Source organism: Scyliorhinus torazame, chromosome 14, assembly GCF_047496885.1.
Source record: "Scyliorhinus torazame isolate Kashiwa2021f chromosome 14, sScyTor2.1, whole genome shotgun sequence".
NCBI lineage: Eukaryota > Metazoa > Chordata > Chondrichthyes > Carcharhiniformes > Scyliorhinidae > Scyliorhinus > Scyliorhinus torazame.
Window position 1 is genome coordinate 96,257,384 of NC_092720.1, and position 263,044 is coordinate 96,520,427.

Below are 263,044 nucleotides of genomic sequence, written 5' to 3' on the forward strand. Positions count from 1 at the left end.
AGCACATTTCAGAGAGGGGAGTGGGTCTGTACAGCAGATGTCAGAGAGGAGAGCGGGTCTGTGTAGCAGATGTCAGAGAGGAGAGAGGGTCTGTGTAGCAGATGTCAGAGAGGAGAGAGGGTCTGTACAGCAGATTTCAGAGAGGAGAGAGGGTCTGTACAGCAGATTTCAGAGAGGAGAGAGGGTCTGTGTAGCAGATTTCAGAGAGGAGAGCGGGTCTGTACAGCTGATTTCAGAGAGGAGAGCGGGTCTGTGTAGCACATTTCAGAGAGGAGAGCGGGTCTGTACAGCAGATTTCAGAGAGGAGAGAGGGTCTGTGTAGCAGATTTCAGAGAGGAGAGTGGGTCTGTGTAGCACATTTCAGAGAGGGGAGTGGGTCTGTACAGCAGATGTCAGAGAGGAGAGCGGGTCTGTGTAGCAGATGTCAGAGAGGAGAGAGGGCCTGTGTAGCAGATGTCAGAGAGGAGAGAGGGTCTGTGTAGCAGATTTCAGAGAGGAGAGAGGGTCTGTACAGCAGATTTCAGAGAGGAGAGAGGGTCTGTGTAGCAGATTTCAGAGAGGAGAGCGGGTCTGTACAGCAGATTTCAGAGAGGAGGGAGGGTCTGTGTAGCAGATTTCAGAGAGGAGAGCGGGTCTGTGTAGCAGATTTTAGAGAGGAGAGCGGGTCTGTGTAGCACATTTCAGAGAGGAGAGTGCGTCTGTACAGCAGATGTCAGAGAGGAGAGCGGGTCTGTGTAGCAGATGTCAGAGAGGAGGTAGGGCCTGTGTAGCAGATGTCAGAGAGGAGAGCGGGTCTGTGTAGCAGATTTCAGAGTGGAGAGCGGGTCTGCACAGCAGATTTCAGAGAGGAGAGCGGGTCTGTGTAGCACATTTCAGAGAGGAGAGCGGGCCTGTGTAGCAGATTTCAGAGAGGAGAGCGGGTCTGTGTAGCAGATTTTAGAGAGGAGAGCGGGTCTGTACAGCAGATTTCAGAGAGGAGAGCGGGTCTGTGTAGCATATTTCAGAGAGGAGAGCGGGTCTGTGTAACAGATTTTAGAGAGGAGAGCGGGTCTGTACAGCAGATTTCAGAGAGGAGAGCGGGTCTGTGTAGCACATTTCAGAGAGGAGAGTGGGTCTGTACAGCAGATGTCAGAGAGGAGAGAGGGTCGGTCTGTGCAGCAGATTTCAGAGAGGAGAGAGGGTCTGTACAGATTTCAGAGAGGAGAGTGGGTCTGTACAGCAGATTTCAGAGCCGAGAGCGGGTCTCTGTAGCAGATTTCAGAGAGGAAAGCGGGTCTGTACAGCAGATTTCAAAGAGGAGAGCGGGTCTGTACAGCAGATTTCAGAGAGTAGAGAGGGTCTGTGTAGCAGATTTCAGAGAGGAGAGCGGGTCTGTACAGCAGATTTAAGAGAGGGGAGAGGGTCTGTGTAGCAGATTTCAGAGAGGAGAGTGGGTCTGTACAGCAGATTTCAGAGAGGAGAGCGGGTCTGTGTAGCAGATTTCAGAGAGGGTCTGTGTAGCAGATTTCACAGAGGAGAGTGGGTCTGTACAGCAGATTTCAGAGAGGAGAGCAGGTCTGTGTAGTAGATTTGAGAGGGGAGAGTGGGTCTGTGTAGCAGATTTCAGAGAGAAGAGCGTGTCTTTATAGCAGATTTCAGACAGGAAAATGGGTCTGTACAGATTTCAGAGAGGAGAGCGGGTCTGTGTAGTAGATTTGAGAGGGGAGAGCAGGTCTGTGTAGCAGATTTCCTAGAGGAGAATAACCTCAGCAGATACGGGAATTGAACCCACGTCATCAGCCTTGCTATCCATCACAAACCAGGTGTCCAGCCAACTGAGCTGAAACACTGCATTAACTATCAATGTAGCAATTTCAGAAACACAATTGCTGAGAATTTATTGTTTAAAATTTTTTTTTGTTTTTTGTTATTCATCAAGGTGTACTGATTCGAAGAGCTTTCACAGCCTCCAAGTGAGATAACTTTCATGCTATTTTACTTTTCTTTTTCTTTAATTTTTAAGATATGGGGGGAGAAATTGGTTCTCGTCATGCCTGTTTTGCACCTGAAAAACACAGGCAACGTGAACCAATTTAGGATTTGAAATCCCACGCCAAATCTGCAACTTTGCAAGCACATCTGGAGGCTGCCAAAAATCTTTGGTGGGCCCCTTGCATATGGTATTGAAGAAAGATTTGCATTTATGTAGCACCTCTCACAACCCCGGGGCTATCCCAAAACACTTTCTCAGCCAATGTTACACTTTTTGAAGTATAATAATGCAGGAAATGTGGCAGCCAATCTTTGCCTTTTTAAAAAATGCATTAATGGGATGTGGGAGTTGTTAGCTGGACCAGCATTTATTACCCTTCCCTATTTGCCCCTTAAGTGAGTGGCTTGCTAGGCCATTTCAGAGGATGTTTAAGAGTCAACCACATTGCTGTGGATCTGGACCATTTAAGGATGGCAGATTTCCCTCCATAAAGGACATTAGTAAACCAGATGGTTTTTATAACTATCGACAATGGTCCCATAGTCATCATTAACTTTTAATTCTGGATTTTCTTTATTGAATTCAAATTTCACCATTGAACCTTGGTGTCCAGAGCAATACCCTGGGTCTTTGGATTACTAGTCTAGCGGCAATACCACTACATTACTGAGGAATTGGACAAACGAATGTGATATAAAATAGTTCAAATATTAGTTACGGTAATGTAGATAGTAATGAGTTCACAAAGGACAAAGGAATTCAGAAAGCATAGCAAGGAGGATGGGGAAAAGGAGGATGGGTAACAAGAGGCCCAGGGTTAAGGAATGTAAAGTGAGCCAATCAGGATATATGGCCAGGTCAGGAGGTGTATAGGATGACCTATAGGAATCTTGTATGTGAAACTTGATGCCATTTGAATGTATTTGCAGAGATTTCTTTGTCTCCGACCTCACTCGGTTCTAGGGTTCCAGGAGACAGCTTCTGTGTTCTGAATGTCTGTGGAGTGAGTCAGCCTTGCAAGTTGGTTAAAATAAATAATACTATACCTACAAATCCACCTCGAGTTTTATTGAGGCCAGACTGACGGGTAAAGAATTCAATATTGTCACTACCAGCCACTCTTCAAAGGCCCCGCAAACAGCAATAGGGTAATGATGAGAAATGTTGTTTTAGTTGAAGGATAAATGTTGGCCAGGATACCTGGGACTAATTCCTAGCCAGGTTCCAGGAGACAGCTTCTGTGTTCTGAATGTCTGTGGAGTGAGTCAGCCTTGCAAGTTGGTTAAAATAAATAATACTATACCTACAAATCCATCTCGAGTTTTATTGAGGCCAGACTGACGGGTAAAGAATTCAATATTGTCACTACCAGCCACTCTTCAAAGGCCCCGCAAACAGCAATAGGGTAATGATGAGAAATTTTGTTTTAGTTGAAGGATAAATGTTGGCCAGGATACCTGGGACTAATTCCTAGCCACATGAGGTGTTCACAGGATCTCTTACACTACTCCAAGGGGGTAAATGGGGTCTTGGTTAATATGTCATCCAAAAGATGGCACCTTTGACACTGCTGAACTGCTTCAGTAGTATACTGAAATATCAACTCGGGTCTTGTGCTCAAGGTAATAAGAGGCTTAACACCTATTTAAAGATCCCTCTGGGAAACTGTGTAGCACTGAGCAGAGGAGATGTTGAGGCCATTTTACTCCGATGTCCAAATGTAAATGCAGCCTAACCAATGATCAGCTGGAGGTTGCTAAAAAAAGAATTGAGTCTTCTTTTTTTCAAACTTACTTCAATGTAGAAACCAGGCTTCATATGCTGGTCCATTCCCTGTCCCCATAACCCAGAGGATTGCCTACCCTAAAATCTTGAAAAGCCGGTATAAAAGGAATCATTTCCCAATTATGAGATTGTGGACATTCCTTCCATTGTTGTAAAATATGATATCTTGCATCTTGCTCACACTTGCAGGATTTTTGGTTGTTTAAGATGTATGGAAGAAGTTTTGGAATGTATTCTTTGTGTATGTAACTATGGGCTGATAAATTATTTCTCCCACATAAAATGAATGAGCAACACAAAAGTCCCTTCGCCATAAAATCTTTTTCTTGATTTTAATAAATGCCTAATCTTAATTTTATTTCCATCATTCTTGACAAAATCGTCAACACTTGTCTTTTTTTCTTTTTATTTGGTTATCATAAGTATTAGAACTAAACACAGAAGCTTTATTGTATTAACTGTGCTGCCTTTCCAGTCTGCTGACGAGTTTTTTTAAAGGTTACTGATCACAAGATTGATTTCAATAAAGAAGACTCCACAGTTGAGAATGCCACCACCCAATATAGTGTTTGGCTGTTTATTAAATGAGTCTATTATCATAGTATGAGCTCCCTTCATGACAACCTTCTCATGAAATAATGACTTCCTTGTTTCATTTCTTAATCTGCCCTTTTTTTAATAAATATATTTTATTAAAGTTTTTCGATCAAACAAAAATTTCCCATTTTACAACTTTGTAATAATATATACATTGATCGTTTTTTAAAATAAATAATATGCTAACTAACGGCAACTGCCAACAACGAAATAAGAAACAACAGAAATAGTAACTAAAATAGTAACTTTGTAACATCTAATATAAATAACTAATATATAAACACACACATAAAACCCCTGAGGACCCAAATGAGCCCTCCCCCACCCTGGGTTGCTGCTGCTACCTTTCCTATTTTCCCTTATCGCCTTGCGAGATAGTCGAGGAACGGTTGCCACCGCCTGGTGAACCCTTGAGCCGAACCTCTTAGTGCGTACTTTATCCGCTCCAATTTTATGAACCCTGCCATGTCATTGATCCAGGCCTCCACACCCGGGGGCTTAGCTTCTTTCCACATAAGTAGAATCCTTCGCCGGGCTACTAGGAATGCAAAGGCCAAAACATCGGCCTCTCTCGCCTCCTGCACTCCTGGCTCATCTGCAACCCCAAATATAGCCAACCCCCAGCCTGGTTCGACCCGGACCCCCACCACCTTTGAAATCACTTTTGCCACACCCACCCAGAACCCATGCAATACCGGACAGGACCAAAACATGTGGGTGTGGTTCGCCGAGCTTCCCGCGCATCTCCCGCACTTATCCTCCATTCCAAAAAATCTACTCAGCCTTGCTCCAGTCATATGCGCCCTGTGTAGAACCTTGAATTGTATCAGGCTGAGCCTGGCACACGAGGACGAAGAGTTTACCCTACTTAGGGCATCTGCCCACAGCCCCTCCTCAATCTCTTCCCCCAGCTCCTCCTTCCATTTTCCCTTCAGCTCCTCTACCATCGTCTCCCCCTCGTCTCTCATTTCCCTATATATATCTGACACCCTACCATCACCCGCCCATGCCCCCGAAATCACTCTGCCCTGGATCTCTTGCGCCGGGAGCTGCAGAAATTCCCTCACCTGTTGCCTCACAAATGCCCTCACTTGCATATAGCGAAATGCATTCCCAGGTGGCAACCCATATTTTTCTGTTAGTGCTCCCAGACTCGCGAACGTCCCGTCTAAGAACAAGTCCTTCAATTTCGCAATTCCTGCTCGCTGCCAAGATTTAAATCCCCCATCTATCCTTCCTGGGATGAACCTATGGTTGTTCCTTATCGGGGACCACACTGAGGCACCCGTCACTCCCTTATGTCGTCTCCACTGCCCCCAAATTTTCAGAGTTGCCACCACCACTGGGTTTGTGGTGTATTTTTTCGGGGAGAACGGTAACGGCGCCGTCGCCAGTGCTTTTAGACTAGTTCCCCTACAGGACGCCATCTCCAGTCTTTTCCACGCCGCTCCTTCCCCTTCCCTCATCCACTTACATATCATTGACACGTTGGCGGCCCAATAATAATCACTTAGACTCGGCAGTGCCAGTCCCCCTCTGTCCCTATTGTGCTGCAGGAACCCCCTCTTTACTCTTGGGGTCTTTCCAGCCCACACAAAGCTCATTATACTCTTGTCCACCTTCTTAAAAAAGGCCTTTGTAATCAGTACAGGGAGGCACTGGAACACAAAAAGAAACCTCGGAAGGACCACCACTTTAACCGCCTGCACCCTGCCCGCCAATGACAGGGGCGCCATGTCCCACCTCCTAAAGTCCTCTTCCATCTGCTCTACCAGTCATGCCAAGTTAAGCTTATGCAAGGTTCCCCAGTTCCTGGCCACCTGGATCCCTAAATACCGGAACTCCCTTGTTACCCTCCTCAACGGTAAATCGTCTATTCCCCTGCCCTGTTCCCCGGGGTGCATCACAAACAGTTCACCCTTCCCCATATTCAATTTATATCCTGAAAATTCTCCAAACTCCCTGAGTGTCTGCATTATCTCAGGCATCCCCTCCACTGGGTCCGTGACATACAACAACAAATCATCCACGTATAATGACACCCGATGCTCTTCTCCTCCTCTAAGTACCCCCCTCCACTTCCTAGAGCCCCTCAGCGCTATGGCCAGTGGCTCAATTGCCAACGCAAACAGTAACGGGGACATCCCTGTCTTGTACCCCTATATAGTCGGAAGTGGTCAGATCGTTGCCTATTTGTAATCACACTTGCCACCGGGGCCCTGTACAGGAGCTGAACCATCTAATGAACCCCTCTCCAAATCCAAATCTCCTCAGTACTTCCCACAGGTAGTCCCACTCCACTCTATCAAATGCTTTCTCTGCATCCATTGCGGCGTGGAAGAGACTGGAAATGGCGTCCTGTAAAGGAACCAGCCTACAAGCATTGGCGACGGCGCCGTTGCCGTTCTCCCCGAAGAAATACACCACAAGTCCAGTGGTGGTGGCAACGCTGAAAATTTGGCGGCAGTGGAGACGGCATAAGGGAATGACGGGTGCCTCGGTGCGGTCCCCGATAAGGAATAATCATAGGTTTGTCCCGGGGAGAATAGATGGGGGATTTAGAACATGGCATGGAGCAGGGATTGTGCAACTGAGGGATCTGTTCCTAGACGGGACGTTTGCGAGTCTGGGAGCGCTGACGGAAAAATATGCGTTGCCCCAGGGGAATGCATTTCGGTATATGTAATTGAGAGCTTTTGTGAGGCAACAGGTGAGGGAATTTCCGCAGCTCCCGACGCAGGAGATTCAGGATAGAGTGATTTCGGGGACATGGGTGGGGGAAGGTAGGGTGTCAGATATATACAGGGAAATGAGAGACGAGGGGGAGATCATGGTGGATGAGCTGAAGGGAAAATGGGAAGAAGAGCTGGGGGAAGAGATCGAAGAGGGGCTGTGGGCAGATGCCCTACGCAGGGTAAACTCTTCATCCTCGTGTGCCAGACTTAGCCTGATACAATTCAAGGTCTTGCACAGGGCGCACATGACCGGAGCAAGGCTCAGTAAATCTTTCGGGGGAGATGCGCGAGAAGCCCAGCGAACCACACCCACATGTTTTGGTCATGCTCGGCACTGCATGGTTTCTGGGTGGGGGTGGCAAATGTGCTTTTGAAGGTGGTGGGGGTCCGGGTCGAGCCAAGCTGGGGGTTGGCTATATTCGGGGTTGCCGAAGAGCCGGGAGTGCAGGAGGCGAGAGAGGCTGATGTTTTGGCCTTTGCGTCCCTAGTAGCCCGGCGAAGGATATTGTTAATGTGGAAGGAAGCTAAACCCCCGGGCGTGGAAGCCTGGATAAACGACATGGCAGGGTTTATAAAACTGGAACGGATAAAGTTCGCACTAAGAGGTTCGGCTTAAGGGTTCACCAGACGGTGGCAAACGTTCATTTACTATCTCGCAGAACGATAAAGGAACTGGGAAAGTAGCAGCAGCAACCCGGGGGGGGGGGGGGGAGGGGGGGGGGGGGGCTCGGGTGGGTCCTCAGGGGTGTTTTTGTATGGATATTTTTACTTGGACATGTATATTGGCTTGTTTGACTTTATTATTTGGGAGAGTTAATATTTTGTTATGGCAGTTGCCATTTATATTATATAATATATATTATTTATTTATTTGTTAAAAACGGTCACTATTATTTATATTGTTTTATTGTTGTAAAAGGGAAAAAAATTTGTACTGTTTTGTTTGGCCGAAAAAAAATTTGAATAAAATATATATTTTTTAAAAACAAGTCAAAGTCCGTGTGCAATCTCCGTCTTTCCCTGTATAGCCCTTCATCTGGAGCCTCCGCATATTGCCTATCCACCCTCAAAATCTCCCTCAACAATCTCTCCCTTTCTTTACCCTCTTGTTTCCCCTTATGGGCCCTTATGGAGATCAGCTCCCCTCTAACCACCGCCTTCAGCGCCTCCCAGACCACTCCCACCTGGACCTCTCCATCATCATTAATCTCTAGGTACATTTCAATACATCCCCTCACCCTTACACATACCCCCTCGTCCGCCAACAGTCCCATATCTAATCTCCAGAGTGGGCGCTGTTCCTTTTCCTCTCCTACTTCCAGATCTACCCAATGTGGGGCATGATCTGAGATGGCTATAGCCGAATACTCCGTTCCTGCCACCTTCGGGATCAGCGCCCTTCCCAGGACAAAGACGTTTATCCGAGAGTACACTTTGTGGACATGGGAGAAGAAGGAAAACTCTTTACTCCTTGGCCTAGTAAATCGCCAGGGATCCACTCCTCCCATCTGCTCCATAAAGCCCTTAAGCACCTTGGCCACTGCCGACCTCCTCCCGGTCCTAGATCTGGACCGGTCCAGCCCTAGGTCCAGCACCGTGTTGAAGTCCCCCCCCATTACCAACTTTCCCATCTCCAGGTCCGGGATGCGCCCCAACATACGCTTCATAAAGTTCACGTCATCCCAGTTCGGGGCATATACATTCACCAGCACCACCGCCTCACCTTGCAATCTGCCACTCACCATCACGTATCTACCCCCACTGTCCGCCACTATGGTCCTCACCTCAAACAATACCCGTTTCCCCACCAGTATTGCCACCCCTCTATTTTTCGCATCCAAGCCCGAGTGGAATACCTGTCCCACCCATCCTTTTCTTAATCTGACCTGATCCGCCAGTTTCAGGTGCGTCTCCTGAAGCATGACCACGTCTGCCTTTAGCTTCTTTAGGTGCGCAAGTACCCTTGCCCTCTTAATCGGCCCATTCAACCCTCTCACGTTCCACGTGATCAACCGGGTTGGGGGGCTCTTTACCCACCCCCCCTCGTCGACTAGCCATCCCCTTTTTTAGACCAGCTCCTCACCCGGTTCCCACGCACCCGCTTATCCCCCCGACGGCGCCCGACCATCCCGACCATCCCATCCCGTAACAGCTCCCCCTTCCCCTTAGCAGCAGCCACCCAGTTAACCCCCCACCCCCGCCCCCCCCTCCCCCCGGCTAGATCCCTCTCTAGCTTAGTTACTCCCCCATATTGCTTCCGGAAGTCAGCAAACTCTGGCTGACCTCGGCTTCCCCCATTTATCCTTAGCCTCCCATTATGTGAGGCCCCCTCCTTCCTGCGCCCCCTTTTCCCGCCACAATTTCCATAGCGCGGGAACAAAGCCCGTGCTTCCCTTTCGGCCCCGCCCCTGATGGCGCAGCTCCCTCTCCCCTTGCCCCTCCCCTTCCCCACTGGCGCCCACATTTCTTCGTGTGTGTCCCCTTCGAGGGGAAAGAAAATTTTCCCCCATCTGATTCACAGTCCCTTACCACCACCTCACTACTTCATTTCAAACACTCTTTCTCCAATCTAGTCCAACTTCTCCTCTTCAATAAATGTCCACGCCTCTTCTGCCGTCTCAAAGTAGTGGTGTTTACCCTGGTATGTAACCCACAGTCTTGCCGGCTGCAACAGTCCGAGCTTCACTTTCCTCTTGTGGAGCACCGCCTTGGCCCGATTGAAACTTGCCCTCCTTCTCACCACCTTCGCACTCCACTGGAACGAAGGAGGTTGAGGGGCGACCTGATAGAGGTATACAAAATTATGAGGGGTATAGACAGAGTGGATAGTCAGAGGCTTTTCCCCAGGGTAGAGGGGTCAATTACGAGGGGGCATAGGTTTAAGGTGAGAGGGGCAAAGTTTAGAGTAGGTGTACGAGGCAAGTTTTTTACGCAGAGGGTAGTGGGTGCCTGGAACTCACTACCGGAGGAGGTAGTGGAAGCAGGGACGATAGGGACATTTAAGGGGCATCTTGACAAATATATGAATAGGATGGGAATAGAAGGATACGGACCCAGGAAGTGTAGAAGATTGTAGTTTACTCGGGCAGTATGGTCGGCACGGGCTTGGAGGGCCGAAGGGCCTGTTCCTGTGCTGTACATTTCTTTGTTCTTTGTTTTTGTTTGTTCCAATCCTGATACACGCGGATCACCGCGTTCTCCCACCTGCTGCTCCGTGTCTTTTTCGCCCATCTCAGGACCATCTCCCTGTCCTTGTAGCGGTGGAACCTCACCACTATTGCTCGAGGTATTTCTCCTGCCTTTGGTCTTCTCACGAGGACTCGATACGCTCCCTCCACTTCCAGGGGGCCCGTCGGGGGCTCAGCTCCCATTAAGGTATGAAGCATCGTGCTCACATACGCCCCAACGTCGGCTCCCTCTGCCCCTTCGGGAAGACCCAAGATTCTTAAGTTCCTCCTCGAGCTATTTTCCAGGGCTTCCAGTCTCTCCATACACCTCTTATGCAGTGCCTCGTGCGTCTCCATCTTCACCACCAAGCCCTGTATCTCGTCCTCATTTTCGGCAGCTTTTGCCTTCACTCCAAGGAGCTCCATCTCTTGGGTCTTCTGCGCCTCCTTTAACCCCTCAATCGCCTGCAGCATCGGCACCAGGACCTCCTTTCTGAGCTCCTCCACACATCGCCGGAGGAACTCCTGCTGTTCCAGGCCCCATACCAACTGACCTCCCTCCACCGCCATCTTGCTTCTCATTTCCCTTCTTTGCCGCTGCTCCAGAGGATCCTCCGCAATCTGGCCACTATTATCTCTTCTGTCCATTCACATCCGGGGGGACTCCCTTCTATGTCGCCTCACAGTGGGTTTAGCCTTCGAAAATTGCCATTGGGGCTCCCGATAATAGCCCAAAAGTCCGTTAAAACGGGAGATGCCGAAACGTGCGACTTAGCTGGTCATCGCCGCACACGGAAGTCTTAATCTGCCCTTTATAACTTTAAACGTATTTTCTATTGGCCTATCACTTTAGCATACCTGAAAGTACTATTCTGGGTTTGCTTTAATATACTATAGGTTTTCCTCTAATATATGTTTTTTGAAAAACTGAACATCATTGCTTCAAAGGCAAAATCCATTTAATTCAAAAGATTAAATATTACTGATGCTGGGAATCTGGCAGCTAGAGAGCAGTTCAGACTGAGGCAGTGAAAACAATCACTGCTTTTATACATACCTAAGCAATATACCTGCTGGCTCAGACACTGAAAGCAGCACCTGTCAATTCCTAGAAAGAGAAAACCAGTCAGCTGAGTTTACGCCTCCCTCAGATCTTTGATCTGAAAGCCATTTATTCATTTCTCTTTGATATTAATTTTACTAGGCTGTGATTGACAGCTGCCCCAAATGTTAGCACTGTTCCATTCATCTCTCTTCATGGATGAGTAGCTTTGAAGTGCTTTAACCGCAATGTTTATAAACACCAAGCTTTGATTGACAGCTCCTGGACCACTTCAAACAAAATCACCTCAGTTGAGTGACTTTGAAGTGGTCATCTAGAAACTGACATCACTTAACTCTGTTTGAAGTGATCCAGGAGCTGTCAATTGACATTTTCTGTGTATAAACATTGCCTAGAACACTCCAAAGTTACTCATCTGTGAGGGAAGGTCAATGGAACAATGCTGACAGCTGGTTGTGTCTGGAAACTGTCAATCACACCCTAGTAAAATCAATATTAGAGAGAAGTGAATGAATAGCTTGCAGATCAAAGATCTGAGGGAGTTTAAATTCAGCTGACTGTTTTTCTCTTTCCAGGAATTGACAGGTGGTGCTTTCTGCATTTGAGCAAGCAGGTGTCTTGCCCAGGTGAGTGTTAAAGCAGTGATTTTTTTTCACTGCCTCTGACTTTGGGCAGCATGGTAGCACAAGTGGATAGCACTGTGGCTTCACAGCGCCAGGGACCCAGGTTCGATACCCCGCTGGGTCACTGTCTGTGCGGAGTCTGCACGTTTTCCCCGTGTCTGCCTGGGTTTCTTCCGGGTGCTCCGGTTTCCTCCCACAGTCCAAAGACATGCAGGTTAGGTGGATTGGCCTGATAAATTGCCCTTAGTGACCAAAAAGGTTAGGAGAGATTATTGGGTTACGGGGATAGGGTGGAAGTGAGGGCTTAAGTGGGTCTGTGCAGACTCGATGGGCCAAATGGCCTCCTCCTGCACTGTATGTTCTATGTATTGTCTGCTCGCTAGCTTCCAGACATAGGCCTCTCTTATGCGGGCGGGAGGGAGGGGGGGGGGTTGGTTGGGGGTGGAGGTGTGGCTTCCTGACAGGAGTTTCTCTTCTGGGAGGTTTGTGGGGGGATCTCCTTATTTAGGACATCACTGTGGACGTCTATTTATTTAGGGGGACTCGGGGGTTTCTCTTTTTTAGGGGGCTTCTATTGGGGGGGGGGGAGTCAGATCACTCCTATACTGTGGGAAAGAGGGGACCCAGAAAAGATTTGACTCTGGAACCTTGTTGCTGTTTATGGTTTGGTTCCAAGCTGACAACATTCCTACAAGCTTCAGCCTGTCACCTGACTATTGCATTCTGACATCACAAAAGTCATCAATCCACCAAATGCAATCTGTTATTAAACAATCCTTTGTGGACTCAAATTTTTCTTGAAGCTTTTAAAACATGCAAGCCCTTCCAACAATCTCTCAATAGCTACTAATGTGCTTCTGTTGATTATTTATGGATAAATAGTACATTAAAATTAGATTCACAATCCGTTTAATTTTTTTAATTGACTAATTGCAATCTCTTATGTCAGCACAGAAGGCCTCCAATAATTAATACCTCTTTGTGTATACTGACCATCTCAAGCTTGACATGAGAAAGCAGTCACTCAGTTTTTGTACGTAGTGTTCATGTTTCTCAAAGGAGGCTCTTCAGTGATTGTAAATTGATCAATAAACAGTAGGAATTCAATAAAATATCTGCAAAGTTTGTTTCTTCAATTGAGAAGAATTTCTACTTTTCATGGTAATTTTACGAGCCATGAAAATTGTAGCTATTTAGAATTTTTCATCACTCATTTCACCCCTCCTGGTTACTGAGTGTAATATCCCTTTTACATTATGATGACATAATAGTACATGGCCAGTGATGCCTTGGATATAAATTGAAGAGAGTTGAGTGAAAGGCGACTGTGAAATTGGTAATATTTAAAATATTTTCACCCGAAGAGAGTGTGGAAAATAACTTCGGAAGAACAGCTCAAATGAAAATGGTTGTAGAACAGCAAAGGACGTTATGAAGTTAAAGCAAATTTAATAGGAGGAAAGTTAACAGCAAAAGATGAACCCTTGAGTGGTGTGCTATTGTTTTCAATGCTACTGTGTTCAGTCAGAAAAGGAGTAAAGTGAATTCGTAACTTCAGGAGACATGGTATTGCATAATTCAGAATCTAATTCTCACTGTAAAAACTGATTTTCTTTTACAACCAAATATTTTACAGTTTTCTATAACATGCTCTAATCCTTCCTTACTTGTGAAATATAAACTAATTCAGAAATACTGCATGGCTAAATATTTTTAAGCCAGTAAGTTTTTCTTTGTGTACCAGTGTAATGTTTTCTTTCCATTTTGCAACTTTAATGTCATATTTGACACTGTAACTGCTCCATCGCCAACACTGCCTATTTCCACCTCCAACATCGCCCAACTCTGTTGCTGAAACCTTCATCGTTTCTTTTATTACCTTGTGATTTGACTATTCCAGTGCTGTCTTTGGTCTTCTGCCACTCTGCATAAACTGGAGCTCATCCACAACCCTGCTGCCCGTAACTAGTTCTGTGAGAGATGGAGCCTGTATAAGTCGGGTAGGTTACATTTGGACATGACAGGGTCCACTGTCATGTCAGGAAGTTTTTTAAAAAAATAGGGAATGCTGGAAATACTCAGCAAGCCAGACAGCATCTGTGGACAAAAACAGTGCTACCATTTCAGGTACAATGATTTCCAGCATCTGCAGTATTTGTAAAATGTCAGGTATGTTTGCTTGTGCTGTTGGGGAGGTTTTAAACTAGCATGGCAGAGAGATGGGAACCTGAGTGTAGATTGAGAAGGGAGACAAAGCTGGAATCGAAAGAAAGGAATCGGTAAGTTGTATAGAGGGTAGAGGAAACCAAGGCTGGAAAATTGGCAGCAAAGGAATTGCCCAGTGATAATACAGGAATACCTCATTGCATGGAGTCTAGTGAATATTTAGAAGCATGATATCATAGCCATCACTGAAACATAGCTTAAAGAAGAGCAAGAACTTCAGTTCAGCATTTCTGATTTCTGATTGCATGATTTTCAGAAGAGACAGAGAGGAGGATGAAAAAGAAGTAAAGTTCACAGTATTGGGCAAAGAAATATGTGAAGGAGGGATGATAAGCTTGAAGGAGCATTGAATGAGGCTCTATGGAATGAACATATATAGCTTCAGGAGAAGGTCGGCTGTCCCCAGAAGTTCATCAAGATGATTCAATAGTCCCCTAACAGCATGCTTGTGCGCTTCCTCGATGATGGTGAGTCTCCTGACTCATTCCCAGTCACGAATGGAGTTAAACAGGCCTGCATGCTGGCACCAACTCTCTTCAATATATTTTTCTCCATCAAGCTCACTGAAGACTTCCATGTTGATCCTGGCAGTAAAATCAAATATCACATGGAAGAGAAGCTGCTCAATCTGTGACGAGTCTAGGCAAAGATTAAGGTCTCCAAGGACATTCTTTGTGGTTTTCCTGCTGCCTATTCAGAGCTTGTCATGCAATATATCAAGGTCTTCTTCGCCAATGCATGCAAAAACTTCTGCCTTCAAAATCAGCATGAAGAAAACTGAAGTAATGCATCAGTCAGCTCCAGGAAAATCCTATCTCGAGTCCAGGATTTCAGTCCATGACTAGAACCTGTCAACAGTGAATAAGTTCAATTAGCTCAGCAGTACACTCTATATTGATAACAGGAGACAAGCAAGAATTATTATATTTTTTTTACTTTGCCTAGCCTGACCCCCGACCCCCCCGGGTCATGCCTACTCCCGATCCCACCCCCGGGTCGTGCCTACACCCGACCCCCCCCCCCCCCGGGTCATGCCTACCCCCCCCCCCAGAGGTCATGCCTACCCCCAACCTCCCCCCCGGGTCATGCCCCCCCGACCCCCCCCCGGGTCATGCCTACCCCCGCGCCCCCCCTCCCCATGGGTCATGCCTACCCCCGACCCCCCCCCCACCCCTGGGTCATGCCTACCCCGACCCCCCCCCCCCCGGGTCACGCCTACCCCTGACAAGCAAGAATTGACAAAGCAAATGGCAGACTTTGAACATCAGTCTTAGAATCAAGAGGAGTAAGTCTGCCTCCCAAATTGAAAATCTAGAGAGCAATAGTCTTGCCCCATCTACTGTATGAATGTGCGACATGGACTGTGTACCAGAGCCATGCAAAGAAACAATCATTTTCTCTAAGCTTCATTCATAAGCTTCTGAAGATCAGATCGCAGGACACAAATACCAAACACAGGTGCTCATCTGAGCTGACAGACAAGTACCCAAACCATATTGAGACAGTCACAACTGAGTTGGTCTGGTCATGTAACCAGCTTGCCAAAGTGAATCCTCTATGATGTTTGATTTTGGGGTGCATCTCATAGCAGTCAACGAGAGTTTTAAAAGGACACTCTGAAGACTTCACTTAGGAGTTTTGGTATTAACTTTTGAGTCCTGGGAGAAACTCACCCAAGATTACTGCACCTGGCACAACCAAATAAAAAGTAGTGTGACCCCCTTCAAAAGCAAGTGCTTATCAGAAGCAGGGAGAAAACACAAGCAGAGGAAATTCTGAGCCAGGAATTCATTCAAAACTCAGTCACCTGTGGTATTTTGTCCTATCCGCAGTAGAACCTTCCCGACGCATGTTGACCTAAGCAGGAACCTACGTACCCATTGGAACCCTACAAAACACCCCAGATGATAAACATGCTTATCTACGCCTCATACAATGATCAAGAAAAGAAACATGGTAGACTGGTCAGAAACAAGCCCATGGGATCCAAGGTCAGGTGGCAAGTCGAATTTAAAATTGTCTTAGTGAAAGGAAGTAAGGCATAATGGATGATGGGTATTTTTGTGACTGGAAGGTTGGGTGGGATTTTCCATATCCACATGATGTGTTTTGCAGTGGCGAGGTGGCTCCCCATGACCAGTGGCAGGATCTTCCAGTCTAGCCACTGTGAATGGAGCTTCCATTTGTTTGCACCCTCCACAGCCGAAGGTCACCGTAGGCAGGACCAGATGATCCCATTGGTTGAAATGACTGGAAAATCCTGCCTGGTCTTTCTAGTGGGGCTCAACAGGGATCAGTGCCATGTCCCTAGCTTTTCAAGGTACATATCAATGATGGAAACTTAAATTTAGGGGATATGATTAAGAAGTTTGCAAAAGGCGCAAGAACTATTCACATGGTTAATAATGAGAAAGCAAGTTGTAGACGCCTGGAAATATCAGTCAGTGGGTTATTCAGGTGAACAGAAATGTGACAAATGGAATTCAAACTGGAAAAGTGTGAGGTAATGCATTTTGAGAGGATGAACGAGGCAAGAAAATACAGAATAATGGTAGGACACTGAGAAATGTTGAGGAATAATGGGACCCTGGAATGCATGACCACAGATCCCTGAAGATAGCAGGTCAGGTGGATAAAGTGGTTAAGAAGGCATATGGAATACCTTTCTTTACTGGTTCTGGCATAGAATATAAGAGCAGGGATGCTATAAACCTGTCCAAAACACTTGTTAGGTCACAGCTGAAATACTGCGGCCAGGATTTGATGGCCCATCCGCCCGGTGGGATAGTAGGTTCCCGCTGAATTTAGCAGCAATTAAAATCCACTGCATCCACCAGGAGGAGACGAGCCATGGCAGGGTCATCAAATCCTGGCCTGTGTACAATTCTCATCACTGCATTACAGGAGCAATTTGACATTAGAGGAGTAATCGATGAGTACGTTTCCAAGAAAGGGGAATTTTAGCTTTGAGGGAAGTTGGATAGGCTTGTTTCCTTTAGGACATCAGAGGCTGAGGAGAAATTGAATTGAGGGATATAAAATCACGAGGAGCCCGAAGTGGAGAGGGAGAACCTATTAGGCAGACGTATTTGAGGGAGGTTGAGAACTCTTGCACCTAGAGGATTTTCATAGAATAGAAGTTACAGTGCAGAAGGAGGCCATTCGGCCCATAGAGTCTGCACCGGCTCTTGGAAAGAGCACCCTACCCAAGGTCCACACCTCCACCCTATCCCCACAACCCAGTAACCCCACCCAACACTAAGGGAAATTTTGGACACTAAGGGCAATTTAGCATGGCCAATCCACCTAACCTGCACATCTTTGGACTGTGGGAGGAAACCGGAGCACCCGGAGGAAACCCACGCACAGACGAGGAGAATGTGCAGACTCCGCACAGACAGTGACTCAAGCCGGGAATCGAACCTGGGACCCTGGAACTGTGAAGCAATTGTGCTAACCACAATGCTACCGTGCTGTGCTGTGCTGTAGGATGGTGGAAGTATGAATCTCACTGCCTGAAAGAACAGTAAAAATCCTTCATTGTATTTTAAAATAACAGGATGTGCACTTGAAGTGCCTTAAGCTACAGCTAGAACCAGAAAGTGGGATTAGGCTGGACCACTCCTTCCAATTGGCACAATTATAATGAGCAATGGTCTCCTCTGTGCCATACATTTAGCTTGTTTCTTTAACTTAATTTCATAATGTTCTGTTCACCCATCACCGTTATGTTTGTTGGCCTAGATGGAGGCAATGACTCCATTTTAAAATTCACAACCTTATTTTCAATTTCCTCCATGGCCTTGCCCCTCACTATCTTTGTAACCTCCTATAGTCCTCCGATATTCAAGATCCCCAATTTCAATTGCTCTCCCAATGATGGCTGTGCCCTAAGCTGCCTGGAGATCCCCTGGAATCCTTCCCTAAACCTCCTGTCTCTCCATCTCTCTTTTTAAAGATGTTCCTTAAAACCTACCTCTGTGAAGTATTATGTGAGATGATGTCAAATTTTGTTTGATAAACACCATAGAATACTTTACTGTGTAAAAGGTGCTTTATAAATGTACGTTCTTGTTATGTAAATTAATGCTGCTCACTTCAGTTTTTTCCACAGTGACTTCATAAGGATGATTTGTTTTATCACCTTGCAGTTTATTTATTGGGTAAAATGGGAAGAATTTTAACCCTAAAAACTGGGTTGGTTTGGGTGGGTCCAGGGCTTAAGTCTTCAGATCAGATTTCCAGTACAAATTCACCTGCACCTACCATTTCCCACTTCACTGAGGTCAGAGATGGGTGTAAAGCCAACCCATTCACCGTAAACTAAGGGACGGGTGTAAAGCCAACCCATTCACCATAACCTGACTCCTCCATAATACTGCTGAAGCAGGAACACATTGTGGGCCAACCTAATGGGATTTTCTTCCCATTTTCGGACACATCTGCTGCCTCCAAACCCACCACCACAGCCTACTGAAAATTCAGCCTGTGGTTTTGAAATTGGTCCTTAAGATTTTACAGATTACAGCAGCACGGGAAGGTATTATTCAGCACATGCAGACTCAGAATGTAATTTTAGTTATCATAGAATACTGGCTATACCGGCTTTGTTAATCAACATAATTTGTATTTGGCAGCAAGAACATTTGTTGATGTCATGAAGGCCTTATAGCTGAAGTTTTGAGGTGTGTTCCTGTCCAATTTGGGAAGTTAATGCGTTCTCACCTCGCCCACTGAAACTCATAAGGCAAACCCATAGTCCAAATAACAAAATCTACAGATCATCAGACACAGCCAGAACATAATCAGAGGGAATCATAGGATTGATGAGCAGAGACTATTGTGGCAATAATACACTCAGACACATTGGAGAAAAAGTGTAGATTGTAGAAAATACATTATTTGTAAACATCTATATGACAAGGGTGGATGTTTATAATGAAGGAATACTTTTGGCAATTTTGTAAGTAGCTTAAAATGTTTGATGAATGGAAGAGGCTGTAAATGAAGGAAGAAAATGTTTGTACCTGCTGCTTTCTCTATTGTTGGTTAAGTGGTTCAATTGCTCGATAAAGTCTCCATTGTAATTTACTTTTCATATACTTTTTTGGAAGTCGATGATCCTGTACATTTGATGGGTTGTTTACTGCAGGTTGATGTCTGAAAGCTCTGTATTGAAGCTAATGATCAAGATGGTTCTGTTTGTTGTGTAGTTTTATATTGTGTGGTAATCTCTGACAGGATTTGGGAATTTTATTTCTAGTATCTGTGGTAATTCTTAATATGAAAAGCCATTGACTCAACAGAAGAAGTTTGTAAAATTTGTCATTTTCTGTCAAACCTATTTTATTCAGAGTTTCTTTGATGCATCAAGCAGTTTTATTCTTTGTCTTGTTCTGCACGGTATTTCCATACTTTGCTTTTTTGTATGGTTGATATGGTAACAAAGGTCTGAAGTAATCAACTGTTTTATGCTCATTTGTAAAATGATCTTAATTGAATGTGGCTGATGAATGCGACTTTTTGATTTATTTTCATTATTTGAGATGTTTTTGTAAACATTTTCATGTACTTAACTTCATTCATTATTTTGGAAGGAATGCTAGTTTTCTCGTTTTTAAATCTGTTTTGAATGTAAAAGGATGGCATCCAAAGTGAGAACGTTAGTTACATGATCACATCACAAAAGTTAGTCCCATACAAAGTGTTTACAAATGCTGAGAGATATAAATGGCCGAGATGCCATGACCAGAAATGAGGTAACAATGCATATCTATAGATGAGGATCAGAAATGAAAAACATCATGAGTATTATTGTCAACATTATAAATGGAGATATTCACATCTCATTGTTGATTATGACAGCAGTTATGATTTCAGTCATATGTTTCCAATATAGTATATTTGTTTCCTCAAGTTACTCTCATTCCAAACAGTGCAAACTATGCAGGAGGTTTTGAACACATCAGTGGGAATTTTGACATATTTTGATGGCAACTGTTTTTGAAATCTGGATTGTATACTTCAATTCTTAACTATCCCTCAGTATCAGTGCACCTCTTTCACTTTCATCCTAAGGCCTAAATCTTCAAGCCTCTCAATCTTCAGAGGATGGACATACGAGTGAAGATGCACGTCAGGACCCTCTGGAAATCCTGACTTGCAGACCTCTGTGGGGATTATCTGGGAAGTTTCAATCCCCTTCTCCCCAGGAACTCCCGGAATGTTTTTGACTCTGAGGAAGTTCTGCGGTATTTACTTGAACAGTTATCCTGGAAATGTTGGACAGGTTAAAATCTAGCCAAACACCTGGGTGACTTCACAACTGACCCTCTCCAATCACACCTTTGACCACGCACCACCTCTCCTGACCATCCAACCACACACCTATCGGCTGATCCAACTACTCTTCCAGAAATGACCGCCCACTTACTCACCCTACCCACCTCACCCACTTACCACCTCACTCACTTATCTCCCTAGCCACTTATCTACCTCATCCACCTACCCATTCACTCATTCACCCAGCCATTGACATTAATTCACTAACATTCAAACTGGGTATTTAAACTTGCCAGGCCGCAACTCGTGCCTTAAAATGGTATATCTCCTGTCTTCTCCTGATTCTATTCTGCTTCAATGGAGTTCTATGATGGACACCATGCGACACATTTCAGTAGAAATGCGTGGCAGCATCAAGTCGGGGAAATTTTTGATCATAGTGGTCGATCAGCATCGCTGCTCAAAATCCAGGTCTCTTTCTCAAACACATCACACCTGAAAATTAACTTCATGAATTCTTGTTGATGTCATGGTCATCTTCAACTTTCAACGGCGAACAACATAATCACAAAAATCTTTGCAGTAAGTTGCTGACTTTTAATTTCCCATCTTCCAATACATGCTTTAAGGATTGTATTATTAAACTGTATGTTTACATTTCTAGGTTGGCAATTTATTTAAACTTGCTAAGTGCTTTATGATGTAATGAAATCCGAAAAATGAACTGAAAATCTAAAATAAATCGAGTGTGAATGAAGCATTGTTTCATATGATGATAATTTCAAATAAACTCTTGGAGTTAGAATAGACCGGTGTTTGATGGCCGGTGCAGACATGATGGGCTGAAGGGCCTCTTTCTGTGCTGTAAAACTCTATGACTATGACTTTAATTATTTCTTGCAGACCCATTCCGATAAATACCATGCATGAAAGTAAGGACTGATTAAAATGAAAAAAAAGAAAGAAGTTACTGGTACAATATGTCAAGAGCTTACTTGCCCAGCCTGTGGAAAGCTTTACAACAACCCATATCTGTTGCCTTGTGATCACAGTTTATGTGACACCTGTCTCAGCAAAGAAATAAAGCACGAGAAGAGGGGTCAAATAAGTGTTAAGTGCCCTCTGTGCAAGGAAAACTTCTGTTTCAGCCAAGAAGATGAAGTTAAGTTCCCAGAGAACTATTTGCTAAACAGTACTGTGACAAGATACAGACAGGAAGGATTTAATGCTGAAAAAGTCAAGAAGAAAAAGCGAAAAGTAAAAGGAAGAATAAGTCCCCAGCAAATGCAGATCCTCTGTCAACTCTGTGATGAAAAAGACAATCATATTGCTATGAAGAAGTGTGTCAACTGCAATCTGAACTTCTGTGAAAAATGTCTTCGCAAAATCCACAATAATAAAGCATTTCTATCTCACGTTTTGATAGATCCTTCATCATACGTTGGCAGTCAGATTAAATGTTTCTACCATCCTTTTACAAACCTGAAACATTACTGTGTACAAGATAAATTGCCAATCTGTGATGAATGCAAATTGAGCACCCACAGGAATCATCGTTTATATTCACTTGACCTCGCATTTCAATGTGAAGTAGCAGAAATGCAGAAGCATGTCTCCCAATTCACTGAAGGTACATGTTCTGCAAACAGACCATTTGACACCTGGTTGGATTTATCAGTAATACTTGTTAAATTATTTAAGGGCTATAGAGGAAGTTACATTTGAAAAGCAATTGCAATGTATGTAATTGGGGGTAAAATTAGGCTCAGCAAAACTTAATTGAAACACTATTAAAAAATTAGGCTACATATAAATCAAACTGTAAACTCACCATTGCCTGTTTTGAATATTGTCTAAGATCAATTTCACCTCCGTTCAGTTAATTGATTTGACAAATGTAACTTTCAATTATGGTAGAGTATTATTGCTTTACTTGGAGCAATAATTATGAACTGAAAGTCAATTTTTAGACAATGTATTTTTGTAATATAAGATTGGTATATTTTGAATTCTACTGTCAACTATAACTTTAGTTTTCTGTAATTGCACATTGCTTATAACAAACAGGTTCTGAAAATGCTAAATATTGTGGTTTGGAAAGTGCTTTTTAAAAAATATTCTGATATAGTTGCTCTTTTGTTTTAGTCAAAGCAAATTATGAAAAATGTATTCAGCAGCTGAAGTTAATGAAAACTAATATTGAGATAAATGAGATGCAACAAAATGCAAAACTGACCAAAGAGTTCAATTCAATACAAGAAGATCTTAAACTGCAAGAACAAACAATTAAAGAGAAAATGAAAATTGAGAATACAAAGAAACAAAATGAAGTTGACAATTTCATTGAATCAGCATCAAAGTTAATGCTAAAGCTAGAAGGATTGATACTATACACAATAGAAGCTTTCAAAGAAACTAGTCCAGTTATATTCCTTCAAACATCTGCACAGATAAACAAACGGCTGACTGAAAGTATGCTTTGTGTGACTCCTAGTAAGTCATTAGCTGTAATTCCTTTTGCGGATTTTGAATTAAATGTAGATCACTTAAGAGATGAAATTAATGCCCTTCCCTTGCAAATGTGTGACAGTGACTCAGAATATTTGTGCAGTGGAGATTTCGAAAATATTCAAGTAGTGAATGCTCCAAACAAAATGAAAAAGATGAGTGCTACTTGCAATGTACAAGAGATTTTGCCTAACCTACATTGTCCATCATTCACTTCCAAAATTCATGCCACCTTAAGTGCTCCTAACTTGGACCTTTGTTCATATATTTCACGTTCTTGTGCAGCTATTTTCAACTCTGATGAACCCAATGCAGATTCTCATGCAAATAAAAAACTTTTTCTCCTGTGTAGACCAAAATGTGCATCCGAGAATAATGTTACCCTAAGTTCAACCAACTTGTGCAGTCAAGTGGCATATTCTAGCCTATGCAGCCCTCAATGTACATCTCAGATGGATGCCATTTCAAATGAAACCGATGTGGATTCATCTATTTGCGATCCAAGTTCCAGCAACTATAGCAAGCCATGTACACCTACGATAGATGTGACTTCAAATGCACCCAGTATAATCTGTTGTCAATCTCTGTCAAATTCTGGTGATCATGCTCAACAATATGGCAGTGAGGTTCAAGCTGATACAAATCATAGTCTGCCTCCTTCGTGCTGTTCTAAATCTGATGGAAGTATTCCTTCAGGTGGTGTTTATTGTATCTGCATCAAAAAGCATGAATTCATGGATATAAGCAACACCTGTTGCGATACAAATGGAATTGACCTTTGCAATAAAGCTTCCAATATGCCAACAAAGATGGAATGTAACGACAGACATCAAGAATCAGGTGAATGCCAAAGTCCACTTGAAATAACAAAGTTCACATGCATTTTAGAAAATAAACAGGCTATATCTACTTGGCAGTATCCGCACCAGTGTAGCTCTGAGAGAGTTATCAGTGGAGATGTATTCACTGTAAATTTAAGTCCGAAAGAAGCTCATTTTTTGAATGCAATATCCTCTTCTAAAACAACAAAAAGCAAACATCCAAATGATCATGAAAATGTAGACTTGTTGAAGAATCATCATACTTTCAGCACTCCTTCTGAAATTATGTTAGACAGTGACACTGGAATTAGCTATCACTGCAACAGTTCTTGTTGGTCATTGGAAAGAGGGAATGGTGAAAACATTGAACCACTTTATCAGTTGAATGGACCTTGTTTCTTTACCAATGGAGAACCATCTCAGACAGATTCTACGGAGAATAGATTGGAACACTTAGGCAAGTGTACTTGTTCAAAAAGTGAGAAAAACCTTTCTTCAAACTGTCATGTCAGTGATGGTTCATCCAAGAGTCAAGTATCCATCAATGCATGCAACACCTTTTCGAGTATAAGGTCACATGGCGACATTGGAAATAACCTTTGCTGCAAACGCTTCAATTCTTCAACCGAAAGAGAATGTTCTGAAAAAAACACCCATAGTTTCCAACATCAACAACATTGCAGTTCAGATGGATACAAAATGGACTGCTGTAGACAAGAAATGCATTGCTTGCTTGGGACTACTACATACAGTACAAAAAGTGCTTCCTTTGACAATGCTGATATTTCCAAACCCTTGCGATTCTGGAATACAAGTAATGCCCTTCACAATACAAGGTCAAGGCATAATTTTGGCGGTAGACCTTACTGCCGAAATCCAAAGTTGCTATCCAAAAGCAAAAGTTTCATAAGAAGTAACCAGAGAGTTCAAACTGGATACAGTATTATATCTTCCCAGCCTGCTCGATGTCTGTCACAGTCTGCAACTAATTTTGAGGTCAATGCAAATGCACCCATCAAGGATCCCGTAAAGTATCATTCATCAAATCATTTGTACAGAATTGGTTTTCCAAAGACCCGAAATTTAAGAAATGGCCAACGAACCTGTTCTAAATTGAGACCACAAAATGGCAGCCACATTAGCACTGGTCATAAGAATAAGCAACATGTACACACACCAAAAAAGAACATTACTCTAAACCAAGGTACAAAAAACGTTTCATTACTCTCTCAGATGCATGATGTTACACTAACATGCAATGGTGGGAAACTTCAATTGTTTGATAATAGTGTACAATTTGATACAGAAAATAATGATTTGACACAAATATCAGCACAAAGATTTCTGAATGAACCTGTGGATACCTTGAGGCGTGAACTATCAGAAGCTCCTACAATATACAAGCACACTGTGGATGGAACCTCTGCTAAGGTAACATTTGACTTGTACATAAGTGAAGTTATATTATATATAATGAAACTTTAATATTTAGAGCAACATCATTTAAATTCATTTATCATGGCATTTCATTTAAAATAAATCAGATTGAGCCAAGTGATTTTATTAAAATACAGTTTCATTGGTACAAATATTATTACTTACAAATTCTCAGTTTTTCTTCTCTTTTAAACCTGACATGTCTCCTGTTCTATATTTGTTTATCCATTTTCTAATCAGAGAACATTGCAAATTTTATGGGGATGAACTTGGATAAGACCTGAAAACAATTACAGAAATCATAGTGCATGATTACCAGTGCCCATTCATATGTTGCAGGCAGCGCGATAATTCATGCTGCCTGTTTTTTTCAATAATTTCTGCAGACACCCGATGGTCCTCACACTGGCTATTGGCCGTATAGGTATCAGCAAGGTGTCTGCTGCCATGAGTATCTGGTGCCACTTAAAGGAAAGGTCCAGTGCGACTTCTACAAGTGGTGTTTGAACAATGGCTAAACATGCATGAGAGTGAGCATCAAGGTTTTTAGACAGTGGACTGGAGGCTTTGGTGGAATGGTGCAAGAGATATCTTGTATCCGTAAGGGGAGGGGGGAAGACATGCTCAGAAGGCAGTCAGGAATAAATAGCTAGAGATTAAATAGGCCATCCGGGAATATTGCTCATTGAGCATAGATGCAACAAAGACAGAATTTTACTTACCTGATGTGAGTTGTCCAGATGAGTGGGTCCATATTCAAATGGAGTACCCTCCCAGCTTCACCAATGCCTTCATCTGCTGCTCATTTCACTAAAACCACGCTCCCAACTCCAGTCCACCAACAAATTTCCAGCACTCAACCCGAACATTCATACAATTCATGTGCTTTAACTTGCAATTGATAATGTTGCAAGTCTCAACTACACTGGCAGTTATTCAACAACGACTGCCCCATCACCCAAACAGATGGCACAACACAGTGACACACTTCCCTTTTTCTTGCAGAAGAAGGTGGCACATACCAGAAGGAGGCAGCAAATAACTGGAAGAGGACAAGTGAGTCTCCATGTGTTAATCCCATAGAGGAGATAATGCTTGTCATCTTGGAAAGAGACTCATTGAGTCTGTGGCCGCTAATAGCACCAAATTGATTGACACTGAGGTTATCTGCATACCAAATCCTCAATCTTTCATCCCACTAGTCCCTCATCTTGAAGTCTTCTGACTGCATGGTGCTCAGGGTTTCAGTGTACACTTCTTAATTTTTCTTCTCCCCCCCCAAGATAACCCAACACTGGCCCCTTTTCATTTAAATGCTCAAGAACTGGAAGTGCCTTCCAAGTTGGCGGAGATAGAGGAAGAAGACATGAAGATGAAGAGACACCATCACTCAGTCTTACACTCAGATGCCATCAGCTTAGAGACTGACTGTGTATTTTTGAGGCTGGGAAAGAGGGGAGATCTGCAGGTGGTGAAGCAGGAGCTAGTGCAGGAGCTAATGCGGTGGTAAAGGATGACATAGATGGGAGCTTACAAAGAGTGATGTTGTACACTATTTCTGCTAAAAAGGACAGAGATCATGCCTTGTTGGACATAGCTGTAGTGGAAAGCTGATGTGTGTACATAACCAAATGCTTGGTGCATTGAAATGACCACCAGAAAGCCTGCGCTCAATGTCAGTTATTATAGAGGAATCCAGGACCAACTTGGTAAAGTGCTGTGCACTGAGCTTTGAGCAGATCTTTTTCAGTATGAATTGGGGGGTCACCTCCACCAGCACACCCATGGAACTCAGCATGAAGCAACATCTTGATGGCTGATATCACAACTCTTATCTCAGCATGCGGAGCTCCCCCAAAGGTGTAATGGAAGCACCGGCTGCCAGCATTCTAATTCTGAATGTCAGTGTCCGAAGGGGATTTTCGGGCATCGCAACGGTCCGTCAAACTGTTCTCCGACAGATTTCTGGGATTTTTGAGGTGCTGCCCTGGGAGACTGGATGTGGCTCCATGGAGTTGATTCTTATTGAGGCTAATTATTCATTTATTATTTGATCGTGTACAGATTAGGCAGAAAAAGGCTGCCAAAACTGTCTCCTCCCTTTTTCTGTGGCCCTAGTTCCTGTTACACAAGATCCCTTTACTGCCTCCTGCTCCTCCTTTTATTCTTCACGCCCCTGTTCCTCCTTCTATTATTGCTCATGCTCATGCTGGTGACAAGGGCTGTTCCCTCATAATGTCCATGCCGCATTGCACAATTCATGATGCCCACTCAACTGGGTACTGCAGGGCTCCTCCAGAGTAGTGCCAGGGAGCAGAAGCATTGTTTAAGAATACCAATGGTCTGCCCTATGATGTTCCTTCTGATGGCATGGCCCTCATTGTATGCCTACTGTACATTTGTGCTTGAATTCTGCACAAGGGTTATGAACAATGTCATGAGCGGACACCCATTGTCACCCAGTAATAACCCTTTGATTTGTGGTGGGTCAAATGCAGCTGTCTCAGAAGATTGCTGCAGAATAAAGGAATTGTAACTCCTGCCAGGATTGTGGGCATTCAACCTTATGATGCACAGCCTGTGACCTTGCACATTGAAGGACTGGAAGTGCTTTCAGTTCAGAAAAATGGAAGCGTTCACATGGGCACATACTGAGCAATATGCATGGTGCCAATAGAACCCTGCACCAGAGAGAAACCTGCAAGCTAAGAAAACCTTTAGGCTCATTCTACGTGCTTGTCTCTGACAAGAGGGAGTGGGATGAAGTTGTTTCCAGATAGAGGGTCTCTGAGAACTTGTTGTACAGCATAGTAATGCAAATTCCATGATTCTGTTCCTATCTGCAACAGCTGTCTGGAGGGAGTTAGACCCATAAGAATTTAGAGCCATGGCACTACTCAGTTTTGATGACACAGTTGCAGCAGCAGTTGCCACGTTTCAGTCACAATCTCTTCAGTGAAACAAAGTCACCTCATGCACTGTTCTCACTGAAGTTCAATTAAGAGAATTGTCCCCTGAAGAGCTTGCACTGATATGGCCGCTCGTGATCCCTTCCTCCCTATTCCTCCCACATCTTGTCCTGATCTGTGTGACCTCTATTCATTCTGCCAGTCATGTTAAATTGCAAGAGAAAGTTCTATCAGGCCACCCTTGTCTGGAAGCAACATATTTCAGCACAGGCCTTTCAACTATCTGCAAGCACTTCAGCATTTGCCAAAGCACAACCTTTTGCTTATCAGAGAATTTGCCAAAGGACACCCTTTTGACTATCAGAGAATTTTAACAAGTATACAAAAACATAGCAATGCAATGCACAGCACCAGGAATCAGAAGAAATCATCAAAAAACTAGATTAAGTAGACTATGATCCCTTTAAGTGGTGCTGGGGGTGAGGGGTTGGAGGTGGGGGGGGGGGGGGGGGGGGGTCCCTTTGCTATTGAATGCTTATTCAGCATTACACACTCATTGACATCTGCTTTACAAGATGCCAGTTTGGGGAGTGTCAGGTATTTAGGTGGTTTTCCAGCAAGGACTAATTTTGTTTTCAATTTTTCCATTTGGATATCTTCGCTTTGAAAGCTAAGTGTCAATGCAGCTCAGAAAAATACAATTTGAGGGTGTCTGAGAGTAAGTACCCTGGGGATGAGTCTCCCCATAGGTTTTCTCCTCCACTTGGTGCTCCTCCAGAACAAAGCAGTTAAATTCATTCACTAAATGGTACTTGTGGATTCAAACCCGTGAACCACCTCAGATAGGCCACACAGTGGTGCTGTAGTGAACTATGTCTTAATTACCTTGTTTCAATGTTCATTTGTAGCTTTGTGAGTGGTTCTGTTTTGACTCAGTTGAAGAAGCTTTAGATTCATCGACATAAATCACCAGGTTGCAGTTTTATATTTGTTGCTGATGTACAGTTGCAACCTTGCAATGTGCTACGGCATTTATTCTGCACCTGAGTATCGACAGTGAATGCTGATAAACGATACCATTCTGCGTCAATAAAATGACCGCAGGGTCACACTAGTTGTCAAGTTTCTTCATCTTCCACAACTGAATATCACCAACTGCATTTCACTTCCATTTGGCAGCCATGCCAAGAAAATACATTCCAGTCAGTCATAGATGGGCAAAAAACAGCAGTTATTATTAATACTCCAATGTATGATTTTTAAAAAATATATATTTATTGAACTTTTAACATTTTATTTCAGAAATCTACAAAACAAAATAACACCAACACATGGATCAAAAATTACAAACAACAACAGTAACTGTAACCCCAGCAACAGAAATACAACCCATAAAAACCCACCCCCACTGACCGTACCCCCCTCCACTAACAGCTAATAGTGACCAACCAGTTCCTTAAAGTGCAATATAAACGGCTGCCCGCCATCTATGGTAGATGGTCCTGCTTTCTTCTCCAACTCCTCCAGGCTGGCAACCGTCCCTCCAAGACAAATCCCTCACCCTCTCCAGCAGCCCCCCACCCCCCTTCCCCACCTTTCCACCCCCAAATCTGGCATCCAGTTTCATCGGCTCAAACAAATGATTCCTACAGATAGGAGCCCATGCTGACACTTCCCTCAGCTTAAAATTCTAACTGAGTTGCCGCCATATTTTCAAAGTGGAGAAAACCACCAGGTTCGAAGAATATGTTGCCGGAGCAAATGGCAGAGACGCTGTCACCAGCTTAGATCCTTTGCACGACCCCGACTTCATCCTCACCCAGGTCTCGACATCACCCCAACACCTTCTCCACATTGGCTGCTCAGTAATAAACATCAGATTTGGCAGCGCCAGCATGCGCCCACCACCCCACTTACCTATCTCTTTGTAGGACCCCCTTCTGAATCTGAGGCCTTCCTGCCCATACAAAACCTGCCATGAGCCGTTCAATCCCTCAGATGAACAACTTTGGCAGAAAAACTGGGAGGCATTGAAATAAAAACCAGAATCGCAGAAAGTAAAGGTAGCACGGTGGCGCCGCAGTCCCAGGATCGATCCCGGCTCTGGGTCACTGTCTGTGTGGCGTTTGCACATTCTCCCCATGTTCGCGTGGGTTTCGCCCCCACAACCCAAAGATGTGCCGGCTAGGTGGATTGGCCACGCTAAATTGCCCCTGAATTGGAAAAAATGAATTGGGTACTCTAAATTTATCCAAAAAAAAGAATCGCAGCAAGTTGTTCATCTTAATGGATTGAACCCGGCCTGCCAGCGACAATGGAAGGCTGTCCCAACTCTGTAGATCCGCCCTGATTCTGCTCGCCTGGTTGTTGCAATTCAATTTGCGAAGTCACATGCAATCCTGCACCACCTGAACCCCCAGATACCGGAAACTAGTCCGAGCTAGATCCATCTAGTTTGGACTAGTTTCCGGTATCTGGGGGTTCAGGTGGTGCAGGATTGCATGTGACTTCGCAAATTGAATGCTCCCCCCTCCCCACCCCACACACACAAAACACTTGCTCTTACCAGAATTTAACTTATACCCTGATAATGAGACAAATCCCTTCAATATACCCATCCTGTTCCCCCATAACTGGTCCCAGATCCCTTACAGAGACGCCCTGTGTTCTACCCCATACCTGACAAATCCTCTCCATTTATCCCAGGCCCTCAGCAATAATCAATGACTCAATTGCCAATGCAAACAGGGGAGGAGAAGTAGGACACCATTGCCTCATCTACCCCGCCCCCCCCCCCCCCCGTTGCAGCTGTACGACCCTGAACCCATGGGGCGGGATTCTGCGAGGTTCACGACGGCGCAGAACTGCCCCGGTCCCGACCGATTCAGGCCCTGACAATGGGCCAGTATCAGGGCTGCGTCATCTACCCGCGCCAGGCCTTGTTGCCCGCGTAAAAGCGGCGCCGCATAGATGACGCGGCCAGCGCCGCATAACTGACGTCATCCGCGCATGCGTGGTTGCCATCCTCTCTAAGTCCGCCCCGCAAGAAGATGGCGGACGGATCTTGCGGGGCCGCGGAAGGAAGGAGGTCCTCCTTCAGAGAGGACGGCCCGACGATCGGTGGGCACCGATCGCGGGCCATCCCACATTTGAGGTACCCCCCGGTGCAGGATCCCCCCTCGCCCCCCCACAGGCCGCTCCCCCAGCGTTCACGCACCGCCCACGACTGCAGCGACCAGGTATGGACGGCGCCGGGGGGAACCCGCCGTTTTGGCCTGGCCGCTCGGCCCATCCGGGCCTCAGAATCGCGTGGGTGCCGGAGAATCGCCATTTTCGGTGTCTCCGGCGATTCTCCGGCCTGCGGCCCGCGAAACTCGACCGGGCCATTCCCGCGGCTTGGGAGAATCGCGGGAGGGCGTCGGACCGGCGTCCCCGGAAATTTTGGCGGCCCAGGCGATTCTCCCAACCGGCGTGGGAGTGGAGAATCGTGCCCATGGTATTAGTACGCACGCTGGAAGATGGAGCTATGTACAACTCTCGAACCTATGACACAAACCCTGGATGTAGCCCAAACTTCTCCAGATCAGCGAAAATATATTTCCACTCAACTCAAATCCATGATTATGTACTTCTAGATAGCACGGTGGCACAGTGGTTAGCATGCTGCCTCACAGCGCCATGGACCCGGCTGCGATTCTGACGTCAGGTGATTGTGTGGGTTTCCTCCCACAGTCCAAAGATGTGCAGATTAGGTGGATTGGTCATGCTAAATTGCCCCTTCGAGTGGAGTTACAGGAAAAGGACGGGATTGGGCCAAGGTAGGGTGGTCTTTCAAAGGGTTGATGCAGACAGGCGGAATGGCCTCCTTCTGCACTTTAGGGATTCTATGATCCTGTGACAATCTCAGCAGGTCTAACTGCATCTGTGGAAAGAGAAGGGAGCTCCCTTCTCTCTTCACAGATGCTGTCAGACCTGCTGAGATTGCCCATTGTTTTCTGTTTATGTTTCAGATTCCAGTATCCGCAGTAATTTGCGTTTATCTATTATGTACTTCTGTGTTATTTGATACATCGGGGCAAGTCAACCATTAATATTTCTTTTCAGTTTACCATCTTTTTCACTTTTGTTTTACATAGGTGAAATGGCTGTTTCCAGTAGAAGAACACACTGTATTTTTTTTTGAACTGCAGTTCCAAGAGATCATTTCTGTTGATAAGGAGATGGCTATACCTCAGTTTCAAGCTGGAGTCTTCTCTGGAATCAGACGCACAAACTTTATTGCTACTAACCTGAACACCAACTCTGAGTACTTGTTCCGGGTCCGCGCAGTGAATGTGACTGGAAAAGGGCCATGGAGCCAGCCTTATAAGGTGCATGCGTTTATATGGTTAGGCATTGGAAATGTAAAAAAACTTTTGTGTATGCTTAATTGCTGGTGTTAAAAACAAAACAATAATTTATATATCTTCACCATTGGCTTCAGAAGCATTACCACTTTGTGTCAGTGCAAAATGTTTTGGGTAGACAACAGGGCAAATATAGCATTATGAGTCAGGTGCCCCAGATGCTGATGTGGTTTCCATATGCATTAAAGCTGAATGGTGGCAGGCCCTATCTAAGAGATCAACTGATGCCAAATGAGTTCACATTGACAGCCAAATTTATGTGACACTGTGGAAGTGACATTTAAACAAAAAAACTCAAATGTTCCATTTAATATTTAGAATTGGCCACAAGAAGTGGACCTCAACACATGTACCCGAGCTTTTTTACAGGGTAGACACAGTATATCGGTGGCCCCATACATTAAGTTTTTGTGAGCTGAATTGAATTCATGTTAGGACAGATGTATTTTGAAACTGGCATTATTGATGGCTTTCTTTTTGGATATGTTTTCAGATCCTAACTGTACGTGGCACAATGCACCCTTTTACGGACACCAAGGAGGAATCTGTTTCAATAAAAGGAGTTAAAGTTACCATTCGCAGAAGCAGCTAAACCTTTATAAAGGTGTAATAAAGCTAAGCCAATTCTTTCCAAGTTTGCCTTAAGGTTTTAAAAATCCAGTTGGAATTCTTACTGACTCAAACTATGTATATCTAGGTGATTGGAAGAATTAATCTTTCTGAAGCTTTCGTTAAAATTTCTTCTCCACATGCCATACCTAAAGGCTTATACTCTCAAGTGACTTATTTTATATTTGGTGACAGCAGTGACTTTGTATCTAGTCAGAGTAGGCTTGTTTTAAGATCACATACAGTGCACCTGTGGCAGTGTTAAGATGGAATTTCCACATTTATTCCTCTATAATGAAATGATTTAAGGCTGTTAGAGACCTTGCAATGAATGGTAAGTGATAGCAGATAAATTTGGGTGAAATCACTCTGCTTGCAAATCTGAGTTGATATCTTTTGGATTGCTTGCCCCAGAATTTATTGCTGCTTCCCAAATCACAGAGAGCTATATTTTTTGATATTTTCTCCTGACGGTGAGCAGTTCTTGCCACTCCAATTGTAAATGTTCTTGAAAATCTTTTCAGCTTCTGTCTCTGTTTCAACTGCTTCCATTTCAATGCGTTGATGCAATTTTCTGCCGTTGATAATTTCTCCAGCAATGCTTAAAAAAAGTTAACTCACTTGGGACCAATCAGTTGCAAAGCATAAGGCACAAGGAAATGAGTCTTACGGAAGACTGTGCAAATAATGTTGTGTTGCATCACCAAATATTACCAAGTTCAACCTGCAGTCTTATTGGTGTCATTAGTATAATGTACTCATGTCTGAGATTATGTGTTCTTTACAAAATGAAAATAGCGTAGAAGGAATAACATGATAACCATAAAGAAAAGAATGCATATGCATAGTACTCAAACAGTTCTAATTCAGATTGCCCTAAAACCACTTTGGGATTGGAGGGGGCACTAATAAATTGAAGCCACAACTTTCTTGACACGTCACAGGAACATTATAAAACAAAATATGATACTGAGCTACTTAAGGAGATTAAAAAGCTTGGTGTTTTAAGGAGAGTCTTAAAGGAGGAAAGGAGGAAAGCAATGAGAAGTGTAAGGTGGGTATTCTACAACTTGGCGCATAGACAACTGAATGCACGGTCACCAATGGTGGAATAATTATAAGTGGGAAAGCACAAGAGGTCAGAATTAGAGCAGTGCTGGTATCTTGGCTGATTGTTGGTGGAGGTTGGAGGAGATTCACAGATTGGGAGGGACAGTACCATGGAGGGATTTGAAAACAAGAGCAAAAATTTTTAAATCAAGATTTGGTAAAACTGGAAGCCAAGATAGATCAAGAAGCACAGTGGGAGGCAGGCTGATGGGGAAAGGGACTTGCTATGATTTAAGACATGTAGAACAGAATTTTGGATGACCTAAATGTTATAGATGGTAGAATGTGGGAGATCAACCAGGAATGCATTAGAATAGTTGAGTCAACAGGTAATGAAAGCACGGATGAGGCTTCAGCAGCGAATGAGCTGAGATGGGTAAAGTCACAGTGATACAGCAATGGAAATGTTCAATCTTAGTGATAGCACAAGTATGAGGTTGGAAGCTCAGATTGGGATCAAATGTGACACCAAAGTTGTGAAATAGACAGACTTACTGTCAGACTGTAGCAAGGGAGATGCACTGGTTACGGAATGGAGTTAGAAGCGAGGACCAAAAACAATGGCTTTAGTCTTCCCAATATATTTGGAGGAAATTTTGGCTCATCCAGCACAGGATGTCAATCAGCAGCTGTGTGATCATTTAGCAACAGTGGAGGAATTGAACAAGGTAGAACTGGCTGTCACCAGCGTATATAGATCATAGAATTTACAGTGCAGAAGGAGGCCATTTGGCCCATCGAGTCATCTGAAAGCAACGCTGTGCCTTTGGATTATAGAACATACAGTGCAGAAGGAGGTCATTCGGGCCATTGAGTCTGAACCTACCCACTTAAGCCCTCACTTCCACCCTATCCCCATAACCCAATAACCCCTCCTAAACATTTTGGTCACTAAGGGCAATTTATCATGGCCAATCCACCTAACCTGCACGTCTTTGGACTGTGGGAGGAAACCGGAGCACCCGGAGGAAACCCAAGCAGACCCAGGGTGAACGTGCAGACTCCGCACAGACAGTGACCCAGTGGGGAATCGAACCTGGGACCCAGGCGCTGTGAAGTCACAGTGCTATCCACTTGTGCTACCGTGCTGCCCGATTAGATTATGTCACCAACAGACAACATGTAGATGAATAATAGGAGGGGGTCTTGGATAAATTCTTAGGAGACATTCTTAGGTGATTCTCTAGCTACGATGAGATAGATTAAAAAATGGAACCACATGAGAACTCAACTTCATGACTGTGGAAAGGTGGTGGAGGAGGATGGTGTGGTCAACCATGTCAAAGACTGCAGACAGCTCGAGAAGGATAAAAGGAGTAGGTGTACCTTGTCACAGTCGTATTGGAGGTCATTTGTGACGTTGGTAAGAGTTGTTTCAATACTGTTGCGGGTGAAACCTGATCGGAGATATTTAAACAAGGGGTTCTTGGCAAGATGGGAATGGGCCTGGGAGCTGACAACACATTAATGGACTTTGGCGAGGAAAGGGAGGTTGGAAGTGGGATGATAGTTTGTAAAGACAGGTCAAAGGTTTTTTCTTGAGGAGAGGTGTGATGATGGTAGATTCAAAGGGGAGAAGGGCCGACACCTGAAGAGGGACTTTCAAAAATGCATGTCACAGCGTCCAGAGTGGCTGTTTAATACCATGGTCTGGCCGGTTGGCTCGACTCCAGAGGATACATAGCACCCCATGTTAGAATCATAGAATGATAGAAATTACAGTGCAGAAGGAGGTCATTCGGCCCATTGAGTCTGCACTGGCCCTTGGAAAAAGCACCCCACTTAAGCCCACACCTCCACTCCATCCCTATGGGAGGGAACTGGAGCACCCGGAGGAAACCCATGCAGACACGGGGAGATCGTGCAGGCTCTGCACAGACAGTGACCCAAGCGTGAATCAAACCCGGGACCCTGGAGCTGTGAAGCAACAGTACTAACCACTATGCTACTGTGCCCTAGTGCCCTTCACAGCATGCTGCATCTAATTTGTAATCCGTGAAATTTATCTAATCAGCACAATTGAACACACATTTTGTTTCCTGACTGTCCCTAAAATAGAAATGTTATCCTCATGTAATTTTCTTCTCATCCTTTGCTTTTAATAGTCAACAAACTCTCAGTGCAAATTTAGAATAAATCATATTTTTATTCATTCAAAGTTATCACTAGAAATATACACCAAACATATTAACTGTTCATTCATCTTATTAAACTGCTTGTGGGACATTATAGCAAACACATTGGTGCCCTAATTCCTTTCTAATTCTAACACAATAGGTTGAAAAGCAGAGAAATTATATTAAAGCTGTTTTGAACTTTGGCTAGATCAGACTTATACTGCTGTATATTATTCTGATCGTCACATTATTAAAAGGATAACGAGTCACTGAAGATGCAAAATTAAAAAATACAAACAAATATAACAGAACTGAGAGATTATACCTATCAGGAAAATTTGAACAGGATACAGTTGCTTTTTTTCCAAAGTAGAGAATGTTGAGGGGTGACCAGATTGAGGTTTTGAAGGGTTTAACAGGGTAGATGAGCAGAAGATGTTTCCACTTGTGGGGAATCTAAAACTGTGTGGGTTTTGCAACATAATCAGTCTGATGTCACCTCTGGTTTTCCATAGTCATGTGGCTATGTTTTGAGGCTGTCTGTCTGGAGGCAGGCAGCTAAAGGCAGTTCAATAAAGATTCCTACCAAGACAGACACAGATGAAGTACAGCTGTCCTTAAACTTAAAGCACAATGTTAGAAGTGGAGTTAAAATTGAAATTTAAAATCCTGCACATGCTGCAGAGAACACACTAAGAATCCAGGCATACACACAGGTTAAAATCTGCAAAATAAGCTGCTGAAAAAGGACAAAGGAAAAGTAAACAAAGGCTGCAAAGTAAATTATTGACTGAGTAAAATGGCTGCAGTAAACTTTCCAAACCCATCTTCAATAAAATTGAAAGTGATATGAAGCAGAATTGGCAGTTTGGTTTTGCACTTACAATGGCAAAACTATGAGATGGCATAGACTTAATTCGCAAGCCTAAACTGATTAGCGTAGCCACACTCTTAAGACACCAGGGAGGGACCACTACAAAATCTATACCATTCTAAATCTAAGCAATGAATAAAGGAAAAAAGCAATAGAAATTTTGAAAGCTTTGAATGAAAACTTTGAACCCTGAGTGAATGTTCAGTATGAACGCTATGTATTCAACACAAGTTACACAAGAAATCATTGAATAGTATGTGACTGCAGTAACACAGTTTCCAGAAGCATGTGAATTTGGACAACTAAAAGATGATCTGATTAATGATAGATTTCTCTTCAGCGTGCGAGACTCCTCAGTGAAAGTAAGCCTAAAGAAAGTTGAGAAACTGATGCTAAAGAAAGCAATAGACGTGTATTGAAATGCAGAAGTTGTGAAATGTCAGCTAGAGCATGTACATGGCAGAGCAAACCAGGATCAACATTATGCTGAGGGAGATTCCAGGCCAAAAAAGCAGAGCCACTGCAGACAAAGGGCAGGATACAAATATTGCAGAGGACAGCATACAAAGGAAAAGAAAAATTGCATGGGGAAAGCAGTGTTTTAACTACATGAAGCAGAATCATTTCACACAACTGTTTGGTTAGTGTCATGAACCATGCTGTTGGTATCTGCGAGGGTATCCCAACTTGGAACCCTGGTTCATGGACCTCTTTAGATCTTTTTGAAATGGTGTGAGGAGTCAAGTGAAGCCCCCAATGAGAATAACCAGTCCAGTTATCATGTGACAATGATTAAAGAAAAGACAAATAAATATACCCTTGTTCCAAACTATCTCTATGATCCCTGAACTCCTTAAGAATTCCCTTTCCCTAAGCAACATCCAAAATTAAATAAATCTATAAGCCAAATTTATTTTTGTTCATGGGATGTGGGTGTCGCAGGCTGGGCCAGCATTTATTGCCCATCCCTAATTGCCTTTGAGGGGACAGTTAAAAGTCAATCACATTGCTGTGGGTCTGGAGTCACATGTAGGCCAGACCAGGTAAGGACAGTAAATTTCCTTCCCTAAAGGACATTAGTGACCCAGATAGGTTTTTATGACAACCAATGGTCATTATTAGACTTTTACTTCCAGATTTTTATTGAATTCAGATTTCACCATCTGCAGTGGCAGGATTTGAATCTGGGTCCCCAGAGCAATACTCTGAGTCTCTGGTTTACTAGTCCAGTGACAATACCACAATGCCACCAGCTCCCCTGTTAGCCAAATCCAACTTATAGTTACCAAACAATACAGGGCTGATAATCAAGTCTGGGAAATGTCTTTCCGTGGTCCAATAAAGATACGTAAATTGCCTTTATAAGCATTCTGCTTGACCTTGGCTCTAAGACTTGGATGCTAGCATAGGCTCCTGGCTGTTAGATTGGGGACTGACCTCACACACTGTTAGATATAAAACTGGCCTGCCTGGTTGTTAGCTGTGTAGCGCACAAAGACTCCGTGAGACGAATAGAGTGAAGTCGATGAGGCTTTATTAAGCGTGTCTGTTCCCCCGCAGCTCGATAGTAGAATGGCCTGCGGGGGAGGACTCCGGCTTCTTATACGCCGCCTTCAGGGCGGAGCTAGAGGTCAACGGCCAACCAGGACCCGGGATCTGTCAGCCAATGACATTAGGGCTTCCAGTCCCACATGACCCCTAATACATACTACCACGTTCACCCCTTGTCAAAAATGAACCCGGCTGGGTGATGCTTCGTATGGTGGTAAGGGTTTACAGGGCTGGTCCTGGGAGGAAAACATTCACATGGCAATACAGTATTGTACAATTTTGTCCTGTTTCAACTATTTACAGAAGGTATCGGGAGAAAAGCAAAATGTTCTTGTGAAAAGTCCATATATTGATTTAGATCGACGCCACGAGTCGGTCGGGCGGTCTGGTCGTCCGTGTCGATCGCCTCGGCCCCGGTGGTGGTGGTGGTGCTTGTACCGGTGTTGTCGTCTCCGGAAGCCTTATGGTTTCAGCTTGGGCTTTATTCTTGGTCGGGCCTGAGGGGAGGGGAACCGATCCTCCTGGGAAGGGGGCGGTCGCGGGGTGCGGCGGTGGCAGGAAGGGGGGGGTTGGGTGAATGGTGTCGGGGGGGGGTGTGTGTTGCCGGCGGGCGCCAGATCCCGCAGGGAGACCGTGTCCTGTCGGCCGTCGGGGTACTCCACGTAAGCGTACTGCGGGTTCGCGTGGAGGAGGTGAACCCTTTCGACCAACGGGTCCGCCTTGTGTGCCCGCACATGCTTTCGGAGCAAGATGGGTCCTGGGGCCGCCAGCCAGGTCGGCAGCAACGTTCCAGAGGAGGACCTCCTAGGGAAGACAAGGAGACGCTCATGAGGCGTTTGATTAGTGCTCGTACATAATAGCGACCGGATGGAGTGGAGAGCGTCCGGGAGGACCTCCTGCCACCGTGAAACTGGGAGGTCCCTGGACCGTAAGGCCAGTAGGACGGTCTTCCAGACCGTGCCGTTCTCCCTCTCTACTTGCCCGTTCCCCCGGGGGTTGTAGCTGGTCGTCCTGCTTGAGGCTATGCCCTTGCTGAGCAGGAACTGGCGCAGCTCATCACTCATGAAAGAGGACCCCCTGTCGCTGTGGACGTATGCGGGGCAACCGAACAGTGTGACGATGGTGTTCAGGGCTTTAATGACTGTGGCCGCGGTCATGTCAGAGCAGGGAATGGCGAATGGGAAGCGGGAGTATTCGTCCACCACATTAAGAAAGTATGTGTTGCGGTCGGTGGAGGGGAGGGGCCCTTTGAAATCGAGACTAAGGCGTTCAAAGGGGCGGGAAGCCTTAATCAGGTGCGCACCAACCGGCCTGAAAAAATGCGGTTTGCATTCCGCGCAGATGTGGCAGTCCCTTGTGACTGTACGGACCTCCTCTAAAGAGTATGGGAGATTGCGGGACTTGATAAAGTGGAAAAACCGAGTGACCCCCGGGTGGCAGAGGTCCTCGTGGAGGGTTTGGAGGCGGTTAATTTGTGCGTTGGCACATGTGCCGCGGGATAGGGCATTGGACGGCTCGTTCAGCTTTCCGGGACGATACAAAATCTCGTAGTTGAAGGTGGAGAGCTCGATCCTCCACCTTAAGATCTTGTCGTTTTTGATTTTGCCCCGCAGTGCATTATCGAACATGAAGGCTACCAACCGTTGGTCGGTGAGGAGAGTGAATCTCCTGCCGGCCAGGTAATGCCTCCAATGTCGCACAGCTTCCACTATGGCTTGGGCTTCCTTTTCCACTGAGGAGTGGCGGATTTCTGAGGCGTGGAGGGTCCGGGAGAAAAAGGCCACGGGTCTGCCCGCTTGGTTAAGGGTGGCCGCTAGAGCTACGTCGGAGGCGTCGCTCTCGACCTGGAAGGGGAGGGACTCGTCGATGGCGCGCATCGTGGCCTTTGCGATATCCGCTTTGATGCGGCTGAAGGCCTGGCAAGCCTCTGTCGACAGAGGGAAGGCTGTGGTCTGTATTGGGGGCGGGCCTTGTCTGCGTACTGGGCGTAGTATGAAAAAAACCCCAGGCAGCGTTTCAGGGCTTTTGGGCAGTGCGGGAGGGGAAATTCCATGAGGGTGTGCATACGTTCGGGGTCGGGCCCTATTATCCCATTGCGCATTACGTAGCCCAGAATGGCTAGCCGGTTGGTGCTAAAAACGCACTTGTCCTCGTTGTACGTGAGGTTCAAGGCTTTGGCGGTCTGGAGGAATTTTTGGAGGTTGGCGTCGTGGTCCTGCTGGTCGTGGCCGCAGATGGTTACATTGTCGAGATACGGGAACGTGGCCCGCAACCCATGTTGATCAACCATTCGGTCCATCTCCCGTTGGAAGACCGAGACCCCGTTTGTGACACCAAATGAGGCCCTTAGGAAATGGTATAATCGCCCGTCTGCCTCGAAGGCTGTGTACTTGCGGTCACTTGGGCGGATGGGGAGCTGATGGTAGGCGGACTTGAGGTCCACGGTGGAGAAGACTTTATATTGGGCAATCCGATTGACCATGTCGGATATGCGGGGGAGAGGGTATGCGTCTAGTTGTGTGTACCTGTTGATGGTCTGGCTATAGTCTATGACCATCCTTTGTTTCTCCCCTGTCTTCACTACTACCACCTGTGCTCTCCAGGGACTATTGCTGGCCTGGATTATGCCTTCCTTTAGCAGCCGCTGGACTTCGGACCGAATGAAGGTCCGGTCCTGGGCGCTGTAACGTCTGCTCCTAGTGGCGACGGGTTTGCAATCCGGGGTGAGGTTCGCAAACAAGGACGGGGGTTGCACCTTGAGGGTTGCGAGGCCGCAGATAGTGAGTGGGGGTATTGGGCCGCCGAATTTGAACGTAAGGCTCTGTAGATTGCACTGGAAATCTAATCCCAGTAAAGTGGGGGCGCAGAGTTGGGGAAGGACGTTTAGTTTGTAGTTTTTGAACTCCCTCCCCTGCACCGTTAGGGTAACTATGCAGAAACCTTGGATCTGTACGGAGTGGGATCCTGCAGCTAGGGAAATCTTTTGTGCGCTGGGATAGATGGTCAAGGAACAGCGTCTTACCGTGTCGGGATGGATAAAGCTCTCCGTGCTCCCGGAGTCGACTAGGCATGGTGTCTCGTGGCCGTTTATTAGCACCGTTGTCGTCGTCGTCTGGAGTGTCCGGGGCCGAGCTTGATCGAGCGTAATTGAAGCGAGACGTGGTTGTAGTAGTGGAGTGGGGTCCGTTGTTGCCGTCCAAGATGGCGTCGGGGATGAACAAACTGGCTGCCCCCATACATCGCACATGGCTGGGGGGTCACAAGATGGCGGTGGGGGTGGACAAAATGGCCGCCCCCACGCGTCGTACAGGTCTGGGGTGGTCCAAGATGGCGGCGCCCTTCCTCCCCTCGTGGTGGCCGGGACCCAAAATGGCGCCGCCTGCGGGTCGCACATGGGGCGCTGGGGGGGTTGGGGTGCGTTAGGACCGCGCGGGGCTCCCGCATCTCTGGGGACAGCGGTGGTCGGGACCCAAGTTGGTAGCGCCAGCGGGTCAGACGTGGGGCGCGGGGGGGGTTTGAGGGCGTTAGAGACGCGCAGAACTCCCTCTTCTCCGGGGAGAGCGGTGGTCGGGACCCAAAGTTTGAAGCGCCGGCGGGTCATACGTGGGGGGGGGGGGGGGTTGGGGTTGGGGAGCGTAAGCGGCGTGCAGGGCTCCCTGTTCTCCCGGGACTGCAGTGGTCGGGACCCAGAGCGGCTGCGCCTGCGGGTCGTACATGGGGCGCTGGGGGGGTTGGGGAGCGTAAACGGCTTGCAGGGCTCCCTGTTCTCCCGGGACAGCGGCGATCTCGCGGGACCGGCACACAACCGCGAAATGGCCCTTTTTTCCGCAGCTCTTGCAGATTGCTGCGCGGGCCGGGCAGCGCTGCCGGGGGTGTTTCGTCTGGCCGCAGAAATAGCAGCGGGCGCCCCCGGTGCGACTTGGCGTTTGGACCGCGCAAGCCTGTGGGGTGTCCGGGGGGGGGGGGTTTGTCGCGACGGGTACGTACGGGGCCCAATGGGCTGCCGCGCGGTCGGGGCCGTAGGCGCGGGTATTACGCGCGGCCACGTCTAGGGAGGCTGATAGGGCCCGGGCCTCTGAGAGTCCTAGCGACTCTCTTTCTAGAAGTCTTTGGCGGATTTGGGAGGAATTCATACCTGCCACAAAAGCATCGCGCATTAACATGTCCGTGTGTTCATTTGCGTTCACCGAAGGGCAGCTGCTGGCTCATCCCAAAATCAGCAGCGCGGCGTAGAATTCGTCCATCGATTCTCCGGGACCTTGCCGTCTCGTCGCGAGCTGGTAGCGAGCGTAGATTTGGTTAACTGGGCGGACATAGAGACTTTTCAGTGCTGCGAACGCCGTCTGGAAATCCTCCGCGTCTTCGATGAGGGAGAAAATCTCCGTGCTCACCCTCGAGTGCAGGACCTGTAGTTTTTGGTCTTCTGTGACCCGGCCGGTGGCCGTTCTGAGGTAGGCCTCGAAACAAGTCTGCCAGTGCTTGAAGGCTGCTGCCGCGTTCACTGCGTGGGGGCTGATCCTCAGGCATTCCGGGATGATCCTGAGCTCCATAGTCCATTTTAGGCACGCTTAATAAATTGTGGCGCACAAAGACTCCGTGAGACGAATAGAGTGAAGTCGATGAGGCTTTATTAAGCGTGTCTGTTCCCCCGCAGCTCGATAGTAGAATGGCCTGCGGGGGAGGACTCCGGCTTCTTATACTCCGCCATCAGGGCGGAGCTAGAGGTCAACGGCCAACCAGGACCCGGGATCTGTCAGCCAATGACATTAGGGCTTCCAGTCCCACATGACCCCTAATACATACTACCACAAGCTGTAAACTGCCTCTCTGCTTCTGAGGGTGCTGGTAACTATATATCGCTTGACATGAGACCTGCATTTTATTACTGCTAAAATCGTATCTCATTACACCTTTGCTGGCTACTGCTGTCACGAGAAACATATTTTTTTTTTAAAGTATATTTATTAAAGTTTTTTAACACAATTTTTCTCCCTTACAAACAATAACCCCCCTCCCCGTAACAAAAAAAACGAGAAATCTCGCAGAGCAAGGTATATACATGGCAAAATGATATATTTACACAGCTTTGTACACTGGCCCTCACCCGTACGTGCCAGTTTCCTCAACCCTTCATGTTATCTCTTGCTCATCCACCCTCCCAGGCAGTCACCCCTTTCCCCGCTTCCCCCCCCCCCTCCCAGGACGTCCCCTCCACCCCCCCCCCCCCCCCCCCCGCAAGGTTGCTACTGCTGCTGACCGACCTTCCTCTAACGCTCCGCGAGATAGTCTAGGAACGGTTGCCACCACCTGTAGAGCCCCTGCACAGACCCTCTCAAGGCGAACTTAATCCTCTCCAACTTTATGAACCCAGCCATATCATTTATCCAGGCCTCCAGGCTGGGGGGCTTCGCCTCCTTCCACATTAGCAAGATCCTTCGCCGGGCTACTAGGGACGCAAAGGCCAGAATTCCGGCCTCTTTCGCCTCCTTCGGCTCGTCCACTACTCCAAATGTTGCTAGCCCCCAGCTTGGCTTGACCCGGACTTTCACCACCTGAGATATTGCTCCCGCCACTCCTCACCAGAACCCCTCCAGTGCCGGGCAGTCGATTTCGGCGTGAGAACAGCTGGTGAGCCAGTTTCAGCGGGAGCATTGCGGAAGTGGCTGCTGGGAGGTAAGTCTGTCCTTTAAAAGCACTTGTCTTTGCAGGGGCAGGCCAGTCGATTTCGGCGTGAGAACAGCTGGTGAGTCAGTTTCAGCGGGAGCATTGCGGAAGTGGTTGCTGGGAGGTAAGTCTGACCTTTAAAAGCACTTGTCTTTGCAGGGGCAGGCCAGTCGATTTTGGCGGGAGTGGAGCTGGCTGGTTAGTCAATTTCAGTAGGAGCTGAGAATTTTTCTTTTTTTTTAAAATTAGTTTTTTTAGGCGGGAACAGGAAGTCGACCCGCGGACGTCTGGGAAGACCCTCACCAATAAATTCTGGTGGAGTGGAAGGGAAGGAGGGAGAGGAGCAGAGCATTAGTAATTGGGGACTCTATAGTCAGGGGCACAGATAGGAGATTTTGTGGGAGCGTGAGAGACTCACGTTTGGTATGTTGCCTCCCAGGTGCAAGGGTACGTGATGTCTCGGATCGTGTTTTCCGGGTCCTTAGGGAGGAGGGGGAGCAGCCCCAAGTCGTGGTCCACATTGGCACTAACGACATAGGTAGGAAAGGGGACAAGGATGTCAGGCAGGCTTTCAGGGAGCTAGGATGGAAGCTCATAACTAGAACAAACAGAGTTGTTATCTCTGGGTTGTTGCCCGTGCCACGTGATAGTGAGATGAGGAATAGGGAGAGAGAGCATTTAAACACGTGGCTACAGGGATGGTGCAGGCGGGAGGGATTCAGATTTCTGGTTAACTGGGGCTCTTTCTGGGGAAGGTGGGACCTCTACAGACAGGATGGTCTACATCTGAACCTGAGGGGCACAAATATCCTGGGGGGGAGATTTGTTAGTGCTCTTTGGGGGGGTTTAAACTAATGCAGCAGGGGCATGGGAACCTGGATTGTAGTTTTAGGGTAAGGGAGAATGAGAGTATAGAGGTCAGGAGCACAGATTTGACGTCGCAGGAGGGGGCCAGTGTTCAGGTAGGTGGTTTGAAGTGTGTCTACTTCAATGCCAGGAGTATACGAAACAAGGTAGGGGAACTGGCAGCATGGGTTGGTACCTGGGACTTCGATGTTGTGGCCATTTCGGAGACATGGATAGAGCAGGGACAGGAATGGATGTTGCAGGTTCCGGGGTTTAGGTGTTTTAGTAAGCTCAGAGAAGGAGGCAAAAGAGGGGGAGGTGTGGCGCTGCTAGTCAAGAGCAGTATTACGGTGGCGGAGAGGATGCTAGATGGGGACTCTTCTTCCGAGGTAGTATGGGCTGAAGTTAGAAACAGGAAAGGAGAGGTCACCCTGTTGGGAGTTTTTTATAGGCCTCCTAATAGTTCTAGGGATGTAGAGGAAAGGATGGCGAAGATGATTCTGGATATGAGTGAAAGTAACAGGGTAGTTATTATGGGAGACTTTAACTTTCCAAATATTGACTGGAAAAGATATAGTTCGAGTACAATAGATGGGTCGTTTTTTGTACAGTGTGTGCAGGAGGGTTTCCTGAAACAATATGTTGACAGGCCAACAAGAGGCGAGGCCACGTTGGATTTGGTTTTGGGTAATGAACCAGGCCAGATGTTGGATTTGGAGGTAGGAGAGCACTTTGGGGACAGTGACCACAATTCGGTGACGTTTACGTTAATGATGGAAAGGGATAAGTATACACCGCAGGGCAAGAGTTATAGCTGGGGGAAGGGCAATTATGATGCCATTAGACGTGACTTGGGGGGGATAAGGTGGAGAAGTAGGCTGCAAGTGTTGGGCACACTGGATAAGTGGGGCTTGTTCAAGGATTAGCTACTGCTGTGTTCTTGATAAGTATGTACCGGTCAGACAGGGAGGAAGGCGTCGAGCGAGGGAACCGTGGTTTACCAAGGAAGTGGAATCTCTTGTTAAGAGGAAGAAGGAGGCCTATGTGAAGATGAAGTGTGAAGTTTCGGTTGGGGCGATGGATAGTTACAAGGTAGCGAGGAAGGATCTAAAGAGAGAGCTAAGACGAGCAAGGAGGGGACATGAGAAGTATTTGGCAGGAAGGATCAAGGAAAACCCAAAAGCTTTCTATAGGTATGTCAGGAATAAGCGAATGACTAGGGAAAGAGTAGGACCAGTCAAGGACAGGGATGGGAAATTGTGTGTGGAGTCTGAAGAGATAGGCGAGATACTAAATGAATATTTTTCGTCAGTATTCACTCAGGAAAAAGATAATGTTGTGGAGGAGAATGCTGAGCCCCAGGCTAATAGAATAGATGGCATTGAGGTACGTAGGGAAGAGGTGTTGGCAATTCTGGACAGGCTGAAAATAGATAAGTCCCCGGGACCTGATGGGATTTATCCTAGGATTCTCTGGGAGGCCAGGGAAGAGATTGCTGGACCTTTGGCTTTGATTTTTATGTCACCATTGGCTACAGGAATAGTGCCAGAGGACTGGAGGACAGCAAATGTGGTCCCTTTGTTCAAAAAGGGGAGCAGAGACAACCCCGGCAACTATAGACCGGTGAGCCTCACGTCTGTAGTGGGTAAAGTCTTGGAGGGGATTATAAGAGACAAGATTTATAATCATCTAGATAGGAATAATATGATCAGGGATAGTCAGCATGGCTTTGTGAAGGGTAGGTCATGCCTCACAAACCTTATTGAGTTCTTTGAGAAGGTGACTGAACAGGTAGACGAGGGTAGAGCAGTTAATGTGGTGTATATGGATTTCAGCAAAGCGTTTGATAAGGTTCCCCACGGTAGGCTATTGCAAAAAATACGGAGGCTGGGGATTGAGGGTGATTTAGAGATGTGGATCAGAAATTGGCTAGCTGAAAGAAGACAGAGGGTGGTGGTTGATGGGAAATGTTCAGAATGGAGTACAGTTTCAAGTGGAGTACCACAAGGATCTGTTCTGGGGCCGTTGCTGTTTGTCATTTTTATCAATGACCTAGAGGAAGGCGCAGAAGGGTGGGTGAGTAAATTTGCAGACGATACTAAAGTCGGTGGTGTTGTCGATAGTGTGGAAGGATGTAGCAGGTTACAGAGGGATATAGATAAGCTGCAGAGCTGGGCTGAGAGGTGGCAAATGGAGTTTAATGTAGAGAAGTGTGAGGTGATTCACTTTGGAAGGAATAACAGGAATGCGGAATATTTGGCTGATGGCAAAGTTCTTGAAAGTGTGGATGAGCAGAGGGATCTAGGTGTCCATGTACATAGATCCCTGAAAGTTGCCACCCAGGTTGATAGGGTTGTGAAGAAGGCCTATGGAGTGTTGGCCTTTATTGGTAGAGGGATTGAGTTCCGGAGTCGGGAGGTCATGTTGCAGCTGTACAGAACTCTGGTACGGCCGCATTTGGAGTATTGCGTACAGTTCTGGTCACCGCATTATAGGAAGGACGTGGAGGCTTTGGAGCGGGTGCAGAGGAGATTTACCAGGATGTTGCCTGGTATGGAGGGAAAATCTTATGAGGAAAGGCTGATGGACTTGAGGTTGTTTTCGTTGGAGAGAAGAAGGTTAAGAGGAGACTTAATAGAGGCATACAAAATGATCAGGGGGTTGGATAGGGTGGACAGTGAGAGCCTTCTCCCGCGGATGGATATGGCTGGCACGAGGGGACATAACTTTAAACTGAGGGGTAATAGATATAGGACAGAGGTCAGAGGTAGGTTCTTTACGCAAAGGGTAGTGAGGCCGTGGAATGCCCTACCTGCTACAGTAGTGAACTCGCCAACATTGAGGGCATTTAAAAGTTTATTGGATAAACATATGGATGGTAATGGCATAGTGTAGGTTAGATGGCTTTTGTTTCGGTGCAACATCGTGGGCCGAAGGGCCTGTACTGCGCTGTATTGTTCTATGTTCTATGTTCTATGTTCTAAAACATATGGACATGGTTCGCCGGGCTCCCTGAGCACCTTCCACATCTGCCCTCTACCCCAAAGAACCTACTCAACCTCGCCCCCGTCAAGTGCGCTCTGTGGACCACCTTAAATTGTATCATGCTGAGCCTGGCACACGAGGAGGGGGAATTAACCCTACCTAGGGCATCAGCCCACAGACCTTCCTCGATCTCCTCGCCCAGCTCCTCCTCCCATTTACCCTTCAACTCTTCTACCAGCGCTTCCCCCTCTTCTTTCAACTCCTGGTGTATTTCCGACACCTTGCCCTCCCCGACCCATACACCCGAGATCACCCTGTCTTGAACTTCTTGTGCCGGGAGCAATGGGAATTCCCTCACCTGTCGCCTCACAAAAGCCCTCACCTGCATCTATCTAAAGGCATTTCCCGGGGGTAACTTGAACTTCTCCTCCAGTGCCCCTAGGCTCGCAAACGTCCCGTCGATGAACAGGTCCCCCATTCTTCCAATCCCCGCCCAATGCCAGCTCTGGAACCCCCCGTCCATCTTCCACGGGACAAACCGGTGGTTACCCCTGATCGGGGACCACACCGATGCTCCCATTGCACCCCGGTGCCGTCTCCACTGGCCCCAGATCCTTAGCATTGCGGCCACCACCGGGCTCGTGGTATACTTTGTCGGCGAGAGCGGCAGCGGTGCCATCACCAACGCCCCCAGGCACGTTCCTTTACAGGACGCCATCTCCATCCTCTTCCATGCCGCCCCCTCTCCCTCCATAACCCACTTGCGGATCATCACCACATTTGCTGCCCAGTAGTAGCTCCCCAGGTTTGGCAGCGTCAACCCTCCTCGGTCCCTACTGCGTTCCAGGAACCTTCTCCTTACTCTCGGGGTCTTATTCGCCCACACAAACCCCATAATACTCCTGCCTACTCTCTTAAAAAAGGCCTTAGTGATCACGATGGGAAGGCACTGAAACACAAACAGAAACCTCGGAAGGACCACCATTTTGACCGACTGCACTCTACCCGCCAGCGAGAGCGGTAACATGTCCCATCTTTTGAAATCCTCCTCCATTTACTCCACCAACCTCGTCAGATTCAGTTTATGTAGGGTGCCCCAACTCCTGGCTATCTGGATCCCCAGATACCGAAAGCTCCCCTCCGCCCTCCTCAACGGTAGGTCCCCTATCCCTCTTTCTTGGTCCCCCGCCTGTAATACAAAGAGCTCACTCTTCCCTACATTGAGCTTATAGCCCGAAAACTCCCCAAACTCCCTTAGAGTCTGCATGACCTCCACCATCCCCTCCATTGGATCCGCAACAGCAACAGGTCATCCGCATATAGCGACACCCGATGCTCTTCTCCCCCTCGGACCACCCCCTTCCATTTATTAGACTCCCTCAATGACATGGCCAATGGTGCGATCGCCAATGCGAACAACTGGGGGGACAGGGGGCACCCCTGCCTCGTCCCTCGGTACAGTCGAAAGTACTCCGACCTCCGCCGGTTCATCACTACACTCGCCATCGGGGCTCTGTAAAGGAGCTTAACCCAATTGATAAACTCTACCCCGAACCCAAACCTACGCAGCACCTCCCAGAGGTACTCCCACTCTACTCGGTCAAAGGCCTTCTCCGTGTCCATAGCTGCCACTATCTCTGCCTCTCCCTCCTCCGATGGCATCATTATCACGTTTAAGAGCCGCCGCACATTGGTGTTTAGTTGCGTGCCCTTTACAAATCCCGTTTGGTCCTCGTGGATTACCCCCGGGACACAGTCCTCGATCCTCGTGGCCAGCACTTTTGCCAGCAACTTTGCATCCACATTGTGGAGCGAGATCGGCCTGTACGATTCACATTGCAGTGGGTCCTTGACCCGCTTTAGGACAAAGAAATTGTCGCTTCCGACATTGTCGGGGCCAGGGTCCCCTCCTCTCTTGCCTCATTAAAGGTCCTCACCAGTAGCGGGGCCAACAGGTCTGCGTACTTCCTGTAGAACTCCACCGGGAATCCGTCCGGTCCCGGGGCCTTCCCCACCTGCATGCTCCCCAAACCCTTGCTCAGCTCCTCCAACCCAATTGGTGCGCCCAAACCAGCCACCTTTTGCTCCTCCACCCTTGGGAATCTCAGCTGATCTAGGAATCGTCTCATCCCCTCTTCCCCCGCTGGGGGCTGGGATCTGTACAGCTCTTCACAAAAGGCCTTGAATACCTCGTTTATTTTCGTCGCACTCCGAACCGTGGCTCCCCTTCCATCTTTGACTCCCCCTATTTCCCTCGCTGCCATCCTCTTACAGAGCTGGTGTGCCAGCATCCGACTAGCCTTTTCCCCATACTCGTAGGTCGCCCCCTGCGCTTTCCTCCACTGTGCCTCCGCCTTCCCTGTGGTCAACAGGTCAAACTCCATCTGGAGCCGTCTTTCTCCAAGTAATCTTTCCTCCGGGGCCTCTGCGTATCTCCTGTCCACTCTCAAAATCTCCCCCACTAACCTCTCCCTTTCCATACCCTCTGTCTTCTCCCTGTGAGCCCTAATGGAAATGAGCTCTCCCCTGATCACCGCCTTCAACGCCTCCCATACCACCCCCACCCGCACCTCCCCGTTGTCGTTGGCCTCCAAGTACCTTTCGATACACCCCCTCACCTTCCCACACACCACCTCGTCCGCCAGCCGTCCCACATCCAGCCGCCACAACGGGCGTTGGTCCCTCTCCTCTCCCAGCTCCAGTTCCACCCAGTGCGGGGCATGGTCCGAAACGGCTATAGCCGAATACTCCGTCCCCTCCACCCTCGGGATGAGCGCCCTACCCAGAACAAAGAAATCTATCCGGGAGTAGGCTTTGTGTACATGGGAGAAGAAAGAAAATTCCCTGGCCTGCGGCCTTGCAAATCGCCATGGGTTCACTCCCCCATCTGATCCATAAACCCCCTAAGTACCTTGGCCGCCGCCGGCCTCTTTCCAGTCCTTGATTTGGAGTGGTCCAACACTGTATTGAAGTCCCCTCCCATTATCAGGCCTCCTATCTCCAGGTCCGGAATGCGCCCCAACATGCGCTTCATGAATCCTGCATCATCCCAGTTCGGGGCGTATACATTACCAACACCACCCACGTCCCTTGCAGCCTACCGCTCACCATTACATATCGCCCTCCATTGTCCGCTACAATAGTCTTGGCCTCAAATGACACCCGCTTTCCCACCAATATTGCCACCCCTCTATTCTTCGCGTCCAGTCCCGAGTGGAATACCTGTCCTACCCATCCCTTTCTTAACCTGACCTGGTCCGCCACCTTCAGATGTGTCTCTTGGAGCATGGCCACGTCCGCCTTCAGTCCCTTTAAATGCGCGAACACTCGAGCCCTCTTCACCGGCCCATTCAGGCCCCTCACATTCCACGTTATCAGCCGGATTGGAGGGGCTCTCACCCCCCCCCCTCCCCCCCCCCCGACGCCCCGCCGACTAGCCATCTCCTTTTCTGGGCCAGTCCCGTGTCCACGCCTCCCTCACCCTCCAGTCCCCCAGAGGGGGGACCCCCGTCCCGACCACCTCTTCTGTGTCCCATTCCCTTTCGGCCAGTGCAGCACCAACCCTTCCCCCCCCTCCCCCCCCTCTCCCCCCCCCCCCTCTCCCCCCCCCCCCCCCCCGCTAGACCCCTGTCTAGCTTTTTTGCTCCCCCCATGTCACTCCCATAAGTCAGCTGACGCCTGCTGACTCCGGCTTCCCCCGCCGTCCCATTGACCTCCCCGCGTGGGAGTCTCCCAATCCATATGCATTCCTTCGTTCCCCTTCCCGCCTTTCTTCCCGCGTGCGGGAAAAACCCCGCGCTTTCCAAAGCCCGCTCCGCCGCCTCTGGCGCAGCTCCTGTCGCGGCCTTGTCTCTCTCCCCCAGCCCATGTAACATTTCCTGCGCGGGATTGACCCCCTATATACAACAACCATCACACATCAAACCCCAAAACATCCCCCCCACCCTCACAAACCCTCAGTTAGAGTCCAACTTTTCGGCTTGTACAAAGGTCCATGCCTCCTCAGGCGTTTCAAAGTAATAGTGTTGGCCCTTGTATGTGACCCACAGTCGCGCTGGCTGCAGCGTTCCGAATTTCACTTCTTTCCGGTACAACGCCGCTTTGGCCCGGTTGAAACCCGCTCTCCGCTTTGCAACCTCCGTGCTCCAGTCCGGGTATATTCGGATCTCTGCATTGTCCCACTTACTGCTCCGCTCCTTGGCCTATCTCAGGACCCACTCTCTGTCCGTGAACCGGTGGAACCTCACCACCATCGCCCTTGGCGGCTCATTTGCCTGGGGCTCATTCGCCAGCACCCGATGTGCCCCGTCCAACTCCAGTGGCCTCGAAGGGGCCTTCGTGCCCATCATCGCCTCGAGCATCGTGCTCGCGTATGCCCCGGCATCAGCCCCCTCCACTCCCTCAGGGAGACCCAGGATTCGCAGATTCTTTCTCCTCGACCTGTTCTCCAGGTCCTCGAGTCTTCCCGCCCACCTCTTGTGTAGCGCCCCGTTCTGCTCCACTCTCACCGCCAGGCCCACGAGCTCGTCCTCGTTCTGACTGACTCTTTTCTGTACCTCCTGGATCTTAGCTTCATGGGCCTTCTGCGTGATCCCGAGTCCTTCAATTGCCGAAAGCATAGGCGCCAACATCTCTTTGCGCATCTCCTCGCGCTGCTCCTCGAAGCAGCGCTTGATGAACTCCTGCAGCTCCCCTTTGTCCCTAGCCGCCGACATTTTGTTTTCTTTCCCTCGCTTCTCCCTGTTGCTCCAGTGCCGCTCCTTTGGCCGTTACACTTCTGGTCCGTTTCATAGAAGTTGGCAGTGTTTGCTTCACCAGTCTGCCCCAAAAAGTCTATGGAAACCCCTGAAAAAGGTCTGAGAGTCGGTTCCAGACGGGAGCTGCCGAATGCGCGACCTACTCCTCCATGGCCGCCACCAGAAGCCTCGTCCCCGCCTCTTCAATGGCCTTGGTTGATCCTTTCACAGTTGTTCCCTCTGCTGCTAGAATTCACCTTTGATAGAGTCAAGTCAGATTGCAGCTTTAAGCTTGCCCTTCCCCCGCCTGCATGCTGGAAGGGGCCTCTGTCTATTGCTGCAGCTCAAGCCAAATCCTTCACTGTTTCTGCCGGGTCTGGCAGCCAAAAGACACAACATTCCTGGGGGACACCGTCAGGGGAATGCTGCAGTCTTCTTGCCACACCGGGAAATGTCAAACAAATGCTGTGGGGGCCCTGTAAAAGAGCCCAAAAGTCCGTTCCAAGCGGGAGCTGCCGAATATGCGCCCTAGCTCTGCATAGCCGCACCCGGAAGTCCCCACGAGAAACATTTCTACCTGTTGCTGGACAGACCCATAATATCGGCTGCTGGGCTGATCCCATTCCATTATGACATGTTACGTTCATGTTACTGCTGTTATTAGGCAGATCTCTACTTGTTGCTGGGCAGATCCGTGGCACATGAAATAAGCAAAACAAGCCTATGCAGATGGCCGGTGGAGAGATCAGCAGAAGGTTCTGATGAAAAAATATACACGATAGAGCAGCTTTGTTCCATCAAGTTTATAGGCGACGAATGGTTTGTCATTACAGCTATACTTTAACTTGAAACAAAAACCAAGGCCCATCTATATAACTAATTAATCCATTAAATAATTCAGGGGAAACATCTTTACACAATTGTGATTAGAATGTGTATTTGCTATTATTTAGGAGAGCTGAAGAAAATAAAGTAGATGACCTTAAAGCAAATTTAGATAAGTAGATGAGAGTGAAAGGATCAGAAGGATGTGCAGATTGAGTTAGATGAAATATACAACAACATTAATTGCATTTCTAAATGAATTTCCAGGGGTTAGGGTTAGGGTTATCTAGCAAAAATACTAGATAACTCCAAGTGATTTCAGAATGACCTTTTACAGCAGTCTCTTAATTGAGATCCCAGGAGACTGGCATCGACTGGCCAGCTCAAAGCATTTATGATAAACCTGTTTTAATAGGCTGGTGGCAAGACTGATAAACTCTGGGGTCTGCAGGTGCGACTCGAATTCAAAATAGGACTGTGACCATGAACAGAATACATCACGGTAAACTGGAGAATATGTTGTTTTTTTAAATCCACTTGATTTCCTGTACGATAGGTACTAAAGTAGTGACATCAGCAATAACTAGACCACGGCTGCGAATTTAGGAGATGTGGAGATGCCAGCGTTGGACTAGGGTGGGCACAGTAAGAAGTAATTCTTACCGTGGAAGGAACTGCGCTCCGAAAGCTAGTGATTGGAAAGAAACTGGTGACTTTAACCTGGTGTTGTAAGACTTCTTACTGAGAAGTAAGGAGTCAAAGGAATAGCTGGGGAGTGATCTTAAGATGTGCTCCGTTAGAATCCATGGATTCAGTCACTTTCACCGTTGCAACACATGGGAGGAGGGTCAGGTTCCAAATTTGAAATTTGGCAGGAGTAGCGGAGAAAGGAAGGGATGTATTTAATGTGCCAGGGTTTAACACACACATCCCTTATTCTTCTAACTTAATTCCGACCGCTTTGTGATGTCACCCAGTCTGTTGTGATGCCGAAGCAGTACAATTGTGATTGTTACTTTGACCGCCAATTCCGCTCGGAGTGTTACATTATTAACCACAAGCGTAAGTTGAAATGAATGCACACGATGCGCCTGCCAGATGCCACTGTTCTGGCGACCTGTTTATCAGCTGATCCAGGCAGTTTTTTTGCTTTTCATCAGGTTTCATCACAATGGTAAAGGTCTTCGTATAATGATCATGAGCCGGAGTTTGTAATTCGGCTGCAGCGGCGATGAGGATGGCTCGCCTTGTGCTGTCAGTTGTTCTTTTGGTTTCGTGTGAATGGTGTGCTTTGGGTTTTCATAATTCGAGGTACCTCAGAATTATACGGCACAAACCGCACTTTAGAGGGTCAGAGCAATGGTTCGTCCAGAGACTGGATCATTTCAACGTCGCTGATGGGAGGGTGTGGAAACAGGTAACCTTTAATAATGCATGGTTGAGATTTTGCTCATTCCAGAATTCAGAGGGTCTGAGCCAATAATAAACTGTCCATTGGTTGTTCCCTATTAAACAAAAGATTTACAAATATGTACAGCGGATAAGCCAGCGGATATGGGATTTTCAGCATTATATTTTCAAAATATATCGCTGATTTTGAACAAGACGCCTGTAGCAAGTCCTTGTGATCCCAAATGAATTCTCCTCTGGCAAGTTCATGTAAGATATTTTTATGAAATTGAATAAGCATATATTTAATTGCGTGGCACAATCATTGATAAACCGACTTTAATGCAGCATTATTGAAATGGTAATGAAAATATACAAACGTTTCCATTACAGAGCCAGTTCCAACTGAGATTTGTTTTTATAATTCTCACTGTGAGATATGTGAAGTAATACAGGAATAAGTTACTCAGCATGGGGTAACGTTGCCTGTTTCCCGTCCAATATCTGGATCGAGTAGCGGGAAGCTCAGGCCGAATAAATGCTGTAGAGACCATGTGTCTATTGCCTTTGTGAATCCCGAAATGCACGTGCACAAGTTTCCCTCTGGGATTTAAAAGGATAGAAAACAGCCACAATTTGCAGTTACAGTAAAATGTAACTGAGTCAAATTCCACATTCTTGTTCCACGATCTCCGGTGACCTTATGTCACATTGTTTTATACAGGAATACCCCATTTGAAGTAATTGATGTGATGCTGGAAACCATGACTTAAATTTATACTACTTAGAACGAAACACGTTTCCCCGTTTAAATATATATAAAATCGATGCATGTCTAACCTAAGATTTTCGTCTCCAAAGTGTCTTATAAAAATGAAATACACACTAGTTCTAATGCAAACAAAACACAATGCACAAAAATAGTTGGCACTCATCATCAATGAGTTTGGAATATTATTGAACTGTCGGTAAAGAATGTTCAAATGGACTGGTGCACCTTGTACTCCCTGTAGCAAGTCCTGACTCTTCTAATCTCTCTGCTGGCCTTTAAACTTCTTTCCAAAGAAGGCGTTTTATCTTCCAAACATTTCAGTGCTCAATCGATGAGCTTGCAAGCCTCTAACTTGCATTTGCCATGTTATTTGCTTGCTTTGCTCTGCTCCCTCCGCCTCTACTTCCCCTGATAGAGCTGACCCCTGCTCAGGCTGTATCAGCTGCTTATTGGTTGGTGCCTCACTGCGGGACTCCAGCACCGTCCACTTCAGAAAATCCTATATTCTTGACAATAGCCCCTATGGCTTGGCAATTTGATTCATCGAAGCCGCAAACGTCTTGAATATCTTCAGAGAAGATCTTTTGCCATACACCGCTCATGGGTGACTATATTACCTTCTGCCAAGTATTTGCAATGCTGTTAATTTCCTGAAGAATGTTGTAGGCGCGCTAGAACCTGGGTGTATGGTCAGCTTTCTTTTCGCTGTCGGTCTCCACAATGAGGTGTGCGGAGTCCCACATGGATATGAACATGGCAATATCCATGGGTTGGATCAAGGATGCGTTGCTTTTAGGAGGATGTCTACATGCACTTATTTAGAAGAGTTCATTCAGATTTGAACAACGCCCAGACAAATCTTCATAGTGCTTAGAGGATTAGCACTTTGGCCGTTAGCTCATATCTATTTTATCCTTGTTCTCTTGATGGTGCACAGTTATCAATGGAAGGCCGAGTGAACTTGCGAGAGTTATGACCTCACCAGCACATCCATGTTCTCCCACTTTGAATTACTCTTTCAAAATAATGGTTTGCCTCTTCCTTTTGGATGCTAGCCATCTTGCAGACTTTTCTCACGTATTACAGGATAAAATAATGCTGCACCATAAAGTAACACCAGGTAACGAAGCAGCTAACCCACCTTGGACAGTTTTCACATATGCGGAATCCTGTGAGTTACACACCTTCTCGTGCACTCCGTGGACATGTGCAGAATGTTGCTGGTATTCAGCAGTGGATCAAAGGCCAACTCAAGCACTTTGTGCCATATCCAAGATCCTGCTTAATTCCGTCCCTGTAAGAATTAGGTATCGATAACTTTCGCCAACTATTTTATAATGGGATAAGTGAGACACACAACAAATAAATCGGTGCTAATTAGTTCACTATTTAATAACGAAATTATGCTATTCCAGACATCTGAAAATGGGTGTTTGGTGTACCATCATCCAAAAAACCCATGATGGTAGTACAGTTAGTCAACAGTGTTGTCCATCTGTAAGACATGTTTTCATAGGACACAGGAGCACCTTTCAAACCATCCTGACAGAGGTATCAGGTAATCGATCGCCTGTAAGTAATGACATGAACATTTGTATGACTAATGTACCTAATATCCTTGAGAGTGTCGTCTCTTGGTCAAACCATTTCGGTTATGACCGTGGTCTTTTTTGTTAGAGTAATTCCACATAAAATAAGGGAAGGCTGGCTGTCATAATTATTCATTCTTGCTATTATTGGTGACGATGTAAAATGTTGGTCTCTTTCCTTGGTCTTTCATTCAGGAATACATTTTTGAATTTAATATTTTTGAAGTAATGATGAGTGCTGTGTACAATTAGAGTTAAATTCAAATACATTTTGCAAACCATCTTTACCTTTACTTTTCCAGAGATTTTATATCAACGATACATTTTTCCAGACTGGGGGTCCTGTCTTTCTGATGATTGGTGGAGAGGGAACAGCAAACCCTGCATGGATGGACTATGGCACCTGGTTAACATTTGCAGAAAAGTTGGGTGCCCTCTGTATACTTATAGAACATCGATTTTATGGAAAAAGTCAGCCAACAATGTAGGTTACAAAATTGTGCTTGTTTTATTGTTAACTTTTTTTTGCATGACGTTAGAGAAAGATTCCCCTTTTACCTTGCATTTTTTATCTTTTCCATTTGCCTGGTCTGATATCTGAAGCTGAGTTGATGGGGGGGGGGGGGGGGGGGGGGGGGGGGGGGGGGGGGGGGGGGGGGGGGGGGAGGGGACGCTGTGCAGCCTGTGTCCACATGATCACAAGTATCCATGGAAGTTATCACATTCCTGGTGGCCATCAGACATCACGTGGTCATGTTTATCTCTTCTCACATTCACTCCCTCCATTTTTCTTCAGCAGTTGAATGCCACGGTTCCTGCCCTGCACCTGCCCGCGTAATGTAGCTGAGGAAAATAATTAGGTAGAAAATCAAATATAATTAATTTTCATTCTGTATTACTACCCAACACAACTACACTGCCATCTTATATATTTTTCACCTGGTAGTTTCATATTTTACTTTTAAAATGCTAATACTTTCTCTGCCCCTTTGTTAATCATGTATGCGCTTCTCCTGAGTTACTCAAGATCGGCAATTATTTCACTTTTCCATTAGATTGTGTAGAGAAACCTGACAGAATGCAAATAACACAGTAATTGTTACATGAGCGACTTACATATCGGAACTTCGCACAACATCGTAGTTCACTTGAATACATACCTTTCCCAACATGTATTCTCAGTCTTACAACTGCTGTTATATTTGAAAGGCAATAATTTCAGTTTGGATTATTTTAATTGGATGACAAAATCCCAGAGGATGACAAAAATCCAGAGGCCCAACCCTCCCCCTGACCCAATCCAGCAGCCCCCTCCCCCCCCAATCTCACCCGACCTCCAATTCCTCCCAAATGCCATCCACCAATTCCCTCCCCATCACAAATCCTATCCATTTACCTTAGACACTGACCTTCTCCCTGACATGTTAATTTCAATGGGACCTTTAAACATGCCTGGTTCAGAGCAGCTAGTGCCATAGAAAGGGGGCATGTCCTCCTTTATTCTCACTCTCCTAGACTTTGACACTGGGATTTGCAGACTCTTGCATTGCCTGGATATTTTGCAAGGGACATCAAAATCAATAAAAATAAATTTTATAGTCCTATGAAGGGAAAGCAGGTGGTGAAGAGCAATGTTAGCCCACTAAAAGCTGAAAATGAAGATATGGCAGACATCTTGAACAATTATTTTGCCTCAGTATTTACAGTTGAAAAGGTGGATAACTTGCTGGAAGTCCCGATAAAATGAATAGCTGATAGAGGACAGGGACTTAATACAATTAACATAAGTACAGCATCTGCAACTAGGAAATGAATGGAACTAAAGAGTGACAAATCCCCAGGACCTGACAGTTTCCATTTGAGGGTGTTAAAGGAAGTTGGGGAGTACATTGTGGCAGATAGAATTAAATGTAAGCAAGTGTGAGGTTATCTATTTTGGATAAAGAAAGGATGAAGCAGAATACTTTCTAAATGGAAAGAGGTTAGGTACAGTGGATGTCCAAAGAGACTTGGGGGTTCAGGTGCATAGGTCCTTAAAATGCCAGGGACAAGTGCAGAAAATAATCAAAAAGGCTAATGGAATGCTAGCATTTATATCTAGAGGATTGGAGTATAAAGACACAGACGTTTTGCTGCAGCTACACAAAACCCTGGTTAGACCCTACTTTGAGTACTGTGAGCAATTCTGGGCACCACACCTTAGGAAGGTTCTTTTGGCCTTGGAGGGAGTGCAACACAGGTTTACAAACATGATACCTGGACTTAAGTTACGAGGAGAGATTACACAAATTAGGTCTGTTTTCCTAGAATTTAGATGGTTAAGGGGTGATCTGATTGACGTATTCAAGATACTGACAGGGAAAGACATGATAGATAAAGATAAAGAATTTCCACTGGTTGGAGTTTCTAAAACTAGGGAGCATAGTCTAAAAATTAGGACTAGACCATTTAGGTGAGATGTTAGGAAGCATTTCTGCTCTCAAAGGGTGGTAGAGGTTTGGAAATCTCTCCCACAAACAGCAGCTGAGGCTAGAACAGTTGTTAATTTTAAATCTGAGAAAGGTAGATTTTTGTTAAACAAAGATAGTAAGGGATATGGGCCCAAGGCAAGTGTATGGTGTTAGGCCACAGATCAGCCATGATCTCATTAAATGTCGAGAGAGGCTCAAGGGGCTGAATGGCCTACTCCTGTTCCTATGTTCCTGTCGCCCAGCTTGCATCGGAAGGATGGGCGAGATTGGCATAGATGATATTTTGCAGAAGTAATTGGGCACAAAGTGGCAATCTGACACTGATTGCAACTCTGAGGAAGTTACAGCCCATTATTTTAATGTTTAAATTTAATCTCCACTTATTTTCTTCTGAGAGAGAGGGACGCCACAATTTTTCTGGGTCAGAGAGGATGTTCAACTCTTAACATCTGGTTAAAAACTCACTCCTGATTGCACCAACCCTCACGTTTTCAGCTATATTTAGTACGGGACTGGTCAGCAAATACAGCAAGTGCATGCCATTGCAATGATTTCAATGTCACACCTGTCAGCAAGTCAATCAGCACCTTCTGAAGGAGCAGGGCATTTTTGATAGCATGCTGTGGATTTCCATGTTTAACTGCATGCGGGTACTCCCAATATTGCTGCCAGATATCCCCAATTATAACAGTGACCGTTGATAGCCTCCATGTTACTCTCAGTTCAAATTTCAGGCCATCGTTCCTTAAATATTTCTTACATTTTTACCTCCATTACTGTTTAACCTAGAAGTCCATTTCCAAGATTGGCCACTCTTTGAAGTATAATTGCCAGATACCATTTCTAAGTTGGCCATCTGCTAGTATGAAATGGTGTTTTCCTGATCCTATTCATGTCATTAAGTTTAAAATGGTCATTTTGATTCAAGGCAAGAACTATTTAGATTTTTGTCATGATAGTGGTATTCATATGAGACAGGATATATGGGGCTAGATTCTCCGCCCCGCCATGCGACATTTCTGTTTCACCCAGCTGGCGGGTTGCTCCGTTATGCCAGCTGGTCAATGAGGTTTCCTATTGTGGGGCAGCCACATGCCATCGGGAACACCCCCCCCCCCCCCCCCCCCCCCCCCCCCCCGGGGCTGCCGGAAAAAAGGTGCATCCCGCTGGTGGAGAATCCAGCCCATGGAACTGTGGTAACATGGGGAAAAATCCTTTTCACAGAGCAAGCGATTCGGATCTCAAATGTGCTGCCTGAGAGTGTGTTGGAGGCAAGGTGAACAGGTTTTAAAAGGAAATTGGATCTTCATTTGAAAAGGAAAAATGCGCAGGGCTACAGAGAAAAGGCAATTATTCCTTCAAAGGGGCAGTACAGAAGTGACAGGCAAAAAGCCCTCTTTTTGTGCTGTAACCATTCCACTGTATGTTTCTATGCAAGAGACTATGTGAGTTGCACATGTCTTATACAACTTGGATATTTCTGTTCTCTCTGTGTTTTCTGCAGTCCTAGGGGTGACAATGTTTTCCTGGCACAATGCTACCACAATAATAAGGTTAGGATCAAACTGTAGTGTGATACCTTCAGAGGCAAATCATTGTATATCAGAAACTAATTAATATTTAAAAAAATAAGCCATTCATTCTTCAAATATTGACAAGTTTGCCAACTGGATGTCTCAGTGAGATGGGAAGGTATTTTGAATAGCTAGGGTTAAAATATTAATTAAAATTATTCCTGTTCCTTTATTATATTTTTTGGAATGTGGGTATTGGTGTCATAGCCAGTATTTAGTGTTCATTCCAAATTGCCCTTGTGAAAACACTCTGTTGCTATCTTTTATGGCTATAAATATGGCGATTAATAAGGTCGCCTTTCTTAATCTTAATTATGAATATGCTTTCAGAGTCGCCAGGTATCTCTTGATACCGCCACAAGGGTCAATCAAATACCGATCAAAGAGCCAATACACCAGTTAGTTAGTTCAAAGTCAATGGTACTTTATTTACACAGTATGATTTACGCATGCACAATAACACTACAGGCTAAACTATGTCTCTCACTACCACCTATACTTAACTTCGGATGCCCACTTAGGTCAGAGGAATAGTGGAATAGGATCTGAGGTTGTTGGATTCGAAGAAGTAGCAGGAGTATAGCTATGGTCGTCCGTCTGGTAGCGAGCGTTGAACTTGAACTTACTTTCTTCTGGTGGTGCAGGTGGAGGGGTCTCTCCAGTTGAGAGCCGATTCCAAGAGAGCGAACACATGGCCAGGGTTCCTTCTTATACTCGGGGGGGCTTCGCGCACTTTTAGGTGGGCCTTAAACTTGGTCCCAATCAATTGGGCAGCTTCTCGATCACCACCATCGATCTGAGTCAATAAAGGGGCGGGTGCCTTGATGGCTGGGCATGTCCTAAGTAGCCATTGGCCTTGCTTTGTTTGTGTCTTCTTGCTGGGGTAGTGATGCCGGAATGTCTGGTACAGTATCGGCTACCTGAGCACTCGTCTTTTGTTTATCGGAGATGGGCCATCAATGTGTAAATCGGCGAGAGTTTCGGTTCTGTCTGCAGTCTGTCTTCTAAATACACATTCAGGCTCTGTGCCTGCTTGTTTCTTTGCATTGTCCATTTTTCCCTGTATGCTCTGCGAGTGTCCATTTTATATGCTGACAGTGGCCATCCCAGATGGCTACACTCCCTCCTTATGATCCTCAACGTGAAGCGTGAAGGATCTCATTACTGAATCGTCTTTGTTCTCTGCCTAAGTCGAGCACCCGCAATCAAGGGCAGGTTCTATCCTACTCTGTCCTATGGATTCGAACCTTTACCTAAATTGCTTTTATTTACATCATATCATTGGAAAATCCTAAGGGGCATTATAACATTCAAGCATGCATTACATTTCTTTTTAAACACGAGAATCTCTAACTATCTTCCTCTAAACTACGTTCAGACTGTTTAGCTAATAAAAGGAATTTACAAACAGTATAAAACTATACAGTAGCAGCGTTACATTTCTCTGTATCTTCGCGGTCAAGTACAGAAAATTCAATCCCTTTCTTTTAATAGAACAGATCAAAAAAATATAATTGATGCACTTCATTTATATAGAGAGAGTGGGGTGTCTGCTGGAGTCCGAAAATAGGGGGTCTAAGTGTGTATACCGGAGTGCGGGAGGCTTTCCTTCGCCATTTTCGAAGTCTCAGTGTCTGGATGACATTGCAGAGTATTGCTATCACCAATAGGCCTTCCACGATGTATGAAAGGGAATACCATTTTATGAGGTTGTCGCACCAGGTTGGTGTGTCAGTGGCTGTTTCTGCGTGTGGTGTTTGGCAGTGATGGGATACATTCACGGCCTGTGTGTTGGGGGTCAGGGGGGTCGCTTCCGCGCGCAACTGTAGTGATCCCACGATGATCCAAATGTAGGTCATTATGTCCGTCTTGGTCTTCCTCTGTCTTCTGGTGTTTTGGATTTCCTGTAGGCACAAGCATTATATCTGTTATTACCTTGTTTAATATCTTGTATGTCTGTCTGTCTGTCCTTTTATCATCAATTGCCCATTAGAATTGTCACCATATGAGACTCCCTCAATTTTTTTTTAAACCAAATATTTTTGGGGACAAGACATCCGATAAAGAAAATACTGTCACAGTGCGAGCAGTCTCGCAGCCTGTGTGGTCGATGCGTTGAGTGGGTGGACAATTTCTCCGTCCAGCAGCAAATCGTTTCACCCAAGTGTTTGAGGATGTAAATAGCATGTGGGGTAGCGACCTCAGGGTCGCTGAAAAGCAAACAAAACATGTGGCAAAGAGCATTCTTTAAACCAGATCCTAAGAAACAGTAAAAGAGTTTCAAAATAAAAGCGTTGAATGGGGTGCGTGTGGGCCGCGGCGGGGCAAGAATGGGTGGAATCCCTGGGTAGGGCGGTGACCAGTGCCGTAGGTGCACTACCCGAGCTTAGCTGACTAGATGGGGGTACTCAGGCAGGGCGGGGACCAGTGACGTTACTCCACTGCCTGGGTGACCGAAGAAGAACGGAAAGAATTTGTGTTCACCGTGGATAAACTGTCTCTTATGATTGCCATCGAATCAGAAGAATACTTATGACTGTATCAATTGGTGTCTGCCGACAAACTAGTTCCTTTAACTGTCATGTGGCATCAAAAGAGTAGTTGGGACTGCATCAGATTTTGGCGTGGGGCCATGAATAAACTGTTGCAAAGGGTCGTACACAATACAAACATTCAACATGTAACATATCAAACTAAAATAACAAAACGGGCAGGCTCCATCAGAAAGAAGGACACCGTAAATCTCAGTCGGTTCCTTTTTACCATAATCTGGACACCTCATTGTTCTACTGCAAAAAGAGTCGCAAAGGGACTCTCCTGGTGGGAGTCAGATTCGGAGTCATCACTTTCTCCCGGTTGCCAAACTCATAACTGGAGTAGGCGTGTCAAGGTGGCCTGGGCCGACGTGGGGTCCATCTCATCGTTACGGATGAGTTTGTAGGAATTGTCTCGGTCAATGCTTGGTGTTTAGGGTGGAGGCGGTAGGGGGAAATCCATCGTCATCGGGCGGTGGGTCCGGTTCAGGGGCTTTTAAGTAAGTGGTCTCATAGGGGTCAAACATATCCTATTCGGAGTTGCTGGGAGTGGGGCCTGGTGCAGAATTTAAATCGTGTGGCGGTTCCATGAGGTCTAACGTATCAGTGCTGTAGCTATCGCTGTCGGTGCTGGTCGAATGAAGGGAGGGGTGGAGTCGTGTGTTTGGGGGTGGAGTCGAAGTGGTGTCCGTGGACGGGCTGGACTAGTTGGGGGAGGGTAGGAATAGATCATCCATGGGCGGGGCGTGTTCGGCTGCTGCTGCGAGTGAGATGTGGTGGGAGTGGTTGCTCTGTGTGCCATAAGCCTTAAGCTGGTTTATGTGAAACCATCCTGACTTGCCATTAGGATAAGTGATCTTATAAACGGAGGGGCTGGCTTTGTCTGAAATTGAGTACGGTCCTGCGAATTTGGGGGAAAGAAATGAACTGGGGTTGTACAGGGAGAGCATGACTTGATGTCCTACTGAAAATTCCGTTGGGTGTACCGTTTTGTCAAAACATGCTTTACTCTGTTTTTCCCGTGTGCCAAGCCTAACAGCTGCTGCGAGCTGGGCTGCTTTAATGTTTTCCAGGATTTGTTGTACTGCTTTCTCATGGGTGAGGGCGGTGACTGTGGGGCTGGCCAAATCAAGCCCTAATAAGTATTCTGTTCCCTTCTTGGGTCGTCCGGTCATGAGGGTGTGGGGGGTGTATCCTGTCAAAGTCGATACCGTGTTCCTAATGAACATGGGCGAAAATGGGAGAACTGTGTCCCATGTTGTACTGTGCTGCTGCACCATTTTCCTAAGGGTTGCTTTGAGGGCTCGATTCATGCGTTCTACGATTCTGCTTGATTGGGGGTGATAGGATATATTAAATTTTTGTTGTATGCCGAAAATTGTGAGGACATTTTTCATGATGCGTCCTATGAAGTGTGAGCCTTGGTCTGGCTCGATACTACGGGGAAGGCCCCATCTTGTGAAGATGTGCTGCGTTAGAATCTTGGCTGTCGTTTTAGCTGTGTTAGTCCTAGATGGAAAAGCTTCCACCCATTTCGTGAAGGTGTCGATCACTACCAACACATATTTAAAACCATTTTTGCAGGGGGTAGGGGACCTATATAATCTATCTGTAAATTAGTCCAGGGGCCATTAACAGGGCGGGTGTGACTGAGTTGACCTTTCATCGCATACCTGTCTGGATTGTTCTGGGTGCAAATCAAACAATTCTCAATGTAATGAGTCACATTGGATTTTAAATTGGACCACCAGCAGAGAGGTCTGAGGTGGGCAAGGGTTGAATTGATCCCTTGGTGTCCATGGTTGTCATGGAATTGGCAGATAATCTGGTTTCTATCTTGGGTGGGGACCACATAAATATCGTCTTAAAATTATGCCATCGTGTGCTGTTAAAGCGTTTCTGTACTTATCATAGGGGGCTGGGAAGTTACCTTTTAAAACTTCACTGAGCTTTTTGTCTCCCTTCTGTGCCTGAGCTAAATCTTGAATATTGGTCTGTGAGACCTGGACCGCGTGTACTGGGGCACTCTCGGGGGGATTCCAAAAGTGACCATGTCTGGAACCTGCTTTTGCTAGGGCATCTGCCTTAACGTTACCAGGGGGGGGGGGAAGAACGATGGTGGCTGCGAACCTTAATGATATCATATTTACGGCCTTAAGCTGCTTTGAGGATATGCTGGAGTAATGGGGCTGAGGGTAGGGGTTTTCCATCTGCGGAAACAAAACCTCTATATTCCCACAGGGGTAAGAACTCAGTTAAGTTATTGCAGACATATAGGCTGTCGGAATATATGTCGGCTGGGGTCGGGAATGAGTCGGGGTGCTGTACAATGTAGGCTATGGCTGCTAATTTGGCTGCCTGCGAACCTAGATGTCCAGGCAATTTCAGTGAAATTTCTTGTAACGCACGTCCCTGCGCGTCCTCTACATAAATGCCACAACCAGTGAATCTTTTACCATTTAAAACTGTGGAGGAGCCATCCCCATGAATCCTAAGAGCGGCGTCTGTGTCTGTGAGCTGGGGTCTCTGGGGTGAAGTATCTGGTTTCGGGGGAGCTGATTTGGGTACAAAGGGTCCTGTATTGTGCTTGGTGGTAATGATCTCACACTCATGTAGGTTGCCTGCATACTGTAAATCATCTGCTAGAAACGTGTGTGTCTTAGTCCTTTTAACCGTAATGTCCCGTCCTTGTAGGAGTAGGGTCCATCGTGTTGTGTGAATTTGGCTGACTGTGCCGTCCTTTAGTCTACCGTCTAGTAGAAGTTGGGTTGGGGTGTGCTCTGTCAAAGTGGTTACGGGGTTGAGTCCTGTTATGTACGCAAAGTACTGAACAGCCCAAAAAACTGCGAGCAAGTGCCTTTCACAGGCAGAAGATCCTTGCTCTACTGGATCGAGAACTCGTGAGGCATAGGCTACGGGGCCTAAACGATCGTGTCTTTCCTGAAGGAGCACGGCCAAAAGGGTTCGGTCGGTGATTGCTACCTCTATTGCGTATGGGGCGAGTGCGTCTGGTACCTGTAAAGCGAGAGCTGTGCTCAGGGCATCCACGGCATCCGTGTGCTGTGGAAGCCATTTCCATGGGACTTGCTTTTTTAGGAGCTCGGAAAGAGGGGCTGCCTTTGTGGCAAAACCATCTGTGTGGATCCTGCAGTAGCCAACCAGTCCTAGAAATGACCGTAGGGCTGTAACATTATGGGGCAAGGGTAATTTAACAATGGAGTCAATGCGTTTCTGCTCGATCTCGCGTTTGCCATGGGTGGTCACTGTGCCTAAATAAATGACCTTTTCCTGGAGAATCTGTGCCTTTTTGGAGTTAACTTTACATCCGATTTCGTGAAGGAGTCCTAATAATTCGGTGAGAAGTGAAATGTGCTCTCCCTTAGTGTCCATCTGTAGAAGTAAGTCGTCTACATACTGAACAAGGCATTCGAGTCGGGAAAATTTAGCTAATCCATTTGCCAATTGTCTGTGGAACACGGAGGGGGAGTTGTGGAAGCCTTGTGGTAGGCACATCCACGTGTATTGCTGTCCCTGGAAGGTGAAAGCAAATTTGTATTGGCACGCTTTATCCAATGGAATGGACCTAAAGCCGTTGCTGATGTCCCAAACTGTTAAATACTTTGACTGGGGTCCCTGTTTTAACATTGCCTCGGGACTTGTGGCTACGGTGGGGGCTGCTACTTTGTTTAGATCCCTATAATCGATGGTCAGTCGCCATGAGCCATCGGGTTTCCTGACGGGCCAGATTGGGGCACTGTTAATTGAGGCTACTGAACAAAGTACGCCTTGGTCAAGTAAACTTTGGCTGACTTTTGCAATTTCTCCCTCTGCTTGTTGGGCAAAACCGTACTGTTTTGGGGGTTTAGGATCGGGTCCTGTGATGTTAACTACACCTGCGATCCTGCCACAGTCATGCTTGTGCTGGGAAAAAGATGCTTTGTGTTTCTGTAAAACGTCTCTAACTTCTTTGTCTTGACTAATGGTTCGTGGATCAAACCAGAAGTCTCCTACTGCGCTAATCCTGTGTGCGTAGTCTCCAACTGTGAGCGTGGCAGGGGATCGTGCTGCTTTTGCCATTCTCCACACACATCTATTGACGGGGACGAATGAAAGATTGTGGGAGCTCATGAAATCTATCCCCCAAATGTGTTTGGCTGCCTGGGGTAGATCTATTAGAACGGGGTGTTTTGTCTTAATGTTGCCTATCTGAATAGCCACAGGGGCCGTAATGTGTCCCTGCTGTAAGTGTCCTGTGAAGCCGCTAAGGGTAATGGTGTCTGTGGTGGGCCATGTATCCCATTGGAACATTGTGGAGGAATTTAACGTGGTACGGGACCCTCCTGTGTTCCAAAGAAATTCTACGGGGTATCCCCGGACTGTGCCTGCTACTACCGGTCTTCCGGACTTGTCCCATAGGGTGTTGCAGACCCAAGTTGGGGAGTCCGAACACCGTCAATCGGTGCCGTTCATGTCTGCGTTCTCAGAATGGGCGCTAACACTGTGAATGGGCTTATCTCTGTTCTTATTTAGGGCATTTGCCTGCTGGTTTCGCTGCTGTTTCTGGGGGGCATTGCACTCTCGGGCGTAATGTCCTAACTGTCCACAATTATAGCATTCTTGTGATTTAGGCTGCTGTGGGCTGTTTCTTCCCTCGTTTACCCATGCGGGGTTTTGATGTGTCCTGACTGGATGCATGTTAGCATCTGCCTGCTCTTCCTCTGCTTTTCCTTGTTCTGACCTTCCCTGAAGGGACTGTTCCTAAGCTCGGGATAATCTCTTTAATACCCATTTCTCATTATGTGTGTCGTCTGAGGGGTCATAATTGGCGCAAGCTCTCTGTCCTGCTTCGGTTGCGTGGGAGACTAGGATACGAGTCCATTTGGCCATATTTTCTGGTATCAAATGGGCGCGGACTAACTCTCCAAATACTGCTGTAAAGTGGGTCCAAAGGCATCTAGCAAACGCTGTTGGGCGCTCGGTCTTTTTCTATCTGCATTTATTGAGTCCTTCTACGGGATCTCCATTATTGTAGCTGATCGCATCTAGGATCGCTGCATGCATTTCTTGGAGGGTGCCTCCTCCTACATTTTGTGGGCCGGGAAGGGCTGCCACGACTGAGGGGTCGAGGCTCAAAACTGTAAGCTTAACTTGCTCTTTTTCGTCCAGGCCGTACATGGTCACCTGGTGCTTAACTTTCGCAAAGTAATGGTGTGAGTCCGATGGGGGTTGGAAGGGTTTGATTTTGTCACACGCGTCCCTTAATTGGGTGATGGTTAATGGGGTGGTGTACAGAAAATCGGGGTCTCCATTTGTTGTGGCCCTGCGCTGTGTGGTGACAGGGTTCATGGGGTTGTGCACTACCTGTGCAACCGGGGATGGGGGTGCTTTCCTTTTCTGGGTTTTATTTGGAGTACAGGTTCCATGTACATAGCGATGGGCAGTTTCATTTAACTCCTGCCATTCGGGGCCATTTTCCTGACCTAGCTGGGGTCCGAATGTATCTTGGAAACCATTTTGTACTGAGAGCAGGGATTGCAGGTCTGCAATTTGCTTTTGGCATTTGGCGTGGTCCACCAAACTCTGCCTTTGTTCCGTGGTGGAACTGTGGAGTGCTCGTAGGGCTGCCTTTAAATCCTGACATTGCCTCTTTAATTGTTCGACTTGGAGTTCTGCCTCTTCTCTTACCAACATCGCGCATTGCGTGTCTTGGGAGGCCTTATCGTACTGGGACTGAAAGCTGCTTAGGTGAGCGAGACAAGATTGGTGTGCCCGTTTGACATCAGCCATCTCCTTGTCCTTCGCTGCTAACTGCTCTCTGAGTTGCTTATTAACTTTCTCGCACTCGCTAACGTCTCCCTCACTATTCTTCTCTCTGTCTCGAATCTCTCTGCGGAGCGTCTTCACGACCTCCTCTGTGCCTCGCAATTGTGCCAAGCAGGACACGATTGCCATCGGCTTACGAACTTTTCCTAAACTCTTCTTATGAATCTCGGTCAGGTTATCCCACCAAGTCTGTCCTATACTTCCGGGACCTGTTTCCTCATTTGCGCAAAATTCGTTCCAAAGGAGCCATCCTTTCACTTTTAGATACTTCCTAATTTCCTCTTCCCATATGGGACACTGCTCTGCTCTATTGGTCGCTGCGACCTTGAAATCCTGGGGGTGCATAAGGCGTTTTGTTGCCTTCATTGCCATTTCTACTGTAATCTCTGGGTTTCTACCGTAAATTTGGAACAGGGGGAATAAAGCGGTGATGCAAACACGGGTACGGCTCAAGCTAATTTTTGGTCTACAAAGCTCCCAACCGTTTTACGCAACAAAATATATCGAGGTTACATTACATCCCTTGTTAGTACACATGCAAATTACACACTTACGAATCTTGGAGGTTTGATCTATACTGGTCTTACGCTTGTGGTTTTTACTTCTTCCAATTGGGTTTCTAATTCAAAGTTGGGTTCTCTCGGAGTAACAAAGTCACTACTAGGTCGAGTCCCGTCAGATGCCGGCAGTAATGTTGCTATCTTTTAATGGCTATAAATATGGCGATTAATAAGGACGCCTTTCTTAATCTTAATTATGAATATACTTTCAGAGTCGCCAGGTATCTCTTGATAACGCCACAAGGTTCAACCGAATACCGATCAAAGAGCCAATACACCAGTTAGTTAGTTCAAAATCAATGGTACTTTATTTACACACAGTATGATTTACGCATGCACAATAACACTACAGGCTAAACTATGTCTCTCACTACCACCTATACTTAACTTCGGATGCCCACTTAGGTCAGAGGAATAGTGGCCGTTGTTCGGATCTGAGGCTGTTGAGTTCGAAGAGGTAGCAGGAGTATAGCTACGGTCTTCCATCTGGTAGCGAGCGTTGAACTTGAACTTACTTGCGTCTGGTGGTGCAGGTGGAGGGGTCTCTCCAGTTGAGAGCCGATTCCAAGAGAGCGAACACATGGCGGGGGTTCCTTCTTATATTCGGGGGGGCTTCGCGTGCGTTTAGGAGGGCCTTAAACTTGGTCCCAATCAATTGGGCAGCTTCTCGATCACCACCATCGATCTGAGCCAATAAAGGGGCGGGTGCCTTGATGGCTGGGCGTGTCCTAAGTGGCCGTTGGCCTTGCTTTGTTTGTATCTTCTTGCTGGGGTAGTGGCGCCGGAATGTCTGGGACGGTATCAGCTACCTAAGCACTAGTCTTTGTTCATCGGAGATGGGCCATCAATGTGCAAATCGGCCAAGAGTTTCGGTTCTGTCTGCAATCTGTCTTCTAAATACACATTCAGGCTCTGTGCCTGCTTGTTACTTTGCATTGTCCATTTTCCCTTAAAACCCACCTCTTTGACTAAGCTTTTGCTAATCTGACCTTATTTCTGCTCATGTGGCTCAGTGTCTTAGTTGCTTTGATGTAGCTCCAGTGAATTGCCTTGTAACGTTCAATTACGTTAAAGGTGCTACAGAAATATAAGTTGTTATTGAAATCCACATGGTTATGTACTGACAGTCAGGGAGTTTGAGCCAGTGAAGAATGATTGGTAATATATTTCCAAGTCTGGATGGTGTGTGACTTGTAGGGGGATTTGCAGATTGTGGTCTCCCCAGACACCTTGCTGTCCTCATTCTTCTAACGATCGAAGGTTTTAGGTTCAGAAGATATCGCTGAAGTAGCTTTGCTGAGTTGCTACAGCTGATGTTGTAGCTGGTACACATTATCGTTAAGGTGCACTGGTGATGGTGAGAGTGAACATTTAAGGCGGTGGTTGGAGTACCAGTCAAACTTGTGTCCAGTAAATGATGGAGAGGCTTTAGGGAAACAGGAAATGCAGAATACCCAGCATTTGACCTGCTTTCATAGCCAAGGCACTTATCTGGTTATTCCAGTTGAGGTTCTTCTCTCTGGTGCCCCTTCCTCTCCACCCTGCACCCACACCACCCACAAGATGTTGTTGTTCAAGAACGGAGTGATGGTACTACCATTCAATGTCAAGTTGATATGGTACATCTTAAAAACATAAAATGCTGGAAATGCTCAGTAGGTCAGACAGCATCTAAAGAAGGCACAGCAAAGTTAACATTTTAGTTTGATGACTAATCACCAGAACTGGAAAGATTTAGAGATTTAACATGTTTATAGCAGGATAAGAGGCAGGGAGAGGCAAGGGAATGAAATGCAAAAGGGAAGATCTGCGACAGATTGGAAGGCAGATGATATTAAAGAACAAAAGAGAGAATGGTGCAAGGCAAAAAGTGAGTTGTAATGGGACAAGTAGAAAAGCAATGACTGGGTCTCGATGAGGTGTTAAGATGTTCCATCATCTAACTGATTACGATCATAATATAATTGAGTTCAACATAATGTTTGAAAGGAAGAATCGGGAAACAATGACCAAGATTCTAGATGTAGGTAAGACTGATGCCAATGCAATAACAGTGCCTTGTAAAATGACAGAAGAGAGAAGGGAGGTGCTCATGAAAAAATGTAGTTCAGTACCATACCTGTTTTTACCTCTAAGGGGCCAGAGTTCTACTTGTCTAAAAATGTATAAATGCGTGTCTAAAGAGATCAGCGATTAAAAAAGAAACTAAATGAAAAAGCTTCATAGAATGCAAAAATTGGCACAGATCCTGGAAATGGAATTATACAAGGAACACCAAAGGGTGACAGAAAGGGACAGTGAGAAGTACAAAAGAGTGTGTGAAAATAAACTTGCAGGCGATACCAAAATCAACATAAAATATTTTACAATTACATTGGGGGAAGAAGGTGTTCAGATTAATGTGGGCCCTCTTGACAACCGATAACAGTGATGTTAATAACAATAATCGCTTATTGTCACAAGTAGGCTTTAATGAAGTTACTGTGAAAAGCCCCTAGTCGCCACATTCCGGCACCTGTTCAGGGAAGCCGCTACGGGAATTGAACCTGTGCTGCTGGCCTTGTTCTGCATTACAAGCCAGCTGTCTAGCCCATTGTGCTAAACCAGCCCCATAATGAAAATGAATAATTGTCAATGAAAATAAAGAAATATCAGACAAGTTGAATAATAATTTGGGCCAGATTTTTATGCCTCCATCAGTGTCGAAACAGAGGTAGGCAAGTTTTTTAAATGGCGGACAGGACCTCCATTAAAATTTTCCGCTGTCAATTGTCTCACTGAAACATTTTTTCCCTGCTTTTAACCTGGAATAGATGGTTGGGATCTTTCAAATATTTCAAAAGTTTTAATGTATTTAGCGTTAAAGACTTTGTTTGTCCAGCTGTTCACTATAATCTCATTATCAATGCTTGGCTGAGCCCCATGCCAATGGATTCAGCTCAGCAGGGGTATTGACACAGCTGTCAAGGGAACTGTGAATTTGTTTATGTTTACATTTTTATGACCACTTGAAATAATTATGTTTTTGAACTGAATGTTTATTTATTTTGACAATTTCAAGAACATCTCAAAGATTTCCAATGTTATTATAGGGCTCAAAGGTCTCTGCATATGGGTGGTTAGTGGATGAGTGGGAATAGGGATTGAGTGAGCATAGGAGGTATGTGGGTATAGGGGATGAGTGGGCGTAGGGATGAGTGGGGTGGGGGGTGGGGGGAAACAAGGATCAAGGGGCCATGTACTCATTGACCAAACTGGGCTGGTGTCCCAGGGGACCAAAACAGACATTTTTAATCTGTCCACCTCAGCATCTGCCCACATCCATCGGGCCTGCTTTTGAAGGTAGTGGCCCTGACTGCTGCCCACACCCCACCACCCCACAATGAAAATAGCTTGGGCAGGCACTGCCTGGCAAGAAGTGAAATTATGACAGAGGGAAATGGGCAACTTGCAATTCCTGCCTCAAGGATGAAAATCAAAGACTTCTGAGTCAGTATTTAAAGTAGAGGAAGAGGCTAGCAAGCCAGAAATTCCAAGAAAATTAATATTGCACGAGGGACGAGGATTCACCAAAATTAAGAAGTAACAGTAATGATGAACATTTTGGCAGCAGGAAGTTAAAGGAGGTAGGTGAGAACGTTATATCGGCCCTGACTATACATTTTAAACGCTCTCTCGATTTGGCAATCATTCATTTAGATTGGGCAATTGTGCACATCACTCCACCATTTAAGAAAGTTGAGAGGAAAACCAGTGAATTATAGACCAGTTAACCTAATATCTGTAGTCAGGAATAAAAACAGAATATGCTGGACAAACTCAGATCTGGCAGCATCTATGGAAAGAGAAACAGAGTTAACATTTCGAGTCCTTATGACTTATTCAGAACTAAAGAGAGGGACAAATGTGATGGATTTTGTACTGTCTAAGAATTAGTGGAGCAAAGTAGAAGGGATAGGTGGTAGCTGGGAGAGATTAGACAAAGATGTGTTGGGTGCAAGGCAGAGGTAAAGACTAAATAAGTTGCTGGTAGTGGCACAGATATAGCCGAATGTGTTGATCGCACAACAAAGGTCAACACTCTGTGAAAGCTAAACTTAAGAGCCAGTGACAGATGGCACTGTGTGGGAGGTGCATTGGGACAAAAACATTTTTATTTGGATTAGAAAAGGGGGTAAAGAATGGATGCGAGATTTCACAGTTATGAAACTGTTGAACTCAATGTTGAGTCCAGGAGTGAAATCTCTGTGAAAGCATCCACAGACAGTATCTTGCTTTTATTTATCTGTTGTAAGGAAATCACTAGAGTCTATAGTTAAAGAATGAGCGAGTGAACACCATGAAAAGTTTCAGCTGATCAGAAGATAGGTTCATCAAGCCTAACCAGTTTGTATTCTTTGAAGAGGTGACAAAAGACTTGGACAGTGGAATGTCCAAGGATGTTCTCTATATTGTCTCCCAGAAGACAGTTGGTAATGTTTTTTTTAGAATATAAGGATGTCAGCAACATTGAAGCAAGTTATTGACTTCATCCTACAAGGATTTGTAGGACAAATTCACAATTTAACAATTCACTATAGTTTTTATTGACTGATAGGATAGAAAGTCACTCATCTAAATTTGTTGATAATAGATAGACAGCATTGTGAGCAATGAATAACACTGTTGCCCCACAGCTCCAGGGACCTGGGTTCAATTCTAGCCTCGGTGACTGTCTGTGTGGAGCTTGCACTTTCTCTGTGTCTATGTGGGTTTCCTCCGGGTGCTCGGGTTTCCTCCCACAGTCCAAAGATGTGCAGGTTAGCTGGATTGGCCATGTTAAATTGCCCCTTAGTGTCCAAAATGTTAGGTGGGGTTACGGGGATAGGATGGAGACATGGGCTTAAGTAGGGTGCTCTTCCCAAGGGCCGGTGCAGACTCGATGGGCCAAATGGTCTCCTTCTGCACTGTAAATTCTATAAATTCCATAAAAGCATAAAATTGACCTACTTCAGATCCTACAATTCTATGTTGACCCTCATGCTGTGTTTGTTGAAATTTTCTCCAAGGGATTTGAGCATTTCAAGTCTTCAATACCTCCGTTCTGATCAGGCACTCGCAGACCTTGCCCACTTTCGAGCTACGGTGGATCTGAAAATGAACCTGACATTTAACAAGTGGATTGCTTTTGGAGGTTCTTATCCAGGATCTCTTGCAGCATGGCTCAGGCTGAAGTATCCACATCTGGTCCATGCTGCCGTTGCATCTAGTGCACCAGTGCAAGCTGTCATCAACTTTCCGGGTGAGTGCTGTCATGCCATTATCCAAACTTATTTCTTCACCACACTCCTGAGGAAGCAGACTCTGAATGAAGGTAAAAATTGGGAACAGGAATCCTAATTTATTTTTTCTTATCCAGCAGATACCGGTCTGATTGAGTACCACACACGTGTTGCATTTACCCACTATGCCACTAATTGCTCTGCTGTTTCATTCTCTCTCTCAGATAGATATAAATGATTCCAGGGCACTATTTGGAGAAGAGCAAGGGGTTTTCCTGATGTCCTGGCCAATATTTATCCCTAATCCCATGAACAGATTTAATGGATCAGATGGGCTTTTCCAACCCATCAGTTGTGTATGGTTCAAAAACTGATGAATCAGAAAATCCTGGGAAAACTCAACCGGTCTGGCAGTATCTGTCTGTGGAAAGAGAAACAGAGTTAACATTGTGACTCCGTATGACTCTTTTTCAGTGTTTTCCTTTTTATCTAAAACTGACAATCTGGTCACTAACGGCATTGCTAATTATGAGAGCTGTCTGTGGACATATTGACTGTTGTATTTTTATCATTACAATAGTAACTGCACTTCAAAAGTGCTTAAGAGGCTGTAAGATACTTCAGGATGTGCTGAACTTTTGAAAAACGCTATATAAATGCAAGTTTTTTTCTTTTGTCTCTCCTTCAACAGAAAACTTGCTGCTGTCACAAATGGATATTAAATAGCAATGTAAATCAGTGTTCCAACACAAGATCGCAAACATGGATGGGTCGGGGGCGGGTGGCGGGGCCATAGGTGGTCCCGGCATTCCCAACCATGGTACAACGTGCTCAATGGCCACAACTGGCTTTTGAAAATGCCGGCCATGATCGGTTCTCAGAATGCTGGCTGTCCCAGGCGTGCGTGCCCAGAGGGGCAGACCGCCTCCTCCTGACATCAGCCCGCTGACCCAGGAGCAGATTTTTAAAAAAAAATTGATGGAGTCTTTCCACCAGAAACGGCAGAAGACAGCACGTCACGCGCCCCATACTCTGACCTCACGTGCTCTGGGCACAAGAGAGATTCCTCTATTTTGAGCTGCCAGTAAACAGGCAACAGGACCGAAGAATTGGAATTGGCTCATTTCGTAATAAGGAAGAAAGGGCCAGAGTCATAAATACACCAGGATCTCATAACTAAATCTGCTGGAGAGATCTGCTCAGGAGAGTCCACAGCAGGACAAAGCAGTGTTGGTATGAGCCCCAATGTCTCTGATCAACCCATTAAGAAGAAGCTAAAATCAGGAACAAAGCAGTATAAAGATGATTGCTTGAGGTATGCCTTTATTAATTGTGCCAATGCAAATCAGGGTGCAAAGTCCATGTTTGTTATATGCAGGGAAGTACTGGCAAATGAAAGTTCAAAACCCTCAAAACTTCAAAGGCATTTGAAGACAAAGCTTGGTGAGTTCGAAGACAAACCTCTTAATTTTTTTCAAAGGATGCAGCGAGAACTTAAATAGTCAGCTGAAGTCATTCACAGAAATGTGACATTGAATGAGAGAGCAAGTAAGATTGTGAGGTTCACCTGTCACATTAAAGGTAAGCAAAAATGGTGTGTCGCGAAGTTCAGGTGGCATGGGTCACGAAGGTCGGCCGGCGCGGGTCGTGAAGGTCAGCCAGCATGGGTCCTGAAGATTGGCCGATTGGTAAAAGTGGGTCCCTGGGAAAAAAGTTTGAAAAACACTGGTGTAAGTCATTATCTAATTTGCAGAATATTAGTTAGAAGTGTATCTCTGCTTAACACATGTTATGGGCGACACAGTCGCATTGTGAAGCATTGTTGCTTCACAGCACCAGGGACCCCGGTTCGGTTCCCAGCTTGGGTCATGTCTATAAGGAGTTTGCATGTTTCCCAGTGTCTGCATGGGTTTCCTCCGGGTGCTCCAATTTCATCCCACAGGTCCTGAAAGATGTCCTTGTTAGGTGAATTGGAAATTCAGAATTCTCCCTCAGTGTACCCAAACAGGTGCCCTAGTGTGGCGACTAGGGGATTTTCACAGTAACTTCATTGCAGTGTTAATGTAAGTCTACTGGTGACACTAATAAAGATTATTATTATGCATGCAGCTTACCCCTTTATCCTCAGTAACAATATAGGGTGTGATGAAGTTGGGAGGATGGGATCCTCCAATAATGGGGCTATTCCCCACTCCAGCGTCAAAACGTGGCGTTTCACTCTGGACTTTCCTGAAGAGAGTCCAGAGTGATTCTCCTACCTGAAGGGGGCTAGCAGGGCCCCAGCGTACTCCTCGCAGCTCTGCCTGCTGATACGGGGCCCTGCACTTCCGGTCGGGAGTCCGCGCATGCGCACGGCGGCGGCCTTTGGTGGCCGCCCTGCACAACATGGTGGACTCGCACTGCGGAGCGGCCCTGGAAATATAGCCCCCCCTCCCAAGATCGCGCGCACTTGCAGATTGGTGGCCCCCGATCGCTAGCCTGGCCGTCGGTGAGGCACCCCGGTGAAGGCTCCCCCCTCCCCCACCAGGGCGGCCGCGGACTGATTCCACAGGCACCTCTGGCCGTTCCCGACAGGCAAAACGTGGTTAGAACCACACCGTCGGGAACTCAGCCAGTTGTCGTCGGAGAATCGCCGTAGGGATCTCTGTCAATGGCTCCCTAGATCGCGTGCTCGCGATTCACGACGATTTTCCCGGAGACTCGGAGAATTCCACCCATGGTCTTTTTGACTGAGTGTTGACAATGCAGCTCAAGTTGAGGAAGAGGACGTTAGGTGTACAAAACAAACTTCAGAAAGTTATTTTTAACGGGGGGAGGTAGAGAAGGGCAGAGAGGAAAAAACAATTAGAGTTGCAGTTGCTGATTTTACTGGTTATTTTTAAATACATTCTGTTTAAATGGGATGGAGACCATGTTATCAATGAATGTGTGTTCAAACATATACGCATACAAGTGTAAATCTTTGGCATGGGAAACTGGACTTCAGCTAGCTTGTGTAAATGGGACACCACTTAGCTGAAACACAAACTAAAACTTCCAATCTCACGTTTAGTGGTGGCAATGTGTTATATTAATAACATTATTGCATTCACAAAATGCCATTGAGTTATTTTGAAAATATTCAAAATATATTCACTAATACTGACATTTTATTGTATTGTAATTTGCTTTTCATTTCTTATTTGACCATAAGTGGGCCTTCTAGGTCAAAGATTATTTCCATTTATTTTAGATATTTCTTTATCTATAATACAGGTCACTAGAATATTTATATTGGGTGAAACATGAGATTATTGCATTACCAGACACCAAGACCTGAATTTTTGCACAAATGGAGAGTTTCTCTGTCTGCGCAAAAGTACTGGCAGAGGCCTGAATCTGGATGCCCCACCCCTGAACCCAGTCTGTCATTTTTGTGGGGGTGGGAATGGGAGCGGGTTCTAAAATGGAAATCCATGGTTCATGGAGGAACTGCCCATATAAATCAGCAACCGCCTCTACTTCGGTCATATGTGAAACCTTAAGTGTGCAGATTAGGCCTGGTAAAAGCAGGTCTGAAACTTGTGGATTAGTTTGGATAGTGTTATGGGCCAGGGTTTAGAGAACCCCAAAGTGTATCATGGAGTTCACCTGACCCACAACTTTAAATAGATTGTGGTTATGGGGAGTACAAGGGCCTACTTTACAGATGTGATGCAACAGAGATCTAAAGTACTTTTAAAACAAAACACAATGTTTATTCTATGAATCCAGTTAACATTTTTATAAACACACAGTAAACATCTTAGCAACTATCAACTCAACTACTCCACCCAAAGAATACAGTACTCTATAAGTAACCCTTAATCTTTCCTTGCAACATCCATAAGACAAATACCCTCTTCAACACAGAGATCAGATTTAAATTCTCTACTGAGAGCAGTTATCACTTTTAAATTAGCAAGTGATTTGAAGACATTCTTTTCAAGCAGAAAGAAATCAGAATTACACCTGGTTTCACTGGATGCAGCTCCCAGTCTGCAAAACGAAACTAAACACACCCTGTAGCTGCTCGCTCAAAGCGAAAGTAAAACAGACAGGCAGCCCAACTCCACCCACACTCTGACATCACTGCAGCTATGTCTTAAAGGTACACCCACTACAGCTATTTGATAAACACCCATTTCTTAAAGGTACTCTCGCATTAGCCAGAGTACCCTTTTTGAGAGGTAAGGAATTCCTTTGGGTATGGTCACAGGGCACTTTTGGGAGAGATAAGGCACTTTTTGGGACATGATAGGTGCCTTTTAGAATTTTTAAAAGCAGACATGATTATGCAGTAAAAGTGCATAATTTCAATGAAACTGTCTAAGCTATCAAAACTATCAATGGTTTTAACTCTGCTGGGCTACTAATTTTTTTGAAAGGTGTGGAGTGAGTATAAAAACTCTATTATTAAAGGTATAATACTGCTTGACTGATTTTTAGAACCTAACATTGCCACCGTTGTGGGAGTTTTCAAAACTATTTGGTTATTGTGTACCTCACTCGAGCAACCAGATGGAGATTTTTGGAGTCTTAAAAATGACCTTTATTTCAAGCTCTAGCATGCGAGCTAGTTATCATCCATGTAGCCTGCCAGATTATCTTAGAAGTAATTGACATATACCAATCAAAAATTTCATTTGTTTAGAAATTATCTGTATCCATCCACAACAAACAATTAAGATTACATAAACTATAACATATGAGGAGAGTTATCCAATCACAATTTGGGTACATCTATCTAATTATAATATCATCAAGCATGTATGTTTCTCTATTTATCTACTAACGTCCTGACATAGCTATGGCAGGACGATGTTTGACCAGTGGTGTATCAACTCTCTTGCCCATTGTCCCTTGTTTTACTGGCACACATGAGCTACAGCTGCACAGTCTTCAATTGAATTATTGTGTGCGGACTGTATGACTAAAGCCTCTCTTTTCATTAAACTCGAGAATGGTCCTTGGATGTTATCCGTGGACAGCTTGAAATTAAGGCAGCTCGTGGCTTTTCAAAGGTTATCTGCCTTGACAGTCTGTGACAACTCAGCAGTTAGCAGCTTGTGTGATTTTTAAAACTCCTTTTAATCACAATGGGGTACTTGTTAAGTGAGCAGTTTGATTGACTGTTGCAAGTGATTTTAGAACAGAAAAGTTCCTTTTCAAAATTAGTTGAAGGAATATCAATGCGCTAAATGGGTTTCTAACCAATGAGAGTGATTTTTAAAATAGTGATGCCATCAATAGACACGCTATTTTATGCCAGCATGGCTCTTGAGGCTTGCCCATGGTGGAATCTACGTGAGTTAGCATAGGGTGGGTAAGAGCAAAGGTTGGGGGCAACAAATTGGCACTATGTTGGCATAGAAACTAGATAGGATGCTGGGAATTAGTGGGGGGCCATGAGGAGACAAAGAGATCAGTAGAAGAGGATAGATTGGCATGAAAGGGCATGGGGAAAGTGTGGGGCTGAGGGGGTATGAGGAGCAGTGATTTTAGTTCAATATTAAAAATAAATTCAGAAAAGTACCGGAGCACAGGTGCAGGCCTTCACCCAACATGCCTACACAACTGGCAACCTTCACATTCAGGCTCAATTTCTGATCCACTCCACCCCCTCCCCGCATTAAAAATGCCAACCTCTGGGAATATATTTCCCAGGTAGGATTGGTGGAGCTGGGAAATATCTTGTCTCTGCACTTTGGAATTAGCAGTGAAATTCCAGGCCCGAGTTTGTATATAGCATAGATTAATTAGATGAAAATCATCTAGTTCAATATACCTTTCCAATAGAAGTCTTAGTCAGAAAACAAAGCTGCCATTAATTTGAGACAATTTGGAATTCTCATCCTTTGAGGCTTGTAAGAATACTGGAGTTGAAAATCTGTTACAAAGCTGGGGAGATTTTTGAGACTGTTGTTAAGGCATATTATTAGGGCATAGAATCATAGAATTAACAGTGCGGAAGGAGGCTATTCTGCCCATTGAGTCTGCACCGGCCCTTGGAAAGAGCACCCTACTTTCTTCTTAATAAATTTAGAGTACCCAATTCATTTTTTTCCACAGGGACAGTGACCTAGGGCCGGGATTCAACCTGAGACCTCGGCGACGTGATGCAGCAGTGCTAACCACTGTGTCACCGTGCTGCCCCAAGAGCACCCTACTTTAGCCCACACCTCCACCTTATCTCCATAGCCCAGTAACACAACCTAACCTTTTGGACACTAAGGGGCAATTTAGCATGGCCAATCAACATAACCTGCACATCTTTGGACTGTGGGAGGAAATTGGAGCACCCGGAGAAAACTTACGCAGACACAGAGCGAAAGTGAACATTCCATACAGACAGTCACCCGAGGCCGGAATTGAACCCGGCACCCTGGAGCTGTGAGTTAGCAGTGCTAACCAATGTGTCACCATGCTGCATGATAGAAAGAACTCATTATGGATGTAGTCCATGCATTACCTGACTTGGAATTTTTAAAAATCTCAATTTTATCTACTGTCTTTCACAACTTTAGGATGTTTCAAAGCATAACACGGTCAATGAAATATCTTTGAAGTGTAGTCACTGTTGTAATATAGGAAATAGGGCAGCCAATTTGTGCACAGCAAGGTCTAACAAACATCATTGAGATTTACACCCAGGAAATCTGATTTCAGTGCTGTTACCTAAAGGATAGATATTGGCCAGAGCAACAGGGAAGCTCCCTTGCTCTTCAGGTAAACTCATGGGATGTTTTGTATCTACCTGAGAGAGTTGACAAGGCCCTGGTTAATATCCTATCCAATTGTAGCTCCTTCAACAGTGCAGGCCTCTCTCTGCATAGATGCGCCAACCTAAATTGTGTACTGCATCTCTGCAATGTGGCTCGAACTTAATCTTTTGACTCAGAGGCAAGAGTGCAATCACTGAGCCAATGCTGATACCTTGAATGCTGACACTACCATTCCTTAGGAATGGCATGCTGCCCCATTTATGAGCAGAAAAAGCATATTTTTTTTACAAAGCCCACTATTGTTGGGAATTAGTAGGGGGCCATGAGGAGACTATTGGTGACTGTCATTCTCACTGTGCAATCAGCACCTATCAATGATAATTTGTTATTTTGCCACTTGTCACAAGCTACCCTGCTGCTCATTGCTGTCAAGGGAGCGCTGCCAGTTACCTTATACTGAGCAAATCTCTGAGTAAGGTTCACAACTTGCGTGCGCTACATCCCTATCTGCACGGTTTTAGTAACGAGCTGCGAGAGAACCATGAAAATGAGATTTCCCTCTCTTAGAAGGAATACTTTCACTATCGTAAACCCATTTTCTCAAGGCATGGGTTTACAGCACTAAAATGACCCATCACTGGGCACTTGCTTAGCTAACTTAGAGAAATATCAATGATGAATAAGGAGGCTAGAAATTAACCCCACTTTCGATCCTGGCCTGGTCACTGTCTATGTGGAGTTTGCGCATTCTCCCCGTGTCTGCATGGGTCTCACCCTCACAACCCAAAGATGTGCAGGGAAGGTCGATTGGTCATGCTGATTTGCCCCTTAATTGGAAAAATAGAATTGAGTACTTTAAATTTAATAAAATAAAAAAAAGAAATGAACCCTATTACAGGCATAGGAATCTTCTGAAATGGTTAACATTACCAAAAGAATCTTCTCCAACATTTAACACAGCGGCCTGGTGTCACAGTGGTTGACACTGCTGCCTCACAGCGTCAGTGACCTGGGTTTGATTCCGGCCTTGGGTGACACTCTGTGTGGTGTTTGCACTTTCTCCCCATCTCTGTGTGGGATTCCCCCGAGTGCTCCGGTTTCCTCCCACAGTCCAAAGACGTGCGGGTTAAGTGGATTGGCCATGCTAAAATTGCCTCTTAGTGTCCAGAGATGTGCAGGTTAGATTATGGCTTACAGGGCTAGGCTGGGGTGGAGAGGGAGTGGACCTGGATGGAGTGCTCTTTCGGAGAGTCGGTGCAGACTTGATGGCTGAATGGTCTCCTTCTACACAGTAGGGGTTCTATGATAAGCCTTTGGAAGCTAGACCCTATGACATCTAACCTGACATTGAGAGGTTGATCCGACAAAAACTGGAACATACTCCATTACTACCACAAAACCCATTTCGTATTTTGTTAAACCATTTTCTGGTGTTGAATAGATGATTCCCATCTAATAGGTTAAGAAATGCCAGAATAAACCTCTGTGGCTGATTTTAATAAATAGATCTTAATATATGGGAAGTTTTTGGAAAGTTATCATTGTTCTGAATGTCTGTAGCTCACTGATTTTGTGACATTTAATTGAGTGTTTCATTTGTAGATCTAGAGATTTTACCTTGGTCATGTAGCTGACTAGCTACCTAAATATACATAATAGACTTTTTTCTGCAGTTAGCTGTTACGTTTAGTCAGCATTTGAAAATTCGGAATGATTGTGTCACCAGAGAAACTGGAAATAAATTTGTGACTTTATTTTCAATATTTTTCAGAGTATTTGGAAGTGGTGAATTATTCTTTGGAAAATTTCAGTACCCCGTGTCCTCTGCTGGTGAAGGATGCCTCTGACACATTGGTAGAGTTGCTGGAAAATACCATCAAGTATAAGCAGATAACGCGAGATTTCCAGTAAGTATGATGGATCTCAAAAACATATAACATGAAGCATTTTATGAAGTTACTTGATTTTATTTAAAAACAGGTTGCACTATAAATGGCTCATCATAGAATTTACAGTGCAGAAGGAGGCCATTCGGCCCATCGAGTCTGCACCGGCTCTTGGAAAGTGCACCCGACCCAAGGTCAACACCGCCACCATATCCCCATAACCCAGTAACCCCACCCAATACTAAGGGCAATTTTGGACACTAAGGGCAATTTATCATGGCCAATCCACCTAACCTGCACATCTTTGGACTGTGGGAGGAAACCGGAGCACCTGGAGGAAACCCACGCACACACGGGGAGGATGTGCAAACTCCGCACAGACAGTGACCCAAGCTGGAATCGAACCTGGGACCCTGGAGCTGTGAAGCAATTGTGCTATCCACAAGGCTACCGTGCTGCCCGAAGGCAGGTAATGTTACATAGAACACAGAACATACAGTGCAGAAGGGGGCCATTTGGCCCATCGAGTCTGCACCAACCCACTTAAGCCCTCACTTCCACACTATCTCCGTAACCCAATAACCCCTCCTAACCTTTTTGGTCACTAAGGGCAATTTATAATGGCCAATCCACCTAACCCACACGTCTTTGCACCCGGAGGAAACCCACACAGACACGGGGAGAATGTGTCGACTCCGCACAGACGGTGACCCAGCGGGGAATCGAACCTAGGACCCAGGCGCTGTGAAGCCACAGTGCTATCCACTTGTGCTACCGTGCTGCCTATGTTGGAGTACTCTGTACAGTAACATCAACCTGCTGTCAGGCTAACCTTTTCAAAAGACAATACAGGGCAGGATTCTAAATCACAGCAATCAACGACTTCAAACGTTCATAAGATAATTACTAATGAGGTTGATCAGTCAGTCCAAATAGCTTTAAAACTCCCCCACCCCCCCCACCCCCAATGCTCCATGCAGTATTAAGTTGATTCTTAAATGATTCCTTTGTCTTTGCTAATCTATTTGAGATTGCATTTGAAGTGTCTGATTGAAACATTCTCGGATGTTAATCTTGAATTTCTCTTTTACTTTCTTGAACCGGTGACCACTTATCCTACTTACAAAGGTAATTTTCTTGATTTACGTTCTCATGCTATTTACTATCTTGTATTCCTTTATAGAATACTTTTCTCAGCTGCTGGCTTCCAAAAGGTAAATCCCTCGGTTTCTCCAGTGTTTCTTTGTAACTTGGAGCCCCCAATGGTTGGGATCAACCTTGTGGCTCTTTACACTCTAGCTTCTTCATGTGGACACGGAACCGTTATGTCATCTGTTCACTCCATGGATATGGCTTGATTTGCTGTCCATTTCCAACATTTCCTGTTTAATATTTCCAGTATCTGCAGCTTTTTGTCTTTAAAATTCCCTGGGCTTTGTTGTTTGCTGCTTTGCATTAGTTTAATGTGTTGAACTTTGACTTTTTACCACTCTTAACTCTCTTGTAGCTTTTCTGTCCTTTTCAACATGATTTCTGGAGTCAGTGTGCTGCACATTTCCCTGTCAGTGCAGTACTTCACAGTAGACTTTGTTGTGTGTGTGTAGAAGGCAGCGAGATAAATGCTCCATTTATCTAAAACAGTTGTTCCATGGGCTATATGGGGTAGGTCTCCAGGACAGAAAAGACCAGATTCAGATGCCGTCTTTGGTCAGTTGCTCCAATGTGGGATTAATATCGTTCTACTTCTTGGGTGCTGATTCTGATGTTCAAACATAAATGTCAAGTTCAGTGGTGCATCACAGCAAATGTACATGATCGACATTCTTTCTCTTTTAAGCTGATTGCATAGTTTAAAAGTGGACAGGACAACAAGAAAAACCTCGGCTACAAAATTCCAGTTTGAAGAGAAGAGATTTTCCACTTTAGTCACAATTGGCAGGCTGGGCACTGTTTAAATCACTTTGTTTTCAGAAGTTTTCTCTTTTGAGTTTTCACCAAACTTAAAATTTGCCATGAAGCAGGAAAATTGGGCATAGTTTTAAAATTTCTCAAAGAAATCGCTTGACTAAATATTATGTTAGATGCAGTTTGATTAAAGTTACTAAAACGTGTTTATCGGCAAAAAAGTGACTTAATACGCAGAGCTGGATTTTACGGGATTTGAGCCCTATCACCCTGACGAAAATGTCAGTCGAGAGTCTGCTTGCGAAAAATCAGGCTGTCCACAGAGATTTTGCTCTTGGCAGTGAGTTGGTTGGGGGAGACTTCTGCACCCATTTGACAATGAAGTCCTGCCTTTCAGATGTTGGCCAATCCAGTTGAGCAGTCTCAGAAGCGACAGGTTTGAGTGTTGGCTATTGCTGAGAAGCAAGTCTCCAAAGAAGAGAAAATTATGGAGGCCAGACCGAAGGCAATCCAGGAAATTGGCCTGGTGCCTGTGAGGGGGATGTGGGTCTGCATTTGAGTGGCTGATGGAAGAATTAAAGGGTTAGACATGACATTGAGTGGGTATGCCAATGATTTGAGCAAAATTGTGCCAAAGTAAATTCTGTGAAACATTTGAAATAGGATTCAATCAAGTGAAGCCAAAGATCAGCTTCTGTTGTAACCTCAGCATTCAGTGCACTACAGTTAGAGTGTCACTGCCCCAGGGTGAAGAATGGGGAGAAAAGCAACAAATCGAGATTCAACAACAACTTTCATCTATAGAATGCCTTGAATGCATAAAATCTCCCAAAGTGCTTCACAAGAGTGTAATTAGACCAAAGGTGACACTGACCCAAAGAAAGGGACAGTTGTTCAGGTGAGACATGTTTGAAGGCGCTTCTGAAAAAAAGAAAGATTGAGAGGCGAAGGAATTTGGGATGGGAATTCCAGAGTTTATGGCTTAGACAGCTGAATGTATGGCTGACAATGGTGGGGCAAAGGAAGTGGGAAATGTGCAAGAGGTTGGAGTTGGAGGAACACAGAATTCTCGGAGTGTTGTAGAAGGCCCCCTCCAGTCGAGTAGTGAAAATTGCACCGTGGGAGCCCTGGAACCTCATTTTAATACGTTAGCATGTCATTAGCGACCACTTACTCTCAACCTCCCTCCCCCGTCACGGAATAGTCACCGGGCTCTGGCAAGATGTCACACTGATGCCACTCTCAAGAAGTCTATGTAAGAGTGAATCTGGTGGCCTCACCTCTGAGTGGGATATCGAAGTTGAGCGCTCTGGCAGCCCTGACTTCCGAGGCTCTTTGTTGCCCAGGGTGCACCGGAGAGGACATGGGGGTTACACGTTCCTCTCAGGTCCTAGGTTCAATCACTCAACCACAGGCGTTAGGGGTCGCTCGCAGGCCTTACCTTCCAGTCACTTCAGGAAATCCCTTGATTTTAAGGGATGTGGAGGCTGGCATCGGTTTCTGTGTCCTCCTTGTTGGGCTTCTGTCCAAATCACCACTGAGGGAGTGCCCGTCCTTAGTGGGAGCTGGAAAGTAGATGGGAGGAGGTAAATAGAGAAAGACAGCACTGGGGGCGTCTGAGGATCTTGGGTGGCGTCACATGAGAGTCCAGGCTGCAAGGGCAGAGTGGTCAACTCAGGAATGGGGTAATTCTCTGCCTCATGAGGAATGAAGACGCTCTCACTTTGGGAAGCATGACTGCCATGCAAGTAGAAACCTACACTCAGGCTGCACTGTGAGGACAAAGGGGTTAAGCTCTATTGAATTTCAATTCCACTTGTCTGGGAGGTTTGTCTGTCAGGAATTAGTGTGTAGGGCTGTGAAATAAGAGAATGAGGGTGCCCTCTAGGTTGATGCTTATCATGCTAATTGTAATCTAATCAATTGTGCCTCATCTAGCGGCTGACATTTGCGTGATATGCTATCAAACCCTTCATTGACAAATCAGTTGTCTGAAGAGCTAAACTTCATGTCACTGACTGGATTCCCAAACATTGAATCCCAATGCTCATATAAAAGTTATCATCATATAGGACGTACTGATGGGAAAACCAAATCAAGGCTTCATGGTGAAGTCTATCATCACTCACACCATTGCAGGTCATGATGGGGAGCATCATTATGGCCCTTAAAATGGCAGCCACTCTGAATGAGGGGCTGGTTTCAGCTCAGCACCGGTGATCTGTGTGGCATCTCCCAGTCAGCCACGCAAAATGTATCAGGGAAGATACAGATGCCCTTTGTGCGAGGGCCCACATGTATACCAACTTAGACTGGGACCAAGAGAGCCAGGACACCAGGGCCATGGGCTTTGCCTATTTAGCTGGCATGCCCCAGGTGCAGGGTGTGATAGACTACATCCACGTGGCCCTGTAGTCCCCATGGCATCATGGAGTGTCACTTATGAACTGCAAGGGATTCCACTCCCTCAATATCCAGATCATCTGGGATTGTACAATGCAAATGATGCAGCCCCATTTCCCGGGGAGGATCCCTGATAGGTTCATCTTGGGGCACTCTCAGATGCCAGATGTTTTTGAGGGAGAGCAGAGTCTGGAGAGATGGCCCTTTGGGAACAGGGGTTACAGCTAGGGAGGTTGCTAATGAAGCTGAGGACACAAACAGGTGCAGGGACTCGCTACAATGAATCTCATGTATCAATGCACGTACTGGTCGAGCAGGTGAGTGGACTGCCCAAGATGAGGTTCTGGTGCTTGGACCAGTCGGGGCTGTCCGGCAATACTCCGAGGGTGTCCCACATAATAGTGGTCTACTGCTCTCTTGACAACTTGGCACTGCAGAGGGGAAACCCAGTGAACACGGAGGAGATTGGGGAGCACCACATCTCCTCGGATGAGGTGGTCGGGGAGGGGGTCACGGGCAACCTGCGGAGGATGAGGAAGGACCTCGGGCCATAGCCAGCCCCTGATGAACTAAGGATGCCTCATAGCCTCTCACTGTGAGGACAAGCAGGACTAGGGGTTGAAGATATCTCCCACTGTGAGTACTGTAATCTCATCATTAGTGTGGTACCAGCAGTAGGTTTTCATGATGGTGCCCTGTTCCATGGTATTGCTAAATGTTTATTTCTTTCATTGACTCTGAATATGGCGGTCAATATGGTCACCTTCCTTAATTATAATTACGTTTGCTCTAGAGTCGCCAGGTATTTTTTGATACCGCCACAAGGTTCTAACCGAATACTGATCAAAGACTTGATACACCAGTTAGTTAGTTCAAAGTCAAATGCTTATTTATTTACACACACAGTTAAATATACTCATGCACAAACCCTACAGACTAAACTATCACTACTGCTGAAGCCTATACTTAGCTTCGGGCGCCCACTCAGTCAGAGGAGCAATGGCCGTTGTTCGGTTCTGAGGCTGCTGGGGTCGAAGTGGCGAAGGGGAACAGCTAAGGTCGTCTGTCTGGTAGCCTACGTTGACCTTGGACATTCTTGTTTCTGGTGTAGCTGTTGGACAGGTCTCTCCTTGGTGAGAGCCGGATCCAGGAGAACAATTCTTTCTTGGGGGCTCCTTCTTATACCCAAAGGGGCTTCGCGCGTTTTTGGGCGGGCCTTGAACTTGGCCCCAATCAATTGGGCCGTTTCTTGATCATTCATATTGATCTCATCCAATAAAGGGGTGGGTGCCCTGATGGCTGGGCGTTTCCTAGGTGGCCGTTGGCCTGCTTTGTTCTGGTCTTCTCTGGCGCTGGGGTGTCTGCCTTTGTATCGGTTACTCAAATGTTACTCTTTTGTTCCCGGAGATGGGCCGTTAGTATGCTAATCGGCTTACAGTTTTGGTCTTGTCTGGGAGCTGCGGCTCCAATATGCAGACAAACTCTGAACCTGCTTGTTTTCTCAGTATTGTCCATTTTCCCTGCAATCTTTGCAAAGTGCCCATTTTGTAATCAGGAAGTGGACATCACAGATGGCTACACACCCTCCTTGTGATCCTCAACGCGAAGTGTGAAGGATCTCATTACCGCATCGTCTTCGTTCTCTGACCAAGCGGGACACGCATAAGCACTTCACGGGCTCTACACTGCCCTATCCTATGAATCGCAATTTTACCAAAAATAATTTTACATACATACATCATTATAAAACTCTGTGGGGCGCTATGACATTCAGGCATGCATTACAAAATAAAAAACTGGAACCTCTAACTATCCTCAATTAACTATCACTTAAACAATCAAAAATAATCGGCAACAAAACTGTACAAATAGCAGCAACACAAGTTTCTCTGGCTTGGCAGTCAAGCACAGAGGTGTACATTTCTTTATTGAACGAACAAAACACACACAAAGAAAAACGGATGCACTTTAATTCACTTAAAGGGGTTGGGGGGTTTGTTGGAGTCCAAAAATAGGGGACCTAAACGTGTATACCGGGGTGCGAGAGCGGGAGGCTCTCCTCCGCCATTTTCTGAGTCTAAGTGTCTGCATGACACTGCAGAGCATCGCCAGTACTAAGAGTGATTCTACAATGTACGATAGTGAATACCAGGTTATGAGCTTGTCACACCAGGTCGGGGTGTCGGTAACTGTCTCGGGGGTAATTATCTCAGGGTACAGTGTATGGCAGGGGTGGGAATCATTCACGGCCTGTGTGGTAGGGGTCAGGGGGGTAGCGTCCGCACGCAACTGAAGGGATCCCGCTAAGATCCAGATGAAAAACATGAAGGTTGTCTTCATCTTCCCTTTGTCGGTCTTCTTCTTTTTCTTCCTCTGGGGTTCCTGAGGTTCCAGAGTTCTGTGGACACAAGCATAATATCTGTTATTATCTCGTTTAAGATCTCGTATGTCTGTCTGTCCTTTGTTGCCAATTAATCTAGGACAAAAGTTCGGCACAACAATGTGGGCCAAAGGGCTTGTTCTGTGCTGTATTTTCCTATGTTCTAAATACCCGTTATAATTGGTCACCATCTATGACTCCCTCATTTTTTTTTTAACCGAATATTTGGAACAAGCCATCCGTGAAAAATACTGACACAGTGTGAGCCGTCTCGCAGCCTGTGCGATCTACCATCCTAGTGTTTGAGGATGTAAATAGCATACGGAAGCAACCTAAGGGTCGCCAGAAACAAACAAAAGAATTTTGAACAAAAAGTGTCAAAATGGGGTGCGTATGGGCCGCGGTCGGTAAGAAATGGGTGGATTCCCCGGGTAGGGTGGTGATCAGTGCCGTTTGTGCTCTACCCGAGCGTAGCTGACCAGAGGGGGGTCCTCAGGCAGGGCGGGGACCAGTGCTGTTTCTCCACTGCCTAAGCGACCGGCAAGAACGGGTAAGAATGTGGTCGGCGTGGGGGCTGCCTCTCGTGATAACCTTCAAATCAGGAGAGTAGCTATGAGTGGTGTCTGCCGACAAACTAGTTCCTCTGAACGGTTGTCTGTTGACAGACCTGTTCCATTAACAGCCATTGGGCGTAAAAGGGTAGTTCTGCCTGCATCAAGACGTGGCGTGGGGCCATGAAAACATTTAAATTCACAAACAACATTTAACATGTACATTAAACGAACAAACATACATTACAAACATGGTGTAGGTTCCATCAGAAAGGACACCGTATCTCTCCATCGGTTCCTTTTTACCATCATGTGGACACCTCATTGTCAGTAGCGAACAGGGTCGCAAAGGGATTCGTTTGGTGGGAGTCAGACTCTATTTCATCATCTTCTCCCGGCTGCCATACTCTTGACTGGAGTAGTTTGGCTAAAGCTTATCATTCCGGATGAGCCTGAACGAATTGTCTCGGTGCCAGAATCGTGTGTCGAGGTTGGAGCTACTAGGAGCTGGCCAAATCCAGTCCTAATAAATACTCTGACCCTTTCATGGGGCGTCCGGTCATGAGGGTGTGGGGGGTGTATCCTGTGGACATGGATACCGTGTTTCGTAAGAACATTAAAGCAAATGGGAGAACTGAATCCCAGATGCTGTTCTGTTGCTCCATTTTCCTGAGAGTGGCTTTGAGGGTCCTGTTCATCCTCTCTACAATGCCGCTTGACTGGGGGTGATACGCTATGTGAAACTTCTGCCGAATTCCGAAAATTGTGAGGACGTTCTTCATTACTCGTCCTGTAAAATGCGAGCCTTGATCGCACTCGATACATGTGAGAGGCCCCATCTTGTGAAGATGTGCTGTGTTAGGATTTTAGCTGTTGTTTTGGCCTATTCGTTCTGGATGGAAAAGCTTCCACCCATTTTGTGAAGGTGTCGATGACCACCAACATATACTTAAAACCATTTCTGCAGGGGGTAGGGGTCCTATGTAACCTATCTGCAAATTCGTCCAGGGGCCATTAACGGGGCGGGTGTGACTAAGCTGAGCCTTTCTTGCATATCTGTCCGGATTGTTCTGGGCACAGATCAAGCAATTTTCAATGTAATGGGTTACATCGGCTTTTAAATCAGGCCACCAGCAGAGAGGTCTGAGGTGGGTTAGGGTGGGTTCAATGTTTTAGTGTCTATGATTGTCATGGAACTGACAAATAATCTGGCTGGGAACTACATAAATGCCGTCTTTCAAAATCACACCGTCATGTGTGGTTAAAGCGTTCTTAAACTTCGTACGGGGCTGGGAAGGTTCCTTTTAAAACTTCTCTGAGCTTTTCATCTTCCTTTTGGGCTTTCGCTAGATCCTGAATGTTGGTCTGTGAGACCTGAACCGCGTGTACTGGGGTGCTCTCGGTGGGGGTTCCAAAAGTAACCATGTCTGGAACCTCCCTTCGCTAGGGCGTCTGCTTTAACGTTACCGGGGGGGAAGAACGGTGATGACTGCGGACCTTAATTATACCATATTTCCTATCGTTAGCTGTCTCTAGGATATGCCGGAGTAATGGGGCTGAGGGTAGGGGCTTTCCGTCAGCGGAATCGAATCCTCTAGTTTCCCACAGGGGTAGGAATTCTGTTAAACTATTACAGACATATAAACTGTCCGAATATATGTCTGCTGGGGTCGGAAACGAGTCAGGGTGATCAACAATGTAAGCTATGGCTGCCAGTTCTGCTGCCTGCGAGCCCAGATGTCCTGGCAACATTAATGAAATCTCTTCAAGGGCACGTCCCTGCGCGTCCTCTACATAAATGCCGCAACCGGTGACTCTCTTTCCATTCAAAACTGTGGAGAAACCTTCCACATAAACGTGTCTGTGGGCTGGGTTCTCTGGGGTGTATTATCTGCTTTCCTGGGAGCTGACTTAGGTATAAATGGGCCTGAAGTATGGTTTGTGGTGATGATCTCACACTCATGTGGGGTACCTGCATATTGCAAATTGTCGGCTAGGAAAGTGTGGGTCTTGGTTCTTTTAATTGTAATGTCCCGTCCCTGTAAAAGAAGGGTCCAACGGGCTGCGCGGATTTGGCTGACTGTGCCATCTTTAAATCGACTGTCTAACAATAGTTGTGTTGGGGTGTGTTCTGTGAGGATGGTGATGGGGTTGAGTCCTGTAATGTAGGCGAAGTACCGTACTGCCCAAAAAGCTGCGAGTAGGTGCCTTTCACAGGCAGAAAATCCTTGCTCAACAGGATCTAACACACGTGAGGCATATGCTATGGGGTGTAATTGGTCATGGCATTCCTGGAGGAGCACGGCCGAAAGGGTTCGGTCGGTGCTTGCAACTTCGACTGCGTACGGGGAAAGTGGATCTGGGATCTATATTGCGGGGGCTGTGCTGAGGGCTCTCTTTAAAGCATCCATGGCATCCGTGTGCTGTGAAAGCCATTCCCAAGGTGCCTGTTTCTTGAGATGGTCGGATAGGGGCGCTGCTTTTGTGGCGAAACCGTCGATATGGTTTCGGCAGTAGCCAACCAGTCCTAGAAATGACCGGAGGGCTGAGACATTGTGGGGGAGGGGCAATTTGATGATCAAGTCAATTCTCTTTTGCTCGATCTCACGTTTACCATGAGTGATTACTGTACCCAAGTAAATCACTTTTTCCTGAAAAATCTGGGCCTTCTTGGGGTTGACTTTACATCCAATCTGTTTTAGGAGTCCTAGGAGTTCGGCGAGAATGAAATGTGCTCTCCCTTTGTGTCTGTCTGTAGTAGCAAGTCATCTACATACTGGACCAGACAATCGGGGCGGGAAAATATTGAAGGTCCATTTGCCAGCTGTCGGTGGAAAATGGAGGGGGCGTTGTGGAAGGCACGTGCATGTATTTAGTTGTCCCTGGAATGTAAAGACGAATTTGTATTGGCACGCTTTATCCAATGGAATGGACCAAAAGCCGTTGCTAATGTCCAAAACCGAAATTTGTTTTGACTGGAGTCCCTGTTTGAGCATAGTCTCGGGACTCTTGGCTACGGTGGGGGCTGCTACTGGGGTTACTTTGTTCAGTTCCCGGTAATCAATGGTCAGTCGCCATGATCCATCGGGTTTCCTGATGGGCCAAATTGGTGTGTTATTTGTGGAGGCTACTAATCTGAGAACGCATTGATCAAGCAAACTCTGTATTACCTTTGAGATTTCTCCTTCTGCCTCTTGGGGAAAACCAAGTACTGCTTTTGGGGTCTGGGGTCGGGACCTGTAATGTTCACCAAGCCAGCTATCTTGCCACAGTCGTGCTCGTGCTGTGAAAATGCTGCTTTGTGTTGCTGCAGGACTTCCCTAACCTGTTTACCCTGACTAATGGCTCGAGGATTGAACCAGAAGTATCCTACTGCGCTGATTCTGTTTGCATACTCTCCAACTGTTAGCGTGGCGGGGGCTCGTGCTGCCTTTGCCATTTTCCAAACACATTTATTAACCGGACCGAAAGAGAGGTTGGGGGAGCTCCTAAAATCGATTCCTAGGATGTGTTCAGCTGTCTGGGGTAGATTGACCAAAACTACGGGTTGTTTCGTCGTAATGTTCCCTATTTGTATCACTACAGGGGCTGTGATGTGTCCTTGTTGTAAATGACCTATAAAGCCGCTGAGTGTGATGGTGTCTGTTGTGGGCCACGTGTCGCGTTGAAACATCGTGGAGGAATTAAGTGTGGTGCGGGGCCCTCCTGTGTCCCAAAGAAATTCTACGGGGTGTCCCCGGACTTTACCTGCTACTACTGGTCTACTAGACTTGTCCCAAAGGGTGTCGCAGACCCAAGTTGGGGAGCCCGAACACCGTCAGTCGGTGCCATTCATGTCTGCGTTCTCTGAACGGGCGCTAACGCTATGGATTGGCTTTGCCCTATTCTTATTTAGGGTGCCTGTCTGTTGGGTTTTCTGCTGCTTTTGGGGCATGTTGTACCCTCGTGCATAGTGACCTAATTGTCCACAGTTGTAACACTCCTGGGATTTTGGCTGCGGTGGGCTGTTCCTGCCATCATTTATCCCTGCGGGGTTCTGGTGTGTCCTGACTGGATTCATGTCTGCCTGCTCTTCCTCTGGTTTTGCAAATGCGGTTTTGCCTTGGACGAATTGTTTCCAGGTGCGGGACAATCTTTTCGAAACCCATTTCTCATTGTGGGCCTCATCTGAGGGGTCGTAATTTACGCAAGCTCTCTGTCCTGCCTCTGTCGCATGAGAGACTAGGATTCAAGTCCATTTGGCCATATTATCCGCGGACAAATGGGCGCGGGCTAACTCTCAGAATGCTGCTGTAAAATGTATCCACAAGCATCCAGCAAACGCTGTGGGGTGCTCTGTTTTCTTTTGCCTACACTTGTTTATGCTTTCTACGGGGTTTCCTCTGTTATAGCCGATCGCATCCAGGATCGCTGTGTGCATTTCTTGGAGTGTGCCTCCTCCTACATTCTGTGGGTCGGGAAGAGCTGCCAGGCAACAAAATCTGTCAGGTTTACCTTATATCCCTGTTAGTACGCATGCATTAACACACTTCTGAATCTCAGAGGTTTGATCAGTATCGTTCTCACACTTATCGTTTTTCTGTATCCAATTGGATTCTAATTCAAATTTGGGTTCTCTCAGAGTGACTGGGTCACTTCTAAGTCGGGTCCCGGTGGAGTTGCCAGTAAATTTTGCTAAATGTTTCTTTCTTTCGTTGGCTCTGAATATGGCGGTCAATATGGTCGCCTTCCTTAATTATAATTACGTTTGCTCTAGAGTCTGGTATCTTTCGATACCGGCACAAGGTTCAAACCGAATACTGATCGAAGACTCGATATACCAGTTAGTTAGTTCAAAGTTAAATGGTTATTTATTTACACACACAGCTAAATATACTCATGCACAAACACTACAGACTAAACTATCACTACTGCTAAAGCCTATACTTAGCTTCAGGCTCCCACTCAGTCAGAGGAACAATGGCCGTTGTTCGGTTCTGAGGCTGCTGGGGTGGAACTGGTACGGGATAACAGCTAAGGTCGTCTGTCTGGTAGCGTGCGTTGCCTTGGACTTACTTGTTTCTGGTGTAGCTGTTGGATAGGTCTCTCCTCGGTGAGCGCCGGATCCAAGAGAACGATTCTCTCTTGGGGGCTCCGATTATACCCAAAGGGGCTTCGCGCGCTTTTGGGCGGGCCTTGAACTTGGCCCCAATCAATTGGGCCGTTTCTTGATCATTCATATTGATCTCGTCCAATAAAGGGGTGGGTGCCCTGATGGCTGGGCGTGTCCTAGGTGGCCGATGGCCTGCTTTGTTCCGGTCTCCTCTGGTGCCGGGGTGTCTGCCTTAGTATCGGTTAATCAAATGTTACTCTTTTGTTCCCGGAGATGGGCCATTAGTATGCTAATGGGCCTACAGTTTTGGTCTTGTCTGGGAGCTGCGGCTCCAATATGCAGAGAAACCCTGAACCTGCTTGTTTTCTCAGTATTGTCCATTTTCCCTTCAATCTTTGCAAAGTGTCCATTTTGTAATCGGGAAGTGGCCATCCCAGATGGCTACAATGGGCAGGGCACTAAAGCCATTAGCTAGACTCTGCTGGAAAATGATGATAACTATAATTGAGGATCGAACGATGCTCCAGTTATCATGGGGGATTTTAATCTACATGTCGATTGGTTCAACCAAGTCGGTCAAGGCAGCCTTGAGGAGGAGTTTATAGAATGTATCCACGATAGTTTCCTAGACAGTATGTAATGGAACCTACGAGGGAACAAGCAATCCTAGATCTGGTCCTGTGTAAAGAGACAGGATTGCTTAATGGTCTCATAGTTAGGGATCCTCTCGGAAGGAACGATCACAATATGGTGGAATTTAAAATACAGATGGAGGGTGAGAATGTAAAATCAAACACAATGGGATGAGATAAGAGCTGGCTGAGGTAGACTGGGAGCAAAGACTTTATGGTGAAACAGTTGAATAGTGGAGAACCTTCCAAATGATTTTTCACAGTGCTCAGCAAAAGTTTATACCAACAAAAAGAGGGAAAATCGACCGTGGATTTCTAAGGAAAGAAGGGAGAGTATCAAATTGAAGGAAAAAGCATTTAAAGTGACAAAGATTAGTGGGAGACTAGAGGATTGGGAAATCTTTAGGGGGCAACAGAAAGCTACTATAAAAGCTATAAAGAAGAGTAAGATAGATTATGAGAGTAAACTTGCTCAGAATATAAAAACAGATAGTAAAAGTTTCTACAAATATATAAAACAAAAAAGAGTGGCTAATGTAAATATTAGTCCTTTAGAAGGTGAGAAGGAATAATGGGAGATGAGGAAATGGCTGAGGAACTGAACAGGTTTTTTGGGTCGGTCTTCACAGTGGAAGACACAAATAACATGCCAGTAACTGATCGAAATGAGGCTATGACAGATGAGGACCTTGAGACGATTGTAATCACTAACGAGCTAGTGATGGGCAAGCTAATGGGGCTAAAGATAGATAAGTCTCCCGGCCCTGGTAGAATGTATCCCAGGGTGCTAAAAGAGATGGCTAGGGAAATTGCAAATACACTCGTGATAATGTACCAAAATTCACTAGACTCTGGGGTGGTCCCGGCGGATTGAAATTAACAAATGTGACACCTCTGTTTAAAAAAGGAGGTAGGCAGAAAGCGGGTAATTATACGCCAACTAGCTTAACTTCGGTAGTAGGAAAGATGCTGGAATCTATCATCAAGGAAGAAATAGCGAGGCATCTGCATGGAAATTGTCCCATTGAAGCAGCATTGTTTCATAAAGGGTACGTCATGCCTAACTAATTTAGTGGAATTTTTTGAGGACATTACCAGAACGGTAAACAACGGGCAGCCAATGGATGTGGTATATCTGGATTTCCAGAAAGCTTTTGACAAGGTGCCACACAGAAGGTTGCTGTATAAGATAATGATGCATGGCATTAAGGGTAAAGTAGTAGCATGGATAGAAGATTGGTTAATTAATAGAGAGCAAAGAGTGAGGATTAATGGGTGTTTCTCTGGTTGGCAATCAGTAGGTAGTGGTGTCCTTCAGGGATCAGTGTTGGGCCCACAATTGTTCACAATTTACATAGATGTTTTGGAATTGGGGACCCAAGTGCAATGTGTCCAAGTTTGCAGACGACACTAAGATGAGTGGTAAAGCAAAAGGTGTGGAGGATACCGGAAGTCTGCGGAAGGATTTGGATAGTTTAAGTGAATAGGCTAGGGTCTGGCAGATGGAATACAATGTTGACAAATGTGAGGTTATCCAGTTTGGTAGGAACAACAACAAAAAGGATTATTATTTAAATGAAAAAATATTCAAACATACTGCTGTGCATAGGGACCTGGGTGTCCTAGTGCATGACACTAGGGAGGGCGGGGGGGTGCAGGAGGGGTCTGGGATCGGTTTGGGGGCCTCAGCGATCGGTAGCCATTTTAAATGGCGTCCCGATCTCTCACTACAATGGGAAGTTCCAGTGAGCAGAGCTCCCCACTGTACAAAACGGTGCTATGTGCGGCCTTGGCTGCGCGTTCCCTGTTCGGGCCCCTTATTCAACATGAGTTGCGTTGAATAGCTGAGTGTTTCTCGGCGTTTTGAGTGCCTGGAAACACGCGGCTAAACACGCTCGCTAGGGGGCTTTGTTCCCTTTTGGGGAAATCGTGCCCATTGACTTTGAATGGAATTTTCTGAGGTTTGCTGCATACCTAAGAGTTTCTGATTCAGTGCCTGCTGCAAAATTCTGTTCTCTATGTCTAACCTTACAAGTCCACTAGGGGCAATGCACCAGGAGACTGTCAATGCCTAGAAATGTCGGGCTAGACAGCTGGTTTGTCTAGAACAAGGTCAGCAGCGTGGGTTCAATTCCCGTACCAGCTTACCCGAACAGGCACCGGAATGTGGCCACTAAGGGCTTTTCACAGTAACTTCATACTTGCGACAATAAAAGATTATAAAAATAAAATTATATATATAATCAAACTACAATTATCTCGACAAACTCATCTCTGCTCATGTTCCAGCAAAGTGATTTTTTCATTACTCCATTTGAGGGCAGTGTTTCTTCATTAATGTTTGTAACATGATCACAATTTGAGCATAAAATTTTCACTTTCAAAGAATGTCTATTTTCAAATTGAGACTATCTGGACATGTCCCATTTTAAGGATTTTGCCTATGTTAGCGAGGGCCATAAAAGCTTTAAACATCCAATGGCTGCAGATACCTGTGGCTCTTTATCTGTTAGCATTGGCAGGGCCATTTTGTCTGCTGCTTTGCTCTCTGAACAGCCTTGTTCTACTGTTGAGTTATTTGGAGTCACTTTGTAACACAGATGCTCCAAGCAAGAGAAGGATTTGATTTCATCAATCACAAGCCTGAGTGAATTTCATATTAAGATTGATGAACTATGATGTGTTTCACATATCTTTTTTATTGCAACTTGATGTGTTCTCCATGGAATGTTGGCTGATGCAATGTTTTGTTACAAGGGTCTGCTAAGCTCTAAATTATTATCCCTCCCCTCAGCGATGTGCCTCATCCCAAAAATGGACTTCTCGACTTGTATTCCACTCACATACTTGTTTTCTCCACTCTATCACAATCGGGGATTTCTGCCTTTTTTCTGTTTTATTTCACACCATGGCTCCCAATAGCACATCTCCCACCTTTAATTCCTCTTCATTAATTGATGTCCTCAAGATAGTCCTTGGGCAGGATTCTCCATTTCTGAGACTAAGTGTTGACGCCACCGCAGAATTCGTGGACTTTCACGACAGGAAAATTGCACCACACCTGGACCGATTCCGCTATTGTTAAGGGGCTAGCGCTGGCCGCACATGGAACACGATTGATTCCAATGAGAAACGGTGCTGGATTCACCGGTTTCACGATTGACACTCATGAGGCCGACAAGCTGCAGCCATATATACACTGCACTCCCCACACACACCATCCCAGCCAACAAGATGGCAGCGAGGAGAGCAGCCTCGAGGTTTACAGATGCCGAGCTGGAGACCCTCTTGGATGTGGTGGAGGAGCGGAGGATGACCTTGTACCCTGACCTGGGAAGGAGGTTGCCAGCCGACACTGTTCGCTATGCCTGGGCGCAGGTGGCAGAGGCCGTGAGCGCCATGGGCCGACCGGATCGGCCAACAGTGCCGGAATAAACTGCATGGCCTCCTCAGGGCACTGTGCCCCTGGCAGTAACCAGAGACCCACAAACCCCTAACCCTACCCACCAGGAGGAAGGCTGAACACCCATCCTGCACCACATGCCGGTACCCATACCAGCCACCACGGCTAGGTGCCCTGGCCACTGAGGCCACCAGCTATCCACCCCTTGAGCTAAGTGAGTCGAACTGTCTAACTGTCTTCTATTCCCGCCACCTGTCCTCCCCCCCAGGAGAAGGCCGTGCACAACCGCCGGGAGAAGACAGGAGGGAGACCGCCAGACCTGTGGCCCCTCATCGAGACCGAACAGAGGGCCCTGGACGTGCTCGGAGGCCCGTAGGAATGGGAGGTCGCTGAGGTGGAGCTCGGCCACGGGCGAGGAAGTGAGCCCCTGCTGAGTTGCATCCCCTGGACCGTCGATGGCGGATGTATTGAGGCGCTTGGGCATATAGGGCCTCCATGACTACGCGGGTGCACATGTGCGCCGATGTCTGTGAGATCCCGGGTAGGTCCCCTCTCAGAACCAGGAAGGAGCCCGTGGCATAGAAGTTCAGGGCGACCGTCACCTTGACGGCCACCGGGAATGGGTGTCCTCCCCTAGATGTGCCAGCATCTGGAGATACGTCACACTGTCGCTCTGCTCAGCCGGATGCATGCCAGGTCTGGCAGGTCCTCGAATGACAGGTGCTGCCGGTGCATACGAGGCCTCATGTGGCACCTTCTTGGCACCTTCTCGGCCTGTTGGGCGGCTGCCTCCTGTTCCGCTGCTGCATGTTTCCCAGCTGCCCGACTGCCGCTCCAGCTCCTTCCTCCTCCTCGAGCCGCTCGAACTCATACAGCCACAGAACATCCGTCAGAGCTGCGGCAACTAGGAGGAAGGCCACCATTGCGGGTTGAATTCCAATATCCATTGTCTACAGGGGGTGAAAGGCCGACATGTTAGCATGATGTGTAACCCAGTGCCCAGCCAGGTCCACCGGGCTACATGGTGGCCCCGGTTGGCACTGCAGGCCCTGCTTCCACATGTCCCTCCCCCACACCCCCCATCTCCGCACCCCTGGCCTTGTCGGTGGCTGACACCGCGGGCTCCTCTGGTCCTGACGCACGTCCCTGATGCAAGGGGTACCAGTTGTCTGCCACTGCCTTTGCCAGGAGTATGCAAGCAGAGGTTGGGTCAGCCGTCGGCGGGTGGCAGCCAGGTGGGGTGTGGCAAGGGGGTTGGGAGTCACCCATGGGGGTACAGTCGGTATCACTCTGCACTCTGCAGAACCAGGGGCCAGGTCAGTGGGGTGCGCAGTAAGATGGCTGCCTTTCAGGCTACGGTAATGGCGGTCCGTGGGGAGGGGGGTCACCCCAGCTGCTCGGCCTGTTGTTCCCGTCCCCCCTCCCCCGACCCTGACAGGGGTCCCCCCCCAACTCAACCAGCATGGCCAGCGTCCAGGCCGGCAGCCTGCAGTCGCTGCTCTCTCTCTCCTTCATCAGCCACGCCGATTTTTAAAAGCGCAAATGAACCGCGCCGTCAGGAACTCGGCCCATCGGAGGAGACGATTCGCGGAGGCCCCGGAGAATACCGTGTCAGGCCCACTAATGGTGTTTACTGTACGTGCATTCCAGAACGCATTGACGCCGCCGTTGAGGTGCTGGAGAATTGCGATTTGGTATCAAATCGGCAACTGCTGCAATTTTGGCGTCGATCCGATTCTCCGTCCAATCGCCTTTCCCGATTTCAGCATTGGCTAACGGAGAATCCTGCCCCTCTGTCTCTCCATTCCCACTGATCCTCATTCATTTTCCTCCACTGCCACTTTTATGTGTTTCACACTTGCTTCATGTCAACAATGAAGTCAGATGTTTGTTTAAAGGACTTGGGGTGACATTCTCCGGCCCCCTGCTGGGTCGGAGAATCGCTGGGGGCTGGTGTGAATCCCGCCCCCGCTGGTTGCCGATGTCTCCTGCACCGGAGATTCGGCGGGGGCGGGAATCGCGCCGCGCCGGTTGGCGGGCCCCCCCGCTCGATTCTCTGGCCCGGGTGGGCCGAAGTCCCGCCAATAATTTGCCTGTCCCGCCGGCGTAAATTAAATCACCTACCTTACCGGCGGGACAAGGCGGCGCGGGCGGGCTCCGGGGTCCTGGGGAGGGCGCGGGGCGATCTGACCCCGGGGGGTGCCCCCACAGTGGCCTGGCTCACGATCGGGGCCCACTGATCCGCGGGCGGGCCTATGCCGTGGGGGCACTCTTTCCCTTCCGCCTCCGCCACGGTCTCCACCATGGCAGAGGCGGAAGAGACTCCCTCCACTGCGCATGCGCGGGAAACTGTCAGCGGCCGCTGATGCTCCCGTGCATGCGCCGCCCCGAGATGTCATTTCCGCGCCAGCTGGCGGGACAACAAAGGCCATTTCCGCCAGCTGGCGGGGCGGAAATTCCTCCGGCGTCGGCCTAGCCCCTCAATGTTGGGGCTCGGCCCCCAAAGATGCGGAGCATTCCGCACCTTTGGGGCGGCGCGATGCCCGTCTGATTGGCGTTGTTTTGGGCGCCAGTCGGCGGACATCGCGCCGTTTCCGGAGAATTTCGCCCCTGGAGCCTCTCCTGCTCTTTGTTGCCACCCTTCTCCTGTTGTTACTCTTTCCTACTTCATGTCTCACTTTCACACCCTCTCTCCCTTTAGCTGCTCTTTATCCCATGTCTTTTGCTTTGCATTTTTCTTAATTTCTATTTTATTCCATTTTCTTTTCTTTATTTTCCTGATTCCCACTTTTTTTGCTTTCTCTCTTTCCTTTTTGTTTCTTCAGCTGTCCTATTTCCTGTATCATTCCCGTTCCTATGTGGCAAGACTGCAATGGAGGGCCAAGTGCGTTCCACAGAAAAAGAAACAGAGATCGGGAGGAAGCAAGCCAAGTTAAAAACAGTAATCGAGGCAACAAGCCATAGAAAATGTGCAGAGGGAGTGAGAGGAAATGGACTCTGAACAAAGAACAAAGAACAAAGAAAAGTACAGCACAGGAACAGGCCCTTCGGCCCTCCAAGCCTGTGCCGACCATGCTGCCCGTCTAAACTAAAATCTTCTGCACTTCCGGGGTCCGTATCCCTCTATTCCCATCCTATTTATGTATTTGTCAAGATGCCCCTTAAACGTCACTATCGTCCCTGCTTCCACCACCTCCTCCGGCAGCGAGTTCCAGGCACCCACTACCCTCTGTGTAAAATACTTGCCTCGTACATCTCCTCGAAACCTTGATCCTCGCACCTTAAACCTATGCCCCCTAGTAATTTACCCCTCTACCCTGGGAAAAAGCCTCTGACTATCCACTCTGTCTATGCCCCTCATAATTTTGTAGACTTCTATCAGATCGCCCCTCAAACTCCGTCGTTCCAGTGAGAGCAAACCGAGTTTATTCAACCTCTCCTCATAGCTGATGCCCTCCATACCAGGCAACAGCCTGGTAAATCTCTTCTGCACCCTCTCTAAAGCCTCCACATCCTTCTGGTAGTGTGGCGATCAGAATTGAACACTAACTAAGATGGCCTAACTAAGGTTCTATACAGCTGCAACATGACTTGCCAATTTTTATACTCAATACCCCAGCCAATGAAGGCAGGCATGCCGTATGCCTTCTTGACTACCTTCTCCACCTGTGTTGCCCCTTTCAGTGACCTGTGGACCTGTACACCTAGATCTCTCTGACTGTCAATACTCTTCAGGGTTCTACCATTCACTGTATATTCCCTACCTGTATTAGACCTGCCAAAATGCATGACCTCACATTTGTCCAGATTAAACTCCATCTGCCATCTCTCTGCCCAAGTCTCCAAATGATTTAAATCCTGCTATATCCTCTGACAGTCCTCATCGCTATCCTCAAATCCACCAAGCTTTGTGTCGTCTGCAAACTTACTAATCAGACCAGTTACATTTTCCTCCAAATCACTTATATTTTTCCTCCAAATCATTTATATATTTTTCTCCAAATCATCTATACTCTGGAATGTGTAGAGGATGGAAGGGAGAAGACTAGAAAAAGAAGGATATTCTCTTGTTCATGCATTAAAGCTTTGGCCACATCACAATTAATGGGTATTGTAAGGTGACTCTAACATCAGCACTGAGAGAAAAAGGATTGGGTTCAGGTCAGGTGGCCATACACTTCCAGCCAATTCTATACCACATTGAGCATGCACCAAAGCATCCTCACATAGGATGATCATAGAACTACCCAGATGTTTAAATTCCTGTTGATTTCTAAAAGGCAGAAGTTGGACCAGTGAGAGCAAGCTTTGCTGCATAGCAAGTAATTAATATCTACCAGAAGCATCTCTGATTGGTTCAACCTATGCTCCAGTGCCGTGCCAAGATCATCCTATATGAGCCTGCATCACTCTTTCACTTAACTTTTGAAGGAACTGAGAAAAAGTTAGAATTGCAGCCGTTGAGGGCTCTCCTCCAGCTATGCCAGATTACATTGGTGGCTCTGGGGTTTGTTTTGCCAGTGAGGCCTCATCACCATTCCCTCCACTGCCCCCTCCCGCCCCCCCACACACACACCCACCCACCCACCATAGGCAGACCCGTTGTTTGGAAACCTCGCCTCTGAAATTTAACGGTCTCTGTGTTAACTAAAATACATTATACCACTGCTCATTTTTGACAACGTCATCCCCACTCTCTTCAGTTGAAACGAGTGCATAACTGTGAATGGTGTTCAGGAAAACAAGCCTGTCATTACCAGTGTGGGAGGCAAACTTGTTTCCTGTCTCACCAGGGGTGGATTTATTTGGAATTTGTAATGGGTCTCTGCTACTGTTCTGTAATGTCGCAATTTAGAACATTAGTCGTATGGAAGTTATTTTGCTGGACTGTGGTTAGAATGCTCTAAAATGCCACTTCCTTCTAAGGGAAAGTTTCATGCAAGATTCAACCAGTCCATACAATGGGAACCAGCTGTTGTGCCTTTGTGTTTACTGGCTGAGTCATAATCTACCAAGTAACTGTAAAGATAAAAAATGTGTCAAGTTAAAATGTGTTTACCCTCTTCACTCCCTTCCTCTTGTTTAAAATAAGTGTACAATTCCCTTCCAGTGAAATGATTTGTGAATGGGTCGGGAACGTCAGCCTCACAAACAGGTGTAATTCTGGTTCATTGGTTTTCCTGAAGTAAGACTGAGTATCGGTTTTCCCCCTGTGGAAAGCTAGATCTAACAATGTGGCTAAGATTTGGCAACCCTCATAAACTGCAATTTAAGTTTTGGGTCTGCAGCTATGGAATGATGAAGCAATTAATTTGCCACATTTTTGGATGATATCATAACACTTTCACATTTTCAAAAATATTACAAAATGTAATGCTGCTACATTCTCATTATAAGTAATGGAGATATTTTTTATACCTAATAAGACAATTGTTATTACAATGAGGCAGTTGTTAAAATAATGCAGCATGAAAAGATTGGAAATTATGGCCAATTTGACTGGTGCTGTGATGATATTTACCTTATGATTATCTCCTGGCTGCTTCAACTGCCTTTTTTTATGCAGCTCAATATTTTATTCATCTGCAAAGGGTGGATCTAAATTTTGGAACGTGATATTGTGCGTATGTGGCCATATAATTTAAATTAGAAAACTTACCTGTCAACATATCATCTGTCAAAGCATTAGTCGGATCGCTAGAAATGGTGGTATTGTGCGAAAAACAACAGTGATTGCACTTTCATATCAAGATGTTTAATAATAGAGTAGATGTGGGGCATCATTCTCCGACCCCCCAGAGGGTCGGAGAATGGCCGTTGGCCGCCGTGAATCCCGCCCCCGCCCCCGCCGAAGTCTCCGAAGGGAGAAAAGTCGGCGGGGCGTTAATGGCGCCGCTGCCGCGGAGAATGTCACGGGTCTGCGCAAGGCAGCCGATTTTCGGCCTGCCGATATTCTCCCTTCCGGATGGGCCGAAGTCCCGTCGAGGTGATGACCGTTCACGTCGACGTGAATCAAACCTCCTTTTCATCGGCATGACCCGGTGCTCCAGGCTCACGCCGACCAGCGTGGAGGTGAGTGACGGCCTGGGGGGTTGGCTCTGGGCAGGAAATGGCGTGGCCGCAGTCTGATTGCGTGAGGAGAGGTGTGTCTCGGCTTTTTTGTGTGTGTGTGTGCGGCGGGGGGTGGGGGGGGGGGTGGTTAGAGTAGGCTGGGCTCCGGGGGAGTGCCGGGAGGGGGTCCGTGCCGGGGTGGAGGTTGGGGGGGGGGTCCGTGCCGGGGTGGAGGTTGGGGTTGGGGGGGGGTCCGTGCTGGGGTGGAGGTTGGGTGTTGGGGGGGGTCCGTGCTGGGGTGGAGGTTGGGGAGGGGGTCCGTGCTGGGGTGGAGGTTGGGGAGGGGGTCCGTGCTGGGGTGGAGGTTGGGGAGGGGGTCCGTGCCGGGGTGGAGGTTGGGGAGGGGGTCCGTGCCGGGGTGGAGGTTGGGGAGGGTGTCCGTGCCGGGGTGGAGGTTGGGGGTTGGGGGGGTCCGTGCCGGGGTGGAGGTTGGGGGTTGGGGGGGTCCGTGCCGGGGTGGAGGTTGGGGGTTGGGGGGGGTCCGTGCAGGGGTGGAGGTTGGGGGTTGGGGGGGTCCGTGCTGGGGTGGAGGTTGGGGGTTGGTGGGGGTCCGTGCTGGGGTGGAGGTTGGGGGTTGGGGGGCGTCCGTGCTGGGGTGGAGGTTGGGGGTTGGGGGGGTCCGTGCTGGGGTGGAGGTTTGGGGGGGGGTCCGTGCCGGGGTGGAGGTTGGGGAGGGGGTCCGTGCTGGGGTGGAGGTTGGGGGTTGGGGGGGGGTCCGTGCTGGGGTGGAGGTTGGGGAGGGGGTCCGTGCCGGGGTGGATGTTGGGGGGGGGTCCGTGCCGGGGTGGAGGTTGGGGGTTGGGGGGGGGTCCGTGCCGGGGTGGAGGTTGGGGGGGGGTCCGTGCTGGGGTGGAGGTTTGGGGGGGGGTCCGTGCCGGGGTGGAGGTTGGGGGTTGGGGGGGGGTCCGTGCTGGGGTGGAGGTTGGGGGTTGGGGGGGGGTCCGTGCCGGGGTGGAGGTTGGGGAGGGGGTCCGTGCCGGGGTGGAGGTTGGGGAGGGGGTCCGTGCCGGGGTGGAGGTTGGGGAGGGGGTCCGTGCCGGGGTGGAGGTTGGGGAGGGGGTCCGTGCAGGGGTGGAGGTTGGGGAGGGTGTCCGTGCCGGGGTGGAGGTTGGGGAGGGGGTCCGTGCCGGGGTGGAGGTTGGGGAGGGTGTCCGTGCCGGGGTGGAGGTTGGGGAGGGGGTCCGTGCCGGGGTGGAGGTTGGGGAGGGGGTCCGTGCCGGGGTGGAGGTTGGGGGTTGAGGGGGTCCGTGCCGGGGTGGAGGTTGGGGGTTGGGGGGGTCCGTGCTGGGGTGGAGGTTGGGGGGGGGGGTCCGTGCCGGGGTGGAGGTTGGGAGGGGGTCCATGCCGAGGAGGGTGATGGGAGGGCAAGTGATTTGGTCCACCTGGCCAGGTGCCAGCCTCCAACAGTTGGACCCATGCGGTCCATGCCACCTGGCTGGGGGGAGGAGGGGATATGGGCAATGATGACATGTCGTCGTTCCCCTCCCCCCCATCAGGCCGTCATGTTTTCAGATCATCCAGCGATGTTGGCCGCCGTGGTGGCAGCCGCTCATGTCTATGTTGCCCTGGATGAGGAGGAGGAGGAGGAGGAGCGTGCCAGAGAGGCGGCGCAGGCTGCCGCAGAGGGGCAGGCGGCAGCCGCCCAGGCTGGAGGGACACCTGACCGACAGGATGAGGAGGGGGAGGAGGACGTCGCGGCCCCACGGCAACGGAGGCACCCGAGGGCGCCCCGTGTGTACCGGCCCTGGCAGTCATACCAGGACCTCACGGACCGGGAATGCAGGAGGAGACTCCGGATGAGCCGGGAAACCGTGGCACACATCTGCCACCTGCTGGCACACCTGTCACCGCGTGGCACTGGCGGGGGACACCCTCTCCCCGTGTCCGTCAAGGTTACGGTGGCCCTGAACTTTTATGCAACGGGGTCATTCCAGGCACCGAGTGGGGACCTGTCCGGCATATCGCAGACATCGGTGCACCGGTGCATCCGGGCAGTGACAGATGCCCTTTATGCCATGGCGCACCGCTACATCCGCTTCCCCGTGGACCGGGCCAGCCAAGATGCCCGGGCCGTGGGCTTCTCTGCCGTGGCCGGGTTCCCCATGGTCCAGGGCGCGATCGATTGGATGCACGTCGCCGTGCGGCCACCTGCAGATAACAGGGCCGTGTTCACTAATAGGAAGGGGACCTATTCGATGAACGTACAGGTGGTCTGCGACCACCGCATGATGATCCTGCACTACTGCGCCCGTCACCCAGGCAGTGTACACGACTCATTCGTGTTGTCGCGGTCATCCATCCCTGGCATGTACGAGGGACGCCATCCCCGGCTGAGGGGCTGGTTGCTGGGCGACAGGGGCTACCCATTGCGATCGTGGCTGATGACGCCTATACGGAGGCCATGCAATGAGGTGGAGAACCGCTACAATGATGCCCATGTAGCGACAAGGGGAGTGATCGAGAGGTGCTTTGGTGTGCTGAAGATGCGTTTCAGGTGCCTGGACCTCTCTGGGGGCGCCCTCCAGTATCGGTCAGATAGGGTCGGCTGCATCATTGTGGTGTGCTGCGTCCTGCACAACATAGCCCAGCAGAGGGGCGATGTGCCGCAGGCAGAGGAGGGCGGAGTGGAGGAGCAGCAGGAAGAGGCACAGTCCTCCCCAGATGAGGGGGATGGGGGCAATGATCAGGGCAGACGGGGTAGACACAGGCGGGTGGCTGTCCACCGTTACCGGCTGGCCCAGCGGGCACGGGACAGACTGATAGACGCCCGCTTCACTGACTAGATGGGCGTGGGAATCGGGTAGTATGGCCACAGACCGCACACCATGGCAACAGCCGACCACCCACACCCCCCACCCATCCACCCACCCAGCACCCTCACCCCCCTCCCCAACCCCACCCACCCCACCCGCATGCACACCACCCCCCCCCCCCCCCATTACCGATCCACCGGCGGCACAACGGGCTGGGCTCACACAGTTGCGGGTGGACGCGTGTCTATTGCAGGCCATGGAGGATGATGACAACCCGCCCTGCGATGAGCTCCTGGCTCTACATCGTTGGACTATGTCTGACCCATGGCCACAGTACCACCATCCACCCGGACCATCCCTGCATGCGGCTGTGACACTGCAGCGCACGGTCCCGTCCTCTGCCCGGGGGATGTTGATGGCGGCCCAGGGGGAAGGGGGCAGACTCACCTGGGGCTGAGGTAAGACCACCCCTCACACACACACTTGCGCTCAACGTACATGACACCCCCGCACGCTTTGGACAGAGCACAAAGGCAGCTTCGGTAGGTGTAACATTGACTTTAATAACCAAAGGAGTTCATGCACGTGCCCTAGCCCCTAAAACTCATCTGTGCCCTGCACCCGTGCCAACTTACTCAGTGTCTAATTGTTTGGCCTTACGGGCCCTTTGACTACGTCTACGTGGTTCCCCAGACGGTACAGCAGAACTGGAGGTGGACTCCTGTGATTCCTGCCCTCTGACACTGGATCCCTTTGGCGGCCGTTTCCTGGGGCGTCCTGGCCTAGATGGGCCAGGCTGCGGCCCGGGCGACTGGGATGGCGAGCTGCCAGCCTGTCCTGCCCGTTGCCCACCCGATGCACCTGGGAGGGAAGTGGGGGAGTCCGAGGTGTCGCGATGTACCGGGACCTCCCCTACAGAGGGAGCCGGGACGGACCACACCACCTCCTCCTCCCTCGGGGTGCCCGATGGCCCCCAGGCCTCTACATGGGTGGGGGATGCGAACGGACTGGCCATCCGAAGCCCCCCCCGACATCTGGCGCTGCCAGTCCTGGAGGCCCGTGCTGGTATCGACAGGGGTCTGCAGGTTTGCAGCCATGGAGCCCAGGGTGTTGGCAAACCCTGTCTGTGACAGTGCGACGCCGGCCACTGGCGCCGATGCCCTCAGCGATGGCCTGCTGAGACTGGGCCATGGCCTGCAGAGACTGGGCCATGGCCTGCTGAGACTGGGCCATGGCCTGCAGAGACTGGGCCATGGCCTGCAGAGACTGGGCTATGGCGTTGAGCGCCTCTGCCATCTGGCGCTGGCACTGGCTCATGGCCTCCTGTGAGAGGGCAGCCATTTCCTGGGCCACAGACGCCGCCTGCACGGAAGGCCCCAGGCCTCGCAAACCATTCCCCATGTCTGACACCGTCGCAACCATTGCCTCCACCGCGGACGCCACCCGTGCGGTGTCAGCCTGGGTGGCACGCATGACCGGGACCACTCCCAGCTCCTGGACGCGGGTGGACTCCTCCACCTGCGACCGCAGCCGCCGCAAGCCGCCCGTCACCCTCTTCGCTCGTCTCCGGGTCGGTGGTTGCATCGGATCTATGTGTGGGTGTGGTAACTGCAGGAACCCGGGATCCATCTGGGCGGCAGATGTTCGCTTGGCCTGGGCTGCCCTCCGACCGCCCGGTCCCTCTGCTGCTCCTACCTCCACCTGCTGTACCGGGACGGCTGTGTTGTGCGCACCAGTGAGTGTACCAGACGCCTCATCACTAAAGTGCCCAACGGTGGTGAGTGTTTCTGCGATGGTGGAGGGTGTTGGTGACAGCAGTGGCGTTGTGTCGTGCTCTTCGTCCCACTCTGAGTCCATGGCACTTTGGGGTGGGGGTTCGTCTCCACCCATCCACTCTGAGTCACTGTCCGGTATTTCGTCTTCCTGGGTAGTGCTGTCCCGGGTAGTGCTGTCCCGGGTAGGGGTGTCCCGGGTAGTGCTGTCCCGGGTAGTGGTGTCCTGGGTAGTGGTGTCCTGGGTAGTGGTGTCCTGGCTCGGATGTGACAGGGGCCTGTGGCTGCCCCCCTCGTCGCTGGGGGTGTCGTCTCCCTGTTGCTCCGGGTCTCTCCGTCTCCCGTGGTCTCCGAGGGGCATCCTGCGGGCGACGCATGCTGGAGGGTCCGGGTCTCTCCGTCTCCCGTGGTCTGCGAGGGGCATCCTGCGGGCGTCGCATGCTGGAGGGTCCGGGTCTCTCCGTCTCCTGTGGTCTCCGAGGGGCATCCTGCGGGCGGTGTGCATCTGCGAGGATGGGTGCCTGGACGTTTGGTCCTGCGATACACAATGAAGCATGCATGGTTAGACATCAGGCAGTGATCAGGTGATATGGGGGAGGGGGATATAGGGGAGGGGGGATATGGGAACGGGCTGTCGGTGGCTCACTTGCTGGTGGGCCCCCGACCTCTGCATCAGCAACCTCCCGGTCCTCAGGTCCGCCAGCCAGTTCCAGGGCCCTTTCCTCGTGTACGGTCAGTGGCCTCTCATCAGCGGGCCCTCCTCCAGTCCTCACATGCTCCCTATTGTTGTGTGCGCGCTTCTCCTGTGGGGGGGGGGTGGCAGGGGTAAAAGTCAACAGTGTTAGGCAGGTATATGAATGCACGCCATCGGTTGCGCGTGCATTGCAGAGGTTAAGGTTAGGGCTGGATTCACTTGGGGATATGGGGAGGGGGGATATGGGGGAGGGGGATATGGGGGAGGGGGGATATGGGGGAGGGGGGTTATGGGGGATATGGGGGAGGGGGGATATGGGGGAGGGGGGATATGGGGGAGGGGGGATATGGGGGAGGGGGGATATGGGGAGGGGGGGTATGGGGGAGGGGGGATATGGGGAGGGGGATATGGGGGAGGGGGGATATGGGGGAGGGGGATATGGGGAGGGGGGATATGGGGGATATGGGGAGGGGGGATATGGGGAGGGGGGATATGGGGGAGGGGGGATATGGGGGAGGGGGGATATGGGGGATATGGGGGAGGGGGGATATGGGGGAGGGGGGGATATGGGGGATATGGGGGATGGGGGATATGGGGGGGATATGGGGTATATGGGGGAGGGGGGATATGGGGGATATGGGGGAGGGGGGATATGGGGGAGGGGGATATGGGGAAGGGGGATATGGGGGAGGGGGGATATGGGGGATATGGGGGAGGGGGGATATGGGGGAGGGGGGATATGGGGGATATGGGGAGGGGGGAGGCGGGATATGGGGATATGGGGGATATGGGGAGGGGGGATATGGGGGAGGGGGGATATGGGGAGGGGGGATATGGGGAGGGGGATATGGGGAGGGGGGATGTGGGGGATATGGGGGAGGGGGATATGGGAGGGGGGGGATATGGGGGAGGGGGGGATATGGGGAGGGGGGATATGGGGGAGGCTCATCCTGCCTGCTCTGACGAGGTCGTTCACCTTCTTGTGGCACTGGGTGCCTGTCCGTGGTGTCAGGGCCACAGCGGTGACGGCCTCTGCCACTTCCCTCCACAGACGCCGGCTGTGGCGTGGGGCAACTCTGCAGCCGTGCCCGGGATACAGGGCGTCCCTCCTCTGCTCCACCGCGTCCAGGAGCACCTCCACATCGCGTGACTCGAACCTCGGGGCTGAGCGACGGCCAGCCATCCAGTCGGGTGTTGCGGTCGGGTGTTGCGGTCGGGTGGGGGGGAGCAGCGCGGCCTTATGAGCCGTCACGCCGTGCAGCGCGTATGACGCTGCACGGCGTGAACCACTGCGCAAGCGCGGATCCCGTTACGTCGCTGCTAGCCCATTTCGGGCCGGAGACTATCGACCCATTTTTATGACGTGACGCAAGTGGGATTTGCGCCGTTTTTTGCGCCGATCGGCGGACTTTCCGCCGATAACGGAGAATTTTGCCCGTGGTGTTTCACAGAGAGCAGAGACCAAATGTAGTCTTCAGCCAAGACAAGGTTTCAGGTCAAGGTGTTATTAGACCAGAATATGGAATGTAATTCAATACCCATTTTAAAGTTACGCATCTTGTCATTATTTTAATTTGTTACTTCAACTCTGTGTCATTAATTATAATTAAATGGCAAACCCTAAAGCAATTTGGGATGCAGAGTTGATTGCAATGTAGATCTTCTCTACAGTACAAGCTGAGGATGCAGGAGATGCATGACTAAGGTGTACTTAGTGTATGACAGATTTACATGGTCAGTTTCCATTGTAAATGTGGACATAGGAATTTATAATTGAAAATCAAATCTAGGCCTCCCCATCTTCATTCCTAAGGCCTTTTTCAAGCGGGTGAATAAGATTATTTCGGGCTTTGTGTTGGCAAGTAAAACCTCGCAAGTGAAGAAAGTGTTGCTGGAGCGCAGTCGGGGGGAGGGTGGGTTGGCGCTGCCAAACTTCTGCAATTACTACTGGGCAGCGAATATAGCCATGATTAGGAAGTGGGTAGTGGGGGAGGGGTCGGCATGGGAGCGGATGGAGGCGGCGTCATGTAAAGACACCAGTCTGGGAGCATTGGTAACAGCACCTCTGCCGTTCTCCCCGGCCCGATACTCCACAAGTCTGGTGGTAGTGGCGGCTCTGAGGCTCTGGGGGCAGTGGAGGAGATATAAAAGAGTGGAGGGAACATCGATATGGACCCCGATTTATAACAACCACAGGTTTGTACTGGGTAGGCTAGATGGCGGGTTCTGGAGTTGGCAGAGGGCAGGAATTAGAAGGATGGGGGATCTATTTATAGATGGGAGCTTTCTCAGCTTGAAAGTTTTGGAGGATAAATTTAAATTGCCAGCAGGGAATGGTTTTAGGTATTTGCAGGTGCGCGACTTCCTGAGAAAACAGGTGCCTGCATTTCCACTGCTGCCGCCACGGGGGATACAGGATAGAGTAGTTTCAAGTACCTGGATGGGAGAAGGGAAGGTATTGGATATTTACCAGGAGCTTTCGGAGGCGGAGGAAACTCCGGTGTAGGAGCTTAAGGGTAAATGGGAGGACGAGCTAGGAGGAGAGATAGAGGCGGGTCTATGGGCGAATGCCCTAAGCAGGGTTAATACCTCCTCATCGTGCGCCAGGCTTAGCCTGACACAATTTAAGGTAGACCACCGGGCACACATGACAGTGGCTAGGATGAACAAGTTTTCCGGGGTAGAGGATAGGTGTGCGAGGTGCGCGGGAAGCCCAGCAAATCATGTCCACATGTTCTGGGCATGCCCGAAGCTTATGGGTTTTGGCAGGGTTTTGCTAAGGCAATGTCCACGGTGCTGAAACACGGGTGGTGCCGAGTCCGGAGGTGGCGATCTTTGGAGTGTCGGAAGATCCGGGAGTTCAGGGGGCGAAAGAGGCTGGCGTCCTGGCCTTTGCCTTGCTGGTAGCCCGGAGACAGATCTTATTAATGTGGAGGGACTCGAAGCCCCCGAGTGTAGAGACCTGGGTTAGTGACATGGCTGGGTTTCTCAGTCTCGACAAAATAAAGTTTGCCTTAAGAGGGTCAATGCTAGGGTTCTCCCGGAGGTGGCAGCCGTTCGTCGACTTTCTCGGGGAAAATTAAAAATGTTAGCAGATGCAGTATTCCAAGGGGCGGGGGTGGGGCGGATTGTTGTTGTCTGGTTGAGGTGTGTGAAGATTGGGCTGGGGGGGAGGGGGGGGGAGGGGGGGAATGTTTATTTTACCATGTTGATGTCATTGTTTTTGTTACTGTTATAAACATTTTCAAATACCTTAATAAAATATTATTTTTTTAAAAAGAAAATCAAATCTAGAGAATTTTGGAAAACTAAAACCAATGCATCAACTATTTCACTAGACTCTTCTTTTAAGACCCTAAGATGAAGTCCATTAAGAACCGGACTTGACAACCTGCAACTCAGTACCACTTCCCCGGTGATTGTAATTTTCCTGAGTTCCTCCATCCTTCTGTATTCTGATTTACAGCTATTTCTGGGACGTTACTTGTATCCCCTATAGTGAAGACTGATGCAATATACCTGTTCAATTCATCTGCCATTTGCTAATTTTCCATCATTAATTTCCCAGACTCACTTTATGAGGGAACAACTGTCACTTTTATTAACTATTTTCTTTTTTTAAATATCTATAGATGTTAAGTAATGGGTTAAGAGACATTGCAATTAGTTGTCTAATTTATGTTAAGTATCTATTAATTGACACTGATATGTAAAGGGGCTTCAGGTGGCCTTGACGAATGTCATATAAAATAGTTACTTTAGAGATACTAGTTAATGTAATGTAGAAATAAGCCACTTTGATTCTGGCAGTTAGGGACAAAGGGATTTGAGACCGCATGGAAAAAGCAGGAAGAGGTGTGTCTATGAGAGTGATGCTGCATTGATAGGGGCCAGAGAAAGGGATTGGAAGTGAGCCAATCAGAATAGATCAAACAGGTCAGGAGGGACATAGGCTGACCTATGGGCGTCGAGTATGTGAAACTTGATACCATTTGAATTGATTTTGCAGAGATCCTTTTGTCTCTTTGTTCAGTCGCTTTCTGGAGTGTAAGAGGCTGGATGTCTCTTATGTTTCTGTAAGATGAATTAAGCTTGCAAGCTAAATAAATAACTTCTTTTTACGTGCGAATCCATCTCAACTTTTATTGAGGCCAGACTGACAGAGAAAGAAATTTGGGAATCAACAGCCTCTGTCAGGTGATGTATAGTGAGAGTTTTGTGCAAAGGCTGTTGGAAGAAAATAAATGTGTGTTTGTGAAAAAGGAACAGAACTTTAGACTCTTCATATCACAGCAGCTAAAATGTCTAACAATTGGTAGCAGAGGATGGTTGCTGTGTAAATGTGAAGGGTTGAAAGATACAACTTTCCAGATCAAACCAAGGAGTGAGTGAGAAAAAAAAAAGGGATATATGGCTGAACCGAGGATAAAGATGTCTGGATATGACTATCCTCCCTTATTTTCTGAAAGGGAATTGTACGACCAATGGAGAAATGCAATAGTTAGTGGATTAAGGTAACTGCTTTGGGAAAGAGAAAACAAGGTAAGGCATTGGCTCTTTCTCTACCTTATGACAGTAAAATCTGAAACAAAGTGCTTTTTGAGCTGGAATTGGAAGAGTTAGACTCAGAAGAAGGTCTGGAGACTTTATTACATTATATGGATAAGATTTATAAGAAAGATGACTTGTTAAGTGCGTATGAAGCATGGTCGGATTTTGATAAGTTCCGGAAAATGGAGGATATCTCCATGGAAGACTATATAATGGAATTTGGCAGATTATATAAAAGACTGTAGAAACACAACCTGGAATTTCCACAGTCTGTGTTGGCCTTTAAATTACTTGACTGTGCTAGAGTGAGCAACATGGATAGGCTCCTGGTTTTGACAGAAGTTCAGTTTACTGATAAGGATACCTTATTCGAACAGATGACAAAAGCTTTATAAAGGTTTCTGCGGAAACATTCGATTCCGATGGCTCTGATGACCCAAATAGGTCAGCCTGCAATAAGGCTGAATATGGAAGATACACTACTAACAGGATGGTGAAATTGTATGGCTACGAACAGGGTTCAAGACTACAGAAGGAGACCGAGACAAGGAAATTATGAAGACAGAAACCCAGTTAGAACCTACAATAGGAAGATGAACCCCAGAAATGCACGGGGTATGATAAATCGATGTTTTCGATGTGACTCTCAATACCATTATGCTTTCAACTGTCCATCTCGTTATGATAGAGTGTTTGAAGCGACACATGACACGGCAGAGTCAGAAGAGGAAAAAGATAGTGACCAGAAAGAAGGCAGTGTCCTATTGACAAGCAGTTTTACGCCGGTAATGAGGATGTTGGTTGCAGAATCCTTCAACTGTGCTGTATTGGACAGTGGCTGCACATCTACTGTGTGTGGAATTGACTGGTTAAAATGTTACCTGGACTCTTTGAATGCTGAAAATCGTAACAAGGTTAAGGAATTTGAAAGTTCCACAAGTTTCAGGTTTGGGGATGATAATACTCTGAAGTCGCTGAAAAGAGTGGTGATCCCTTGCAATATTGCCGGAGTGAATCATTTCATTAGCACGGATGTTGTATCAAGTGAGATACCTTTGCTTCTGAGCAGACCGTCGATGAAGAAAGCACACATGAAACTGGATATGGAACAGGATAAGGCAACAGTTTTTGGAAAGACTGTGGACTTACAATTTACACAGTCGGGACACTATTGTATTCCATTATTGACAAATAATATTTCAAGTAGAGTGGTTAAGGATGTGTTAATGGCAGTTGAAAATGGGACTTTAGCTGATAAAAAGCTTGTGGTATTGAGGATGTTGGTTGCAGAATCCTTCAACTGTGCTGTATTGGACAGTGGCTGCACATCTACTGTGTGTGGAATTGACTGGTTAAAATGTTACCTGGACTCTTTGAATGCTGAAAATCGTAACAAGGTTAAGGAATTTGAAAGTTCCACAAGTTTCAGGTTTGGGGATGATAATACTCTGAAGTCGCTGAAAAGAGTGGTGATCCCTTGCAATATTGCTGGAGTGAATCATTTCATTAGCACGGATGTTGTATCAAGTGAGATACCTTTGCTTCTGAGCAGACCGTCGATGAAGAAAGCACACATGAAACTGGATATGGAACAGGATAAGGCAACAGTTTTTGGAAAGACTGTGGACTTACAATTTACACAGTCGGGACACTATTGTATTCCATTATTGACAAATAATATTTCAAGTAGAGTGGTTAAGGATGTGTTAATGGCAGTTGAAAATGGGACTTTAGCTGATAAAAAGCTTGTGGTATTAAAACTGCATAGGCAATTTGCACATCCGTGTCCTCGGAGGCTGAAAAATTTATTAAAGAATGCAGGGGTAAGGGATGACGACTATACTAAACTGATAGAACAGGTTAGTGACCGCTGTGAAGTTTGTAGGAAGTACAGAAGGACACCAGCACGACCGATAGTAACCCTACCTTTGGCCAGGGATTTTAACAACATTGTGGCCATGGACCTTAAGATCTAGGATAAAGCAAATAATATATTTATTTTGCATTTTGTAGATTTAGCAACCAGATTTAGTCAATCGACGATTGTACGAAGTAAAGAAAAGAGAGTAATTCTGGATCAAATCGTGGAAAAATGGATAGGGACAGGAATGGGTCCACCGGCAAAATTCCTTCGGGACAATGGGGGTGAATTTGCTAATGATGAGTTTAGGGATATGTGTGAAAACATGAATATCAGAGTTATGAGTACGGCTGCAGAAAGCCTATTTAGTAATGGTGTCTGTGAAAGAAATCATGCTGTCATCGATGACATGCTTCGGAAAATGTTGTCAGATTGACCAAATTGCAGGCTAAATTCAGCTTTAGCATGGGCAGTACATGCAAAGAATTCATTTCAGATGGTTGGGGGCTATAGTCCTTATCAATTAGTGTTTGGTAGAAATCCTAAAATTCCGTCCATTTTGGATGACCAGCCTCCAGCTTGGGAGGGGACTACAATTAGCTCTGGTTTTGCTGAACATTTAAATGCATTACATCGCAGTAGAAAAGCTTTTTTGGAAGCAGAAGTCTCTGAAAGAATTTGCAGAGCTTTAAGACATAACGTACGGCCATCAGATGCCATTTTTCAGCAAGGAGGCATGGTATACTATAAGAGAGACAATTCTAATGAATGGAAAGGCCCAGGGAAGATCATAGGCGTAGATGGCAAAACAATTATTTTGCAACATGGTAATCAAACTGTTAGGGTACATTCATCAAGGATAATGGGTACAGATTACAAATTTTCAAACTTAGACAGAGCAGACAGACATGACGAGGAATCAGAGTCATCTGGTACGCATGTGTTACAGAAGTATGAGGACCAATTAACTGATATGGACAGGGTTTCTACTGGAGGAACACAACACTTCTGATGAATTAGAACAGGCCATTTTTCCGAAAGGGCAACTGCCAAAAGTTGGTACAAAAGTTACATACTTGCCTGAGGGATCTAGTCAATGGAAGGATGCAACTGTTATGAGTAGAGCAGGGAAGGCCACTGGAAAGTATAAGCATTGGTTGAATGTACAGCATTCAGGGGAAGGAGTCAAGACAATGGATTGGGAAAACAAAGTTCAAAAATGGAGGGCACAGAAACGCAGTGCCAGTTCAGATAGTACATCAGATAGTGAACAGGTCTACAGGAAAAGGTTGAGAACTATTGAAAGGAGCATCCCACAGCAGAAGGGAATGATCAAGAAGTAGCAGTACAGAACGAGATACCAGGCGGGAGTGGGGACGTAGTTTATCAAGATCTCGGAACATGAGTAAGACTACGAATACTAATAGGAGTAGAAGCCCACATGCACGTGAGATTTTGGTGGCTTCAAATAAATTAGATGAAAAAGTTATCAAAGAAGCTAAACAACAAGAATTGCATAGTTGGAGTGAATTTGGGGTATACACAGAAGTACCCGATAGGGGACAAAGAGCTCTATCCCACAGATGGATTTGCACGGAAAAGGTTCTTCCAGATGGAACTTATAAGGCAAAGGCCAGGCTTGTGGCAGGGGGATTTGAAGAAAACTTATTAGATCAGGATTTAAAGGTAGGTTCAACTACAGCAGGAAAGGTTATTTTAAAGATCTTCTTGGTTCTATTAGCCACAAAGGCATGGGAATGCAAATCTATAGATATAAAAGCTGCCTTTTTACAGGGGCATCAGCTCCAGAGAGACATTTTTCTCTGTCCTCCTAAAGAAGCAGCTAACACAGAAGGGGTACTCTGGAAGTTGAACAAATGTGTATATGGATTAAATGATGCATCTAGAGGCTGGTATTTTTCGGTAAGGTCAGTTTTGTTAAAGTTAGGCTGTTGCCAGTTGAAAGCAGATCCTGCAATGTTTTTCTGGCACTATAAAGGAAATCTTTCTGGCATTTCTATGATGCATGTCGATGATTTTTTGTGGGGTGGGACTAGTGATTTTGAAGCTATTGTAATCTCTGGTTTGAGGAAAGAATTCAGAGTTGGAAGTCAGGCTTCCGGTGCACTTAAATATATTGCACTGGAAATTGGACAGACTAAGTTAGGGGCAACTTTACGTCAGCAATCTTATTTGGAAAGCATCAGCCCAATAGCAATTAGTCATGGCCGAGTTTCACAAAAAGACGCAATGGTTTCAAAGATAGTAAAAGAGCAACTGCGAAGTTTAATTGGGCAACTGAACTGGTTAGGTAGACAGACGAGATCGGACATGAGTTTTGATGTCTTAGAGTTGAGTACAAAAATGAATGATCCCAAAGTGGAAGACATAATAAGAGCAAATAAAGCATTGGCCAAACTAAAAATGCAGGAGTGTGTTTTGAAGTTCCCGGTTTTAGGTGACCTTAGGCACTCGAAACTCATAGTTTATAGTGATGCGTCCTACGCAAATTTATGTGATGGGGTTTCAAACGCAGGAGGTTTTATAATTTTCCTTTTGGGGAACAATGGTAACTGTTTCCCGCTTGTGTGGGAAACAAAGAAAATAAGGAGAGTGGTATAAAAGCACTTTGGCTGTTAAGACGTTAAGCCTTGTGGAGGCGGTGGATATGGCCTTTTATATAAGTATGATATTGACAGAAATTTTGGGATTAGGGGATTTGGGTAATATACATATTGACTGTCACATTGACAATAAATCCCTGTGGCAAAATATGCACTCTACAAAAAATGTCAATGAAAATAGGTTACGGTTAGACATCGCAAGTTTGAAGCAGATGTTGGACAGAGGGGAAATAACAAAAATTAAATGGGTCGACAGGAGCTATCAACTGTCAGACTGTTTCATGAAAAGAGGGGCGAGTTCACAGAAACTTTCGGATATTGTTAATGAAGGGCACTTGTTTCTGTGACTTTTTTTTTCTTTCTCGTCCAAACAAAAAAAAAGGGGGGGAAATCATGTGTGTGTTTTTGACTTTCTTGAAATTTTGTTTTCACCTAATTTTGTTTTCTCCAAGGAAGGGGAGACTGTTAAGTAATGGGTTAAGAGACATTGCAATTAGTTGTCTCATTTATGTTAAGTATCCATTAATTGACGCTGATATGTAAAAGGGCTTCAGGTGGCCTCTGTCAGGTGATGTATAGTGAGAGTTTTGTGCAAAGGCTGTTGGAAGGAAATAAATGTGAAAAAGGAACAGAACTTTAGACTTCATATCACAGCAACTAAAACGTCTAACAATAGAAGCTAGAAAGTCTTACTATCTTTCTTTATATTTCCAGCCAGCTCTCTCTCTCTCTCTCTCATACTCTAATTTTTATTTCCTTATCAATCTTTTAGTCATTGTTTTCTGTTTTATTTAAAATTCTGTCCAATCTTCTGACCTGCCACCTTGGCTCAATTATTTGCTTTTTCTTTAAGTTTGATACTACCTTTAATTTTTTTAGTCAACCAGTGATGGAAATAGATCGTCCTCAGAATTTTTCTTGTTGGTCTTTTTTGTAGACGTCGAAGGGGTCCACACTGAGTAGTTTAAATGAAATAAAGTTTGATTACAATAAACTATTATTAACAATACATGAAAGATCCCTGCCAGGTCTCTCCCGTCAGTACCAAAACCGGCCAATTTTATACCAGAGAACATGGTTTAGAGTTCCCCACCCCCTTAACAGGGAGCTCGTATTAGGCTAGGTTTACCAGGAGTCTAATTGTGGCCACACCTTAAGCCCAGTGCTGGTTATAACAGTCCTCCCTTTAGAATATTTCTTGTTGGAATGTTTCTATTCTGTGTATTCCCAAAGATCCCTTTAAATATCTGTCACTGCATTTTTGTTGACCTATCCCTTAACCTAATTTGCCAGGTGATTTTAGCTAGTTCTTCTTTCATGCTCTCATAATTACCCTTATTTAAATTTAAAATACTAGCCGTAGACCTACTCTTCTCTTCCTCAAACTGAATGTAGAATTCAATCATATGATCACTGCTACCTAGGGGCACCTTCTTATTTCACAATACCAGGTCCAAGATAGCCTGCTCTCTGGTTAGTTCCAAAACATGATGTTCTAAGAAACGATCCTGAAAATATTCTTATGAACCCTCCATCTGGGCTACTTTTGCTCATTTGATTTTTCCAGTCTACATGCATATTAGAATTCCCCCATCATTATCACCATGCCTTTATGACAAGCTGCCATTTATGCTCCCATCGTCCTGGCTACAATTTGGGGATCTACTCCCACAAGTGACTTCTTGCCTATATTATTTTTCATCTCTACCCAAGCTCTTTCCACATCCTGGTTTCCTGAACTCAGATCATCCCTCTTGTGGTGCCTTGTTACAGACACTGAAGGCTTCCAGTAGTAACAGAGGGGTTTATTGATGAAAGGCAAAGGCAGTTAGATAACAGATATAGAACACTAAACAACAGGTTTTTACACTTCAGCTCCCTTGTCCGCACCGCTGGGGGTCCTGGCACCAGGGTCCTGCGCAAACTCTCCACTGGCTGGGGTTCATGTGTTTCCACGTGATTGGGCCCTAGCCGGTCACGTGGTCTGTGGAGTCCGCCTCCTTAACGAGGGTAACGTTATCACATCCCCCCTTGGTCCCTTAACACACTATCTCAAAACTATGTACAAAGGTTACAATTGTGATCAGGGACACCAAGGAAAGAGAGAAAATCGATGCCACCTCGGGCTAAATGGTTTATGGGATTGCTTTTTCATGGTACTCTTGAAAGTTTGAACAGCCATCTTAGTTGGACTGTTTGACATTGGGTGGGAGGGGCTGTCCTGTGTCATATGCCATTTGCTCACACAAAATGGTGGAAATCTTCGCCAGTGAAGGGAGCCGAAAACAATTAACTCGGGAAGCCCATTAATGGTAAACAGTCGGCGCAAGGCGTCTACCGTGACAACCAAGGTCGCCATCTCTTGAACTGATAGCCACTTCGGGTGAGCATCTACCAACACCAGCAACATCTTGCCCTGGAACGGTCTCGCATAATCAACGTGGACTCTGGTCCTCGGGCAACCTGCCCATTCCCAGGGGTGGAAGGTGGTGGAACGTGGCAAAGATTGCTACGTTTGGCAAGAGTGGCACTGTTTTACGAATTCTTCAATGGCTTTGTCTATGCCTGGCCACCAGATATAATTGCGTGCCAACATCTTCATCTTTGCCCTGGGTGGGCCCATGTAACTCTTGAAGGCGGGGCTCCCTGGCCAGAGGCGGGACAACCATCTGTGATCTACAGAGAATTACGCCGTTTCCACATGTCAAGTCGCCTTGGAGTGAAGTAGGGTCTCAACTGTTCAGCCTCCTGGTAACATCAGCCAGTCTGTATCATTAGTTTGACCTTTGAAAGAATATGGTTGTCTTGGGTCCATTATAGAAGTGCCCTGCAGACACTGGCAGGGTGTCTAGGAAGTTTAGGGCTAAAATGATGTCCTGGGGTACTGCTGGTGGCGGAACGCTCTTGGGTAGGGGCAGGCGATGTAATGCATCTGCATTAACAATTTGTGTCGGAGGCCAGTGCTGAAAACAAAGTTGTAAGCCATCAACTGCAGGGCCCAATGCTGCATACTCACTGAGGCTATGGGCAGCATGGGCTTTTCGTTCCTTAACAGGCCCAGTAATGGCTTGTGAACAGTCACTATGTCGAACCATCGACTGTACACATACTATTGGAATTTCTTCACACCGAATATAACCATTAAACCTTCCTTCTCAAAAAGGGTCCTTGAGGCAATATGGCGTTCCTTCTGTACGACCTTCCGCTGCCTGTCGCTACCAGAAGTCCCGTCCTCACAAATCCTTATTGATTGATCAGGTTTAAGGGCAGGGGCTATCAGCAACACCCATGCTGAAACTGGAACCAGCTTAATAATACCCAGCTCTTCCAATCCCTTTACCTCTGCTTCAACATTCTGATGCAATGTGCATGGCATTAGTCTGGCTCTGAAGAACTTGGATTGCTTTATATCTTGCCATTTTATGCCCTTAATTCAGCACAATTCTCTGTGGAAGATGTCTTCATACCTCCTTAAGATATTTCCAGCCAGTCGAGCCCAATCTTCCGTAACCAGTCTCTTCCCAATAGATTGGGTCTGTATTCTTCCACAACAACCAAAGGCACATTGGCCTCTTGCCCTCTGTAGGCCACTGGGTTCTTCGTTCTTCCTAGGATCTTCAAAGCCTCCCTGGTGTAGGTCGAAAGCTTGCCTGTAGTGTTCTTCAAACTTAAAGACAAAGGAATTGGAAGGTCTGTTCATCCATTTTGGTCACCGAAGCCCAGGTGTTGACTTCCATTTTAAGAGGTCTACCATTTACCTTTAAGGCAATTTTAATCAAAGCAGTTTTATTCAATTGGACTGCATTCAACCGATTGCACTGCATGTTGTTCTTCACTATGTTCAGTAGCACTGTGGACCATAGTTGTGCTGTTTTCTTTTGCGTTGGTGTGTTTGCCTCGCGCTTAATGTGATTCAGTTTGACGCTCAAGATTCCTTCCCATTCCTTTGATTCCGATCCTGTACCAAGGACCGTGTCTGTCTGAGCTGTGCCTGTTGATTCTGCCGCAGATCCCACAGCTGTACTGCACTACACTAACCATCCATTCAGCTATGCTTTGAAGCGTGGGTTTCCTCTGGGTGCTCCGGTTTCCTCCCACAGTCCAAAGATGTGCAGGTTAGGTGGATTGGCCATGATAAAATTGTCCCTTAATGTCCAAAAGAAAGGTTAGGTGGGGTTACTGGGTTACGGGGATAGGTTGGAAGTATGGGCTTAAATGGAGTGCTCTTTCCAAGGGCTGGTGCAGACTCAATGGGCCGAATGGCCTCCTTCTGCACTGTAAATTCTATGATTCTATGAAGCTCAGTTGTGTCTTTTTCAGCACACTCCATGGCCTGAGCTATTTCGATCGCTTTTTCAATATAATTGTGATCTCCGCTAGAAGCTTCTTCTGGATATTAAGGTTATGGATCCCACAAACCAGTCATGCAACATGTCATTAAGGTACACATTGTTTTCTTCTCTTTGAAGTTTTAGTGTGAGTCATCCTAAAGTCTGTATAAAAGACAGACAGAAAGCGCACATTAGTAAGCATTGCGCAGGTCAAGGAAACACAGCCTGAGTGAGAGAGATACAGACCGAGTGAGAATTTGGTAATTTGGTAATCTCCGGATTACTGCCTGAGCCACGTGCAAATTGGCATAGGGAGGCAAGAATAAGGGAAGTTAACACGTGGCTGAAAGAGTGGTGTGGGAAAGAGGGGTTCCTTTTCATGGGACACTGGCATCAGTTTTGGGACAGGGGGGACCTATACCGTTGGGATGGTCTCCACCTGAACCGAGCTGGGACCAGTGTTCTGGCGAAAAGAATAAATAGGGTGGTCAATAGGACTTTAAACTAAAGATTGGGGGGGAAGGGAAAGTCAGGGAACCAAGGGGTGAAGTAGTCAGTGGGAAGAATAGCTGCTTAGGAATACAAAAAAGCACGAAAAGACAAAACTCAGGAGAGGTTACGATAGTCCCCATCCCACAAAATATGACACAGTGTATGGAAAGGCTCAGTAAACCAAGGTCCACCACACTAAGAAAACAAAAAGGGACGGTCAATAGAGAATTAAAGGTGCTATATTTAAATGCGCGTAGTGTACGGAACAAGGTAGATGAGCTTGTGGCCCAGATTGTGACTGGCAGGTATGATGTGGTAGGCATCACAGAGACATGGTTGCAGGGGGTTCAGGACTGGCATTTAAACATCCAGGGATTCACAACCTATCGAAAAGACAGGGAGGTGGGCAGAGGGGGCAGGGTTGCCTTGTTAATTAGGAATGAAATTAAATCAATAGCACTAAATGACATAGGGTCAGATGATGTGGAGTCTGTGTGGGTAGAGTTGAGGAACCACAAAGGAAAAAAAACCACAATGGGAGTTATGTACAGGCCTCCTAACAGTGGTCAGGACCAGGGGCACAAAATGCACCACGAAATAGAAAGTGCATGTCAGAAAGGCAAGGTCACAGTGATCATGGGGGACTTCAATATGCAGGTGGACTGGGTAAATAATGCTGCCAGTGGACCCAAGGAAAGGGAATTCATTGAATGTTTACAGGAGGGCTTTTTGGAACAGCTTGTGATGGAGCCCACGAGGGAACAGGCCATTCTGGACTTAGTGTTATGTAATGAGCCAGACTCGATTAAAGATCTTAAAGTAAGGGAGCACTGAGGAGGCAGTGATCATAATATGGTAGAATTCAATCTCCAATTTGAAAGAAAGAAGGTAGAATCAGATGTAAAGGTGTTACAATTAAATAAAGGTAACTACAGGGGCATGAGGGAGGAACTGACGAAAATCGACTGGGAGCAGAGCCTAGTGGGAAAGACAGTAGAACAGCAATGGCAGGAGTTTCTGGGAGTAATTGAGGACACAGTACAGAGGTTCATCCCAAAGAAAAGAAAGGTTATCAGAGGGGGGATTAGGCAGCCATGGCTGACAAAGGAAGTTAGGGAATGCATCAAAGCAAAAGAGAAAGCCTATAATGTGGCAAAGAGTAGTGGGAAGTCAGAAGATTGGGAAGGCTACAAAAACAAACAGAGGATAACAAAGAGAGAAATAAGGAAAGAGAGGATCAAATATGAAGGTAGGCTAGCCAGTAACATTAGGAATGATAGTAAAAGTTTCTTTAAATACATTAAAAACAAACGGGAGGCAAAAGTTGACATTGGGCCGCTCCAAAATGACGCTGGTAATTTTGTGATGGGAGACAAGGAAATAGCTGAGGAACTAAATAAGTACTTTGCGTCAGTCTTCACAGTAGAAGACATGAGTAATATCCCAACAATTCCGGAGAGTCAGGGGGCAGAGTTGAATATGGTAGCCATCACAAAGGAGAAAGTGCTAGAGAAACTAAGAGGTCTAAAAATTGATAAATCTCCGGGCCCAGATGGACTACATCCTAGAGTTCTAAAGGAAATAGCTGAAGAAATAGTGGAGGCGTTAGTTATGATCTTTCAAAAGTCACTGGAGTCAGGGAAAGTCCCAGAGGATTGGAAAATCGCTGTTGTAACCCCCCTGTTCAAGAAGGGAACAAGGAAAAAGATGGAAAATTATAGGCCAATTAGCCTAACCTCGGTTGTTGGCAAGATTCTAGAATCCATTGTTAAGGATGAGATTTCTAAATTCTTGGAAGTGCAGGGTCAGATTAGGACAAGTCAGCATGGATTTAGTAAGGGGAGGTTGTGCCTGACAAACCTGTTAGAATTCTTTGAAGAGATAACAAATAGGTTAGACCAAGGAGAGCCAATGGATGTTATCTATCTTGACTTCCAAAAGGCCTTTGATAAGGTGCCTCACGGGAGACTGCTGAGTAAAATAAGGGCCCATGGTATTCGAGGCAAGGTACTAACATGGATTGACGATTGGCTGTCAGGCAGAAGGCAGAGAGTTGGGATAAAAGGTTCTTTTTCGGAATGGCAACCGGTGACGAGTGGTGTCCCGCAGGGTTCAGTGTTGGGGCCACAGCTGTTCTCTTTATATATTAACGATCTAGATGACGGGACTGGGGGCATTCTGGCTAAGTTTGCCGATGATACAAAGATAGGTGGAGGGGCAGGTAGTATGGAGGAGGTGGGGAGGCTGCAGAAAGATTTAGACAGTTTAGGAGAGTGGTCCAAGAAATGGCTGATGAAATTCAACGTGGGCAAGTGCGAGGTCTTGCACTTTGGAAAAAAGAATAGAGGCATGGACTATTTTCTAAACAGTGACAAAATTCATAATGCTGAAGTGCAAAGGGACTTGGGAGTCCTAGTCCAGGATTCTCTAAAGGTAAACATGCAGGTTGAGTCCGTAATTAAGAAAGCAAATGCAATGTTGTCATTCATCTCAAGAGGCTTGGAATATAAAAGCAGGGATGGTACTTCTGAAGCTTTATAAAGCATTAGTTAGGCCCCATTTAGAATACTGTGAGAAATTTTGGGCCCCACACCTCAGGAAGGACATACTGGCACTGGAGCGGGTCCAGCGGAGATTCACACAGATGATCCCAGGAATGGTAGGCCTAACATACGATGAACGTCTGAGGATCCTGGGATTATATTCATTGGAGTTTAGGAGGTTGAGGGGAGATCTAATAGAAACTTACAAGATAATGAATGGCTTAGATAGGGTGGATGTAGGGAAGTTGTTTCCATTAGCAGGGGAGACTAGGACCTTAGAATAAAAGGGAGTCACTTTAGAACAGAGATGAGGAGAAATTTCTTCAGCCAGAGAGTGGTGGGTCTGTGGAATTCATTGCCACAGAGGGCGGTGGAGGCCGGGACGTTGAGTGTCTTTAAGACAGAAGTTGATAAATTCTTGATTTCTCGAGGAATTAAGGGCTATGGAGAGAGAGCGGGTAAATGGAGTTGAAATCAGCCATGATTGAATGGTGGAGCGGACTCGATGGGCCGAATGGCCTTACTTCCGCTCCTATGTCTTATGGTCTTATGGTCTTATTAAGCGCGATCCCAAACTCAGTGCTCAGCAAGCTGGTAAAGACTGAGACAGACTCTTCCTGGTGACTCATTGCAGAGTTAAGCTGATGTTCATTGAGGACCTTGGGTTGTAATGTTCTTTATCCAATTTCACTATCTGGTCAAAGGTCTTAGAGTCCAGGGATGTGAGGTTCCGAATCACATTATATGTTTGCGGTCCTTAAACTGTCAGAGGTACCACCTTCTGCTGGTCCTCACCTGTGATCTCATTCGTGGTAAAGAAGAAACGGAACCGTTTGATGTCCTGACTTCAAGACTTAACCTCTTGGCCAAGTCGGTCTAGTTTCCCAATTTAAGGTATTTCCAAACAGTTTAAATGATTCCAACTCTTGCAGGAGCTTCTCTGCTTTCTCAATTGTTTCTTTGTTCCTCCCTCACTTTGCAACCACTGTCGGCTGCGATCGAAAACATATGCCTCATCGCCAATGGTATGGACAAAACATACACTGCCTCCACCTTTTCCTAGAACCCTGTCCTTTCTAAATAACACATTCCTTCAATATTCAGCTTCCAGGTTATCTCATCCTGCAGTCATGTTTCTGGAATGGTTGTCAAATATTTATTTCTATTTGTGCTCTGAGTTCATCTGTTTTGCTCTTACCTCCCCTACATGCCTCCTCCACTGGCCCCAGATCCGAAGAGCCGCCACCACTATCGGGCTGGTGGAGTACAATGCCGGTGAAAGCGGCAGCGGTGCCGTGACCAGGGCTGCTAAGCTAGTGCCCCTGCATGAAGCAGCCTCCAACTGCTCCCAAACCGCCCCCTCCCACCACCCATTTCCTTATCATCGCTCTGTTGGCCGCCCAGTAATAGTTGCTGAAGTTCGGCAACGCCAGCCCCCCTTCTCCTCTGTTCCTTTCAAGCATCACCCTCTTCACACTCGGGGACTTCCCTGCCCATACAAATCCCAGAATAATTTTATTCAGCCTCTAAAAGAAGGACCGCGGGATAAAGATGGGGAGACACTGAAAAACAAACAAGAACCGCGGGAGAATCATCACCTTAACAGTCTGCACCCTCCACGCCAATGACAGCGGGAGCGCATCCCACCTCCGGACCTCCTCCCTCACTCGTTCCACCAGTCGGGACAGGTTGTGCTTATGCAACCTGCCCCAGTCCCGTGCCACCTGAATCCCCAAATATCGGAAACTCTCCCCCACTAGCCTGAATGGCAACTCCTTCAGCCTACTCTCCTGCCCCCTCGCCTGAATTACAAATAACTCGCTCTTAGCCATGTTCAGTTTGTATCCGAAGAACCAGCCAAATTCCCTCAGGGTTGCCATAATACCGTCCATCCCCACTATTGGGTCCGATACATATAACAGCAGATCATCCGCGTATAGTGAGACTCTGTGTTCCACTCCCCCCCGGACCAGCCCTTTCCAGCCCCCAGAAGCTTTCAGTGCAATTGCCAGCGGCTCTATGGCCAGCGCAAACAGCAGTGGGGAGAGAGGGCAGCCCTGTCTTGTCCCACAGTGCAGTCTAAAGTAGTCCGATGTCATCCTGTTCGTCCTTACACTCGCCTCCGGGGCCTGATACAATAGCCTAACGCAGTCAATGAACCACCCACCGAACCCAAACCGTCCTAGTACCTCCCACAGATAATCCCACTCGACCCGGTCAAAAGCCTTTTCAGCATCCATGGCTACCACTATCTCTACCTCCCTACTCTCCGGGGGCATCATAATCACGTTGAGCAGCCTTCTTATGTTGGCCACCAGCTGCCTCCCCTTTACAAACCCGGTTTGGTCCTCCACAATTACATCCGCTACACATTCCTCAAACCTGGTCGCCAAAATCTTGGCCAGTAACTTGGCGTCTACGTTAATCAAAGAGATCGGCCTGTATGACCCACAGGCCTCCGGGTCCTTATCCCGTTTCAGAATGAGCGAGATGGTGGCCTGCGACATCGTCGAGGGTAAACTCCCTCGGTCTCTTGTCTCGTTAAAGACCCTGACCAGCACCGGCCCCACTATCCCGGCAAATTCTTTGTAAAACTCCACCGGATACCCGTCCGGCCCTGGGGCTTTACCTGACTGCATGAGCTTCAGGCCCCCAACACCTCTTCGATCCTGACCAGGGCCCCCAGTCCGTCCACCAACCCCTTCCCCACTCTTGGGAAGGTCAGTCCGTCCAAGAATCGCCTCATCCCCCTCGGTCCCCCGGGTGGTGTACAGCTTCCTATAAAAGTCCCTAAAGACCTTGTTCAGCCCTGCTGGATCACCCACTAGATTACCTTCCCCGTCCACTACCCTCCCTATTTCCCTAGCCGCTTCCTTCTTCCTCAGTTGCTACGCAAGCACTCTACTGGCCTTCTCCCCATGCTCATAAATCGCGCCTTTTACCTTTCTAAGCTGCTCTACAGTCTTGCCTGTAGTCAGCGCCCCAAATTCGGCCTGCAGCCTCTGTCGTTTCCTGAGTAACTGGCCTTGGGGATTCTGCGTAACTCCTGTCCGTCCATAGAATTTCCTTAATCAGTCGGACCGTCTCTGCCCTATCTGTCCTGTCCCTGTACACCCGGATTGAAATCAGCTCCCCTCTCACCACTGCCTTCAGCGCCTCCCAGAGCACCGCTGCCGAGACATCTCCAGTATCGTTCACCTACAGGTAATTCCACATGCATTTCCTCAGCCTCTCACACACCGCCTCGTCCGCGAGTAGTCCAACTTCCAGCCTCCATGGTGGGCGCTGAAAGCTGTCCTTACAAAACTGCAGGTCTACCCAGTGCGGCGCATGGTCCGATATGGCAATTGCCGAATATTCTGCCCCCAATATTCCGGCCAGCAGGTCCCTACTCACAACAAAGTAGTCAATTCAGGAATACACCTTGTGGATGTGGGAGTAGTACGAGAACTCCCTTGCCGTCGGCTGGCTAAAACTCCACGGATCCGCTCCCCCCGTTTGCTCCATGAACCCTCTCAGTTCCTTTGCCATCACTGGCAACCTGCCCGTTCTTGAGCCTGACCGGTCCAGGCTCGGGTCCAGGACTGTATTAAAGTCCCTGCCCATGATCAATTTACGCGATGCAAGTCGGGGATCTTCCTTAGCATCCTCCTAATAAAATCCACATCGTCCCAATTAGGGGCATACACACTGACCCTTCAAGCTTACCCCTCACCATAACGAACCTACCACCCCCATCCACGACTGTGCCCTCCGCCTCAAATTGTACCCTTTTATTAATCAGGATCGCAACCCCCCTCGTCTTAGAATCAAGCCCCAAATGAAAGACCTGACTGACCCAGCCCTTCCTTAACCTAACCTGGTCTGCCACTTCCAGGTGCGTCTCCTGCAACAAGACTATGTCCGCCTTCAGAACCCGCAGATGCGCAAACACATGCGCCCTCTTCACTGGCCCGTTTAACCCTCTAACATTCCAGGTGATCAGCCTGGTTGAGGGGCACTTCGCCCCCCCCCCCCTTTGCCGATCAGCCATCTCCTTTCCTTGGCCAGCCCCCCCAGCCATGTGTCGCGCTTCATCTGGCCCGCCTCCTGGCCGGCTCCACCCATGACCTCCTCACTGTCACCGTGCCCAGTTCCCCTCCCCGTCAGCAGAACAACTTCCCCCCCTCACCCCCCTAGCAACACCATCCTATCCTCTAACCCCTGCCCTAATCTAACTATATGGACACCCCCCACCTCAGCTCCCATTGACTAGCTGCACTCAGCTAGCCTGGGGCTCCCAGCCTCGGCTCCAGCCAACCCAGTTGATCACTTAAAGAATACTTCCTCTCTGTATCGGTGATGTGTTTTATTGAATGTCTCTTCATCTGCAGTAAAAGTTTGAATTGAAATGCAATAAAATATTCTAATGAACCTTGATAAATATCTGACAGAATGGCACAAAGAACATTCAACATTGAAAACGGTTCATGATTTTTCAAGTAGGACTTGTTTATATAAATTGATATTTTAACCCATGCTCTTTGTTTTCTTAGAATTTTAAAATACTTTTTAAAAAATCATACACTATTCACCTTCTCAGCTTATGCGAAAAACTTAGAATAAAATCTGAAATGGATTCTGCTTATTTATTGGAGACATTGGCTGGGAATTTCATGGATGTGGTCCAATATAATAAGGACAACAGAGCTTTTGAGGTAAGTGCTCCAACAGACATGTGATATTTATTTGTACTAGTTTGTATACATAGGAGTGCGGGATTTTCCGAAGTGTAAATGACTGTCTGTGCATCTGGCCAAATTTGCCTTGCACCTAAACTAGCTGAACCACATATGTGTTCAATATAAATATGTTTCTTCAAGAATTTAGCAAAACCTGCTTTTCTTTCTTTTCCAACCTTAATGGTTTCTTAAAATATTGTTAAATATGATACGTTATCAGCATAAACCTCTAAACTAACCTAATAGTTGTCATTTAGGATGCAATTCACTGTGCTATGTAAATGTTACCTTTCGACTTACCAAGATCTTCATGAAACACTTCAGTTGCTACTTCTGAATTGCCTTTTCTAGGAGTCCTAGAAAAGAAGAAATTTGGATTTAGTGGTCAGCATTAACCTATGTTTTAAAAATCACCTTGCTAGCTGAACTCGCTCTCTGGCAAGCAGCTTTTTTAACATATCCTTTTCATGTCTTACTGACATACGAACTGGGCTGGATTCTCCGTTTGAGAGACTGTGGTGTCGCTGGGACTGAATTGTGAGTGTTCTATTGCGCCGGTCCTGGAGAGGTTCCGGACATTCTAATGGGCACCACGTGGAACTAGTGCAATTCCAATGCATGCTGGCATGTAATACGATGGGGTCGGGATAGGCACCAGAGAATCTGACGAGCAGGAGCTGCATATAGGCACTCCACTCCCCAAGATACCCTCATTCCAGCCAAGAAGATGGCACTGTTGTGCTGGAGCACTCCCATCCCACTGATTGGTCGGCTGGGGCCAGAGGGTACCTAGGGGGGTGGCCTGGGGAGGCACCTATATGATCTGAGGCGCTAAGTTCACAGTGGGCAATCAGCAGCGTGCGCAGCCGCATGGCTGCCTTGCAGGCTGCAGCACTGGTGGTCCGTGCCTATCCACCCCAACTCCATGGCCCACCTCCTGTCCATCCCCCACTACACACCCCGGTCCTGGCAGAGGCCCCTGGCCAGCGGCACAACTGTCAGCACACTATAGCGATGTTGGACACTTTTTGTATCCCCCCCCTCTCTGTCTCAGCAGCCACGGCACCTTTTCCCTATTTTAAATACCACAAGCGAACCTCGCCATCGGTAATTCCTCCAGGCGGAGGGAGCATTGCGGGAGGGCTGGTTCGGCCCGTTAATGATATGCCAATGGCATTTACTGCATGCCCACGCGGGCGTGCGGCATGGAACGCATTCACGCCGCTGACGAGGCACTGGAGCATGGCATTCCGTTGGGCAGCCGGCACCAGCTTCTATTTTCGGCTGACACCTGGGGCGACATTCTCCGACCCCCCGCCGGGTCGGAGAATCGCCGGGGGCTGGCGTGAATCCCGCCACCGCCGGTTGCCGAAGTCTCCGGCACCAGAGATTCGGCGGGGGCGGGAATCGCGCTGCGCCGGTTGGCGGGCCCCCCCGCTCGATTCTCCGGCCCGGATGGGCCGAAGTCCCGCCGATAAATTGCCTGTCCCGCCGGCGTAAATTAAACCACCTACCTTACCGGCGGGACAAGGCAGCGTGGGCAGGCTCCGGGGTCCTGGGGGGGGCGCTGGGCGATCTGGCCCCGGGGGGTGCCCCCACGGTGGCCTGGCCCGCGATCGGGGCCCACCGATCCGCGGGCGGGCCTGTGCCATGGGGGCACTCTTTCCCTTCCGCCTCCGCCACGGTCTCCACCATGGCGGAGGCAGAAGAGACTCCCTCCACTGCGCATGCGCGGGAAACTGTCAGCGGCCGCTGACGCATGCGCCGCCCCCAGATATCATTTCCACGCCAGCTGGCGGGGCACCAAAGGCCGTTTCCGCCAGCTGGCGGGGCGAAAATTCCTCCGGCGTCGGCCTAGCCCCTCAATGTTGGGGCTCGGCCCCCAAAGATGCGGAGCATTCCGCACCTTTGGGGTGGCGCAAAGCCCGTCTGATTGGCGCCGTTTTGGGCGCCAGTCGGCGGACATCGCGCCGTTTCCGGAGAATTTCGCCCATGATTCTCCACCTGATTGCGTTTCCCGATTCCGGTGTCGCTGAGCAGAGAATCCAGCCATTGGTTTTAAAAACAGTATCATTTGTTATTTAAAATCCCCATCTAAACTAGCAACGTTTCGGGTTTTTAAAAAGTTAATTCTAATTTTCTATTTTTATAAAACCATGGGCGGGATTCTCCGACACCCGCCGGGTCGGAGAATCGGCGGGGGCTGGCGTGGATCCCGCCCCCGCCGGTTGCAGAATTCTCCGGCACCGGATATTCGGCGGGGGCAGGAATCGCGCCACGCCGGTTGGCGAGCCCCCCACCCCCGGCGATTCTCCTGCCCGCGATGGGTCGAAGTCCCGCTGCTGGAATGCCTATCGCACCGCCGAGGATAAAACCACCTCTCTTCCCGGCGGGACTAGGCGGCGTGGGCAGGCTCAGGGGTCCTGGGGGGGGGGGGGCGCGGGGCGATCTGGCCCCGGGGGGTGCCCCCATGGTGGCCTGGCCCGCGATCGGGGCCCACCAATCCGCGGACGGGCCTGTGCCGTGGGGGCACTCTTTTCCCTCCGCCTCGGCCACAGTTTTCACCATGGCCGACGCGGAAGAGACCCCCCCCCCTGTGCATGCGCGGGGATGACGTCAGCAGCCGCTGACGCTCCCGCGCATGCGCGGAATTCCGCTGCCCAGCGAAGTCCTTTCGGCCCCGGCTGGCGTGGCGCCAAAGGCCTTTCCCGCCGCCTGGCAGTGCGCCAAACACTCTGGCGCGGGGCTAGCCCCTCAAGGTGAGTGGTATGTTACACCAGGTATTTGCCGGCGGGATCTGGCTGCACGAGCGGCATCCAGGGTTCTTGGGGGGGGGGTCTGGCCCCGGGAGGGTCCTCCATGGTGGTCTGGGCGCGATCGGGGCCCACCGATCCGCGGACGGGTCTGTGTCGTGGGGGCACTCTATTGTTCCGCGTCGGCTGCTGTGGTCCTCCGCGATGAACCCACCCTGCGCATGCGCTGGTATGACGCTAGCACACGCTGGCGCACCTGCGCATGCGCCATCTCGCGCCGGCCGGCGGAGGCCCTTCGGCGCCGGTTGGCATGGCGCCAAGCACCTTCCCTGCCGGCCGGCACGCCGCAAACCACTCCGGGGCAGGCCTAGCCCCTGAAGGTGCGGTGGATTCCGCACCTTTGGGGCAGCCCGACGCCGGAGTGGTTCACGCCACTCCGTCCCGCCGGGACCCCCCGCCCCACCGGGTAGGGGAGAATCATGATTTTTTAAATATTCGGATACAACTTTTTTTATTTCTGATACTAACTGTTCATAGTTGAAGCCAATTTCTCAAAATTGAAACCAACTCCCAAAGCCAATTTAGTTTTTCAGCACTCTCCCAATAAAAGGGCAATTGTAGCGTGGCCAAGCCACATATCCTGCACATCTTTGGTTGTGGGGGTGACACACGTGCAGACACAGGGAAAATGTGCAAATTCCACACAGACAGTGCCTCGGAGCTGGGATCAAACTTGGGTCCTCGATGCCGTGAGGCAGCTGTGCTAACCATTGCGCCACCGTGCAGCCCACGAAGCCAATTTAGTGTTTTGGAACCAAGAATTTTAACCCAACCCATCTCTCAGCATAACCACCCAACTAGTCTGACCCGAGGTCTAGGTTCAAAAGAGGTAGTAAGCGATGATGTTTGGGTAAGCTACAGTTGGACAATTGTTTGTAGAACTGTCACGTGTAGTTCCTAGGTCCTTAAATGTCAATCTTTGATCCTTTGGCAGTATTTCATGAGGTGCAGCTTCCTGGGTTATGTGTGTGTTGTACTTATATTGTGTTCAAGAAGGCTACAGGAGCAGAATTAGTGTTTTGTACAGGAGTGGGCATTGAAGAGGAGAAGCAGAAGATCAGAAGGCAGTGTGGTAATTTGGCAGTAGCATGGTGGGTCAGAGTTATGAATCAAAGATGATTTTGATAGGTGTCAGTTTTTTGCTGTTATCGGATTGTGGGGTTTCGGACCCAGCAACCCTGAAACATTTTTAACATGCTTATATTGAGTTGGTATCTCACTTTTATAAAAAATCGGAGTCACGTAAGCATTGTACAATTTTTGAGCTGATTGTTCTCCTCAGAAAGACCAAGGACAATAATATTGTTATTCATAGTTTTAAGAGAACTGGGGCGTCGGGGGGTCGGAGAATGGCCGTTGGCCGCCGTGAATCCCGCCCCCGCCCCCGCCGAAGTCTCCACTCCCAGAGATTGGGCGGGGGCGGGAATCCGGCCGCGCCGGTTGGCGGGACACCCCGCTGGATTCTCCGGCCCGGATGGGCCGAAGTCCCGCCCAGGAATTGCCTGTCCCGCCGGCGTAAATCAAACCTGGTATTTACCGGCGGGACCAGGTGGCGCGGGCGGGCTCCGGGGTCCTGGGGGGGGCGCGGGGCGATCTGACCCCGGGGGGTGCCCCCACGGTGGCCTGGCCCGCGATCGGGGCCCACCGATCCGCGGGCGGGCCTGTGCCGTGGGGACACTCTTTCCCTTCCGCCTCCGCTACAGCCTCCACCATGGCGGAGACGGAAGAGACTCTCCCCACTGCGCATGCGCGGGAAACTGACAGCGGCCGCTGACGCTCCCGCGCATGCGCTGGGAAACTGACAGCGGCCGCTGACGCTCCCGCGCATGCGCCGCATTTCCGCGCCAGCTGGCGGGGCAACAAACGCCATTTCCGCCAGCTGGCGGGGCGGAAATCCCTCCGGCGTCGGCCTAGCCCCTCTATGTTGGGGCTAGGCCGCCAAAGATGCGGAGCCTTCCGCACCTTTGGGCCGGCGCGATGACCGTCTGATTGGCGCCGGCTTTGGCGCCAGTCGGCGGGCATCCCGCCGTTGGGGGAGAATTTCGCCCCTGAAGTCAAAGTCAAATTTGCAATGGCTCCAGCCTAATTGTTTTGCTCGTTCTCCATACCCTTTGAATACTTTCTCTTCAAGTGTTTATCAGTATTCAGGACCTTCTACAGGAGTGATGGCAGGACACGAGTAGATTATCATAGAATTTACAGTGCAGAAGGAGGCCATTCGGCCCATCGAGTCTGCACCGGCTCTTGGAAAGAGCACTCTACCCAAGGTCAACACCTCCACCCTATCCCCATAACCCTGTAACCCCACCCAACACTAAGGGCAATTTTGGATGCTAAGGGCAATTTATCATTGCCAATCCACCTACCCTGCACATCTTTGGACTGTGGGAGGAAACCGGAGCACCCGGAGGAAACCCACGCACACACGGGGAGGATGTGCAGACTCCACACAGACAGTGACCTAAGCCGGAATCGAACCTGGGACCCTGGAGCTGTGAAGCACTTGTGCTAACCACAATGCTATTGCTCACCTTCCTCCTGTCCTCATCTGCTCCTGAACACTACATGCCCGCTTGTTCTGCGAGAAAGGTGGGCGTGTTAGTGATGGCCTACTGAAATGTCTTGAGAATGTGTATATCATTATGGAAGCGTTTGGCTGTTGTGTGAACAGTGGCAAAGATAAGAGGAAAGGAGGGAGCAATAGTAAGCAGAATTACTTCGAGTTTAGAACAGAAACAGATTATTTGGCCTAATTGGTTCAAGTCGGTGTTTATATTCCACATGAGTCACCCCTGCTGTACTTCATTGACAAGATCGGCATGTACCTTTATTTCCCTCTTCCATTTATGCTCATCCAGCTTCCCTTTAAATGTATCCGTGCTGTTTATCTCCGCTATGCCATATGATAGCAGATTCTTTTGCAAAGAAGTATGGCTCCTAGTTTTGGACTCCTCGCAATTGGAAACAACGAGCGGAACCGTGCCATATTTTTTCGAAGAGTCAGGCTCAGACTGAAAACTGCCGTGTCAGGCTCAGACTGAAAACTGCCGTGTTGCTCTCCAGTTGCACAGATCAGTTTTCACTTCAGATCCTGATTCTCTTTAAAGAAAAAACTGAGTGGCACTGCTTTACCTGGCCGACTTGGCTGTGCAACTCTGTGCCAGGGGGCAGTGCTGGGGGCAGTGCCCGACTCCCCGGAGGGATCCCCTCGACTGATTCACGTTTTTGAAAAGCTGTTGCAAACCTCGCCGACGTGCCGTTATGTCGGCGAGGTATTAATATTATAATATTACATCACAATATTATGTAAAGGGAGATCATGTGGAAGGGAGGCCCATTAATAATAAAATGGAGCCAGATGTATTTTAATGAGGTTCCCGTCCTTTGTGGCCATGAAACTCGTGACTTCGGTGGCAAGGGGCAGGGAAAATCGGGAAACGCTGGGCGGGATTCTCCACTCCCACGCCGAAGTGGCCACGCCGTCGTGAACGCCGTCGAGGTTCACGAAGGCGCGGAACGGCCCCGGTCTCGACTGATTCAGGCCCTGACAATGGGCCAGTATCGGGGCCGCGTCATCTACACGCGCCAGGCCTTGTCGCCCGCGTAAAAGCGGCGCCGCATAGATGACGCGGCCAGCGCCGCATAAAGGACGTCATCCACGCATGCGCGTGTTGGCCGGCGCCAACCAGTGCATGCGTGGTTGCCGTCCTCTCTAAGTCCACCCCGCAAGAAGATGGGGGACGGATCTTTCGGGGCCGCGGAAGGAAGGAGGTCCTCCTTCAGAGAGGACGGCCTGACGATCGGTGGGCACCGATCGCGGGCCACCCCACATTCCAGGTGAAGCCTGGTGCAGGATCCCCCCTCGCCCCCCCACAGGCCGCCCCCCCCCAGCGTTCACGCACCGCCCACGACTGCAGCGACCAGGTGTGGACAGCGCCGGGGGGAACCCGCCGTTTTGGCCTGGCCGCTCGGCCCATCCGGGCCTCAGAATAGCGGGCGTGCCGGAGAATCGCCATTTTGGGTGTCTCCGGCGATTATCCGGCCTGCGGCCCGCAAAACTCAACCGGGCCGTTCCCGCCGCTTGGGAGAATCGTGGGAGGGCGTCGGACCGACGTCCCTGGAAATTTTGCCAGCCCAGGCGATTCTCCCAACCGGCGTGGGAGTGGAGAATTGCGCCCGCTATCTTTCCGGAGAGAATCGAGTTCCCCCATTCTCTCTGGAAAGATCGTGTTTCCCGATTTTCTGCCTATGTCGCCATTCTCCCTGCGTCAATCATGGGCTGAAAATCACCCCCAGTATCTTTACATCTACCCTCTTCCTAATTCTGAAGATCTTCATTAGGCCAATCTTCAGCCTTTTCTTAGCTAAAGAACATTAGGGTGACGAGTGAGGAATTAAATAGGCAGTTGTCATCTTTTAATCTTTTTCATGCATTTTCTTTTAAGGGTCAATAATGATTTATCCGGATGTTTTGTAAACAGGACCCAAAAGGTGTTAACATCACCATTGACGTGCTCTGTACTATAATGGAGAATTCATCACTGGGCATACCTTACGAGAGATATGCAAAGGTTTCACACCTCCTACTGAAGACATATGAAGAGAAATGTGTAGATGCAAGTTACAGCAAGTTTGTATCTGATATGTTGAACACCTCCTGGGCTGCACCTGCAGCAGATGGAAGTAGGAAAGCAATCAATACTTAAAAACTGCTTTTATCAAGATCTGTTTTATAGTGTTTTGGCATTCAAAAATAATGGAGGAATGAACAGTTTTCTATTTAATTGACCCAATTTTTATTGAGATGCTGCTGAAATTTTTTGAAGTTATTTAATCTATATCTTACTGTTGTAGGAACTGAGCCAGTTAATTCGCAATGCCGAGGCCTTGGTCACATTTATAGAATGGCAGTGCTGTTGAATCTTGAATTTTGTAATGTAGGATGGATTCTACAGTACTGACAATATTTGAAAGTCCTGATTCAGGACTTCATTTATGGCTGCCAGGTGCTGGGAAAACCCTGTAAAAATAAGAGATGGGGAAAAATGTTGCTGGTTGGCAAAGGATGATGAACGCCATATACTTAATAACCCTCTCAACAGACACAAGACCATGCTGGGATTAAACATGGGTGCAAATCTCAGGAGAGGCCAAAAACAAGAATAATCTCACAACGTGATTGTCTCTGCATCCCCCTCCCCTCCCCTACCAGTAACATAACACAGTTCACACCCAAGTAGGTTGGGAATCTCATTTAAATACATTACCATATCTTTAGCGAGCTTCCCCACTGTATCATTCCCACTGCATTTAGATTTCCCCCCTCGCCGATGAGGGCGACGTTGGCGAGGTTTACAACAGGTCTGGAGTAATGTGAACCTGACGAAGTGACCACAAAGTGGCGCATAGGCATGTACAGACCCCAGGGGGAGATAAAGACAGGGGCTGTACACTATCAATAGCAGTGCCAAGGGGCTTCCTCTGGGGGTGATCCATGAGTGGGGCGGTTTCCTATGTGCACTGGGGGTGAGGGGTTCCTATGGGCATGGGGGAGGGGGGGGGTGATGCGTGATGGGAGGTCTCCATGTCTATGATGGGGTTATTGGTTTTTATCTTTAGTGCTGGAAATTAGGGAATCAGGGTGCTCTTTAAAAATGGCATCCCAACCTCTGGAAAGCCGACGTTTCTGGTGGGGCCTTTTAGAGCCTGTGTGATGGAGTGGGAGCTTCATCAAGCATTTTCTTTTATCAAAGTGTTGGAAAATATGGTGAGAAAAGCCAACAGTGCAGCCGACATACTGCACAATGCCTTTCATGCCTGAGCAAAATGGGAAACAAAATGAGAAATTCTGCCCCCTGTTTTATTGCTATTTGCTTATTGCGAAAGAAAACTATTTTACAGAAAGCTGCTCCTGATTGGTGAAAAGCTGACCAATCATCCAAATCTGGTCATCTTCAGTTATATACAAGCCAACTTATACTTTTGATAAGCTCTATAGAGGCCCTAACAAGGGAACTACATTTGACAGAAATATAATGGGCGGAATTCTCCGCCGGTGGGATGCTTCATTTCAGCAACGCCCGGGGGGTTTCCCGACGGCGTGGGGCTGCCCCACAATGGGAAACTACATTGACCGGCCAGCGTAATGGTGCATCCCGCCGGCATGGTGAGGCAGAAATGTGGCACGGCGCGACGGAGCATCCCGCCCAAGATGTATCAGCTGTGAAGAAAATTCATTTATTTGCCTAGCCTTTGCAACTATGGCAGCCACAATAAGGTGCACATTGTTGCTATGTTTCACACTTTGTATTCTGCGTTGCAATGTTGCATCCATGATATACTGGGTGCTTGGGTTGCTTCAGGTATGGAAGTATTTTGTGGGTTTAACTTTTTCATCAAACATTTTGCATTTTACTCATTTGAGGAGATGTGATTGAATTGAATTAATTTAATCATATCATAACTTTTACTTTTAGATTGGCTCTTGATGTTAGACTGAAGGTTTACTTTGGAGTTTGAATTACTGTGCAGTGGATACCTTGTGTATATTGTGAGAGTCTAAATTTAAATTTTAGGGATCTGACTTCAACATTAACATATTTAAATTGTTAAACAGTTTGAGTTGATCAACTCAGCATGGCAACTATGACTGAGCATTGCTGGGTGCATGGCTGTATGAGGGATGTTAATTAACAATTAACAGCTCAAAGCTAAACCACATTAGATGAATGAATATTCCTTTTCATGATTTATTTCCCATTAAATGCAACATAACAGCCTCTTTGAAATGATTTGGTCTTTTTCATTATTTAGTAGAAACAGTATTAACAGCCTTCTCAAAATTATCATTTAAAAAGTGATAGATGACTTTCAGGTCTTTATAGCAATATTTTATCTTCAGAAACTAAATCCCTTTTTTCATTTGGCTTCTGAAAAACCAATACCAGTCTAAGTGACAACATAACATAAAAGGAAATTAGGGGTGGGATTTTCCAGTCCTATCAGCGACGGGCATTGTGGCAAGAGGGATGGGAAAATTTGGAGAGCGGTCAAAAACACGGCAACAGAAAATCCCAGGTAGTGTGGTGTTCAACTATTTCTTATGATATCTCTTGTATTTTCTAATTTAAAGTGCAGAGTTCCTGAGTTATATGATTCTTCATTTTTTTGTATTTTGAGTGACCAGCTTGAGAAGTAAATGATGCTACCGTTTCAGAAATGCTGCATTATGTGTGTGTGCCAGAACTGCAGTCAGGAGACTTGTGCTGTTTCACTCTCACTCCCACATTTAAATGTCCGTATTACAAAGTCTTTGAAAAGATTGTGAAACTAGAACGTATCAACATTGCAAGTGGTAACTGCTATTTTTTTTTTCTCTTTTGTCCCACAAAATTTCTCCCTTTCTTTGCTGAAGATGCCACCTTCTTCTGGAAATCTGTTCCTTGTCCATTAGACGTCTGGGTGGTTATCCCACATTTGCAAGTCTGGAGTAGACAGTTTGTGTTGGCAAGATGCTCAACTTTTGGAAGTAATGATTGCGCTTCATACTGTCCTTATAAAAATGTTGACAGATGTGCATTTTGTAGGAGGCTTCTTTGGATTCTGGTCAGAAGCAGGAAACATTTTTGATCCCTCTTGCTAGCTCACAGGCACTGAGATCAATTGTAGCATTAAACTGCTGATCTAACTGGCTCACCACAGACTAGGAGCCAAATCTGAACTATTTGGTTTAGTATTGCTCCAGTTGTGTACTTACCCACCAGGCCACAGGAGAAGCTTAGACAAATGTTTTTTTTTAATCTGCTTACATATTTGAACTGCATTTTTCCTATTCCAGGTAGGCAGTGGGCCTATCAGTCATGTACAGAATTTGGTTATTATCAGTCAACCGATTCATCGCTGCAGCCTTTTTCTGGCTTTTCTCTCAGGTAAGTTGAATTCTAAGTTGCTTCCAGTCTGTTTCTATTGATAACTTGAATGAGGAATATTAATGCACAATAATCCTGGGCAAATATGCATTTAAAATGTGACAAAAACACAGGTGCGTTTTACTTGGAAGAATCTGGGGCGAAATTCTCCCGAAGCAGCGCGATGTCCGCCGACTGGCGCCCAAAACGGCGCCAATCAGGCGGGCATCGCGCCACCCCAAAGGTGCGGAATGCTCCGCATCTTTGGGGGCCGAGCCCCAACATTGAGGGGCTAGGATGGCGCCGGAGGAATTTCCGCCCCGCCAGCTGGCGGAAACGGCCTTTGTTGCCCCGCCAGCTGGCGCGGAAATGACATCTCGGGGCGGCGCATGCGCGGGAGCATCAGCGGCCGCTGACAGTTTCCCACGCATGCGCAGTGGAGGGAGTCTCTTCCGCCTCCGCCATGGTGGAGACCGTGGCGGAGGCGGAAGGGAAAGAGTGCCCCCACAGCACAGGCCCGCCCGCGGATCGGTGGGCCCCGATCGCGGGCCAGGCCACCGTGGGGGCACCCCCCGAGGCCAGATCGCCCCGCGCCCCCCCCAGGACCCCGGAGCCCACCCACGCCGCCTTGTCCCGCTGGTAAGGTAGGTGATTTAATTTACGCCGGTGGGACAGGCGATTTATCGGCGGGACTTCGGCCCATCCGGGCCGGAGAATCGAGCGGGGGGGCCCGCCAACCGGCGCGGCGCGATTCCCGCCCCCGCCGAATATCCGGTGCCGGAGACTTCGGCAACCGGCGGGGGCGGGATTCACGCCAGCGCCCGGCGATTCTCCGACCCGGCGGGGGGTCGGAGAATGTCGCCCCTGATTCTCTTTGTGACAAATGCAGCAAATTGTGCTGCCCTACCAATAATGAGCTTCACACTTCTCAAGCAAGTAACAGGCCATTTAACCACGCAAGGTTTTGATAAGTTTGGTAATCCAGCTGTCTACACAACTGATGAAGAAACAATTAACCCCAACTACATTAAAGGATTGGAGCGAAAAAATGAGGGGAATTCTCCGAGCCCGCGCCGGGTTGGTGAATCGCTGGGGGTGCGGGAAATTCCCGCTATGCCGCTCCGACGCCGGGCTGCCGATTCTCCGGCGACTGGAGAATCGGCGCCAATCACGCCCACCCAGTCGCTGTGGCACCAGTCGGGGGGCCGCTGAAATAGGCCCCTGTGGCAATTCCCCGCAGGCGACCGGCCGAACTCCCACTGGCGTGGTTTACATCTGGTACCACCCGTTGGGGCTATGACCCGCGGCCGCGGTCCTGTTGGGGGGTGGGGGGAATCTGACTCCAGGGGGGGCCTCAGCGGTGGCTTGGCCCACGATCGGGGGCCACTGATCGGCGGGTTATCACGATCTGCGGAGGACCCACCTTCCTCCGCACGGGCCCGCTGTGTGGGTCTGCCATGTCGGCGGCGCCTGCGCCGAAATGGGCCGGCGTGCGCATGCACGGACCCGCTTGCAGCCGCTGTGCACATGCACGGTCACGCAGTCTTGACAGCAGGGCCCCACCGGCAGCCAGAGCTGCGGGACGCACGCCGGGTCCATGCTAGCCCCCTGGAAAACGGAGAATCACCCTGGACTTGAAAAAGAAAACTCCAAAAACCTTTCAAGGAGAAAGTCCGGAATGATTCTCGCCTGTTTTCCGCCGGGCGTGGTGACTTAGTCCCCAAAAGGGAGAATCCCAGCCAACATCTTTACTGAGGAAAGCATGTTTCCTAGCAAGCTGTCACAATACATGACAATGTCAACATCATCTCCGTCAGTGGTCCAAGAGATTGAGAAGAAGGCACAGTGACTTAATGAAGAGCACCAAAGTAAAGCATAAATAACACTGAAAAGTAATGACAGGAGGGAAATTTACAGACATGAATTATGAATGCCTGAAAACATTGTACTCAAAGAAGTGTGTCAGAAATGTAGCAAATAAGATGACAATGGCACTGTCTATGTCACGTGGGAAGAGAGAGAATGTACAGCAGGAAAGCGATTCCATAGGTCAGAAAAGCCTAATTCTCTTTTCCCTTAAGTTTAAAGGCATGTAAAAAGAGGTCACATATGCTGGACCTTGAGACTTTAAGGAAATCTCTCCATATGAGAAGATAATGATTGCATTGTTCTGAATGAAGACTTTGAAAGATGTGTGATTGTAATAATTGGGAGTGAGGCAATATTATTATTTATTCTACCATATTCTGTCATTTGCACAAGGATCAATGTATCCATATACATGGTGTAGCAGTACAGAGTGTATGTCAGCAAAATGCAGTTTCCAAATTGATAATTGTGTCTGTGTACTTAAAATGTATCATCTGCTCGTTTCACAGAATATGGGTCATCAACCCTGCCTGAAGAGCACTGCAATTCTGAGTAAGAACCATCATCACCACCCTCACTTAAAAGAGGCACCAGCACACAAACCATACATATTCTAGAAGATCTAGACAATGATGATAAGGAAGCATTTTTAATTTTAATCTTTATTAGTGTCACAAGAAGGCTTACAATGAAGTTACTGTGAAAATCCCTGAGTCGCCACTCTCCAGCGCCTGTTCGGGTACACAGGGGGACAATTCAGAATGTCCAATTCACCTAACCATCATGCCTTCAGGACTTGTGGGAGGAAACTGGAGCACCCGCAGGAAACTCACGCAGACACGGGGAGAACGTGCAGACTCCACACAGACAGAGACCCAAGCCCGGAATCGAACATGTGTCCCTGGCTCTGTGCAGCAACAGTGCTACCCACAGTGCCACTGTGCTGCTGATTTGTGAGGTACTAACAAGTCCTAAGGGAAAAGTAACAGTGGTACAGGTTGACAATAGGCCAACTGATACAGAACAGTGATCCAGCTTGCTGTGGTGACTAAACATGCATGAATACACATTCAGATGGTTACACATCTTAGTGAGCCAGCTTTCAAAATCGGCTGGTCCAACAGGCGTGATATATGGAGGAGTCACTTGCCCCTTTACAAAAGGAATTTAAAGCAGACTTGTTAGAGTGAATAAGCTATCACCGAGATATACAATGTTATCTCCCACGAAGAAGCCATTGAGCACCAATGGCTTCTGATCTCGGGACCTCAGGATGTAAGCATAGTGTGGAATGGCACCCCTCATTCGAATGGGTCTGTTACAAATATTACCTTTCATGATAGAAATTGCTATTTTCAGTTGACTAGCTGTAAGAAGTTTCGAGTATGGCTGAAAGCAACAACAAGATTCTGAAGCTTTATAAAGCATTAGTTAGGCCCCATTTAGAATACTGTGAGAAATTTTGGGCCCCACACCTCAGGAAGGACATACTGGCACTGGAGCGGGTCCAGCGGAGATTCACACGGATGATCCCAGGAATGGTAGGCCTAACATACGATGAACGTCTGAGGATCCTGGGATTATATTCATTGGAGTTTAGGAGGTTGAGGAGAGATCTAATAGAAACTTACAAGATAATGAATGGCTTAGATAGGGTGGATGTAGGGAAGTTGTTTCCATTAGCAGGGGAGACTAGGACCCGGGGGCACAGCCTTAGAATAAAAGGGAGTCACTTTAGAACAGAGATGAGGAGAAATTTCTTCAGCCAGAGAGTGGTGGGTCTGTGGAATTCATTGCCACAAAGGGCGGTGGAGGCCGGGACGTTGAGTGTCTTTAAGACAGAAGTTGATAAATTCTTGATTTCTCGAGGAATTAAGGGCTATGGAGAGAGAGCGGGTAAATGGAGTTGAAATCAGCCATGATTGAATGGTGGAGTGGACTCGATGGGCCGAATGGCCTTACTTCCACTCCTATGTCTTATGGTCTTATGGTCTTAAGATAATCGGAAAAGCTCACTGGTCTATGTTCATGTAGATCAGTGAAGAAATCGCCTGGCCTATTGTCATGCATGGATTACTACCAGAGTGGACAGTCAGCAATCGTGTGAGCAGCATCTCTGTGCCTTTGTGTATTACTGGTTGGTGGTAGTACACCTCAGCAATTGCATCCTAGACATACTTGAGTCTTCTCATTCACTCTTGCATCGCTGTTGCCAGGTAAATCTGGGATAGTAGTGCTGTGAGTTTGTCTCTTGTGCCCTCCAACCTGCATGTTCCCCCTCCTTCCTCACTGCAATATATCTCCCAATGGACATATTACCTAAACTCTGAGGTCGGACATTTCTACAATCTATTCACTTATTTTATTTTCATGGTAATACTTTGAAAACTTACTCCCTCAATAAGCCCCACTCTAAAATCCTGGGCACATCATCACTGTTTCATTCTGGTACTGAGGGAGCTTCCGAGTTGCCAGGCAGAATTTCCCCCCCAAAATGGCAACGTGTCAGATTCTGACTGAAAACCAATGTGTTTTTCCCCAGAGAAACAAGCAGGTTTTCTGTCAAGACCTTCCCACATTTTGTCAATTTTTTTGAAGAGGGGGATATGTTTTGTGCCATCATTGTGAGGGGGGGTTGGAGGGAAAGATGCCAGCAAGTCCAGTTCCAAAGAGATTGAACGACCTGATCTCACATCCTGGCTAAAGGTCTCCTCATTCCACCCTGCACCTCCCCCATCATTGCCGGCATCGCCCCCCCCCCACCCCCCGCCAATTGCTGGTATCGGGATTTGGGGTATCGCCCCCCCCCCCACCCCACAATCTCCAGACTTCAGGGCCCCCCCCCCCCATATGAAGCTAACCCCCACTATGGGGTCACCTACAGACCCTGCCCCCTCCAGGTCGGCAATGCCAGGTTGGCAGTGCCAGGGGCAGTGCCAGGGGCAGTGCCAGGGGCAGTGTAAGGGCACTGCCCTGCCATGGCATTGACCTCCTGGAGGCTAAACTGTCCTCTGCGTCCCCGGCATTGTCATTACGTCTGGTCTTCGTTTTTTGATTTCCACCAGCGTTACGTCACGTCGGCAAGTGGGACATCTGACGTTCCTGGAAGATTTGGTGTTAAGCCAATTTTGAATATTAAAATGTATTTGAATTAATGGTAATCAGTTTTATGCCCTCATTGGCCGTGAGCTTGGCTATGTCTCCGGTGGGTGGGGCAGGGAAGATCCCATTCTGAGATCTCCCTGTCGCGCATCCTGTTGTGGCTCTCTCATGAGAATTTCCTGCCATAAAGGGATTTTGGGGCGGAAAATTGCCCCCGCCATCCTTCAGGAGAGATGTTGAACTGAAAACCTGCCTGCCCTAACAAAACTATTTGATGAAGAACAGAGGAGTTCTCTCAGTGCCTGACCAATATTTATACCTCAACCAACATCATCAAAACAGGTTTGGTCATTTATTTTATTATGTTTGTGGCAGTTTGCTGTGCACAAATTGGCTGCCTCATTTCTTACACTGCAACAGTGACTGAACTACAAAAAGAACATCATTGGCTGAAATGCACTTTGGTACATCCGGAGGTCATGAAAGGTATTTTATAAATTTAATTCTTCCCTTTTTGAAATCCTTCTTTATCTTACTGATGTCAGGAAAAATAAACATTGAAGCCACAGTTTACCCACATTGAGCACAGTGGGCTAAAATATCAATAAGGCCTGTCAGCGAGGGCAGGGGTCATGATGTGCCACGATTATGGTGTGTAGCCCAAAGCAATGTGCTGTTGACTGGCTCAGTGGGGGGTTCAGCTTCCAGTGTGACTAGCATGAGTTCCAACTACCCTGCACTTCTTATAGGTAGCTTTCACCTCTTAAAATGGTGGTAGGGGAATTGGGAGTGGTGGTGGGGCCGGAGGGGGGGAGGGACTGTGGAATGGTGTAACCGTCTCCGAAAATGTTTCAGAGAAGGAATTTGGCCACCTATTGAGCAACGCACCCAGTAGTGGGCTCCCGGGTTCTCTGTTGCAGAGCTGGAGGCCTTACTGCAGGAGGTGAAAAGGAGGTGGGCATAATGTTTCTGCAGGTAGTCGGGAAGCCCTCTTCACACTGTGAATGAAGAGGGAGTAGCTAGCCAAAGAGGTCAGTTCAGGAGATTTGATGATCATAACCCCACATCACTCATACCTAATATTCACATGCTCCGCCTCACCCTCAATGCTGCCAGCCATACACCCACATCTCTCCATTTTCACATACTACCAGCTATTCAGCTTTGACAGGTATATCACCGAAACACCATGTAACACACTCATTGATACTCTTCCCTCCGGTTTAAGTCAGTTGGCTGAACAGGTGGTTAGTGAGGCTAGCAGTGTGGGTTCGTGTTAGGTTATTCATGAAGACCCTGCCTTTTCAACCTTGCCTGAGGTGTGCTGATCCTCAGGTTAAATCACCACCAGTCAGCTATCCCTTTGACAAGAGAAAGCAGCCTATGGTCATCTGAGACTATGGTGACTTTACTTACTTACTCTTCCCTCTCTCTTGTGAGACCAGGTGACACATAACAGGAGGTAGCAGCAAATAATCAAGGGTGGATAGAAAAGTCAGCACTTCCTGTATCTTTGGAGGAGATGGTGCTGTGAGTTATTAGACTGGCAGTGATTGAGGCAATTGCACCAAATATATCCAGGATGACAGTATGTCTTATGCTCCTGCTCAAATCCAACTTCATGCTCTCTCGCTTTCATGAGTTATGAGCCAAACTATCAAAAGAAAGCCTTTGGCACCCAGTTACAACCCTCTGGTTTATGTTGGTGACTCAATTGCAGCTGACACAGAGGATTGTCACAGAATGAAAGCATCATGACTACTGCCACAACACCAGCTTTGACCTGAATGTCCTCTGTATATTGTCACACACCAACTGAGCAGTGAGGAAATGGATCTCATTCAGTTCTGGTACATCTTGGAGTTGACATGAGGTGTAAAGTCAGTGGAATTCAGCACCATAAGGATATCTACAAATCTTGCACATGTACAACACAGCTCTGCTTGCTGCTCTCTGGCAAGAGAAAATGAAATGGAGCCACCTCTCTTGGAAAAAAGGGCTTTATGTGACAGGAATGGCAAATTGGGTATTATTACAAATATCACCTGTTCCAGCCTGAAAGAAATGTAAAAGTTCATCACTACAGTTACCTCCCCAGATACTGGAAATGCTGTCTCTGCCCTGCTCTCAGAAAATTTAAACTACCAAACTTCTACAATCACAGCAACAGCTAGTAGAAATCAGCAACTAACCTGTATGTAGTTGATGATGCCTTTGAAATAATGCTGGTGGGTTTCGTGAGGATTGCACAACATTGTTCCTGTTGCTGACTACGAGCTCAGCTATGCATGTTTAAGAGACAGCGGGCGCGATTCTCCGCTCCCGCGACTAAGTGCCCACGCCGTCGTGAATGCCGTCGAGGTTCACGACGGCCGAAACGGCCCCGAACTCGACCGATTCAGGGCCCGAAAATGGGCTAGGATTGGGGCCGCGAGAAACTCGGGGGGCGTGTCACTAAAGCAGTGTCGTCAGCGCGATCACGGGCCAGACCCCTTTTGAGTACAACTCCGGTGAAAGAACCCCCCTCGCCACCCACAGGCCGCCCCCCCAGCGTTCCCGCGCTGTTCCCGCTGGCAGCGACCAGGTGTGGATGGCGCCGGCGGGAAGCCGTCGATTTGGGCAGGCTGCTCAGCCCATCTGGGCCGGAGAATAGTGGGTGTAGTGGAGAATCGCCATTTTGGGTGTCCCGGGCGATTCTCCGGCCTGCGTCGTGCAGAACTCGACAGGCCGTTCTCTCCGCTTGGGTGCATCGCGGGAGGGCGTCGGACCGGCGTCGCGGGGAAAAATGGGGCGCCAGGCGATTCTCCAAACCGGCGTGGGAGCGGAGAATCGCGCCCAGCGTTTGAGGAACAATCAACTCCAAAATGGCAAAACGGGTGCTCCTGCGCATGTGACAGTGCCCTTGCCAAAGTGGTATCTGATGCAGCTACCACCATAGGTGTGCACACACATGGCACGGAGCACTGAAAGTGCTTGTACTAATGAACAAATTTATTACTGTTAATCTTTTGATTTAGTAAGAGAGATAATATTGGCCAAAATTCTCCGATTGTAGCGATTCACTTTTCCGCTGGCAACGCACCCCCGCCAGTGGGTTTTCCGGCGGCCTGGGGTGTTTTCAATGGGAAATCCCATTGACAAGCGGCGGAAAGATAGAATCTTGCCACCAGTGAATGGCGGGCCACCGAGAAACAAGCGGCTGGTGGACCGGAGAATCCAGCCCAATTTTACAAATATGTGTTTTTTTCTTTCTTCTATTTTAGTTACAAACTTCAACAATGTGTAGATTTATTTGGCCTGGCATTTAATGACACTGTAGTTGCTCATGCTGTCCAACACACCAATGAAAACTATGGAGGCATTAACATCAAAGGGAGTCGGATAGTCTTCCCGAATGGCTCAATGGATCCCTGGCATGTACTGGGCATTACCAAAGAACCTAAAGCTATTTACATTCAAGGTAATGAAATTGTACATTTGAAACATATTGGTCTAGAGTTTCGACTCATTTGCACTAGTTTCAGCAGCACAGTCTAGGTAAAAGTGGCCGAACAATTGCAAACATTCAAGTGTAAGTGACAACCAACATAAATTGGGTTTCCTTGACATTCAACAAGTGACTTAAAAGTCGTTTTGCCAGAAACCAGCTCTGTCCACACAACAATGCCTGCTCCCAGATCAAAATAATGAGAATGGCCAGTTTCCATTGATACAATGCATTTGTAGCCATTTAAGTTCAATTTCCTAGTTACACAGCCTGGAGAATTTTTATTACTTTTTGCACACATATTATAAAGTATTTTTTAATGAAACTGGCTAGCTAATGGTTCAATGTATTTTTTAAAGTTATTCTGGGTTACTTAAAATGAGGTTACTCACAGGGAGAGAACTGGACACCTGACTCAAAATGCTTACATGATAAACCCATTTCCAGCTGTGTTAATAAAACCTCACCAGGTTACCACTCTGAAGTAGATCAATGGGACTAACTTCATACAGCAAAAAAATATTCTCCCAATTTTGTGTGCTTACACAGATCCTTGGAAGATTTGACACTTTTGATTCGGCAAATATATTTGAGCAAAAGCTTGAACTGTAACCTAACCAGTGCAATTATCAAGTGCAATACCGTGTGTTCCCAAAGCAGAAACTGTTCACCATTTGGTATTTTATGAAATATGGGGTGTCATTTAGCAGTGGACAGTCTGTAACACTAATTTTGAGTATCTGGTGGAGGTGAAATGGCTTATTCCTTAATATTTTACATCATCTGGGACAATGAAACACACAGTGCCTCAAACTACAGGGGCCCCAAAAATGATGAGTGAGTGAGGAAGTTGCTCACCCTGCCACCCAAGAGCATTGTCCACTCCCTTGTGTCCCGCTTCTAATTTCTTCGCTGCCTCTTTACACTTAGTTACTTCTGAAACGTGTATTTTTATTGACTGCTGTATTTCTTATTGAAGTCACATCACACCCAGTATGGCATTTGATTGGCTGGTGCTGGTGGTTAACCCTGACTCTGATTGGCTTGTCCCTTTACTGGTCAGCTTCCCATGGCTCTTTCTTGTGTGAGAAGCTGCAAATAGACCCAAAGTTGTGCCAAGGCTCCACCCGCCTTGGGCACTGTGACCCCACGGCGGGTGTTTGTGGAAGAAGATTGCACAGAGTAGGGCCAAGTTCATCCCTTTCCACTCTGCTGCTTATTAATTTGTACAACAGCTAGGACAGCACGATGGTGCAGTGGATTAGCCCTTCTGCCTCACGGCGCTGAGGTCCCAGGTTCAATCCCAGCTCTGGGTCACTGGCCGTGTGGAGTTTGCACATTCTCCCTGTGTCTGCGGAGGTTTCACCCCCACAACCCAAAGATGTGCAGATTAGATGGATTTGCCACGCTAAATTGCCCCTTAATTTAAAAAAAATGAATTGGGTATTCTAAATTTTTAAAAAATGTTATTGTTAATCAGTGTGAATCTATTTATATGTCTGCATATATAATCATAGAATAGAATCATAGAATCCTTACAGTGCAGAAGGAGGCCATTTGGCCCATCGAGTCTGCACTGGCTCTTAAGCCCAAGCCTCCACCCTATCCCCGTAATCTAGTAACCCTACCTAACCTTTTGGACACTAACCTGCACATCTTTGTACTGTGGGAGGAAATCGGAGCACCCCGAGGAAACCCACGCAGACACAGGGAGAAAGTGAAAACTCAGCACAGACAGTCACCCAAGCCTGGAATTGAACCCGGGTCCTTGGAACTGTGAGGCAGCAGTGCTAACCACTGTGCACAGTGACACCCCTGCGGGGTTCTCAATGAGACTTTTATGTTTGCATTTGTAAGAATGTGGTTTTACCTGCACATAGAGTTACATATACCACAAAATGTGTTGTGGTTCTTTCTAAATGTATCTACAGCTCACTAAATCAGAACCTTGATATTTAAAAAACAATCCTACCTGTTGATCTCCGATCTCTCCACCGGGAATGTACCTCCTGGGCTGTCTCAGGAGCGCCCATTGCATTGAACGGCTTTGCACTCGCTACTCATCTCCCTCTCAATTTAGCAGAATATGGAGTGTTCCTGTTGGTGGATCCTGAATTTCTCTACCAATGGGAGGAAGACTGAGGATAAGGGTATCCAAAAGGCCAGAGCTGCCAATCCAAACCATGTGGAAGTTGATCTTGCTGGACCTGTCTGCCTCTCAGTATTGCCACCCAATTGTTCAGGAAGGCAGCAATGACTGGGTATAGTCACCAGTTTATGTTGCACTCAAGGCACACATTCCTTTTTAATGATTAAAGTGCCAGTCCCAGAGAGAGGAGCATGTATTCATTGTACAGTCGGATTACTATACTAGCTGCTAGCTGGGGATTCAGGGGAAAATAGCAAAAACAGAGTTGGGGTGTCAGACACTTGCACATACACTTTAATCTTGTACTCGGTGCTATGTCGCAAGTTTTTAAATTGTTGTGTATTCCTAATGTATGTTTACCCATGTTTTTGCGTGCGATTGTGAATAAGTGACTGAATGGGTATGGTATGTGACCATGTGTCACAAACCAAAAATATAACCATAGATAAACTGTCGAGTATTGTTAAACTTTTTTGTACACTTTATTTTGCAAGTTTGAATTAATAGGGCAATCAGCCCAGCTACGAACTGGCAATTCGCTCATCTAAGTATTGTAAAAATATGGGAGGAATATTTTTTATCCGCATGACTTGTTAAGATCTTAATTACCCCAGAAGTTTGTGATTTCAATCAACTTACTCTGCCGGTTTCACATCCATCCTGCCCTGTCAATGTATCACCTAGAAGCAATGTCCTCTGCCCCTTAACTAAACTTCAGAAGTTTAACAAATTATAAATTTGATACTTTATTTCCAGCCTATGGGCTGTCCTGAGGATTTTCTGCATCTTTGGTAACTTAGTATTCCTTTTTACATACACATCATGAGGAGAAGGTTCTTGGCCGCACTTGACACATTTAACTGAAACACGTCCGTTCCTCAGAAATTGGCCCCTTCCAATTTAATTATTTTATTGCTCGGGATTGCGACAAGTGAAGGGGGGGTGCTCCTGGCCAGGAGGAAGTTGAGGGGGGGGGGGGTGCTGCTGTTGTTCAGTGGTGAGGGGGCGGAGGGTACTGCCCAATATGAAACAGAGCCCCACTAACAGTAAATCCGCCATTGATCTGAGATTCTCTAATAATTGGAAGGGGATCCGGAGATGAGACAGAGAACACAGAGTCTTGCTCTATGCAGATGAACTGCTCCTCTACATCTCGGACCCGCAAAGCAACAAGGAGGGAATCCTGGTGCTCTTGAAAGAGTTTAGAACCTTCTCGGGCTACAAACTCAACTTGAGCAAAAGTGAGATCTTCCCGGTGAACCCGCAAGGAGAGAGGCAGAGCTGGAGGGATTGTCATTTAAACTGCCTGAAACAAATTCCGCTAACTGGAGGTCCAAATTGCCCATGACTGGACAGGGATCCACAAGTGGAGGAGGTTAAAAAGGACCTGCAGAGGTGGGACACACTCCCACTTTTCCTGGCAGTGAGGGTGCAGACGATCAAAATGAACGTACTGCCCAGGTTCCTCTTCCTACCAATCTACATCCCCAAGGCCTTTTTCAACACAGTGGAAAAACTGATCATGGAGTTTGTATGGGGAGGAAGAACCCAGGATCCCCCAAAAAGTCCTGCAAAGAACGAGAAGCGTGACCAAACCAGCCTTCCCAAACCTGCAATATTACCACTGGGCAGCAACAGCGGAAAGAGTAATGGGACGGATAGAGGAACTGAATGGGTAAGAATGGAGGAGGGGTCCTGCACGGGGATATATTTCCGGGCCCTGGCCACGGCAGCGCTCCCATCCCCAGCAATTAGACACTCAACAAGCCCAGTGGTGATAGCCACACTCCAGTCATGAAGTACAACAGTACTTCAGTCTAACCGAGATGTCCATGAACACCCCCATCTGCAACAACCACAGGATCGCGCCAAAATGGATGCCACCTTCAAAAAATGGAGACAGGATGGGGGGGCATTGACAGTAGAGACTTCTACACAGACAACAGACTGACAACACTAGAGGAACTGACAGAGAAGTGCCAACTAACCGGGGGAAACAAATTAAGATATGTGCAAATTCAAAATTTCCCAGGTAGGGAAACAAAGACACACCCACGGCCGCCGCAACAATCACTATTAGAAGAACTATTGGACATGGACATCCTAGGGAGGGGAAACTGCGGGGACCTGTATGAGCGACTGCTGGGAAAGGCACGCTCTCCACTGGACAAGGGAAAAATGGGAGGAAGGCATCAGGATGGAAGTAGGGTGAGGACTCTGGAGCGAAGCACTGCACAGGGTCAACTCCACTTCCACTTGCGCGAGGCTAAGCCTAATGCAGCTGAAAGTGGTACGCAAACCAGAACCCGAATGAGTAGTTACTTCCCTGAGATGGAGGACAAATGTGAACAGTGCCAGGGAGGCCGGGTCAACCATGCCCACATGTTCTGGTCATGTCCCAGACTTGTTGGGTGGAGCCATGCCCAAAGTGGCAACCTTCGAGGTATCAGAACAGCCAAGACACTTTATGAGGCGGAGGGTCAATGCCCTTGCCTTTGCCTCCCTAATTGCTCAACAGAGAATCCTGCTCGGCTGGCGATCCGCAGCACCCCCCAAAGCTGCAGGCTGGCTGTCCGACCTTTCAGAATTTTTCCAAATGGAGAAAATCTAATTCACCATCCCGGGGTCGGAAGAGGGCTTCCACAAAACGTTGGAACAAATTGATGGATGGCCCCAAGACGCGTTTGTAGCCGGCAGCCAATAAGCCAGGGGGAGAGGAGGTCCACAGAAGAACCACAGACACAAACAAAACGAGAAATGGGGGGAGGAAGGAGGGAGGAGGGGGAGAAGGAGGGAAGGAACAAAGAAGCACAGAACCCAACCATATCTAATACTAAACAGCATACATAGCATCACGCTACCCCTACAGGTCCAAGTTGGAAGATCCAACAAAAGAAGACACACCAGATAGCAAGAAGGGGAGGGGGTTCGGGAAGAAAGAGGGTGTTGGGAACAGGAGGATAAGTCAAAGCTCAGCTCTTGTAGAGAAATATGAATTGTAACCAATGTATATAGTGATTTGTAACTGATGTATATAGTTTCTCTGTATGTTCACTTCCAACTTTGTTTTGAATAAAAAGAAAAACCCTAATAAAAACATTTTAAAAATTTATCCTAAATTGAAGAGATCCCAAAACATAAAAATCTTATATTTGCAACAGATGTTTTCAGGTCTCCCACCTTGTGTTCTACCAATGCTTTGTGGAAGGGCACCCCAGACTCGATGGGCCGAATGGCCTCCTTCTGCACTGTAAATTCTATGAAATCTATGAAATCTATGTAGAAGAAACTGTTACCGGGCCTGAAAAGGGAATGTCCTCCATAATTTTGCAGTTTCCCTGGGGATTTGGGGGCTTTGAGGTCATATGACTTCTGCTTTCCAACTGTAAATGTATTTATACCCTTTCTAATTAGATGAATAGAATAGAATAAAACTTTATTGTCCCTGCAAAAGTGGAAATTTGTCTTTGGCTTCACCTCCAGTATAACATATAATCACACAGTCATTAGTTAAAAACAATGAATATTTAATGTTCATACATTTGTGCATATATAACATACATTCATGCCATACAAATATAATAGTGGGTGGCACGGTGACGCAGTGGTTAGCACTGCTGCCTCAGAGCTCCAGAGACCAGGGTTCAATTCTGTCCTTGGGTGACTGTCTGTGTGGAGTTTGCACCTTCATCTGCATAGATTTCCTCCGGGTGCTCCAGTTTCCTCCCAGAGTCCAAAGATGTGCAGGTTAGATAGATTGGCCATGCTAAATCCCCTTTAGTGTCCAAAAAGATAGATAGGGTTATGAGTATAGGGTGTTGACATGGGTAGGATGCTATTTCAGAGGGTCTGTGCAGACACCCTGTTACTGCAGTTAAAATACATAAAATCAGTAGGTTAAGTTTACATTATGTTATTTAGTAAGATTATGGCACTGGAACAAAAGACCTCTTGAATAGATTGTTCCTGGCAAATGCATTCTAAGGCACTGGCCCAAAGGGAGCCTTTCAAATTGATAATATAAAGAATGAGAGGAATCACCGATAATGGTCTAAGCTTTCCTCTTAACTGTTAAATAAGTTATCGAACTGTGTCCGCTGTATACCAATGATTTTACCTGCTGTGTTGACAATTCTTACATTTTCATTGCACACTTAGGTTACAATACCAGACTGTCATGTTGAATGTTAAAATACTCTTTATCAGACTTTTGTATAGCTTCTCTAAAACAACTTGACTCGCTCCAAACCCTTTCAGTTTTCTAACTAAAAATAGTCGCGGTCTATTTTTAAAGATACAGTCGGGATTCTCTGTAAAGCTTTGCTTCTGGTTTATATATGTTCCCAGATACTTGAAACACTCTACAACCTCTACCGGTTGATCATAAAGATACAGAGGTTCACACATAATCAGGCCATTGCTGTATAAAAATAGCTCTTTGGATTTATCTACATCAGCGTTTTTCAAACTTTTTTTCCCCAGGACGCACTTATTCCAACTGACTGACCTTCGGGACCCACGCCACATTTGCTATCTCAGCCTATCTTGAGTCAAGGCAGTGTTTGAGACACTAAAGTTTTCTTGCCCAAGGCAAGAGAGGGAAAGTAAATCATCTAGCTTTCTTGTTCTTGATCAGTATCCAGTAGCCCCGGGTGCATTGAATTGATGTCAACATTGAGTGAGGACAGGATCATATATGCCTGTGATGTCCTCCATCTACAAAGGTCCACTGTCCAGGGTCACATATCAAGAACAGTTACTCATGAGAGATATTGGTGAGGCACCAACAATTGTCAACCTGCATTCATCATGTTCCACTACCTCGAAGAAACAAAGAATTAAGGGAAGAAGACTTGAGGAGAGGAACAGATATCACTGGGAGAGTGCCATATGTGGTTCATTAATATTGATGAATGCTGACTGATGTGTTGGGTGCTCTGGATTCGTGGAACACATACAGGCCACCAACACTTAAAATAGTACAACACTATTTTATTAAGTTAGAAACTGTTGAACATACTTTCACTGTGGGTTAACATGATGTTAGATTAAACTAAAGACCTATGCCTGTCCTAACCAGTCTATGCACTCAGCACATGGTGAAGATCTGTGCTGTAAGCTGTAAGCTCTGTCCTTCTAAGAGGCTGCATCCGGAATGAGCGGGAACTCTAATGCCCCCTGTCTTTATAGTGAGTGTGCTCTAACTGGTGATTGGCTGCGGTGTTGTGTATGTTGATTGGTCTTGCTGTGTGTCCATCAGTGTGTGTGTCTGCACCATGATATACTGGTGTATATTATGACATCCCCCCTTTTATTAAAAAAATGCATGGGTGTGGCAATAAATAATGTATGGTGAGAATGTTCCTAACCACGTGTGGGGTGCAAGACATATTTACAGGACTACGTACATGAGAACTAACTATTTACATGGGAAGGTGCCTGGTGCAGAGAAGTAGTATGCAACAAGAGTAACGAGATCAACACTATATACAAACCAGGGAAACGATCAAACAAAGCAACAAAACAATTCAGAGAGTCCATAAGTTCGCAAAGTTCATAAATTTAGTCTCTGAGGTGGGCGACGAATTCTGGTTGACCGCCTCAAGGCTGGGTCAAGAGCCGCCGGTTCAGAAGCGGGCTGGACTGCGTCAAAGTCAGGGGGATGCAGAGTGACAGGGAGCTCTGCATAGTCCATGACAGGGTCAGCAGGAGGGCGAGGCCACACTGGAGGATCACGTGGCGAGCGTGGAACAACACGAAGGGCGCGTTGATTGCGGTGCAGAATAGAGCCATCCGGTAGACGAACCAGGAACGAGCGGAGGGCCACCTGCCGAAGGACAACAGCGGTTGCAGACCAGCCACCATCCAGAGGATGGAAGCGTACGTGGTCATCTGGAGCCAGAGCAGGGAGATCAGCTGTATGGGAGTCATGAGCCGCCTTGTGCTGTGCACGAGACAGCTGCATCTGGCAAAGGACCGGAATGTGGTTGAGGTCTGGGACATGGATGGACGGCACCATCGTCCTCAGGGTGCGACCCATGAGTAACTGGTAGTCCACGATCAGGACATAGTCTCTACCCAGTGCGTGGAACAGGTCGATGCCCACCTTGGTCTATGGTGACGTGACCAACTCATGGGGCTGCAGGGTCTCACGTGGTTGGGCCAGCTGGAAGCGCTGACAAGTGGGGCAGTTGAGCACTGTGTTGGCTATGTCCTCATTAATGCTGGGCCATTACACTGCCTCTCGGGTCCGTCGGTGGTACTTTTCCACGCCAAGGTGGCCCTCATGTAGTTGTTCCAGGACAAGCTGGCGCATGCTATGCGGGATGACAATGCGGTCCAGTTTTAGGAAAAACCCCGTCTACTACCGCCAGATTATCTCTGACATTATGGAATTGAGGGCATTGGCCCTTGAGCCACCCGTCCGTTAGGTTGCGCATGACACACTGTAGCAAGGAGTCAGCCGCCGTCTCGCGGCGAATTTGGATGAGGCGTTCATCCGAGGCAGGTAGATTGGAGGCCGCGAATGCCACATGGGCGTCAACCTGGCAGACAAATCCTGCTGGGCCACATGGCGTGTTGACTGCCCTGGAGAGAGCGTCAGCAATGATGAGGTCTTGGCCTGGGGTGTATACAAGCTGGAAGTCATATCGCCGGAGCTTGAGAAGAATACGCTGGAGGCGAGGCGTCATGTCGTTCAAGTCTTTCTGTATTATATTGACCAGCGGGCGATGGTCGGTCTCGAGGGGTGAATTGAGGAAGTCCGGAGACATAATCATGAAACTTAACCACACCGGTCAGAAGGCCCAGGCACTCCTTTTCTATCTGTGCGTAGCACTGCTCCGTGGGGGTCATCGCATGTGACGCATATGCAACGGGAGCCCATGATGAGGCCTCATCACGTTGAAGGAGCACTGCCCCAATGCCGGATTGACTGGCGTCGGTCGAAATTTTGGTCTCCTTTGCTGGATCAAAGAAGGCTAAGACCGGGCCATGGTCAGTTTTGTTTTGAGTTCCCTCCATTCGCGCTCGTGGGCAGGGAGCCATTGGAAGTCTGTTGTCTTCCTGACCAGGTTCCTGAGAGCCGTGTATGAGAGGCGAGGTTAGGGATGAATTTCCCTAAAAAATTGACCATGCCCAGAAATCGGAGGACCGCCTTCTTGTCCTCTGGTGTTTTCATAGCTGTGATGGCTGCACACACAATTGGGAGATGTGGTCCCCGTGGAACTCGAGTTCCGTCTGAGCAAAAGAGCATTTGGCCCTGTTGAGGCGGAGGCCATGCTCATGTATACGTCTGAATACGTGCTGGAGGGGATTAACATGCTCCTGCGGGGTGGTGGACCAAATGATTATGTCATCGACAAAGACGCGAACACCTTCAATGCCTTCCATCATTTGTTCCATAATCCTATGGAACACTTCTGAAGCAGATATGATCCCAAACGGCAACCTGTTGTAACAATATCTGCCAAAGGGGGTATTAAATGTGCAAAGTTTCCTGCTGGATTTATCGAGCTGGATTTGCCAGAATCCTTTTGAGGCGTCGAGTTTGGTAAAGAGCTTTGCGCGAGCCATCTCGCATGTGAGCTTTTCGCGCTTGGAAATTGGATAATGCTCCCTCATGATATTGCGATTTAGATCCTTGGGATCAATGCAAATACTCAATTCGGCGGAAGGCTTTTTTACACATACCATGGAACTGACCCAGTCGGTCGGTTCCGTGACTTTGGAAATCACTCCTTGGTTCTGGAGGTCCTGCAGCTGCTGCTTAAGGCGGTCCTTGAGGGGTGCTGGGACCCTGCGAGGTGCGTGCACCACAGGCGTGGCATTCGGTTTTAATAAAATCTTGTAGGTGTACAGGAGCGTGCCCATGCCCTCGAAGACTTTGTGGTGCTGGTTGATAATGGCGTCGAGCTGCGCCCTGAAGTCAGTGTCCTGAAAGGCAGACGCGTCAGCAGGAGAGAGAGAGTGAACTCTCTGAACTAGGTTCAACAGCTTGCATGCCTGCGCGCCAAGCAGGGAGGCTTTCGAGGAACCCACGATTTCAAAAGGAAGGATGGCTTTGCGTGACCTGTGCGTCACTTCAAGGTGTCATGAGCCGCTGGCCGCAATGGCATTGCCATTATAATCTAATAGCTATCAGGCAAATGGCAGGATGGCTGGTTTGACACGAAGGCTTTGGAGATCAGACCACTCAATGAGATTGGCGGAGGCACCAGTGTCCAAGTGGAATCGTATTTGGGACTGGTTGACCGTAACGGTGGCACACCACTCATCGTCTGGATCGATGCTGTATACCGATAGAGGCTGGATTCTTTGCTTCGGGGTCACCCTGTTTTTTGTAACGATACCGACTCGAAAAGGCGCCTTTGGGTCCTCGGTGTCAATATCGGGTAGCAGGTCCGAATCAGACTCAGTGACCGTGGGTTGAATGGCCCAGACATACCTGCTGGAGTGATAAGAGTTGGCAGGCTGAGCTGATCTGCATAAAGCAGCATAGTGGTCAAGTTTGCCACATCTCAGGCATCGTCGGGATTTGGCAGGGCATTGCCGCTTTAAGGGGCGGAGCCACAGTTGCCGCACGTAGTAGCGTTGGTACGTTCGCTGCGCCACCGCGTGGTGCGCGCCTGCGCAGTACGTTCGTTGACGTCGCCGTCCCCTCGTTCGGTGCACACAAGTGCGGGAGTCCGCGAAAAGCGCTCAAAATGGCCGCCCTCAACCAGGCTGAGGCCCTGGAGTTGCTCGATTACTTGGACCCGTTCTGCCTCGTGGGGACCTTGCCGCACCGTTTCAGCCGCTTGGATGTGGGAATACCGACTAGTGGCGAGTTCATGTAAGACACAGGTCTCGATGGCAATTGCTAGGGTGAGCTGCTTTACCTTGAGGAGCTGCTGGTGTAGGGGGTCCGACTGAACACCGAAAAACGATCTGGTCGCGTATCATGGAGTCGGAGGTGGGCCCGTAATTACAGGACTGCGCAAGGATGCGGAGGTGGGTGAGAAAGGACTGGAAAGGTTCATCCTTACCCTGCAAATGCTGTTGGGATATATAGCGCTCGAAACTTTCATTCATCTCTATGTTGCAGTGAGTGTCAAACTTGAGGAGGACCGTCTTGAATTTTGATTTATCTTCATCATCAGCAAAGGTGAGAGAATTGAAAATCTGGATGGCATATTCCCCGGCCGTGGATAGGAAGAGAGCGATCTTCCTGGTGTCTGAGACAGCTTCCCAATCTGTGGCTTCAAGATAGAGCTGGAAGCGTTGTTTGAATATCTTCCAGTTGGCCCCTAGGTTACCGGTGATGCGGAGCGGCGGTGGCGGGCGGAGGCTGTCCATTTTGCAGGATGACTGTATGCTGGTGGAAGGCAGATCACTTGCAGGCAGGTCTAAGATGTTCTAATATCCCTCAACTCCTCGTATCATGATGTGTTGGGTGCTCTGGATCCGTGGAACACATACAGGCCACCAACACTTAAAATAGTGCAACACTATTTTATTAAGTTAGAAACTGTTGAACATACTTTCACTGTGGTCTTGCTGTGTGTCCATCAGTGTGTGTGTCTGCACCATGATATACTGTGTATATTATGACACTGACAACACTAAAACTGACCCAGAGGCAACTGACAAACTAACTGTTCTGGTTGTCATTAATCAGGGAAAATGGACATTGAAACAAGTCATCTCAGATGTTCATTATTTTACGAGATATTCAATTGTGGCGTCATGATGTGCTCATGTCTCTCCAACCGGAAGACATCCCATTGCAGTCACTTTGTGGAGACTACTGCCTCCAATAATGTAGCTCTTGTAACAATGGCAGACGATTCCCTCCCACTGAATGTGCCTCCCTGGCGTCACTGACACACATGCTTCTTTGGTCCCTCTGCAGTAACCACACTGCAAGAATATCTGCAGAAGATTTTCAAGCTATTTGTCTGCACAAAGTCATTGCCTTGGTGTATTGTTGTTGTCATCACCGAGAACACAACAAACACACACATGCAACATACACACACATACACAAGGAATCCCTGTCCAGGCTTGTGCTCACCCACCGAGGGCTCTGACATACTCTGACTCTCGGATCAGCAAAATTTGGTGGTGAGTGCTCTGGTGATCTCCTTCTGTTTCATGATGTACTCTTTCTGCTGCAGGATGGTCTCCTAGAGGGGGAGTATGGTCCCCTTGATGATGTCCACCGGGCAACTATTATGCATTGGCACATGCAGAAGGGCAACTTCCCTCCCTCTCCCCCCTATGCAATGGAGCTGCCCGAAGAGCCCCCAAGAAGTGCCGGGGGGCATTGCCAGGGGGCAGTATCCAAGCATGTCCCTTTCTTCTCAGGGACTTTACTTACCTGTGTGCCTACAGTGTGGTCATAGCAACTGGTTTTAGTTTTTGAAAAACAGTCGCGATTAGTGCCAATGTGATATGATGAAGTTACAAGGAGGCCGGAAGTAGTGGCGTTAAGCCCACTACTGTAATATTAATTCACCAAAATCGCCTAGGAAGGGCATGAACTTCAACAATGGGGGGGTGGGGAAGATTCCGTTCTGAGATCTCGCTGGTGCAAATCCTGTTTTTGGCCTCTCGCAAAATTCAGTGGCACCCCCAGTCGACGGGGCCGTTAGATCGCATCCAATGTTTCAGCAATTTGGTTTTGAAGATGAGTAATATTTGACTTGAAACACTTTTATTTCAGATTTCTAGCAACCACAGTATTTTGCTTTTGTTTTTTAAAATAAATTTAGAGTACCCAATTCATTTTTTCCAATTAAGGGGCAATTTAGTGTGGCCAATCCAGCTACCCTGCACATCTTTGGGTTGTGGGGGCAAAACCCACGCAGACACGGATGGATGTGCAAACTCCACACGGACAGTGACCCAGAGCCGGGATCGAACCTGGGACCTCGGTGCCGTGAGGCAGCAATGCTAACCACTGTACCACCTTGCTGCCCTTTTTGCTTTTGTTTTAAGGGTTGGAGAAATATTAGGGTCCAAATTATCTTGCTAAATTTTTGTAATAGCTTTATATTTGAGTCACTGAGTGACAAAACTAAACACAGAAACGGCACTACAAATCTTTTAAAACCTATTAAAAACATGAAGATACATGTTGTTACTTTTGAGCAAGTAATTAACTGCAGAATCACGTATTGAAGCTATTTGCATGGAATTCTACTATATTATTCCATCAACTGTTTATTTGTATTCTGCAAGGATTAAGGGTTGATTCATGTTATCCACTAATCTATTTTCAAGGCACTAACTTTCTTATTCTCTCCTCAACGAATCCTTCACCAATTTTTGGGTTTAAGAATGGCTTTGAGAAAGGCGATTAAATACTGGACAGCGACACCATTAACCACCAGTTGCCTTAAAAGTTTCAGCTTTCTGTAGAATGTAACTATTAATTTTGAAAGATGGGCATGAACAAGCCAGTCATTGTTCACTTACACTACCTGTATTAGCCAACAACGTTTTTCTTTGATCAGTGAATTGTAAGCACATGTTGTTGATTTAAGTATCTCATGAAAATCTGTGAAGTGTTTAATGGTGATTTTCATGTCCTTATGTAATCATGTTTATCTATAATCACTGAAATGAGATGATTTTACTTTTATAAATCGGAATCTATTATTTTTTCAGTTACCTGATTGATATGAAAGGGCTGTTGATAGTCTTTAGCCTGTAATCAAGAAGTTCCTTTCGACAGGTATTCAGCACTGTTAAAGGGCTCATTTAATAATTTAAGACATGACTAAATTAGGTCAAATGGATCATTGCCCTGCACTCTCATCTTTTGGAGTCTATACAATGCTACTACAGTAGCTAACTTCGTTAATTAGCCTCCTTATTTTTTTTAAGAAAATAGATTATTCAGGGAATTACCTTGATAATATGCCAGTGTTCAGTTAAAAACATCAACAGTCTTTGAAAATAAAATCCTTTTTCCTATTATCCCTGTCAGACAATAAAAATCAATAAATGAGGAAGTGTGACAGCCCCTCACCCAGCATATATTTACAGTTTGCCAATACTACAGTATCGAGAAAGGACATCTTACCTATTAATACACTTAAGACTCGATTTTAAATTGAGGCAGTGATCAGCATCACACTCATCTTTCTACATTCGTCATCTCATCATCATTCCAACTTGCTTTTATTACACCTCTCACCGCACACACTATCTGCACAATCCCATACACCTCCACTTATTTCTCAACACGGTCTCATTAGTTCTCACCCTTTTTGGGGGGACAAGACTGTTCCTAATGCTAAAGAGAAGAACTGAACATCTGGAGGAGTCATCAAAATGATTGTCCTCAAGAAACCCTGGATCTCACCAGCCCAGGCAGGGACATGAGCAGAGACATGAGGGACAAATTGGCGGTGTACCCAAGTAAGTGTAACGCATTTTATCCAGCATTTCATTTAGCATAGAACAGATGCAATAAACTTAACCACTTTAATCTGCATGGTCAACACTATATGCAGCTATCCTTTCTTATCCTAACTCTTCATCCTTCTCAATTCTTCATTGACAAAAGAGAACTTTCAGGGGAACAAATAGCTGGGCTGCCTTTACAAATGGCGCCCCAATTCACGAGTGGTCTTCCTGCACTGGTGAGCTGAGCGAAATAACTTAAAGAGTGGCGTCGATGGGGAGTTCTTCCCCAAGGCCAAAAAAAAAGGCAAGGTGCTGTTCAACATGCTGTTCAGTGCACTTTAACTTGAGTCCACTGAGTCGCGCCCATTATCACTTGGCTGTTGTGTATTGACTGCCAGGATCTTCCCGGATCGCTCCTAGGATCTGCCTGGCTTGCAACACCGAGATCTAACGTGATCTCTCGTGACACTGAAATGTGAATTCCGCCCATTCGCTCAGCTCACCAGTGCAGGAAGACCACTCGTGGATTGGGGTGCCATTTTTAAAGGCAAAACCACTTGCTAAAAATCTGCATATTAAACCAAGATAGCTAGACTCACTTTAATGTGCAGATTCCTGAGTTTCCTGAGGACTGGGATCAATCTCCCTTGCCTTGGACGAGCGTTGTTCAAACGGTGACGAGACGGAACTGCATTTGTGGGGGTCTCCCAGGGGATTGGAGGTCCTCAGGTGCATGCCCTTTGGGCATGGTGGCATTTGGGCACCCTGGCACTGCCAGCCTGGCACCCTGGTGATGCTACCTGGGTGCCAGCCTGACACGGTGCCCAGGTGGCATTGCCAGGGCATCAGCTTGCCACTGCCAAGGTGCCAATCTGGAATTCCTCCCATAGTGCGTTGAGGCTTGGGGTAGTCGGGCGGTGCTTCAGGGGCCTCGGAGATCATGACACCATTTAAAAATGACATCCCCGTCTCTCGCTACACTGAGGAGTTCTGGCGAGCAGAGCTCCTCAGTGTACAAAACGGTGTGATGTGCGGCCTCAGCCGTGCATTCCCCATTGAGGCACCTTATCAAACGTGAATTGCGTTTTATAGCCTTGTGTTTCTAGGCGCTGTGAGAAACACAGCGGCTAAACGTACTCGCTATGGAACTTTGTTCCCAATTAGTTAAATCGCGCCCAGAAACATTTCCATTAGATCGCTCCTATAATCTGCCTTCTAGCAATAATGCAATTACAAATGTTTTACTTATAAATTTAAATGACAGACAGGAGATATACTGACTTTGCATTCTGAATGTTCTACAATTCATATAAAACAGGCGGCATTGTACAGGTTTATTTTTCAGGCAAACCCCAGTGGTGTTTCCAATTTTTATCCTCAGCACAGCGTTTAGTTCATTTGACATTACTTTTGTCTTCCCATTAAGAGCTTTTCCAGGTGATTGGCCTGTCTCAAACTGATAGGTTTGCATATCTCATGATTACTTTAATCCTTTTACGAATATTCCAGATTTTTATCATCCACAATGTAATGTAATCTTGGATCAAGTCCTTTTAAACTTTTCAGCCTTTCCAAGAGAAAAAGCAGAGAAATAAAAAGACAAATAGAATGCTGTTCAGCCTAATAAGTGGCCACAGTTTTGATAGCAATATTATAATTAATTGCTCATGTGAAACTATCAATTAAATGTTAAAATATTACAATAAAGACAAGAAATGCGCAATGTGGTATGTTGAATCATTTTGTTGTAGGTTTAATCTCCAACCAATCTTTGTGAAGTCTCATTTGCTGCTATCCAATTTTTAGGAAGGGAGACTAAAATTTGAACAGCTCAAATCTAATTTTCAAACGGATAAAACGAAGAGCAACCAAAGTGTGTTGAAAAAATAATTTATAACCAGCACGAAAAACCAGCTGAACAAGATACACACTTTCAAAGAAAGGATTGGTTAAAAACCTTTATAGAAGGCAGAGGGGATGGGGGGTATGGTAGGGAGGGCTGGTTGGCTATTTATTGAGTTATGCTATGTTCTCCTGTGTGTTATCTGTTAGTTACCTTTTTTTATCTTGGTTGTGGTTTTATTTGATGTTTATTTCTAAGTGCCTTAATAAAAATATATATATTTAAACTTTATAGAAAATGTTTTAGTTTTAGTTTGTTTTTAATCTTGAAGATAGATTTATTGTGCCTAACATTCTTAAGTGCTGAGCATATATGTCTGCATCTGGTTTGACTTATGGAAATGTTAGTGAATTTCAGAAAGGCAGGTAGGCTTTTTATAAGTGATGCTTGGGTGTGTAAATTAACAGGTAATCATTGATGTTAAACTGAGGGGAGTATACCTGCATGCTGGATAAAGCTGGCATGTTCTTAAATAAATAAATATAAATGAGGGCTGTGAAAGTACAGTGCATATAAGCTAGTTTTTATTTAAGGATTTTCATTTTTGTCTGTTTCCTTAATCACCCAAACAGGTACAGCCCATTGTGCTGACATGTACCCAGAAAAAACAACTGACATACCACAACTCATTAGAGCAAGAGAAGAAATCTTTCGGCGACTCAAAACCTGGATTGAAGAATGAAGTCTTTTTATCTATGTGAGAATGAAACTTTATAAAAGGATTCAGAACTTTAGGGATTTAGCTGTACTTTTTTCTCTGCTCGACCTGGTCGTATCGAATGTCACAAAGAAGTGTTCGTTCCATTTTTCCCATCCAACATTTGTTAATGCAATGCCTTTCTGTATAAACTGTATTATTACTAGTGATGATATATTAAAATGCTTTTCTCAATATATCTTCTAACCATATTGATTTATGGTTTAGTCCGCAGAATGAGTGTTAACTCATACTTGCAGAATTCTACAAGTAAAGAAACTCAACATGTCAAAGAGTAAATGTGTGCTATTCCACTGTTACACATTTTTATAATTTGTTATTTGCAGTCTAAGGAATTCACGTTATCCAGTTTAGGGTGGTCTAATTGAAGCTCCAGATGTGAAAATTATATATATGGGGCGAAATTCTCCCCCAACGGCGGGATGCCCGCCGACTGGCGCCAAAGCCGGCGCCAATCAGACGGGCATCGCGCCGGCCCAAAGGTGCGGAAGTCTCCGCATCTTTGGCGGCCTAGCCCCAACATTGAGGGGCTAGGCCGACGCCGGAGGGATTTCCGCCCCGCCAGCTGGCGGAAATGGCGTTTGTTGCCCCGCCAGCTGGCGCGGAAATGCGGCGCATGCGCGGGAGCGTCAGCGGCCGCTGTCAGTTTCCCAGCGCATGCGCGGGAGCGTCAGCGGCCGCTGTCAGTTTCCCGCGCATGCGTAGTGGGGAGAGTCTCTTCCGCCTCCGCCATGGTGGAGGCCGTAGCGGAGGCGGAAGGGAAAGAGTGCCCCCACGGCACAGGCCCGCACGCGGATCGGTGGGCCCCGATCGCGGGCCAGGCCACCGTTGGGGCACCCCCCGGGGTCAGATCGCCCCGCGCCCCCCTCCAGGACCCCGGAGCCCGCCCACGCCGCCTGGTCCCGCCGGTAAATACCAGGTTTGATTTACGTCGGCGGGACAGGCAATTCCTGGGCGGGACTTCGGCCCATCCGGGCCGGAGAATCCAGCGGGGGGTCCCGCCAACCGGCGCGGCCGGATTCCCGCCCCCGCCCAATCTCTGGGAGCGGAGACTTCGGCGGGGGCGTGGGCGGGATTCACGGCGGCCAACGGCCATTCTCCGACCCGGCGGGGGGTCGGAGAATGACGCCCATGATCTTGGAAATCTTTTGATCTCCCACCTTAATGAGAACAAATATTTTCTGGGCGGAGGAGGGGAAATCTAATATGGCTTGTGTGAATTGCCCTCAGTTTTCAATAGTTCGACACCAGGGAAGGAAAATAGGGGAGATATTTTATTAATTGAGCACTGGTAAATCCAGTAAAATTAGAGGGATTGAGGAAAAGATAGATTAGAAGCCATTCAGCTGTAAAAAGTCAACTTCCAATTCCAATTCTGGAATAATTTGTTGAGTTGGGTCCAGGAGTTGGCTGTTTCAACATGTCCAACGAGACTGACAAATCAAGTTATTTTTACAATATTTTTTTCTGTGAGTTGCTCTGCAATAAACACTTGTTGATGTAAATTGTAAAAACAAACCTTAGGCAATTGCAAGTTAAGCATATATATTTATATAAGAGGAATAGATCTGGCAATGCATCTTTTGGACCTCACAATTCAAGCAATTATACTAGGGATTTTCTCTCAAGTTCCTGTGGTAAAATGTCACATTGTGGTAAGAAACAATTTTTGACTTTGAAAGTATTCATTTATTGTAAATGATAATTGTTTTCCTATTGTTTGAAAGTTCCATTAGATCTACAATATATTGGGGTAAAAACCAGTCCAGCATTTAAGGGGGTCTGGGCATGGTTTTTCAGCCAGTCTTGCCAGCGGGATCTTCCAGTCCCCTCAGCAGCGACCCCCCACCCCTGTGGGTTTCTCAGCGGCAGAGGGTACGAACAATGAGACACCCCGTTGACAGCAAGCAGACCAGAAGATTCCACCATCAGCCAATGGCAGGCTGCCTCTGCAAAACATGCCACAGGGAAGGGGTGGAAAACTTACCCTCCATTTTTCAGACCAAAAATTCAGTTTTTGCAGATACTCGACATAGAAATCAACACCCTCCAACCGCCTTTCCAGCCACGACACGCTATACTTGCACTGGCAATCAGCCTCCATATTTTTGCACCCTGTAAATACATGTTTTACTTACCAGTGCCTTATAACTAGGCAGTAGGGATCATGCAGACGGTAAGGGCTGCGTCACAAAGACGCACAAGAGTTTACGACATGTCCAATCTTCACAATGGATGCTGATGACATTTCAAAATGGCAACCACCCGCACCCACGCCAGCAGTTCAAAGTCATACTTGACTAATCAATCGATTCCTGTTTTTGGAGGGATTGTTTGAGGCTTCAAAGGTCGAGTTAAATGCTGACGTTTACAGTAATCAATTTGTATTGCGGTTTAATTGTTTCCTATTGTACATTCAGTGGAGCTCAACAAGCACTGAGATAGTTTGCTGGTTTTGGTGCTGCGTCTGCCTTTCCTTCGTTTATATTTTCTTGGGGGGAATGACATAAGATTTTATGATCATTTTTTTCAAAGCACAATACTGTCTGATTGACAAATTGGACATTGTTCATGCAATGCAAGTTCAGATACAGCACAGAAATAAAATTTGCATTGCAAATCACATGATTGCTTAATAGTAACATTTTCCACAGCATCAGTCCTCTGATCTCCTGGTGTAAGATTTCTAAATTAATTTAAAATTATTCATCACGTTTGGGTGCATGGGACTGAATTGCAGCTGCCTCAATCCCACTGGGATAGTTTCACAGCCCGGCAGGTGAGGACATTAAATCGAACTGACCTCCTTTGATTACCCACTTACCGTTCATTACAGTTTGTAGGATTTTTACCAGAGGTGAGAGCATTACTTTCCAGAGGTTGATTACACTACTTTCTACCCCCACCACCTTCCTTCAAAACTGCTGTCATCGTCTCTCTCCTGAAAATAAAACGACTGACCTTTCTGTCCTTGCATACTATTGCCCCATTTCCAACCTCCTTTTCCAATCCAAAATCCTTGTGCATGCTGTTGCCTCCCAAATCTGTTCCCTTCTTCCCCACAATTCCACACCTGAACTCTTCAATCAGGCTTCTGTTCCTCCCACAGTACTGAATCAGCCCCTATCAAAGTCACTGTTGACATTCTTTGTGACAATGACTGTGATAAATTATCCATCATCATGCTGTTCAACCTATCTGGCATCTTTGACACAGTCAATCATATTAGCTTCCTCTAATGCCTCCTTCATTGTCCAACTGGAATTCCTCGTGCTTGGTTCTATTCGTATTTTGTCTGATTATTGATGGAGAATCGATTGCAATAGCTTTTCTTCCCGTACCATGCCTATGCCTCAGGGGTTCCCCGAGGATCTATCCTTGGACTGCTTCTATTTCCCATCTATGTGCTACTCGATGATATCATCCGATAATACCTCAGGCTCTAGGCCTACACTGATGACATTGAACTCCATCCCTCTAACATTTCTCTGGTGCCCTCTACTCTCTTTAATTTGTCACACTACTTGTCCAATAGCCAAAGTGGGATGAGCAGGCATTTCCTACAACTAAATATTGGGAAGACTGAAGCCATTTGATGACGCCACAAACTCCATTTTCTGGTCATCATTTCCTTTGCTGACAACTTTCTGAAGCTGAGACTGTTATGCTTGACCCCAAGGTGAGTTTCTGAACATACAACTGTTGCATCACCAAAACTACCTGTTTTCATCTCTGTAACCTTGTCTGCCTTTGATCCATCCTCAGCTCGTATGCTGCTCAAATCCTCAACCATGTCCTTATTACTCTAGACTTGACTGTTTCAGCTTTTTTTTCTGGCCAGCACCCAGTCTTCCACTCTACATAAACATGTGTTCATAAAACTCGTCTGCTTTTAACCTCAATTTGTTTTGTTCACGCATTAACCAAGCTATATTGACTCTCGATCCGGCAACACCTAAATATTAAAATCCTCAACCTTTGTTTCAAAATCCTCCATGGCTTTGCCTCTCCTCATTTCTTACCTCCTTCAGCCCTCTAAGCCTTTAAGATCTCTATACTGCTCTGATTCTGGCCTCTTGCATAGCCACAATTTTAATTACTCCACCATTGGCTGTTGTACTTTCAGATGCCTTGACCCTAAGCTCTGGGTCTTAAATTTTAGGATGGCTGGCACTTTTCTCAGCTTGGCCCCATCCACCTGAAGAGTTAGCAGGAAACACATCCCTGCCGACTCTTACAGCCCTGCTTTGATTTTATGCTTTAATGATTCATGAAGAAGTTCCACCTTGGCGAGACGCCGGCCAATCGGAATGGCCAACCAACAGCTCTCCAGCCCCTCCACCAACAGCGCTGCAGTGGCTGAAAGAAGCACTGCACAGAGCTGCCTGAGACGAATTCCTGGTAAACGGAGAAAAAGGTAAGTGTAAAGAGTCCCAGGATGGGGAAGGCATGGTAGGATAGGGTAGACCTGGAAGGTTGCAAGGATGGTATTGGGGGATAAACCTGAGGGAGGTAGGTCCTGAGGTCAATGGACCTTAAGGGGAGGGCATCACCAGTCATAAGTGGGCTTCTGATGGTGATGCCCCCCCCTCAACCCAACTGCCCAAGATCCAACTTTCTTTATTCCCCCACCCTTAGCTGTGAAATCTGGTGAACATCCACCAGCCTAAAAATTGAAGCTGGGCAGAAAATTAGGGGGGATTCCCAGAGAGGGAATACCACCTGTGGAAATTCATGCTACCCCCACACGCCTCCAGCTGCAGAACCTATCAGGGGAGGGGGCTGTGGAGTGTAAAATTCTGGTCCTGGAATTCCTTCCCTACACCTTTCTACCTCTCAAACTCTCTCTATTCTTGTTTAAGGTGCTCCTTAAAACCAAATTGGTCATCTGTCCTGATATCTCTCTTCTAGCTCAGCATCAAAAAATGTCTCTTAAACACTTTGGAATATTTTGCTATATGAATGCAAATTGTCATTGTTGTCTGCCTAAACACAGGTGGGTCTATTCCAATGGCATGCCCATGACAGGCGGACATATAACATATTTCTGATCAGTAACAGCACCAAAATCAATGCAGGCAGGGGCACAAGGGTGCATCTCTGACAGAGAAAGAGGAATTTAAAATCTAAATGTACCGCATAAGGTAATCAATTGTGATTGATTACAATCATCGCCAACGCACACTTGAGGCCTATAGAAGCAATTTGCACCCACCAGAGGAGGAATGTTTAATGCAGATGAGAATCTTGCCAAAATCATTATGGCCTCAAATTAGTCAGAAGGAAGCTGTTGCTGAGGGTAGGGGTTTGGTGGCGAAAGTTAGTTTTAATAGATAACTGATCAAACACAAGAAGGGAAACAGAAAGGAATGAGGGTGAACAAGATTAAAAAAGGTAAACAGAAATCCCATCGGAGTGAGAGCAGAATTGCTTCAAGATGGGCATTCTTGAAAGAGAAGTGGTACTGAATCAAATACTAATACAAAATCAAAATAATGAGAAAATGCTGGAAATACTCAGCAGGTCAGGAAAAAATGGTCATTTGTTTCATTGAGATATATGATATCTTAGCTTTTACATTTGCTTACACTAAGTCTCTGTGAGTCAATAATAATTAATAATCATATGGAGTATTTAATAATAATAATCGCTTATTGTCACAAGTAGGCTTCAATGAAGTTACTGAGAAAAGCCCCTAATCGCCACATTCTGGCGCCTGTTCAGGGAGGCCGGTACGGGAATTGAACCCTGTTCTGCATTAGAAGCCAGCTGTCTTAGCCCACTTGGCTAAACTTTAGAGGACATAACTTGTATTATTAATACATCTTTTTCCATTAACGTTTTGAATTTCTCCTCAACATGATTAATAGTGGAATCAATGAAGTGTCACGATGATACTATAGTTTGTTCTTTATTTCCACAAACAAAGCAAAACATTTTCAAAAAGTGACTAACCGTACTGAATGTATCAACTTTTATTTGAAACATTTTGAAATTCTAAAAAGAAATTTGTACTCACAAAATGATCCCACTCTTATTCTTCATGTGCTCCCTTGCATTGGAGAACTTGGAGGGATTACGAATCTGCAGGAGATCAGGAGAGGAGCAATGTCAGGAGTGAGGCGAAGTAAAATGTAAGCGATATCAACACAAATGAAGATACTGATTGATGTGTAGCTGGCATTCAGCTCTTTTGTCCATGTTTGATCTAAGGCTGTAATGAGGTCAAGAGCTGAATGACCTTGGCGGAGCCCAAACTCAGCATCCGTGAGCAGGTTATTGCTGAGTAAGTGCCATTTCATAGCACTGTTGATGATCCTTTCCATCACTTTGCTGATGATTGAGAGTAAACTAATGGGGCGGTAATTGGCTGGGTTGGATGTGTTCTGTTTCTTGTGTACAGGAAATACCTGGGAAATATTCCATATTGTTAGGTAGATGCCGGTGTTGTAGCTGTTCTGGAACAGCTTGTCTAGGGGCGTGGCAAGTTCTGGAACACAAGGGGCGAAATTCTCTGTAATCGGCGCGATGTCCGCTGACCGGCGCCAAAAACAGCGCAAATCAGTCCGGCATCGCGCCGCCCCAAAGGTGCGGAATCCTCCGCATCTTGAGCGGCCAAGCCCTGACCTTGATGGGCTAGGCCCGCGCCGGACTGATTTCTGCCCCGCCAGCTGGCGGAAAAGTCCTTTGGTGCCCTTCCAGCTGGCGCGGAAATGACATTGCCGGGCGGCGCATGCGCAGGAGCGTCAGCGGCCACTCACGGCATCCCTGTGCATGCGCAGTGGAGGGGGTCTCTTCCGCCTCTGCCATGGTGGAGACCATGGCGAAGGCGGAAGGAAAAGAGTGCCCCCACGGCACAGGCCCGCCCGCGGATTGGTGGGCCCCGATCGCAGGCCAGGCCACCGTGGGGGCACCCCCCCCCGGGGCCAGATCGCCCGGCGCCTCCTCCAGGACCCCGGAGCTCACACGCGCTGCCTTGTCCCGCCGGTAAGGGAGGTGGTTTAATCCACGCCGGCGGGACAGGCATTCCAGCAGCGGACTTCGGCCCATCTGGGCCGGAGAATCGGTGGCGGGGGCCCGCCAACCGGCACGGCGCGATTCCCACCCCCGCCTAATCTCCGGTGCCTGAAAATTCGGCAACCGGCAGGGGCGGGATTCACGCCAGCCCACGGCGATTCTCCGACCCGGCGGGGGGTCGGAGAATCCCGCCCAAGGTGTCAGTACTGTTGCTGGAATTCTGCCAGGGCCCAAATACTCTGCAGTATTCAGATATTTCTTGATATCACATGGAGTCAATCGAATTGGCTGAAGATTGACACCTATGATGCTGGGGACCTCTGGTGGAGGCTAAGATGGATCATCCACGCGGCACTTCTGGCTGAAGACTGTTATGAATGCTTCAGCCTTATCTCTTGGTGGCAAGAGTTTGGGGAGTCAAGAAGTGAGGTACATAAGAACATAAGAATATAAGAACTAGGAGCAGGAGTAGGCCATCTGGCCCCTCGAGCCTGCTGCACCATTCAATGAGATCATGGCTGATCTTTTGTGGACTCAGCTCCACTTTCCGGCCCAAACACCATAACCCTTAATCCCTTTATTCTTCAAAAAACTATCTATCTTTATCTTTAAAACATTTAATGAAGGAGCCTCTACTGCTTCACTGGGCAAGGAATTCCCCAGATTCACAACCCTTTGGGTGAAGAAGTTCCTCCTAAACTCAGTCCCATGACGCAGAATTCCTCGCCTCTGATCTGCTGTTGTAGCCACAGTAATATATGGCTGGACCAGATATGTTTCTAGTCAATAGTAACCCCAGGAAGTTTATGGTGGAGGAGTGAGTGATGGTAAATCCACTGAATATCAAGGGGTTTGTGGAGTGCTGTTGGAGAAGGTGATTAGATTCTCTTTTGATAGCGATGGTAATTTTCGGGCATGTGTGTAACAAATGTTACTTGCCACTTATCAACTCAAGCTTGAATATTGTCCAGGTTGTTGGTGCCTCTGCTGGCCTCAATTGATGAATGCAGACAGAATTGACTACACACTACCAGTTGAATTAATACAAATTTATTAAAGCTATGTGTTCATTTAAACAATTACATAAGTTGCAAGACTCATGACTTGAATCAAAGATATACTATCCGATGAGAGAAAACTTGGCCAGGTTCACTCTGAAGGGTGTGTCCTGGTGAGCCTTTGGACTCAGGTTTGATTGGACGATGGTTGATCCCCAGGGTTATCGCCATTGAAATCTCGGTTGTCTGTATCTCAGTTAAACAAAATGTTCAGCTTCTAGATGTCATTCGAATCTGTGCTTCATGTTCCAAAAACAAGGGTGTTGTCATTGATGTTTTCGTTCTCTGGTTCCCATGAAAGTCATTCTGCAAAGGGCTGCAGTTTTGTCTCACTGCCTGTTTAATGTTAGTCATTTTCTTCTTTTCCCATCATGCCTTATGACACAATGTTAGCCATTGTCCTCTTCTACCATCATGCCTAATAGTTAATTGGCTGGTTTAGCACAGTGAGCTAAAAGCTGGCTTGTAATGCAGAACAAGGCCAGCAGCGAGGGTTCAATTCCCATACTGGCCTTGCTGGAATGTGGCAACTAGGGGCTTTTCACAGTAACTTCATTGAAGCCTACTTGTGATAACAAGCAATTATTATTATTATTAATTGTCCCACTCAACAAAGTCTTACTGCATACAGTCACAGGCAGCTTCAGTATCTGAGGAGCACTGAATGGTACTGAACATTGGGCAATCATTAGTGAACATAACCACTTTTCGTGATGTAGAGAGGGTCATTGATGAAGTAGCTGAAGATGGCCTCAGACATTGCCCTGAGGAACTCCTGCAGTGATGACCTGGGACTGAGACAATTGGCTGGATTCTGTTGGGGGAATGGCCTCTCAGGGGAAAGCAGCAACAGCAAAATTCATTGCACCATGGTTGGCTCTGCTGCATGGGAGAGAAGTAAAAAGTCTGGGAATGCAATAGTTAGAGGGGATTCAATTGTAAGGTGAATAGATAATCATTTCTGTGGCTGCAAACGCAGCTCCAGGATGATATATTGCCTTCCTGGTGCTAGGGTGAAGGATGTCTCAGAGCGGCGACAGAGCATTCTGGAGAGGGAGGGTAATCAGCCAGTGATCATGGTACACATCAGTACAAATAACATGGGTTAAAAAAAAGGGATGAGGTGCTAAAAGCAGAATATAGCGAGCTAGGAAGCAAGTTGAAACATAGGACCTCAGAGGTTGCAATTTCAGGATTACTACCAGTGCCACTTGCTAATTAGAGCAGAAATAGCAGGGTATATTAGATGAATGCGTGGCGGAAGAGATAGAGGGTTTCAGATTCCTGGGATTTTGGTTAGGAGGAGGAGGGAGGGAGGTAAACACTAATGTAATGTTTCGGGCTTAAATATGAGGAGAGTTAGGATTATAACCACGAGAGTTTAGAAGAATCGGGGTGGGGGGGGGGATCTCATAGAAACCTATTAAAGTCTAACAGGGCTAGACAGATGTGGTATCGGGGGCGGTGGGGGGCACCCAGTCCAGTTGATCTGCTTAGGGGGGTGGGTGGGCACGCAGTCCAGCTGATCTGCTCAGTGCCTATCACATGGGCGTGCACAAAGGGGCAATTTAGCATGGCCAATCCACCTACCCTTCACATCTTTGGGTTGTGGGGGTGAGACCCACGCAGACACGGGGAGAATGTGCAAACTCCACAAGGACAGTGACCAGCGGCCGGTATTGAACCTGGGTCCTCGGTACTGTGAGGCAGCAGTGCTAACCACAGCGATACCGTGCCACCCATTTGGTGCTGGACTTTGAACCCCATCCAGTGTCCTTTCTATGCCCTTGTTACCCTAGTGCTTCCTCCAAGTGGTGCCCAACATGAGGAGCACTGATTCATCAGTTGAGGGAGGGTTGTAGGTCATAATCAGCAGGAGGTTTTCTTGCTCATGTTTGACATGGTGTTTTGAGACTTCATGGATCCAAAGTCAATGTTTTTTAAAAATAAGTTTAGAGTACCCAATTCATTTTTTCCAATTAAGGGGCAATTTAGCATGGCCAATCCACCTACCCTGCACATCTTTGGGTTGTGGTGGCGAAACCCACGCAAACATGGGGAGAGTTGTTCCTCTGTTTAAGAAGGGTAGCAAGGATAATCCCGGGAACTACAGGCCGGTGAGCCTTACTTCAGTGGTAGGGAAATTACTGGAGAGAATTCTTCGAGACAGGATCTACTCCCATTTGGAAGCAAATGGACGTATTAGTGAGAGGCAGCACGGTTTTGTGAAGGGGAGGTCGTGTCTCACTAACTTGATAGAGTTTTTCGAGGAGGTCACTAAGATGATTGATGCAGGTAGGGCAGTAGATGTTGTCTATATGGACTTCAGTAAGGCCTTTGACAAGGTCCCTCATGGTAGACTATTACAAAAGGTGAAGTCACACGGGATCAGGGGTGAGCTGGCAAGGTGGATACAGAACTGGCTAGGCCATAGAAGGCAGAGAGTAGCAATGGAGGGATGCTTTTCTAATTGGAGGGCTGTGACCAGTGGTGTTCCACAGGGATCAGTGCTGGGACCTTTGCTCTTTGTAGTATATATAAATGATTTGGAGGAAAATGTAACTGGTCTGATTAGTAAGTTTGCAGACGACACAAAGGTTGGTGGAATTGCGGATAGCGATGAGGACTGTCGGAGGATACAGCAGGATTTAGATTGTCTGGAGACTTGGGCGGAGAGATGGCAGATGGAGTTTAATCCGGACAAATGTGAGGTAATGCATTTTGGAAGGTCTAATGCAGGTAGGGAATATACAGTGAATGGTAGAACCCTCAAGAGTATTGAAAGTCAAAGAGATCTAGGAGTACAGGTCCACAGGTCATTGAAAGGGGCAACACAGGTGGAGAAGGTAGTCAAGAAGGCATACGGCATGCTTGCCTTCATTGGCCGGGGCATTGAGTATAAGAATTGGCAAGTCATGTTGCAGCTGTATAGAACCTTAGTTAGGCCACACTTGGGGTATAGTGTTCAATTCTGGTCGCCACACTACCAGAAGGATGTGGAGGCTTTAGAGAGGGTGCAGAAGAGATTTACCAGAATGTTGCCTGGTATGGAGGGCATTAGCTATGAGGAGCGGTTGAATAAACTCGGTTTGTTCTCACTGAAACGAAGGAGGTTGAGGGGAGACCTGATAGAGGTATACAAAATTATGAGGGGCATAGACAGAGTGGATAGTCAGAGGCTTTTCCCCAGGGTAGAGGGGTCAATTACTAGGGGGCATAGGTTTAAGGTGAGAGGGGCATGGTTTAGAGTAGATGTACGAGGCAAGTTTTTTACGCAGAGGGTAGTGGGTGCCTGGAACTCGCTACCGGAGGAGGTTGTGGAAGCAGGGACGATAGGTTCATTTAAGGGGCATCTTGACAAATATATGAATAGGATGGGAATAGAAGGATACGGACCCAGGAAGTGTAGAAGATTGTAGTTTAGTCGGGCAGCATGGTCGGCACGGGCTTGGAGGGCCGAAGGGCCTGTTCCTGTGCTGTACATTTCTTTGTTCTTTGTTGTTTAGTGTGCAAACTCCACACGGATAGTGACCCAGAGCCGGGATTGAACCTGGGACCTCGGCGCCATGAGACTGCAGTGCTACCACAGCGCCACAGCTGCCCTCCAAAGTCAATTTTGAGGATTCCAGGGCTGGGCCCTCTCAAATGTAAACCATTGTACTGCATCTTTTGATGGGTCTGTCCTACCAGTGGGATAGGGCATACCCAGAGATGGTGCTGGAGGAGTATGTGGCATTATGTTGTTGCTGTTGCTTGACCATCTTGTTGCTTGAGCATCCTGTGAGACAGCTCTCCCAGTTTTGCCGTAAGTCCCCAGATGTAAACGACTTTGTGTATTGACTGGGCAGGGTGTGCCTTTGTTAATGACTGATGCCAAGGCCAATGCCTGGTGTTCCTTCTGGTTTTATTCTGTTTCCAATTTTCTGCAGTGATTTGGTACAATTAAGTGGCTTGCTGAGTCTCACATCTTAAACAATTTATCCATCAGGCAGTTCCATAAATTTCTAAAGAACATTTCCATCGTGTTTTTTTCAATATTGGGCATGATTCACCCGAAACATTTCTATGTTCAGTTTTGGGTATGTTTGGCAGAGTGTTTCTCAGTGGTTGAAGCGCCGAGAAAAACCTCACTATTCAACGGCACTTTGCCTTTTTTTTGGTCTCGGGAAGATTCTCTCCATCAAGGCCACACTGACAGGGATTGTCTACTGGTAAGTTGAAAAGGCTCCTCGCATATCTGGGACACATTTTGGAAGGCTGCCCGAATCAGTCCCAGGGTGGCACTCCCAAGGTGCCTGGGTGGCACTGCCAGGGTGCCTGGCTGGCAGTGCCAAGTGTCCCAGGTGCCAGAGGAACAGCCAGAGTACCATCCAGCCATGTCCCCAACCACCCGGGGGTCTCGAATGGCCTGGGAGACCTCCAAGTGTTGTTACCCCTGGTCCACATTTGTGTGGACGAGTACCTGGCAAGGTCTTCCAGGTGGGACCATTGAGTTCCAGACGCCAGCAGAATCTGGCAAAAGTATATTTAAATGAGCTATATGGCTCATCTAAATATGCTGATCTGGATATCACACCCAGTGAGGGTGTTTTTACTATCAATTTCTATATGTACTGCATTTAAAATCAAAAAAACAGGAATTCATGTTAATCCTCAACCTAATTTCCAGTAAATTGAAACAATTTTACTCACAAATAAGTCTAAATAACTAGAAGCTGATGGGTGATGGTGAATTTGACGGAAGTCCTACACTAGTTTTACACTAGTGTGAATTTTCCGTGGGATATTCCAGTGGTGTCCGCCATGGCAGATAGTGAAATCTGCTGGAGGGCGGCGTGAAACTGATTTGCATCCCATTGAAGGCTTGACAGGAATCTTCCTCCCATGCCCAATTCTCCATGACCTCAGTGGGAAAACACAGTGCATACCTCGAATAACGTGTTGTGCAGAAGTCGGGACTCACCTGAACAATGCCTGTTACTACCTCTGGAGTTCGGGATGGAGGCTGCCGACAACCCTGGACTCTGTAACACCACAACAGTGGGTGAGGGGAGCATCTACAGGTGAACCTTCCAGATTTAGTGTCTTCAAAGAGGTCCGCCTTCCAGCCTCAGAAAGTTCCTGGAGATCGATCGTCTTTTTCAGGAGGACCATCTTCTTTCTTCAATGGTGGGTCAGTGATATTGGACATTGTTATATTACCATTTGTGGTAATATGTTGTGTTCTTTGTCTTTTCTTCCAGAATGATCCGATGTGTTGTTGACAAAGAATCCACCAATCAAAAGATTGAAACAAAACTAATTTATTATAATACTATTAATTAAATGAGGTTTGCACACTCTACTGAGCTACAGATACGAATTAAGTAATATTGAATCTGTCGAGCAGTACTCAATAATCTAAAGAGTCACTAACTACACTATGATCTAACCTTGTGTTAACTCTGTCTAATCTAGACTTCCGGTGGCGTTTGCGAGCGGGTCGGCCGCATTGAGAAGAGCTCCTGCCGGTGGCCACTATTAGCGGCGCTTTCGGGAGATTTCCCGATTCTTCGCGCTCCACCCCCCCCCCCGATTGTTGTCGTCCTTTCAGGCTGTCCCGGGCGTCAAGCGGGGCCGGTTTGAAAACCGCCGAGGAACCCCGCGCGGGTGTCGGAGCAAGGGGGGCGGAGCCAAACGGAGGATGAGGTGACAGGCCTGACGCCAGGGCGCGATGTAGGTGAGATGTTCCACATCGTGTGGCTCTCGCCTAGAATGTTTTAAGAAGACTGAAGTCCGGTTCCAGAGGAATTCGTGAGGAATACAAAAAAGAAGAGAATGACATTTTAAAGAAAGTTTGTGAAAAAAAAAAAAAAATTCTTCTTTTTCTTGAAGGAAGAATTTTTTTTTTTTTTAAAAGATTGAAGAAGGAAAGAAGGGGGAAAAAAAGGAAAAATAATAAGTCGTTAAAGGATGCAAAAAGCAGCGTCGAAGAAGGGAGGAAGCGCGGGCTCGACGTTGAATGAGAGGACCAACAAAAGCGCTGACAAGATGGCGGATGCAGGACTGCTAGGTGGGGCCACACTGCTTTCGGTGGAAAAGATGACCGAGGTGATGGCTGTGGAGTTGGAAAAGCAGTTTGCGAGGCACATGGAGGTTTTGATGAAGGAGATGGCGGTCGCATTGAAGTCATTGGTGGAGGAGGCAGTCGTCCAGGTGAGAGTAGCTGTGGCAAAGACATCGGCCGAGGTGAGAGAGCAGGGCGAGAAGATGAAGGAAGTGGAGGAGGCTATGTCGCAGCACAGCGACCAGCTCGCCTCAATGGGGGACGAGCTTTGGAGGGTGGTGGAGGTCAACAGAGGACTCCGAGCAAAGCTCGAAGACTTGGAGAACTGCGCGAGGCGGCACAATCTGAGAATTGTGGGCTTGCCCGAAGGGACAGAGGGCCCAAGGCCAACAGAGTACTATGCTAAGAGATTGGCGGAGTTGATGGGGGAGGGTGAGAACCCCTCCCGGTACGACTTGGACCGAGCTCATCGGTCATTCAGGCCGAAGTCCAAAGTGAATGAGCCGCCAAGAGCAGTAATTATCTGCTTCCAAAAGTACTGTATAAAGGAGGTGGTGTTAAGCTGGACGAAGCAGAAGCGCGAGGTGCAGTGGGATGGTGCTAGAGTTCGGATTTAACAGGCTGACGGTGGAGTTGGCAAAAAGACGAGCGGAGTTCGGGTGAGTGAAGGCGGCACTGTACAACAAGGGGGTGCGATTTGGTATGGTATACCCGGCGAAGCTGAGGGTGACGTATAACGGCAAAGACTTTTATTTCGAAATAGTGGAGGCGGCTGAGGCGTTCATGAGGGCAGAAGGCTTGGGACAGACGTGAGGAGCGGAGCTAGAAGAGAAACTGTGGACTGTGATTGGGGAGCTGGAAAATGTATAAATGCTATAACTTTCTTTTAATTGATGTGTATTGTAATTTACTTCTCTTCACGTTGTTACAGAGTTCAAGTTATTGGTTGGGTTGATTGGCATTCTGTGTTGCGACGGTTATATCTTATTTTAGTGAATTGTATGGGTTGGATTGTCGTTTCTGTTTTTTTCTCTGGGACTGGGTGGGAGGGGACGGTATACCTGGGGGGGGGGGAGCCACCCGTGCTAGCTAACTAAAGTTGGCTAGTGAACGGAGGTGAGGTGAGAGGAGGGCTGCGGACATTGGAGCCTGGTTAGCAGGTTTCGATGGGCCTACGAGGCGAGCAAGGGGGGGGGGTCAATGCTAGGAGATGTTTTTTCGAGAGTAAATGTAGGGGGGGATTTTGGGAGGAGGAGAAGGGTTTTCGATGTTAATAATGGATAGGGGCAGGTCAGGCTCATGGGGCAGGGCCCGGTAGTATGATGATGGTGGATAAGAAGGGTGGGGGCGTGAGAGACCCCCAGTTAGGATAGTCACGTGGAACGTGAGGGGGGGTAGGAGGTCCGGTCAAGAGGTCAAGGGTGCTTGCGCATCTTAAAAGTTTGGAAGCCGATGTAGCAATGCTGCAGGAGATTCACTTGAGGGTGAAGGACCAGGTGAGATTTAAAAAGGGCTGGGTTAGTCAAGTGTTTCACTCTGGATTTGACGGAAGGGCTCGAGTGGTCGCGGTAATGGTCAGCAAAAGGGTACGCTTCCAGATGGAGAAGGTGGTGGCAGATCGGGGGGTAGATATGTGATTGTGACGGGTGCTGGAGGGGAGGTTAGTGGCGCTGTTATGTGTATAGGGTCCCAATTGGGATGATGTGGGATTCGCAAAGAAGGTGTTTGGGGCCATCCCCGACTTGGACACACACAAACTGATAGTGGGCGGGGGGGTGGGGGGGGGGGGGGGGGGGGGGGGGTGTCTGAAACTTGGTGCAGGAGCCAAGGTTGGACAGGTCACGGCTGTGCTCGCTGGTCCCATCAGGGGGGCGGGGCAAAGGCGTTAGCTGGGCTAATAGTGGAAATGGGAGTGGTGGACCCTTGGAGGTTTCTGCACCCAAGGGAATGGGAGTACTCGTTTTTCTTGGCAGTCCATAAGGTATACTCGTGGATCGACTTTTTCGTGGTGGGGAAGGCTTTGTTGGCTATGGTTAAGGAGTTGGAGTACTTGGCAATTGCAGTGTCAGATCATGTTCCACATTGGGTGGATATGGTACTGGAGAAGGGGGTAGTGCAGAGGCCGGGGTGGAAATCAGGGGCAAGATTCTCCGCAAACGGCGCGATGTCAGCTACCCGGCGCCAAAATCGATGCGGATCAGTCCGGCGTCGGGCCGGCCCAAAGGTGCGGAGTTCTCCGCACCTTTAGGGGCCAAGCCCTCACCTTGAGGGGCTAGGCCTGCGTCGGAGCAGTTTCCGCTCCGCCGGCTGGCGGGAAATGCCTTTGGCGCCACGCCAGCCGGCGCTGAAAGGACTTCGCCGGGCGACGCATGCGCGGGTTCGTCAGCGGCCACTCACGGCATCCCCGTGCATGCGCAGGGGAGGGGGTCTCTTCCGCCTCCGCCATAGTGAAGACCATGGCGAAGGCGGAAGAAAAAGAGTGCCCCCACGGCACAGGCCCGCCCGCGGATCGGTGGGCCCCAATCGCAGGCCAGGCCACCGTGGGGGCACCCACCGGGACCAGACCGCGCCCCCCCCCCCCCAGGACCCCGGAGCCTGCACGCGCCGCCTTGTCCCGCTGTTCAAAAGGAGGTCTAATCCACGCCAGCTGGCGAGGGTGGACAGCGGCGTGACTTCGGGCCGTCGCAGGCCAGAGAATCGCTGGGGGTGCACCCGCGACCGCCGCGATTCCCGACGACTGGCGCGGCGCGATTCCCGCCCCCGCCGAATCGCAGGTGGCGGAGAATTCGGGACACAGCGGGGGCGGGATTCTCGCCAGCCGCCGGCGATTCTCCGACCTGGTGGGGGGTCGGAGAATCGCGCCCCAGATGTGGGACCTTTGGGGGACCAAGGGTTCTGTGACAAAATTGAAAAGGTAATTAAGGAATATGTAGGTTTCAACTGTACGGGTGAGGTGTCGAAGCCAGTTGTCTGGGAGGCCCGAAAGGTGGTGGTGAGGGGTGAGGTGATCTTGTTTAAGGCCAGGGTGGACAAAGAGGAGAGGTTGGAGCGGCAGAGGGTAATAGGTGAGATGTTGGAGGTAGATAGGAGTTATGCAGAAAATGGGGGCTCAGCGGAAAAGAGAAAGGAACTACAGGCGAACTTTGACCGACTGTCTACCAGGAAGGCGGTGCGCCAACTGAGGCGAGCAAGGAGTGCAGCTTATGAGCATGGAGATAAGATATGTTAGCAGGTCAGCTCCGGAGGGAGGCAGCGGTAAGGGAAATTGTTCAGTTGAGGGACAGGGCAGGGAAGTTGGTGGTGGCTCCGGATCTGATTAACAAGGTCTTTGAGGAATTTTATGAGAGGTTGTACAGGTTAGAGCCACCTGGGGGAGACCGGGAGATGCAGGAATTTCTAGATGGGTTGGAGTACCCGAGGTTAGGGGAGGGGGAAAGGGCTACATTGGAAGGAGCGATAGTGGAGCAGGAGATAAAAGGTGCGATTGGGAGGATGCAGTCGGGGAAGGTGGCAGGACCGGATGGGTTTCCAGTGGAATATTATAAAAAATTCAAGGATAAGCTGGCACCCCTGATGGTGGGGATGTTTGAAGAGGCAATAGGGAAGGGGGTGTTGCCACAAACTTTGGGGCAGGCATCGATTTCCCCGTTGCTAAAAAAAGATAAGGACCCAACGGAGTGTGGGTCATATAGACCCATATCACTTTTGAATGTGGATGCAAAAGTATTTGCGGGTAGGCTGGAGGAGTGCCTCCCGAAGGTGATAGGTGAAGATCAGATGGGGTTTGTGAGAGAGAGGCAGCTCTTTTCAAATGTTAGAAGTGTATTGAACGTGGTTATGGCACCGGCGGAGGGATAGGCAACAGAGGGGGTTGTGGCATTGGACGCTGCAATGGTAGAATGGGGGTATTTGATGACAGTTCTGGAGCGGTTTGGGATTGAACCAAGATTTGTGAACTGGGTAAAGCTACTATATAAGGAGCCGAGGGCGAGTGTCCGCACAAACACCATCAGCTCGAGATACTTTTCTCTCCACCATGGGACGAGGCAGGGATGTCCTAAGTCCCCCCTGCTGTTTGCACTTGCGATTGAGCCATTGGCCATCGCATTAAGATGTTCGGAGGTATGGGAAGGAATAGTGCGGGGGGGGGGTTGGAGCATAGGGTGTCCTTATATGCCGATGACCTGCTGTTATACGTGTCATAAGATACATCTATGTATACAATGGAGTGCAGACAAGCAGTGATTGACACACAGGATGACCAGTAAGCACACAGAACAGAGCAGCCAATCACCAGACAGGACACGACCACTATAAAGCCAGACAACACCGGTTTTCCTGCTCTCTCTCGGGATCCAGCCTCTGAGACAGTCAGAACTCGTGAGCTAGCCAGTGCCTACACCATGTGGTAGCTAGGTTAGTCTGGTCGGGCTAGTGTCAGGTCTCCAGTCAAGTCAGCATAGTGTCAACCCACAGTTGAACATGTATAATAGTTTGGATGTTGAATAAAATCGTGTTGCATTTTATCAAGTGTTGGAGGTCTGTCTCTCGCTACACTGCATCAAGTGCAGTTCACCTCGACCTAGCCTACCCAACACATCATGGTACTAGCTGAGTGATGCTGAAAATTTGATGGACCTACCTTGAGTGAATCAGCATTGACCAGCAAACAGCCACCCGGTGACATGGAAAACGTCCGCCCTCCTCCGCAGCTCCGCATCGCCGGCAACCTCGGTGCAAATTGCAGGATCTTCAAACAAAAGTTCCAACTCTATCTCGAAGCCACCGATCTTGAGGCCGCATCGGCCGCCAGGAAAATCGCACTATTCCTCTCCACAGCCGGGGACCACGACATCCACATCTACAACTCCCTTACAATCGCTGAAGGCGAAGACAAGACGAAATGTAAAACAGTCCTACTGAAGTTCGACAGCCACTGCGACATTGAGGTGAATGAGAGCTTTGAACGATACATTTTCCAGCAGAGGCTTCAGGGTAAAGATGAACCTTTCCAATCCTTTCTGACCTATCTCCGCATCCTTGCGCAGTCATTCAGGTGGCTATGACTCGACCACTGATTCCATGATCCAGGATCAGATCGTTTTCGGGGTCCACTCCGATTCCCTTCGCCAGCAGCTCCTGAAAGTCAAGCAGCTCACCCTCACCATCACCATCGAAACGTGCGTTCTCCTCGAATATGCTAAGAATCGGTACTCCCACATCAGGGCGGCAGAAACAGCAAAGCTAACCTCCCACTAGGCGGAACGGGTGCAGGCCAGCGCACAAATGCAGGGCCTAAGTATCGACGAGAGTGGCCATTCCACGCGCTTTTCCCGGGCCCCTGTGCCACGACCGAAGGGACGGCGAGACCGACGACCAGACTGCGCAGGTGCGTACGTCATTCGACCACACTGCGCATGCGCGATGGCGCACGGAACGCGCTGACGTTGGCGTCATGACGTGTCTGAATTGTGGCTCCGCCCATTTAAAGCGGCAATGTCCAGCAAAATCACGACGGTGTCTACAGTGTGGCAAGCTTGGCCACTACGCAGCCCTTTGCAGATCTGCTCCACTGCCCAGCATCCAGCGATCCCAGTCACGGCGCAGAAGCGTCCGTTGAATACAGCAGGCCATGCCAGATTCCGACCCCGACAGCCCAACAGATCCTGATGCTGTGTGCCTCAAATCTCCATACCGGATGGGCCTCATTACGAAGCATGTGCCGCCTTTCTCCAAGACAGCAACGCACCTCCCGATCCTCAGCGTGGATCCCGATGACAAGTGGTGTGCTGTCCTCACAGTCAACACGGCTCACATCCGGTTCAAACTGGACACCGGCGCATCAGCGAACTTCATCTCCAAATCCGATCTCGACACTATCCGCGCCAGGCCAAGCATTCTTCCACCGACTACAATGGCAATGCCATAGCTGCCAGTGGCTCATGCCAACTCGGAGTTTCCAATAAGTCATTCAAAGCGACTCTGCGATTTGAGATCGTGGGACCTGACAGACCATCCCTGCTCGGTGCTCAGGCCTGCAAACCCCTGAACTTGGTTCAGCGAGTCCACACCATGTCATCCTCACAGGCGATAGCCTCACCTGATGAGAACTTCCAGGCTGAAATTGATGACATCGTCACGCAGTACCACAGCGTGTTCAATGGAATGGGCACACTCCCATACCGATACAAAGTCCTGCTCAAACCGAACGCCACCCCTGTGATCCACGCACCACGTCGGGTGCCGGCACCCCTCAAGGACTGCCTCAAGCAGCAGTTACAGGACCTCCAGGACCTGGGCATCATATCAAAGGTCACAGAACCCATGGACTGGGTCAGCTCCACGGTCTGCATCAAGAAGCCGTCAGGGGAGCTTCGAATCTGCATCGACCCCAAGGATTTAAACCGCGACATCAGAGGGAACATTACCCGATACCAAAACGAGGGGAGTTGGCAAGCGACATGGCTCATGCTAAACTCTTTACGAAGCTGGACGCCTCCAAGGGGTTCTGGCAAATACAGCTGGATGCATTCAGTCACAAGCTGTGCACATTCAATACCCCGTTCGGTCGCTACTACTACAACCGGATGCCTTTTGGCAACATCTCTGCCTCAGAGGTATTTCACCGCATCATGCAACAGATGATGGAGGGTATCGAGGTGGTGCGCGTGTATGTTGATGGTGTCATAATCTGGTTCACAACTCCTCAAGAACACATCGATCGTCTCAAGCAGGTATTCCACAGAATCCATGAGCATGGCCTCCGACTCACCAGAGCCAAGTGCTCGTTCGGTCAATCAGAAATCAAATTCCTTGGTGACCAAATCTCGCAGCAAGGCGTGCGGCCAGATGCTGACAAGGTGTCGGCGATCAACGTCATGAAGACCCCAGAGGACAAGAAGGCGGTCCTCCGCTTTCTAGGGATGGTCAACTTCCTCGGGAAGTTCATTCCCAACATGGCGGCACACACCACAGCCCTCCGCCATCTCGTCAAAATGTCAACGGAATTCCAGTGGCTGCCCGCTCATGAGAACGAATGGCGTGAGCTGAGGGCAAAACTCACCACAGCCCCGGTTCTGGCATTCTTCGACCCGACCAAAGAGACCAAAATATCCACTGACGCAAGCCAGGACGGTATAGGGGCGATGCTCCTCCAAAGGGATGACTTCTCCTCATGGGCTCCAGTTGCGTATGCCTCCAGAGCCATGACGCCCACTGAGCAACGGTATGCTGAGATCGAGAAGGAATGCCTGGGTCTCCTAACGGGAATCGATAAATTTCACGACTATGCGTGTGGCCTCCCAAAATACATGGTTGAGATGGACCACAGGCCACGAGACCACATAATCCAGAAGGACTTGAATGACATGACGCCTCGGTTACAACAAATCCTTCTCAAGTTACGCCACTATGATTTTGAACTTGTCTACACGCCAGGCAAAGAACTCATTGTTGCAGATGCCCTTTCCAGGTCTATCACCACACCGTGTGAACAAACTGACTTTGTCTGCCAAATCGATGCGCAGGTGCAATTGTGTGCCCCCAACCTTCCGGCCACTGATGAGAGGATCATCTAAATTCGTAAGGAAACGGCCAAGGATCCTTTGCTACAGCGTGTGATGCAGCACCTCGCGAATGGCTGGCAGACGGGACAGTGTCCCCAGTTTTACAACGTCAAGGACGACCTGACAGTGAGGGACGGCATTCTCATGAAGCTCGATAGGATTGTGATTCCGCAGAGCATGCGAGCTATGGTGCTCTGCCAACTCCATGAGGGTCACCTGGGGGTCGAGAAATGTCGACGCAGAGCTCGAGAGTCAGTCTATTGGCCGGGCATCAGCCAGGACGTTGCCAACACGGTCCTCAACTGCCCCACATGTCAGAAATTTCAGCCAGCTCAACCCAAAGAAACTCTGCAGCAACATGAGATAGTGACCTCCCCATGGTCCAAAGTCAGTGTCGACTTTTTCCACGCCAAGGGGCGTGACTATGTCCTCCTGGTCGACTATGTAGCCATCTGGGATGGCCAGTTCCCGATTACAAAATGGACACTTTGCAAAGATTGCAGTGAAAATGGACAATACTGAGAAAGCAAGCAGGTGCAGGGTTTGTCTGTTGATTGGAGCCGCATCTCCCAGACAAGACCGCAACTGCAAAGCCATTACCATACGAATGAGCCATCTCCGGGGACAAAAGAGTAACATTTAAGTAAACGATACCAAGGCAGACACCCCGGCGTCAGAGGAGACCAGAACAAAGCAGGCCAACGGCCATCTAGGCACGCCCAGCCATCAGGGCACCCACCCCTCTATTGGAGGAAATTTGATAGGAACGATTGAGTAACGGCCCAATTAATTGGGGCCAAGTTCAAGGCCCGCCCAAAAGCGGCGAAGCACCTTTTGGGTATAAGAAGGATCCCCCAAGAGAGAATCGTTCTCTTGGCTCCGGCTCTCACCAGCGAGAGACCTGCCCAACAGCTGCACCAGAACAAGTAAGTCCAAGGTCAACGCACGCTACTAGACAGACAAACTTAGCTGTTATCCCGTACCAGTTCCACCCCAGCAGCCTCAGAACCGAACAACGGCCATTGTTCCTCTGACTGAGTGGGCGCCCAAAGCTAAGTATAGGCTTTAGCAGTAGTGATAGTTTAGTCTGTAGTATTTGTGCATGATTATATTTAACTGTGTGTGGAAATAATAAGCATTTGACCTTGAACTAACTAACTGGTGTATCGAGTCTTTGATCAGTATTCGGTTTGAACCTTGTGGCAATATCGAAAGACACCTGGCAACGCTAGAGCAAAACATAATTAGAACTAAGGAAGGCGACCATATTGGCCGCCATATTCAGAGCCAAGTAAAGAGAAACACAGTTAGCAACATTTACTGGCGACTCTGGTGGGACTCGACTTAGAAGCGGCCTAGTCACTCCGAGAGAACCCAAATTTGAATTGGGATCCAATTGGAAACAGAAAAACCACAAGTGTGAGAACAATACTGATCAAACCTCCGAGATTCGGAAGTGCGTTAATGCATGCGTACTAACAGGGATATAAGGTAAACCTGAGAGATTTTGTTGCGTAAAACTGTCGGGAGTTTTGTAGGCCGGAAAATAGCATAAGTCGTACCCATGTTTTCATCACCACTTTATCACCCCCGTTCCAAATTCAGTAGAGAACACAGATAGAGAAAATGGCAATGAAGGCAATGGAACGCTTTATGAACCCCCAAGAATTTGAGGTCGCAGCGACCAGTAGAGTAGGACAGTGTCCCGTATGGGAAGAGGAAATCAGAAAGTACCTCAAAGGGAATGGATGGCCCCTTTGGAGCGAATTCTGTGGGAATGATGAAACAGGTCCCGGGAGTATAGGACATACTTGGTGGGAGAACCTGTCAGAAATCCACAAGAAGAGCTTAGGGAAAGCTCGCAAGCCGATGGCAATCGTGTCCTGCTTGGCACAATTGCGAGGCACAGAGGAGGTCATTAGGATGCTCTGTAGAGAGATAGAGGAGAGAGACAGAAATAGTGAGGGAGATGTGAGCGAGTTTGAGAAGGAGAATAAAGATTTGAGAGAACAGTTAGCAGCGAGGAACAGAGAGATGGATGATGCCAAGAGGGCACACCAGTCTTGTCTCGACCATTTGAGTAGTTTTCAGACCCAATGTGATAAGACCTACCAGGACACGCAACGTGCGGTCTTGGTAAGACAAGAAGCCGAGCAACAGGTAGAGAAATTGCAGAAACAGTGCAATGATTTGAAAGCAGCCCTACGAGCGCTCCACACTTCCACGACGGAACAAAGACAAAGCTCAGTAGATCACGCAAAGTGCCGGAAGCAAATTGCAGAATTGCAATCTCTGCTTTCTGTCCAGAATGGGTTTCAAAGTACGTTTGGACCCCAATTAGACCAGGAAAACGGCCCTAATTGGCAGGAGTTAAATGAAACTGCCCACAGATACATACATGGGACATGTATGCAAGAAAAACCACAAAAGAGAAAAGCACCCCCATATTCGACTGAACAGGCAGAACACACCACTATGAACCCTGTAACCACACACTGCAGGGCCGCAGCAGAAGGAAACACAGATTTCCTATATACAACCCCGTTAACCGTGACCCAATTACGGGACGCGTGTGGAAAGATTACACCATTCCTTCCCACATCAGACCCCCACCAGTTTTTCACTAGAGTTAAACTGCAGGCTACCATGTACGGCCTGACGAAAAGGAGCAAGTGAAGCTCACAGTTTTAAGCCTCGACCCTTCAATCGTTGCAGCCCTTCCCGACCCACAGAATGTAGGAGGAGGCTCACTCCAAGAGATGCACAAAGCGATCCTAGATGCGATCGGCTATAACAGAGGAGACCCCGTAGAAGGCCTGAACAAGTGTAGGCAAAAGAAGACACAGCACCCCACAGCGTTTGCTGGACGCTTGTGGATACATTTTACAGCGGTATTCGGAGAGTTAGCCCGCGCCCATTTGTCCGTGGATAATATGGCCAAATGGACTCGAATCCTAGTCTCTCATGCAACAGAGGCAGGACAGAGAGCTTGCGCAAATTATGACCCCTCAGACGAGGCCCTCAATGAGAAATGGGTTTTGAAGAGATTGTCCCGCACGTGGGAGCAATCAGTCCAAGGCAAAACCGCATTTGAAAAACCCGAGAAGAGCAGGCAGACATGAATCCAGTTAAAGCGCACCAGAACCCTGCATGGGTAAATGAGGGCAGGAACAGCCCACCACAGCCAAAGCCCCAGGAATGTTACAACTGTGGACAATTAGGACACTTTGCACAAGAGTGCAACACGCCCCAAATGCAGCAGAGAAACCAACAGAGAGGCACCCTAAATAGGAATAGGGCAAAGCCAATCCATAGCGTTAGCGCCCGTTCAGAGAACATGGACATGAACGGCACCGACTGATGGTGTTCGGGCTCCCCAACTTGGGTCTGTTACACGCTTTGGGCCAAGTCCGGTAGACCGGTCGTAGCAGGCAAAGTCCGGGGACACACCGTAGAATTTATTTGGGACACAGGAGGCTCCCGCACCACACTCAATTCCTCCACGATGTTTCAGCGAGACACATAGCCCACAACAGACACCATCACACTCAGCGGCTTTACAGGTAATTTACAACAAGGACACATCATAGCCCCTGTAGCGATACAAATAGGGAACATTACAACTAACCACCCCGTAGTTTTGGTCGATCTACCCCAGACAGCTGAACACATCCTAGGAATCGATTTTATGAGCTCCCACAACCTCTCTTTTGATCCAGTTAATAAATGTGTTTGGAGAATGGCAAAGGCAGCACAAGCCCCCGCCACGCTCACAATTGGAGACGATGAAAACAGGATTAGCTCAGTAGGAGACTTCTGGTTCGACCATCGAGCCATTAGTCAGGACAGACAGGTTAGGGAAGTCCTGCAGCAGCACTTAGCAGCATTTGCACAGCACACGCACGACTGTGGCAAGATAGCTGGCTGACAACAATATTCGTGCACGTGCCTTCCACAGCTCCCCCCTCCATTTCCCACCGACAGCTGGCAAATGGACTAGCAACATTTTCCCACCCCGATTGTCTGGTCCAGTATGTAGATGACTTGCTACTACAGACAGACACAAAGGGAGAGGACATTTCACTTCTCGCCGAACTCCTAGCACTCCTGAAAGAAATTGGATGTAAAGTCAACCCCAAGAAGGCCCAGAGTTTGCAGGAAAAAGTGATTTACTTGGGTACAGTAATCAAACATGGTAAATGCGGGATCGAGCACTAGAGGATTGACTCGATCGTCAAATTGTCCCTTCCCCATAATGTCTCAGCCCATCGGTCATTTCTAGGACTGGTTGGCTACTGCCGAAACCATGTCGACGGTTTCGCCACAAAAGCAGCGCCCCTATCCGACCATCTCAAGAAGCAAGTACCTTGGGAATGGCTTCCACAGCACACAGATGCCGTGGATGCTTTAAAGAGAGCCCTCAGCACAGCCCCCGCATTGCAGGTCTTAGATCCACTTTCCCCGTATGCAATCGAAGTTGCAAGCATCGACCGAACCCTTTCGGCTGTACTCCTCCAGGAATGCCATGACCAATTACACCCTGTAGCATACGCCTCACGCGTGTTAGATCCTGTCGAGCAAGGATTTTCTGCCTGCAAAAGGCACCTGCTCGCAGTTTTTTGGGCAGTACATTACTTCGCCTACATTACAGGACTCAACCCCATCACCATTCTCACTGAACACACCCCAACACGGCAATTATTAGATGGTCGACTTAAAGATGGCACAGTCAGCCAAATCCGCACAGCCCGTTGGACCCTTCTTTTACAGGGACGGGACATTACAGTTAAAAGAACCAAGACCCACACTTTCCTAGCCGACAATTTGCAATATGCAGGTACCCCAGATGAGTGTGAGATCATCATTACAAAACACAACACAGGCCCATTTATACCTAAATCAGCTCCCAGGAAAGCAGATAGTACACCCCAGAGACCCTAGCCCACAGACACGTGCACACCCTTGAAAATTTATGTGGATGGCTCCTCCACAGTTTTGAATGGAAAGAGAATCACAGGTTGCGGCATTTATGTAGAGGACGTGCAGGGACGCGCCCTTGATGAGATTTTACTAAAGTTGCCAGGACATCTAAGCTCGCAGGCAGCAGAACTGGCAGCCAAAGCGTACATTGTAGACCACTCTGACCCGTTTCCGACCCCAGCAGACATATATTCGGACAGTTTATATGTCTGTAATAGTCTAATGGAATTCCTATCCCTGAGGGAAACTAGAGGATTTGTGTCCGCAGACGGAAAACCCCTACCCTCAGCCCCATTACTCCATCATATCCTAGAGACAGCTAAATATAGGAAATATGGCATAATTAAGGTTTGCAGTCATCACCGTTCTTCCCCCCCTTGGTAATGTTAAAGCAGATGCCCTAGCGAAGGCAGGTTCCAGACATGGTTACTTTTGGAACCCCCCCCCCTCGAGAGCACCCCAGTACACGCGGTTCAGGTCTCACAGACCAACATTCAGGATCTAGCAAAGGCCCAGAAGGAAGATGAAAAACTCAGGGAAGTTTTAAAAGGAACCTTCCCAGCCCTGTACGACAAGTTTAAGAACACAATCACCACACACAACGGTGTGATTTTGAAAGAAAGCATTTATGTAGTTTCCAGCCAGGACTGGAACCAGATTATTTGTCAGTTCCATGACAATCATGGACACCAAAGCATTGAACCCACCCTAACCCACCTCAGACCTCTCTGCTGGTGGCCTGATTTAAAAGCCGATGTTACTCACTACATTGAAAATTGCTTGATCTGTGCCCAGAACAATCCGGACAGATATGCACGAAAGGCTCAGCTTAGTCACAGCCCCTGGACGAATTTGTAGGTAGATTACATAGGACCCCTACCTCCCTGCAGAAATGGTTATAAGTATGTGTTGGTGGTCATCGACACCAAAATGGGTGGAAGCTTTTCCATCGAGAACGAATACGGCCAAGACAACAGCTAAAATACTAACATAGCACATCTTTACGAGATGGGGCCTCCCACGCAGTATAGAGTCCGATCAAGGCTCCCATTTTACAGGACGTGTAATGAAAAACGTCCTCACAATTTTCGGAATTAGGCAAAAGTTTCACATAGCCTACCACCCCCAGTCAAGCGGCATTGTAGAGAGGATGAACAGAACTTTAAAAGCCACTCTCAGGAAAATGGTGCAACAGAACAACAGCTCCTGGGATTCAGTTCTCTCATTTGCTTTAATGTTCTTAAGAAACACGGTATCCACGTCCACAGGACACTCCCCCCATGCTCTCATGACCGGACGCCCCATGAAAGGGACCGAGTATTTATTAGGACTGGATTTGGCCAGCCCCGCAGTCACCACCCTCATGCATGAAAATGCTGTACAGCAGCTTATTGAGAACATAGAGGCAGCCCAGCTCGCAGCAGATGTGAGACTTGGGACCAGGAGGAAACAAAGCAAAGCTTGTTTCGACAAAAAGGTACACGCCACCGAGTTTGTAGTAGGGCAGCAAGTGATGCTTTCCCTCTGCAACCCCAGTTCATTCCTTTCCCCTAAATTTTCCGGACCATACTCCATTTCGAACAAAGTAAGCCCCTCTGTATACAAGATCACATATCCCAATGGCAAGTCTGCGTGGTTTCACATAAACCAGCTTAAGGCTTATGGCTCGCAAAACAACCATTCACACCACATCTTGCTCGCAGCAGCAGACGAGCACGCCCCGCCCACAGATGACGTATTCCTACCCTCCCCCATCCAATCCAGCCTGTCCTCAGACACATCTTCAACTCCACCCCCAGAGGCACAACTCCGCCTCTCCCTTCCTTCAACCAGCAGCGACAGTGACAGTGATGACAGCAATGACGACAGCCACAGCACACCACATTATGATTATACCCCTGCAACAGGCCACACTCCCAGCGAATCCGAGCCTGATTCCAGCGACTCCTTCGAAATCACAGACATCAAAGCCCCTGACCCAGACCCACAGCCCGACGATTACCGATTGAAACCTAGTAGCTCCAACCTCGACACACGATTCTGGCACCGAGACAATTCGTTCAGGCTCATCCGGAATGATGAGATGGAACCCCAATTCACCCCAAGCAGCTTTAGCCAAACTACTCCAGTCAAGAGTATGGCACCCGGGAGAAGATGATGAAATAGAGTCTGACTCCCACCAAACAAATCTCTTTGCGACCCTGTTCACGACTGAGCAATGAGGTGTCCACATGATAGAAAAAAGGAACCAATGGAGAGATACGGTGTCCTTTCTGATGGAACCTGCACCATGTTTGTTGTATGTTTGTTCGTTTAATGTACATGTTTATTGTTTGTGAATTTTAAAGTTTTTCATGGCCCCACGCCACCACCCTTTTGACGCCCAATGGCTGTTAATGGAACAACTTTGTCCACAGACAACCGTTCAGAGGAACTAGTTTGTCAACAGACACCACTCATAGCTACTCTCCTGATTCAATCATGAGAGGCATCCCCCCACGACGACCACATTCGTACCCGTTCTTGCCGGTCACTCAGGCAGTGGAGAAACGGCACTGGTCCCCGCCCTGCCTGAGGACCCCCCTCTGTTCAGCTACGCTCGGGTAGAGCATTAACGGCACTGATCACCGTCCTACCCGGGGATTCCACCATTTCTTACCCGCCGCGGCCCATACGCACCCCATTTTGGCACTTTTAGTTCAAAACTTTTTGGTTTGTTTTTGGCAACCCTTAGGTTGCTTCCGTATGCTATTTACATCCTCAAACACTAGGATGGTAGATTGCACAAGCTGTGAGATGGCTCGCACTGTGTCAGCATTTTTCTCGGATGTCAAGCACAAACATTTGGTTTTTTTAAAAAAATGAGGGAGTCACAGATGGTGACCAATCATAATGGATAATTGGCAACAAAGAACAGACAGACAGACATACAAGATCTTAAGCAAGATAGCAACAGATATTATGCTTGTGTCCACAGCACTCCGGAACCTCAGGAATCCCAGAGGAAGAAAAAGAAGCAGACAGAAAGATGGAAAGATGAAGACAACCTTCATGTTCACCTGGATCTTAGCGGGATCCCTTCAGTTGCGTGCGGACACTACCCCCCTGACCCCTACCACACAGGCCGTGAATGATTCCCACCCCTACCATACACTACACCCCGAGATAGTTAACCCCGAGATAGTTAACCCCGAGACAGTTACCGACACCCCGACCTGGTGTGACAAGCTCATAACCTGGTTTTCACTATCGTACATAGTAGAATCACTCTTAGTACTGGCGATACTCTGCAGTGTCGTGCAGACACTTAGACTCAGAAAATGGCGAAGGAGAGCCTACCGCTCTCGCACCCCGGTATACACGTTTAGGTCCCCTATTTCCAGACTTCACCAAATCCCCAACCACTCGAGTGAATTAAAGTGCATCCACGTCTCTTCATGTGTGTTTTGTTCAATAAAGAAATGTAAACCTCTGTGCTTGACTGCCAAGCCAGAGAAACTTGTGTTGCTGCTATTTGTACATTTAAAGTGTTGTAGAATTGTTGTTGATTGTTTGAGTGAGGATGGTTTATTGAGGATAGTTAGAGGTTCCAGTTTTTTTATTTTGTAACGCACGCCTGAATGTCATAGTGCCCCGTAGAGTTTTATACTGATGTATGTAAGTAAAATGATTTTAGGTAAAAATTGTGTTTCATTGGTTGGGCAGCATAGAGCCCGCAAAGTGCTTATGGGTGCCCCGCTTGGTCAGAGAACAAAGACGACGCGGTAATGTGATCCTTCATGGTTCGCGTTGAGGATCACAAGGAGGGCATGTAGCCATCTGGGATGGCCACTTCCCGATTACAAAATGGACACTTTGCAAAGATTGCAGGGAAAATGGACAATACTGAGAAAGTAAGCAGGTGCAGGGTTTGTCTGGTGATTGGAGCCGCAGTTCTCAGACAAGACGGAAACTGCAAATCCATTACCATACTAATGAGCCATCTCCGGGGACAAAAGAATAACATTTAAGTAAACGATACCAAGGCAGACACCCCGGCGCCAGAGGAGACCAGAACAAAGCAGGCCAACGGCCATCTAGGACACACCTAGCCATCAGGGCACCCACCTCTCTATTGGAGGAAATCGATAGGAATGATTGAGAAACGGCCCAATTAATTGGGGCCAAGTTCAAGGCCCACCCAAAAGCGGCGAAGCCACTTTTAGGTATAAGCAGGATCCCCCAAGAGAGAATCATTCTCTTGGCTCCGGCTGTCACTGAGGAGAGACCTGCCCAACAGCTGCACTAGAACAAGTAAGTCCAAGGTCAACGCACGCTACCAGACAGACGAACGTAGCTGTTATCCTGTACCAGTTCCACCCCAGCAGTCTCAGACCCGAACAACGGCCATTGTTCCTCTGACTGAGTGGGCGCCCGAAGCTAAGTATAGGCTTTAGCAGTAGTGATAGTTCAGTCTGTAGTATTTGTGCATGATTATATTTAACTGTGTCTGTAAATAAATAAGCATTTGACTTTGAACTAACTAACTGGTGTATCGAGTCTTTGATCAGTATTCGGTTTGAACCTTGTGGCGGTATCGAAAGATACCTGGCGACGCTAGAGCAAAACGTAATTAGAACTAAGGGAGTCGACCATATTGGCCGCCATATGCAGAGCCAAGTAAAGAGAAACACAATTAGCAACAACTACTTCTCCAATTACCCTGAAGTGGTGAAATTGTCCGACCTCACGTCGAAGGCGGTGATTAAAGCATGCAAAGAAATGTTTGCCAGGCATGGGATACCGCTTACGGTGGTGAGTGACAACGGTCCCTGTTTTTACAGCCAGGAATGGTCTGATTTTACCCGCCTACACAACCTTTGTCACATAACCTCCAGCCCCCACCACCCGCAATCAAACGGGAAGGCCGAAAAAGGAATCCATATCGTCAAGAGATTTTCGATGCAAGGCTGCAGACTCAGGCTCCGACTTCAACCTGGCGCTGCTGGCATACAGAGCATCCCCGCTGTCCATGCGCAGGTGCTCATGAATCGCACTCTGCGAACCACGGTTCCAGCCATCCATGTTTCAGACCTTGACCACCTCACGGTCATACAAAAGATGCAGCAGTCTCGGGCCCAACAGAAATCAGCATACGACGCTCATGCCACGGGTCTCCCCAAGCTGGTCCCAACTGATCATGTTCGTGTGCAGTTGCCTGATGGCGGCTGGTCCGCCACCGCTGTGGTGGTCAAGCAAGTGGCCCTGAGATCGTTCCTCGTCCGCATGGCTGATGGCTCCTTCCTACGACACAACAGACGGGCGCTGCGCCGAGTTCCACGCCTGCCACATAACCATGATGTCCCGCCTCACACAATACTTCCTCCGGACGTGCCCTACCACGAGGCCACCGATCTACCAGCAATCCTGCCGACCTCTGCGACCACCGCATTGGCGGCGGTCCCGCCTATCCAAGTGCAGGAGGCCCCTGATACACCCTTGAGGCAGTCAACCAGAATTCGCCACCCGCCGCAGCGACTAAACTTATAGACTGAACTTTTGCACAACTGTGTTACCTTATCGTTTTGACCTCTGTAAATATCGTTGTTACCGTTTCACCTGCCCTATATCTGCACTAGCGACACCTTCCTCTGTACATAAGGTCATTTTAGCACAGTCTGTATATAGTCACGCACATATACACATCCACACGCACATGCACCTTAATATTTATTATCTCAACCCACACAATATAAAAACAAAGGGAGGGGAGATGTCATAATATACATCTATATATACATGTATACAATGGAGTGCAGACAGGCAATGATTGACACACAGGATGACCAGTAAGCACACAGAACAGAGCAACCAATCACCAGACAGGACACGACCACTATAAAGCCAGAGGGCACCGGTTTTCCCGCTCTCTCCCGGGACCCAGCCCCTGAGACCGTCAGAGCTCATGAGCTAGCCAGTGCCTACACCATGTGGTAGCTAGGTTGGTCTGGTCAGGCTAGTGTCAGGTCTCCAGTGAAGTCAGCATAGTGTCAACCCACAATTGAACATGTATAATAGTTTGGATGTTGAATAAAATCGTGTTGCATTTTATCAAGTGTTGGAGATCTGTCTCTCGCTACACTGCATCAAGTGCAGTTCACCTCGACCCAGCCTACCCAACACATCAACACATGTCGGAACCGAGTGTGTTGATAGGAGGAATATTGGAGCTGCTTCGGGTGATTGGGTCTTTCTCGGGGTACAAACTAAATCTAGACAAGAGTGAGTATTTTGTGATGCCTCGGCCAGCGATGGGGGCAGGGGTGCGGGGGCTTCCATTCCGTAGGGCAGGGACTCACCTTAGGTCCCTGGGGGTGCAGGTTGCCCGGGAGTGGGGTGGGCTCCGCAGTGACTACATTCTAGTTTGGTGGGGAGAGTGAAAGCTGATCTGGCAAGGTGGGATGGTCTCTCTCTGTCACTGGCGGGTCGGGTGCAGGCGATTAAAATGAACGTGTTGCTGCGATTTCTGTTTATTTTCAATGCCTGCCAATTTTCCTGCCAAAGGCTTTTTTCAGGGAGATTGAGGGAATGATTTCTTCGTTCATATGGGGAGGGAAGGTGGCCAGAGTTAGAAAGGTGCTGCTACAGAGGGGAAGGCAGGCAGGGGGTTTGGGTCTTCCGAGCCTGATGTATTACCACTGGGCGGCGAATGTGGAGAAGGTGCGGAGCTGGGTCAGAGGGGTTGATTCCCAGTGGGTCAGAATGGAGGAGAGTTTGCGCAGAGGGTCAGGATTGAAAGCACTAGCAACAGCGCCGCTCCCAATGGCCCCGGGGAAATACTCAGGGAATCCGGGAATAATAGCTTCATTGAGAAGCAGTTTCGCCAACACTTCAGGTTGGAGGCAGGGTCAAGGGAAATGTCGATTCAGGGGAACCACAGATTTGAGCCAGGGAAGTGGGGTGGAAATTTCCGGAAATGGGAGGAGAAGGGGATTAAGACACGAAAAGATTTGTTTCTTAGGGGTCGGTTTGCAGGATTGAAGGAGCTGGAAGCGAAATATGGGCTGGAGCAGGGGGAAATGGTTAGATACATGCAGGTTCGAGATTTTGCCAGAAAGGAGATACAGAGCTTCCCGATGGAGCTGGCCTCCGCATTGCTGGAGGAGGTGCTGACGATAGGGGGACTGGAGAAGGGGTAGTGTCGGCGGTTTACGAGCTATTGTGGAAAAGGAGAAGGCACCACTGGAAGCGATCAAAGCGAAGTGAGAGGAAGAGTTGGGAGAGGATATAGAGGAGGGGTTCTGGTGAGAGGTGCTCTGGAGAGTGAACGCCTCCACCTCGTGCGCAAGTTTCTTTGAAGATGTGTGTGAACGTTGCGGTGGGGGGAGCCCGCTAATCACATTCATATGTTTTGGTCCTGTCCAAAGCTGGAGGATTACTGGAAGGAGGTTTTTAGGTAATTTCTAAAGTGGTGCACGTGAAACTGGACCCGGGCCCCTGGGAGGCCATATTCAGGGTGTTGGACCAGCCAGGGTTGGAAACGGTGCGGAGGCAGATGTTGTAGCCTTCGCCACGTTGATCGCCCGAGGGTGGAGCAACCTCTCCACCCTGTGCCCTGTCGTGGCGGGGAGATCTGTTGGAATTCTTGACTCTTGAGAAAGTTAAGTTTGAACTGAGGGGAAGGATGGAGGGGTTCTACAATTCATGGGGATTATTCATTATGCACTTGCAAGAACTGGATAACATCGAACATTAGTTGGGGGAGGAGTGGAAGGGTTGGGCGAGGGGGGCTGTGTGTGTTAATGGTGACTATGGGTGATTCCTGATTCCTTTTGTCATTGTTTATGTGAACATGCGGGCTAATGTTTGAGGTTTGGTGGGAGGATGGGATCGTTGTTATTGATATGGGGATTGACATATTTGTTACTGATTATTGTTCATTGTTGGTGGGTGTAAATTTGGGAGAAAATGTGAAAAAGGAAAATACAAATATTTTTTTTTAAACTGTCTAATCTAATCTTCTTCTGCTAATGCTGCCACCATGCTTTCTCCTTATGCTACTCCCAGAATTCCCTCAGGGTCTGACTTAAATACAGCGAAGTAGTAGCGCCATCTAGTGTTTCCTTTACACAGAGACGTAATAATTAATGCTTCACTAACCTGACTATATGCATATCATTACAGACATCTTTTCAATATGGCGGCCAGATATAATGGCGGAACTCACGCCGATCAGCCCGTCTTACCACGGAATATGGTGCTAAATCCCGGGTGCATAATTAATGAGGTCAGGACAAGAAGATATGGCGTGGATTCCAGTCAGCTTCTGTAGTGTGAAAGACTCCCTGTTCCCGCCCCTGCCTTGGGACTTAGTTCCAGATGGGATAATTTCACCCACGTGTCAATCCTATTCATTCTTGCATACAATATGCCCAGAATTTGCATTATCAGTAACAGTAAAATAAATGGGTATTAGTTGTAACTATGGGCTCGATGTTGTGGGGCTAATGGGTGTCTTGTCTACTAGTCGGAGAACCAGTAGGAAACCCTCAGCAGTTTTGTGGGGGAGATGTGACAGTCTTCAGGCACTTGAATGAACGCCATCTAACTCCACTATTGAGGTCCCCAATGGTGGATCCCAACCACCAAGAACTGCTGGACAATTAGTGGCTGGCAACTATCTGTTGTAGCCAGAGTGGCTGATAATGAGTGTTACCCCACCCCCAACCTGAGAGGCCGCAGGGTGGCCTTCCGAGAGTGTGGGAAAGTTGAGCGGCACCAGTTAAATCCCTGAGGCACCACTAGATTATGGTAGGCTTAGGTTAATGGTTGTCATTTGATTCATTAATGAGCCAATTGACATCCTGCCTCCAGTGGCTGGGAATTTCTTGTTAGCCCCTTTTACCTTCCGACTTAATTAGGGCAAGCATTCTTGCCACCTTTTCCACAATTGAATGAATCTGGCTGCCATGGTTCCTCCCGCGAGGGGCTCCATTGACTTCAGCCCTATGACAGTAAAACGTGTATTTGAAGTGATTTGCCTACATCTAGATATAAGCATATATCTTGACACTCAGGTCAAACTAACTGATGGGAATTATTTGTTGTTTCTGTGAGTCAGCTTCTGGAACTATTTTCTGTGGTTCTCCATAACGGAAGTCTCATCCTGGTTACAAACCATCAATAAAATAGCATGAAAAGCTTTTGCATTGACTGCATGAGTAATGCATTGCTCCTGGCACGTTCTCCAAATCATGAGAGAAAGATGCCTACAGGCCGAATATAGAGAGGGAGACAGGCAGACATAGAGAATGGCAACAGTGTAAGCAGTAGTGTGAAACAAAAGTATAGAAGGAGAATCCAGAACCACAAGTTAGAAAGGCAAAATAAAAAGACAAACACAACCAAGGGAAGGTACCAATCATTGATATCTAGCAAGCAGTCAGAGGTAATAGTGCAAGGATTCATACTCTGTAATGAGAAAATACTATTTTGGTAGCAGTTGCAGGTCTGAGGCTACTTGTTTCTGCAGTAACTGACTGTAAAAATATTCCAAACATGTTCTGGTTTTGTTTTGCCTGTTAGGTTGCACCCTTTTGTTGGCAACCCTTTGCTAAATACCATTACAATATTGCCATGGTAGTTATGCGGCTCCCAACCAGCTGCTGCCTCACTGTGCTCTCCTTTCCTTTCATTCGATTTCCCACTTTGTTTCCATAGTGACTGCTGTTTTCATCTCAATCTGTATGCAGAGGTTTGTGTGCAATGTCTCCAAGAGTTGTGCAAGACCATTGTTCATTTCTTTCAGGTTGCTGTTGTTGAGTACGTTGGCACGGTGTTTAAATGTCGAACTTAGTCAAAGCTGATTCACAGCAGGGTCCTGTGTTGAGGATTTTATATACCCACATCGAGTGAGATCATAATATATCTTTCAGCTACTACTAAACTTTAGCAGCTTTTCAGCTTTTACCATAAACTACTGATCATTGCTGGAGATGTTTAAAGAGACAGGGCATTCTGATATTCTTGCACACTGTGTGTTTGATATTTCAGAGTACAAGCAATCGGCAACAGAAATGCAAACAATAAGCAAAATCCTAATATACCAAAGAATAAAAAGAACAAAGGAGGGAAGTGCTGATTTAGGAGATAGAAGAAAATTTAAATGTATCAAGACTGCTTGGAAAGTAACGTATTGATGGCAGATAATGCAGAAGGACAAACTGACCAAGATATCACATGAGAGAGGCGTAAACGGGAGAAGAAAATAACAAAAATGTTTAACTTAAAAGACACTTTTAAAAAATCAAACAAGAATGGGAAATCTTGAGCAATGTAATCGTTCAATACACTTGCCACTCACCGCATGTGGTAATCTACCATAGACATGTGGTGAATTGATGCTGTTCATTTTTAGAGCCACACAATACTGAGTTGTGTTAAAGTTTCAGTGGTGGGTATAAGCATAGGATGTCACTCACTACCACTAGTCGTCTGTCTCTAATTGAGCAAGAAAGATTCAACCATGTTGCTGTTAGATAGGAGTTACATATTGGTCAGGCCACAACTATGTCCATCAGAATATAGTTCAGCTGTTGGGTTTCCAGCAACCCGGAAGCTGTAGGGCCACTTGCCCACTGAAACAAAGAAAATAGTCCACCGTTTATTAACTTCTCCGTTCATGTTCTTTCTGGGTGTCCCTAAATGACAAACATTTAGATCTATGGGACTACTCTGTGAAGTGCTGCAAGAGTAGGGTTGGCCTACGGATGGACAGTGGTCTGACTGTTCTCAAAATTTCATTGGGGAAGCTAATAATACAGGAGTGCTAATTGATGAAATTGATTTTGTTTCACTGAGCGTTGGCAGGTTTCAGTAAACAGTTCAGGTGTGTAAGTGAGGGACAGTGCTGCATGGTTGCCAATGAGGGTTGAAATGTGCAATATTAGTAAGCTGGGCCAGTGCAGCAAGGTCCAAAAGTTCCACTTTCAGCTTAATAGATTTGTTCAAGTGAGCAGTTGGAAGGACTAGAACATTTTGGCGTAAAAGGAGAATTAAAGGATGTTAGTCATGAACTGGAAGTCAATTAAATATCTGAATGTTGTGTTTGGGAATGACAGGTGACAAAGCGTAAGTAAGATCAGAGTGCAAAAGTAAAATGTTGAGGTTTGTCAATTGCTTTCCCTCCCCCGAGTCTTTCTTATTAATTTAGCACTTGCAGTTGAGCATTTCCTTAAAAATCAATATTGTGAAGTGAGGCCTGTGGAATTTAGAGCACTTAGAAAGTTGATCAGATTTGAAAATGTACAACCAAAACATGTATTTATTGAATACATCTAGTCGACCTTCATCATTAGGTTGCCAAATCTCATAGCAATTAAATCATATGTTCTGTAAATCAGGACTGAATTTGATTGCCGATAATGGAATCCAAGAATTTGATTGCCGATAATGGAATCCAGGCCCTACGAGCCTGCTTCACCATTCAACATAATCATGGCTGATCTTAAGGTTACACTTCACTTTCCTGCCTCCTCCCCATATCCCTTGATTCGCTGAGAGACCAAATATTTGTGTATCCCTGCCTTAAATATAATCAAGGGTGGACCATCCAAAACCCTCTGCGGCAAGGAATTCCAAAGATTCACATCTCTTTGAGTGAAGAGATTTCTCCTCATCTCAGTCCCACAAGATTAACTCCCTATCGTTAGATTGTGCCTTCGTGTTCTAGATTTCCCACCGAGCAAAAACAACCTCTTAGTGTGTTGTCAAGTCCATTTAGAATCTTGTATGTTTCAATGTGATCACCTCTCATTCTTCTAAACTCCAGAGAACATAGACCCAATTTACTCAGCCTCTTATAGGACAACCCTCTCATCCCAGGGACTAATTTAACGAACTTTAGTCTTACTGCCTCCAATGCAAGAATATCCTTCCTTAATTGTGGAGACCAAGACTAAACACTTTACGCCAGGTGTGGTCTCATCAAAGTTCTGTACAATTAGCATGACTTCCTTATTCTTTTACTCCAATTCCCCTTTAAAAAGGCCAACATACCATTTGGCTTCCTTATTGCTCACTTTACCTGCATGTTAACTTTCTGTGTTTGTTTTACGAGCGTGCCCTCTCTGGACATCAATATTTTCAAGATTCATGCCTTTTAAAAAATAACCTGCTTGCCTATTCTTACAATCAAATGACTGACCTCACACTTGCCCACATTATACTCCATCTGCCACCCTGTTGCCCACTCACTTAACTTGTTCATATCCTTATATCTGAAAATGTGTGCAAAATATTTTAAGAGCTTTCATTGGAAAATTAATATTTGCTTTAAGAAGAGAGCTTACTTAAAGAAACAACGGTATTTGAGGTTGATGTTATTTAACGTCCAGTTCATTCATTTCCACTACCATTGTTGATATTGACGGAAAACATTTGGTACCAAGGTGATACCCATACTGAAGGATTCAGTATTTTAATGTAATTTTTGGATGATAAGCACAAAATTATCAAGAAAAGATACAGTTAGCTTATATATTATGAAGTATATAGTTGAAAAGTTATTTTCAACCTACAACTGACCAAAGCAGAAATCAAGGTTACGGATCAAACGCTGGAAAATGGGAGTAGACTGGATTGGTGTTTGATGGCTGGCGCAGACAAGATGGGCCAAAGAGCCTCTTTCTGTGCTGCAAAGTTCTATGACTTACAAGTAGTGATTTGCTTCTTGGCTCAACACATTGCAATGATGAGTGGTGCAATGCAAGCGTCACAGATAATTTACAGCACAGGAACAGGCCATTTGTACATTTCTTTTATTTATTTTATTCTTAGATGGGGTGTGGTCATCGCTGGCAAGTCCAGCACTTGTTACCCAGCCCCTTGAACTGAACAGCTTGCAGGACATTTCAGAGTCAATCACGTTGTTGCAGTTCTGGAGTCACGTGTAGGCCAGACCAGGTAAGACTTCCTTGCCTAAAGAGCATTAGTGAACAAGGTGGGTTTTACAACAATCAATGATGGTTTGACAGTCAGCATTGCTGAGATTATTCCAGATTGTATTAATTGAATTTAAATTTCACCAGCTGCCATGAGCATTAACCCTGGGTCCCTGGATTATTAGTCCAGTGACATTACCACTATGCCACCATCTCCTCATCTCCTCCCCCATTAATGCTGCACATTAATTTTCTTCAAACCCTCTTCCTCTAACTCTATCTGCATATTGTTCTATTCCTTTCTCCCTGTAATTATCTAACTTTTCCGTAAATGCACCCTCCCTAAATTTTAAACACAGAAAGAAAACATAAAAAAATTTGCTCAACAAATATTACAGGCAATGAATTATTTCAGCATCCCAAATGACAAGTTGCAGCATAAAGAAATGAACCCAAATAAATTCAATCACATTCTAAACGTGGGGCAGTACGGTAGCACAAGTGGATAGCACTGTGGCTTCACAGTGCCAGGGTCCCAGGTTCGATTCCCCGCTGGGTCACTGTCTGTGTGGAGTCTGCATGTTCTCCCCGTGTCTGTGTGGGTTTCCTCCAGGTGCCCCAGTTTCCTCCCACAGTCCAAAGAAGTGCAGATTAGGTGGATTGACCATGATAAATTGCCCTTAGTGACCAAAATGGTTAGGAGGGGTTATTAGGTTAAGGGGATAGGGTGGAAGTGAGGGCTTAAGTGGGTCGGTGCAGACTCGATGGGCTGGTTGGCCTCCTTCTGCACTGTATGTTCTATGTTCTAAACACCTGAAAAATATTGTCACCCCAAAGCCGTGAGAGCTCTGCTTCTGAGATGGCATCTCACTCAAAGAATGTACACATAAGTGGTTCAAAACTGGCATCTCCAATTTCCTATTTATTAACCTTAATATTTGGACAATCAGATGTGCTTTGTTTGCAGTTTGCCTGCTCTACTTCTGATTTTCCGATCTCTGCTCCTGTCAAGTGGGAATCTTCCTCGGAAACAATAATGGCATCATGTATAAATGAATATGAACTTCTAAAAATTTCAGTCCACTTTGTTTATAATTGATTGGATTATTATTTTGATTCATCATTATGTACATAACGTATGTGATATCCATGTTGCACAGTGGAATTTTCATTTCCTGTTATTATGGAGGGAACTATTGGGTGAATAATGAAGATTAGAAAGTAATCAAATCCCCAGGTATTGACCTTACACGCAGCTATAACAATAACCAAGGCATGAGATTGAAGACAAGTACAACAGAAATTGAACTAAATCCTTCATGGACTAAAATGTTTATTTACACCAGACAAACAAAGAACAAAGAAAAGTACAGCACAGGAACAGCCCCTTCGGCCCTCCAAGCCCGTGCCGGCAATGCTGCCCGACTAAACTACAATATTCTACACTTTCTGGGTCTGTATCCCTCTATTCCCATCCTATTCATGTATTTGTCAAGATGCCCCTTAAATGTCACTATCGTCCCAGCTTCCACCACCTCCTCCGGTAGCGAGTTCCAGGCACCCACTACCCTCTGTGTAAAAAACTTGCCTCGTACATCTACTCTAAATCTTGCCCCTCGCACCTTAAACCTATGCCCCCTAGTAATTGACCCCTCTACCCTGGGGAAAAGCCTCTGACTATCTACTCTGTCTTTGCCCCTCATAATTTTGTAGACCTCTATCAGGTTGCCCCTCAACCTCGGTCGTTCCAGTGAGAACAAACCGAGTTTATTCAACCGCTCCTCATAGCTAATGCCCTCCATACCAGGCAACATTCTGGTAAATCTCTTCTGCACCCTCTCTGAAGCCTCCACATCCTCTGGTAGTGTGGCGACCAGAATTGAACACTATACTCCAAGTGTGGCCTAACTAAGGTTCTATACAGCTGCAACATGACTTGCCAATTCTTATACTCAATGCCCCGGCCAACGAAGGCAAGCATGTATGCCTTCTTGACTACCTTCTCCACCTGTGTTGTCCCTTTCAATGACCTGTGGACCTGTACTCCTAGATCTCTCTGACTTTCAATACTCTTGAGGGTTCTACCATTCACTGTATATTCCCTACCTCCATTAGACCTTCCAAAATGCATTACCTCACATTTGTCCGGATTAAACTCCATCTGCCATCTCTCCGCCCAAGCCTCCAAACAATCTAAATCCTGCTGTATCCTCTGACAGTCCTCATCGCTATCCGCAATTCCACCAAACTTTGTGTCGTCTGCAAACTTACTAATCAGACCAGTTACATTTTCCTCCAAATCATTTATATATACTGCAAACAGCAAAGGTCCCAGCACTGATCCCTGCGGAACACCACTAGTCACAGCCCTCCAATTAGAAAAGCATCCTTCCATTACTACTCTCTGCCTTCTATGACCTAGCCAGTTCTGTATCCACCTTGCCAGCTCACCCCTGATCCCGTGTGACTTCACCTTTTGTACCTTTTCATGAGGGACCTTGTCAAAGGCCTTACTGAAGTCCATATAGGCAACATCCACTGCCCTACCTGTATCAATCATCTTTGTGACCTCCTCGAAAAACTCTATCAAGTTAGTGAGACACGACCTCCCCTTCACAAAACCATGCTGCCTCTCACTAATACGTCCATTTGCTTCCAAATGGGAGTAGATCCTGTCTTGAAGAATTCTCTCCAGTAATTTCCCTATCACTGACGTAAGGCTCACCGGCCTGTAGTTCCCTGGATTATCCTTGCTACCCTTCTTAAACAGAGGAACAACATTGGCTATTCTCCAGTCCTCCGGGACATCACCTGAAGACAGTGAGGATCCAAAGATTTCTGTCAAGGCCTCAGCAATTTCCTCTCTAGCCTCCTTCAGTATTCTGGGGTAGATCCCATCAGGCCCTGGGGACTTATCTACCTTAATATTTTTCAAGACACTCACCACCTCGTCTTTTTGGATCTCAATGTGACCCAGGCTATCTACACACCCTTCTCCAGACTCAACATCTACCAATTCCTTCTCTTTGGTGAATACTGATGCAAAGTATTAATTTAGTACCTCGCCCATTTCCTCTGGCTCCACACATAGATTCCCTTGCCTATCCTTCAGTGAGCCAACCCTTTCGCTGGCTACCCTCTTGCTTGTTATGTACGTGTAAAAAGCCTTGGGATTTTCCTTAACCCTATTTGCCAATGACTTTTCGTGACCCCTTCTAGCCCTCCTGACTCCTTGCTTAAGTTCCTTCCTACTTTCCTTATATTCCACACAGGCTTAGTCTGTTCCCAGCCTTTTAGCCCTGACAAATACCTCCTTTTTCTTTTTGACGAGGTCTACAATATCTCTCGTTATCCAAGGTTCCCGAAAATTGCTGTATTTATCCTTCTTCCTCACAGGAACATGCCGGTCCTGAATTCCTTTCAACTGACACTTGAAAGCCTCCCACATGTCAGATGTTGATTTACCCTCAAACATCCTCCCCCAATCTAAGTTCTTCAGTTCACGCCTAATATTGTTATAATTAGCCTTCCCCCAATTTAGCACATTCACCCTAGGACCACTCTTATCCTTGTCCACCAGCACTTTAAAACTTACTGAATTGTGGTCACTGTTCCCGAAATGCTCCCCTACTGAAACATCTACCACCTGGCCGGGCTCATTCCCCAATACCAGGTCCAGTACAGCCCCTTCCCTAGTTGGACTGTCTACATATTGTTTTAAGAAGCCCTCCTGGATGCTCCTTACAAACTCTGCCCCGTCTAAGCCCCTGGCACTAAGTGAGTCCCAGTCAATATTGGGGAAGTTGAAGTCTCCATCACCACAACCCTGTTGTTTTTACTCTTTTCCAAAATCTGTCTATCTACCTGCTCCTCTATCTCCCGCTGGTTGTTGGGTGGCCTGTAGTAAACCCCCAACATTGTGACTGCACCCTTCTTATTCCTGATCTCTACCCATATAGCCTCACTGCCCTGTGAGGTGTCCTCCCATAGTACAGCTGTGATATTCTCCCTAACCAGTAGCGCAAATCCGCCACCCATTTTACATCCCCCTCTATCCTGCCTGAAACATCTAAATCCTGGAACGCTTAGCTGCCAATCCTGCCCTTCCCTCAACCAAGTCTCTGTAATGGCAACAACATCATAGTTCCAAGTACTAATCCAAGCTCTAAGTTCATCTGCCTTACCCGTAATACTTCTTGTATTAAAACATATGCACTTCAGGCCACCGGACTCACTGTGTTCAGCAACTTCACCCTGTCTGCTCTGCCTCAGAGCCATACTGTCCCTATTCCCTAGTTCTCCCTCAATGCTCTCACCTTCTGACCTATTGCTCCCGTGCCCACCCCCGTTCCATACTAGTTTAAACCCTCCCGTGTGACACTAGCAAACCTCGCGGCCAGGATATTTATGCCTCTCCAGTTTAAATGCAACCCGTCCTTCTTATACAGGTCACACCTACCTCGGATGAGCTCCCAGTGATCCAGATAACGGAAACCCTCCCTCCGACACCAGCTGTTTAGCCACGTGTTTAGCTGCTCTATCTTCCTATTTCTAGCCTCACTGGCACGTGGCACAGGGAGTAATCCCGAGATTACAGCCCGAGAGGTCCTGTCTTTTAACTTTCTACCTAGTTCCCTGAACTCCTGCTGCAGGACCTCATACCCCTTCCTGCCTATGTCGTTAGTACCAATATGTACAACGTCCTCTGCCTGTTTTCCCTCCCCCTTCAGGATGCCCTCGACCCGTTCAGAGACATCCTGGACCCTGGAACCAGGGAGGCAACATACCATCCTGGAGTCTCTTTCATGTCCACAGAAGCGCCTATCTGTGCCCCTGACTATAGAGTCCCCTATGACTATTGCTCTTCTGCGCTTTGACCCTCCCTTCTGAACATCAGCGCCAGCTGTGGTGCCACTGCTCTGGCTGCTGCTGTTTTCCCCTGATCGGCTACCCCCCCGACAGTATCCAAAGGGGTATACCTGTTTGAGAGGGGGACAACCACAGGGGATTCCTGCAGTGACTGCCTGCCCTTTCTGGTGGTCATCCATTTCTCTGCCTGCACCTTGGGTGTGACCACATTTATATAACTGCTATCTATGATGCTTTCCGCCACCTGCATGCTCCTAAGTGCATCCAACTGCTGCTCCAACCGTACCATGCGGTCTGTGAGGAGCTCCAGTTGGGTGCGCTTTCTGCAGATGAAGCCAACTGGGATGCTGGAAGCCTCCCGGACCTGCCACATCTCACAGTCAGAGCACTGCACCCCTCTAACTGACATTGCGTCAATTAATTAGTAAATTAAAGTTAAAAGTTTTTTAAAAAGTTACTGTTAACTACATGTTTCCTAGCACTAGATTTCTACTATAAATGTGAAAGCTAAATACAGTACTCTCCGATCTCTGGTTTAGATACCCCTCTAAATTATAATTAAGTAATTATGTTTAATTAGTTTACCAATGCTTAATTTTTTTAATTTAGTGTAGATTCCCAACCAGCCAATCAGGTCACAGCTTTTCTGTGATGTCACTTCAGTCCCCCCCCCACACACACACAATTTGAAAAGGTAATAAAAGTAAAAGTGAGTCAAAATCACTTACTTACCTTCTGAGGGTCTCAGGTGCTCTCAGGTTCTCTCCCTGCTGATTAAAAGTTACAGGCCAGAAGAAAGAGAGAGAACAAAACAGTAGGGACAAAGCACCTTCTCCCACTCTGCACCGAATTACCTCACTGCACCAAATTACCAAGTTTCAAATTCCCACTCTGGATGTGTCTCACTCACTCAGGCTGTCTCTTTGACCTGCGTAACGCTTACGGGACAATATTGAAATAAAATCAAGAAATGCGGCTACCTTTTACACCAACATCAGGGTCAAAGGAAATTGCAGTGGGGTTTGGGATTTATGGGCATTGGGTGCAAGTTTTCTTTGCTCCATTTTCCTCCACCATAGAATGTACTACAAAACAGGCAGCAAATGAGGGGAAAACCTAGGCCTTTGCGGTTTTCCATTCAAAATAGGAGAATTTAAAAAAAGATCAATTTGAAATGTCTGGTGTACTTGCCTGTACACTTTGATGCTAACCAACAGTTTAATTGCTAAAATTTTCCAAGGCAACCAGCAGAATCAATTGCAACAGCAATTACAGATCAATGTGGAAAAACGGGTGATTCCATTCTGCATCAAAAATCATGAGAACCAAAATTAATGTTATGGGTTGTGCAAAGCTAACTTTAAAAAAAAAGAAAACTGATGTAATGGTGATTCATTATTATTCAGCCAGAGGTTCAAACTGGGCTGCTTTAGAATGGCACTCATTTCCACAAAACCACTTTAGCTAAATTGCATATATTTACCTTATTACTTCGTTCCTCAGTATAGTTTGCATCAACAGAATGAATGAATGGTTTATGACAACCTAAAGCTTCTGTGGACCCAAAGAAACCCTTGAAGACCGTGTGGTTTTAAAAAATATATATTTGACGCCTTGGACCTTTGGCTGAGTCTATGTTTAGTAAAAAGATCAATACAGCACATTCATAAAGATTTTCATGTGTACATAGGAAGAGTAAGCCATTCAGCCCCTCAATATTGTTTGATCATGGCTGATCTGTACCACAAATCCATTTACCAAATATTGTTTTCTGTATCCTTAGCAAATGTCCACATATCTCAATTTTGAAAGTTTCAATTGGCCCAGCATCCACAGCTTTATGCAACATTTCTACTACTTTGCTCCTGAATGGCCTGGTTCTAATTGAAGCATTATACCCTGTGGTTCCAGATCACCCCCCCCCCCTACCCTCCCCACCCCCACACACATACAGATGGAATGGATTGCCTGTACCTACTTTATGAACAGTTAGAAGTCTTACAACACCAGGTTAAAGTCCAACATGTTTGTTTCTTTCCTCTGGTGAATTCACCTGAGGAAGGAGCAGTGCTCCGAAAGCTAGTGTTTGAAACAAACATGTTGGACTTTAACCTGGTGTTGTAAGACTTCTAACTGTGCTCACCCCAGTCCAACGCCGGCATCTCCACATCATGGCTACTTTATGAAATCATTTTATGTTTGTCAACATCTCAATTAGTTCACCCCTCAATTTCTATGTTCGAAGGAAAACAACAAGTTTAACCAACTTTTGCTCATAATTTCTTTTTTTGCTGATATCATTTTGATCCATAGATGATTAATGGACATACATTTTTAAGTTGACCAGGGGAAGTGAGGAACTCAAAGGTCACAAAGAGAACATTGTGCTAGCCTTAGGACTGCAGAACTCAGATTTTTCGGCACTCGAGTGATAGGTAGGACTTGGTTCAATTGGTTGACTGGTGGCCAGTGAATTGGCCAAAAGACTGTATTCTACCCGGTAACAGGCAGTGTTTGGATCCTGCTGAGTGGAATGATTTTTTCAGAAAACAAAGGAAGGACAGTTGAGTCCTGGACGCTCAGAGGAAAGAAACTTCCCTTTCTTCCTCTCACTTGTTTTCTTCAGGAAAGCTGCATAACTGTGTAGAGACCTGAACGAATCTACGATGAAAACCATTACAGACTGGAAACAGAAATCCCAAAATGAAAGCCCGGACTGACGAAAGGTTTGCTAGAAAACAACCATCTGAAACAAAAACTCTTATCTTTTTACTTTCAATATTATTTTTACACCCCTCTTTTCCACTCTGTATTTGTCTGTCTTACGTGTGGGAAGTGAGTTTAAGTGTGTGTGTGTGTGGGGGGGTGGTGGTGTTAGATTATAGTTAACTCATTGTATTTGTTGCATATTTAATCCTAGTTATTGTTATTAAAAAATTAATTATCTTTAAATTTACAAACCTGGTAACTATAGTTATTGGGCAGTTAAGGGCCAAAGACTTTGGGTATTTTTCTAAGGATTGTTTATTAATTTCAATTGTGTTGCGACTCCAAGTCAAGTAGAGCTGGAATGGACCTCACACTAGCCCAGGGGGTTGTAACAAGGGGCCATGCCCAGAACTGAATCCAATACTTCAGGAGATTGACCAAGACTCTATAGAACTAAAAAATAACTTCTGCCCCATTGAATTCCAGACCCCTTAAGAAAAGGCCAACATTTCATTAACCTTGCTGTTTATTTATGTATATGTTCACAAGCTTTCAGTCTTGTGTACATGGACATAAACCTCTACACGTGTCCACAGTTCCTAGTTTCTAACCATTTAGGGTTAACCACATCAGGGGAAAACGCAGAAACTGGCGGACGCCGCAGAAGTGAGGAGCCACCGGTTTCCACCCAGGGGACGTGTCAAACATAAGTAATGATTGCCTTACTTACTGACCCATCCCTCCCACTGACCATATATCCATTCTCCCATCCTGGGCGGCCCCCTCTCCTGACTCTGAGGAGAACACCTCGGAGGAGAGCTCCAAGGAGGCCACCATGGTTGCGGCATAGCTGTCAACCTCACCCTCTCGTGGGAAATGTTAGTGGTCAGGCTTCTGTGGCACAATCTGGTGTGCACCTCACTGCTGATGATGTACATCAGTTGGAGGCAGGGACCCCCAGGCAAGATAGTAGTCGGAGGCCCACGACTCAGCTGGGTCCCAGCCTGATGCTGAGCTTGTGGAAGTTGGTTACCCAGAGCTTATGGAGACGATAGGGAGCAGCACCAGGAGTGGGGTATTGTACATCACATTAAACTCCTTTTTGCACAACCATTATGACGCCTCTGTCACTTTCTTCCACAATGCAGACAGACAGACCTCAGAACCCTTTTCTCTCGAGCCACCCCCCCCCCCCCCGGTGGCGCTCACCCACCCTCTGGCCATGGGCATGTCCCCAGAGTTGTGTCCCATCTCCTGGCTGTTCGGATGTTGCATGTGTGGTGTGCATCCCACAATGTTCAAGCATAGTGTCCAGGCATCAAGGTGTGATTGGGATGCTAGGCAATGGCTCCCGCATGCTACATAGCCCGCCACCCACGGGAATCCACTCGGCGTGTGTGAAGTGCTCACTTAACCATGATTGCTAATCCTCTATTAGCAATAGTACTCAGCCAAAGGCCTCAGCAGTCAGTGGGGGTATGAGTGATTGGTGGGGCAGACGGGCAGGTAAAGGGGCCCCCAGGATGGGTACACATGATCCAGGGGTTGGCATGGTGATGCCAAGAGCGGTTGCACACCTAGCACCTCCAACCACCCCCCATGGCAGCCCACACCTGCGGAAGGTCCCCATCCCCAGCTGAGCTCCCCACTCCCTGCCGAGAACTGGGGTGGCAATCCCAGCAAGCCCCCTAGACTCTTTGCCTGTTAGCAAAGATGGCTACTCACCTCCTCGGCTCCCAGGGCTTCAAAAGGAGTATTAATCGGCGCGAGCGTGACCACTTGCTGGGGAGGCTGCTGAATGACAGGAGGCCGTTGGATATGGGATCACTCTCGTTTATTGTAATGGGAGCGGGCCGGTTGCTTTGCAAACTGCTTGCTGCCTGGAGCGGATCTTATTTTTGGTCTCTCCCGTTATTCACCGGCCTCGTTAGGCTTGAGCGGGATCATAACTTGGCCGGAGAATCGCTCCCCTTGTCTCTTACCTCCCAGATTAATTCCAGCTCATGTTGCAAAACTGCCACTAAATCCCTTTAACTAAAAAAAATGTGAATGGAAATTTGAGTACCAAACAAAATCTGTACTTAAAAAGTGTTGCAGGGCCACGTGTGCTTAACGCCATCTTTGACTAAAGTATTTTTTGCCTCCAAATTTCTCTAAGTCCATCAACAGTGGTCCACCATTGTGCAGCTTGGTAAACTGCAATGTTGAAATCAAATCTGCCAAACCCGATTCTGCGGGTCTCAAGATTATTAGTCTGTGGCTAAAATGAACGGCATTAAACTCCCAGACAAGCTATTATTAGCGTTGCACAAAAAACGAATTCCGAGTTTCAGTTCATATTTTATTCAGCCAAATGTTTTAACGGAAGAGCCAAATCAACTGGGACTGTTGATACTGGCGACTTTCCACGCACGCTCTTTCTGTGTGGGTCACCACACAGCAGCTGCACATACGAACTCTGTATGTGTGTGTGTGCCTTATGAGACATTTCCTTCCCATTTTGGATGAGGAAAACCATCTCACCACAGGCCTGGTCACTGCTTTCTGCTCACATTCGCTGAGTAGCTGTTCGCAGCCTGAGGCGGGGTGGACAACCGCTGACACTTTTAAAACCCGGGCTGGAGTCTCAATGGGATTCGGATTGCTGTTTGGAACAACCCCCGCCCCCGGGCCATAGGATCCGTATTGCGAAAGAGTTCCAGATTTTGTGAAGCCCGTCCACATCTGGCAGTCACCAGTCTAGAGGAGGAGGAGGCGGACAGCAAGCTTATTTAAAGGGCTAATCCACGGTAAACGCTGGCGAGCTGGAGTTACTTTGAATGAGGGCGGTCCGCGTACGAGTAAATTGATCTTCCACAAAAAGACAACCATTTGTTTCTAAGCAAATTGACGCAGTTTTGAAAAGTTGTTTTAGCTACCTGGCAGGTATTTACCTGGTTCTGGGCACGGGGATTTGTTTGCATTGTATTCGTTTTAAGCAGCCCTGAGGTTAGAATTGGATCCGTGAGGTCGTCGGTGTGAAAAGTAGTTTTGTGGGACCTAAAAATAAAGTCCTGGAAAAACATAATTCCTTCCTGTTAGCGGGTTTACGACGATGAGGTTATTCTGGTCTTTAAATAACTTGTCATTGCATTTAACAAGTACTATCTGCTTGTCATCAACTGCTGTCAGTGGCAAAGCAAACTCATTTGTATGGATGGCTTTTATTTTTCCCCTAATTAAGAGAAATTGTTCAGAAGCAATTTTTTTGGCATTGTGCAGGCACTTGTGTGAAGTGGCTGGTGTGAGTTGGAAACAAAACTTGTTGCTCGAGCTCGGTGAGGTATTTGGTCTCCATCTGTAGAAGTTGCCAATGAAATAACAGTCACGCTATTTAGTGACAACTCAGTCTTTGATGCTTTGACTTTTTTTGTGTGTTGAAGGTGTATAAACGCAAGTTGTTCCGAGCCTAATTTTGCTTTGAAAAGTATTTGATATTCGTTATTTCTTTTGAAGAATCCCCCGGCAGGTCTGCGTTTTTAAAAAGGATACAAACAACTTTCATTTTGTTGCTTTGATGAACTGGAAAGGCACTTTATTTTTTTAAGAGTTGTTTTCTTTCGCTAGCTCGCCTAACTTTTAACTTTCAACAGCAAACAAGATCATCAAATCGGTCCCCTTCAGTGCGTTCAAGGATTGAAAAGATAAATTGTGTTTTTTTCAGTCTGAAGGAGGCAAACCAGAACACCTCTCCTCACATTTCCTTGAGGGAAAAATGCAGGAATCGAAAGAAAAACACAGGAAATTAGTTGTCCCAATGATCTGTCATAATTTAATTTGGAACCTCGTGGAAACTCCAAAAAGGCTAAATGATATCTAATACTAACATCTGCCTGAAATGGAAGCATGGTAAACAACAAATTTGTCTGTCCACCCCCCCCCCCCATAGCAACTCTCCTGCTAAAAAGTAAAAGTTGCCATAATCCCAGATGACCACAGGCAGCTTTCCCCTTTTGAAGGGGAGAGTTGACTGGTGGTGTGACCTGAAGATCATCACACCCCTCTGGCAAGGGACAACGTTGCGAAGGTGGAGCCTTCATGAATAACCACAGCCAGTATGGAAATTGAACCCAAACTGTTGGCCTTGCTCTGCGTCACGAATTATGTGTATACAGTTTACAGAATAGTGTTGTGTATTCTGTAAAAAAAAAACTACAGCAGGCTAAGCACCTAATGTCATATATAAGAAGATATTAGCATAAATGTTGACAATTCTACAATGAAAATGGGGGGTGGGGGCAGGGAAATTGCTTCCAGGCATTTGATAATTTGAATTTAATATTGATGGCTTGTGATGAGTGTAAGAAAACTGTCATTTCATATTTTTTTTTTTAAATAATAAAACCTAGGTTAAAATGCTCACAGGCAGTATGTCTGCTAGAGTTGTGATTATAAATGAGGTAATCATTTATTGCAGGGCAAGTGTTTTGGATATTAAAAGCACTTACCTATTTTCAGATACAGAACTAATGTATTGTTATAACATCTTGAGCCTGGCTAAAATCGAGGTTGTAATGAAACAAAATAATGCTTTGTGCAGCTGGTATAGCTAATGGGAGGGGCCAGATTTGGCTGGACAAAGTCATTGCTTTCAAGGCTCTTAAGATGATCAGAAGATTTTCAGTTTGGTCCCACAAAAGGTTTCTTCCCAAGGACTCTGCACCAAGATAAGCGAGTAAAACCTGGGGCGTCATTCTCCGACCCCCCGCCGGGTCGGAGAATGGCCGTTGGCCGCCGTGAATCCCGCCCCCGCCGAAGTCTCCGCTCCCGGAGATTGGGCGGGGGCGGGAATCCGGCTGCGCCGGTTGGCGGGACCCCCCGCTGGATTCTCCGGCCCGGATGGGCCGAAGTCCCGCCCAGGAATTGCCTGTCCCGCCGACGTAAATCAAACCTGGTATTTACCGGCGGGACCAGGCGGCGTGGGCGGGCTCCGGGGTCCTGGGGGGGGGGGCGCGGGGCGATCTGACCCCGGGGGGTGCCCCCACGGTGGCCTGGCCCGCGATCGGGGCCCACCGATCCGCGGGCAGGCCTGTGCCGTGGGGGCACTCTTTCCCTTCCGCCTCCGCCACGGTCTCCACCATGGCAGAGGCGGAAGTGACTCTCCCCACTGCGCATGCGCGGGAAACTGACAGCGGCCGCTGACGCTCCCGCGCATGCGCTGGGAAACTGACAGCGGCCGCTGACGCTCCCGCTCATGCGCCGCATTTCCGCGCCAGCTGGCGGGACAACAAACGCCATTTCCGTCAGCTGGCGGGGCGGAAATCCCTCCGGCGTCGGCCTAGCCCCTCAATGTTGGGGCTAGGCCGCCAAAGATGCGGAGACTTCCGCACCTTTTTGCCGGCGCGATGCCCGTCTGATTTGCGCCGGCTTTGGCGCCAGTCGGCGGGCATCCCGCCGTTGGGGGAGAATTTCGCCCCTGGTTGCTAACTTTACACGCAAGTGGTATTTAAAATACCTGGGTTGCTTAATTAGAATGTAGAAACGGGTATCGGGAAGCAAGTTAAGATGGCATACCTGTTAACTGTGAACCTATTTCTTTGTTGCTACTGTGCTTAATTCTGTGTGCAAATTAAAGTTTGTTTTAATATAAAAGCTGTCTACTGGTCCGTGTTATCCTGCGGTAACATTTCCTCAGATTTACCAAATGCAAATAGTTGAGTTCTAATCGGGGAACTTGACCAAAATTGGGTTCTGGTCTGGACCCATAACATACTTAATATTGGTGAAATATTTTCTGTTGAAATACTTAGCAGACTTTTCCACTTGACTGCAATTGTACTGGAACTCTACCATGCCTGTGATTCTCACTTGTCAATTTCTCAGGTGAAGGTCATAGGAATAATTTTGATGGATTCTGGTTGGGTTTCTTTTATCAGGTCATCTGTTCAGTTGGTTTTAAGAAAAATGGATGTGGCACCTCCCACAGTACAGCTTGACATTTCCACGCTATATCAATAATTTTTCACTCGTCCCTCTTTGTGCATCCTTTCTGCTATGTCTTGTGCAAGTGGATGAGAGACTAGTTGCACAAAGGGAGGTGACTATTATTTAAAAAAAAAAAATATATATATATTTTTTATTCATTCATGGGATGTGGGCTTCGCTGGCTGGACCAACATTTATTACCCATCCCTGAGCGTATTTGAAACCATATTACTGTGGATGTGTAGGCCAGATCAGGTAAGGCATTTTATGAAAATGGCATTTTATGAAAATTTTGTGAAATTCCAGATTTTTAAAAAAATTTAATTCAAATTTCACCATTAGCCATGACTGGATTCAAACCCAGGTCCCTAGAACATGACTGAGACTCTGGATTACGAGTCTAGCGACAATAACACTATGCCACTGCCTGCCATGGGAGGTGATTATTTAATCATAGTGTGCCTTTTGCACAGTGTTTGAGGTTAAATAGTCTTTTAACTTCTGTCCAATCCAATCATGTGCATCCACAATTGGGTGGATATATTATATATTTGAGGACAAAAAAATCCCAGAAAGGGATTTGGGCATGGAGCTTGCACGAAAAGCACTCTGCCAGATTTTTGCTGCCGGCAGCTTATCAGTCTGATCCATTTTGCGTCTTCTGTAGTAAGGTTTTTTTTCAAAGCTTTGTTCTATGGTGTAGATTTGACCATTGCAAACTTGAACTAGGGGAACGATCTAACGGCCACGCTGTTCCTGAAATGCCATGGCCGATAAATGACAGGAGAGCAAACTCCCGGGATCTACCTGACTTGCTACGCAGTGTGAAGCCCACCCATTTGGGCAGATCACTTTTTGGCATATGCATATTGGAGTGAGACAGCTAGTCTCACTCTAATATAATAATAAATGTTATCAGTGTCGCAAGTAGGCTTACATTAGCCCTGCAATGAAGTTACTGTGAAAATCCCCAAGTCCCCACATTCTGGTGCCTGTTTGGGTACACTGAGGGAGAATTCAGAACGTCCAATTCACCCAACAACCACATCTTTCGGGACTTGTGAGAGGAAACCGCAGCTCCCGGAGAAACCCAGGCAGACACAGGGAGAACGTGCAGACTCTGCACAGTGTCACAAGCCCGGAATGAAACCCAGGTCCCTGGCACTGTGAGGCAACAATGCTAACCACTGTGCTACCGTGCGCCCTATGGAGTTCCCTGAGGTAACCAAGGCATTGGGATCTATCCCCTTCGTCTTGGAGACCTTGAGTGAGTGCCATTCCGTGCTGGTCTCCACAAATGGGGAAGAGACGGAAAAGCACTCATGGGGGTCTCCCAGGGGATCGGAGGACAGCAGGTGTTTGCCCTCTTGGCAGGGTGGGACCCTGGCACTGCCACCTTCATGGCACGCAAAGATGCCGAGGCACATTTCCAGCTGACAGTGCCAAGCTGGCATTTTTTAAACGTGGTGGTGATTGGAGTAAGGTGGTGCACTGCTCGGGTGTGGGGAGTTGCGGGGGACGGCCCAGGGTTATGAATTGGGGTTTGGGGGTCACGTTGGGAGCTCGGGAGATTTAAATGGCATCCTGATCTCTCTCTGCGCTAAGGAGTTCCGGCGAGCAGAAAATGGGGTTGAGTGCGGCCCAGAGCATGCCTTCCTCGCTAAGGCCCCGTTGCTAACCAGATGGGCATTAAATAGTGGGGTGTTTCTCGGTGCACGTGAGCGCAGGGAAACACGTGGCTAAATGCACTCGCTATGGGACTCTGTTCCCATTTGGTTAGATTAGGCCCTAGATATTTTGAGCTTTGTAAAGATTTGCAGTCAGTAAGTTACAAGAACCGTAAGTGGGGCACGGAAAATTGTTCAAAGGTAATGGTGACTACCTTATTCAATACTGAGTTAGGTTTTCCAATCATATAATTGCATAAATTATGTGCAATTAAATTGTTTGTGGTGCTTTTACAAATTAGATCACTTTTAGAAAAAAAAATCAGTCTTCAGGTTTTAGCGCAATCAAATGTTCTGGATGTATTTTCAAAAAATATTATTTTAAAAACTGAAATAATACTTCAACTTTCCTAGTTATTTACTGCGACTCAAATTGCAGCTTTGAAGACATGAGAAATTCAGTTTTTGAAAAATTTCTTACAATGAAGTTTGCAGACTGATTTTCTTTTTTTGTTGTTTTCATCTTGCAGATTCCTATCTGATTTAGTATTGGAATTGCAATGGGAAAAGTAGGCACCTTGATCCTCCTCGGTGTGTTTCTGAAATCTGTTCATTGTCAATGGAAGAACACTCAAGTATCAGAATTTGGGTCAGACCTGGGGATGAAGATTTTCAATCATGTTGCTCAATCTAAACCAACAGAAAACATTATCATGTCACCGAATGGAATTGCTTCTGTACTTGGCATGCTACAGCTAGGCGCGGGTGGAAGAACAAGGCAGCAATTGAACAATGTGCTGAAATACAATTCCTATGGTACGTCACAACCTTTTGTTTAGCTTTATGCCAACTGCAAAATTCCCTCTCCCAACTTCAGCATTTTAAATAAGATTTTACAACTCTGCCATAGTGGCAGAAAAATCAGATGCAAATTTGTCCTTGATTTTGGGCAATCCATTCTCACTGCCATATCTACCCCAATACCTTTTCAATTTATTCAGGCATATGTAACGGTTGCTGATTTTGCAAGCCGTCCATGTGTACACTTTTCACGTACAGCTTTGAAATTATGGTTCTGGGGAAGGTTGTTTGTAGTCCTGTCCATAGTATTTGGGACCTCAACATCAGAACCTGAGTGTCACTCAGAAGACACTGGTTGCAATTGCACTGCAAAAAAGCAAGTATTTAGTCTCCAAATGCTTGACTACATTCCTATGGGTCTCCTGGGTATATTCTCACAAAACTAAAATTCTACAGTTTCTTGCATTTACTTTTTCAGGAAATGTTTCTGTATTCTCTGAATAAAATTTCAATCTTCCCAAGCACAAACACCAGCCTATCTACTTTTTCACAAAGATTTGGAAATCAGGACTGACTAACTTCCTTCAACTAGTAAATCAATATGTAAATATTCTGAATCACCCAGAGAAAAGAGTAACCTTTTCTAGTGTTGATGATTCAGTTCATAAGCTATTCATTGTGTAGCAATGCAATACCATATACATCTTAGCAGCTCACATTGGATGAATTATTGAATTGTAGATATTTTTCTACATTATTATAATTCAACTGATTAAACATTTTGGATATTTCCATTAGATTTTTGGTAAGTTAATCTTTTATATCCAAGTACCTCTTATGAATGCAAGTTATTAGAATTATGCCTGCAGAACAGAAGTCTGCTTCTAAGTAAGGTACTTTCTATATTGATTTATTCCTTTATAGGTATTTACAGAAAGCTCAAAAGGATACATAAGTCTTTAACTGAAAGCCGAAATCAGGATATAGTAACTATTGCCAATGGAATATTTGCACCTAGTGATTTTGCAATGGAACAACCATTTATTAGAAAGACGAAAGATGTGTATCAAGCTGTGTTGAGAAGTTTGAGTTTTGAAAATCCTGTGGAAGCTGCAACAGCAATCAATCAGTGGACTAATAATCAAACCAGAGGTACACAGTTCATCAATGTGAAGACCAGATTAATCTGCTGATATGTCTTTGGGGAGAGAGGGTGAAAGAAATTGTTGTTTTCTATTTTAAATTGCCAAACCATACATTTGCGTAGTTTTCATATTTTGGGGTTTTAAACTAAACTTAGTATTGCATTGGACTTACGAACAGCAATTTTTGTGTCTGCATGTCAGATGTTAAAAAATAGTGATGTATCTGGCTCGGTTTTTGTTTTAGTGGATATAATATTGCTAAAATGTTATAATTGTGCTATCTTTTGTGGGTTTGAACTCGGCTGTGGTCGATTCGCATATAGCATATAAACTAAAAAAGTATTTGCTGGATTATTTTTCCACAATTAATAAATCTCATTTGACATTTGCATCTTAACGTGCTCTTTGTAAATTGTTTGCCACCAAAGCATGATATTTGAGATTATGGAGGTATAGAATCCACTACCTGATTTATTGAAATCTTACAATTTGGCCTATTTCTTAGGTATGATTACAAATCTAGTTTCTCCAGAAACCCTCGGTGAAGCCACAAGGTTAGTGGTGGTCAATGCTATTTTTTTCAAGGGTTTGTGGAAGTCTCGGTTTCTACCAGAAAATACTCGCAACAGGGATTTCTATGCAGCTGATGGAAATGTGTACCAAGTTCCTATGATGTCCCAAAAATCCACCTTTAACTTTGGTAAGCATCATTAAGAATGCCTGTCTTTAGCCTAATTGTTTGGGTACTGGATTGTTAAATACAGTGTGTGCCAGAGTGTTGGGGCTGATTCTATCTTGCATTGTGCTGTATTCAACACTTTTTTAAATAAATGTGCTGTTCAGTATCAAATTGCTAAGTTGTATATTGAGTCATTTCTTAACCGGTGTCTGCTGAAAACACATACTAAATGTTGTTTTATACCTCCATTTTATACTGTTAACTACCAAGGACACGAGCTTTAGCATTGTGGCAGCTGGTTCCTGACTGAAGTGCTGAAAAGATTAAAAATGAGAACAGGGAATTCAAACATCTTCGCACAGAGTCTGCAGCTTAGTACATTTGATGTTTTGGAGCCATGACTGGGGATATGCCTGTGCACAGTTCTGTATATAGTTAGCAATGTGACCTCCAACCAGCTGGTGGAGATGGAGACCTATCACATGACTCTACTCCTGCCAGTTGGTAGTAAGACATATAAGAGGATAGTCACACTTCGAGTAGCTCCAGGACAATTCACTCAATTGATTTAGTAGCCGTTATCTGTATTATAGTTTGTCAGTTACCTTTCCACATGTTTGTTCATAAATCATCTTTCTAGTTAAACAATTAGACGTTCTGTGTACATCATTACAATGGTTATATCGGAGAACACAACATGGTACCAGGAGTGCAGACCATTTGGAGATAACGACGGAGAAGATGGGGCGAAAGAGGGATAACAACGGAGAAGACAGGGCGACATAGGTTGAAGAATGAAAAGAAAAAATTCTTCTGTTGATCTGGTGAACTACATCCATTTGTTAAAGTTAGAGATGGAAGGTTTGAAGGCACTCCACCAGCTTCAAGTCTTGGGTAACGTAGATAAAAATTGGCATGTTTTCAAGCAGCAATTTAAACTCGTGTTGTAGACATGGGCCTGCAGGCATAGCTTGATGAGAGGTGTATTGCATTGCTGCAGATGGTAGCAGGTCTTCAAGCAATGCAAATATACAATACCTTCGCCTTGGACAGCAAAGAGGAAAGCAAGAGCTACGATGAGTGATAAAGTACTTTGAATGGCATTGCTCTCCGAAGAGAAATGAAACATTTGACCGTTACATATTTCGTACGCATACCCAAAAAGCAGGCAAATCTTTTGATAGCTTTGTAATTGACTTGCTGTTGAAGGCGCAGTCATGTAATTTAGTACTCTGAAGTCGTCGATGATCTGCGAGCAAATAGTGTTTGGATATTGAATGAGGTTATTGTGGGAAGAAGATCTGAAATGAGGAAATGCTGTCAAGATCCGCCATGCGAGTGACCTAGCTGCACAGCAGATCAGTGCGCTCAACTTGAAACATTTTGGTGCCAATCTAGAAGAAGATGCCAGCGCCATCAGCACTGTGACACAGTTCAATAAAAAAACATGGTTTCTGTGCGGGTGGCTATTTTAAGTTGCTGACTGGGTCCACCATCTTGTGCCAGCAGTGCGGCAATCATCATGGGCCACGGCCATGTCCAGCATTTGGGAAAGTATGTTCCAAGTGTGGCGATACAAATCATTTTGCGAAGCAATGTTTTTCGCGTCTAACAGCGGACCAGACCGGATCAGTCAACACAGTTGATGAGATGTCCCTTGAACAGTTTTTCATTGATCTGATTTCAACCAAGGACACGATGAGTCAGACTATGAAAAGTGAAGAAGTGCGACTGACTAGTTGTGACAATAGTGATGGTGAAGCTGATACCATCGAGACAGATGGACAATTCCAGTGATGCTGAACAACACAATAAAATGCAAGCCCGACACTGACATGGGAGCGAGGGCCATTCTGTCTGATTTGCACAGGCTGCGGGTTGTCATCAATCAAACAAGACTGCTGAAAGACTACAATAGGAATGAGATCAACACGCTGGGTGCATGTGAATTCGAAGCATGGGTACACAATATAAATCTAACCATAACATTTTCCTTTGTGCACACGGAATCAAGTCCATCACCGGAACGGACTCATTTGAGGCCCTGAACCTAGTTGAGAGGCTGTACGTTCCAGGCAGCACTGAGGCCCTGAACCTAGTTGAGAGGCTGTACGTTCCAGGCAGCACTGTGACAGGGGATCATTATGACTGGCAACAAGGTATAATGGCGCAGTGGTCCGATGAGATACAAGCGAAGTTGGGAACGACAAACCAGGTGAAAAGATGGACGAGCCAAATGGAATTCCATAATTCTGGTTAACAGTCTTCAAGAATGTGAATTTGCTCAGTGGCATAATACAGGAGCATGATGAGGCTACCCTGAGCATCTACAAGGTGTGAACATTAAATATGCAGAGCTTGAGCAGCCAATGAGTTTCACCCTGAAGTTTAGGTTTGAACCAAATGAGTATTCCACAAATGAGGTAGTCATGAAAGATGGAGTCGCGAATGATAGGACTCTACAACCAGAAATCACTGGATGCACAGGGTGCAGATCGACTGGAGGATAGGAAAAATGTCACACTGAAAACCATTAAAATGCAGCAGAATCATAAGGATCGGGGGAGTTGGAAAATGGTTATGAAAACTGAACCAAATGACTCTTTCTTCAGTCCTCCTGAAGTTCCAGAGGATTGGAGTGTTCGATGTACGTTTTGCAGCAAGTCTCACTGCTGACTTTGAAATTGGGCACTTGCCCGTAGAATTATGTGAACACGCAATGTCGTACTTTACAGGAGAAACCATTGCAGGTGATGATGACTCTAATGATAATTACGAAGACCATGAGTAGGATGTGGAAAGTGGAGACTCTGATAATGAGCTAGATGAGGACGACTATGAAACGCTATTCGGGTGGTTTGGCGGGAGTGACGAGATGATCACAAGGAATGCTCAGTCTGCGCAGGACAACGATAAGTGTGCAAGCTCTTAGATAGGGTATGCAGAGTGAGATTGCAGTAGTGGTCACATCAGATGACAGCAACCCATCTGCGAACAGGCTGATAACTGAAGAAATCCTCCTCATTCTGGAGAAACTGGCTCCAGAGGTGTACGGTGAATCATCTCCTGCCACTAAATAGTTCCTGCAGCGGACTCCCCAATACTCGAGGCCACTCCACCGAGAGCAGATGGATGCATCTTCATGCTGTTCTACGATGAAAAATGAAACTTGTATCATCCTATCAGATGAGGATGAGCCACGAATCAGCTCTTCAGCAAACGACGACCCATATATTGTCATATCAAGTGAGGATGAGCCACCAAAATGAAGGAGCAGCACCCAATGTTGGGGATGTTGATCCAGCCCAGACACCAGAGTGCATGACTTTGCAGACTTGAATGCAACTGCACAATCATCGAAAGATACTGGATGTTTCACCAGATGGGCATGCAACTCCGCGTGTGGACAACCATAGATCAACCAAAACTCATCTGTCCAGCTAAGGCTCTGAAATCAGCTATGATGGCAAAAGCACCACAAGCAACTAGTCCCATGGCGGAGTCCAGCAGCATGACCGGTGCCACCAAAGCAAAAAAGAAATAGGCACAGTCAGAGGATCCCTCCCATGAGGAGGAAGAAAGAGTGGAGGATACCGTGGGTGCAACCCACGGTACAGAAGACTGAGGCATCCATGTCTTGAGGGTTCTTTGTGATTCGGACACAATGTAGTTAAGAGAACAAAATGACCAAGTTTGTCTACTCTAATTAATTGATCAGAACAATGGCTTTATGTCCCAGTCAACATCCTGGCCCTAAAAGGCTGCCACGTATCCTCCCAGTGGACCGAATTAACCATCCCTTACAATCGGCAATGTGCCCGATAGGCAAAAAAGCATACAATGACATAGCTAAGGTCCAATAAGCTGAGCGCCAGGGACACATTCATCAGGCGTATCATGTTGTGTGAAGCACAGTTGCATCTGTATACATGATGTGTAAAATGATAATGCAGATCCTGTTTTGCAAGACACATTTATATTTGAATAGAAATGTTAACAGTTCCAGAGGAAGGGGATGTGGTGATATGCCTGTTGCACAGTTCTGAATGGACCTCCAACCAGCTGGTGGCGATAGAGATCTATGCCCTGACTCCAGACTCCTGCTCATTGGTAGTAAGACGTACAAGAGGATAGTCACACTTGGAGTAGCTCCAGGACAATTCACTGAAGTGATTTAGTAGCCATCATCTGTATTATAGTTCCTCAGTTATCTTTCCATGTGTTTGTTCGTAAATCATATTTCTAGGAAAACAACTAGAGGTTCTATGTACATCATTACAACAGTTGTATTGCAGAACACCACAATGCCATTATTTTTCTACCTAATTCTGAGGCCCAAGTTTGCTCTGGTAGCCTTGGTGCTACGCTAACAAAGCTGGTTCAGCAGAGACCAGCAATTGAACCTTGATCTTTTCTGATCTGTGTGTCTCGGTAACTAACTGTTCAACTGGATAAGCAAGGGTGCTCTGGATGTAAATTTTGAATGCGTGTGTTGATATTTTCCATATGATCTATACTTCATCTCTGCAAATCTGAGTAGTTTAATTGTTCACTATAATGCAATTGTAAAAAAGGCAGCAACTGGTATCTGGGATAATAAAGTGATTTGTGAAAAGGTGTAAACTCATCCCCATGAACTACACAAGATCAATATTCTATTTTCTTATAGCTTTGGTAGCTTGAGTGCTGTTGATTATTGCATTAAAATCACTACTACCCAATCGGTCTATGAATTAAATGGGTTTGATGGTCAATAGTATTTTAATCTGACCACTCTTGTTTTCATAGCGTGAGATTATACTGCCTACTAGATTTGGCAAAAACTATAAGACATGCTATTTTAATTTTACTTTGCAGGTATGACCCTCACACCGACTAATGTGAAATACTATATCCTTGAGCTGCCATACCATGGAGGCACTCTCAGTATGTTTGTTGTTGTTCCAGAGGATCTTAATATCCAACTCTCTGCAATAACTCCTTACCTAAACATACAAGTTATAAACAGCTGGAAGTCAGTCATGAAAGAAAAAAAACTTGATATTGCCTTACCTAAGTAAGTGTGAATATTTGCTTTTGAAACCCATATGGCAAAAAGGAAACGGGCACGCTCTAGTTCTAATGCCATGTTTGAAGCTTGCCATCCATTTGTAGTATAATATTGATTTAACTAATAGAAATACTTTGTTCACCACATGCCTATGTTAAGATTTTTATTCTGGCTACTCATCCTTTTTCAATAATTTCACTTCGCTGGAAGCAAACTGATTTACGAGCAAATGTGTATTTTGGGCTTTTTGTTAAAAATTGTGTTGTAGATTCACTGCTGAGGCAGAAACCAACCTGGAGCGTCCCCTTTCAATTCTTGGCATCACTGATATGTTTGACGAAATAAAGGCTAATTTTGGAAAGATTAGCAGTAAGTAATTGAATCTTTTGTCAGAGAAATTTCTAGAGATATTTTTGATGGTGTACAGTTTCTTTTATTAAACTGCCTTCATTATGCTGCAGGATCGGGTCAACTGTACGTTTCACAAATACTCCAAAAGGCTAAAATTGAAGTGAATGAAGATGGAACTAGAGCTTCAGCAGCAACAGGCAAGTTTGTCAGCATTTCAAACTATAGTAAATTTGTGCATTTTAGAAGAGTGTACTTAATGCACTAAAATAGAACATTACTCAACTACAGTGAGCTGGATATGTAACTAATTTATTTTGGGTAATTATTAAAAAACATGTGTTGTGTTGCACAAACATGAGACAGCCTTAACATGTGCTGCAAGACAGACTTGTTTATGTTTTGGTGTAATTGGTGATCCATGCCCAAATTGCACCCAAGTATGTACCAGTATTGAGAAGAATCTTTCCCTCCCAATTTCCACTCTGTTTGGGCAACAACCTCAGTCATTAAATCTCTCTCTCGTGTCCAACTCCCTCCTTTAGTTGATAACTGTTTGAGCAACAACCTGTCATTGACTCTCTCTCTCTCTCTCCCACTCTCTCTCTACACTGTTTGGGCAACAACCTCAGTCATTGACTCTCTCTCTCCCCCTCTCTTGTCCGCCTCCCTCCGTCATTGAGAACTTTGGTGACTTCTGCATCATTTGGTGATGGATCTCAAAGCTGCAATGAGAACAGCATCAGGGATGTTTAAGTCCATTCCAACTGTGCGGTTTCTCTAGCTGTCCTACACTGCCACTCTTGCCATTCACTGTGAGGCCCTTGTGCTCCACGATGGGAAAAGGCATCAGCAACACTTATCCTCCCATTCATTGACATGGAAAAACCTACCACGTAAGCGCTTAAAATCATACAGACCATTCTAGGAAATGGCAACTAATATTAATGTTGACATCAACCCACTATCCAGATAGACAAAATTATGGGATTGATGTAGCATAACGAATCAACTCAGCAAGACCTTGCTTTGACCTCCTGGTGAGACGGTGAACAGCGCCCAACTGAATTGGCACAGGCATGGACATGCAGCCACTAGCTCCAATAGTGGAAGATGAGGGGCAACCTGAAATATAATTTGTGACCATTGATTCCAAATCCTGAAACCCATAACGTCAACCTGTCCACTAAGATCTGCTATGGAAGGCACCTCACATGCTGTTTGTGAGGCCATCACACGGATCGGCAAACTGGAATAATGGGATTAGAATAGTTAGGTGCTTGATGGTCGGCGCAAACATGATGGACCAAAAGGACTCTTTCTGTGCTGTAAAACTCTTATGACATCCATAAGTTCCAAGAAGGTAGCTCACCACCACCTTCTTAAGGGGACTTGAAATGGGCAATAAATGCTGGCCTAGCTAGTGGTATCCACATCCCATGAATGGAAAAAGAAAAGCTGATATTGTCATATGAAAATAATAGTACTGGTGCAGCTCAAAGTTTGAGAATGAGTCAATTTTTGCGGTGTTATTTGTGCAACTGTGGTGGAATCAGTCTAATCTGGGCATCTATGTTTAAAATGAGATGTTGGAGCATGGATGCAACGACAAGCTGTACCTAGACCTTTGGGTGTAAATGTGCATCCGTTGGGAACTGAGAAATTCCTGTTCCCCAGTTTCTTGCATGCGGCAGAGGCATGCTTCAGCAAGTGTAACTCCAGCATAGCACAAATGATTATATAACCTGAGTTGGTGCAGTTGCCTTTTTTAAATATGGAAAATTATGTGGCATGTGGCAATGTCGTGGCAATTTCTACTATCGAATTAATTATTTTCTGTCAAAATACTCCATGCCATTAGTTTCAATCCATGACTGGCATCAAGAATTAGCTGAATAAAATACTGCACTGACTTCCAATTGGAAACTTTAAAATCCAACACAATTTTGCATGCCAAACTATGGACTATAGCCATTGACTAGCTTTGGTAATTTGTTACCGGTTACTTTAAGAATTTGACTGGATTTCAGACCTTCATTTAAAATGATGCAAAGCAAAACCATTTAAAAATAATTTCTATCTGCTAGAGCTGTGATCTGCTTTGCAATACATTTCAGTTAACTATAGTTTAATTTCTTACAGCTGCTGTTATTATGCTAAAATCATTCAGGATAACCCCTCCCTTTGTGGTGAACCGATCATTCCTCTATATTTTACACCACAATCCTACAGGTAAGTAACTTTAAAAAAAAAAAAAGTGTTTTGGCACACATGATATTTTATAACTCAGTTGACCAATCATGGGTAAATTTTATATTCAACGGAAAGAGGTTAATATTTGGGAGAATTCACACAATGGTCCGTCATAACAAACTTTGCATTTTTGTAGCAGAAGGTTCAGTGCCATGAATTATTATTGTGCCACCTTCAAGCATGGGTTCAGTGCCATGAATTATTATTGTGTCACCTTCAAAAATCATGTTGGTAGTATCAGCATTTCTCACATGAATGGTTTAGATCTGGAATGCACTGCCTGGAATTATGGTGGTGGCAGGTTCAGTCGAGGCATTCAAAAGGACATCTGTTTCTATTCAAGTAATTATGTGCAGGGGAATGGCACATAATGCTCGCTTGGGGAGCTGGTGCTGACACAATGGGCCAAATGGCCTCCTATGCTGTAACAATTCTGTAAATGAACTAAATTTAAGGTTTTCTTAAAGCACTAGCTCTAAGCTTTCATGGAATATCCACCTTCCTCTAGGAATCATTGTGCTTCATAACTCATCACAGAATACCATTAAACAGTAGCCTTGGACACTTTGAGGCACTGCTGGGGCTTCCTGTCATATCTTGCAGAAGAATATGAGAAATCGAAAGGATAATAATGCTGCTGAAAAGTATTTTTTTATTGATCTACAGTGACTGAAGTAGCATGCTATTAAACAAGCAAATACAAAATTCAGACCCCTAGAATTCCCCTTGTACGAACTCCACCCACCTGAAGTTTCTGGTTAAGGAATACCTGGGTTAAAATAAGCATAAAATAATTATACAAGCACTACCTGTATAATTCCCTCTCCTGTGTTCAAACCTCAATGGAATTGCATCAGCACGCTGGTTAATTGAGACATCTAGTGACCAGAAAGAGATACTGCACAAGCTTGGCTGAAACTTGTTTTAAAATGTACTCCACCAATCCCTTCTCTTCCCAATAAGTAGAGATATTGTATTTCTGAGCTGAAATGGAACATTACAACACCAAGACTGGTCATCAAGTTCATCGTTTTCCTTTGATTCACTTGAGGCTAATCCTGCTCTTTAAATTAATCCCCTTTTAAATTAATTGATAGTCTGCTTCAACAGTTTCTAGCAAATTATTCCATTTTCTAACACCTGTCTTTAGAGCTAACATCTGCTTTCTTGTTATGATCGTCCCAAATGTATTTCATTGACCAGGGCAAATAATTTATCTCTGATTTCCCCTTACCATAACCCTTCATGTAGACCTCTATCGTCCCATGGAATCCCTACAGTGCAGAAGGAGGTCTTTTGGCCTAGCTCCGACCCTCCAAAAGAACATTCTACCTAGGTCCACTTCCCTGCCCTATACACATCTGCACATCTTTGAACTGTGGGAGGAAACTGATGTAGACATTGGGGAGGACATGCAAATTCCACACAGACCGTGAGGCAGCAGTGCTAACCAACATGCCACTCGTATTCACCTTTGTAATTCTATCTGCATCAGAACTGAAAGAGGTTACACTTCTTTTGTGTGTACATAACGGTAAGCTCTTGTTTCTAACATTGAAGTGAATCTATGCATATCTTGTTTATTGTTGGACCAGAGTTACAAAGTAGTCCTCAAACTGCAGCCTAATTGAGGATTTTCAAAAAGTTGTTCAATATGATGTCTCAAAATCATTTTGTTAAATTCAGCTATTTATTATAAAGCAGCATGGATAGATAGAAGGGTGTAGAGGGCAAAACCTGATGGGTTAAAAATATGAAGGAATTGGCAAAGACCTTTAAAACTCTCCTGCTGAAATCTTTCATAATATAGAATACTGCGCTGCATTTTGGGAGGCCAGACAAGGAGTGGGAGTGTTGCCGATTTCTCTTTACTATGCTCTTTACTCTGGCTCTGTCCCAATTAGGGCAATCAGTGAATTTGCCTCCTTTCTATATTGTCTATGTCCGAATGCTTAGTCGCCAGGTATTGAATGATACCACCACAAGTTTCAACCGGCTATCAATCAAAGAGCCAAACACCAGTTAGTTAGTTCAAGGTCAAGGGTACTTTATTTACAGACAATCACTCATGCGACATACACTACTAGGTAACTACTCCTATTACTAAGACAACCTGTACTTGACTTCGGGCACCCGGTTTAGGTCAGGAAACAGTGGCCACTGTTCAGGATCTCTTGAGTTCGAAGTGGTAACTGCTGCTCGGCTGGGCTCATCCTTCTGGTAGTGGGAGTTGAACTCTAACTTGCTACTGGTGTTACTGCAGTTGGCAATGACTGTGACCGGGGTACCAAGGCCAAAAGAGTGAGCATATGGCGAACTCTCCCTTTATACTTGGGGGCTTTTGTGCTCTTTTGGGCGGTCCTTGATCACTCCGTTCGATTCCTTAGCCAATAAGTGGGCGGGGATCTGGATGACCGGGCATGTCTCAAGTGATCATTGACCCCGTTGTTTGTGTTTCCCTTAGACAGGGAGTGGTGCCAAAATGTCTGAGACTGTCCCGGTAGCTGGAGTACCAGTCTTTGTGTTGGGGGAGATGGGCCATCACCTGCTAATCGGCCTGATTAACATGCTAATGGGAAGGGGTTTTGATACCGTCTGGACTTTGCTGACAGATATGCATTTCAGGCTCAGAACCTGCCTGACTCTTGGCTTATCCATTTTACCCATCTGCCTTTGCGAGTTGCTCTGTGCTTAGTTGGAAGTGGGTGGCTATAGGAGTATGTCCCAATTGAATGGCGTGAAGAGCAACAATATCCAAAAATTCTCTGAACTTGCATGTCGACACATCCAAAATGCTATTAGTTTTTTAAATAGTTTTTATAATCAGGATGTAAGATGTTATCACACAATGCTATTAGTTTTTTAAATAGTTTTTATAATCAGGATGTAAGATGTTATCACACACCATTGTATGCAAATATTGAAAGGTACACATATATTCAGTTAATATTGTCATCAATCTCAGTTCTGACTACCTCCTTCACTGATTTACATGCTATGCTAGTTTTGATTATCTTATTTAGAAATTTTATAGCCTTTTACTTATCCTGTTTGTTTTTGTCAATCCTCTTTCCCTGTAGTTTCTTTCTGCTTATTAGATGTACATTTGGAACTTGCTTTCCTTTCCACTATCTACGTATTGTCTCCCCCTTTTTGTTCTCCTGCTATATTATTTTAAATCATTCTCCACAGTGCTAGATAATTTGTTCCAGAATCCCAAACCCTACACTGGGGCTGACCTGGTTTGCTGTGCTCAGGTTCAAACTATCTTGGCAGTCTGGCCTAATAGCATGCAATCAACTATGGTGGATAATTGCCAGTTGAGGAAGGTGCAAAATCCAGCTGCTCTTGTGTTGAACCAGCCAACTATGGGCTGGTAAATGGTGGGGGTCCTGCTCTCCCCCCCGCCCCCCCCAGCTCCACTGAAGTACAAGGAGATAAAATGTGTAGAGGTGCCAGCAACAGTCCGCGTAAGCACTGATGTTCCATGGGAATATACACTGCATGCTGCCCAAGTATTGATCTACAAAAATAGCGTTGGCATTGTACAAGTACCACTGATTTTCTTTTGAATGTAGTCCATGGTAGAAATCACTAGACTAGGGCAGCACGGTAGCATTGTGGATAGCACAATTGCTCCACAGCTCCAGGGTCCCAGGTTCGATTCCGGCTTGGGTCACTGTCTGTGCGGAGTCTGCACATCCTCCCCGTATCCTCCCCGTATGTTTCCTCCTACAGTCCAAAGATGTGCAGGTTAGGTGGATTGGCCATGATAAATTGCCCTTAGTGTCCAAAATTGCCCTTCGTGTTGGGTGGGGATACTGGGTTATGGGGATAGGGTGTAGATGTTGACCTTGGGTAGGGTGCTCTTTCCAAGAGCCGGTGCAGACTCGATGGGCCGAATGGCCTCCTTCTGCACTGTACATTCTACATTCTATGATAATCTATGACGTCAGCTTTTAGAATGGCTGTTAAATATATGGGGGGGTAAGGGGAGAGAATAATAGATCTGGGGGGTGGGGGGGGTAATTTCAGCTCTTAAGCTAAACATACTTTCATCATCAAAGCTTATGTTTGTGGGAGAGCTTAAATGTTTACAAAGTAAGTATTGTAATTTCAGAGAGTGCTACATATGTGCAACTCTCAAACAAACCATGAAACCTGCTTAACTGAAATGTATAACATGGTGTGATTTACATGGTGTGATTTACACACTAATTGGTTTTCTCTTTTGAATTGTCTATGCAGGGACAGTCCTTTTTATTGGGCAAGTTTCAAAACCATAAGAAGCCAGTGTCAATTGGATAAGTTTTGAAATGATGTTCCAGTATCAATGGAGGAAATGTCAAAATTACTGCCTTCAAATGATGTGATGATGAAAAGCAGTGCTTATTATGTACAAACACTGACTTTAAGAATGAAAACAATATAACCGAACAATAATATTTTGTCTTGTATAGAATGTTTACAATATTTTTTCACAATAAGTATGCAATCATGTCTTTCTATACCTAAATTCTGTATTGCACCAGAGAGGAACACTAAACTTGGACAAGTATTGTTATTGAAATTACAATCAAATTTTGCATGAAAATGCTCAAAGCCGTTCGTTTAGAATTTAATGAAATTGGGGTTCCTCAAAGGGTAACGGGTTGGATTTTCTCCACAGTGTGATTTGTGGAGGCGGCCCACCATTGGCAGGTGGTGGGATCCGGTGGGATCTTTTGATCCCTCTGCTGTTAACAGGGTGTTCTGTTCTATGCCCCCCCCCCCCCCCCCCTCTGGGAAACCTGCACAGGGGTTTGCAGTCAGCGGGACTGGATGATCCCACTGGGGAGAACAGCTGGAGAATTCTGGCCACAGGTTTTAATGTTTGATGCTTTTGTGCTTCTTATTTCTCCTCTTGTTTGATTTCTTGGACTATTACCCACCATCTCCCTTCATGTCAGTGAGGGAGGTTCTACACAATTACACTCCATTTTAAAGGCATAAAATAGGGGGAGGGGATCGCTTCAGGCCAAAGTTTTACCAATTTGGGGTTTGAATGTCTTGGGATGCAAAATCTAGAATTTCATAATTACCTTGCTATGTGAGTCACTGCCCAAAGGTCTTTTTTAATACTAGGAAGCTCTTCAGAGAAAAGCCATTCACTTTCCTCAACTAGATGCTGGAGTAATTGTGTATTAATATTTATTGCAGCACAAGAAATTGAATAATGGTAGCAAAAATCTTCTCCTTTCTCAATTTGATTTTAAAGAATGCTTTATACTAAATCAATAGGCTAGATTCTCCATTATTGGGACTATATCCCCACGCTGGTGTCAAAACCGTGGAGCTTTACTCCTGAAAAGCCTGGAATAAAGGGACATGAATTCTTCGCCCTGCAGGGGGCTAACAGGGACCCGGAGTAAATCTCACCGCTTTTGCTGCAGATACAGGCCCCCTCACTTCCGGGTCAGAGGCCTTGCATGCGCAAGGCGGTGGCCTCCAGCGGCTTCGCCATGCTTCATGGCGGACTTGGACTGTGGAGGTAGACACCGCCACCCACCCCCCCCCCCCCCCCCCCCCGCGGCCCCAATCGGCCGCGCGCCCGACCCTCAAACCCCGCACACCTCAAACCCCGGCTGACTATAAAGCCACCGCCCGCCCCCCCCCCGGGCCTCCGATCCGCTGCCACATGAGTATCCCGACTGGCTAGAGCAGGTTTGTTCCACTTAGTCGGGACTTTGGCTGGTCGGAGGCAGAGGATGTTGGAGTGGGCCTCTGACAATGGCCCCAGGCCATTTCCCGAGTACGCCGCTTTTCGGGGCCTGCAGAATCTGACCTGGCGCAGGTCCTGATTTCTTGTGCAAACGTCGATTCTCCGCCCACTTGCCGGCTGCGATTTCGGTACGAGGGTGCGGAGAATCCAGCCCAATATTTTTAAATTGCCAATAACCTTTCCTTTCAATTTAAATGTTAGCAGAACCTGGTGCTTCTCCTGAATATTACTGCCTCATTTGTGAAAGCATATAAAGTGTAGGCGGATATAAATTAAATGTAGTGTGGAGACATTTAAATGCTCAATGTGTTTCATTCCAAACTTTGTGTTGCCTTCAAAATTATATGGCCAGTGTAGAACATTTACCATCAACAGTGGAAATATGTTTTAATGTTTTAATAAAATGTGAATTTAATCCACCATTTCTGCTTGACTGTTTTTTTTGTGCCACCCAGATATCTTTAGAACAAAGAAATACTTTTGTGAGAAATGAACATTGTGTTGTTTTAGTGTTGTTTTTACATGTATATACTCTGGTTCACAATTAAGATGTCAACAATGAAGGATGATGGGAAAATTAACATGTCAAGTTCTGAGTAAGCTATAGTGAGCGAATTATTATAACGATGTACCAGGATGACCTTCGGGGAAGAACGGAATGAACAATAACAGAGCTTGCTAAGCAAGGGGGAGATAGCAGGTGCAAGCAAAGGGCCTCATTCTTATCTTTAACTGCTGGTCCAAGGATATACCAGGAGCGGATAGAACTCCCTATGCAAGGGAGAGACCGAGTAAGGGATCACTGATAAGGGGACTGCCCTTTCTATAGTTTGTGGGATGTGTTTCTCAGGGATGGGTTCCCACGGATTGTATTTTCATGGATTGTATATAACAAAGTGATGCTGTGTGAATTCTTTGTGTCTCTGCTGTTGCTTACTGGAGGCACCCGCTCTTGCAAGAACGATTTGAAAATAAATGCTTCTAAGTGTAAATCTTTTATTAAGTGAGCAGTGTTTCTCACAATTGGGGGCTCGTGGCCAGGATAGTTTTCATTGATCAGGGGGGGCGGCTCAAGAGGAATCGAGAAGACGCGTCCCGTTATTTAAACGGTCTCGTACTTCATCTTGAGTGGTTACCCACCGTCAACTGAACACGTTCCTAGGGTAGTCATTCTGAAGAAGCAAGTAACGGATTATAGTGGCAGGCACGCCGTGAGGGAAGTCAGGCAACTATGTGCACGGAGCAAGGTAAGAAAAACGGCTTTTAAGTACTACCTTGTTGACTTGGGTTCGTATCTAAACATCCGCAGGGGCGAGTTGATGATATAAGGACTCTGGAGTTTATATCTAGACATCCGTATAAGTGTATGGGCGGATTGATGATATAAGTGCTTTCAGGATTGTGATTGTTGTGACAGGGTCATAACTAGACACTTTACTTAGAAATAAGTGAAAGTTGAGTACATTACAATGGGAAGTAAAAACTCGAAACAAGGTTGTGAGAACCAAGGAGACGGCGTTGATAAGAGAATCCCTAAGAATATCCCACCAGAAAGCCCAGTGGGTCGGATGTTAGTGAATTGGGATTCTGAGAGCCACGTACAAGAATATATATGTCAATGATAAAAGACCCTGTTCAGATAAAGAAGTAAGCTACGCGAGTTGTTGGCTTCCTAGCAGGAACGCCACCCGAATATATCCATTAATCCCACAGGGCGAAGACGTTCGCACAGCCCCTCTTAAACAATGGGACGTCCTAGATAATTTGCCACCCCCTTATAAGAATAAGTCAAACGACAAGGACTCGCCAAATGACCAACAAATGAATAAAGGCAAATCAGAGAAAGTCCCTGAAGAAGAAGGAGGGAGTAAAATGATTTTAAGATCCACAAAAGGACAGATCAATGAACCAGAAATAACGAAACTGAACCCCCTTCGGGAAGTCCCGATTGGAGATGGAGACATAGAATTTGTAAATTCTCCTTTAAATTCAGGAGAAGTCAGAGCATTCAAAAAAAAAAGAACAGAAAACGAAAATGATGGTTGCAACTGTAAATGAGGTTGTGAGCAAACACAGAGATACAGAGAGAGAGAGATACAGAGAGAGAGAGATACAGAGAGAGAGAGACGGACCGACAGAGATATACAGAGGCAGAGAGAGAGAGACAGACAGAGAGAGAGACAGACAGACAGAGAGATACAGAGAGAGACAGAGATACAGAGAGAGAGAGATACAGAGAACAGAGAGAGAGAGAGATAGAGAGACAGGCGCACAGAGAGAGAGATACAGAGAGAGCGAGACAGAGAGGGAGAGAGATACAGAGATACAGAAAGAGAGACAGAGACAGAGAGAGAGAGAGATACAGAGAGAGAGAGATACAGAGAACAGAGAGAGCGAGAGAGAGAGACAGAGAAGGCTGCAATATGCCTGGAGTCACTGTTTCAATACAGAGAGAGAGAGAGAGAGACAGAGAAGGCTGCAACATGCCTGGAGTCACTGTTTCAATACAGGGAGAGAGAGAGAGACAGTGAAAGCTGCAACATGCCTGGAGTCACTGTTTCAATACAGGGAGAGAGAGACAGAGAAGGCTGCAACATGCCTGGAGTCACTGTTTCAATACAGAGAGAGAGAGAGAGTTTGTTACAGAGAAGGCTGCAAATACTGAACTATCACCTGTGAATAGGCTGAAATAATCATTCGGGAGCAAATAGTTCCCCGATACGGGTTGGTAGAAAATATAGACTCGGACAGGGGAAGTCACTTTACCTCTAAGGTCTTATCAACCGCAGTGTCAGTTCCCTGTCCGGCAAGTTCCCAATATAGCATACAACCCTGCCAACCGCAGGGGCCCAACAACCAGGTATTTCAAAATATTATAATTAATAAATTAATCAAATTTGATACTACTGATTCAGTATTAATAAATTATACAATATAATACAGTCAAATAGTTGATTGATCAGTAACATTTCAATAATAGTATTTCAGCTCAAATTCATCGATTGTAAGGGTTGGATTGCTGCCAAATTCCCGTTATCAGATGTCCTTGAACGATCTGTTTTTTTTAATCAAAGTTGTTTTGGTTTTTTTTTTAAGACCAGCTTCCACATGGTTTGAAGTTTTGATTTCCAGGCTAATTCTAAACATTTATTTTGGAATATCAAACACAATAACTTATTAAACATATAGGTTTTATGTAGATGAATTTGTCAATTCTATTAAAGAAGTCACTACTAGAAGTTTGGAGATAAATTGGGACTTCCACACTCCTTGGCACCCCCCCCCCTCATCGGGACGGGTGGAAAGGATGAATCAAACTCTTAAAAATCGTTTGTCAGAAATAATACTAGAAACTAGGCTCCCCTGGACAAAATGCTTACCGATAGCCCGTCTAAGAAAAGATTTGGGGCTGTCCCCATACAAAATGTTGTTCGGATTGCTATACCTTGGAACAATGGGAGAATGACCCATTGCAGAATGTAAAGATATTTATGTAAAGAAATATATACTGGCACTGTTCCTCATTATCATTCCTCAGGAGACAAGGACTGCTAGCGCAGACACCTCCCCTTGAATTCGCAGTCCACAAATTTAAACCAGGAGATTGGGTACTGGTGAAATCGTGGAAAGAAAACAAGCTTCAACCCACTTGGGACGGGCCGTTCCTGGTTTTGTTAACCACAGAGACTGCCATACGAACTGCTGAAAAAGGTTGGACTCATTACAGCAGAACGAAGGGTCCCATTAAATCACCACCTGAACAGGAACAATGGCATGTGGAGGCCACTGAGGAACCATTTAAGATAAGATTGAAAAGACACTAAATCCTGAACTGTTCAATACTATGACGAAACTACAGCTAAAATGGACTATGCAATGTATAATAATATTAATGATGTGGGAGTTTGGAATCGGTCGTATGATTACATTGACAATCCCAGAAAGTCGGTACCCTCAGGTAATACGAACTGATCTGTGCACCCTCATAGACTGCGTGTCACCGGGGCAGGGAAAGGAGTTTAGGGTAGATTCTCTTCATGATTACGGAGAGGGAGGGTTGGCTGAAAAAGTTCTACCAATTGCCCAGAGGGGCACCACCGGTTGTCTCCATTCACCAGATTAATGGTTATTCCCCCTCAACGTGCAATGCTGGTACTTGTCACCCCGTATACATCACCGTAAAACACACGGCCTGGATGGAGTCAGGCAATAGGGGTTGTTCACTTAGAAATGAGATATTCGGGGTGATCATGAGAAATGGCAAGACTGAATGCTGCTTCCGTATTTTATTAGACCAGGGAGCAACTCCCACTAATGACACTAGGGGCAACACGGCGGAGAAAGAGAAAGAACAGGGAGTCAAAATAATTGAAGTAAAAGATTTAGAGCAAGCCTTTGAGATAGAGACCGGCTATGAGGAACGGAATGCGTGGATTGAGTGGGTGAGGTATTCGGCCCAGACGCTGAAGAAAGACAATTGTTATGCTTGCGCATCAGGTAGACCACAGGCCCATATGAAGCCCTTTCCACTGGGGTGGACAGAAAATAGCGGGAGCATGGAATGTATGATGGCCCTGTACCAAGATGCGACAGCCTGGGGCAACAAGACCTGCACAGCCTATCTCTGATGTTGCCTCCAGTTAATAAGAAACTATCAGCAAACCCTCCCTCCTTCTTGGTTACCGTGGCGCATCACAAATCGTGTATAAGTCGTTCTGATACGGGGCTAAGTAAAGATATGGGAGACCTCAAGACTTGTATTGAGACTAAGAACGTGACCACCCAGGGCAATTACTCATCACTAAAATTACCACGTGCGGATATATGGTGGTATTGCGGAGGAAAGATTCTAAGGCCACTCTACCCCCCCCAATGGAAAGGGACATGCGCATTAGTTCAGCTCGCCATTCCGTTCAGTATAGCCTATGAAAGGCAAGAGGAGAGGAGGAGTGTAAAAGGGGGACGATCTAAACAGGGCATACCTACCTCATTTGATGACAGGATTTACCTGGACTCCGTTGGCATTCCCAGAGGAGTACCAGATGAATTCAAAGCCCGAAATCAGATTGCAGCTGGGTTAGAGTCCCTCTTCTGGTGGGTTACGATCAATAAGAATGTGGATTGGATAAACTATATATACTATAATCAACAGAGGTTCATCAATTATACCAGGGACGCCGTGAAGGGCATAGCAGAACAACTGGATGCAACCAGTAGAATGGCCTGGGAGAATAGATTGGCTCTGGATATGATTTTGGCAGAGAAAGGTGGTGTATGCGTTATGCTTAAGGGACAGTGTTGCACGTTTATCCCCAACAACAATGCACCCGACGGATCGATTACCCGTGTGCTACAAGGGTTAACCACTCTGGCTGTGGAAATGGCACACAACTCAGGGGCAGACACATCCATGACTGGGTGGCTTGAATCATTGTTTGGGAAATGGAAAGGGTTAATTGTATCCATCCTCACCTCCATCATCGTGGTGATAGGAGCATTGGTGGCAATAGGCTGCTGCATCATCCCGTGCGTAAGAGGCTTGGTGCAGAGGCTCATTGAAACAGCCTTGTCCAAGCAGATGCCCCTGGGTCAGGATACAATTTGCCTACTAGAAAGTGGGGAGACTGAAGGAGGGGATGGCCCAATAGACAGGGAAGTTGAGAGGATGTTGGACAATTTTGGGTAGCTTAGAGGAGACTACAAAGTGTAAAAAGCAACAACAGTAAAAAGAAAAAAATGAGGATTTGTGAGAAATGAACATTCTGTGTTGTTTTAGCGTTGCTTTTACATGTATATACTCTGGTTCACAATTAAGATGTCAACAATGAAGGATGATGGGAAAATTAACATGTCAAGTTCTGAGTAAGCTATAGTGAGCGAATTATTATAACGATGTACCAGGATGACCTTCGGGGAAGAACGGAATGAACAATAACAGAGCTTGCTAAGCAAGGGGGAGATAGCAGGTGCAAGCAAAGGGCCTCATTCTTATCTTTAACTGCCGGTCCAAGGATATACCAGGAGCGGATAGAACTCACTATGCAAGGGAGAGACAGAGTAAGGGATCACTGATAAGGGGACTGCCCTTTCTATAGTTTGTGGGATGTGTTTCTCAGGGATGGGTTCCCACGGATTGTATTTTCATGGATTGTATATAACAAAGTGATGCTGTATGAATTCTTTGTGTCTCTGCTGTTGCTTACTGGAGGCACCCGCTCTTGCAAGAACGATTTGAAAATAAATGCTTCTTCAGAATTTGACTAAGTGTAAATCTTTTATTAAGTGAGCAGTGTTTCTCACACTTTGAATCTATTCATTGGAGATTTTTTGTGGATTTGAATTTTTAAAGCCAATTTTGCAATCTGAGTCCAGTGTCCAAATTCCAATGCATAATTTACAAAGTTAAGCCTCCTCTGGCACTCCTCCATAGATCTTGAGCATAAAATGGATACAGGATCAAAATTGCCAATTGTTTTGCATTCTTCATTGTGACTTTTTGTCAGAACTTTGGGGAAAAAGTAACTTTGCCAGGCAGTGACAATACAGAAGTTTGACATGTTGATGATGCATAAGATCGTAAACTAGTGTACAATATTGCTATCCCAACTCTCATTCTGGCATATGATCAACAAATCGTAAATGCTTTGACATTGCTCTGCAGAACAAATTGAGTGACATGTCAAAGTAACTATTCAATTGCTTGAGTGTGACCAAGTCAAGCCTAATGGAATATAAATTTAAATTGGTCACTGAACTTTTAAAAACAAAATGAAGAATGGACCCTCTGCTTGAAACAAAATGGGAGTAGAGAGAGCAAGGGGTGACCTTTCCATTTCTGTCTATGCATGGAAGTACAAGGGGCCTTGGAAGCCAGCCTGCTTGTCTGGACAAGTTATTAAATGCAACCAACCATTCCTTTGGATTAATGCCTCAATAATGCAAATAATTACAGAAACATTCACAATGGATGTGCAGACACCTTTTTTAGAGTGGAATTTTTGAGAAAGGGTGAGGGGGGTGGGAGGATGCGATGGAGGGAAAGAATCTCACCAATAAATGGAAAAAGGATGGAACTCGAACACTTAACCTGCCCAAGGTTATCGGATAGTCTCAATGAGGAAAAACATGACCCATGCCAGTCTCTTAAAGTGACATTTAATAAGATGCATTTTAAAATCTGTGAAGAGATCCAGGTCAGCAAAGAAATAGCAAAGAAAACCATGTCTGAAAAGGCACAGAATTTAGGTAGGCCTTCTACCTATTTATAAAATCAAATCAGGTTTTTAATAATCTTTTAGTGTCACAAGTAGACTTACATCAACACTACATGAAGTTGCTGTGAAAATCCTTTTGCTGCATGAGGTCAACTGCACGTTGACTGGGGTGGAGGCAGTGAAACCTACTGCAAGCATTGAGCCATTGTAAATCCATCTTCACCAGGGTCCCAGGTTCGATTCCCCCGCTGTGTAACTGTCTGTGCGGAGTCTGCACGTTCTCCCCGTGTCTGCTTGGGTTTCCTCCGGGTGCTCCGGTTTCCTCCCACAGTCCAAAGATGTGCAGGTTAGGTGGATTGGTCATGATAAATTGCCCTTCGTGACCAAAAACATTAGGTCGAGTAATTGGGTTACAGGGATAGGGTGGTAGTGAGGGCTTAAGTGAATCGGTGCAGACTCGATGGGCTGAATGGCCTCCTGCTGCACTGTATATTCTATGTTCATAAAACTCCTACCCGTTAGGAAAACAAAAGTAGATTTAAGGGATTTATATTTGTATTGGTAAACATTAAATTAAACACACTTAAAACTACACCATATTTCTTTTTTAAAAACAAATTTAGTGTACCCAAATAATCTTTTCCAATTAAGAGGCAATTTGAAGTGGCCAATCCATCTAGCCTGCACATCTTTGGGTTGTGGGGGCGAAACCAATGCAAACACGGGGAGAATGTGCAAACTCCACACAGACGGTGACCCAGAGCTGCGATCGAACCTGGGACATGAGGCTGCAGAGCTAACCCACTGTGCCACCCCTAAACTATATCTTATTTCTCATGTTTATGCACCTGAAAGAGTAAACTTTATAGTTAGATTAATGCTGGACAGTGTGGGGGTTGGTTTCAATTCAACTGTAATTCTATTGTGCTTAGACCGCATTATGAGGCGAAGGGTAAATAGAAGTAAGTCGTTGCTTAGCAACAGGAGGTCACCTTCGGGTTTTCCTTTGTTAGTAGCCAGAGCAGTTGGAGACAGGACATTGGGGAGTGAACAGCCTTCTTCCCTGCTGAAAGAAGCTGATTAGGAAAAGGGAGTTGCTAAAATGCAGGGCGCGATTCTCCGAGCCCCGTGCCGGGCTGGGGAATCAGCGCAACCACGCCACGCCGCCGGCGCGTGATACTCCGAGGTGCGGAGAATCAGCGTCATTTGGTGCGTTTGGTGCGGCACTAGTCGCGGGCCGCTGTCTGCGGCCGGGCCGCCGATTCTCCGGCCTGGATGGGGCGGGCGGCCGCGTGAAAATGGCAGAATCCCGCCGGCGCCGTTCACTCCTGGTCGCTACCGGCGGGAACTCTGCGTGAAGGGTCAGGGGGTGGCCTGGGGAGGGGGGAGGGGGGCTCCATCCCGGGGAGGGGCCTCCAATGGGGTCTGGCCCACGATCGGGGCCCACCGATCGGCGGGCCAGCCTCTCTTCCCCCCACCCCCGGGGCCTACTTTGTTGCACGGCCATTTTGCGTTGGAGCCGGTGCACTGAAGTAGTGACCCGCGCATGCGCGGGTCGGCACGGCCCAACTGCGCGGGTTGGCGCGGCGCCCATTTGGCGCCGGAAGTGGGGCTGGAGCGGCGTGAACCACTCCAGTGCCGTGCTGGCCCCCTGTGGGGGTCAGAATCGGTTGTCCCCATGCCGGTTTTGTGCCATCGTGAAACGCGATGGCGCGAACACTTAGTTTCCATTTCGGAGAATCGCGCCCGCAAGCTTTCTAAGGAGCTAGATACCATTCAGATAACCAGGGAATTGGGAGAGAAATAATGGCCGGGATTCTCTGAAACCGCGGCCAAGCGTTGACGCCGGCGCAAAACTGGCGTGAACGACACCGGCGTCAAAGGGCTTCCAGACCCAAACATTCATCCCTTCTTTGGGGGCTAGTACGGTGCCTGAGTGCTGTGCATTCGAAATCCAGTGCGCCATGGCCAGCACGGATCCGCTCATGCGCGTGGGTTGCCCTCTCCGCGCTGGCCCCCGGGCAATATGGCGGAGGAACATAGGCCCCCCTGGAATTAGCCTGCCCGCCAATTGGCCGGCCCGATCACAGGCCTGGCCACCGTGGAGGCCCTCCCCACAGTCTGATCCCCCCGCTCACCCACAAGGATGGCCCCCACAGCCAGAACTGAGGTCCCACCGGGTAGGACCATGCGTTACCCATGCCGGCGGGACTCGGCGGAACGCACCAGGCACTCAGCCCGTCAAGCGCGGAGAATTGCCGGGGGGGGGGACTTTAAACGGCCCCAGACCGGCGTTGTGGTGACCGCGCAAATGCAATTGCCGCCGATGCTCCGGTTGCCGGAGCATCTCCCCCAGCAATTCTCCGACCCGCCGCGGGATCAGAGAATCCGGCCATTATGTTTAAGACAACTGGAGTTATGTGAAAAGACCAACGAATTGTTGTTTGAACTAAAAAAAATGTAAACAAAGGGTTCTGAGTTCGAGACAATTGCAGTAACCAGATTTAAAGTGGGGAAAGCAGACTTCAGAGGTAAATCAAAAATGATGCCATTTTACTACAGTCTGGGAATCAAGAGTTAATACATTTATGAACAGTTTGTACAGCAGCCAAGACAAGGAAATGCTAAAGGGGTTGGTGTAAATCCTGGGCTGGATGTGCTGTTAAAAGTAGAGCGGAAGCTCTGTTTGAGTCATTTATAACCTTGGACGGGATTTCTGAATTCAAACTGCGAAGGGAAAGCATTGTTATGAGAAGATTTCAAAGCCTTTTTTGTGAGGTTTGGAAAATTTCACATGGCAATCATCTGGGGGCATTTTGAGAGGAAAATCACAGACATTAAGTTGGATTCAGAGCCAAGTGCTTAGAAGGGACTTTGTGTGCTAATGAAACTATTGTATCCTAATATGTGTGTTTTAATCAGTGTTAATGTTAAAATCTGTGTATTTGTTAAGGGGGAAGTAAAGGAGTATTGTGTAACAATCCAACTTTCCACATTTAATGCTTTTTCTTGTTAGAACTAATTAGTCCTGTGGCATTGTGTTTCTCTGTGTAAAATGTTCCGGTCTTGAGCCAGGGTTCCATCCTGGGATCTTCCTGTCCAGTTATTATATCAATTGATATCGTAATATATCCTTCTTCAGCAGACCAAAATAGAATCACAGGTCTTCAATATTCCAAGCCTTCATCCTGAGAAAAGTGTGACAGTGACTTTAGTCTTTTAAGAAGTGCATGCTACCTCTTTTGTAATCTTGTGTGTTTCTGACTGAGTGGGTGGTGTTGTCTATGCATTCTGGGTGTTGAGTATTAAACATTTTCCCTTTTAAACTTCCCATTGTATTCTTTACAGTCCTAGCACTCTGGGTTAAAACACTGTCTTTGGTCAGCTGAGAGGTGGAAAAATGAGGAACCATCTCTCTCCTATCTGTAATTTAGATTGTATGAAGTTTTCTTCCTCTTGCAATGTTGCACCAAAAGATATAAAGTAGCTTTTTGTTGAGACCAGTTCTGGAACAGTGGAAGAAAGGTTTGTGGTTTATTTCTTTAATTTCCATTCTTATGGTTAATTTAAATTTGGGCTTAAAAGTCATAGGCAGTAAAATGATGTGGAATCATAGAGATTAACCTGCAGCCTTTTGGTTTCCTTGTTATGCACCATCTGTCTGTTACTTGTCGGTCAATTTTTAAAATTGATTAATTTAATTCATACGACTTATGGCAAATCTTTAATTGTCTTTGGACTGAGATTATTTAAGATAAGACCCACATTGCTGTTGGGTCTGGAGTCCTATGTAGTTCAGACTAGGTGAAGGTGGCAGATTTCCTTTCTTGAGGGCATTAGTGAACCAGATGGGGTTTTACAACAATCGCCAATGGTTTCATCATTAGATTTTTAATTCCAGATATTTATTGAATTAAATTTTCGCCATCTGCCATGATCCACAGAGCATGCCCTGGGTCTCTGGATTACTAGTCCAGTGACGATACCACTATACCCCCGCTTCCACTTTTCTGTCAGAGGGAGCTGTCTTTTCAGTTGGCCTTTGAAGCATGTGCATGGTAAACGTCTGTCTCATCAGAGCACGGTTTACCATAAAGCCACTGGAATCTCCCATGTGTAACAAATGTCCTGCCCAGCGCAAGTGATATTGCAAGAGGATGTATTTAATGTTCGCTTAATGACTTAATTGCTTGCGATGCATGTCTGTCAGATGATTTTTATGATGGATCGAAGACCGAAGACTTGTGTTAACAGGAAGTGCTCCAGCAGGCTCATTTGTTTGCTACATGGAATCCATGATTCTAAACCATAAGAGTGTGGTGAACCTGAGGTTTGGTGGTCGCATTTCCAGAGGTGACTAAAGGAGCTTGTGGAGCTTTGACAATCGATTGTCTATGTCCATGTGGGCAGGGATATTGTTTGAGAGCATTCTAACTGGATGGATAAACTCATCTGCTGCGTTGAGGTTGCTGTGATGGATTGTAATTTCATAGAAACATAGAAAATATGAGTAGAAATTGGCCATTCAGCCCTTTGAGCCCATGCCACAGTTCCATATGATCATGGCTGATCCTCGATTGCAATGCCATATGCCTGCACTCTCCCCATACCCGTTGACACATTCAGAGTCTAGAAAGCTATTTCCTTCTGTAGCCAGTTAAAATGGCTACCTCCCGATTTAGAATGGCTAACTCCCGATTTAAAATGGCGAACGGCAAAGGCTGATGGGAAAGTCAGCCAACAGGACACAAACAAGCAGCTGCGGGTTGAGTGTGTATTTACCTCTGGAAAGGCCAGACAAGATCGATACCAGCAACCATCAGCATAACAAAACACCAGCCATCTGCAAATTAATGAGCAATCCCCGGGAACAATGAGCAACATATAGACATATAAAGCCAACCCAGACTCGTCAAGATCGCCCATCGATCAAGGAATCGCTCCAGCATTGGAGAAAATCAAACCAAGTGATTGGGAGAAATCACTTGGAACCAGGTACAGGGTCCGCCCCGAAAGGCAGGAAGCCCCTGGGGACTATAAGAATAGAGTCCAAGTTCAAATCGTTCTTCTTGACCAGGTCACTCAGCAATGCGAACCACCCCTTGACAGTGACCGGTCCAGCCATCGCTGAAATCGAGTAAGTCCTACTTCAACGCTCACTACGAGATAGGCGCTCCTAGCTACCAATCTGTACCAACTTTGAATCCCGCAGGCTCAGCACCCGAACGAAAGGCCATTAGTTTCCCTGACCTGGTGGGCCAGTTCCGAGTTAAGTATTGGCCTGTTAGTCGTAGAAGTAGCTTAGACGTAGAATTTATGCATGAGTAGTGATTACTGTGTATAATAAATGTGCTTTGATTTAAATCTTACTAAGCGGTGTATTGGATTATTGATCATTACTCGGACTTGAACCACGTGGCAGTATCACAAAGATACCTGGCGACTCAAGAGCAAAGGTGATAAAACAGAGCAATTAAACTAAGGCAAAAGTTAGCAACATTTCAATATATTCAATGACTTATCCACCACAGCTTTCTGTGGTAGAAAATTCCACAGGTACACCACCCTCGGAGTGAAGAGGTTTCTCCTCTTAGTCCTAAATGACGTACCCTATATCATGAGGGGCTGGTTCAGCACACTGGGTTAAATCGCTGGCTTTTAAAGCAGGCCAAGGCAGGCCATCATCACGGTTAAATTCCCGTTCCGTATTGTGACAATAAGCGATTTTCATTTTCAGAGTGTGACCCATTGGTCTCGACCGCTCCTTGGCAGCCACAAGAAATGACATCATTGCATCCAGTCGGTCCAGCCCTGTCAATTTTATGTTTCGATTAGATCCCCTCCCATTCTTCTAAGTTCCAGTGAATGCCAGCCCAGTCAACCCAATCCCACGCCGTACGACAATCCTGTCATCCCAGGAATCAGTCTGGTGAACCTTTGCTGCATTTTATATCCTGTTGTGTTTTCATGTTTGTTCCTAATTAAGTGTTTGATCATGTGACGTACTAATTCCATCATCAGAAGTTGGACGGGCTAACAGTCAGTATACTAGTAGCCTATCTTCCCAATAAAGCTATTTTTTGTTGTTGTACATTTATGGCCTACAAGCTTCTCTTTAAAAATACCACAAACAAAACTGACGACAAGGTGGTCAGCATCTACACTGCAAACATCCGAAAAAGAACTGCAGAAATTTGGTGGAGTAAGAAAAATTGTCAATCCACGCTGCAGCCATCCAAATAGGTCTAAGTATAATTAAAAACATTGCTACACTAAAGCTGGCAATGGAGAGGTGCCGAATGACAGCACCAGTCATCGAAGGAACTGAAATTTAAACACAGGTTTTGGAGAAAACGGTGTCAAAAAAAGAAGCCTTTCTGCCACATACTCTGCTGGAAGCGTGCTCCCTTTGCTGTGAGTAGCAAGCAAAGTAACAAATTATTTGAGAGCAAGGAGAGTTTTTCAACACCCCTTGCAAAACTTAGAAAGGAATAGGCTGAGCTCAGGATTACCTTGTTTGAGGAAATGTTAGTGATTACGCAAGCCTTCCATAGTAAAAATGGCGGATTTTTTTGCAACCATGGAAACATGTGCTAAAAGCAGAGCACTGGAGCTCATACACTTAAAGATTCAAGTAATTTGTCCAGGTGAACAACATTGAAGCAGATCTTGTCATCCCAACATTCCTGAGGTTGGGGGGAAGACACCTTTAATCTCCAACGTCCTGTGAAATTTGGTGCAGCCAGATAAACCAGGCTTGAAAACCTTTGGTGAGATTGTGGAGATATTACAGGGCCACTTGTCACTTAAATCTTTGGTCATTGCCAAGATGTTCAGGTTCCATAAACGTAACTAACAATTAGGTTTAACCATTAAAACCCCTAAGATATTGGCTGAAACCCTAACACAGGCACAGGTTCGAAATTGCCATTGATGTTCAAAAACTGGGCGCACAGTCGCAGATTGCTGAAGTAAAGATGCAAAAAGCAAGGATTATGGTAAAAAGGAGGCATACCGAACATGTCTGTTGGAGGAAGAAACAGGTTTAGACCAAGAATTATAGAAAACATGAACCAAATATATCAAATTATAAATCAAATAGCAGAAAGAGTATCCACAATCAGTGAAAATGGAGGTCGACATTGGTGCAGCCATTTTATTGGTACCGTCAGTATACTAAACAGAAACTGTTCACCAAGAAAAACTACAATAATAACACTTCAAACATATACTGGAGAAGCAGTTCCATCAGGGGTCCATATCAATGTAAATGTGCAGCTAAATGGACAGACCGCAGACTTGTTCCTGTATGTCATTAAAGGTAATTTTTCAGCCCTGATGGGTAGAACTTGGCTGGAGAGAATCAAGCTAAACTGGGCCAAAGTAATTGCTTAGTTGCTCTGCCATTTCCTTGCTCTCCATTTTAAATTCTCTCGATTTAGACTGTAAGCGACCTACATTTGGCTTCACTAATCTTTTTCATTTTAAATACTTAAAAGCAGAATGTTACGTGCAAGCTTAATTTCATACCTTATTTTACTCTTGTTCAATCTCATGGTCCTCCATTGTTGAATTCTGAACTGCTCCCAATCCTCAGCAACCTTATATGACACCTCTTTGGATCCAAAACTATCCTTAATTGATTTTGCTAGTTTGGGTTAGGCTGCTTTTCTTGTTGTATTTTTGTGCCAGAAAGGAATGTGTAACAGTTGCAATGAATATATTTGTTTCTTAAATATTAACCATGCCTATCCACCATCATGCTTTTTGATGAAGTTCCCCAATCTATCTTTGCCAACGCCTGGCTCAAAACTTTGTAGTATCCTTTGTTTAGCTTTAGAACCCTAATTTCAGATCGGGCTTCTTCACTTTCCATCCTTTTAAAAAATATATATATTTTTAGAGTATCCAATTATCTTTTTTCCAATTAAGGGGCAATTTAGCATGGCCAATCCGCCTACCCTGCACATCTTTTGGGTTGTGGGGTGAGACCCACGCAGACACGGGGAGAATGTGCAAACCCCACACGGACAGTGACCCAGGGCCAGGAATGAACCTGGGAACTCAGCACCGTGAGGCAGCACTGCTAACCACTGCGCCACCCTCACTTTCCATCCTCATGAAGGATTCTATCATTTTATTGCCACTGTTCCCAAAAGAATCCCACAAAGCAAGATTATTAATTTACCCCCTTCTCATTGCATAATGTCAAATCTAGGTAACATATTCCATAGTTGTTTCCTCGACATGCTGGTCTAAAAAATAACATCTTGTACACACTCCAGGAATTCATCCGCCACAGTATTATTGCTAATTTGGTTTGCCCAAGACATCCATGATTACTGTAGCACCCTTGTTACATGCATCCCTAATTTATTGTTTAATGCCATGCCCTGCCTTACCACCACTGATTGGAAGCCTACTGACAACTCCCACTTATGTTCTATGCCCCTTGTCACTTCTTAGTTCAACCCAGACTGATTCTACCTCTAGATATTCTGAGCCAATACCCTCTCATGCACTGATTTCAACCTTAACTAATAACACCACCCCACCTCCTCAACCATTCTGTCTGTCCTTCCCAAATATCAAACATCATTAGATATTCAGTTCCCAATCTTGGTCATCCTGGATTCGCATCATATCACACTAGTGTATAACAATTTTTACTGTTCATTCATCTACCTTACTGTGAATGCTCCATGGTTGTCTTTATAACATTTTTACATAGTTTTTGTACAATGGCCCTATTTGCTACTAAGCCTTGTTTCCTCTGCATTCCACTTTTGCTTTCTACTTTTCTGTCCTTCTTTTCTAACTTTGTTTCCCTCCCTTGTCACCCAGCTCAGATTCCCATCCCCCTGTCACTCAAATTTAACCCAACAGCATTATAAAATGCCCCTGCGAGGATATTGGTACTGGTCCTGCTGGGCTGCAATATATCCATCTTGTACAGATTCCATCTTCCCAGAATTGATCGCAATGCCTCAAGAGTCCCAAATACCTCCCTTCTACACCATCTCTCCAGCCATGCATTCATCTGGTCTATTCTCCTATTCCTGATCTTGCTAACATATGGCACTGGGAGTAATCCTGAGATTACTACATCTGAGGTCCTACTTGTTAATTTACTTCCTAGCACGCTAAATTCAGCTTTCAAGACCTCATCCATATTCTTACATATATTGTTTGTACCGATATGTCCTTCTGCTGTTCATCCTCCCCCTTCCAAATGTCTTGCAGCCACTCAGTAACATCCTTAACCCTGGTACCAGGGAAGCAACATACCATCTGTCGTGTTGGATGTTCCGCTATACAGATGAACCAACATGGTTGTAGATGGTACAACTCTGTTTTATTACTCTTGATAACAACATATGTAAACTTATGACTGTGGTTCGTAATTTATCCGTTAACCTGTGGGCCCAGCCCTTACACTATCTTAGAGAGGCACTCAGCACATGGTGTATGTCTGAGTGGCACGCTGTAAGCTCTGTGCCCTGAGCTGTCTCCTGATGGAATGAGCAGCAACTGTGGTGTTCCCCGTTTTATAGTGCGTGTGCTCTCACTGGTGATTGGCTGTGATGTTGCGTGTGTGTTGATTGGTCCGTTGATCTGTCCATCAGTGTGTATGTGTGTTTGGACCATGATATGTTTATCTGAATATTATGACATCCCCCCTTTTTACAAGAATACGTGCCTATGTAGTAATAAATATTGGTGTGTACTGAGTGCAGCTGGATATGTGTGTGCAATATCTACAACATGTACATGACGCTAAACTATATACATAGGAAGGTGTCAGGTGCAACATAGCAACGAGGTTGTACCATAAACAAAACAAGTGCAATCATCAAACATCGAAAATGAACTCCTGTAACGACAAAAAGAGAAACACATTAACATTGTGGCATGACACTTTAGTGAGTCCAATGTGCAAACAGGCTCATAGGTCCAGCCTAGTAGGTGGGCGACGAAATCGGGTTGACCGCCTGAAGGGTGGGTTAGGATCCACCGGCTGAGGAATGGGCCTGGCCACAGGCGATGGAGGAATAGGCATGGTGGCAGGAAGCCCCACGAAGTCAACATCAGGGACAACAGGAGGGCGTGGCACCGGTGCACGATCACGTAGCGAGCGCGAAAGCAGCCGAAGAGCCCGGCGATTACGCCGGAGAATGGAGCCTTCAGGCATGCGAACCAGGAACGAGCGGGGAGCCACGCGGCGGAGAACTTCGGCAGTTGCCGACCAGCCACCCTTTGGTAGGTGGATGCAGACCTTGTCTCCAGGCGCCAAGGCAGGAAGATCAGTTGCCCGTTGTGTCATGTGCCACCTTCTGCTGAGCACGCTGCTGTCGCATCCTCTGAAGTACTGGAGCATGGCCGGGTTTAGGAACATGAATGGACGGTACAGTGGTCCTGAGGGCGCGACCCATCAACAGCTGGGCTGGTGAGAGGCCAGTGGACAGTGGGGCCGAGCGATAGGCCAGCAGGGCTAAACAGAAGTCAGATCCGGCATCAGCAGCCTTGTAGAGGAGCCACTTGACGATATGGACGCCCTTTTCCGCCTTGACATTTGGCTGGGGATGCAGTAGGCTGGACGTCACGTGTGTGAAGCCATACGAATCGGCAAAAGAAGACCATTCTTGGCTCGCAAAACAGGGCCCATTGTCCGACATGACGGTAAGCGGAATGCCATGGGCGAAGGTTTCCTTGCATGCTCTGATAACAGCTGACGATGTTAAATCGTGTAGGCGTACGACCTCTGGATAATTTGAAAATTAATCAATTATGATGACGTAGTCCCTGTCGAGCGCATGAAAAAGGTCCACACCCACCTTCGCCCAGGGGGACGTTACCAACTCATGGGGCTGAAGCGTCTCAGTAGGTTGCGCCGGCTGAAACCTTTGGCAGGTGGGGCAGTTGAGCACCATGTTGGCAATGTCGTCACTGATGCACGGCCAGTATACAGCTTCTCGTGCCCTCTGCCTGCACTTCTCGACCCCGTAATTGTTCGAGGACCAACCTGTGCATGCGTTGTGGAATCACGATCTGGTCCAGCTTTAGGAGGACACCGTCAATGACGGCCAAGTCATCCCGGACATTGTAGAATTGTGGGCACTGTCCTTTGAGCCACCCTTCCGTCATGTGGCGCATCACACGTTGTAGAAGGGGGTCAGCCGCAGTCTCCCGGCGAATACGGGCCAGACTTGAATCATTAGCTGGCAGATTGGCCGATGTGAAGGCCACATGCGCTTCGACCTGACATACGAACCCCCCCGATTCGGGCGGTCTGCTCACTGCTCTGGACAGGGCATCCGCGATGATGAGGTCCTTTCCCAGGGTGTAGACCAGTTGGAAGTCGTACCTCCGGAGCTTGAGCAGAATGCGCTGGAGGCGAGGGGTCATCTCATTCAGGTCCTTTTGTATGATGCTGACCTGGGGGCGATGGTCGGTTTCCACGGTGAACTGAGGGAAACCATACACATAGTCATGGACCGTATCTATGCCGGTTAACAAACCCAGGCATTCCTTCTCAATCTGCGCATAGTGCTGTTCTGTGGGGGTCATGGCCCGCGAGGCATAGGCGACCGGGGCCCATGATGCAGTGTCGTCCCGTTGCCGGAGTACCGCCCCAATGCCAATGCCGGACTGGCTGGCATCAGTCGAGATCTTCGTATCTCGAGCAGTGTCGAAGAACGCCAATAGAGGGGCTGTGGTGAGCTTAATCTTGAGCTCCTTCCATTCCTTCTGGTGTGCGGGCAGCCACTGGAACTCCGTAGTCTTCTTCACTAGGTGGCGAAGAGCCGTTGTGTGGGAGGCAAGGTTGGGAATGAACTTCCCTAGGAAGTTAACCATCCCGGGAAAGCGTAGCACTGCCTTCTTGTCTGCCGGCTGCGGCATGGCTGTAATAGCTGTCACTTTGTCTGCATCTGGACGCACTCCTGACCGGGATATGTGGTCCCCCAGAAACTTTAGCTCAGTTTGGCCAAAAGAACACTTGGCTCGGTTGAGGCGCAGGCCGTGTTCTCGTATCCGAGCAAAGATGCGCTGGAGACGACTGATGTTCTCCTGTGGTGTGGTGGACCAGATGATGACGTCATCAACATATACACGCAACCCTTCGATGCCCTCCATCATCTGTTCCATGATTCTGTGAAACACCTTGGATGCCGAGATGATGCCAAATGGCATTCTATTGTAGCAGAACCTGCCAAAGGGAGTGTTGAAGGTACACAGCTTCCTGCTGGACTGACCCAGTTGAATCTGCCAAAAACCCTTTGAGGCATCAAGCTTTGTAAAAATCTTAGCCCGGGCCATTTCGCTCGTGATCTCTTCCCGTTTGGGTATGGGGTAGTGTTCCTTCATGATGTTGTTGTTCAGGTCTTTCGGGTGGATGCAGATCCGGAGTTCGCCAGAGGGCTTTTTTACGCACACCATGGAGCTGACCCATTGCATGGGCTCCGTGACCCGGGAAAGCACTCCTTGGTCCTGGAGACCCTGCAGCTGCTGCCTGAGGCGGTTTTTGAGTGGTGCTGGGACTCTACGAGGTGCGTGAATGACCGGGGTGGTGTCCGGTTTGAGCCGTATTCTGTAAGTGTAGGGCAGTGTGCCCATGCCCTCGAAAGCCTTCTGATTGTGGGCAAGGAGCGAGTGGAGCTGTGCCCTAAAGTCTGCATCCAGGAAGTCGGACGTGCCTTCTGGAGACAGAGTGTGTACCCGCTGAACGAAGTGGAGAGCCTTGCATGCCTGTGCGCCTAGCAGGGAGTCCTTCGATGATCCAACTATCTCAAAGGACAGTGTGGCTGTGTACGCATTGTGTGTAACCTTGAGCTGGCAGGATCCCATGGCCGGGAGAACATTCCCGTTGTAATCGACCATCGGACAGCGGGATGGCCGAATCGGTGGTTTGACCTTCAAGGCGTAGAAGGCTGACCATGCTATAAGGTTGGCGGAGGCACCAGTGTCTAAACGGAATGTGATTGGTGATCGGTTGACCGTTAGGGTGGCACACCATTCATCACCCGGATTAACGCTGTGCACTGGCATCGGCTGCTGGGTCCTACTTGGGGACATCCGATTCCTGTCAATGACCGCAACACGGAAGGCTTCCCGGTCGTCGGTATCACCGGCCTGTACGTCGTCAGGGTATGACTCGGTGTATGGAGGCTGAATGGCCCACACGTCCCTGCGAGGCTGCCGGAATTGGGGAGCGTTGGCAGGTTGAACTGCTCGACAGTAGGCAACGAAGTGTCCCATCTTGCCACAGCGGAGGCATTGTCGATTCTTTGCTGGACATTGTCGCTTTAAATGTGCGGATCCACAGTTGCTGCACGTCGTGTCGTCATGGCCTTCGTTGCGCCACCGTGCATGCGCAGTTCGGTCCTGCGTAGAGCACGCCTGCGCGCCACGTCCCTCTGCGTCGACGTCTCTTTTGGCGCGTAGAAGCGCGGGAGGCCGCGGAAAGCGCGTGAAATGGCCGCCCTCGTCCGGGCCACGGGCTGGGAGGAACTCAATCAACTGGACCCGCTCAGCCTAGTAGGACCTCTGCCGTGCCGTTTCGGCCACCTGGAATTGGGAGTACCGTCTGGTCGCATTTTCATGGAGGACGCAGGCTTCGATAGCGGTGGCTAGGGTGAGACTCTTAATTTTGAGGAGCTGCTGGCGTAGGGTGCCCGAGGTGACCCCAAAAACGTTCTGGTCCCAAATCATGAATCAGAGGTGGTCGCAGGACTGCGCGGGGATACGGAGGTGTGTCAGGAAAGATTGAAAAGGCTCATCCTTACCCTGCAGGCACTGCTGGAGGAGGTACCTCTCGAAGCTCTCGTTCACCTCGACGCTGAAGTGTTACTCAAGTTTTAGAAGGGCCGTCTTGTACTTCATCTTGTCCTCACCTTCCGCGGACACCAGGGAGTTGTAGATGTTGATGGCGTGTTGCCCTGCCGTGGAGAGGAGGAGGGCGATTTTCCTGGTGTCCGATGCATTCTCCCTGTCTGTGGCTTCTAGGAAGAACTGGAAGCACCGTTTAAACAGCTTCCAGTTGACGCTGAGGTTTCCAGCGATTTGGAGCAGCTGCGGCAGTCTGATGGTGTCCATGGCGCAGGATGATGGATCCCTGAAGATGTGCAGATAGGTCTCACAGTTGCTGGGTTCCAATCCTGGTACTATGTCGTGTTGGATGTTCTGCTATACAGACGAACCAACACTGTTGTAGATGGTACAACTCTGTTTTATTACTCTTGATAACAACATCTGTAAACTTATGACTGTGGTTCGTAATTTACCCGTTAACCTGTGGACCCAGCCCTAACACTATCTTAGAGAAGCACTCAGCACATGGTGTATGTCTGAGTGGCATGCTGTGAGCTTTGTGCCCTGAGCTGTCTCCTGCTGGAATAAGCAGCAACTGTGGTGTTCCCCGTTTTATAGTGCGTGTGCTCTCACTGGTGATTGGCTGTGATGTTGCGTGTGTGTTGATTGGTCCGTTGATCTGTCCATCAGTATGTATGTGTGTTTACACCATGATATGTTTATCTGAATATCATGACACCATCCTGGTATCAAGTCTGTGGTCGCAGAAAAGCTATCTGTACCACTTATGATTGAATCCCCTATCACGATTCTCACAGACCTGGTTCTTGCTGCATTACCCTGAGAAACCACCTCGCCCAATAATATCCAAAATGCAAAATCTGTTTAAAAGGGTGATGGCTCCAGGGGACTCCTGCTCTACCTACACAGTGCTTTTGCTCTGTCTGGTAGTCACCCAATCCCTTTCTGATTGTGCAATCTTTACCTGTGGTGTGACCACCTCATGGTACGTGCTATCCATGAAAATTCCATCCTTGCAGATTCTCCCCAGTGACTGCAGTCACAGCTCCAGCTCTGAAACGCAGAACACTTCCAGCTCACGTGGTCCCTGACTTCCCACATCATACAAGAGGAGCATTCCACATGGCTGAGTTGCCCTGCCATGACTTACCCTTAAATTAGTTCCTTTACTTGTACTTACTTGAGTTAAGGGTATATTAAGGACTGCAGAAATATTCACCAATTCCTACTTACCTTACTCCTATGTTTTTCCTGTGATGTCACTGCTTGTTTTTTTTTAAGTCTCACCTCTCCAAGCTTTTTACTGAAGTTTAGTCTCAATCTATCTCCCTCTGTGCTCTTTATTCTCTCTCTGCACGCTCTGTATTATTTCCTGTTCATCGTGGCTGGTACGCATTTCTATTTTTTTTCAAGCTAATAATAATCAAATGAAAGATGCACGTGGCCTCGGAGAAACAGCTTACAATGATCCAAAAGTTGCAATCGTCGGCAAACAGAAGCTTTACGCTAACTCCTCTGTGGTTTGGTGTGCCAGCAGTCATTGCAGATTAAGGAA

General features: G+C 46.9%; 3 protein-coding genes across 7 annotated transcripts; all 3 read left to right on the forward strand.

Annotated features, from left to right (window-relative positions):
• The first annotated feature begins 13,287 nt into the window (after positions 1-13,287).
• Positions 13,288-33,165, forward strand: LOC140389322 (uncharacterized). Of its 4 annotated transcripts, XM_072473487.1 has the most exons (7): positions 13,288-13,508; positions 21,354-22,080; positions 22,596-24,983; positions 25,086-25,210; positions 26,222-26,272; positions 32,262-32,495; positions 33,025-33,165. In XM_072473487.1, the coding sequence occupies exons 2-7, from the start codon at positions 21,399-21,401 to the stop codon at positions 33,121-33,123; spliced, it is 3,579 nt and encodes a 1,192-aa protein (XP_072329588.1). In that variant the 5' UTR covers positions 13,288-13,508; positions 21,354-21,398; the 3' UTR covers positions 33,124-33,165. The 4 variants fall into 4 exon arrangements, with proteins under 4 accessions (XP_072329588.1, XP_072329586.1, XP_072329587.1 ...); XM_072473485.1 differs by having other exon boundaries at positions 22,596-25,210; XM_072473486.1 differs by lacking the exon at positions 26,222-26,272 and having other exon boundaries at positions 22,596-25,210.
• A 21,806-nt stretch (positions 33,166-54,971) lies between these two features.
• On the forward strand, positions 54,972-169,789 carry prss59 (serine protease 59, putative). Its single transcript, XM_072474522.1, has 9 exons — positions 54,972-55,265; positions 57,901-58,082; positions 75,609-75,841; positions 84,336-84,471; positions 133,131-133,245; positions 140,564-140,765; positions 143,920-144,010; positions 152,224-152,420; positions 169,468-169,789. Exons 1-9 carry the CDS (start codon positions 55,080-55,082, stop codon positions 169,575-169,577), a joined length of 1,452 nt encoding a protein of 483 aa, XP_072330623.1. The 5' UTR covers positions 54,972-55,079; the 3' UTR covers positions 169,578-169,789.
• Positions 169,790-219,336: 49,547 nt separating this feature from the next.
• On the forward strand, positions 219,337-240,867 carry serpine2 (serpin peptidase inhibitor, clade E (nexin, plasminogen activator inhibitor type 1), member 2). Of its 2 annotated transcripts, none has more exons than XM_072474521.1 (9): positions 219,337-219,566; positions 224,939-225,224; positions 226,134-226,361; positions 226,860-227,054; positions 231,891-232,089; positions 232,352-232,452; positions 232,545-232,631; positions 234,574-234,663; positions 238,933-240,867. In XM_072474521.1, exons 2-9 carry the CDS (start codon positions 224,969-224,971, stop codon positions 238,968-238,970), a joined length of 1,194 nt encoding a protein of 397 aa, XP_072330622.1. In that variant the 5' UTR covers positions 219,337-219,566; positions 224,939-224,968; the 3' UTR covers positions 238,971-240,867. The 2 variants fall into 2 exon arrangements, with proteins under 2 accessions (XP_072330622.1, XP_072330621.1); XM_072474520.1 differs by having other exon boundaries at positions 219,563-219,702.
• Positions 240,868-263,044: the final 22,177 nt, after the last annotated feature.

What these genes read in the sequence shown, in the direction of transcription:
- serpine2 (XM_072474521.1), top strand. Translation starts at nt 224,969, where the DNA reads ATGGGAAAAGTAGGCACCTTGATCCTCCTCGGTGTGTTTCTGAAATCT. An exon ending in AAAATCCACCTTTAACTTTG is followed by an intron (nt 227,055 to 231,890) that starts GTAAGCATCATT and finishes TTTACTTTGCAG; the next exon opens with GTATGACCCTCACACCGACT. An exon ending in CTTGATATTGCCTTACCTAA is followed by an intron (nt 232,090 to 232,351) that starts GTAAGTGTGAAT and finishes ATTGTGTTGTAG; the next exon opens with ATTCACTGCTGAGGCAGAAA.
- prss59 (XM_072474522.1), top strand. Translation starts at nt 55,080, where the DNA reads ATGAGGATGGCTCGCCTTGTGCTGTCAGTTGTTCTTTTGGTTTCGTGT. An exon ending in GGAAAAAGTCAGCCAACAAT is followed by an intron (nt 58,083 to 75,608) that starts GTAGGTTACAAA and finishes ATTTTCTCCAAG; the next exon opens with GGATTTGAGCATTTCAAGTC. An exon ending in AGCTGTCATCAACTTTCCGG is followed by an intron (nt 75,842 to 84,335) that starts GTGAGTGCTGTC and finishes AATATTTTTCAG; the next exon opens with AGTATTTGGAAGTGGTGAAT.
- LOC140389322 (XM_072473485.1), top strand. Translation starts at nt 21,399, where the DNA reads ATGAAAAAAAAGAAAGAAGTTACTGGTACAATATGTCAAGAGCTTACT. An exon ending in TGGATGGAACCTCTGCTAAG is followed by an intron (nt 25,211 to 26,221) that starts GTAACATTTGAC and finishes TTTTTCTTGCAG; the next exon opens with AAGAAGGTGGCACATACCAG. An exon ending in AAATAACTGGAAGAGGACAA is followed by an intron (nt 26,273 to 32,261) that starts GTGAGTCTCCAT and finishes TGTTTTACATAG; the next exon opens with GTGAAATGGCTGTTTCCAGT.